Source organism: Alosa pseudoharengus, unplaced genomic scaffold (genome assembly GCF_046254945.1).
Source record: "Alosa pseudoharengus isolate Yale_2024_CS ecotype anadromous, Long Island Sound unplaced genomic scaffold, YU_APseudo_1.1 YU_APseudo_1.1_scf_33, whole genome shotgun sequence".
NCBI classification, from domain to species: domain Eukaryota; kingdom Metazoa; phylum Chordata; class Actinopteri; order Clupeiformes; family Clupeidae; genus Alosa; species Alosa pseudoharengus.
The window spans coordinates 133554-421911 of NW_027468734.1; the positions used below are offsets into that span (position 1 = coordinate 133554).

General features: G+C 41.6%; 3 protein-coding genes and 1 pseudogene across 4 annotated transcripts; 1 reads left to right on the forward strand and 3 right to left on the reverse strand.

Moving 5' to 3' along the window:
* Positions 1-47728: 47728 nt before the first annotated feature.
* Positions 47729-242494, reverse strand: LOC143101364 (voltage-gated potassium channel subunit beta-3-like). 2 transcript variants are annotated; one of them, XM_076264659.1, is made up of 14 exons: positions 242385-242494; positions 205445-205488; positions 205269-205306; positions 204993-205072; positions 204821-204865; positions 204249-204293; positions 203987-204030; positions 165704-165790; positions 165435-165520; positions 66360-66480; positions 62158-62252; positions 49134-49254; positions 48573-48661; positions 47729-47818 (listed from the first exon to the last, which is right to left on the reverse strand). In XM_076264659.1, exons 1-14 carry the CDS (start codon positions 242471-242473, stop codon positions 47729-47731), a joined length of 1074 nt encoding a protein of 357 aa, XP_076120774.1. In that variant the 5' UTR covers positions 242474-242494. The 2 variants fall into 2 exon arrangements, with proteins under 2 accessions (XP_076120774.1, XP_076120773.1); XM_076264658.1 differs by lacking the exon at positions 242385-242494 and adding an exon at positions 226843-227404.
* LOC143101369 (U2 spliceosomal RNA) lies at positions 237992-238154 on the reverse strand (annotated as a pseudogene).
* Positions 242495-250863: 8369 nt separating the features above from the next.
* Positions 250864-257830, reverse strand: trappc1 (trafficking protein particle complex subunit 1). Its single transcript, XM_076264661.1, has 5 exons — positions 257760-257830; positions 257304-257402; positions 251898-251968; positions 251338-251476; positions 250864-251212 (listed from the first exon to the last, which is right to left on the reverse strand). The coding sequence occupies exons 2-5, from the start codon at positions 257400-257402 to the stop codon at positions 251084-251086; spliced, it is 438 nt and encodes a 145-aa protein (XP_076120776.1). The 5' UTR covers positions 257760-257830; the 3' UTR covers positions 250864-251083.
* Positions 257831-258073: 243 nt separating this feature from the next.
* On the forward strand, positions 258074-260586 carry psmb6 (proteasome 20S subunit beta 6). Its single transcript, XM_076264660.1, has 6 exons — positions 258074-258184; positions 258729-258796; positions 258963-259094; positions 259186-259315; positions 259470-259614; positions 260349-260586. The coding sequence occupies exons 1-6, from the start codon at positions 258092-258094 to the stop codon at positions 260474-260476; spliced, it is 696 nt and encodes a 231-aa protein (XP_076120775.1). The 5' UTR covers positions 258074-258091; the 3' UTR covers positions 260477-260586.
* Positions 260587-288358: the final 27772 nt, after the last annotated feature.

Sequence of the window (288358 nt, forward strand, 5' to 3'; positions counted from 1 at the left end):
AACAATTTATCCTGGTCTGAGCCCCTGCTCCGGAGCTACAGGGTTTCCCAGCGGGTAAACTTTGGAAAGATTTGCAAAGATTTGGAAAAGATTTTTGAAAGACTACAGTCTCAGACCCTCTCACATCTAAAGACAAGTAGTAGAGTTTTAAGTCACAGACTATGATTTTGCAATGACTAGGGATCTTGCAGGGTCACTATTTACAAGACTGCAACATGATTCCTTTAAATTATTACCCATTGTGCAATAGATAAACAGGTACTGAAAATTATAGCCTACTAAACTCAAAGTCGTATTTTCATGTTTCTGCAGCATTGTTTCATGCGTGACATCCTTAACCGATATAGAGTTGTTCTGTCAAGTGGAAGAGCCGACTAAATATGTATAAGAAATGACAAATATTATAAGAATAACAAATAATTATAGGCTACAGCTTACAATTATACAGTAATACTTGCCTTGCACTACAAGTCCATATTGACAAGTAGCTGTAATGTTATAGTGTGTTATCCTCCACAACCCAACAGCATTCTATTGTAGTATGCTAACATCCACAACTCACTAATGCTTCAAGTGGGATTTGAACTCTCAACCTAAGGATCACCAGTACAAGGCATTATCCCACTGAGCCACTGTCAATCCTACATGTTGGCCAGTCACATTCACATGGTGAAAATGTGTATTGGTAAACACACAAGAAAAACTCCAAGCATGGAGGGGCGATTAGACATTTGTAGAGATGAACACTAATAGATTAAATATAAATATGATAGACTTAATGATGAAGGAAAAATAGTAAACAAAGAAGTTCCCCTGAATGTCATAGAGTGTCTCGGCATTCTGATTCTTGGCAACTGATGAGTGTGAATGTTGATTGCCTGATGTCATTCAGGTGCTGTTCAATGGTGTGAATCTTCAATAACCAATAGTATTCGAGCTAGAGCCTAAAGCACTACCGGGGACTCGAACCCTCAACCCTAACAAACACCAGCACTAGGCATTATCCCACTGAGCCACTGACAATCCTACATATTGGGTAGTCACATTCACATGGTGAAAATGTGTGTTGGCAAACACACAACATCAAGAAAATTCCTAGCATACATTTGACAATAGAATTAAGGGCTTTATAAAAAAGAGTACATATCTGAAAATGTGCACTGTTAATGGTATCCACCTAATGATGGTTGTATGGTTGTTATCCAAGAAAAAAAAATTACTCATATAGGAATATAGGTGATATAGGAGAAATGGGCTGAGTGGTCGAACTTTATTGGCCTATATCTCTGAAATGGAACAACGTATCCAAATTCTTTTGATAACTTTTGTGAGGCTTTGTCTAAACATTGTCTGTGAGAATTTTGGTGAAGATTTGATAATTTTTGAAGCCTGTGAAACTTTTTATGATGTTTGGCTTTTCTCTGAAATTGTGGCAAAAGTAAAAAATTTTAGAGCATAAGACCAGGGTGAAAAAGATGCATCTGAATGTAGAGATTAATATGATGAAATAATTTTGAGTCTAGGTGAATCTGGTAAGGAGAAATAAGCGTTTTTGACAAGAGCGCCACCTTTGGGTGCAGTACCCCAAATTTGGGTTATGGGTAGTGGGGGGTACTGGTAACAATACTTGAAAATGTCAAGTTTCTAGGACTTACGGTTTATAGGAATATAGGTGATCTAGGAAAAAAGGCCTAAGTGGTCTAACTTTATTGGCCTATATCTCTGAAATGGAACAAAATATCAAAATTCTGAGCGATAACTTTTGTGAGGCTTGGTCTAAACATTGTCTGAGAATTTTGGTGAACATTCGATTATTTTTGAAGAGTGTGAAACTTTTTATAATGTTTGGCTTTTCCATGAAATTGTGGAAAAAGTAAACATTTGTAGACCATAAGACCAGGGCCAAAAAGATGCATCTGAGTTTAGAGATTAATATTCTGAAAGAATTTTGAGTCTAGGTGAATCTGGTAAGGAGAAATAAGCATAATTAACTTTTTTTTTCAATAGCGCCACCTTTGGGTGCAGTACCCCAAATTTTGGGTTATGGGTAGAGGGGGGTACTGGTAACCATACCTGAAAATTTCAAGAGTTTTGGAGTTACGGTTTAGGCTGCAGTATGACTTTTACAGAATTTTGGCCAAAAAATGAACGGTACAGAAACAATAGGGTTCCTGCAGCTACGCTGCTCGGACCCCTAATAATAATAATAACTAGAAAAGCATTTCCTGAAGGAAATACAGTGCATGAAAATGCAAAAATATGATGTAAAATATCATACAGAGTAAAAACAAACTATATTGGTTGCTAGTGTATGACATGTTAAGCAAGTTGTGGGCTATTTAACAAAAAAGACTGAATTGGAATATCATTAACCTTTCAAAAGTTATGATAAATTTAGTGATCAGTGTAAAAAACGCAGGAAACGGGATTTAGAATGTTGACAGAATTCACATTCTCTTTCTCACCAAAAACATATGCATAAGTATGCATAAAAACTAATAATGAAGTCAGACACAATGGTTTAGATTTATTTGGTCTATAAGAATAAACCATTTAATTGTATATAAGCAAATGCTACAGTCAATAATAATGATGTATAAAAGAAAAACATGTACCTTACCAGTAATACAGGAAGTAAGTATACTGTATATTTATTGAAGATCAATTCTGAATAGAGACATAGAATACATTTGATTCAACAGATACAACTTCCTTATATAAATTAGTGTAATATGAAAATGATATACATCTATAAAATGTATTATTTATGAAAAGCTAGGAATACAATCAACTTCAACATCACTCAAAAAACAATGAGTTCTAAAAATTTGAAAGTGGATTACATAGAACAAGCCTGTTGAGAATAAACACATACACACACACACACACACACACACACACACACACACACACACACACACACACACACACACACACACACACACACACAGAGGAGGATAGGGAAGGGTGGGGTGGGGAACCTGAGGGTTAAACACAGAAGACCTATGACTCATAACGAAACACATCCCCTTCTGTAGAATGCCAAATCTGACAGCAATTTTGTTTACCAAAAAAACAGTCACCTACCGCTAAACTCCAGGCCATACAAGCTACTTTAGTGTTATTATGTATTGTTTTTATAACAAAGCCAATAATTTTTCTTTGGCTCCTGCTGTACAGGAATATGTACTTGATCAAAAGACGACAGAGCAGTAGTTGGAGCAGCTGAAGGCGAGACTGAAATGCCTGCCAGCTGTTGTGATAGATTTTCGCCAAAGTCTTTCTGGCTGTAGCTACCAAACCTAGGTTCAACACCAGATTCTGCATTGCCAAACTTGAAATTAGGGCTGCACGATATTAGGGAAACATGCGATAACATTATTGAGTACTGCGATAACGATATAACTTATTTAAATATTTAATGTTTTTCTCCACCTCATGTTTTTCTCCAACCTCATATGCTGCGCATCCCACGTTATTAGGCTCCCGGCATGCCGTGTGCAGCGGAAAGTGAAAGTAAGGGGTTGCGATCGCACAGTCCAACGAAGTACTGTAGGCTAAACAACTTTTACAAATAACGAATCCTGATTACCTCTCTGCTGCTGTCTGGGGCTTTTGCTAAATGCAAATCATGAAATACAAGCCTTACAGTGAAAGACAGATATCTTCTGATCCTATAACGATAACGAAAGAAATTGTTTATTTTAACAGAATGGAGAAGGACGCATTTGGCGCTGTGTTTTTAACACGTCATCCTTAATAAAACCAAAATATTTCCATAGAACAGACATGTTTTTCCTTTTAGTCACCAATTCCTCTTTACCCAAGTGTAACCTACCTCGCTCGACTCACTATCTTCAGCCATCACGGCATTAGCTCCCGCCTCAACATCTAAAACACCACACACCTAAACTGGTAGGGGACGGCTTCTAGGGCAGCATGACAGCATCGGTTTGGTAAAATATGTTGACATTCAGAATGTGAACCATACACCATAGACTGTATGGAATGCGCACGGCACAGAAAATGTATCGAAATTTATCGAAAATTAAGTAATCTTTGCGGTATGTCCATCGCAAATGTTGATATCGCGATAACGATAGATTTTAGATATATTGTGCAGCCCTACTTGAAATAATAAGAAACTACTGACAACGGCAATGTCAATGGAGAAAAAGTGTACACAATACGTATTTCTGATTTGGTTAACGCTCCCTGATCCCTTCAGAGACTTGGTTCCCCAGTAGCAATGGATATTAGGGAGGGAAGGGAAGTCCTATGTCAATGATCAATCCCAGAAAAATATGAAACTCTTCTGGGGTCTCTTTGTCCCATGCCCCTGCACTGTGTGTTTGCATACGACAGCCTACTAAGCACAACCTCCCACCCGTTCCGGTTGGTAAAACCACATATGCCTGGGACAACAACATATAAAAAACAACATAACAAGTCTATTTCACGGTGTTTTAGTGGCAGTCTACACCACCCTACGCACGCCACCTAAATCTATACCTTCTTCCTCCATCCTCACATGGTCTTCAACATTGTGAGCGCAAGCTCATCAGCAGTCAGCTACAGTAAACAGTAAACAGTAAAATCATACAAATGTAATACCTTTATTAATTTAAAAAATAAAATCACAAAACTACAGATGCGTGCGTGTGTGCACATACATACACAAGAAGAGGTAGCCTAAACTATTGAAGCATTCTGAGTAACTCAAAAATATTCAGAAGTATGAAAAGTCATTTTATTACACATGGGTTTAGCTACCCTAAATCTGATTGCCTGGCTGGCATCAAGATAAAGACAGATTACATTTCACCTAGTAACTGCTGAAATGCAATAATGACATTTCCGACATAATATGTGATTTCACATCATGTTTTCTATAACTACATATTGAGAAGAGTAGAATATCAAGTCATGCCATCTTAGAAAATGTTGAGACAAGCACGTCTGATGTTTGTCATTTAGAAGTTAGCAAGGTAAAACAGTTCACTACAAACTGCCTAGCGAGGTAACAACCCGAGGAGAGGCAATAAGTTAATTAGTACTACATTTCTTTTTTTTTTTTTTTTTAATCCTTATTTTTTATTGATTTTAAATAACCAACAATCTTTCAACACATGTATTCAAATACAACATAAAGATATACTTCTTGCCCATCTCCCACCAACCCACCCACCCACTTTGAGCCATCTGTTGATAATAAGTTTGCAATAAAAGTAACAATAATAATTGTAAAAAAAACAAAAATGTAAAAAGATAAATCAATCAATAAATAAATAAATAAAAACAACACTCAAACAAACAAACAAACAAACACAAAATACAAACAACAAAAACACATACATGAGGGTAGTCTCACTTGTTATTGTGGCATTTAAGAAACACTTAAGTACATAGGTTACTGGGTCTTGATTCCAAAAATGTAATGAATGAATCCCATATTTTATGGAAAATATGGCTTTTATGTTTAATGGCATATGTAAGCCTTTCAATCGCTATACATGAAGATAGTTCATTAACCCATAGAGTTACAGATGGACAACAAACACTTTTCCATTGTCTAGCAATAAGACGTTTTGCATGTAGTAGGCAGAGGTTGACCAATTTGTTTTCATGTGTTCCAAGGGATAATGTCTCCGGGATAAGGCCAAGGATACAGATTTTTGGGCATACAGGGATTTCTTTCTGAACGATACAGGAAATAATCTCAATTATGGCATTCCAAAATTCTTGAATATGTTTACAGGTCCAGATACAATGAAACAAAGTTCCTTTCTCTGTACATTTTATACAAGTGTCCGGAATGTTCGGGTTAAACTTTTGGAGTTTTTCAGGAGTTATATATGTTCTCATGAGCCAATTATATTGAATTAACCTCAATCTACTATTAATAGTTATAGTCTGTGCTTGACAACATGCCTTTTCCCATTCTAGCTCTGTAATGACTGTCTGAAAGTCTTCCATCCAGGCCATTTTCTTATAGTCTGAGGACTCTCCTGATGACTTAAGCATTTTACTGTATATTTTCGAGATTGTCCCTTTAGCATGGGGATTGGGTGTTACCAGTTCTTCAATACCATTTAAAGCAGGAGATTGATATGATTGGTTCTTAGAATGAACAAAACTCCGTATTTGAAAATATTTAAACAAATGAGTCCTAGGAATCCCAAAATTATCTTTCAGATATTCAAAAGGCATAAGGGTGTTGTCTATAAAGAGATCTGAAATCTTCTGTAAACCAAGTTGTGCCCAAAGTTTAAAACCTGGGTCTGATGTACCTGGTGTAAATCTTGCATTGCCCCAGATAGGAGAAAAATGTGATATATCTCTTGGCTTTCCAACCATCTCTTGCGATTCATACCAAGCTGTAATTGTGGTCGTAACAAATGGATTGATTGTATTCCGCTTAAGCATTTTCAGAGAATTGGAGTATAGGTATCTGTCCAAAGTTAGCCCTTTCGCCTTTTGTTCCTCTATCTGGACCCATGGCAGATTTGAAGGATTAGAGAACCAAAAAAGTGCGGCTCTAACTTGGGCTGCTCTGAAGTACCATAGTAGGTTGGGTAACTGCAACCCTCCCCTATCATAAGGTAGATATAATAAGGTTAAGCGAAGTCTTGGTCGTCTTTTATTCCAGATGAAATTTGTGAATGTTTTCCTCATAGTAGAGAAAAAGGCTGGCGGTGGTGAGAGAGGAATTGACTGAAATAAATATAAAAATTTAGGGAGAATGTTCATTTTAATGGCATTGATTCTGCCTATTAATGTGAGTGGGAGAGACATCCATCTATTTAAAGAATTGTTTACATGTGAAACAATAGGGTCATAGTTATGTGGGATTATGTTTTTTATTTGAGGTGTGAGAATAATTCCCAAATATTTAAACCCAATTTTAGATACTGTGAAAGGGTGTTGGATTGGTGGACTATTTCTTTCTTTTCCATTGAGGAAAAGTATGGAAGATTTGGACTGATTGACCTTATATCCTGAGAATGTTCCAAAATGATTAATCATGTTGATCAGAGTAGGCATTGTGTTTTTTAGATCTGCAAGGTATAATAATATATCATCTGCAAATAATGAAATCTGATGCTCTTGACCTGCAATATCAATTCCCTTTATCCCTGGATGACTTCGTATGGCTATTGCCAGGGCTTCAATAGACATGACAAATAGTAGGGGGGACAGTGGGCAACCCTGTCGCGTACCACGCGATAGATTAAAGGGTTCTGAAATTAAGTTGTTTGTAACAATTTCAGCTAATGGTTCACAATACAATAATTTAATCCATTGACAGAGTTTAGGTCCACATCCATATCGGGAGAGCATATCAAATAAATAAGGCCATTCAACTCTGTCGAACGCCTTTTCGGCGTCCAGAGACAGTATGCAGTTGTCTGTAGTATCTGTTTTTTCGTGGATAATATTCAATGCTCGGCGTATATTATGAAAGGCCTGCCTGCCCTTCACAAATCCATTTTGGTCATTATGAATTATTGCTGGTAGATGAGCTTCTAGTCTCATAGCTAGTGCTTTGGCTAGTATTTTAGCATCAGTGTTAATCAAAGAGATCGGTCTATATGATTCACAATAGTGTTGTGGTTTATCTGGCTTTGGCAAAAGTGTAATTAAGGCCTTTCTTAATGACGGGGGCAGAATTCCAGTTTCTAGGGACTCCTCAAACATTTCAAATAGAGGGTGAATTAATTGATCTTTGAAAGCTTTATACATATCTATAGGGAGATTATCTGGTCCAGCTGTTTTCCCATTATTCATTGTATCTATAGCCTTCAGTAATTCCTCTACAGACAAAGGTGAATCTAATTTCTGTTTCACTTCATCTGAGAAGGCAGGTATTTGAAGATGATCTAGAAAGCTAGTTTGTTGGACGGTAACTCCAGCAGTTTCTGATTTGTATAATGATTTAAAGAACTGGGTAAAAGCCTCATTGATCTCCTGTGGATCAGATGAGAGAGTTCCTGAGTTTGTTATAATGCTATTAATGGCTTTATTAGATTGTATTTTTTTAATTTGCCAGGCCAGAAGTTTGCCAGATTTTTCTCCCTGCTCATAGAATGTTTGTTTCAGGCGAAATAGGCTGTTTTCAGCTTTAGATAGTGATAGCTTGTTGTATTGTGCTCTGAGGAGTAGTAGTTCCTTTTGCTGTGGTATTGTATGTGTATGATCTACATGGGTTTCTTTTTCTAGCTTCTTGATTTCTTCTTCAAGTGATCTCAATTCTAAATTAACTTTATTGGTTATAAAGCTTGTGTAGCTAATCATCTGTCCTCTAATGTAAGCTTTGAAAGCCTCCCATCTAACAGAAGCACTTATTTCGTTTGTATTTATTTTAAAAAACACATCAATATTAGTACCCACAAATTCTAAGAACTTTGTATCATGTAACCATTTTGGATGTAGCCTCCATCTATGAGGACCTCTAATGATCTTGTTCAAGTCATATATTAGTGTAACAGGGCCATGATCAGAAATCACAATGGTCTCATATCTAATGTCAAATATTTGTGGGAATAACTGGTTTGAAACTAAGAAATAATCTATACGTGAATATGAGTTTGATGATGAGGTGAAGCATGAAAATTCTGATTTGTTTGGATATTGTCTTCTCCATGGGTCACACAAGTCTAATTCCTGCATAAAGGTCTGTAATATTTTCCTACTTTGAGCATGAGTGTTATCTACACTCTTGAGTCTATCAAGGTCTGTTGACAGGGTTGTATTGAAATCTCCTCCAATCAGGAGTTGGCCAGACATAGGAGCTAAAAGTAAAAATAAGTCTTCAAAAAAAAGTGGGCTATCTGAATTTGGCCCATATAGATTTACAAGATTTATCTTCTTGTCAGTGAGTAGTCCTTGAAGAATTAAATACCTGCCTGCCTTGTCGGATATGACATTCAGTACTTGAAATGGAACAGATTTATGAATCAATGTTACTACCCCTCTTGCATTAGATGCATATGATGATGCAAATACCTGTCCCGCCCATCTTCTTTGTAATCTCTGTAGTTCACTCGACAGTAAATGCGTTTCTTGTAAGAACACGATAGATGCTTTGAGTTGTTTTAATCTATTCATGACCCGTTTCACTTTAGATAATTTACCTAACCCCCTCACATTCCAGGATGTTATATTGATATGTGAGTCATTCCTCATGTAACCATTGTGTATTATATTTCCTTAGGATAGAGACAATACCCGTTGTAAAAACATACATTAACACAAGTTCGACAAGAAAAAACAAAATAGCAAAACATCTTGCAAAATGAGGCTCTTGGACGCAATTAACCCGAACAAACCTGCGTCGCTTCCCCCTCCCCCCGAACGTAAAAGATTCAACAGTGGACTCGACTGATCCTTCTATAAGGAGCAAGTCTCTTACGAGCATAGGTTCCGCTGTTCGCTAACGTTACCGTCACTCCACCACAAAACAGCCCATCAAGATATTGTCATACCAATTCCAATGATAGTCTAAACGTTTAACCAGAGTATTGAACGATCTAACCAGGTCAGCATAGCCTGAACATAGTAGCCTACACAACCAAAAAGTATGTAATCTCACCCGGCAATAAGCAGTGTACATAGTAGCCTACAGTAGCCTAATTTTGTTCATGTATGCCTGGGTTAAGAAACAAGGCCATCACATCGTTCACAGTATCCTACTGTACATTGTCTCCCTGCTCCACTGTATCGCCTGCTTCAATAAGTTTCTCCACTTCCTCTGGTGAGTTGCAGACGGTATTTTGTCCATTGCGGCAGACGATCAACTTGGCTGGGTATCCAAATCTGTATTCGATGTTCAGCGATTGTAGACGCTTCTTCACGCCCTCAAACTGCTTTCGTTGCTTGCGCACCTCCGCAGAAAAATCCGGAAAAAACATGACTCGGTGTTCTTGGTATTTTACCATTTTCATTTCTCTGGCAGCCCCCATTACTCGTTGTCGATCTTGAAAGTTGAGGAACTTCATGATTAGCACTCGGGGATATTTTTGTTCGGTTGCATGCCTCGGGAGTCTGCCAATTCGATGTGCTCGTTCAATTATAAGTGGACTTGTTAATGATGTTTCAAACACGTTAGACAGCCAGTCTTCTAGAAATCTGACAGCATTGCTCCCCTCTACCTTTTCAGGGAGATTTACCAGGCGTAGGTTGCATCGTCTATTTCTATTCTCCAAATCCTCTATTCTGGAGTTGAGCAGCTCGACTTGGTTCTCCATAGTTTGCACCGTCTTTTGCATACCACTGATGTTATCTTCGGTATTGCTAATTCGATGTTCAGCTTCAGAAATCCTACCTCCAAAGTCACGAATTTCAGTCTTAATGTCTTGTATGGCGGACAGCACACCGTCAAATTTGGAGGCGAAAACATCTTTCAAATCAGAAATGGCTTTCATCACCTCGCTTTCCTCATTAGCCATAGCTTCTGTGCCTAGCAAAATTTTAGCTTCTTCAGGCATTTCTTCCTTTTTGTCAGGATTCTTTTTAGTTGTCGTCTTTCGAGTCGCCATTTATGTTATTTACTCGTCTTAAATGCAATATAGTCGATCAAATTTTTCTTTTGGAGTTATGAAACAGCTAAAAACAGGATTTTAGGGCGTCTTGTAGTGAGAGCTGCTTCTAACGTGACCTACTCGCTCGCCGCCATGTTGGATCCCAGTACTACATTTCTGACAGAATCCCGTGATTTCACATCTTGTTTTCTACAACTACATATTGAGAGGAGTAAAAATACCGCTCAACTTATTTCATGTAGCAGCTAAGAGAACGCAACTTAGAAACGCGGCGCCCATTTATTTATTCAGCTTTGGTATGCTATACTGACTTGCCAATATAATGCTGACCTAACAAGCAAATTGGTACAAGAAAACAAACTTACTTACAGGTTATATACTAACAGGTTTTTAAATGAAATTGTCAAATGAAAATAACTGATATCAAAAGCAAACAAGAATACTGCAAGCAGTTCAGAGTAATGCAGCTAGCTAAAGTTACATGACGATGCACTTAGCCCCCGCTATGCCATAATGTTGACGCTGATAAGAAAGCATATTACTGTCAAATAACATGATTTTATGACTACAAATTAAGATTAACCATAACTAGAAATGATGTAAAAACATATATTACCTCAGTTTATCCAGCTGTGTGGTTCCCAGTCGAGGTAAACTCCAACGAAGTGCAGGTGGCATCTGGCGGTGCATGTCAACATGTACGACTGAAGTGAAAAGTTTTTTTCATGACTCATCTTCAAGTATCCAAAACATTTCGCGCCATAAACCCCTTAACCAATCATATCAAATTTAAGCTTATATTGTCAACATTACGGGGAAGATTTCAGAAATAAAATCAGTCATTGGACAGCTGAGATATTAGATGATTGGTCATCGTTAAAATTTTAACGAACTAACTATGTGACTTAGCTAACTTAGCTAATAATTTATAGAAATTATGCTAAAATACTAAGAATGCTAACATGCTAACCATGTGACTTAGCTAACTTAGCTATTCATTTTTAGCAGTTATGCTAACAATGTTAACTATGATAACCATGTTACTTAGCTAACTTAGCTAATGTTTTCTAATAGTTAAATGATAACTATGCTAACAATGCTAACTAACATGCTAACTATGCTAACCATGTGACTTAGCTAACTTAGCTTATCATTTTTAGTAGTTATGCTAACTATGCTAACTATCATGCTAACAATGCTAAAATATTAACTATGCTAACCATGTGACTAAGCTAACTTAGCTAATCATTTTTAGTAGTCATGCTAACTATGCTAACTAACATGATAACATGCTAACTATGCTAACCATGTTACTTAGCTAACTTAGCTAATCATTTTTAACAGTTTTGCTAAAAATGCTAAAAATGCTAAAAATGCTAATATGCTATGCTAACTAGCTACAGTGGGTAGGAGTAGTGTAAGTAACAGTTACAATGGATGAACAGTTAAAAAGTTCAATAGTTTAAATAAAGGGTTAAATCAAAGATTCTATAGTTAACTAAGATGAATCATAAGACGATTCACCAATGAAACGAAAGGGCACTAGTTCCGGACTCCTAAAAGGGCGTGGTCAGTGACGACGTTGAAGCAGTTAAGCCATGAATTCGTGGCCGCGGGGGAAAAAAGACAAGTGCTAGATGCTGACGTTACCTTAAGTATAAGTATATAAGTATATATACTCTTTTGATCCCGTGAGGGAAATTTAATGTACTTTGAGTAAAAGAAATTGAACAAGATAGCACATCTACACATTTGTTTAAGTTTGTGTAGAACCATTTACTGTAATATTCATGTTTAGCCAGTGAAGCACTTTAATTTCCTTCTCGCACGTGTTCCTTCCTCCTGAATCTGATTGTTTTCACGGCGTAGCTCAGCACCAATACTACACATAATGAATTTTTGTATTATTTTGTCTTGGAGAGCAAAGCTGTGCTCAGGATGTAGACGTGACATGTAATTGAACACATCTGATTGTTGTATGTCATCTTTTAGTTTTTTGTAGAGTCCGCTCTCTGCCCAATTAATTTTTAGTAAGGGTGCTAGTTTGGCCTCCATTTTGATAATTGTGTCTGTCATTAATTTGGATGGTTCTACTAAATTTGCGTTTGTGTATCTTTTCCTTTTTATAAATGTAGATGAATTGGTCGGTGTGGTGGTGTAGTTGTGGTCGGTGTGTGGGATGTGGACCAGGAGCTCTTCACACTGGGAGCAGGAGGAGAGTAGAGGATCTGATGTGATTCCTTTTACGAGCCACCCACAAATGTATGTTAAAACTTCCTCCTCGATGCAGTCTGAGGTGACCTCCATCACATCCATTATCTCAGCCTCCTCTGTGATGTCTTCCACACTACAAAACATTCTGTGTAAGCATGTGTTAGATCATTATGACTTTTATGGTAGACCACAGACAGGGCATGATGGCAACATACGCTGAAGTGTAGATTGTGAGCAACATTTATTATAAGGAGACCCAAGGTTTATCTAAGACCAAGGAGCAGGACCGGCGCACGCAAAAATTAAGACACAAGGGCGTCGAAACGTTAGTCAGTTTGCACTAATTAAAAATCACTTAAAGCTTTGTGTGCTCTGGTCCTGCTCCTTGGTCCTAGATAGACCTTGGGTGTCCTTACTGACTTCTGCGTCCTGTTCCGTGAACACCAACCAGGCTGAAGAGCAAGTGACCCCCTTCTACTATTTATTATTAGCGTCAGATTACCATTTGCATGCCCCTACCTCTGAGACGTTGATGGTGTCAGAGACAGTTGGTTGCCAGTTGTAATAATATAATAATAATAAGCTTTATTTGTATAGCACCTTTCATACACAGAATGCAGCTCAAAGTGCTTTACATTTGAAGCATGTAACAAAATAATAGTCAGTCAGTCATTATCAATCACATTTCTGTCATAAGACTGGCAGCCTTAACCCTCTTACCCCCCACAAGCACGCCATATGGCAACTGTGGCAAGGAAAAACTCCCATATTCCAGGAAGAAACCTTGAGCAGAACCTGACTTAATAGGGGGAGCCCATCTGCTTCTGGCTGGCTGCGCCCTCCAATAGCAGCAGATGTAGAATAATCTGAAAAAGTAGTCTACAGGATAAGATGAGTTAACTAAAAGCTTTCCTGTACAGGTATGTTTTCAGATATTTTTTAAAAATACTTACTGAACTCGCCTGCTTGATGTACAGAGGCAGGGTGTTCCATAGTTTGGGGGCATAATGGATAAAAGCAGCTTCTCCACTTTGTTTGTGGAGCACTTTGGGTATGATTAAAAGATTAGAATTGGATGATCTAAGTTTCCTTTGTGGTTGATAAGATATTAAAAGCTCAGAGATATATGAAGGTGCTATGCCATTCAGAGCTTTGTAAGTAATTAACATAACCTTAAAATCAATTCTATAGGAAATAGGGACCCAGTGCAGTTCAGCCAACACAGGGGTGATGTGTTCTCTCTTCTTAGTCTTAGTTAAAAGTCTAGCCGCAGAGTTCTGTATGAGTGCCAATTTCTTTAGATGTGATTTGGGAAGACCAGTGAAGAGTGCATTGCAGTAGTCTAACCTGCTAGTGATAAAGGCGTGAATTAGTTTTTCTGCATCTTGTTGAGTTAAAAAGGGCCGCACTTTGGCAATATTTCTCAAGTGGAAATAGGCTGTTTGAGTAACTTTACTGATATGGGGCTTAAAACTTAACTCTGCATCTAAGATGACACCGAGGCTTGTTACTTTTGGTTTGACCTGGTGTGCCAAGTTCCCCAGATTACTAAGAACAATATCTCGCTTTAGTTTTGGTCCCACCAAAAGTACCTCTGTTTTGTCATCATTTAGTTTCAGAAAATTTTTGCTCATCCACTGATTAATGGAGGTTAGGCATGCAGTGAGGGAGCAAAGGCCATCTGGGTTAGTTGGCTCCACAGAAATATACAATTGGGTATCATCTGCATAGCTATGGAAGTTTACATTATGCTGACTTATGACGTTTCCCAATGGAAGCATATATAGGGAAAATAGCAGGGGACCAAGGCAGCTCCCCTGGGCCACACCAAAAGGCAAGTCATGTTTTTCAGATACATGGGGCCCTATCATGACATTCTAAAGTGCATCGTCACTCGTCAAAAGTCTATTCAAATTTAGTAGGATGTCCAGTTCACATTGGGAGGGGTTTCGTTCTCAAAAGTGGAGCGCATGGCGTAACAAGGTGTTCCTAGGTCTTTTAATCAGTCATATGGGTGTGTTTGGGGCGTAACATCATTTTAAACCAATGAGAATGACATCTGTCATTCCCTTTAACGGCGCAACGCGCGATATGTCAAATAAATGCATCGGTATTTTGGCATTCAACGGCGCATTTGAAGGAGGCTGCTTGCAAGACCGTATGGAATAGTCATTCTTAAACCATGCTTTACTAAAACCTAGCATAGCCTTCACGCATTTGCACTCGTCTATTATTTGAACTCATTGGCAAAGTGAAACTAACTTCACCAAGGAGTCAGTCAACGACAAGACAGTTATATGCAGTTACTTTCACTATTGACTGACAATGGGTTACCATAGAAAACATAGGCTGGAAAAAGCAACACTTACCCTAATGTTGCTCAAATGACTAAATAAAACAACATTTATCCTGCAGAGGAGTTGCTTATATCTCGTGACAGTGCGTCTTCAGCTGTGCTCCATACTTGTCTCTCGCCTCTCCCCTAATCACTTTTAACCGTCATTACCAATTTGCAAATGATGGTGAATAACTACTCATCATGAGATGTACAGTATTTCGTAATATCTTTATTCTAATTATGTTTACCATTGTAATCGTGCAATTTGTAATGCTTTGCATGGACGTGCGCTGGTGTGCGTTCATGAATGATAGAAGGATGGTGCGTGCACCTGCCAATATGACTGTTGACATGCGCTCTTAAAATAGCATATGAACAACTCGCCATTGACTTCTGACCAGGTTTAGGTGGTGTATGATAGCGATTTTTAGACAATGCGCCAGGTCCCTCCCTAGGTTGTTAATTGCCACACCCCTGGGCGCAATGCTTAAAAAATAAAGGTGCAAAATAACGAATTCAACTTCGCGCCGGTGAATAACGAACTTTACGCCATGCGCTGGTGACCGAAAATACAGCCCATGATCTCCTAGACTGATATAAAAATCTCTGCCAGTAATGTAGGTTTGAAACCAGTTTAGAGCATTATCAGAGAGACCCACCCACTTCGCAAGGCGGTGAATTAGGATGCCATGATCAATGGTGTCAAATGCCGCACTCAAATCCAGAAGAATAAGGATTGAGACTTTGTTTGAGTCAGTAGCCAGTCTGAGATCATTGACTATTTTTACTAGAGCCGTTTCTGTGCTGTGATTTGATCTAAAACCTGATTGGAATTTTTCAAGGATACTGTTTTCGTTGAGGAAGGTATTTAACTGATTACAAACAACTTTTTCAAGTACTTTGCTCAGGAACGGTAGATTTGATATAGGCCTGTAGTTGCTCAGATTGGTATGGTCCAGATTTGACTTTTTAAGTAAAGGTTTCACAACAGCGGTTTTAAAAGCAGTTGGAAATATACCTGTTTCTAATGAGGTGTTTATTACCTTGAGAATAAAGGGAGCTAAGCTATCATATACTTTTTTGAGGAATCTAGTAGGGATTGGATCTAAAACACATGTTGAGGAGCCGGTTTGAGTTATAATTTTACCAAGCTCAGATTGAGTAATAGTGCTAAAGGACCTTAATTTTGGGGGGCTATTTTTGGGTGTACTATCAAACATGTTACTTGTGTTACCAATAGCCTCCCTTATAGAAATTACTTTGTTTTTGAAGAAGTCTGCAAATTCTTCACACCTTAGAGAGGATGCCTGACTGAGTGTATCAAAAGGTGTTTGATGCAATAGCCTATCAATGGTAGAGAACAACACCCTAGAGTTTCCACTGTAGTTGGCCTGTTGCGTTTTGTGTTGATCAGACTGGTGTTATGGTCTGACAAACAATTGCTCCCCATGCTGGTTGTTAGTTCAGCAATGGAGGCACTTTTTATAGCTGCTGCAAACTCCCTGCTGGTCGGATTGAACCTGTGGCCCCCATTGCCACGGATCACGGAGAACAAATTCTTTTGGAGTGAGCATGGGTCGTAAACAGTATGTTAGATATTGGATAGATTGGATAGCTTCTATGATTATATGTATGTGTGTGTGTGTATATGTATATTACCTCCAGGCAGTCCTGATTAAGTTTGGCTGTGCAGATAAATTTCAATTCTCCCAATTCTATCCCCAGTTGTTGCACCATCAAAATGATACTGCGGATGGTGAGAATGAAGCCAAGCTGGCAAGGAGGAGTGAATTTCGGTCTGTAACATTTTACAGAAAAGTCAATGATCTATTATAATAATGATGAAGATCTAGTTTCTGACCCATTACATGTATTGTTTTCTTGCCAACCTGAAGGTCCAAGACGTAATCCACTGAATACTTTCCCTGAGGTAGGACATCTGTGCAGTGCTTCTCGGACCAAGTGGCCGTCGCCATGGATTTAGATAGATAGATAGATAGATAGATAGATAGATACTTTATTGATCCCCAGGGGAAATTCAAGGATTTCAATCAGCACAGCTCCTGAGAAGTAAGTGTTTGTGTTTGCAGTTAGTTATTACAATTTGACTAATATAAAAAATGTAATTGGTGGTATGCACGTGGAGAGACATTTATACCGTGAATTCAATATGTCGAAAACCTTGTTCAAGTCCGCTGTAGTGAGTACCTCACTTGGTAGTCGATTCAGATCAACCATGGACTTCATCCCTATATGATTGCATTAGCATCATCACAGTGTATTTAATAGGTAGGACACAGATATATCATTTAAAACACAAAACTGGTGTAGCAATTTTATTGAAAGAAAAACAAATGTTCTCCAGCTGCTACTGTGTGACTGAAAACTTGTGTGGCCAGTCGAACACGCATATTTGTGAAAGGTGGCAGGGTCACATGTTTTAATGTTATCTTCGGAGCCATCCGTACAGTGTTCTGTCTGTCAATGTCATAAAACATTTCCAAGTGTTTCCACTGTACTTGTTTTGGTCCTATCTGTAACATGACAAGTTGATTGTAGATTAGTGTTGTCACGATACCAAAATTATGACTTCGATACGATACCTGCCATAAATATCACGATGCTCGATACTAAAACGATACTACGGCGAAATCCTAAGATATCTGGAGAAGAAAGGACTCATACCTGAGTTCTGGGTTCTAAACTTCCTACATAATTATTATTTTTTTATAGTCAGTAAAATAGTAGGCCTACTTTGTGTGATTAAGTCCTTTATTGTTTGTTATAGTTCATTTGACAAATGACAAACTATGAACTCAGTAAATTCCTGATGATTAATTAGATATTAATGAATGAAGTAATACATAAATCATGAATTAATTCATGTACACTTACCGTAAAGTGTAACTTACTCTGAGACTACATACATTACCAACCTAATTCGCTTCAATTGTGTAAAATGTAATGTAAATCAGGTTTTATGGCCAAGTATACTTTGGTATACAAGGAATTTGGTCTCTGCATGTATCCCATCCGTGAATTAGTGAACACACAGGTCACACATTGAAGCACACATTAACCTGGAGCAGTGAGTAAAATAGTAGGCCTACTTTGTGTGATTAAGTCCTTTATTGTTTGTTATAGTTCATTTACATTGTGTTGTGTTTTGGCAATAAAGTAGCTTTAAATAGCCAAACTAGGCTAGATCAAGGTCAGTGTTAAAATTACTGCATGCAAATCACTGAATGCTATGCAGAGGGGCCTAATCTTTAGGCCATCTGATGTACAGTATAGGCTACCCTAGGCCTTCCCGTGTTCATGGGATTTCTTTGACAGTTGCAAAGGGGAAAATGTGAGGATAGTCTTCTTTGCGCCCAGTGTACAAGTACGACGTTCCAACAACTCAGGTCTTCGTCAGATAGGCCTACACCATTACCTGTTGCAATATATCTGTGTGCATTCCTACATTACGTCTATTTCTTTGATAACATGATTTGCTACCACGTACTGTAACAATAAGCCGCTATTATTAGGACTCAACACGCTTTGGTGGTATTATGCTGTGGGCTTTAATTAGCGCATTTCGGGTAGCCTATCCTACATCTGGGCAATAATTATTGAACAAATTGCAGTCTACATGCCATGACAAATATTACCAGTATTAGGCTACTGACCTAACATGAAATAGATCGTTTACAATTATGGTAATGTTATTCTGGCGTGAACATTGCGCTTTCATCACGTTAGCACCCTATGATTACAGCTCGTTATGTCTCGTCAAAATGATTACAGCTTGTTATGTCTCGTCAAAATTCATGGATGAAGGAAGGTTCGCTTTATCCCAGATAACCATACTCGTTTCACTTAGGCTAGACTAAAACATAAGAGAAGAACTTGGCACTAACCATGTAGTCGTGTTTTCTATAGCATAATCGTTAACCTGTCGTTCTTTGAACTCTTTAAAAATGTTGGGATATGTCTGCGAGGTGTTTAGCCAAGTTCCATGCGTAGCCTACTGCTTTTAAATGACTTTGTGTACCTGATGGCTTGCCTTCACTATTCGCGATGTATCCGAAATAGTTGCAGATTTCACTGCACCTTTTGTTTTATCCACAAGGCCTAGAACTGTCGGCAAAGAACTATGTTGACGTTGGCTGCCCACTCACTCACTCAGAGCTGCCTGCCTAGACACGCCCACTTGCCTAGATGCGTGCAAGGAGCAGTGAGAGCAGCAGTTCACACAGACACAGAACGTTATTATTTTAATAAAGTATCGATTCTAAAAACGTCTGAAATCGTATCGTTTTTTGCGTGAAGGCATCGCGATACCTTTTTAGTATCGATACACCGTGCAACACTATTGTAGATATTTTGCTAGTGAATTGACAAATTGGCTGGAACAAATTAAACCATGTGCAATTTCATAATGACACTAACCTTAAGGCCATGTTTTTTTTAAGTTGTTGCGTACTGATTTTACAAGATGAGGTACATCGAATATCAGAGGAATTTTTTTCCGATCCACTGATATGCAATGTGCTGCATCTGTACTGTCTGTGATATCCAGACTGGCTCCTAACAGTTTCAATGTATTTAAATTGGTAGGTGATTGATCACAGACCACAGATATAACCTGTTGTGAGAGACAATGTGTTAACATGACCTCTATCTCATTTATGCAGACAATAAGTTGCTTTATTATAATTTGATATAATTCAGACTCACATTGAAACCGATCTGTGTGAGTCGCCTCACAGCCGTTGATATTATTATTACTGTCTCGTCTGGGGAAAGAGCAGTTTTTGCTAAGAAGTATCCTATGTCCTGGAGTGTGTAGATGAAAGTGTTAGTAATTAGTTATAATTGCTGTCTGATATTGACAAAACCACTAGGGGCGCAAACTAAACATAAATACTCACTTGCTTCCACTTTGAGGCTACTCCTCGAGCCATCAACACCATAGATTGGTTGGCTACCTCGCCTTTAGTGGTCAGCCCATCTATTTTGTCTAAGGCTCGATTGTAGTCTAGGGGCTCTATCTTCCGTCCCGGCGCAATTGACTTTGTATACTCGCGCGTTTGTCTTTCCTATTTTGCAGTCAGTGCATATTGGAATTTTCCCTCCACAGGTACATGCCTGTAAATTAGGGAATTCGATTGCGCCCACGGGGGCGGTTCAGCCAAAAGACGTTCACTGTTGATATTTTGCAGTTTCAGAAAACAATTCCGCCACAGACCAGGAACTCCCTGGTCTAAAGTCTGTGGCGAAAATGCAGATGCTATTTTAAGGGCGCATGCATGACCACAGGCCTGCATGAATGAATGCGTTGCACACCAATCTACAGACACCCCCGTGCACAGACGGAAACATTCAAAGCCTTGATAATATTTGTCCATTTCCCGGTTTTGTTCGTGCATTGGTGACCTAAATATTTAGTAGCCTATATAGTACAACATCTACATGCAATATCTTTACAACAACGCCTAATTACGACCTATTAATCTGGACAACTTTACAGGCCTATAAAGGCTAAAGTTACTTTTAGTTTTGTTCCAATTTACCGTTGTGTAAGGTTTTAAGCACCATACTTTTGCCTACCTTGTTGTAGCCCATCTGAAATAACTCCAAGCTTTGCTATGTTCCCTCCATCCTTTCGTTATTTTCAAAAAACGTTTTATATCCATGATGGCCTTGAAGTCTTGAGTTAGTGAATTAGCTTAAATCAGCTTTTCATGTGCTGTTAACCAGCAACAGATAGTTCAAGAAAGCAGCAAGTATGGTTACAATTTCTGTACAATTTCTGTAGTTGCTGCATCCATTCATTGTTATTCTCTCTCCTGCTCAAATAAATGTAGTGCGTGAATTAAGTTGATGATAACGTGTTTACAAACTCTGCTTTACAGAAAATATTGTAAATATTCTACTGTCACGCAGTTAATGGGATACTGTGCAGAGTTGAAAGTTAGGTCAACTTAAACAAAGCCCTTGCTTGGCCGCCTGTGCTGCGCAACGCACACTTAGCTCCTCTCATCTATACAATGTAGTTCCCATTTCTGTAAACCATACATAATTTCAAAGAAAAATATTACCACTCGAGGGAAATCAGTGTGGTGTCCATGTGAAAAAATAGGCATAAATCTAGCGTAGCCTACACATTTTCACGAATCACTGATGTGTTGATGACATAAATTAGGAAATGTTAGAGGACTTAAGGAGACGTGATGTTGAAATGCATGCCAATGCCATTTAACCCAAATGCCCCAGCGGCAGCACGGGAGAGAAGAGATTAACTGACAGAAGATATGCATTGTCTATAGAGAGGTAATGTTAGATTACATTGTGCATTGCAAATATATCACCATGCATTCATAACCTCGTGATTCAGTGAGAATGATCCCAAAACATCGGAAAGTATGTCTTTGTGACAATTCTGTATTACATTTTGTCAAGATGAAAAATCAATAGCTAACTGTTCCCAACTGAACAGTGATTATAGCGCTGTGAACGCTCCTGGCTGCGCCTGGCAAATACGCCTTAATAGCAATCAGCTATGGAACAAGCGTGCCTGTTGTTAAAGGGAATGTGAGATGACGCTCTGATTGGTTTCTTGCACGTTACGGCCAAACCACACCCATGATTAATGTAGCTACTTCAGACATCCCCATTTTAGATTTGCGTCGGGCGCAACAGTCAAATATCCCGCCGGTAAAATAGCATCAGCGCTCGAGATCAGCCTACATAGTCAATTGCGTTTTGCGCAAAGACACTTCCGTTTTAGACCATTAAAATAGGGCCCTAGATGTTTTTTGATTGCCATTTCATCAAATACAATTGACACTGCACGCTCAGATTGTCTCATGGTTTGTGCTAGCAGTGCCATCTGCTGCAGTATTGAGTCTAGGAAGCCTGGCTGTAAAGCAGAGGTACACTAGCTTGTTAATGCACAGGAGCAGCACAGGAGGGAGGGGGAGGAAGTAACGAGCTATAGCTCTCTGTTTTGTTTGAAAGTCAACAGAAGTGACGTTACCCAGCATCGCTTAGAGCACCTAATAATATAATTCTGATATAACTCTTACTTGGATATGGCCCACATTGTGGTTTATGAACTGCTGTAGAGTTGCAGGAGAAGGAAGAACAAAATGCCGCCTCAACGTCCTGTAGACTATGGTGGAAAACTTGGACGCCGAGCTGTTTCACAGTGGAAGGGAAGTTTCTCCCTCTTCCTCTCTTGCTTTTAGTTCTTATTTGGAGGCTGAAAAACTCTGCAGACTCAGGTGGTAGGACCTTTAGTGTGTCAGACAGTTTCTCTTTATCTTCAACTTTAAGCCTTGGATATTAACCAGAGTCATTAGGTTAAGTCAGAAGGAGACAAAACAACATGCAAAATATGTACACAGTCAAGTCTTCATACAAGGGAAACCTACTTAGACTTTAGCTCTCTGACTTGAGCTTGGAGTCTTTTTTTCAGTCTCCTTTCGTTCAGGCACGGCGCCAGGATTCCAGTTTTGGATGGGCAAGACCAATTGTGGGTGGGCCTTAAACAAAACTTTATCAAATCACTGTTTAACCTAATAAAAATGGCTGACTAATATACTGTTATATTATTTGTGCTTACATAATAGAGATTTGAATAGCTTGATGCTCTTTAAATAGTTTGTTGCATTGTAAAAAGGACGGACGTACCTATCCTCGATCACTGTCCTTGGTTCTGACCAAATAAGAGCGCTTTGGAATCTCCATTATGCACCATACCTGCTGGCTGTGCTTTAGCGCATCTCTCGAATAGACCTAAGTCCTATAGGCTGTAAAAGTGGGAATCTAATATTTCCCCCAAACATAGTTTAGTTCTGCTTGTATAACATGAAGTCGAATATTTCATTTGTTTTAGGTTTTCAACAATACAGATCAATCACACTGCCCGATAGTTGCAATATGCAGGGCAGTTGAAAACATTCGGGGCTTAGCCCATAGAGTCTAAACGGTTTTCATAATTCCCATTTTGCCTGACTTGCTGCTCACTTTTCATAAATGAATCCACTGACTCAAGCCTCATTTGCACCACATTTATTAAATATTATGGACAATAAAATTTTGACAATTAGAGGATGTAATGACATTTAGCTATCTTGACATTTTCTGTTTGCTAGAAACGAACTATATAGCCACCTAGCAGAGTGGCTTTTAAATAGCAATATGCATTATATGGTTTGTTATGCTTAGCTTAGGGAGAAGGGAACATTGAGACTCACTAATTCGAACTAGGCAAAGCAGGCCACCACTGTTTGGCCAGCTCGAGACTGTAGGCTAGAGGCTGATAACAAATCTGAACTTGTAGGCTAGTCTAAATGACGAGAACAGGATAACTCCACCACCACCTTGTTATTGATGACTTCATGATTTCCTTGTAACGTAGGCCTATACCAAATATTAAATGCAAACAATGACATGCCCAACCTCGCGCGCGCACGTAGCCTACGTTCCAAATTATGTGTTATGGAAGGTAACGTTCATGTTAAATCTGCTGCATGAAGAAGAGTGAGTTCACCCGTGTCCGCTTGTATGTTAAATACGTCCATCTCATCTCAAAGTTTCAATGCGCGATCGGAATAATGGTTTCATATTTGTTAGTCAACTGTACAAAATACATTCGGGGCTGAAGCCCTGGCAAAATCAGCTGGCTACTAGGCCTACCCCTCGGGCACTTAACTTGATATTATCTACAACCCCAAATCAGAAAAAGTTGGGACATTGTGTAAAATGCAAACAAAAACAGAATGTGGTCATATAAAAGTCTTTTAAACCCATGTGTAGTAGCAAAAAGGACATCAAATGTTGAAATGAAAATTCAGACTATTTCGTGGAAAATAGATTATCATTAGGGTGTTGATTAATTTCACATTGTTGTTTATTGTTATTTTCCTTAATGTAATCCTACCATGCTATTGTTATTATATTATTGATTGAATGGACAATATTGTTTATTATTGCTATTTTCCCTCATTTTCATTGTTTATTTCAATATGCTATTGACTGAATTAACATTGTTTATTATTACTATTGTCCTTATTATAGTCTGACCAACATCTCATTCTGTTCCCTGTTTAATTTAAGTATTTTATTGTTTTGTATTTGTATGTCGCTTTTGACAAAAGCATAACCATAACCACAAATATATGTTCATGTTCAATTTGATGCCAGCAACATGATTCAAAAGACAATTTAAAGAGATTTGCAGATTATTATTACATTCTATTTTCATTCACATTTTACACAATGTCCCAACTTGTTCTGTTTTGGGGTTGTATATTAATTTAGTCCTTTATGTAAAACCACCTTACTTTCACTGCTTCCTTGATTGTTTCTGTTTCTATTTCTTCTAGGTGTTCTTCCACTCGGACATTCACTTCATCTGCCTCTTCATACTCTTTTGTTACAGATGCTGATGCTGTTACTAGACACTTCAACCCTTCGACACCTAAAAGATGAAGACGGCCTGCACTTCAGCTGCTGCTATTTTGTGCTGTCCAACTATACATATGGGCAATACCTACCAGTATTTTAAATACTTCCAATCTTTCCAAGACACGGCGTCTACCATGACTCGATGGAGGGGGGTTAGGGCAGTTAATCAGGGTTGGCACAGCATTGTCAGTTAGACGCTTTCTTTGTTGCTGCAAAATACATTATCATCAGAAAGAACCTTTCCTTCATCATGTATTGTTATGGTTATTTAGGTGAACTGTGATGTAGTTGACAACCTGAAAATCAAATAAGACTGTAACATTTGGTAAATCATGTCCGGTTCAAAATGAACCTCGCAGACTCCATAACCGCCTTTTCTGAGAGTGGCTTGGGGCAGATGAATGGATAGATCGGCGTGCCTGATATTAATAAGCCATCTCTTTCTCCTAGTAGTTCAATAAAATGGTATAAACAAATTTTCTTTTTTTACTAGTCTTTGTACTTCATTCAAGACATGTGGAATGCCCTTTGAAAATGAGCTGATACACACACACTTTAGTCAAGTCAAGTCAACTTTATAGCACATTTAAAAACAACTGAGTTGAACCAAAGTGCTTACAAACAAACATAAAACAATGACAATGGTACAACAACAATAATAACATAACATGGGGGAAAAATAAATACATAATTGAAATAATAAACAAATTGGTCAAAAATAAAATAAAGAATAAAGAGTGTGTGTGTGTGTGTGTGGGGGGGGGGTATTAAGGTAGATTAAAAGCTTGGGAGAAAATGAAAGTCTTTAAGTTAGACTTGTTTGAATGAAGTTTCTAAGTTAAACTGTTCAAGAGAAATAGCGTACGGAAAAAGTGGTCAGCGGAATAATAATAAGAAGTTGCCTAGGAAGAACAGTACAGTGCATTTTCATGCACTGTAATAAGAAGAAGAAGTTGCCTAGGAAGAACAGTACAGTGCATTTTCATGCACTGTAATAAGAAGAAGTTGCCTAGGAAGAACAGTACAGTGCATTTTCATGCACTGTAACTAGAAAAGCATTTCCTGAAGGAAATACAGTGCATAAAAATGCAAAAATATAAGGTAAAATATCATACAGAGTAAAAACAAACTATATTGGTTGCTAGGTAGATGAGGTTTAATATAGTTGGAATGACTGAACAGTTAAATAGGTGGATAGTTTAAATGGTTAAATTATTTAGGTAGATAGTTGACGATAACTGACAGTTGGAATGGCTCTAATGTTTGCTAGCAGTTATGTTAAAGCTACCTTGTGTAAGAACTTCTCCCATCTAGCGGTGAAATTCTATATGACAACCAACTGAATATTACTTTCTAGCCCCTCCCATTCCAAGCGCATTTTAACTCCTACGGTGGCCGTTTCATGCCAAGGTTAACATGGCTTCCAGTACTATGACTTCGTCCAGTGTTCCTTCCAGTGATGAGGTTACTTTAGAAAACAATTAAACATTGCATTTAGTTATATAGCCAGTAAACATGTCGGGTATGACCTCTATGTAAAGTGAATAGCCTAATAGTTTTAAGTTTTCGTTATTTTGGCTCGGAAGCTGCACCAGGCACGTTCGTTTGCGTTGCGTCTGCTGCCACTACACCAGAAAAAAAATAGACCATTCTTCTAAAATTGATTTTACGCGTTGTGAACGGAACGCTTCAGTTACGCGCTTGGTGTAGCTTCCCTGCCTGTTTGTATCTCCATTAGAGATGCACCGATATGGAATTTTAGGGCCGATAACGATAACCGATATTTATTGGTTTGTTGTGGCCGATACCGATACGATAACCGATAATATTACTCTTGAAAAAAAATTGTGAAAAGTGATTTGGGGAAAGTATTTATTAAGCATAATTTTATTGCAGTAATTTTACCTACCACCAAATGATGGACAGAACTCATAATAGTCCTCAATAGTGCGGCAGTCAACAACATAACAGTAGTCTAGCCCTACAGTATGTGTGGCTCCTTTAAGTGAACCTGACGTCAGTGAATTGCGAGTGAGTGGCTAGAGAGTATGAATCGTTTTAATTTAGGACTAAACGCTTATAAACGGTTCAGTTGGGAATAAGCTACAGTATAGTGACCAAATCAGAGTTTGTGAGGGAAACTTATGTTTAGTTTCAACTGAATAAAGCTGCAATGTCCGTCTACTCTGTTGCGCACAACCTGCTGCAGCAGAAATGAAAGGGGTTAGCCCCGAAGGTTTTAATAACTTATTATGATGACCTGTCTGGAACTGAAGCAGGAATGGTTAGCATATTTCTAGGTAGTAGGCCTAATACAAAACCCAAGCTAACGTAATGCAAATATAATACTAAAACACAACTTAGAACTAGGCCTACTTATGTACTCGTCCCACTAATGAGTTTGCTTATTTGTTTCCCCGATCAGTGTGGTAAAGTGCAAACACACCAGCACAAGACAGCTCTAGATAGGGCTGAGCTCCGCTCTGGTAAGGTTAAATGGCGGATCATTCACGAGACGATTTTGAGATGCACAGATTCCCAAATGAACGCATATCCACAGATTTTTTTAGAGTGGTGAAATACATTCACACCGCTGACATTATATTGAGGAAAAAGTATAGCCAACCAAGCTCAAGTAGCTCAGTGTAGCCAGACGGACCTTACTTTAAAAAATATCGGCGCAAATTATCGGCCAGAATTCTGTATAATAATAATAATAATATTTTCCTTTTTTCACTTATCGGCCAATAATATATCGGCCGCCGATATATCGTGCATCCCTAATCTCCATTGTTTATATGTAACAATTTCTAGCTGTTGCCAGTCAACTGCATGATGCGAGTTGTCTGCCAGTGAAATCACGACACATAATTACGTTATGGTCTATAGAAAATGTTACACAACATTTTCACCTTTTTATTGTCCATACACATAGTATTCATCATTTAGTGTGAACACTTGAAAAATGACACAGAGTACTATTACTACTACTCTGCTAACAATTTAACTTTGCTACCTAAACAAGCCTATCTGATCTTATTTCTTGTGTCTTATTTCTTCAGAGACTTGTGGATGGAATGAGCCTGCAAGAGCACAGGAACCTCACCACACAGTTGCTAGTGAGGCAGCAAGGTCTGGTGTTTGATGCATCAGTGCAGACATGTCGTCCCCCCACCTGTGCCAGGGATGCCTTGGTGTACTTGTACACACTGCAGACATGCCAACCGATCAGGAGAGAAAATGCTGTGGACAAAACCCTGCCACCTGTGTGAGCCTTCTGCCTCACTACACACAGCACTGCCTAGATCATACATGGGCAACATACGGCCCGCGGGCCACATCCGGCCCGTGGGCTTTCCCTGACCGGCCCGCGTAAGGTCCTTGAAAGAACAATAGTCAAGAGCCTATAGAGATAATGCATGCAAATCAATATCGTTGTTTTTATTTTGAAAGCGACTGCTATTTGTACGCCCATCCATTTGTGCGTGGATGCATACGACGTAAACACCCTCACTTATGTGCTGGTGAATAGAATTTATGCTTCTGCGTCGACACAATGCAGTTGCCTTTACGTCGGCGTAAACCTTTCAAAGTTTTGTGTCTCTTATGTCTGCGTCGCTCACCACCGCAAAGGTTGTTAGAACGAACTCCTACTGCTGCTCGTTGGCGATACGAAGTGTTCATTTCAAAACGTTACTGGCAGATAGACAGTTTACAATCGGATAACCCCGTAATTATTTGCAAAGCTTATGTTAGCGAACTAGTATGATGCTGCTACTACCCACAGGTTGCTTGAAGCAGCCGGCTCAACACACAGAGTGAGTTCACCAATCACAGTTATGTGCATAAAGTTAAAGCAAAAACATAGCCTACATTTTTAAAATAGTTTTCTTTGTGCATGTTGATTAACTAATGACAGCCTACTACTGTCTGCTCCACATTTTCGTAGTCTAATTTTGCATAGAGTTAATTTAATGATGGTAATGATTTAATAATGAAATATTGCTGAGTGTTGATGAAATGGTGGCACAGGCCTATCGGTTGTAGGTACTGACTGACTCCTTCACATTTTCATGACCTAGCCTAATTATATAGATATTGTAGTACTTTTTTATATCAGTCTTTGAAAACTGAAAAAATGTCAATGTCAAAAAATCATTTTCGAGAATGAGGATTAAATACTGGACATAGATTAAATATTGCTGTTTTTCCTTTGTCTCCCTCACATTTTCATCTGTTCTTACGACTAGTAAACAAAACCATATGATTTACTTAATGTTATACAAGAACAGAATAGAATTGAACAGAATTGAGTTCAGACTTGAGTTCGGTATTTTGAGTCCGGCCCTCCTCAACAGTCCCAGTTTGTCATGTGGCCCCTTGGGGAAATTAGTTGCCCACCCCTGGCCTAGATGAAGGTTTTCTCCAGGTTCACAGGCAGTACATCACAGACATCACAGCATTAAGCCATGTAAGAGAGCCAGGTGATGACAATAGAGTTCAGATATGCTACCTACAGACATTTCATTTTCTGGCAGCATGGGTCTCTAGGACAGGGTAATAGAATAGTGATCCCAAGCTGTGTGTGTAGGATAAGGGATAAATTCCCTGACCCTCAGGGACATCTCTGGAATTTATATCACCTTCCTATAATGTTGTAATGTTGTGTTATTGTAAATAGTTTTGTTTTAGTGTTCTTGTACACCGGTACATCGCTATATTTTGCTTTCATGAAAATAAAAACTTTTAGAATTGATAAGAGACTGTTCATGCTGTACCTCTTATACATTACATCCACAAACTTATAATTAAAAAAGGAGTTGTGGTAATTTACCATTTTGAAACACCAAATGACAGTAACATTATGGTATTTACACATGAACCCTTTTTGAATGGTGCCTTTGAAGCAACATGGGCCATCATTCTAAATTTGCAGTCTCCTGGAAAGCTGATCCTGTGGAAGACATGCAGTGTCGTTAGACATACACGCCATTTTATATAGTTCAACATATTGTAACTAATCTGTATAGTGCTATTTTGCCTAGACTGAGTTACAGGCAAGGTTACAATGAAGGCATCACATAACAAGACCATTGAATTTCATCCACATCCTCCTCCACGATGCTCATGTCATGTAGGCTTTGTAAAAAATATATACAAATGCTTAGATCATGAAAATATACAATAGAGAATGTCATGTAGGGTTAGGTTATATACATTATGAGCATTGATGGGTTACCTCTGTTCAAGGTTCTCAATTTCATGGGCTTCTGCAATTGCGCCAAGATGCTCATCTGAAATGAATAAGCAGAGCGTTTCACAACATATAACAGTACATAAAATGGTAAACACCAAGATATTAAAAAAATACTTTCAGTTATTATCAAACAACAATCACATAGAATCAACAATTGTTTTCATGCAGTGACTGACATGTCTGTCCCACTAGAAATGCTGGACACTTCTGGAGTAGTTAATACTAGAGGACTTTCCCTTCATTGGTGTTGATGTGACTGCTCTCAGTTCTCTCTCATAGCTGGACAAGAGCAATCAAGAAAGAGCAGTACTTGTTAGAATGTCTCACTTTAACCACAAACAAAGTACATTAATTTTATGACCGTGAGGAAAGATGTATTTTGGTAGATGCATTGACTAAAGTTCAATCAAAGCAGTTCTGTCCGTATTTTATTGTTCTGCATGATAATGACTTAGACCCTCAATGATCAGTCTCAATGGGCTGGCTGTCTACCTTGCTCCATTCACAAGTGTAATGGACTAGACTAGTCTACCCTTCCCCCATTCTGAGGTGTAGGCTACACTCATATGGTGAAACACTTTCAGACAATTTAGTAATTAGTAGGCTACGTCTACAATTAATAAGACTACAGGACAGGCCTCAGGATGTGAACGTCACCCTTGGAATTGGCTACCCTAGCATTATCAGATTAGGATACATTTAGGCTACAAAGCAAAAGCAATGAAAAATAACTACAATTTACAGTGCCCTTTGCCTGTGATCCGTCATAGCAGATTTATGTTACAACGTAGAATAGACAATCCTTTTTCATCGACGCGAGGAAAAGTATCCCAGACGTCATTCTAGCGTTATGGACAACCATGCAACTATAAAACTTTGAATTTACACCATAGACTGTATATGTTTACACAAACAGGCCGAATTATCTGTCGAGGAGAAAGCAGGCAACTTCGGCGGCGTCCCTTTTAAAATCCTTGCTCCTCACGAGCTCTTTCCATCTTAGAAAAGCCACTCCAATATTGACTTTGGTCTGTTGTTTTTCCGGTCGCGTTGGCGTTTTAATTCTCTTTTTCACTTCCTTGGCGACTCCTTTATATGTCCTCGAGAATAGGTGTAATCCTCCATCTTCAACAGACTTTCAAATCTGCCGGCAGTCGCGAGTAGACTAATCATGCAATGAGTGTTGCCTACAAGCGCGAAAGGCGGAGCTGAATTTCCAGGAATGTCCCTCGTTGGCGAATGTATTTCAAAGATGGAGGCGCAACATGGATTCAGCCATTCGCGCGACTCGCGCGTATGTATTTGGAATAGCAGATTCTACACTTACTAGAATACTTTGATTAGTAGTACACATGAATGAGCAAGTATTTTTGAAAGAACAAATGGGTTTTTGCTAAGAATTAACTCCAAAAAGTACACAATGTAGCTTTAACTATGTTAACAAAGATAATAATGCTAACCAAGTTACTTAGTTAATTTAGCTAATGTTTTCCAGCAGTTTTTAAAAAAATGCTAATAATGTTAATGCTGTTAACTATGCTAACAATGCTAACTATGTGACTTAGCTAACTTAGCTAATAATTTATAGTAGTTGTGCTAAAATACTAAGAATGCTAATATGCTAACCATGTGACTTAGCTAACTTAGCTATTCATATTTAGTAGTTATGCTAACTATGCTAGCATGCTAACTATGTTAACCATGTTACTTAGCTAACCTAGCTTATCATTTTTAGTAGTTATGCTAACTATGCTAACTAGCATGTTAATTATGCTAACTATGCTAACCATGTGACTTAGCTAACCTAGCTAATCATTTTTAGTAGTTATGCTAAATATGCTAACTAGCATGCTAACATGGTAACTATGTTAACCATGTGAGTTAGCTAACTTAACTAATCATTTTTAGCAGTTATGCTAACTATGCTAACTAGCATGTTAACAATGGTGACATGCTAACTATGCTAACCATGTTACTTAGCTAACCTAGCTAATAATTTGTAGCAGTTATGCTAACTATGCTAACTATCATGCTAACATGCTAACTATGCTAACCATGTTACTTAGCTAATAATTTTTACCAGTTTTGTTAAAAATGCTAACAATGTTAGCAATGCTAACTATGCTAACCATGTTACTTAGCTAATCATTTTTAGCAGTTTTGCTAAAGACTTTTAAGAGTTTTGCTAAAAATGCTAACAATGTTAGCAATGCTAACTATGTTAACCATGCTAACTAACTATAGTGGGTAGGAGTCATAGTTGATGACAAGTAACAGTTACAATGGCTGAACAGTTAAAAAGTTCAGTAGTTTAAAGGGTTAAATTGTTTAACAGTGAAATATTGTATTGAGGACTTTTATTTTGAAACAGTTTTTGGCAGAGGAAGCAGTTGAACAGGGTGTGTAGTCTTAATAGAGCCAGTTTGTATGCTTAACCCTTAAGAACATACCGTCAACACTGGTGTGGCCGTTAACTATCCGTAAAAGCGTACCGTCACACTTTTGTGTTTGGAATGTTGCTACATAAGTATTCTAATTGCTGCTTAACAATGGGCTACCACTTGTTGGCTAACATGGGCTGACATTGTACATTCTCAAAGTCAAAGATGGTTAATTCACAAGCTATGTAGTTTTGAGTAACGCACGGCTCAGGAAACATAGTTTGCTACATTCATGCCATTAAAACTCGCACAAGAAATGCGCATACATCTTTATCTTGTCCCATTATAATCACAGCTTTATTTGCGCAATAGCAGTGCATCCATCAAGTCCGTCAATGCAAAACATTACAGCGACCGGCATCTCGAAGTTCATTCATTCAGAAAAAATCATAGTATTTACAGACGCTATACAATATCATCGATAATATTACATTAGTCATGGCACATTTGAAAAGGCGTCAGCTTACTGATGAAGAGATCAGGGTTATCTTTACATCTAATGACGACTCTGATGTGGACATTGAACCCGAACCTGCACCTGTGGAAAGTGACTCCTCTGACGAGGAGTTGCCGGACAATTTGGCAGCTCTGGAGGAAGAGGCGTCGGAGGACACTGGGGATGTCAACTGGAGGGAAGGAAACTTTCGTCCGAAAAGTGTCAACTTTGCCAGGTCTTTATCAGGGGTTAGGAAGCAACCTGACAATCCGACGGAGGTGGAGTGTTTTAAAATGTTTATCTCTCCCTCCACTGTGGCTACTATTGTGGCAGAGACCAACAGCTATGCCCAGACACTGAGGGAGAACTGTGTTGGAAAGCTGGCAAGGTGGGTGGACACCACAATAGCTGAATTGTATCTCTTTTTGGCCGTCTTAGTTCTCATGGGTCTAGTTAAAAAGAACAACATCAGAGATTACTGGACCACAAATCCCCTGCTATCCACACCATTCTTTGCCACTGTGTTCTCTCAGGACCGCTACCTCTTGCTACTTAGAGCTCTGCATTTCACCAGCATGACCTCAACTGACCCCCTCCAAAAAATTCGATCTGTTTTGACCCCAATTATCACATCTTCTTTATCCCCACCAAGACTTATGTATTGACGAGTCGATGATGAAGTGGAAAGGGCGACTACCCTTCAAACAGTACATTCCATCAAAACGACATCGATTTGGCATCAAACTGTTTGTGTTGTGTGATGTAAAGACAGGATATGTTCAGAACATGATAATTTACACAGGGAAATCGACAGATATTACCATGTCTGAGGGTGTGGGGATTTCTGGGTCAGTTGTTCTCACATTGCTGGAGCCTTTTCTGGATAAAGGTCACATTCTATATGTGGATAATTGGTACACCAGCCCTGCCCTTTTTAATCATCTTTTGCAGCATACAACTGGTGCCTGTGGTACTGTTAAAGCCAACAGGAAAGGCATGCCACATTTCCCTAAAAAAATGTCTAAAGGTGATGCTGCATTTTTCAATAATGGACAAATGCTGGCTGTGAAATGGCATGATAGGCGTGATGTGCATGTTTTGTCCACTGTGCACTCCGGAGACATGGTACCAACGGGCAAAGTGGACTATGCCACAGGTCAAGGAGTGGTGAAGCCAGTCTGTGTGGTGGAATATAACAAGAAAATGGGATCTGTGGATAATTTAGATAAACTAAACACCTTTGTTGACTGTGCTCGAAAGTCCTTCAAGTGGTACAAGAAGCTATTTTTTTATGTGCTGGATGTGGCTGTTTTCAATAGCTATGTGCTCCACCATGAATTGACCAGACAGGAGATGACATATGCTCGGTTTAGAGAGAACTTGGCACGTCAGCTGCTGGAGGAATTCCACACTGCGAGGAGGCCTTCAAGTGGTGGCCGTCCAACACTTGACAACCCAGTCCGTCTCACTGCTCGCCACTTCCCATCACTGGTGACACAGACATCTCAGCAGGGTATTCGCATGGATAGCAGGAGGCGTTGCAGGGTCTGCCAGACAACAACCAGGCGTCAACAGCTGCGGAAGGCCACCAAGCACATGTGTGTCCCCTGTGATGTACCACTGTGTGTGACTCCCTGTTTTGAGGAATACCACACCCTCAAGCATTTCTGAGTGTCCAGTCATGTCAGGAAAAGACAAAAAACATACAAACAGTAGTTAATATTTCAATAATCTATAGTTCTAAACAGACAAATGACAACTTTTTGTTCCTGTTCCTGTGTGTGTGTGTCTGTCTGTGTGTGTGTGTGTGTGTGTGTCTGTGTGTTCATGCCTACATGAGGCACACGTGTTTGCCTCATGGGCCTTCCAATAAATGGCTTCAAAGTTCTTGAATTAGTCTGACCATTTTAGACATTCATTTTTGTAATTTACCTTGTTTCCAAAATTTTAAACTGAAACATCCTTTATTTGTATAGCACCTTTCATACACAGAATGCAGCTCAAAGTGCTTTACATTTGGAGCATGTAACACAATAATAGTCAGTCAGTCATTATCAATCACTTTCACTTTTCTTCATTGCTGTGGCCGTTTATGATCCAATCAGCAACATATCAGAAATATAGAAAATAACATGTAACACAGTTATTAGAGAAGAGTCAGTCATTCCCCTTTGTTGCTGTGGCCGTTTATGATCCAATCAGCAACATATCAGAAATACTATTATACTATTATAGATATAAGGGCTTTGCTAACAAATGCTTAGGCCCCGTTGATGCGGACTCCAAGCAGCCAGCCTTAGCTTGTTCTTAGCATATGTCGCAATTATTTGACTTTATACACAAACATTCAAGACTGGCAGCCTTAACCCTTTACCCCCCACAAGCACGCCATATGGCAACTGTGGCAAGGAAAAACTCCCATATTCCAGGAAGAAACCTTGAGCAGAACCTGACTTAATAGGGGGAATCTGCTTCTGTTTGGCTGCGCCCTCCAATGGCAGCAAATGTAGAATAATCTGAAAAAGTAGTCTACAGGATAAGATGCAGGATGTAAGAGTGAAAATACATGCATGTGAGAGGAGAATGTATGTATGTGAGAGTGAGAATGTACGTATGTGAGAGGAGAATGTACGTATGTGAGAGTGAGAATGTATGTACTGTGTGTGAGAGGAGAATGTATATGTGAGAGTGAGAATGTATGTATGTGAGAGGAGAATGTATGTATGTGAGAGGGCCAGAATGAATAAAGTCTTGCACGGCCCCTCATAATTTTGTGATGATTTGTAGAACTGAGGAACCCTCTTTATATGAGGGGTTGTTTATAGCCAAAGATGACAAAGTTCTGACCTTTCTGGGGAAAATCAGAGGAAGCAGCAGGACAAGAGTAAGTTTGATTCTGCATACCATAATCTGTTTATGTATGTGTGTAAGATGTCGAAAAGATGTGTGTTTATTTGCAGGTAATTTCTCTTTGTCAAATTTGGTCAACCTACTGTATATGACAAATACCCCAGTTTTTTAGTCAGAGTCGTCATTTAAGATTGATGTCCAAGCAAATTGTGTTGGTAATACCCACTTATCCTGCTCTTGTTTTCTAGGTACTGGCCCTACCTAAGCAAAAGGTGGCTGATAATTTCCAAGATATGCAGCCGTTGATGCAAATGAGGCCATTTTTGAATGTCATGCATGCCAAAGCACACACAGCAAAATGTGAATAGAGTAAGTTACATATAATAAATTACATTACACTTTTACCATTAGAAGGTAATGATAAAACACTGTGTTGCAGGTGAGATGGGGTGGCAGGAATCAGGATGGAGCAGGGAACACTGTCGGAGAGGAAGTTGTTATTACTGACTTCAGTGTAGCTATGTGGATATATGAGACTTCACTTTATCTGAGAGACAAACAGAGTGTGAAGGATAAAGTACATCAGGATATCCAAATTGGTTGGGGTATGGCTGAGTTATTAGACTGAACGTCATCGGTACTGGGGTACCGAAATTAGAGCGTGCAGACTGCAAAGGGTTAACTCATTTATAAATGGTGCACTGTCACTTTATTATGGGGCAGCCATGGCCTACTGGTTAGTGCTTCGGACTTGTAACCGGAGGGTTGCCGGTTCGAACCCCGACCAGTAGGCACGTCTGAAGTGCCCTTGAGCAAGGCACCTAACCCCTCACTGCTCCCCGAGTGCCGCTGTTGTTGCAGGCAGCTCACTGCGCCGGGATTAGTGTGTGCTTCACCTCACTGTGTGTTCACTGTGTGCTGAGTGTGTTACACTAATTCACGGATTGGGATAAATGCAGACCAAATTTCCCTCACGGGATCAAAAGAGTATATATACTTATACTTATACTTAATCTTTTGCCAGTCCCACTCAAAAATAGCCTATGACTAGTGCTGTGCCTCACAGTTTATAAATGGTCAGTAGTGACCTGCCAAAGTCCTTTTAGGCAAGTCCCTCCACTCGGCGGCCATATTGCAACGCATTTTGGGCACTTATCGGGTATCTATTTCGGACAGAACTGCGCATGCGCAAGGCTTCACAACACCAAGCTCGCTCCAGCGGCGAGATCACAACACATGATTGGTACAATGTATTCACAACACATCACATGATTGGCACGATGTATTCACATGTTGACTTTTGGCCACGGAAGGGATGGGATATGTGTAGACAACTGCCATATTGGTGTTACGAACTAACCACATGCCTTTTTATGGAGGATTTTTTAGAGTTTTCCTGGAGAAATAACGAAATAGCAGGGCGAAATACGGGAGTGTTGGCAGGTATCCTAATTGACACTAAAATCAATATAAAGTAGTGCTATCAAACGATTAAAAAATGTAATCCCGATTAATCACATATTTTATCGCATGATTAAAATTCGATTATTTTGCATTTCTGAACTTTCCAGGAGTCCATGTTAACAATATAAAGCAATTATTGTGTATCTTGATTAGGATTCAAATGAAAGCAAAGCAAGTTACTTCATTAACTTAACTTTAAGACATAGGTCTATTTGATTATTTCAAATCAAATTTCAAAAGATGTGCAGCAGACCTGAGGCAACACAATATATTCTTCAGAAATATAGCTAATAAAGGGCATAACAAACATAAAATACTATATTCATTATCTTTGAGTTCAGTTGAAAATAAGGAACTTTTCGACATGAGTGCACTGCCATTTTATAGGCCTACAGTCTATGGTGCACTGTCACTTGCCACACACATCAGCGCCGAAGTTTTTAACAGGCAAACACTGGATGAACAATGGATTTTATGGAGTTGCGTTGACCAAATATAACTGAATCGTGATTTACACGGCGGCAAAGTGCGATGCTGGTGTGCAGAGTTGTATTGAAAAGAATGGAATCTAATGTACAGTTCATGAATGTCGAAAGCAGAGTGCATCGCACTCATGTCGGCATCGGTGTCCACAGCAATTTGAAACACCCTTCAGCTGACCGGGAGTTCAGAACTGCGTTGGTGTTTATTGTACGAATCTACTCTTTGGCCGGCTCGTAAGCCCAAACAAGTGTGTGCAGCATGCCTTTACGTAGCCTACTAAAGGCGCATCATCATAGGCTACATTTAATCTGCATCACGCCCCATTTTAGCAGAAATCAAGTTAACATAGATATATATCATTGATTCTAATGGGAAAGACAGATACACCTTGACATTACATCTAGTTATTAATTTACAGGCCATTCAATAATTTTACTAACACTTTTTTCCCTAAAAGGGGGTGTGTACATGCAGCATGGTCTAGCTAGATCCAGTGTGGTGTTGTAGTTGTTCTAACGTTACTAGTTGTTGCAACAGCTTGTGAAAAAACTACAAAGTTTGTTACACCAAAAAGAACGTTAATCTCGCGATAAAAAATTGACGCCGTTAAAATAGGTTTACGTTAACGCTGTTAATAGCGCGTTTAACTGACAGCACTAATATAAAGCAATACATGTTATCCATCTAGTGAAGCAAAACTTGTTAACAATATGAATATGAATGAAATGTGAATCTGTCATCTGTCATGGAATTTACCTCAACATATTAGACACAAGAACCACAACACGTAGTATTGGTTTGCTCACAGACTCTTGGCACCACGAGGAGAAAGTGCTAGTGAAAGGTTTGAAACCCCTCACCATCAGTCTCTGAACCTGCAGCCCAAAAGCAGTGTCTTTTATTGTACAGATGCACACAAAAAAACAGGTTGCCAGACATCTATCTCCTTCAGCTTGATTTCCTCAAAACCCACGCACAGACACACATAGAAGCGGGGGCCTTTCCCTGTGTGTCCCAACTCGAACTCTGTGTCCTTGAAACTCATAATATTTTTGCTTAATTTTGCATAATATTTTTGCTTACAGAGATGATTTATATATCTGTTTACACAGATGTTTTATACAATGATAATAATAATTCCTTTAAACTATCTATATGAATAAAATGTATAGCCTATGTGTTTAAATACTGAGAATCAAAATCATCAGGAAGACTTTATTGTTGATGTGTATCATCCATTCACTGCTACCCCCCCCCCCCCCACCACCACCAGCACGCGCACACACACACAGCTTGTGTTGGACAGATACTTGCCAAGATGGCTCTATAAAACTGGCATCATAGTCATTGCGTAATATCTTGTTATAGTATTTTCTAAAATCCCAATTCTGTAATCCATGTGTGTTTGTATCCTATATTTTATCTGAATGAACTCCATTCATACATATGACGACTTCACTGATTTTCTTCAATAACAGTTTTTATTGAAGCATCTGATTGTCTCAACACACCGCATTGCCCACTGACAAAATAAGAAAAGCATATCTGTTGTGTGTCCTTTTTTAAGTCTGTCGTTGTTTAAATCTAGTATGAGGACAAACAATAATAGGGATGGATACAATCTAAATGCAAATAATTGCTTCTGCAGGATAGGGCTCTAGGATTTAAACAAACAAGGCTATACAGAGAATGTACTGTAAAACAACCCTGGGTATGTAACACTATATATTCTGTAAACTAGGCTACTATATATGGCTGTCATAACACATTACCAATAGTACTGCAGCTCATATGTAGGCTACTAAAAAGTTAAGTGGTGTTATAGAACAGATATCAGCCAGATATCAGTAATGTAAACTCACCTTTAGCCCAACACACACAGATCACTTCCTATATAATGAGCTATTTTATTTATCCATCCCTTACAGGTCAATCAATTATAGGGTATTTATCGGAATTATTATACAGTAAAAACTACTGATCAGGTCAGAACTAACCAAAACGTGTTCAATCACTCACCATTAACCAACATGCACTTATAATCTTCCACCCATTGAGTAAGAGGTCAATCTACACTTGTCATGTGTATTGAGGGAGTATGAGGGAAACATCTGCTGTGAGTGTGACCTATGGTTTGAAGTCACACCACATTACATTAGATCCCCTATAGGTCTCTAAGAAGCTAGTGTGGCGTCCCCGATCAGAATAATTATGGCATGAAACAAGTCTCACTAGATTAGTTCCCTATTTTATACTATATAATCTAGTACTACATTAGATTACCTATATAATAGATTAGATACCCTATATAATATACTGTATAACAGGTATCTAAGAAGGTAGTGTGGCACCCCTTGTCAGAATAGTCATGACACAAACCTACACACCATCAATTCCCTAGGTCCCACAAGGCTTGTCATCCTTCACTGGTGCTATTAAATGTCACCTGCGAGAGAGTTCAGTGGTACTGATTGATGCTGTATAATGTTCCAGTACAGTATCAGTCCACTACAGTCTCACTCAAATACAATGTCTTCATGCAGCATCCTTTGGATAAAAAAAGTTTAGATGTGGTTCGAGTGAGCACTGCCCACCAAACTTCCAGGCTGATATGCAGACAAAAAGCATTCTCTTGCAGTCCTGCCTCCCACACACAGAGCACCCTGACCCAAGCACAGGCAGACGCAGTCCGGCCTCTCAGAGAGGTCTGGGGAGCCACTTATCCTTATGGTTCCTCCTGAGAAAAGTTTTTTTTTCTTTGGTCCATCTCTTATGAGTCATCACTAGTTGTCATGGTTTCCTTAAAGGGACATGCATATTAGGGGGAAGACTATTTAAGGAAGCATTGTGGCTTGGCAGGATGTTCAGAGCAGAGAGACACAGATATTTCAGACATTTCTATTGTCTCTAACTGACCTTGGTTCCTAGGTTACTGAGTGGCAGCACACATTCAAATATATTTTATAGGGGGTGTAACAACGCATTATGAAATAACACCGCATTATGTAATAACTCGACAAAATGTAATAAATGTTCACGTCATTATGTAATAACTGCCGCACCCACTTGATGTAAGTGGTCCCTCACCTTGGCTGCACTAGTATTGGTGGTGGGGTGTTGTCGGACACTCTCCCTGTAGAGAAACGATACTTTTTTTTAATTTTCCCACACTCACACCATCCATCAGATACAGAGATTTCACATAAGATTTATGGCAAATAGCTCATTATCGCTTACATACAACACAGAACACATAGACTAAACTAAGAGTTGTAATCGACACCTTGAAGATTTCCGAGAAGAACTGTTTTGATTTATTTTCAGCTTATCCTGGTGAGTTGGAAGTGTTCAGCTATCACTTACTGTTGAAACATGAACACTTAGCTAAATTGTTCACGACAGACCATATGTCGAATGAAAAGAACTGCATTGTAAACCAGTCAGGATAGGTTGACTACTATTGCAAGTGTGATGTGTAACTGTCATGAAATTGGTTTCATTCATTTAAGCTAGCTGTGTTAGCCATCTAGCTATTGTGCTATAGCTGAATAAGCTAGGAGATGTATTTGAATGAAGAAAAGTAATACTTGAGTCTTTTGATTTAAACACTTGCTGTATGTTCATATTATGGTGTAACAACGTGGAGAATGTATTATTTATCCCAAATGTTGATGAACAGTGTACTTCCAGAATGTAGTTTTGCTAATCGCTGTGCGTGTGTGTGCAAGCTGTTTTTTTTCCACCCCCCTGAGTGCCGTGCATGCATTGATGAAGATTCGAAATGTCCCCCCCTGCATTACTATCTGGAACAATTGGAAAAAGCATTCACCCAAAACAGCCCATCGAAATCGGTGCCGAAACCGCCAAACAGGAAGTGACCTTATATCTCAACCAATCTTGGGTTGTTTGACTTGAAACTTGCGAAGACTGCTTATAGCTATATGTCTGTTGTAACAATATGAGTTGCGATGGCAATTCCAGCTTGCCTGCTTGGCCCCCTCATAGCTGCTTGCAGCTATTTTTTGCATAGTTACTTTAAGCGCAATCCATGTCAAAAGAAAATGCGCATCTGCATGCGTTTCACTATTGCGTTCATTTAATTGCCCATTACCAATTCAGCGATCTATAAACACATGTGGTATCAAAATGTGAAGTCGTCAGGGCATCCTTACCGCGAATATGGGAACAGACTATTTCTATTCCATATCCGACACACAACATAGCGTACCCAAACCTCAACCTCACCTGCTGCCTATAGCTGATATCCTTGAGGAGGCAAGATGCTGCGTCACCTTCTACAAAGATGCACACGCTGCTGCAGTAGCTGCTGGGCCTAGTGAGCCAAGCGCTGAGTCACCAGCCAAAAGGAGGTCTTCGTCAGAAGAATATGAAGCAGAGTGGGAGAACATCGCCCGAGAAGATTACACAGTGGATGAGGTCCAGCTCAACATGAACCACAGCCAGGAAGGGAATGACCGTGACCTACTAGGATGGTGGAAACAGCATGAGGCAACTCTCCCAATGCTTGCTACACTTGCGCGCTATGTCTTGAGTGTCCCCGCAAGCAGCAGCCCCAGTGAACAGAACTTTAGCACCGTGGGCCGGACGCTGGAAGTGAGGCGGACCTCGCTAAAGCCATCCACCGTGGACATGATTCTCTTCCTGCACAGCACAGCGAAATGAACAATCGATGGACTGTAAATAGGTTTGCCTGTGTTTTTTGGGAATATTTGGACCTGCAACTCAAAGAACGTGAGTGTTTTCTGTTATTTTGTTAGGCGGTTATAGACGGTTGTGTTGGAAGCGGTCTAGCCTACTTTGCACTTGTTGCCTTTATTAGGTGAGCAATACATTTATTTGATTGTTAAATATTAAAATAATAATTTAATAAATATTCAATTCAAAGTGATTCAATTCCTTTATTTATTTACACGGTGCATTATAAGTTGGCTATGGACAAGGAGCTCATGTGTGCTGCTCATTTATCTACTCCCGTGGCGCATACAGATTTACCGATGTCATATATCCTGGCTGTCTGTTACATGCTGCTTTTGCGACAATGACATTCCGTTATTTCGACATTGAGGTCTAATTACAGTGCATGAAAATGCACTGTACTGTTCTTCCTAGGCAACTTCTTCTTCTTCTTCTTATTACAGTGCATGAAAATGCACTGTACTGTTCTTCCTAGGCTTCTTCTTCTTATTATTATTATTATTCCGCTTACCACTTTTTCTAGACGCAATTTCTCTTGAACAGTTTAACTTAGAAACTTCATTCAAACTTTGTAACGTAGGTCTTCAAACAGATCGGGTTGCTATCTCTTTTCAACTTTGAAACTTTTATACTTTTTAAACTATTAAAGAAAAACTTTTTAAAAATCCCCATAGACTTAACATTGCCGATTATGACATCATAATACGGCCATTAAGCAATTAGAATCCTATGGCAGGTGTTCAGGCCACCTGGATCTCAACTGCCAGTCTCAGGCTTTAAGCATACAAACTGGCCCTATTAAGACTACACATCCTGTTAAACTGCTTCCTCTGCCAAAAACTGTTTCAAAATAAAAATCCTCACTACAATATTTCACTGTTAAACAATTTAACCCTTTAAACTACTGAACTTTTTAACTGTTTAGCCATTGTAACTGTTACTTGTCATCAACTATGACTCCTACCCACTGTAGCTAGTTAGCATGGTTAGCATAGTTAGCATGCTAACAAGTTAGCATGCTAGTTAGCATTTTTAGCAAAATTACTAAAAATGATTAGCTAAGTTAGCTAAGGCATATGGTTAGCATAGTTAGCATGCTAGCATGTTAACATGCTAGTTAACATTTTTAGCAAAACTGCTAAAAATGATTAGCTAAGTCACATGGTTAACATAGTTAGCATGCTAGCAAGTTAGCATGCTAGCATGTTAGCATGCTAGTTAACATTTTTAGTGAAATTACTAAAAATGATTAGCTAAGTTAGCTAAGTCACATGGTTAGCATAGTTAGCATGCTAGCATGTTAACATGCTAGTTAGCATTTTTAGCAAAACTGCTAAAAATGATTAGCTAAGTTAGCTAAGTAACACGGTTAGCATAGTTAGCATGCTAACATGCTAGTTAGCATTTTTAACAAAACTACTAAAAATTATTAGCTAGGTTAACTAAGTAACATGGTTAGCATAGTTAACATGCTAGTTAGCATAGTTAGCATAACTGCTAAAATTATTAGCTAAGTTAGCTAAGTAACATGGTTAACATAGTTAGCATGCTAACATTGTTAGCATAGTTAGCATGTTTAGTAAAACTGCTAGAAAATGTTAGTTAAGTTAGCTAAGTAACATGGTTAGCATGCTAGCACTGCTATAAAACATTAGCTAAGTAGCATGGTTAACAGAATTAAAAATCTTAGCATAACTGCTAGCAAACATTAGAGCCGTTCAAACTTTCAGTTATCGTCAAATATCTACCTATGCACAGCCATTAAACTATTTGAATATCAACATTCATTAAACTGCTAGAAAACGTTAGCTAAGTAGCATGGTTAGCAGGTTAGCATTGCTAGCACTGCTATAAAACATTAGATAAGTAACATGGTTAGCATAGTTAAAAATCTTAGCATAACTGCTAGCGAACATTAGAGCCATTCCAACTTTCAGTTATCGTCAAATATCTACCTATGCACAGCCATTAAACTATTTGAATATCAACATTCATTCAACTTCCAGTCTGTCAACAACTTTTAAACTATTTACCTTCAACTTTTAAACGGTCTACTTTTAAACTATCATTAAACTATCTATTAAACTAGCTGTCTATCAACAACTTTTAAACTATCTACTGTCTATCAACAACTTTTAAACTATCTACATTCAACTTTTAAACAGTCTACTTTTAAACTATCAACTTTTATTAAGCTATGCAACCACCATGTCTATCCTAGCATCACCGTAGTAACCATCTCTTTATTATCTGTTTTAACTATACATTATAATTTACATCACAACTTTAGCATTTTCATGCACTGGTAATTCCTTGGAATTGCATTTCTAGTTATTATTATTCCGCTTACCACTTTTTCTAGACGCAATTTCTCTTGAACAGTTTAACTTAGAAACTTCATTCAAACTTTATAACGTAGGTCTTCAAACAGATCGGGTTGCTATCTCTTTTCAACTTTGAAACTTTTATACTTTTTAAACTATTAAAGAAAAACTTTTAAAAAATCCCCATAGACTTAACATTGCCGATTATGACATCATAATACGGCCATTAAGCAATTAGAATCCTATGGCAGGTGTTCAGGCCACCTGGATCTCAACTGCCAGTCTCAGGCTTTAAGCATACAAACTGGCCCTATTAAGACTACACATCCTGTTAAACTGCTTCCTCTGCCAAAAACTGTTTCAAAATAAAAGTCCTCACTACAATATTTCACTGTTAAACAATTTAACCCTTTAAACTACTGAACTTTTTAACTGTTTAGCCATTGTAACTGTTACTTGTCATCAACTATGACTCCTACCCACTGTAGCTAGTTAGCATGGTTAGCATAGTTAGCATGCTAGCAAGTTAGCATGTTAGCATGCTAGTTAGCATTTTTAGCAAAATTACTAAAAATGATTAGCTAAGTTAGCTAAGTCACATGGTTAATATAGTTAGCATGCTAGCATGTTAGCATGCTAGTTAGCATTTTTAGCAAAACTGCTAAAAATGATTAGCTAAGTCACATGGTTAACATAGTTAGCATGCTAGCAAGTTAGCATGCTAGCATGTTAACATGCTAGTTAGCATTTTTAGCAAAACTGCTAAAAATGATTAGCTAAGTCACATGGTTAACATAGTTAGCATGCTAGCAAGTTAGCATGCTAACATGCTAGTTAGCATTTTTAGCAAAATTACTAAAAATGATTAGCTAAGTTAGCTAAGTCACATGGTTAGCATAGTTAGCATGCTAGCATGTTAGCATGCTAGTTAACATTTTTAGCAAAACTGCTAAAAATTATTAGCTAAGTTAGCTAAGTAACATGGTTAGCATAGTTAGCATGCTAGTTAGCATTTTTAGCAAAACTGTTAAAATGATTAGCTGGGTTAGCTAAGTAACATGGTTAGCATAGTTAACATGCTAGTTAGCATAGTTAGCATAACTACTAAAATTATCAGCTAAGTTAGCTAAGTAACATGGTTAACATAGTTAGCATGCTAACATTGTTAGCATAGTTAGCATGTTTAGTAAAACTGCTAGAAAATGTTAGTTAAGTTAGCTAAGTAACATGGTTAGCATGCTAGCACTGCTATAAAACATTAGCTAAGTAGCATGGTTAAAAGAATTAAAAATCTTAGCATAACTGCTAGCAAACATTAGAGCCGTTCAAACTTTCAGTTATCGTCAAATATCTACCTATGCACAGCCATTAAACTATTTGAATATCAACATTCATTAAACTGCTAGAAAACGTTAGCTAAGTAGCATGGTTAGCAGGTTAGCATTGCTAGCACTGCTATAAAACATTAGCTAAGTAGCATGGTTAGCATAGTTAAAAATCTTAGCATAACTGCTAGCGAACATTAGAGCCATTCCAACTTTCAGTTATCGTCAAATATCTACCTATGCACAGCCATTAAACTATTTGAATATCAACATTCATTCAACTTCCAGTCTGTCAACAACTTTTAAACTATTTACCTTCAACTTTTAAACGGTCTACTTTTAAACTATCATTAAACTATCTATTAAACTAGCTGTCTATCAACAACTTTTAAACTATCTACTGTCTATCAACAACTTTTAAACTATCTACAGTCTACTTTTAAACTATCAACTTTTATTAAGCTATGCAACCACCATGTCTATCCTAGCATCACCGTAGTAACCATCTCTTTATTATCTGTTTTAACTATACATGATATTTTACATCACAACTTTAGCATTTTCATGCACTGGTAATTCCTTGGAATTGCATTTCTAGTTAAATACATGAACGCTTGTCTTTGCAAGGGTTAATCGTGTGTTAAAAGTATTATTTGTTTAATTGTTCGAGTCGGCTTTCTGAGAAACTATTACGCGACCGAAGTGTCGGGAAACCATCATGTCTAAATAGCGGACCCTTTTAGCTGGGCTCGGGTTCGGGTTCGGGCTCAGTAATTGCTTAATTTGTCGGGCAGGGTCGGGTTAGGGCCTGATTGCCAGGGGTCCGGGCCGGGCCTGAAATTTTAGGCCCGTGCAGGCCACTAACCCAGAGCCCGCAAGTTCGAAATAAAGCCAGATGATTCACCAGCTGGTTAATTTAGGTTGATATGAACATGTAGAACGTCGACTTTCTCAGTGACCTTCTGAATGCGGCAAATTCAGAAGGTCACTGAGAAAGTGGCTGAATGCGGCTTTACGTAGCTCTTAACCGCTTCGGTGTGTTGTCATCATCTTGCTGTCCCCCCTCTGTTCTGTGTTTGGTTCCTTCTTTGAGGTGAAAACGAAGTCCATGAAATCCAGGCTGCCTAGCAGCGTGAATAAAATTGTGCGCGTAAGGCAGCATGGGAAAACCCAGGCTAGGTATGTACATAATGACATGAAAATGTATAACATTTTGTCGAGTTACTACATAATGCGGTGTTATTACATTATGCCTTGTTACAGGGGGCAGCCGTGGCCTACTGGTTAGGGCTTCGGGCTTGGATCTGAAGTGTTGCCGGTTCGATCCCCAACCAGTAGGAAAAATGTGGGCGGGGGAAGTGGTTGAGCACAGCTCTCCCATGCCCACATTCACGGCTGAAGTGCCCTTAGGCAAGGCACCTAACCCCTCACTGCTCCCCGAGTGCCACTGTAGCAAGGCAGCTCACTGCTCTGGGTTAGTGTGTGCTTCACCTCAAGTGTGTTCACTGTGTGCTCTGTGTGTTCACTAATTCACAGATGGGATAAATGCAGAGACCAAATTCCTTGTATATGCAAGTATACTTGGCCTATAAACCTGATTTACATATATATGTGTGTGTGTGTGTGTGTGTGTGTATATTGCATTATAATTATTATCATTGAGTATATAAATATATTTGAAATAATTGCATTATTGCATGTTGAACATACTAGGTAGTTAAATACTGTGCATACACTAATGTTGGCTACACTAATGTTGGAAGTTTGACAATAAGGTCATGCAGCTTGGTTAGAAACGATAGGGGAGATTTAGTTACTGCCGCTGTCTATCTCTCTCCCTCCCTCTCCCTTTCTTTCTCCCTCTCTCTGTTCTTCAATTAGGCACGTGCTTCTTTCTTCGAGTGTGGACGGTTCCCCAGGAGTGAGTCAATCTCGTACACCATCTGGGGAGTCATGAGAGATAGCACCTGTGAATAAAAAAAAAGAATGAGTGAGCTAAGCCTGTTTTAATAAGGTGGTGCTTTGGTTGTGGTCAAGGTGTGAGGGATTATGATGGTTATGTTAATGAGGTAATATGAGGTTATGTTTTGGCTTTCAGACAGAAGACAATATGAAGACAAAAACCACAGAGCCAGAAAAAAGCAAAGTTGAAGATGATATGGAAGGCTATTCCATAGTTTGAGAGCTGTTATGTACAGTACAGGCCAAAAGTTTGGACACACCTTCTATTTTCAATGCGTTTTCTTTATTTTCATGACTATTTACATTGTAGATTCTCACTGAAGGCATCAAAATGATGAATGAATGCAAAGTTATTTGGCCCACAGATGAATATTTGTCAAGTTATGGCTTGCTGAATATGGTATTAAAAAAAATAGCAACTTTGAAGAAACTAGAATATAAGACATGTTTTAAGTTATTTCACACTTTTTTGTTAAGTACATAATTCCACGTGTTCATTAATAGTTTTGATTAATCTACAATGTTAATAGTCATGAAAATAACACATTGAATGAGAAGGTGTGTCCAAACTTTTGGCCTGTACTCTATGTCAAAAGATGACCTTTGCATTTCAGCTGCTTTAAAATTATGATTTACTTACTCCTGGTAGGTGTATGAGTATACCCGAAGATAATGTGTATGTTGTGTACATTAGCTATAAACATCTGCAGAAAATGATCACTGTATATAATGTACGTGTTGTGGTGTGACTGTGGTTACCCGTATAGCACCCAGGTTCTCCAGAAGCTGTTCTGTATTTGAGACGCCCAGTAGCACACAACTCACTCCTTCACTTCTGAGGCACCAGGCTGAATGAAAGAGATTTCTATTTTATACACATTCAAAGTACTTTTTGGACATTGTTGATATTCTTCTCCCTGATTTTTTTCATCCCTTTTCCTTACTATATTTTGAATATAGACACTCTTTGATAAGCTATACAAGGTCATGGTCATGCCAATACAGCTTATTTGAATTTGAAAGAGGGAGAGAAAAACAGTGTGGGTTACAGAGATTGAGAGTAAGATGAAAAAAAGAGAGGAGAGAAAGAGGAGAAAAGGAGAGAAAGAGGGGAAAAGGGGTGAGATAAGTACTTTGAAGGAAGGCTGAGCAGGAGATGAGTATTGACCATGAGTATTGTCCAATATTTAATTTAGCCATCATTTATCCTGCTTTTCTTTGTTTACTCTGCCTCCTCAAGCCCTTCTATCTCTCTCTCTCTCTGTATTTATATGTGTGTGTGTGTGTGTGTGTGTGTGTGTGTGAGTGAGTTTGTCTCACCTATAGCCAGTTGAGCAGAGGTACACCCTAGCTTGTCAGCCAGGAGGTGGAGCTCTTTCACTTTGGCCATCTGCCTTCTCCCCTCCTCACCCTGGAGTTTATCCTTCAACCACTGATAACCCTACACACACACACACACACACATGCACACACACGCACTTATCTTTATTATTACTTCAGATGAATATAGAGCATCACAGTCCCGCCCCTCCTCCTAGAGAGCTTAGTTTCCGGAAGTAAATTTCCCATTCATTTCTCCCATTGACGTTTTGGAAAAATCCGTATCTAAAGAGTTTTAGAGCATGTCTTAGGCTAATCAGCTACGGCGTAACTCATAAGCATACAACATATCATTTCGAGTGAAAAAACGAAGAGAAAGTCCAAAAAAAGTCAAAGGTACAAGACTGTACATATTTTCATTTCCGAGCGAAGGAACTACTCATCCCATAAACCACCGCGCCTCACTGAAAAATATATAAGCAGCACGAACCAGCGCAAAATCATTTCCAACCGGCGACAGCACGCGAACCCTTTCCTCCAAACAATGATTTTTATATAGATAATAGCAGTTATTTCAGGAGTAATCGTGTAAATAATAGTGTTTTGGTATTGAATGTTATATTTACCATCGTGTATTTTATATCGTGTGTGTGAAAGCAGTTAACGTTAACGTTAGCAACATTGTGCAGTGCTTCGTATCTGACTGCCATCCTGATGCATGGACCGGTGCATGGTCTGCTCTTGGACCACCATATTCAGTTTATTAACTTGCTGTGAGTTATTACACAAAATGTTCATTAAATGTACGAAGAAGTATTTCTAGATTAATGATTGATGATATGGCTCGTACAGTATGAAGGCTACAGTAGCCTAGCTAACGTTAACTAGCATTACCAACCTCCCTGCAAAACTCACCACACAACTTCGTAGGTTTGATAGGTCTTGTCCCTCATGCTGGCCCATACACAACCCACAAGCTGACCCTCGACACACAACAGTCAATAATGTGACCCGATTTAAAGTGGTTTTCACCGCTTTGGACACTCTTGATTTCGTCCTTGAAACTGAAATATTCACGGGGGCATGGACGTTTGCTAACCATTTTACTACAGTGTCTACCCGGTGGTAGCATCCAGCTTTGCTATCAGCTAGCTAGCTAGTTTAAGTTCTTAATGGCGATATACAGGGCTTTTTATGCCTCGACTAAGTTGATGTTTCATATAAACAACAATTCATGTTCATAGAAACAACAAGGTCACTAAAACATAATATATTTCATACCTGTGTTGCAGCATGTAGGCTAATGTTAGCAGCATTATAATGACATTCTAATGTCTGAAAGGCTAATGATTAGCCTATCGGCTACCTGAAAAGTTAAGTGTTCAAACTAGCATTTCCAGTGTTCTATTTGATGGTGTATTGGCCCTGACTAAGTTCGTGTTATATATAAACCACAATCCTTGTTGATACAAGTAACAATGTTCGTCTAGAAAGTTTTTATTCACATTAAGATTTTCGCCATAGGCAGTAAAAGACTCCGCCATCTTTGTCAATAATCTTCGCTGATAAAGTTTCAAACTATGACCTTAACGGCCTTTCCACCAATCAGAGGCATCACTGTGGGATTGTGGGATTGTTCAGGATTGTGGGTAATGAAGTACCTATCCAAGACATCGCGAATAAAAGACATTTATCTCAAAACGAGGTTAGTGCCCCGTGAACTTTTGGCGTCTATATGAGCATACACAATCGCTTAGTACAGCAGTAGCTGGTTTTGAGTCTACCATGTGCAGTTAAGTTTTTATGGCTTATACCCGAATTGTCAATGGAGAAATTGCATTGAATTCTTACTTCCGGAAACTCCTGTGGGCGGGACTGTGATGCTCTATATAGCTGGTCTGACTTAATAAACACTTGACAATAGACAGTAGCTGAAGGAATCTCTGACCTTTTTAGCTTCACCATTAAGACACACAGTTACCCCCCACCCCCTCCACACACACACACACTCACACTGGATAACATAGGATCTCTTCTTACACACGCAAGCACGCACACACTGACCCACATAAACTGCACTTCTTGGGTAGACCCTGAATATCCGAATGTAGTTAAGAGCAGGTAAAACTTGAGGCTGGCTTGCAAAAGAATAGTTCTTTATTCTGGATGTAACAACAGAGTTCTGTTGTATACACAGCACAGTGTTGCAAAGTAAACCCAAGGTAATCATCTAAACAAAGATCTAGGAAACTCCTGGCTAATTATAATGCCAGAATACACATTCATGTCTGGGGTCAAATTGGAGGGGGGAAAACGAGTAGTGATATGGCCTTATTCAATCAAGATGTCTCTTGTGGGGGAACGATTAGTTAGGTACACCATTTGCTGTTGTAAGGTGACAACATTCTGTCTGCTACTCTGCTTACAATAAACGTCCTGTTCCCGCCGTTTCTGTGGTATTAAAGGAAAATTCCGGTATTTAGCACTTTGAGTCCCTTTTCTGGTTTGTTTTGGATGAACTAGAGTGGTGGACACCGACATTTTGACGATTGGTCCTGTCTCGACTTTTCTGACTCGTTTTGAACCGCCTTTGACTACTCAGAGTGGCTGCCTACAGGCATGCTCAAACATGTCTTAAAACAACCCTTAACGTTCGTTTTCAAAACTGTGCAACTCACCGAGTGGTTAGTGGTGTTCTAAATACCGGAATTTTCCTTTAAACAAAGAACCAAAAGACAGAAAACCACTTAAATGTAACAACCCCTGTATTTCCCCTTCTAAAACAGAAACACAGACTCTTTTAGTCAGAATAAGACTGGAAACACATATAGTATATATCCACTCATCCTTACACACAAACACAACATTATCCACTGAGACCAAATGGTTACTATTATTGATACGTAATCCTTTGGGTTTGCATATGTAACCTGCCTTGTGTTGAACCTGCTCGATTCAGCGCTGCACACGCCCGGACTCGAACCCGCGAAACAGCAGTACCACAGATCGGGAGTCAAGTGTGCTGACAATTGAGCTAAGAGTCCAGGCTATTAGCTTGCATGCTAGCAGCACTCTTGAGGCGTCGGGGAATGAGGTTTACCAACATGCGTTACCACACGCAGAGCTAAGCTAGCTGGCATCTGTTACACTTAGACATACTTTTTTTACACTCACTATACAGCGCCCTCCATCTTCCATTTCTTTAAGTTAATCAGTCTATGAACTTCAAGTTTCATTAAGGTGTGGTGGTAGCCTAGCAGTGGTGGAGGAAGTACTGAAACTCAGTACTTAAGTAAAAGTACAAATACACAGAGAAATATTTACTTTAGTAAAAGTAAAAGTACCACAATGACAACCCTACTTAAGTAAAAGTAAAAAGTACCTGCTTTTAAATGTACTTTAAGTATTAAAAGTAAAAGTATTTGCATAATGATTTATTCTCTTAATATCTATATTCTAAAAGGAAAAATCAGTATGGGCTGTGGCATTTTAATTAAGCTAGTTTTAGGTTATACTCGACTAGATAGTTTTAAGCTAATGCAATTGTGCTTACCATCTGTGGCCCAGTTTACATTCTGACCTACAATTCTAGAGACTGTAATTCTGGTTATCTACTAGGGTGATCTGCTGAGTAATTCATTCAGCAAAACACGAGAGCCTGAAGTTTAACGGGGTAGACAAGGGAAACGTCGGGTGGATCGTAATGCCAATTATGCTGATTGAACAGAAAAGTTGCTGAGAAAGGTGTCTTTATGATTAAGTTCAGTTTCACTTGCGCAGACGCGTAGACATTGAATGAGCGCTCACGTTACTACACCCCAATTGTAGGCTATGCATCTTAATTTGATCACACACAATTAAGGAATATTTCCTAATCTGGAAAATGTTACGTTTTTTCCGGCCACCGGTTCATTAATAGTCTACCATTCATTTGTGCCGCAAATGATCAGACATGTGACAGAAGCATGGGCATAGCCTGTAACTTCGCTGATCCGCGGATAGCAATCTCATCGGAGAGGAGGCCATAACGCTGCAGATAAAGGCACAGAACACAGTTGCATGTACAGTGTAGCCATGGGTCTGGTGAATATAGCCTACTGAATGCAGATGGCTACAAGCTCACGCTTTGCCTGGTCTAGACTAGAAGCTTAAGTTTCTAATAATGCACGTAGCGCTCCAGAATCTTTGGTAGCACCCCCCCCCCCTGGTAAAACAAACGTGTTTGTCAGAGAGAAAAAAAAAACTGATCATAAAATGTATCGTAAAAAGGAACGATGGTGTTGTAGAAATGTAGCGGAGTAAAAAGTACAGATAATTGCTGTAAAATGTAACGAAGTAAAAGTCAAAAGTATGCAATATAAATTTTACTTAAGTAAAGTACAAATACGTGAAAAATTTACTTAAGTACAGTAATGAAGTATTTGTACTTTGTTACATTCCACCACTGTAGCCTAGTAGCTAAGGAGCTGGTCCAGCATGCAGTAGCCACTGTTGTGTAGGGCTGGGACGTTATAGATGTTTTCTTACCGTGGTTGGAAAGCAAGAAATTACTGCAGTTTAGCGGTATACCGCTCCCACCACCCCCGCCACATTTAACAGCTTTATGTATGCTCTAGGGAAATGGCTCTTGGAATAATTGTAAGTCAGTTTGAAATGTCGGTAACACTTTATTTGAAGGGGTCTACATAAGGGTGACATGTAACCGTCATAAGAATGACATGACACATGTCATGTACATTAATGACACATAATTGATGTTTATGACTGTTGTCATAATGTGTCATTCGGTTTTTGGAATGTCAAGTTGACATTGTTTGGGTGTCATCATTATGACAACTTGACATTAGCCAAGATGACATTATTTGACGGGTCTTTGTCATGACAACTTGACATTAGCCAAGAAAATGTAACCCATTTACAATATTGTCATGACGACTTGACATTAGCCAAGAAAGAAATGCAAGGTGTTTGGCATGATATTGTCATGACAACTTGACATATAACTGTGTTTGGCCTGACTTATCTTCTAGGTTTGTGAAGTGATGGGCCTGAACAATTGGCTGTCATGACACCATTATAAATTGGTCATGAATACTTTTCTTGACCTCAACTACAGTGGTACAGTTTTGACTTGTCATTAAGCTGTCACAAAGAACTATTACACACCAAAATAGTTTCCTGACAGTGTCCTGAATACTTACCTTTGACCTAAAGTACAGTGAACCATCTGAGATGTTTCAATCTGAGACACAGCTCGGATAAATTAACCCCAAAATAATAAACCAAAGTCCATCTACCCGGGTAGTATGTTTTTTTTTTTAAGTGGTGAGATCTCGCGCTTATCTGTAGGCTACGATGAAATGAAGAAATGGTGAGTAGAAGCAGTTCGTGTCGCAGGCAAGATTATCATTCGCGCCTCCTGCTCTTCTGCCTTCCGTGTCCAATGGCGAATTTGTCCGATGGAACACTCTCTCAAATTATGCATCCAAACAAAAAAACAACCTGCATAGCAGGGCAACAATTCAATTCAATTACTCTCTCGATACATTTGACCAGATCTGAAAACATAACTCATATTCATGAACTGTAGTAGCTTATTGTTATTTTTAATCTATACATTCACTACATACATTAAACGTCAGCACTAGCATATCACATAGTAACATGGCTTCAACATGGCATGAAATAGCACTTCAAATCATTAAACTCATGTTCAACTCTGATTGGTTTTTAGCTTATGCAGTATCATCAATACATTTCCACACAATGCATTAAACAACTGAATTACAGCAAAATAAAACTTTTACGTGCTTAACTCATTAAACACATCTATCACGCCATGTCTGCTAGTAACATAAATGACGAACACGTGTAAAACACTCACCGGAGAAAACTCATACAAGTAAGTAAACTCCTTGCACACTGGTGGGATTTCTTTGCTTTTTTATTTTTAGTGAACAACGCGTTTCGCCTATGCTTCGTCAGGTTCACTTTTCATCTCCACATGCCACCGACAGGTGATATAGGTAATTACCCAGGTCACATGACCACACCAATTGGTGCAAGATGCCACCCAATTAACAATTTGGGTTCCCGTATGAGTTCATATACATTACAGTACATCCATAGTTCACACACCACCTACGACAATGCCCAAAACTCGAGCACATACACAGTTAGAATTTTACATTGTTATACATATCCATGTTCACATATCACTTCCAAGGTTAACTTTCTCAATGTTCAATTTCAAGACTTAATGTAAGAGTGGGTTCAACTTCAAAAATACTCGTCTATCAAAGTCTAAAAATGCAATGTGCAAATACTACTGTGCAAAAATGCAATGTGCAAATACCTCTGTGCAAAATTGCAATGTGCAAATACCAATGTGCAAAATTGCAAAGTGCAGATACCAATGTGCAAAATTGCAATGTGCAAAATTGCAAGGTGCAAATATTACTTAAATTACAACTAAAGTTTATACATTACAAGCAACAATGTCCATATACAGTCCAATTCTAGACCCATGATAACATCTCATCCCCATATTCATATCTAACATATCCAAGGTTCACATTTCATCAGTAACTCCAATATCAATAATGATCCAATATCAATCAGTACACATCTTGTGCATCAGGTTCATATATCATAAATACCAGTGTGCAAATATGCATTGTGCAAATGCCAAAAGATTTTCACAGAAATACACTTAAATCTTGTAATTCATTGAGACCATGGGGTTCTACTGTATTTAATTCATGTATCCAATATGCCTCTCTCTGTAACAGTTGTTTAATCAAGTTGCCCCCTCTTGGGCTGGGTTTCACACGTTCGATGCCAATAAATTTTAGGGAGGTGGCTGGTCCATGGTGCATCTCTTTATAATGCCTAGCTATGGCGTAATCCATATTTCCATTTCTTATTGCCCCTTTATGTTCTGCAATTCTTAGTTTTAAATTACGTTTGGTTTGTCCAATGTATATTTGTCCACACGGGCATTTCAGCATGTATACTACATGTGTTGACAGACAGTTAATAAATTCTTTTATTTGGTATTTCTTGCCTGAGTGTGGGTGACTAAATGTTTTTGTGTTGAAAGTATGGGAACAATGTGCACATTTCCCACATCTATAATTTCCATATACTTGTTGAGCAAGCCAATTCACCTTTGGTATTTCCATGTATGTAGAGCTAACCACCATATCCTTAATATTCTTTCCTCTTTTAAAACAGAAGCGAGGTTTCAGTGACGATAAATGCTTTAAACTGGGGTCACATTCTAAAAGTTTCCAATGTCTGTTGACTATTTGTTTAACCTGCTTTGATGCTGTCGAATATTCAGACACAAAAGTCACTCTACTTTCGGTGTGTTTAGGTGTCGGGTTTAGTAGTGAAGTTCTGTGTCTTTTGTAGGCTTTTTCAACTGCTTGATCAATTAGTGTTTCAACACTCTTTGTTTGAAGTGTTGGGACATTTCGTGTGTTTTAATCTCATGATCCTTTTCATTGCTACATATTCTTCTTAATCTAACAAACTGTCCATAGGGAATGTTCTTAATAGTATGATCTGGATGAAAACTTGACGCATGTAGTATAGTGTTTCTATCAGTTGTTTTTCTGTAAATGGATGTTTCCAATTTGTTTTCCACATTCACAGATATGAGTAAGTCCAGAAAATGTATTTTCTCACAATTATATTCCATGGTGAACTTCAATGAGGGATATGTTCCATTCATATAATCATTTAATTTAAACAATTCATCTTCAGACCCCATAAATACCAAAAAGATATCATCAATGAACCTCTTGTAAAACAGAATGTTACCAGCAAATGGATTATTATTGACAATATATCTATCTTCCCACAAACCCATGTACAAATTAGCATAATTTGGCGCAAAAGGAGAACCCATGCTTGTCCCTTGAGTTTGTAAATAATACTTATTGTTAAACATGAAATAGTTTGATTTTAAAATGAACTTTGTGAACGACATCAACAATTCCACTGGAAGAGAGTCTTTCTTGGATGTTAGAAAAAAGTTCATGGCTTCTAGTCCACCCTCATGGGGAATGTTGGTATATAAGCTTTCCACGTCCAAAGTTACTAAAAACGACCCTTCTGGTACACAGATGTCACACAAAAGTTTCAATACATCTCTAGTGTCAGCGATGTAAGATGGAAGTGATGTTACCATTTCTTTTATGAAGTGATCGACAAACTGGCTCAAATGTTCTGTCACAGAGTCTCTACTTGCCACAATAGGTCTGCCCGGGGGGTTTTCTAATTGTTTATGTATTTTGGGTAACAAATAAAAGACAGGTGTCACGGGATGTTCAGTCTTTAGGAATTCAAATTGATTCTTAGTTAGCCAGTTATTTTCCAACGCATTTTTTAACATGTTATCTCTCTCGCTTATATATTTATCCATCGGATTGTGTTGCAGCTGCTCGTAATAATTGGAATTATTCAATTGTCTCATAGCTTCCGTTACATAATCTTTTGTGTTTTGTATAACAATACCTCCCCCTTTATCTGCTGATTTTATAATGATGTCAGTGTTCTCTTTTAATTCACTTAGGGTTTTTCTTTCTAGTGCACTGAGATTATAATTTATTTTCCTATTAGTTACCGTAGTTAACTTGTCAAGGTCTCTCTCCACTAATTTGTTAAAAGTGGCTAAAGTGGCGTTGGGTACGCCAGGGGGCATGAAAGTAGACTTCTTCTTAAACTTATTCAAAGGATCTGTAACATCACTTCTAGCCGTCTCACAGGTAGGTTTAGCATGAAAAAAGTGTTTTAAATGCAGTTGTCTAAAAAATTTGTAAGAGTCGACTTTTAATTTAAATGCGTTTACTTTGTTCGTCGGGACAAAGGAGAGTCCTCGGCTGAGTACACTTAATTGTGAAGTTGTTAAAGGGTAATTGGAAATGTTAATCACCGTATTTGGGTCCGATTCAAGCTCCGCGTAACGCGGTTTGGATCTCGGTCTCTTCTTGCCCCTCCTCGTTTTCTTCCTCTGTGGCCTCCTCTGTTCCCTAAAAAAGAGCCGTCGGTAGAGGAAGACGCGCTGGTGCCATGGTCACTCGTTTCGGCCTCACTGGTTAGGAGCAATTCCCGATGTTGTTCTGTCTGTCTCCATCTTCTGTTTTCTCTACCTCTTTGTTGCGGCCTCTGGCTCCATTTGGCGTGATCATTCCTATTCCAATTGTAAACAGCTGCTCTTCTGTAGTCCTCGGCATCTCTTTCATACTTTTTTATTTTGAAGGCTTTCAGTTCTTCTTCAAATTTAGTCAATTCCAATTTCAAGTCATTGTCAAAAGTTTTCATCCAGATCATACTATTAAGAACATTCCCTATGGACAGTTTGTTAGATTAAGAAGAATATGTAGCAATGAAAAGGATCATGAGATTAAAACACACGAAATGTCCCAACGCTTCAAACAAAGAGGGTATGATGAAACACTAATTGATCAAGCAGTTGAAAAAGCCTACAAAAGAGACAGAACTTCACTACTAAACCCGACACCTAAACACACCGAAAGTAGAGTGACTTTTGTGTCTGAATATTCGACAGCATCAAAGCAGGTTAAACAAATAGTCAACAGACATTGGAAACTTTTAGAATGTGACCCCAGTTTAAAGCATTTATCGTCACTGAAACCTCGCTTCTGTTTTAAAAGAGGAAAGAATATTAAGGATATGGTGGTTAGCTCTACATACATGGAAATACCAAAGGTGAATTGGCTTGCTCAACAAGTATATGGAAATTATAGATGTGGGAAATGTGCACATTGTTCCCATACTTTCAACACAAAAACATTTAGTCACCCACACTCAGGCAAGAAATACCAAATAAAATAATTTATTAACTGTCTGTCAACACATGTAGTATACATGCTGAAATGCCCGTGTGGACAAATATACATTGGACAAACCAAACGTAATTTAAAACTAAGAATTGCAGAACATAAAGGGGCAATAAGAAATGGAAATATGGATTACGCCATAGCTAGGCATTATAAAGAGATGCACCATGGACCAGCCACCTCCCTAAAATTTATTGGCATCGAACGTGTGAAACCCAGCCCAAGAGGGGGCAACTTGATTAAACAACTGTTACAGAGAGAGGCATATTGGATACATGAATTAAATACAGTAGAACCCCATGGTCTCAATGAATTACAAGATTTAAGTGTATTTCTGTGAAAATCTTTTGGCATTTGCACAATGCATATTTGCACACTGGTATTTATGATATATGAACCTGATGCACAAGATGTGTACTGATTGATATTGGATCATTATTGATATTGGAGTTACTGATGAAATGTGAACCTTGGATATGTTAGATATGAATATGGGGATGAGATGTTATCATGGGTCTAGAATTGGACTGTATATGGACATTGTTGCTTGTAATGTATAAACTTTAGTTGTAATTTAAGTAATATTTGCACCTTGCAATTTTGCACATTGCAATTTTGCACATTGGTATCTGCACTTTGCAATTTTGCACATTGGTATTTGCACATTGCAATTTTGCACAGAGGTATTTGCACATTGCATTTTTGCACAGTAGTATTTGCACATTGCATTTTTAGACTTTGATAGACGAGTATTTTTGAAGTTGAACCCACTCTTACATTAAGTCTTGAAATTGAACATTGAGAAAGTTAACCTTGGAAGTGATATGTGAACATGGATATGTATAACAATGTAAAATTCTAACTGTGTATGTGCTCGAGTTTTGGGCATTGTCGTAGGTGGTGTGTGAACTATGGATGTACTGTAATGTATATGAACTCATACGGGAACCCAAATTGTTAATTGGGTGGCATCTTGCACCAATTGGTGTGGTCATGTGACCTGGGTAATTACCTATATCACCTGTCGGTGGCATGTGGAGATGAAAAGTGAACCTGACGAAGCATAGGCGAAACGCGTTGTTCACTAAAAATAAAAAAGCAAAGAAATCCCACCAGTGTGCGGTGATGCTTTATTTTCCTTTTTATCTATTGACGACTGCACCTCACCAGCACCTGGAAGGCTGTGCACAGGAACTTTATCCTTTTAAGTAAACTCCTTGTCGTAATTTCGACCCTTTGCTGTTATTCCTTCCTTAGAAGTAGGTTTGGTGGGAAAACCCCTTTTAACTAGCTCTTCAATGTTATTTTTAACTTTTCTTCTCAGTGTGGAAAATCTAAATATGGCTTCAGCTCACTATCGTTCTGCTGTCCTTCTGCTGTTTGCGATTTCTGTCTTCTTCTCTAAGAATCAGTGTAGCAGTTTCCCCTCTATGCAGCACCACCACTCAGTGTTCAGGCCAAACACAGTTATGTCAAGTTGTCATGACAATATCATGCCAAGGAAAGTATTCATGACACAATTATAATGGTGTCATGACAATAAATTATTCCGGCCCATCACTTCACAAACCTAGAAGATGAGTCAGGTAAAACACAGTTATATGTAAATTTTGCATTTCTTTCTTGGCTAATGTCAAGTTGTCATGACAACGGTTTACATTTTCTTGGCTAATGTCAAGTTGTCATGACAGAGACACCCTCAAATAATGTCATCTTGGCTAATGTGAAGTCGTCATGACAATATTGTAAACGGGTTACATTTTCTTGGCTAATGTCAAGTTGTCATAATGATGACACCCAAACAATGTCAACTTGACATTCCAAAAACCGAATGACACATTATGACAACAGTCATAAACATCAATAATATGTCATTAATGTGCATGACATGTGTCATGTCATTTTTATGACGGTTACATGTCACCCTTGTGTAGACCCCTTCAAATAAAGTGTTACCAAAATGTCAGTCAAATGAATAAGTATAAGATATGAATATAAAGTGACAAACAGGTCAAATAAAGGGAAAGTGTGTTGACCTCTGTAAAGGACGATAACGGCAAAAAAAGTATCGCTCTAGTTAATATCAGAGCCATGGCTCTGGTTAATATGAATGACAATTCATAACAAAGCATGAAGCATGAAACAAAGAATGAAATCATTGTGGATCACTTTGAGTAATTTTCATAATGACAAAAAAGATTCGTTCCTGGTTTGAACAGTCCTTAAGTCCAGAAATGGTTGTAAAAACGAAAATGCCTGAAAATGCCCATATACAGTATGCAAACAATAAGTAAGGAGTTCCAATCAACTGGAAATGTAACAAACTTGTTTATTTTGCCCCCTCACACAGTAAGGATGGTAAGAGAAGCAATAAATCCATAACAATCACTGCTGGAGGGTTACAGAAAAAAGTTTCATCTTGGGGCCATCAAAACATCAGAAGTGACCATGCTAATGAATTATTAAAGTGGACGGGATAGAAAAAAGGCTTTCTTGTATTTTAATTACAAATTTAAATGGCAATGGAGTTGCTGAGTGCTACTGAGACTTTGCCTAGATTTGTGTTCTGTGGTGAGTTGAAATGAAAATGTAGCTTTTTGCCAACAAACACTGAAGGTGGGTCTGGCATACAAAGAAGAATGACTATATTGAAAAGAAACCCATGCCTAAATACAAGTGTGGTGGAAGGTCTGTGAAGTTGTGGGGCTGTTTTTATTGTATTTAGGACCTGGGAACTTCATTAATTGCCCAAGACATCCCCTTAGAATTAGAAGGTTCTTTCTGACATTTTGTCAAAATGGAGTTATTGACCTTTTTTATCCTGTGACAACTTAAGAAGCTGAGGTTTGTTCCGCTTATCAGTATTCTATGGAATTCTAAGACTCAATATCTCAGAACTACTCATAGAACATAGATAGAACCTTATAATTCCAAGGGGACGAAGAGGAATAAACATGCCATACATGTTATATTTCGATATGTTTGAAAAACCACCTCAAGCGAAAAAAAACTATTGTGCGATATTCACATGTTTTCATTAGTCGTTTTTCATTTCACATTTTAGATTTGCACATTTTCAGGGTTAATTCTCTCTCTCTCTCACACACACACACACACACACACACACACACACACACACACACACACACACCTACCTTTATTGCTGCTCTGGAACCATCTGGGATTCCATCACAGTACTTCCCTGTGATGAGACCACAGGCCAATGGAGACCAGGTCATGGCTCCTATACCTGAGAGAGAGTTTTATATTTTTTTACTGTAAGAGAATTCCGGCCATTTTTCACATAGATCTCTGTTTCTCGAAGTCACTGAGTACTGTTGGTATGGGAAAGGCTAGGCTATCGGTATTGGCAGATATGGGTCTTTCAAGTTCAAGTTTGGTTTATTGTCACATGTATTTAGTAGGCCAACAATACAATGAAATGCATTTTGCTCCATCACTCAAATGCAGTATAACAGACAAGGAGATATATAACAGACAAAAACAGACATAAAGTGCATACTGCAAGACAGAAAGTGCATCAGCTATTCAACAGTCTGACCGCCTGTGGAAAAAAACTATTACTGAGACGGGTGGTGCTGGATTTAATGCTACGGTAATGTCTGCCGGGTGGTAGGGGAGAGAACAGAGCATTAGTGGGTTTATTGGGGTCTCTAATAATACAATCAGCTTTTCTTTTGGAGCAGGAAGTGTAACTGTCGTAGAGATCAGGTAGGTCAGCGTCAGTAATCCTGGCTGCTGACTTGACAACTCTTTGCAATTGTTTACGGTCATGGGAGGTTGTGCTTTTCAGGGGAGGGGAGTGTCAGGCAATACTAGTTCTCATACATGACATGACATTACCTAAGATTACACTCAGCATAGGCTAAACATCACACACTGAGCACTGCTGGACCGCGCCAATAGCTGATCATCGTGACTTGGTGAACAGTGTTTTTCCTGACTGACGCGAGAAGCGAGGTTCCATTCATTTTTATTATCGGATCAAAAGAAAAATAAACTAAACTTTAAAATAAATAAACGGTAATGTGTTTCTTTTTAATAAACTGCCTGTACACTTTCAAACACAAAGTTCTCAATGCTTCGGTTTACATGTAGAGACCCTCATTATGCAACCATGTAAGTGTGGTGCTATTTTGAGCCTTGTTAGTGGTATAGAAATAGCGATTACTTTTTACTGTACGTCTGTCCCGAAAGCTAGGGTTAAACGCTAATTAGCGGTTTGCAATAAAACTGGTCACATTCGACTAGCATGAAAACAAATCCCAGCGAACGATCGAACTCAGTACACATGTGTTATTAACCCCTAGGTTAATTTTGCGCCGGAATTGTCCTTTCATAACAGAAGCGTTATGACACTGTCATGAACGTGTCATAAACAAGTCATAAAGGTCTATGACATAACACTTCTGTTATTAAGTGACATTCGATTTTTGTCATAACAAGAGTGACATGACACTGTCATGAACGTGTCATAAACAAGTCATAAATGTTTATAACATGTCACTCTTATGTTGATACTGTCAAGTAAAGTGTAACCGATCAGTGTTTGCATATTTAACATCTCTCAAACTGTAACCTACACTTGCAACTGGTTGTTACTTTACCGAAAGTGATATGCTGCATGCCAGTTTATGTACAATCCATGGTAATGCTTCCCAATTTGGGTTGCCAGGTTTTATGACATAAGGATTGAAGTTGAATGAAGTAAGTGATTTGTATGTGTACGGTGTATTTCATACACAATCTGGCAACCTGAGCAGAGCTCCAGACTGCAACTAAATGATTGCATTTTGCGACAAAAATTTGAGACAATGCAAGTAAATTTTATATCTACTCGCGCATGTGCGACCTGTAAATATGGCAACTTTTTTTACCTTCAGAAACGTTCTCGCTACAACGGATTTCCGTTGGACTTGTAACCGGAGGGTTGCCGGTTCAAACCCCGACCAGTAGAAATGGCTGAAATGCCCCTTGAGCAAGGCACCTAACCCCTCACTGCTCCCCGAGCACCACTGTAGCAGGCAGCTCACTGCGTCGGGATTAGTGTGTTCTTCATCTCACTGTGTGCCGAGTGTGTTTCACTAATTCACAGATTGGGATAAATGCAGAAAACAAATTTCCCTCACGGGATCAAAAGAGTATATATACTTATATACTTACAGTATATAATTTGTTTCCGTAGAGCCATATCATTGTAGATCCCAAAATATGCATCGGCGATTGATAGTGGAAAATGCCTTTTATTTTCAAACTTGTCTTCATGGTTCCCATATCATTCACGCTCTTGGAGACAAAAAATAGGCTAGCCTATTTTTTTCAAACGTAGCCTACACACAGTTATCACCTTTGGTGTAGCCAGTTCTAATGGTTGCCGTCTACGTGAGCACATACATATCTGATATGGGATGTGAGCCAAGGGAGGAGAGATGCCTACCCAGATAGCAAGCACACGTTTGCCCAATGGCAAAGCAGATGTTGGCATGACTTTGTTTACTGATGTTGGGCCAACATAATTTTGGCCGGTGGGGTAAAGTTGTTGCGATGTTGACATTTCAATAGAAAATCATTCAAAAATCCGCAAAACATCAGCCTACATATCGGACGCATGGCGGAGAGTAACCACTTACAGATTATCTTTATCTTTGAAACATGGCAACTTTATAAACTATAGCTTAGACATACATCAAACCAACAACATATATTAACATTGATTCATACTAGTACAGTGGCCCCCAAACTTTTTCTTCCGAGAGCCAGCTCACTATGCCTGGATCTAAGAGAGGGCCAGAGACTCGGAGTATATCAGTAAATATAAATAGCTTTATTTTTACAGCATTAGTGCTGTGAACAACAGCAGTCCATCTTGAATATTACATTACATTTAATGATACGCTACTGCAATTTAATACTATTGTTAGCTGTGTTTATGTTGCCATCATGCCATATCAGTGTAAAATGTAGCTCAATTGAAATAATACTAATTAAGACTTTAGCATTCCCAAAAGGATTAGCATTGAGTCCCAAAAGTATTTTATTCAAAATGTGTGAACTCTGAACTCTGTGTCTTTGCATACACAGCTCAAGTTGTGAACAAGCAATATCCTACAAATAATTTAAAGTTCTCAAACTATGAGAGTTTTATGAAGTGCTGGCAAAAACATCTGAAATCACCTGATGAGAACTTTGTGAACTCTATGAACATGAACGAGTGAATAAAAAATAGAAATAAGTATCCCAGAAAGTCCCAGAAATATGACCTGAATAGAAGTTAGTTAGTTGTGAACAATTAATTGATCAACTTTTAGAATACTTTGAGCACTGATGCAGTCAGCATAGGCCTCTTACATTGTTTGCTGGTAGGCCTACATTTCATTCCGTTTTCGATGGCAAACACGAAACAACGTTAAAACAACCACCAGTGGACAAAAAGAGTATTACATGTGTACTGTTAAGACTCGCCATAGAGAATGAATAAGGGAAATTACGGAGGTCATAGTTTGACGATGTCGTACTCCCGTGCGGGCCAGATGATATATACCATGGACATGTTTTGGAGGGCCACCCAAAATGAGGTGGCGGGCCGTAGTTTGGGGACCACTGTACTAGTAGATATTAGAATGCACATTGTAACATGATGATGCAACATGGTTCACGATGGGCGTCAATATCCATTCTTGCCGGGAGGACCACCTTCTACCTCACACTACTGATTTTGAATGCTATTCATAGCCTTTTTTCCGCGTACATAATGGTCATGGTGACCCTATAGTTCAGAGGTCCTCAATAGGCGGGTCGCGGTTTGGATTCGGACCCTAACGTGATGCTGGATAATTATTGATATTTTTACAGAAGATTTCAAAGCTGCGCTAAATGTTTCGTAGGCTATTAACAATAAGAGCATTAACTTCAGTAGCTACAGGAACCATCATATCGCTTGCTGCTACTCAGCCAATCAAATCTGTGCATTCTGATAAAGTCGAGTGAAGTTATAAAAGAGTGATGAAAGTTTTTGGCTTTAATCCCTGAGGTTGATATAAATTGTGCGTGCCTACATTTTCTGCTTGCGCTCCTAAAGTTTTCAGTTAAGGGGGCGACGGCGTTCCTAGTAAAAAGAGCTAGTCTGGAGCCCTGTAATCCGGAAAATGTCAGACTAAATGACAAAATGAATGGATCCATGATTTTATAATAAAGTTTGATGGTCATGCAAATTACGGGAGTCTTCAAATAACAAAACTGCTGAACAGAACGCTGAGAGATGACTTTGAAATACGAGAGAAACACGAGAAAAATGGGAGTGCTGGCAGGTATGATGTGTGTGTGTGTGCAACTGTACCTATCTTATGGTATAGCTCGGGGAGCTGCACCTCAACCTTGTCCCTCTGAAAGTAGTGATACTCTGCCTGCTCGCACACTGGAGGGATAAGATTAAACTGCCTCGCCACAGAGTAGGCCTCCTGGAGAGAGAGAGAGAGAGAGGGAGAGGGTGGGTTGGGGGGGATTAGAGATAAAGAGAAAGCAGTCAGCAGAGCATCAGTCCCCCAACCTACCATCACACCCATCCCAGACCCATCCATATTTCTCTCTCCATACATGAGTGCACACATCAAATTGCTTTGGCAATATTGTAACTTTTACAGTCATTACATTATAGCTCATTATGACGGCCGCTAGTGTAGCGGTCATATAGGAGTTGTCAAAGTTATTTTTTTATTATTATTGTTCCGTCATCGTTTTTTTCCCAGGTCACCGAAACACTTTGGTTGAGATGTTCTGAACTGCACCAAATTCAATGTGTATGATTACCCTGACAGCCTCTGGAGGGGGAGGGGGGGGGCATACAATAAATTAAATTTCAATACTCCAATACTTACAGTGGGTCAGATTTAGAAGTGGCCACTTCATTCACGCTTTCCGTGAATCACGCAGTTGCGTGAAATGTATTACAACTTTTCACCACGAGGTGGCAGCTTAAGTCCGCTGTAGCATTGCCAGTAAACAGCGCAGCGGACTGCATTCAGAGGCGTTGCAAGCGGCAGTGTGATTGATACTGTAGCCATTGATTCCAAAGAGGAGATTTTATTTGGGTCGCCAGCATAGTAACAATTTATGTTGTGCAATAGGCCTAGCTTATACCTTAGGAAAGCTAACAGCTTTCTATTAGGATCTAGTTTGTTAACAGTCACCGTTTTGTCATAACTCCCCTGTGCATTTTTGCACAGCTCTGAAACTGGGGGGAGAACACGTCGCAGAGGGGACGCTAGAGCGTGGATATCTGGACATGAATCAGCCTATATTTGCACGAACAATAACGGACAACAGCTCTCTAATTCTTTTGAATTTCCCCTTGGGGATCAATAAAGTATCTATCTATCTTCAACTGAACAATAACGGACAACAGCTCTTCAACTGGCCCGTTAAAATCTAAAAAGTATAAATTTAAATCGTAAAAAAAACATCCATAGACCAGGACATAAGGCTATTACATTTTCGTCATAGGCTGCAGATAGCCTACCAGTAGTTTCAATTGTACAGTAGATAGGCCTATACTCTTTAAAGGTAATAGCAGTCTCCTCACCTTCCTTCTTATTTCGGATTTAAAACACACAACAGTTCATTAGATTAGGATATAATTTAAATGGACATTTAAATGCTATTTTCCTCTTTTCATCTCGCTAGCTATTTTCCTCTTTCCATCTCGCGAACTTTAGCTTACTATAGGCTACATATGGCGCATTATTGTTGATCTTTTGGCTATTTCGCAAAGCCTCTTTTGTTCTGATATTTATTAATTTCATATTCTTACAACATAAACATAGTGTAAGATTTCATCAGGCAACCTGGGGCCAGGAAGAAATTGAGGTGTGAGAAAACACGAGCATCATTATGGGGAAAGGCCTCTGATAACCATCCCAGTCAACCCAGTCAAGGTGTTATCTACTCATTAACATTTAGAGTGTAGCAGGGACTTTTGAAACAGAATATGCTAAGAGTTTGAGATACTCAGTAGTTAGTTTTTACTCTCATCAAGACTCATCAATGATAATGAATATATTGGCTATATGAAGATATCAATAGGCATAAACATATATATATATATATGTATATGTATATATATATATATATATATATATATATATATATATATATATATATATATATAAAGGCCTATACAGTATATCACGTGCCATAGATATTCTCACTTGGCCTTGACACACAATAGACAAGAGGCAAAATTCCCGACACTTATTCAACAATGAAAATCGGAGTGCAGTGCCCATAATTTGCATCGAACAGTCCAGGGGTAAATTGAGTCAAAAAACTCCAAAAACTTTCACCACCACCCCCCACAATGGAGGACTATTCCTTTCCTTTTCTTTTCTGTCTCTTTTTTCTTACTTTCTTTTCTTTTTTTTTCATTATAATAATGATCATAAGGAGACAATACAAAAATACATTACTCATGAAAAATAAGAAAATAATCAACAAATAATAATCAACAAAAACAGTAATAACCTCCTCCCTAAATGTGTGCCTATTTAATAAAGCATTCAATTATTTATCATATTTATTTATCTATTTGTCCGTCCACCTATCTTATTTTTCAATCTATCTTTCTGCTTCTTTAAGTTTAGCCCTTCTTTCAGTGTACATTACCTTTTTTGATTCATATGCCATTTGACATTCAGTTTTACAATACAGTTTAATATAATTTTTAAATCTATTAATATTAATCATATTTTTAGATGTTGATCTAAAAATAAATATTTTTCCAATAATAATTATATTTTATATCTTTTGTCTCTGACAGGTTACCAAGTAACTCTGTTAACATATCTATATATAATTTAATGTTATTTTTAGTTAGCCATTTCTGGACTTCTAACCAAAATAAGTATATATAAATATATACTCTTTTGATCCCGTGAGGGAAATTTGGTCTCTGCATTTATCCCAATCCGTGAATTAGTGAAACACACTCAGCACACAGTGAACACACACCCAGCGCAGTGAGCTGCCTGCTACAACAGCGGCGCTCGGGGAGCAGTGAGGGGTTAGGTGCCTTGCTCAAGGGCACTTCAGCCGTGCCTACTGGTCGGGGTTTGAACCTGCGGTTACAAGTCCGAAGCGCTAACCAGTAGGCCACGGCTGCCCCAAATAATGCAGTTGTTGAACAATAGCAAAATAAATGGTCTACTGTTTCTTCCTCTTCTTGACAGGAAACGACAGTTTGGAGATGATTCTATTCCCCATATGTAAAGCATTTTTTTTTGTTTCCAAATATTTATATATCAATCTGTATTGGAAATATCTTGTTTTATTATCCAATGTTGTTTTGTATAAATTTCTAAATACCTGTTTCCATGGTATGGGAGTATCCAACATTCCTTCCCAACTTGCGAAAAGTTTATGTGGTATATTAACAATCTTATTTTTTTCCAAATAAAAACAATATATTTCTTTATTTATTTTAATTTTAGCGATCCATTTTGCTGTTTTCATATGAGGTCTACATACCAAATATGATCCAGGCCATTTTTAATGTACTTTTCCCATAATTGAGGTATTGATCCAATTAGTTGATTATATTGTTGCAATGTACCTATGTCACCAAACTTCTGTCTTACCTGTATATATGATAGGATTCTGCTGCCCTCCACTATGTCCTTAACAAAAATAATTCCTTTATAGAAACATCCGCTCAAAAAAATTGTATTTCCTCCAATCAATATGTTGGAGTTTAACCACAGCATTTGCTGTAATACTTGCACCATTATCTGGTGGATGGTACTGAAATTGCAACCATTTCATCAAGGCCTCTGACAAGAATCTTGCGATTTTGGCAGAAATAGTTGTTCTCATTGGATAATGTATATTCTGCAATTGTAGAAAAGGAAAATATTTTTTTTTCAAAGATTGGATGAGCCTTTTGCAGGAGTTGACTTGAAAGCCAATTGTAATTAAAGTAAAGTTTTGGTATAAGGGAAGCTTTTTTATTTTTTTAAGTATATTTTTGGGCTTTTTATGCCTTTAATCAGATAGGACAGTGGAGAACGACAGGAAGTAAGTGGGAGAGAGAGTCGGGGTGGGATCTGGAAAGGACCACGGGGTGGGAATCGAACCCGGGTCGCCGGCATACGGTGCAGGTGCCCCAGCCAGTTGCGCCACAGCTGGGGCCTATAAGGGAAGCTTTTAATGACATGTTTAACGCTTTCAGATTCAGTAGTTTAATTCCTCCAAATTCATAATCGTTATGTACATAATTATACACGTTTAATTTGATCTTTTTTTATCATTCCATATAAACTTAAATATCTTTTGCTCATATTCTTTAAAAAAAAAAATCACCAGGAGTTGGCAGTGCCTGCATGAGGTATGTGAACTGTGACACTATCAATGTATTAATCAAGGTTGTTTTACCATAAATTGTTAATTTATTGCCATACCATGGTTGCAGAATTGTAGAAACTACTGAGCTTATTATTAAAATTAATTAATTAATATGTTCTACAGTGTATGTTTTCTGGAATATAAATTCCTAATAGGTGTATAGAACCATCTGTCCATTTGATCGGTAGCTCACAAGGAAGAGTAAAATTTGTTTTCTTTAGTGGACCAAGTCTCATAATATTACATTTATCATAGTTAGGTTTTAGTCTAGACATTTAGAAATTATTTAGATCTAATATTAAGTTTTGCAGAGATATACTATCAGAATTAATCATAAAAGTTGTATCGTTTTTGATTGTAAACTTTGTGTTTTTAAAGCTATAATATTATTATTATCTCTAACCTTATTTGTATTGCTATCTCTATTGCTATATAATAAATAGGTAAGGGGATAAAGGGCAACCTTGCTTCACTCCTCTTTTAAGTGTAATTGACTTTGACATATATCCATTATTCATTATTTTACCTATTGAAGATCACTTTGATCCAGGCTATCAGGGTCTCCCCAAAATTAAAATAATTTAAACATTTGTATAAAAAGTCCCATTTTATTTTATCAAAGGCTTTTTCAATATCTGCAACAAAAATGAATCCTGGCTTTTTTTATTATCATAATATTCTATTATTTCTAATACTCTAATAGTCTAATACTGTTGGAAATATTCCTTCCTTGTATGAAACCTGTTTGATCTTGATGTATTATATGTTGTATAACATTTTTAATCCGTGTTGCAATGCATTTTGCTAATATTTTAGTATCATAATTTTGCAATGTTAGGGGTCTCCAATTTTTTAAGTGTACTGGATCTTTATAGTGTCCATTTGAATCCTGTTTTAAGAGCACCGAGATTGCACTCTCTATTTGAGTACCAGAGAGAATACCTTGCTCATATGAATAATTAAAACATGATGATGAGTGGGTTTTTGATCTGCTCATAACATTTCTGGTATACCTCCACAGGAAGACCAGACCAGGAGTTTTCCCTTTCTGAAAGGACATGATTGCATGTTGAAGTTCGATACTTGTAATTTTACTCTCACATGTTTGTTTTTGTTCTTCTGATAGTTTGATACAACTTTGTCGGAAAAAAGCTTCTTCAATTTCTTGATCATTTCCAGATTCCATTATTATATCTCCTCTAAGGGACCGTTCGTTATTTATAAACGGGGTCACCGGAGGAAAATAGGGGAGGGTCATGTCTTTTTATTCTTTGTCTGTGTTGCAAAATACGGAAAATGTCAACATTCGTCCCCATTAACGTTGGAAGGGTTGGAGCAACAAAGTAGCCTACTTTATTCACGCCTAACAGCCTATATCCATTTGGTCAACTTTATCCAGCCCTAAAAAAGCTAAATTTAACTTTGGTTTACTTGTAGAATACCGTGTAGCCTAACTTTAAACAGTGTGCATGCTTAACACAAAGCATACTTGTGCTTCATTCATCCACACATCCAGCTCCTAACGTTTTGACAAGCATTTCTACCAATTGACCTTGTTCCTGCCCATCTCTAGCTTTGCTGTCTCCATCCTTTCTGTTTTTGTTGTTTGCAAAAAAATATATAGTATTTATTGGTAACCAGCATCAAGTGCAATTTGTTAATCGCTGTCATTCTCTCTCCTGCCAACAAAAATGTGTTAGGCCTATGTTCCCAGTAGCAGTGCGTAATTCTGCTTCATAAAGTTGAACAAATACATTTGGTCATATAAATAGCCAGTTTATGGTCTACAGTGTAGTTGGTAAGTTATGGTAGGCCAACTTGGAGTGAATATACAGGGGGAATTCTTTGTCTAGCTGAGTAGCCTGGCAGGTGCGCACGTAGGCATAGCTTACGGCCGAACACCGCAAGCGCTAATGAATCTTGCTCTCACGACAACCACCAAAACTTTAGTACCACTTTCAGCCACTGTGCGTCGCTCTGCCACTGTACATCGCTCTGTCAGTAGCCTGCCTGCCGCCCCTTCTGAAAAAGCAAGAGGCTACCTTTAAACATAATTGTTGCCGAGAGGAATCCCAGCCTACGAATTCAATAACAAAATAAATCATGCATAATTAAACATTACCTCGATTTAGGCTACTTGGGTATGGCTTAAGGCTTGGCTGCACAGTGGTAAAGAAAATCAAAATCTGCCTGTGGTTTGCGCAGCCTACAGTAAGTAGGCTAAATAACACTTTTTTACGAGCAAGATGTTTTTGGTGCCCTACGCGCACTGCATGTGCTTAAATAACAATGATCATCAGTAATATTCGACCATTATTTTGTGTAAATGGGCTATGCATTGGGTTAGACACCAGGGGCCATATTCACAAAGCCTTTTATCTTACCGCTAGGAGTACTCCTAAATAGGAGTACTCCTAAATAGCAATAAAAGATTTTAGCTAGGAGTTTCTCTTATTAAGTTATTCACAAAGCCTTTCAGACCTACTCTTAGTAAGGCTAAGACAACTCCTAAACTAAGAGTGAGTCTTCGTTGCTATGGATGACGTCATTACTCATGCACGAGCTTGACTGAAGTGAGTGACCACCTTGATTGGCTGATGATTGTAACGCAGGAATGATTCCAAACACCTCCCTTACGATGATGAGTGACAGGTGACAGGTCTGAGAATGCGTGCGCTACACAAGTAGTGAGAAGGACGGAAGATGATGAATAACTGAATAAAAAGGCCTAGCCTAAATGAATCAAGAGTAAGGCAAAACAAATAGCCTAGTAGCCTAATGAAACATAAGGATTGATGCAGTATCTTTGTAACATTATTAAATTAATCTGTCACTATGCCTATGCCTACGTTTGCAAAGAGGAGAACATTTTAATTTGATTCACAATAACGTTACATTTAATTTACATGTTGACAATGAGTAGCCTAGTTTTGGTTGTTGTTGGTGGCGTTATTGCATGTTAGTTATGCCTACAATGCAAAATTGCTTCCTCGCGATTGGAAGCTCCTGTATCCGCATAGGATTTCAAAGCATCGCTTGAGTTAGGAGTCCTCTCGACTTCTTTTAAGCTGTCCCAGAGGTGGAAAGTTGGGATTCGTTGGGGGCAGGGCCGGATTAACAATTCATAGACCCCTGGGCACAAATGTCTGATGTCTGCTACTGTAAATTGAGATACAGTAACTTACTGGCAAAAGTGCTGCCAGTTAGTTACCGTAAAATACCACTGAAATGTCTAACAGTGTAGCCTTATGGCTGAAAGCTGCTTGGGATCCCCCCTGTCAAGCAATATAACCATACAAACGCACGGCCTGCTCACTCATTGTTTCAAAAGGAGTAATTTCGGCTTTGTCGGAACTGGCCATTGTAAGCTTTGTAAATATAAACTTCCAAAACTAACAAAAAATATTTATCCCCTTTCAGTTCATTCAAAAGTTTCCAAAAAGTTAAAAACAGATGACATGATGCGCGTCACTGACATAATGCGCAAATAATATAGCCTACATATTCCAATATATTCGAATACATGTGTTTATTTTAGAGGGAAATATCGAACGTCATTTTTGAGCAATTTTGACAGCCCAGTTCACTGTAGGCTACGCCAATCGTCTATTAACACCTTCCACCTAACCCCGGTGAGTGGGGGTCGCTATAATGCGTGTGAAATAGCACCATTGAGTAGCCTATGCGAAATAGCCTTAAAGGGGTCATAAAATGCAAAACCGAGTTTACTTTGTCATAGATGAATAGCGATAGTTCAGTGGGTGAAATGGACATACAGAGAACTTCAAAACCCCACCGACACCTCCTTCCTATGCAAATCTCACAATTCGAAACTCCCGCCATTAAACGGGCGAATCCCAACGAAGCTGCGAGTTTACGCAAACTCGCAGGTGGTACCTTATTTGGCTCTGGCCTGTACATTTGTCACGCCTCAAAATTTACATACAGACCAGCCCACTGGTGCTCTGAGCCCAGGAACGTGAATGGAGAGCGAAGATGAGACAAACACTAGTTTAGCTGCCTGCTCGTTTACTTCCACAGGAATTATAAAGCAGACAGTTCTTCAAGGATATAGAAATTGAGCCACGGTCGTAAATGCAGTGTTCCAGGCTGAAACTTAGGCTACAAAGAAAGCTGAGACTTTCCATAGTCTTCCCAAGGATTCAAAAATTCGAGGGGCATGGATAATGTTTTTCTACCAGAAGATCCCTGCAAAGTTCGACACTCCGTTATTAATTTGCAAAACATTTCACCGAAGGCAGTTTTCAAAACCTTGGACGGTTAAGCAGGATTTTCTAAGCTGCTGTTACTGAAACGAGGGGCTGTTCCGACCGTAAGGTCATCACAACCGCATGCTGTAAGTATTATTTTGTCGCTAAGCAGTTATTAGCCATGCTAACGTGTATCTAGCAAGTAGAATGTGTGATTTAGTTCATTGGCAAGGCTATTTAATTTTCCTGTGTGTCATTCGGATAAAACCTGTGTTGTCATGTTAACCTACATTTTACTATGCATGTAGGTTATCTCGAGATCTCTGACAGGTTATGTTCTCAGCAAGACAGCTAACTGAAGCTGAGTAACACGATAGTTTGGTTGCTAAGCTGTAATATAACCCAGGGGTCCCCAAAGATTTATGTACCATGGACCGGTTTGTTTCCTATTTTTTTTTCACGGACCGAGGGCGGGGGTCGGGGGTTCCATGTTCCATATGTGTTGTGCATGCATTACTTGAAAAGAACTAGCTCCAGTTATGTATGAACAGTGAAGGTAACGATCTCTTAAACATCTGAAAAACGTGAACTTGAAGAAGTGAAAATTGAACAATATGAACTATGAATATTGAACAACTTGAAGCTACATCTATAAGTGTGAACATGCTTAACAAAATATGGGAACAAAACATGGGAACTAAACGTGCATTACGAATATAATCAGTGGGAGCCCTGTGCTTGTTTCCCTGCAACAAGAAGGTTCCATCTGGGGGTGATGGAAGACAGTGACACCCTCAGTGTGTTTGAAATGTCCAGTCGATTGCGCAATTTGGTCTTAGTTGCAGTCATTGCCGAAAACCCGGCCTCGCATAGATACGTGGAACGTTTTCAGCGCTTTTACGGCTATCGGGATATTCTGCTTTGGTTTTGATCCAAAAACCCGCCAGAGAGGTTTCCTTATACACACTCTTAAAGGGACACCAGGCAACGTTTTCGTGTTAATTAATAATCTTCGTAAGTCAGTATATGGTTAAATGACTCATTACAGGGCGAATGAAGACTTTCTTACCCGCCCCTACTGCCTATAGAAAGAATATCTTGCTTGCAAATTCGGTGTATCCTACCCACGATCTTCAGTCTTACAAAGTCTCAGACATCGCAAGAAGCAGGATCAGTTTACATCTTGCATTCCCAGCACAGAGGCAGGCTAACGAAACCCGGCTAGCGATTGTTGCAAATTTATAATGGCAGAGCTGGCGAAGAAGCAGCTAAAACCCTTGATGGAAGATGGAAAGGAAAAGGAAAAGAGCTTCAGACCGAGCGAGGGCTCGCACACGTATCGACATGCATAGACGCTAGGGGGAGCTTCGTAGAAAAAAAGCACTCAGGCTCGCCTGGTGTCCCTTTAAGACCACCGTCATTTGCAATTTCGATCAACTGCTCTTCCTCCTGCGCTGACAAGTTAGGACTATTCGGGATATTGACAAATGGGTTGCAGACCCACTCATTGGTTTGCCGTGGATCTTTGGAGGATGGGAAGTAACGCTCAAACTCATTTGAAAGCGCAACAAGGTGATCGCGCACCAGCTGCGAGAGAAAGGGCCCTGCCTCAGTCTCTCCCAAAACCCCCACTACTGTTTGGAACATATCAAATACACCCCGGTCCACTCGTCGTCCCCAAAAATCAAGCTTGGCTTTAAATGCAGCGACTTTATCTGCCAGTTTAAAGACAGTCGTCATTCTCCCCTGGAGTGACAGGTTGAGGTCATTAAGCAACCCGAATATGTCACACAGGTAAGCGAGTTTTGACACCCAGTCCTCATCACTAAAATGTGCAGCTAACGGTGACTTTTTTTCTGTAAGAAATCTCTGCAGCGGCTCTCGCAACTCAAACACTCTGGCCAGTGACCTGCTAAAGAAAAATATTTTTTGTTGCTCATTCTAGCAGTTTAGCTAACTTTGTGTGACACTACCGTTGGCTAAGAAGGTGAAGTGAGCTGACCTGAGGCTGCACAGCGCTGAAGGCAATATGTAAAAGTGTTGAAGGCGGGACAGACAGACGTACAGTGGGCAGTGCTTCGACTTGGCCAGATTCACTCGCGGTCTGCGCGTGGGATCACGCGGTATCACACGACTTTAATTTGTATTTTTCCAGTGAGACGCTGCAACAACCCAAACAACCGGTAGATGGCTCAAGTGAGCAGGGTGTCTCGTAAAAAGAAATGGAGCCTGGAAAACCCTACAGACCCTACACAGACTTCACTACAGAATAGCAGACTGGTTTAGAAATAATTTAATAGCCAGAAATATGCCTGCCCTGCCCTAATAAAGACATATTTGGTTAACTGCGAGTGAATCCTGTTTGCAGCCGTAGAAGAAACGCAGGACAAATTAAACATTCTGGTTTTCTCCGAGTGCAACGATGATAGACAGACATCATTTGGACAAAATATAGAGCATATTAACCTCCGTTGCTCAGCCAAATGCCTTCCTGTTACGTCCTGTTATCACGGAGTTACAGGCGATAAACGATTTTTGATGGTCACAAGTTTACTTCATTAGCGGTTTATTTTTTTTTGATTATTATAGAGTGTTTTTCATTTAAAGGTTTGACTTCGTGCTTATTCAGTAGAGCATTTAGTGCTCTCCCCAATCCCAGACGTTCACATTGCATGTTTGTTTGTAATGGATGCAACCGCGAGATAGGCTATGCGTTTGACGGCAATGAGTTGTTAACAGACATGAACCAAGACATATAGCCCAGCAGCAATCTAGGGACTGTTCGTTGTTTATTGAAGGGGCCACCGGAGGAATTTTGAGTTGCATTTAAGTTGCATGACCCTCTCTTGCCTGCTAGAAATTGTTCAATGACCCTCCCCTGCCAATGGTCGCGAATTCCCGCGTTACAATCGTCAGCCAATCAAGGTGGTCACTTCAGTCAAGCTCGTGCATGAGTAAAGACGTCATCCATAGCCACGAAGACTCACTCCTAGTTTAGGAGTTGTCTGAAAGGCTTTGTGAATAACTTTTAAGAGAAAACTCCAAGCTAAAATCTTTAAGTGCGATTTAGGAGTAGCCTACTCCTAGTAGTAAGATAAAAGCCTTTGTGAATAGCCTACGGCCCCAGTTATTCATCATCTTCCGTCCTTGTGTAGCGCAGACATTCTGAGACCTGTCACCTGTCACTCATCATCGTAAGGGAGGTGTTTGGAATCATGCCCGCGTTACAATCATCAGCCAATCAAGGTGGTCACGCTTGCCCATTTACACAAATTAATGGTCGAATATTACTGATGATCATTGTTATTTAAGAACATGCAGTGTGCGTAGGGTACCTTGCTCGTAAAAAAGCATCATAACGCACATTCTGGCAGGTCTGTTATTTACTGTAGGCTGCGCAAACCACAGGCCTTTATTTTGGGCATTCCTTTATTCATTAATTCATTCAACCTTTATTTATTCTCGGAGGGTCATTGAGGGAAGCCCTCATTTTCAAAGAAGCCGAGATTACAGAAGCGAAGCAAAGCGCTCCACAAACAAGACATTCGAGGCCTTCTGTTGAAGAATTTTGTATAAAGCCTGCGCTAACAGTAATCCTCCTGCCCCTGATAGGCCTACCACAGCTGTGGATAGTGTGGAATGTTCAAGTAATAACACAATCCAATGTGTGTCTCAATTGTCCCCCGCTGACCACCTCACACATTTCTCTAGATTTTGCAACGAACTTACATGACACAATGCCATAAAATATGCCAGTTTTAGGACACAGAATAATGTTTGTAATGATACCATGTAGGCCTACGTTTAACAGTAACAAGTGTAATGAGCTATTCATTGTCGAAGGTGCATGGTGAAGTGAAATTCTTACTTTGGAAAACAAACATTTGCCCATATCATCGCCGATCATCAGAATATTGCAACAGATTCTGTGTTCTGGACTGCAGGTAACTTGTTAAGCCAGTGGTTCTCAAACTTTTATTTCATTCCCCACTTTGATCAAGGGGCATGACTGATGATAGTGGAGATAAGGTGTTATCCCGAGGCTTTTGCAAGTCAGCATCTTCGACGGTAGTCTATTAAAAATATAAGTTTTCGATGTCCCAAACGGAGAGCCATAGGCCTACTTTATTGTTTTTAACGATCTCTATGCTACTCACAAAAATGTAGGCATGGGGACATGATGAAGTAGGCTGTGTTAAATTATTGTGATTACGAGCCAGTGGTTTTCAAACATTATGCGTGACTCGGACATCTAACTAAATGCAACAGGCTCGTCCTCGCATTCGCAAAATGAGGACCAGTGTTTTGTCAAATTGCAAATAGCGTTTTAACGATTTTTTTATGATAGTATGAAGTGCTTTTTGTATAGGCTACTATCTTAATCTTGGAATATGGGGAGGGAAGTGGCGCGTCTGCAGTCAGCCAAATATGAATATAATTCTGCGGCATAAAGCAGATGTATTTGTTTATTGTACAGAAAAATAAAAATGACATGTCAGTGTCGCTAAGCGCCACCCTTAGAACGCTGATGAGCCAATGACAGTCCAGCCTCAACGGGACTCGGACATCAGCTCGGACAACTCCATAGGAAACAACAGGGAGCAGGCATAAAATGACAAATTAATGGTTATTTATAGAGTTTATTAACTCAAAAAACCCCGACGGATAACCATGGTCAATCGTTTTGCATGGGGGACGTGTAATACTGATAGCCGGTACCCCGAGATGCTAGAAAACGGGGTATATTTTCATCAACAGTAGCCTACAGACGAGGCTGAAGTTGGCACCACTTTCATTTCCGCGGGGGAAGACCACTTTCAGATCGCGGGGGAGTTAAGTTTCCGTTCCACCTTAAATAATGCAATTTTCTACCTCATCCACAAGGGGCCAGTGTTGACCGCAAATCCGCGATAACACAGGCATGTGCCTGTTGCAGATGAACAGGCATTGTTCACAGACGTTCAAAAGCCTGTATATCTTTTTTCTGTTAACTCCACTGCCGAATGTTTTGAGAAATGTTGTCTTTTGTGTTCTATTAAATAATTTGGTAATTTAGAGGGGGGGGGGGGGGGGTTATGTAGAGGGCGGCAGATTATGTAGTTTTTTCTTTATTTTCTGTGCTGGATCTTTTGATACATGTTGTGTTATGTTTTTTTCTATTAAACAATTTTGTTCATTTTACACTTGGGGGGGGGGGGGGTGGTATGTAGTTGGTAGCAGATTTTGAAAATGTATTCCCTACGGCCTACATGTCATTTTGCATCGGACTTTTCAACACATTCTGAAACTACACTCTCTCCTCTTTCCAATGACACCCCACTTGTGAAATTTTTGCCCCTCTGAAAATATAATATGTATTTGTGAAATTGCAGAATCTCAACACTAGAACAGGGACAGATAGCCCATGAAGGATTTTGCAAGGGATGTTTCACCACATTCTGAAACTACACCCCCTCCCCTTTCCAATGACACCCCACTTGTGAAATTCTATGGTAGAAAATGCCCTTTTTTGCCCCTCTGAAAATATAATATGTATTTGTGAAATTGCAGAATTTCAACACTTGAACAGGGACAGATAGCCCATGAAGGATTTTGCAAGGGATATTTCACCACATTCTATATCTACACTTCCTCCCCTTTCCAATGACACCCCACTTGTGAAATTCTATGGTGGAAAATTGGATATTTAGCCCCTCTGAAAATATAATATGTATTTGTGAAATTGCAGAATTTCAGCACTTGAACAGGGACAGATAGCCCATGAAGGATTTTGCAAGGGATATTTCACCACATTCTGAAACTACACTCTCTCCTCTTTCCAATGACACCCCACTTGTGAAATTCTATGGTGAAAAATGGGATATTTAGCCCCTCTGAAAATACAGTATATATTTTGTGAAATTGCAGAATTTCAACACTTGAACAGGGACACATAGCCCATGAAGGATTTTGCAAGGGATCTTTCACCACATTCTGAAACTACACCTCCTCCCCTTTCCAATGCCACCCCACTTGTGAAATTCTATGGTGGAAAATTGGATATTTAGCCCCTCTAAAAACAGTATATATTTTGTGAAATTGCAGAATTTCAACACTAGAACAGCGACTGATGTCCCATGAAGGATTTTGCAAGGGATCTTTCACCACATTCTGAAACTACACCTCCTCCCCTTTCCAATGACACCCCACTTGTGAAATTCTATGGTAGAAAATGCCCTTTTTTGCCCCTCTGAAAATACAGTATATATTTGTGAAATTGCAGAATTTCAGCACTAGAACCGCGACAGATAGCCCATGAAGGATTTTGCAAGGGATGTTTCACCACATTCTGAAACTACACCTCCTCCCCTTTCCAATGACACCCCACTTGTGAAATTCTATGGGTGAAAATTGGATATTTAGCCCCTCTGAAAATATAATATGTATTTGTGAAATTGCAGAATTTCAGCACTTGAACAGGGACAGATAGCCCATGAAGGATTTTGCAAGGGATATTTCACCACATTCTGAAACTACACTCTCTCCTCTTTCCAATGACACCCCACTTGTGAAATTCTATGGTGAAAAATGGGATATTTAGCCCCTCTGAAAATACAGTATATATTTTGTGAAATTGCAGAATTTCAACACTAGAACAGGGACACATAGCCCATGAAGGATTTTGCAAGGGATCTTTCACCACATTCTGAAACTACACCTCCTCCCCTTTCCAATGCCACCCCACTTGTGAAATTCTATGGTGGAAAATTGGATATTTAGCCCCTCTAAAAACAGTATATATTTTGTGAAATTGCAGAATTTCAACACTAGAACAGCGACTGATGTCCCATGAAGGATTTTGCAAGGGATATTTCACCACATTCTGAAACTACACCTCCTCCCCTTTTCAATGACACCCCACTTGTGAAATTCTATGGGTGAAAATTGGATATTTAGCCCCTCTGAAAATACAGTATATATTTGTGAAATTGCAGAATTTCAGCACTAGAACCGCGACAGATAGCCCATGAAGGATTTTGCAAGGGATGTTTCACCACATTCTGAAACTACACCTCCTCCCCTTTCCAATGACACCCCACTTGTGAAATTCTATGGGTGAAAATTGGATATTTAGCCCCTCTGAAAATATTATATGTATTTGTGAAATTGCAGAATTTCAGCACTTGAACAGGGACAGATAGCCCATGAAGGATTTTGCAAGGGATATTTCACCACATTCTGAAACTACACTCTCTCCTCTTTCCAATGACACCCCACTTGTGAAATTCTATGGTGAAAAATGGGATATTTAGCCCCTCTGAAAATACAGTATATATTTTGTGAAATTGCAGAATTTCAACACTAGAACAGGGACACATAGCCCATGAAGGATTTTGCAAGGGATCTTTCACCACATTCTGAAACTACACCTCCTCCCCTTTCCAATGCCACCCCACTTGTGAAATTCTATGGTGGAAAATTGGATATTTAGCCCCTCTAAAAACAGTATATATTTTGTGAAATTGCAGAATTTCAACACTAGAACAGCGACTGATGTCCCATGAAGGATTTTGCAAGGGATCTTTCACCACATTCTGAAACTACACCTCCTCCCCTTTCCAATGACACCCCACTTGTGAAATTCTATGGTAGAAAATGTCCTTTTTTGCCCCTCTGAAAATACAGTATATATTTGTGAAATTGCAGAATTTCAGCACTAGAACCGCGACAGATAGCCCATGAAGGATTTTGCAAGGGATGTTTCACCACATTCTGAAACTACACCTCCTCCCCTTTTCAATGACACCCCACTTGTGAAATTCTATGGGTGAAAATTGGATATTTAGCCCCTCTGAAAATATAATATGTATTTGTGAAATTGCAGAATTTCAGCACTTGAACAGGGACAGATAGCCCATGAAGGATTTTGCAAGGGATATTTCACCACATTCTGAAACTACACCTCCTCCCCTTTCCAATGACACCCCACTTGTGAAATTCTATGGTAGAAAATGCCCTTTTTTGCCCCTCTGAAAATACAGTATATATTTGTGAAATTGCAGAATTTCAGCACTAGAACCGCGACAGATAGCCCATGAAGGATTTTGCAAGGGATGTTTCACCACATTCTGAAACTACACCTCCTCCCCTTTCCAATGACACCCCACTTGTGAAATTCTATGGTGAAAAATGGGATATTTAGCCCCTCTGAAAATACAGTATATATTTTGTGAAATTGCAGAATTTCAACACTAGAACAGCGACTGATGTCCCATGAAGGATTTTGCAAGGGATCTTTCACCACATTCTGAAACTACACCTCCTCCCCTTTCCAATGACACCCCACTTGTGAAATTCTATGGTAGAAAATGCCCTTTTTTGCCCCTCTGAAAATACAGTATATATTTGTGAAATTGCAGAATTTCAGCACTAGAACCGCGACAGATAGCCCATGAAGGATTTTGCAAGGGATGTTTCACCACATTCTGAAACTACACCTCCTCCCCTTTCCAATGACACCCCACTTGTGAAATTCTATGGGTGAAAATTGGATATTTAGCCCCTCTGAAAATATAATATGTATTTGTGAAATTGCAGAATTTCAGCACTTGAACAGGGACAGATAGCCCATGAAGGATTTTGCAAGGGATATTTCACCACATTCTGAAACTACACTCTCTCCTCTTTCCAATGACACCCCACTTGTGAAATTCTATGGTGAAAAATGGGATATTTAGCCCCTCTGAAAATACAGTATATATTTTGTGAAATTGCAGAATTTCAACACTAGAACAGGGACACATAGCCCATGAAGGATTTTGCAAGGGATCTTTCACCACATTCTGAAACTACACCTCCTCCCCTTTCCAATGCCACCCCACTTGTGAAATTCTATGGTGGAAAATTGGATATTTAGCCCCTCTAAAAACAGTATATATTTTGTGAAATTGCAGAATTTCAGCACTAGAACCGCGACAGATAGCCCATGAAGGATTTTGCAAGGGATGTTTCACCACATTCTGAAACTACACCTCCTCCCCTTTCCAATGCCACCCCACTTGTGAAATTCTATGGTGGAAAATTGGATATTTAGCCCCTCTAAAAACAGTATATATTTTGTGAAATTGCAGAATTTCAACACTAGAACAGCGACTGATGTCCCATGAAGGATTTTGCAAGGGATATTTCACCACATTCTGAAACTACACCTCCTCCCCTTTTCAATGACACCCCACTTGTGAAATTCTATGGGTGAAAATTGGATATTTAGCCCCTCTGAAAATACAGTATATATTTGTGAAATTGCAGAATTTCAGCACTAGAACCGCGACAGATAGCCCATGAAGGATTTTGCAAGGGATGTTTCACCACATTTTGAAACTACACCTCCTCCCCTTTCCAATGACACCCCACTTGTGAAATTCTATGGGTGAAAATTGGATATTTAGCCCCTCTGAAAATATTATATGTATTTGTGAAATTGCAGAATTTCAGCACTTGAACAGGGACAGATAGCCCATGAAGGATTTTGCAAGGGATATTTCACCACATTCTGAAACTACACTCTCTCCTCTTTCCAATGACACCCCACTTGTGAAATTCTATGGTGAAAAATGGGATATTTAGCCCCTCTGAAAATACAGTATATATTTTGTGAAATTGCAGAATTTCAACACTAGAACAGGGACACATAGCCCATGAAGGATTTTGCAAGAGATCTTTCACCACATTCTGAAACTACACCTCCTCCCCTTTCCAATGCCACCCCACTTGTGAAATTCTATGGTGGAAAATTGGATATTTAGCCCCTCTAAAAACAGTATATATTTTGTGAAATTGCAGAATTTCAACACTAGAACAGCGACTGATGTCCCATGAAGGATTTTGCAAGGGATCTTTCACCACATTCTGAAACTACACCTCCTCCCCTTTCCAATGACACCCCACTTGTGAAATTCTATGGTAGAAAATGTCCTTTTTTGCCCCTCTGAAAATACAGTATATATTTGTGAAATTGCAGAATTTCAGCACTAGAACCGCGACAGATAGCCCATGAAGGATTTTGCAAGGGATGTTTCACCACATTCTGAAACTACACCTCCTCCCCTTTTCAATGACACCCCACTTGTGAAATTCTATGGGTGAAAATTGGATATTTAGCCCCTCTGAAAATATAATATGTATTTGTGAAATTGCAGAATTTCAGCACTTGAACAGGGACAGATAGCCCATGAAGGATTTTGCAAGGGATATTTCACCACATTCTGAAACTACACCTCCTCCCCTTTCCAATGACACCCCACTTGTGAAATTCTATGGTAGAAAATGCCCTTTTTTGCCCCTCTGAAAATACAGTATATATTTGTGAAATTGCAGAATTTCAGCACTAGAACCGCGACAGATAGCCCATGAAGGATTTTGCAAGGGATGTTTCACCACATTCTGAAACTACACCTCCTCCCCTTTCCAATGACACCCCACTTGTGAAATTCTATGGTGAAAAATGGGATATTTAGCCCCTCTGAAAATACAGTATATATTTTGTGAAATTGCAGAATTTCAACACTAGAACAGCGACTGATGTCCCATGAAGGATTTTGCAAGGGATCTTTCACCACATTCTGAAACTACACCTCCTCCCCTTTCCAATGACACCCCACTTGTGAAATTCTATGGTAGAAAATGCCCTTTTTTGCCCCTCTGAAAATACAGTATATATTTGTGAAATTGCAGAATTTCAGCACTAGAACCGCGACAGATAGCCCATGAAGGATTTTGCAAGGGATCTTTCACCACATTCTGAAACTACACCTCCTCCCCTTTCCAATGACACCCCACTTGTGAAATTCTATGGGTGAAAATTGGATATTTAGCCCCTCTGAAAATATAATATGTATTTGTGAAATTGCAGAATTTCAGCACTTGAACATGGACAGATAGCCCATGAAGGATTTTGCAAGGGATATTTCACCACATTCTGAAACTACACTCTCTCCTCTTTCCAATGACACCCCACTTGTGAAATTCTATGGTGAAAAATGGGATATTTAGCCCCTCTGAAAATACAGTATATATTTTGTGAAATTGCAGAATTTCAACACTAGAACAGGGACACATAGCCCATGAAGGATTTTGCAAGGGATCTTTCACCACATTCTGAAACTACACCTCCTCCCCTTTCCAATGCCACCCCACTTGTGAAATTCTATGGTGGAAAATTGGATATTTAGCCCCTCTAAAAACAGTATATATTTTGTGAAATTGCAGAATTTCAGCACTAGAACCGCGACAGATAGCCCATGAAGGATTTTGCAAGGGATGTTTCACCACATTCTGAAACTACACCTCCTCCCCTTTCCAATGACACCCCACTTGTGAAATTCTATGGTAGAAAATGCCCTTTTTTGCCCCTCTGAAAATACAGTATATATTTGTGAAATTGCAGAATTTCAGCACTTAAACAGCGACTGATGTCCCATGAAGGATTTTGCAAGGGATCTTTCACCACATTCTGAAACTACACCTCCTCCCCTTTCCAATGCCACCCCACTTGTGAAATTCTATGGTGGAAAATGGCCTTTTTGGCCCTTTGAAAATATAATATGTATTTGTGAAATTGCAGAATTTCAGCACTTGAACAGCTACACACATCCCATAATGTCCTTTGCATCGGCTGTTTCAACACATTCAACACACTACACTCGCTCTTCTTTCCAATGACAACCCCCCATGTGAAACCCCCATCGCATAAAATGGCTTTGTTTTCGATTAGAACTCCCATTGCCTATTTCTCTCATTGCAGTTTTTATACACTAAAATTGGTCCCTATTGGTCAAGACTGATTTGTTGCAAACAATTCCACCGTATATGAATAGTTGAGTGTGTCCTCTTCCAATGACTTCCTTCATGAGCAATTCCATCCAAGAAAATAGGCTTTTTTAATTTCAAAATCCTCAAGCTATTATTCTGATTGTGGCTTTCAACACGACATTTTCTCCCTATCACTCAAGTCATTTGGCACATTTTGGTCATTTTGGGGGCCAAGCAGTGAAGCTGCGAAGCATCATTACTGTTTCTAGCTTTTTTTTATTGGGGGCCAGTAGCAAAGCCCAATTGTATATTTACGCTTTCCTATTATTCGGGACCAAGTAGTGTAGGCACCCATTGTGTTTGTACATTTTCCTTTTATTGGGGGCCAAGCATCAAAGCTGCAAGGCACCCACTGTGTGGTTATATGTTTTCCCATCCTAAGAACACACAATAAATGTGGAGTCTTTTTACCACTGTGGGGGCGCTATAATCACAGGATGTAGGCTGATATATCAGTAATGCTTTCGCGTACCGAAACAAAACTTGGTATATGGACTTAAGACCCCATCCCGAGGACACACAATATATTTGGTGACCTTGGACCACTAGGAGGTACTAAAGTTACAGGAAATGAGCTCATATCTTGGCAATGCTTTCTCGTACCGAAACCAGACTTGGGTCATGGATTCGCCACACAATAATGTTGGTGATGTTTGGTCACTAGGGATAGATTAGATTAGATTGGACTCAACTTTATTGTCATTGTGCAGAGTACAAAGTCAACTAAATTCAGACACTGCTCTTGCTTGCTTGCCTGCCGGTTCACACTTCACCCCTCACTCTCAGTGCAACATGCACCTCCACCATCAAAGGCTGATGCACCCCTCCCCCACAACATGTTCATGAACAATGCGACTACACTAACGCTGTTCACAAGCCACCATTCTACAGCCACCAAATACCCCTCATCCCCCCATCCCCCCTCCTCTGGACAAGGGGAAGAGTGCTGTGAGTATCATGTTCCTTGACTTCTCCAGTGCTTTTAACACCATCCAACCCCTCAGACTGGGTGAAAAACTCCTGCAGATGATTGTGGATGCTCATCTGGTATCCTGGATACAAGAATACAAGGAAGTTTATTGTCACATGCATATAGTTACTGGAAGTAAGAAATGCAGTGAAATTATGTCTGGTGTCAGCCTATTTGTGCATTAATGGGGGGGGGGGGGGGGGTAAAAAGTGCAGTAGAAGAGGGGTTTAGTAGATTAAGTGGCAAGGGCTGCATAAAAAAAGGTGGGGGAGGATTGGGATTGGGTGGGGGGCACCAACAAGGAGCACCCAAGAGCAACAGGGGCAAGGAAAATCTCCCTTACCAAGGAAGAAACCTTGGGCAGATCCACGGCTCAAGGGGCTAACCCAACTGCCAGGGGTCTTGGTGTGTGTGTTGGGGGGATGACAGGGGAGATGGGATAGTGTGCTGTGTATGTGGGGAGAGGGCAGTGTGCAATATGTGTGTTGGAGAAGCTTCCTCATGAGACAATGTGCTGTGTATTGGGGGGGGGGGGGCAGTGTGCTGTAAGTATGTTGGGGATGTGGGACTTACTATTGCAAGCAGAGTCCTGTATGATGTATGTGAGTGATGACAGTGAAGATGTGTGTGTGGGCGGGAGGGGAGTGGAGCAGTGACTGTGTGTGTGTGTGTGTGTAGTGTGTGTGTGGGCAGTGTGCTGTAAGTATGTTGGGGATGTGTGTTGGAGAAGCTTCCTGATGAAATAATGTGCTGTGTATGTAGGGGGGGGGGGGGGGCAGGGACTTACTATTGCAAGCAGAGTACTGTATGTATGATGTATGTGAGTGATGACAGTGAAGATGTGTGTGTGGGCGGGAGGGGAGTGGAGCAGTGACTGTGTGTGTGTGTGTGTGTGTAGTGTGTGTGTGGGTAGGTGGGGGCAGTGTGCTGTAAGTATGTAGAGGATGTGTGTTGGAGAAGATCCTGAAGACAATGTGCTGTGTATGTAGGGGGGGGGGGGCAGTGTGCAGCAAGTATGTAGAGGAGGCTTACTGTAGCAAGCAGTGTGCTGTATGTATGTGAAGTGATGACAGTGATGATGTAAGTGTGTGTGTTGGGCAGAAAGGCTAGGCAATCAAGGACATGGGTAGATGGAGGAGAAATCAAAAATAATAAATAAAAAGTTCTATGGAGATATGCAAAAGTGTGTGTGTGTGTGTTTGTAAAATAAATAAAATAAATAAAAGGTCTGTAGCATAGGGAGAGGGATGTAAAAGTGCTAAAAGTCTTGTAGGTGTGTGTGTGTGTGGGTGGGGGGGGGTCATGAGTGCTGAGTAGTGAATTAGTGCAAAGTCAGTATAGTGTGAGTTCAGAGTTGGGAAATGTTTGAGAGTGCTGAGGAGTGAATGTGTGCAAAGTCAGTATAGTGTGAGTTCAGAGTTCGGATGGCCTGGGGATAAAAACTTCTCCTAAGTCTCTCAGTTCTGGCTTTGTGACTACATAGGCGTCTTCTTGATTTCAGTGGTAGGAATAATCCATTATTAGGATGAGAAGAGTCCTTCAGAATCTTTTGGGCTCTTAGGAGTACTCTTCTGGAATAGATATCTTGTAGAGCAGGGAGTTGAGTTCTTATAGTACGTTCAGCTGACCGCACTACTCTCTGCAGAGTACTACAATCTCTAACTGTGGAGTTCCCATACCAGGTGATGATGCTACCAGTTAGAACACTCTCAACCGCTGAAGTGTAGAAGGCCTTCATGATGGATGTAGAAACTTTGAATTTCCTTAGCTGACGAAGGAAGTAGAGTCGTTGTCTGGACTTCTTCAGAACATATTGAGTGTTAACAGTCCATGTTAAGTCTTCAGTAATGTGGACACCAAGGTATTTAAAACTTGTGACTCTCTCTACAGGTTGCCCGCTGATCATTAGTGGGGTGTAACTGTAGTTCTGCTGCTGCCTTCTGTAATCCACTACCATTTCCTTGGTTTTATTGATATTCAGTGTCAAGCTGTTAGATTGACACCACTGTGCCACCTCATCAACCTGATCCAAGTAGAGCTGTTCATTGCTGTTACTAATCAGGCCCAAGATCACTGTGCACGGTGGATTGCAGACTACCTGATAGAGCGGCCACAATTCGTCAGACTGAAGAACTGCCTCTCCGACACCGTGATCAACAGCACTGGAGCTCCACAGGGAGCAGTGCTCTCTTCAGTCCTTTTCAACCTGTACATGTCTGACTTCTGCTACAACACAGAGTCATGCCACATGCAGAAATTTTCAGACGATACTGCAATTGTGGGGTGTATCAGGGATGGGCAGGAGGAGGAATATAGGAGCCTGGTGAAGGACTTTGTGCGATGTCCGGAGGTCTAAGCCCGCTCTGCTCCCAGTTACCATTGAGGGGGTCAATGTGGAGGTGGTAAGCACTTACAAGTATCTGGGGATACATCTGTGCAATACACTGGACTGGTCAGTCAACACTGAAGCACTCACAAAAAATATGAACACAATTCCCCCATCCTAGCATCTTTACACTGGTTACCTGTTAAAAGTCTCATTGACTTAAAAATATTACTTCTAACATACAAACATGGCTGGGCACCTATATTAAAGATCTTTTAGTACCATATTACCCACCTAGACTGCTACGATCACAGAATACTAGACTTCTTGTAATCCCAACAGTAGAGGCAGAGCTTTCTGCTACAGCGCACCCCTCCTCTGGAAATAACTCTCTCCATCAATTTTATAAGCAGACACCCTCCCTATTTCCAAGTCTAGACTTAAAACATACATCTTTAGTGCCTCCCATAGTTAGGTATGGTGTAGTGTGGAACTTCCGGGTTTTTATTGGAATGGACCACCTCTGCTGTGTCCTCATGTGACTGGCGCCCTAGTCATGCGTGTCATGGTGGCAACTGACTACCCTTCACCATGCCTTAGGTATGCTGCTGTAGCATAGCGCTGTCATGGACTTTTCATGTGTCACGCCGTACAACTCTGCTTCTTTCTCTCTCTCAACTCCCCCTCTTACCTTTTGTCTTTGTCTTGCCATTCAACTCCCTCTTTTCTCCTAGGCAAGTTCAACTCCCTCTTCTCTCCCTCTCTTGCCTTTTGTCTCTATAGTATAACACTATATAATACCATTGATATACTTCATAACCATCATGACTTATAGTAATACCTACTATTTATCTCTCTTTCTTCCCTCTTACCTCACTTGTGAGATAAACTATTACCAGTCATCAGCCATCCTTGTGTTTGGCCCTCATCGCACCTGAAGTCCGATCCCTATGACTGCCCTATGTGATGACCCTGTGCCCCTTCAGGCCTTCTCCTGTCAGTGCACGGGCAGGGCTGGGCCTGGTTGGGCTAATACCCTCATTGATTACACCTATGGTTAGGGTGGGGCTATATTAGGGGTTCCCTATCTTTCTGATTAGGCATTTTTCTTACTTCTTGCAGGCACTCACTTTAATTCTCTCACACTTTGCTCTCTCCCCTCATTTCTAACTCTACATCTCTTTCTCTTTCTTTGTCTTTAGGCCTACTTCACTAGCTTCTTTGCATCCATACATCCATACACTCATACACGCACGCCACTACTCCCATTCATTTCCCCCTAGACATTTTGCTATTGGTAACCTTGTGCTTTACTTTAATAAATTAATATATTTGGTTTGAACCTTGTTGTCCGTGTCCCTCTTTATGTTTCGGTCTGGGAACGAGCTGGCCGTAACACTTACCATTGCCTATTGCAGTCCCCTTGTCTGGATTCCTGGCCCGTGCAGCCTAGCTACCCAGTACTTGAGATATGACAATTCCTAATCCCTATGGACAATACATGCCCTACATTGGACTATTTGAATTTCCTGACACTAAATAGGATTCATGCATACATCGTACTGGTTATGTAACCATTTTACCTCTTTGTAACTTACCTCAGGTTGTTGTGTTCTATTCTGTACACCTAACTAACCTATTAATTTATTATGTATACAGTACAGACCTTACTGCCCTGTAACTGACCCTAGGCAGATAGGTCAGGCCCTTGAGTCTTGTATCCACTCAAGGTTTCTTCCTATATGTATCTCCAATTGTGGAGATACATATAGGTGTGAAAAGTGGCCTGAAGTGAATAAGTGGCCAGAGTAGAATAAGTGTGCAAAGTTTGAGCATTTTACTATGTACATTTGTATGTGCTGCCATGGACTCCCATGGCACTAGAAAGAAGCATAATAACAAATCCTACTAGCCCTATAGGGTCCCTACGCAGTTTCAATGCTTGCCCCCCAATAAGACATGGTAGAAACACTAATGGCACCAAAAATGACAGAAATGTGGCAAATGACTTTTAAGTGATAGGGACCAAATGTAGTGCTGAAAATGTATAATCAGAAAAATAGGCCAAAATAAATTTCCCATGACAAATGGGAAGTCTAGACCAAATCTAGTGCTGAAAATAATCAATTTCTCAAATACATTTTATTTTCAAGGGCCATTTTTAACGATAGAATTTCATATAGGGGGTGTCATTGGAAAGAGGAGAGGGTGTAGTTTCAGAATGTGGTGAAACACCCCTTGCAAAATCCTTCCTGAGATGAGTATGGCTGTTCAAGTGGTGAAATTCATCAATTTCACAAATACATACTATATATTCAAAGGGCAAAAAAGGGCATTTTCCACCATAGAATTTCACAAGTGGGGTGTCATTGGAAAGGGGAGGGCGTGTAGTTTCAGAATGTGGTGAAACATCCCTTGCAAAATCCTTCATGGAATACCTGTCCCTGTTAAAGTGTTGAAATTCTGCAATTTCACAAAATATATACTGTTTTTAGAGGGGCTAAATATCCAATTTTCCACCATAGAATTTCACAAGTGGGGTGTCATTGGAAAGGGGGGGAGGTGTAGTTTCAGAATGTGGTGAAAGATCCCTTGCAAAATCCTTCATGGGCTATCTGTCCCTGTTCAAGTGCTGAAATTCTGCAATTTCACAAAATATATACTGTATTTTCAGAGGGGCAAAAAAGGGCATTTTCTACCATAGAATTTCACAAGTGGGGTGTCATTGGAAAGGGGAGGAAGTGTAGTTATAGAATGTGGTGAAATATCCCTTGCAAAATCCTTCATGGGCTATCTGTCCCTGTTCAAGTGCTGAAATTCTGCAAATTCACAAAATATATACTGTTTTTAGAGGGGCTAAATATCCAATTTTCCACCATAGAATTTCACAAGTGGGGTGTCATTGGAAAGGGGAGGAGGTGTAGTTTCAGAATGTGGTGAAAGATCCCTTGCAAAATCCTTCATGGGACATCAGTCGCTGTTCTAGTGTTGAAATTCTGCAATTTCACAAATATATACTGTATTTTCAGAGGGGCAAAAAAGGCCATTTTCCTACCATAGAATTTCACAAGTGGGGTGTCATTGGAAAGAGGAGAGAGTGTAGTTTCAGAATGTGTTGAAAAGTCCGATGCAAAATGACATGTAGGCCGTAGGGAATACATTTACTGTAGAAAAACTTCAAAATCTGCTACCAACTACATACCACCCCCCCCCCCCCCCCCCAGTGTGAAATGAAAAAAATTGTTTAATAGAAAAAAACATAACACAACATGTATCAAAAGATCCAGCACAGAAAATAAAGAAAAAACTACATAATCTGCCACCCTCTACATACCCCCCCCCCCCCTCTAAATTACCAAATTATTTAATAGAACACAAAAGACAACATTTATCAAAACATTCGGCAGTGGAGTTAACAGAAAAAAGATATACAGGCTTTTGAACGTCTGTGAACAATGCCTGTTCATCTGCAACAGGCACATGCCTGTGTTATCGCGGATTTGCGGTCAACACTGGCCCCATGTGGACGAGGTAGAAAATTGCATTATTTAAGGTGGAACGGAAACTTAACTCCCCCGCGATCTGAAAGTGGTCTTCCCCCGCGGAAATGAAAGTGGTGCCAACTTCAGCCTCGTAGCCTACAGGACGTCTCTCGTGTTTGCAACAGCTCAACATAATGTAGGCTACTAAGCCAACAACGTGGGCACAGGTTCCCTGTTAAATCCCAAAATGAAAATGCTCATTAACCACCTATATTCTTACTACATCAAATATTAACGTAACCTTACATATCTTAGTATCAATCTTCCACTAGCTAGCTGGCTAGCATTAACGTCAGTGGTTTTTGCAGGTGATTTGCACGGCTACTCGCCACAACTGCTTGTCACCTTGTATGTATTCTAAAGTTTTGAAAACACCCCTCCATAGCATAATTAAGTCCCTTTTGATAGCTTCTGGAGGAAAGTAAATCCTTTTATCGACCAAAACGTCCTCAAAGCCTGCTTTCATATACTGTCAGCTGCCATTGTCCACAATGTATTTCTATTCAAGTCTGGTTTGTTTGCAGGGATTAAAGTGAAAAAAAATCGTTTGACTGAACTTTTTTCAGGCCATAAGTCATACGTTGTTCATATCTACCTATAGAGATAGCACCCCTTTTGCGGTCGCGACCTATTGGTTTTTAATGTACAAAAAGATGCAAACAGCAAAGTAAAGGGAGTATTCGCCTTATTCACATGGCGGCCATTGTTTAGACCAAAACAAGGCTACAGGGTACACTTACTATATAATTAATGGCATCTACAGGTGAATGCATAGAACATAACAATCCTATGGTTTGTGTACCCTGTAGCCTCGTTTTAGCCGCCAATGGCCGCCATGTGAATAAGGTGAATTGAGTGTTTTTGATTGAGATTAAGTTTTCCTGATGAACAAAAATATATTTTAGTACCATCCCTGACCATTGCTGATTAGCCATTGCTGTTCTTTTCTACTGCAGCAATATTGTAGAAAGGCTTTAACACACTCTTATTTAATTACTTCAGGCCAAAAGTGTTTAAAGGGGAGATTTTTTCTTGTTAATATGCAATTCAACACCAAGTAAAATCTATAAAATCAAGTTTGCAAGACTTCCCATTTCCTCATCAAAGTAACGAATCAGAACATTCTAGATATTGTTCATATTTCCATTTGTTGCCTCATCCGCATTTAATGAAAACATGGTAATTTTGAGTTTTACAGACAACTCAGTTTTCCAATGAGCAGCAATACTGTGTCTGCGCATTTGATAACGACAATCTGGAGACGGTGTTTTTGTCTTCAGCAACAGATTGTATAAGGTTGACAAGAGGTTGCGATATGGTGAGGGACAGGTAGTGTTGCGCTATGAAAGAACATGCGTAGCCTACTTTCAAAACGTAAAAACGGTCAGCCATAGATAAACATAGCCTACCTCTGTCGTGGTGGCTAGTTCCACCAGGTAGGGAAGATGTCCTGAAGTGCACGAACGTTAACCTTGTGGCGGTCTTCTGATTGGTGGCGTGCTAAAACGTTTTCCTATTGCATCCATAAACAATTTTCTTGCAGCGAACCGCGCAAAAGCAAACCCCTGGCACTTTAATTTCTTTACACCATGGCTTGTTAGTTCTCCCCCGTTTCCAACAGCTGCCCATCTCCATTTATTTTTTAACTTTTGACACCTGCTACAACATAAACAAAGCGAAACTCACGGCTGACGTAGGCTATCTTCTTGAGCGGTCACTGATTGAGACACAGAAAGTTCTCAAGAACACTATTAGGTCTTTCAACATTTACCATCACACACATTAATTCATCGGACCTAATATTTGTAGTTGCCTTAAAAAAGGAAAAGCAAAGGTGATAGCCCCCCCCCCCCTCCTATTTTTTTCCTCATCGGATCTGCATCGATCTCAAATATGACATTTCTAAAATCAAATTGACGGAAATCCGTCCTACGACGGAGAACTTTAATCCTTGTTTGTTTGTCCGAGTTTTCACACGGTAACAATGGGGGGCGGGGCTTAGGGACAGGTCAATTGACGACATTGCAGTCAAGAAGTAGGGCAAATTAAGACACTGTTTTGATTTGCGTAGTTGCGTTACCCCCAACACTGACAATAACATAGACAGCAAATTAAGATATTTTTTCGTTTTGTGGAGCGGCACCGGTAGGCTATCAAAAGCAGATTTCGATTTTCGCTACCACCGTGTAGTCAAGCCTTAAGCCATACCCAAGTAGCCTTAATCGAGGTAATGTTTAATTACGATTTATTTTGTTATTGAATTCGTAGGCTGGGATTCCTCTCGGTAACAATTACGTTTAAAGGTAGCCTAGCCTCCTGCTTTTTCAGAAGGGGCGGCAGTCAGGCTACTGACAGAGCGATGTACAGTGGCAGAGCGACACACAGTGGCTGAAAGTGGTACTAAAGCTTCACGCAGCTTCACGCCTCGTAATGCGCGACTGAAGTGGCCATTTGAAAGCGATGCCCACTGTAAGAAAATAGACCTTGCAAAATGCAAACATGCATGCAATCAAACAAATAGGCCTATGCCATGTAAAAACGTGACATTATTGCAAATTAAATTTAATTTAGTTTGCATGCATTTTTTTTTACCCATACCCATATAACACATACGTTTTTGACATCAGAAGTGGAAACAACTTCACGTTATCAATTCAAATGATATCTAGTCGATATGTTGAAAACCGTGTTGTCTAGATACAATGGATTTATTTGCACGTTATTATTTTAGAACATTACAAGAACGGCAACATGACAAACGCAGCATGCTCCATGTGTGGCATCTTGCGGGGCTTAGAATATTAGCAAATGCTTTTGCTGTGAGTTAACAGCTTGGTGTGTGCATGCAAAAGTGACTTTCACTTGTGTTACAACATTTCTGTTGTTTGGTTTAGGTTTTATCTTGCAGCCATGCACTTCAATGAGAATGCTGAGTCCCCACAACGGAAGACAGTCAAGGAAAAACTATGTACAGACTTGCCAAACAATTTGTAAGTTTAATAAAAATATATATTTTTATTACAAACAACAAATCAAAATGTGCAACAGTATAGGCACTAAAAAGAACTTATCGATTCACACACAACAGGCTGTCCTAGACCTGATGCTACTGGTGTCGAAATCATCAGTACTGTAAACAAAGCACAATGTTCAGGGCCATAACATTTGTTAATTGTACAGTATACGGCCTACAATGCACTGTATTACAGTATCCAATATAAGTCCTCTTTCTTGTCCTCTTCGAGATCAGACCCTCTTCCTTATTGGGATGCCGTCCAGCCTATTCCTGTGCCCCAGGACTTGTGTGCTCAGCTTGACAGACCTTCCATGGAGGATGCTGTTGCTGAACATGTGTCACGGTTCAGTCGAAAAGGGGTCTGAATCCAACGTACTGCCCTGAAGTATCCAAATCAAATCAAATCAAATGTTTATTTGTCACATACATTATACAGGTAGCCTATAAATGCAGTGAAATGCTTGTTCCACTGACTCCAAGACTGTGCAAAGGATATATGTATAGAAAAGGAAGAAGAATAAAGAAAGAAAGTGCAAAGTGTTTAGGCTATGCTGGTGCTCCTGCTACAATCCTCATTTAAAATCCTGATAGCCTGGGGGTAAAAACTTCCACATTCTCTCCGTGTTGGACTTCAGGCAGCGGTAACGTTTCCCAGACCGTAGGATAGAGAAGAGGCAGTTGTTGGGGTGACTGGGATCCCTGATCATTTTCCTTGTTCTCGACTGACATCTCCTTAGGTAAATTTCCTGTAGGTTGGGTAGGGCACTTCTGGTGGTACGTTCAGCTGATCTTACTACTCTCTTCAGAGCTTTACGGTCTAGCTCAGCGCTATTTCCATACCAAGCTGTTATACTGCCAGTGATAACACTTTCAATGGTGGTTCTGTAAAAGTTCTTCAGTAGTTGTTGAGGTAGCTTGAAGTACTTGAGGCGTCTGAGGTGGAAAAGACGCTGATGACCCTTTTTCACCAGTGAATTAATGTGCTTGGTCCAAGTCAGGTCTTCAGTAATATGGACTCCAAGATATTTAAAACTCTCTACCCTTTCCACTTGAGAGTCATTGATCATAAGTGGTTGATACATCTTATGCTGATCACGCCTGAAATCTATAAACATCTCCTTGGTCTTTGTAACATTCAGGAGGAGGTTGTTTTCCTGGCACCAATTGGATAACCTGTCTACTTCACTCAAGTAAGCCTGCTTATTGTTCTTTGAAATGAGGCCAACTACTGCTGTGTCATCAGCAAACTTGACAATGATTTTGGAATCATGTACTGCTGTACAATCGTATGTGCAGAGGGAATACAACAATGGACTTAAAACACATCCCTGTGGCGCTCCTGTATTGAGAGTAAGGGATGAAGAGATGTGACTACCCACCCGCACGGCCTGGGGTCTACCAGTCAGGAAGTTAAAAATCCATTTACACAGAGATGAATTCAGTCCAAGAGCTTCCAACTTAGTGAGTAGTAATACAGGTTTGATTGTATTAAATGCTGAGCTAAAACAGCACTCACATAATTCCCCGCCCTGTTATCAAGGTGGGCTAATGCAGTATGCAGTATACAATTGATGGCATCATCAGTAGATCTATTAGTCCAATATGCAAACTGCAAGGGATCTAGATTTAAGGGCAATGATGAGCAGATGTAATTTTTGACCAACCTCTCAAAGCACTTCATGGCTATAGACGTCAGAGCAACTGGGAGGTAGTCTTTCAGGCCAGCAGGATGTGAATTCTTTGGAATAGGAACAATTGTTTATCTTTTAAAACAAGTTGGTACAGTTGACTGAGCCAAAGAGAGGTTGAATATTTTGGTGAATACAGGAGCAAGTTGATCTGCGCAGGTTTTGAATACTCGTCCAGGAATGCCATCTGGACCTGCCGCTTTTCTGGTGTTTACGCTCCTAAATGCTCTCCGTACGTCATGCTCTGAGAGCGTCATGAACGCAGTCTCCACTGGGCCTGACAGGACTGACGCGCATTCAACATGCGCCTGAGTGATGTCCTCCGCGTTTTGGTCAAAGCGCGCGTAGAATGTGTTGAGCTCATCTGTCAGTGAGGGGTCAGCGTTCACAATGGTGGAAGTTGGTGATTTGTAGTCCGACATCGTCCGTAGCCCTTGCCACATACACCTCGAATCTGACTGTTCAAACTGGAACCGGATCTTTTCCCCATACCGTCTCTAGGCTTCTTTCACCATCTACGTAGATTGTATGCGGCAGCTTTATATTCCTCCATGTTTCCAGATAGAAGTCCTGAGTTATAAGCAGCAGTTCGTTCATTCAGAGCTTCGCGGATGGAGTGGTTTACCCATGGCTTTTGGTTAGGGTATGTCTTCATGATGGCTTTGATCCGGAAGCTCCCTCCATATGCGTAGCACCACACACGAGGGGATCATGACATGGACGCTTCTTCTAAGGAAACCCCAGCTCCTGCTCACAAAAGACCTGTAGGCCAAGTCACTTCATTGCCTGCAACGAGAACAGGGTGGAAAAGCAAATTTGTTTTACTATTTATTTTTTTATATTTTACATCAGAGTATCACTGGACGATTGTTGAAAAAAAATAAAGTTTATCATTTTGTGGTGTTGATCAAACTGTGTTTTTGCAATATGCTGAACCAATAATAAATGTGTATTGGTTAAAAATATTTTTTTTATATACTGTTACTGCTAACACTTGTATCAGATTGTCCTCACCTTTCCATCCCTCTGATTCTCAAACGGCCATGGTCAGCTCTGTAAATATTCATTGCATTTTGCAAAGAATATAGAGGCACAACGGATCGAGGCCATGATGGTCATTCAGGTCAGCTCCTCAGGAACCTGGGTCATTCTTTTAATAACCTGTAAAAACAAACATAATTTCCCTGCTGTTATTTCGTAATTTTGAATGAGCAGGTAGCACAAAGTAGCAAATGTCTCCAGTTTTAGTTACCAGAGTTGTAAGATCACATATTAGGCTACTACATGGAAAGAAGGTAATAATCTCAATCAGATGTCAGCAGGATAGTTACAAGATTACATTAGACCTACTGACTGTACCTACTGTATTTTAAACAGTGACATTTATAGGATTTTTGATTATTGTACTCTACTCCATGGTACTATGTAAATTGCCCCTTGGGGATAAATAAAGTGTTTTTTAATTGACACAAACGAGAGTAGGCGTGGTAATATTTTCGTTGACCTCGTTTCACTTTAGCCATAGGCTACAAACTGCAGAGCTCCTGCCCAGCTAACTGGATGTCCCGTTGTAAGATCACATATTACTACATGGAAAGAAGGTAAAAATCTCGATAATCAGATGACTTAATCAGCAGGATAGTAGTTACAAGAGTACATTAGACCTACTGACACAAACATAATATTTTCATTGACGCGAGCAGTAGGCTACTCGTTTCACTTCAGCCATATAGCCTACGAACTGCACAGAGCTCCTGCCCAGCTAACTGGACGTCCTGTTGTAAGCTCGCATATTACCACTACAATAATGTATGTAACTCCTAATCAGATGACCTATTCAGCAGGAGAATATACTTACTGACTAAAATGAGTACTTTCCTTGCAAGCAGCACTCCTTTCACTACAGCATAGCCTGGACTGGCTACGAACTTTTCAGCTAGCTTAACTGGACATCTTGACAAAAATTGCACAAGGGTACAAGTTGTAAAACATTTTGTTTGTGTGCAAATGAATAACTTTTGTTGCTTACAATGCTAAAAACAAACCTAATACAATGTTTAGCTTAGTCTACGACACTAACGTGCGAGTATTGCACTAGTATTACATCTAGCTAACTGGGCTACGTGTGGCAAACTCAAGTAAATGACAAAACTTACCACTCTGAAGTAGTCATTTCCAATCTATGGGCGACTGGTTGCTCCTCTATTTCAGATTCTTCCTCTGATTCAGGCTCAAATATGCTGTTCAACACCTACTGTATGTCTCCGTATTCCACCTTGGCTGTTTCAGCGAGTGGTGTCGGCCATGTTGCCGTCTTTGCTCTGGAGCTTCGCTCGTTGTAAACCAACCAATCAGCACGCAGTTCATCTAAATATTCATGAGCATACCATAAAAGGGAGAAAACCTCTCGTTCATTCTAGGGCAGGGGTGTCAAACTCTTTTTGGTTTAGGGGCCACATACAGCCCATCTGATCTCAAGTGGGCCGGACCAGTGAAATAATTGCAAAATATCCTTTGACAGCTCCAAATCTCCAGGTTAGTTTTTTTCAGTAGGCTATGCTTTACCCTTCAGCCTACATTTGTAGCCTACATAATCACTGATCACAAGTGATATATTAGATTATTACACATTTATTCAGAGAGGCCAATGGAATTGAAATAAAATGCATTTCACTCTCATGAACAACTGGTTTATTTTATAGTTGAGTGGATAGGCCTACATTTTTACATCTGACCACCTGAACCAACTCACCACACTAAACTCAAGTTGTAGCTATGAAGAAAGTAAACATCCTGCCTTAAAAATGTAAACGTGCAAATGTATGAAAAATAAAATTAACAAACATAAGTTAGCAGTGCATGAGCAATACGATCAACAATACGATTAGGTTACATCAGATCAAATAATTTTGTAGGCTAGGTGGCGGTGCTATGTAATATCCACCATAAAGGCCAGATTCCGCACCCATTCCGGGCATTTAAATTCCTACTGCTCTGCCTTTTTTCTCCAAGAACTGTCCAATTTCCTTTCGTAGTTCAAAGAAACGCTTGAGTACGGCACCTCGGCTTAACCACCGTACTAGAGCGTGGTATGGTAAGCCAGAGAGAATGCCATTATCACTGCGAAAACAGTCAAACTGACGGTGAGTCCGACCTCGCAACCTGATTAAATTTACAGTTTGCACAACCACACGTATAACATGATCCAAGTTTAGTGTTTTACAACACAACACTACCTGGTGCAAAATACAATAAAATGCCCAAACATCTTGTCCTCCGTTTGCAGGCTGCACTTTGTCTCTGAATTTTGTCGCAATGCCTGCTTTTCTCCCGACCATGTAGCCAAACTGACAGCACAGGACCAGTCAACTCCAAACTTTTTTTTGTTTTTTGGCTGCTCCTAGCGGCTGAATTGAGCATTTCGGTTATTTCTTTGAAAATTCATAACTCCTCACAGGAATGGGCTAGAGATTTACTTTTTTTGACATCCTCAGAAATGTATTCTCTACAAGTCTGGGGCCGGATTAAACCATCTAGCGGGCCGCATCCGGCCCGCGGGCCGTATGTTTGACACCCCTGTTCTAGGGCCTATTTCCTAGGCTTGCCTTAGGGCGCATAGAACAGCACACGGGCCATTTTCAGCCCAACCAATGTTACATACTCTATTCGGAAACCTTAAGGAACAGCATGAAATACCCTATATAATCATTCTATCACCCCTTTAAAATTGTTCCGGCGCCACTCTCTTGACAAGCTATGGACAACAGGCTGGTTGAAACAATAGCAAAGTATGCATATGTTGCACAGAATTTACAATTAAATTGAGCTTTTGCGCATGGTAGGACTAGGCAGGCACGTTGCTAGGAGCTCAACACATTGGAGACTTAAGCCTAGACATGAAATGTCCTATGTAAGTGGGGATTCAGGGATTTCTCCCCCGAGAAAGTTGGTCACGCAACTCCTAGGCCTACCCAAAATGGACAGGATGTGGACAGGAAGGAAATGAAAGACTGTGTTGACAAGATCAACGAATTACACGCAGAATGTTCCAAAACCAAAACATGCCTTGGTTACCTTGTTTCAAACCATTCTAATGTGGTATTGAAAGCCTGCATGAAGACTCGGCTCGATTTGCGCTAGTTCTCATTAATATTCAACGAGCTAGCTGCTTGACTCTGATTGGCTAACAGCTAGTAGGTTTCGTCCATAACATGGCAGCCGTTATCAGCTAATTTTAGCTTCATGGCATGAACTTAGCTTGGCTAGCGAGTGCTAGCATTGTCCAAATGTGCATAAATAAAACCTGCTAGGCTAGCGAGTTCATTAAACCTGTATAACATAGCACTTCCTTGAGTTGACAATTACGTTTTACTTTCAGGCACTGGTCGTAGATTCATAGGTGCCAACTCTCATGCATTGGCCGTGAGACACACGCATTTGATTAGTTTCACACACTCACACGCCACACCCCCGATTTCTCAAGCTGAAGTGTCAACCCGGTCGGTCAGATGCCTGAAAAATGAGTTTAGCCTATCTATAGATCTACCTGTTGAGCCACGGTTATGCTTTCAGAGACGGTGAGAGGGTTCAAGAGCACCCCCTGTCTGTGTAATTTTCTAAATTTTCTCTCATTTGCGATGCTACTTCAGAAGCCGTCCCAGGCGCATTCCCCCCGCATTTCCCCGGCTTCAGGTATGCTTTGAGTATTATTGAGTATTTTTCACGCTGAAGTGTCAACCTGGTAGGTCAAATACCTGGCAGATGAGGTTCAACTAAACTAAACCTATACATATGATATCACACATCACGTGCGGAATCTAAGCTTTCCAATGATTAGCACCAAGTTGCTGTGATAAATGGTTCGCGAGAAAATTAACATTGAACCGATGTGCAATTTAGGCTAATCATATTTGCATTTTGCACACAGTGCACCCATTACTCTCGGTTTAATATTTCACTAACCCTTCACACAACACGTGGCAAACCCAATATCACAATAAACAGCAAACCATACCGAATATGAGGATATAAAGCATGCACTGTGCAATAAGTGGTTCCTGAGTAATCCGGTTTTGAAATTGCAACACATTTCTACATTTATTGGGGCGAAATTATAATGTATTCTAATGTAAACTATTTGTCAGTAGGCCTACATACATTTTTGTAAATTGCTCAGCCATAGATTATCCCACTATCATGGTTCTTATATTGTCAGGTTCCAGCCAATCCCATTTACAGATACATGAATACATTTATATTGGCATGCTTCCTAGTGACATTAATGCAAAAATATGAAGAAAATCAAATAATGAGACACAAATATTGATATAAAGCCTGACATAAGCCATATGCAAACATTCACATCATGCAGATATAAGTACATCCTGAAAAAAGAATAGCATGTAGGCTATAGGCTATGGCCATTACAATGACCAATATATTATCTTAAATAAACTAGCTGAATAACACAGGTGACCACTTCTGCATAATTTCATGGAGTGCTGAAATGTACACACATTTTTGAACATTTCTGAACTGTGAAATGTAGCATATGTTTTTGTGGTTGTGAACTTATTGCAATATCACCATAACTATTCCACCTGTGTGTGCATGGTTATAATTCTGAAGTGCAAAATAGCTACAGCACAAATATTTCCATAAAAATAAGCAAGTCTGACCTCTGAATTTATTTTGCTGATTGATGCATTTAAAAGTTAAAATATACAAACATTTCTTAAATTCTTACAAAACACCCACCCACTTTTAAAAAAAAAAAACACACACCCACACACTTTTGCCGTGCGAAATACCAGTGCTGTTTTCAGCATCTGTTTAGTGCTTCATTGTCATTTTCGTTGGATTCTCCCATTTGCGCGTAAATCGCTCATAAACTTTTTTTTTTTGTTACACGCATTCTCCCATTCGTCTTCTGTCATACACACAGTGACAAGCGCCAAATCCCCCGCAGTGTTGAAGAGATCAGTCATCCCCCTCACTTTTGATAAGGTAAAAAGCCTTATAGGTACGCCCAATAAATAATAACCTATAGGTTTACGTTAGGCTATGTAAAACTCCCCATTAACAGCATCACGTCACTAACCACAGCTAAGACTGCACAATCTCTATTCACTCTGTTATCTGAAGCCAGTTTGTCTACTTAGATACTGTAAATCCTCAAATTATGGCCGGGGTCTTAAGACAAAGTACAGGCCTTTAGGGGCAGGATTGTATTCGAGACAGCCCTTTATTTCTTATGCGAGTTTTATTTTGAGACATGCGTTTCTTGGAGCGGCATACTGGTAGGCCTTCAAAAGCATGACATTTTCCGTTTAGTTTGATATTTAATTTACTTTTGGACTGTTTGATTATATTGTTAAATGTTGGGACTGATGGGCACTGAAATCTGGGGAGGTATTTGATAATCACTATTACGTTCCATGTAGTTGAAAGAGTGTCGGGATTTCAAACAAACCATCCGCTTTCATGCGTTCATTGAACGTCTGCGGTGCTGTAATGGAAACTTTATTGCGTAGCCAAGTAGCTTATTGAGTTATTTTTAAATTATGCATGATTTACTTTTTATTAATTTCGTAGGCTGGCTTTATTTTGTTATATAGAAGTATCTAAATAACCTATTAAAATGTACCAGAATTCAGGAAATTGCATCTAGTCCAAAAAAATTGTTATGGGGGAGGACCCCCATACACCCCCTCAGAAATGTCCCACCCACTTTCACAATGCCTCCGACGCCCATGGTCCTAGTAGTAGGCTAGATCCCTTTGATACCAATGTTCATTTAACTCTGGGAGCGAGCTCACAAGCCAACGGAGAGTTGCTAGACTAGCCCTGGAAGCAAATGTAATTTGTAATTTGCTGCCGCTAGGCACCAGAATACAGGAAATCACATCAAACAAATGAAAAAAATTCTTTCCCCCCTTCCACATATGCAACAATTAGTGGGGAGCCCTTAATACATGTGGGCCCAGGGGCCCGAAAGTTCATAATCCGTCCGTGCCTGGTCCCTACACCTGAGAACCACTGATGTACGTTTTTTTTACTGTACGGTATAATGCTGAATGAGCCAAACTAAATTTTGGTTGGCCCCACCAAATCTCACTCCAAGGTTTTTTGAAAAGTTGGCAGCCCTGTAGACTGCGATGGTAGCCTGCTCCAGGCTTCAACAGCAACCTTTTTGCAAAGCCTGTGGCATTGTTCCAAAAAATAAACCATAAACCAAATAAGCCATTTGATCCTCAAGTCTGGGTTCTTGGGCAAAATGCATTGTTGAAGTTCTATTTGTGCATAGCGCACAAGTGTGTTGACATTCAGCCATTCTTGCATAGGCCTACGAAAACTGTCAGAGCTAAACGAATTTTGTGGGCACGGTCTCAACTGGGCGAGCTCATGAATAGTAATGAGCTCATCAATTCCACGTCAATCTGAAGAGCTTTTGCAATTGGCCTAATTTCTCCGCTTCTTTCTTTTCAGTGGCTAGAGCTGACAGAGAATTAGCTGTTCATTTTCACATTCACGACATAGCACAAACACATATGGACCTAAGATGTTTAAAAAAAACGGTTTTGTGTGGCAGGGCACCTTTCAGTGAATTAGCAAGATACCATCAGAAGCCAACAATCATAAAACACCTGTGCGCGCGCATTCTCTCTCTCCCCTGCGCATGAAGCTGTCTGCGTGTTGTAGGCTAGATTTGTGTGAGTTCTTTCTATCTGCTTTACTTTTGCGAGTTGCGACCACCTAGGCTATGTTATAGACGTTCTATGAGGTACCAGTGTTTAGCTGTGTCAAAACAATAAGCTTTGTCAGACTACTTTTAAAATGATATTCGGGGCTGAAGACCCAACAAGGCCTTACGTTTATTCTTCAGGTGGGAAGTGTCAGGAATTTTCATACGAGAGACGCTCTCATTGGTGGTTAGGATATGGAGTAGAGGATTGACAGCAACATAGCCAATCACATTATGAGAGATGCTGAATTTAACATCAACTGCTATGTTTGATTTTAAATTAATGTAAATTTGGCCGGGACTTTAAGCTGGCACACATGGGTGCTCGATATTTTCCGTGGGTGCTCGAGCGACGGAGAACCCACGGTATCGGCGCCTATGAGCCAGAGCATAGGGGAGAACCGGGACGAATGAAACACTTTTTAATTAAACGTAATTTACAAAGACATCATAAAACACTGAGGGCCAGATTTACATTTGCGAACGTAGCGGTATCAGCTTCATGGACACGCTGCAGACTGCGAACGCTGTCAGACCCAAGTTTCCGTCGTATTTATCAATAGTTCAATCCTTAGTGTAAATTGCGCCTTTCTCTGCCTTTCTCCGCCCATAAACGCAATTTACGAACATCCACAACTGAATGGCAGCGCCTATACAAGCCCAGTTGAATGAAGTAAACTGATGACAACATTAAAAATAATGAAATAATATTATACATGATAAGATGTAAACAAGCAGGGAGATAATGAAGATCAGTAGTTCTACTCAAACTACGTGTGCACGTTGGCTATGGAAGATTTGTCAAATCTAGCAAGTAGGAAAGTTTAAGTGAATGACGTGAAAGTGAAAGTAAGACATTCGAAAGGCCAACAAAAGTTAAGGTTGCTTTTGGTAATACAAATACTTTCACCACAAAAAACTGGTGCTCTAAATAGTGATTCTGTTGTCTTTGAAAGGTTCTCTTATTGATGCATTGAACTGCAATTTGGATTAACACCTGCTTTTACAAGGCGGAAGTATTTAGGCGAAGAATAGACGTGCGCTTTCAGGAGCAGTCTTTGTAAATACCGCGGAATACATAACTAGGCGCTATTTACTCTTCCCCTCCCATCTTTTTACGCTAAACTCCCACTTTCCCCTGGATCCTCCCAAGAATGCATATGCATGACATGACAAACGCAATCTGCCACTCTCAGCTCCCGCGACAGGCAGTTTGCGCTTTTACATCATTGCGGCCTGTTTGTACATACCTCGCAATGATTTTACACGCACATTGCGAAACAAATACGCCTGAAGTGGGCGCAAAAGCGTTAGTACATCTGGCCCTGAAAGTTAATAGCTAAATGATCTACTGAATAAGCATGAAGTCAAACCTTTAAATGAAAAACACTCTTTAATAATCAAAAAAATAAACCGCTAATGAAGTAAACTTGTGACCATCAAAAATCGTTTATCGCCTGTAACTCCATGATAACAGAACGTAACAGGAAGGCATTTGGCTGAGCAACGGAGGTTAATATGCTCTCATTTGTCCAAATGATGTCTGTCTATCATCGTTGCACTCGGAGAAAACCGGAATGTTTAATTCGTCCTGCGTTTCCGGCTGCAAACCGGATTCACTCGCAGTTTACCAAATATTTCTTTATTAGGGCAGGGCAGGCATATTTCTGGCTATTAATTTATTTCTAAACCAGTCTGCTAAAGTCTGTAGTGAAGTCTGTGTAGGGTTTTCCAGGCTCCATTTCTTTTTACGAGACACCCTGCTCACAAGAGACATCTGCCGGTTGTTTGGGTTGTTGCAGCGTCACTGGACAAATACAAATTAAAGTCGCGTGATGTTACGCGCGGACCGCTGGAAGCTGGCCAATTTGAAGTAATTCCCACTGTAGCTTGTGTGAATAATAAACTCCACGTTAACAAGAGCACGGTGTGTGTGTAACGTGACATGGTGTCAGAAGTCACAGACTAAACGCCAAAAACGAAGATGGCAAAGTTTGGACCACCCGAACAGTTTAACTTTACCCAGCCGGCGGAATGGCCCGTGTGGAAGCGCCGCTTTGACAGGTTTCTAGTGGCTTCCAAGCTCAACAGAGAGAGCGGTGAGGTACAAGTTAACTCCCTTCTGTATTCGATGGGGAAGGACGCGGAGCCGATTTATGAATCTTTTGTGTATGCGGGAGAGGCAGAACATCCAGAATTAGTCTACAAGACAGTTGTAGCAAAGTTTGATGAACACTTTGTGCCTAAACGCAACATAATTCATGACCGAGCCTGCTTCCACAAGCGTGTACAGAAGCCGGGCGAAAACCGTAGAATCTTTCGTGAGAAGCCTATATGAGTTAGCCCAATATTGTGAATTTGGCATGACAAAAGACGAGCAGATAAGAGACCGACTCGTCATTGGCATACAAGACGAAGATGTCTCGCAAAAGTTGCAGCTTGAGGCCGATCTTACACTGGAGAAAGCAATCCAGCTAGCTCGACAGAGTGAACAGGTCAAAAAGCAGAGTGTGGACATACGCTCAGTGCACAAGGATCCGAAACAGTCAGGCTGAATGCATGATAAGGGCAGGCGGCAGCGACAGGGACAAAGTGGCTCAAAACGAGAGGAGTACAGTACACAAAATGGATGGTGTGGAAGAACACATGGAAAAAGTGAAACTTGCCCTGCACGTGATAAGCGATGTCGCAGGTGTGATAAGATGGGACATTTTGAAGTTTCATGCAAAACTAATAGGGCTAAAGAATTAATGGCTTTGACACAAGAAGAAATATATGATGATGATCAAACGTTCTTCATTGGAGCAGTGTCATTGGAGCAAATTATGCCCGCACAGTAATTGAGCAGCCAGATCTCAATGATGACTGGCGTGTCACACTACCCGTGAATGGCAGTCTAGTTGAATTTAAGATAGACACGGGGGCGGACATTACTGTTATGACCGAGAGAACATACAATAAGCTACCACATAAGCCCAAATTAGCCAAGACTACAGTCAGCGCCACTAGTCCAGGTGGTGAAGTAGAGTGTATTGGCAAATTCCTTGCCTCCAGTCTGCACAGGGGACAAAAGTATGCCTTCTGGGTAACGGTAATTAAAGGACAGTTTGCACAGAATCTACTGGGGGGCGGAGTAGCCAAAAGAATGGGCCTAATTAAAAGACTAAATGCAATCTGCATTGGGGGGGTTAATGACATATTTGGGGAAATAGGGCTCTTAAAGTGCAATCCTGTTCGGATAGAACTAAAACCTGATGCTGAGCCCTATGCCACCACAACACCCCGCCGAGTGCCATTCCCCCTCCTGCCCAAGGTGGAAGCGGAGCTAAAGCGCATGTTAGCACTAGGCATCATAGAGCATGTAACGGTGCCCACCGATTGGTGTGCACCTATGGTGCCAGTAGAGAAGAAGAATAAAGATCAGGTCAGAGTGTGTGTTGACCTCAAGCACCTTAACAAAGCTGTCAAGCGGGAAAGATACATACTGCCTACACTGGAGGACATCACTCCTAAGTTAGCCGGAGCCAAAGTATTTTCCACATTGGATGCGGCTTTTGGCAAATTCCCCTCGATAGCCAAACGCTGACCACCTTCATTACACCAATGGGCAGGTTCTGCTTCAGGAGGCTCCCATTTGGGATTTCTTCAGCCCCTGAAATTTTCCAGAGACTGATGACTAACCTGCTTAGGGGTCACGACGGAGTCGTTGTCGTGATGGATGACGTACTTGTGTATGGGTCAACTGAGGAGGAACACGACAGACGGTTGAATGCAGTCCTGGAGACCATCGTTGTTTCAGCAAGCCAGAGATTGGCTACTTCGGACACATAATCAGTGCGGACGGCATGAAACCAGACAAAAGCAAGGTGAGAGCTATCACAGAGATGCCCAGCCCAACTAATGTGGGAGCTGCGCCAAGTCTTGGGAATGATCAACTACTTGGGAAGGTTCCTGTCGGGCCTCTCAACTGTGCTACACCCAGTTACTGACCTACTCAAGAAGGATAGTGAGTGGTCATGGGGTGACCTCCAAGAGCGAGCGCTACAGAAAGCCAAAGACATGCTCTAATCAGCTCCAGCACTGGTCTAATATGACTCTAACCGCCACACAGTTGTCAGCGCGGACGCCAGTAGTTATGGCCTGGACGCCACACTACTACAGGAGCACAGCGGACAGCTGAGACCAGTTGCTTTCTGCTCACGCACTCTAACCGAGTCTGAGAAACGTTACTCCCAAATTGAAAAGGAGTGTTTGGCAGCGGTGTGGTCTTGTGAACGGTTTGTGCACTATGTACAGGGGCTGGACAGTTTTTGCCTCCAAACAGACCACAAGCCGCTAGTCCCATTAATTAGCCAGGCAGAGACTGTTAATGCGCCTTATGCGGTTTAATGCGACTGCTGTCCATGTTCCAGTTAAACAGCTGATAGTGGCTGATGCATTGTCCAGGAGTCCTCTGAGCCACGACACAGAGTCAGAGACGGACCGCCATGTCAAGGCATACGTTGACACAGTGATAGCGAACAAGCCCATGTCACCAGACAAGCTCAGGGAGATAAGAGAAGCGACACTGACAGACTGTCAGACGGTCATTGCCTGTGTTCGAAATGGCTGGCATAAGACTTGTGATTTTCCCACTTTCTCTGCATTCTACTCTGCCAGGCATTATCTGTCCGAAGCGAAGGGGCTAGTTCTGTATCAGGACAGAATTGTGATTCCCAAGCAATTGAGAGCAGACGTTCTGAAAAGGATACTGTAACGTGACTAATCTGAATCTTATTTTTTAAATTTAGAGATTAAATTGTCTCTGGGGTGCCAGGCAGTATTTGCTGCCAATTCAAATGTAGCCACCATTACAGCAAAAAATCACACAAATCAAACAACACAAACACGTTTTATAAGTTTCAAATCATATATTGTGATAGTTTAAGTTAAACGAAAAATATTCATACACAAATTAAATAATCATTGTCCCTCCATACAATCGAAAATAAAATGATATTTAAACAAAAAGGGAAAGTATGGAAGAGTCTGAGTCACTGAAGGAAAGTGAGTTGTGGAATATGTTGAATTAGTTGTATAGGCTACTGGCGGAAGGGAAAAGTGAACTCGGAGATGAGTGTTGAGTTACCAGCGGGAGACTAGCCAGGGGAACTGCCGAGTAGGCCTACGACTTGAACCAGGGATCTTCGCAACACCTCGACAAAAGAAAGGAAAACATCTTGCCATGCTGCCGATCCATTCCGTCGTGCGCAACACAAAGTAGTTTGAGCCGGTCCTATTTTGCTCAGGATCCGCGCTGCTTCATAGTAATTCCTCAAAGGGATTAATCCACAAGGGTACGATCCAGAGGAATCCAATGTAACTATCTAGTGTGAATGTTCTGTTTAAAATGCTCCCGCCATGTCTCACATGCCCTCGGTAATCACTCTCTCCGATAGAGCTTCCTTGTAATTAGCGCTCTCCCCCCGCAGGTTAGGCCAATCAGCCTTTTATCATCAGCTGACTGCGTGACGTTAACAACCCCAATTGCGTTTAAGCAACCCGGTTGGATAAGCCTAAAGTAATATATACATTTTTATTATAAAGAATATGGAGCGGTCCGATACAATACATGCAGGTCACCAGAGTCTGACAAAGTGCGGCGAGAGAGCCAGAATGTCCGTCTGGTGGCCTGGCATTGGTGGCGACATCAAAGCAACAGTGATGCAGTGCAGGTTCTGCATAGAGCATAAACCCAAGCAGAGGCGGGAGCCCCTCATCACAACGGCCTTGCCAGAGGGGCCCTGGCAGAGAATCGCTGCTGATTTATGCGAGCTAGAAGGGAAGCAGTATTTGATAGTAGTGGACTACTATTCCCGTTAAATCTTAGTGGCCCACTTACCTTCTACATCAAGCCAGCAGGTCATCACTCGCCTCAAAGGGATCTTCAGCAGATTGGGTGTCCCTCTTGAACTAGTCAGAGATAATGGCCTGCAGTTCACATCAGCCGAATTCACTGACTTTAGTAGAGAGTATGGGTTCACACACACAACCTCGAGCCCCCACTATCCGCAGGCGAACGGGGCAGCTGAGAGAGCAGTCCAGACTGCTAAAAGGTTCCTAAAGCAACCGGACCCATACCTCGCCCTGATGTGTTACCAGGCAACACCCATTGCTGCAACAGGGGCCAGTCCAGCTCAATTAATGATGTGATGACAGATTCGGACCACAGTCCCCACATTGGAGGAAAATTTGTGTGCAACTCCAATAAGCCATGACCAAGTCCGAGTAAATTAATCTAAAGCCAAAAGATCCTACGAGTATTTCTACAACCGCCGACACTTTGCCCACCATCTTCCAGGGTTGCCCATGGGCCAGGCTGTGCGAGTTAAGCTGGACACAGAAAAGGGGTGGAAGACTCCTGCTGAGGTGGTGGGAAAGGCGGCGGAACCACTTTCCTACATGGTCAGGATGGACAATGGCACAGTGTTTCGGCGCAATAGAAGGCACCTTCAGGCTCTTCCTGCTCGAGACTGCAGAGCCACAGCTACAGCCAGAGGTCAGCCCGACACGGCCAATGGACAGTCCACGACCTGTGCTGGTCGCCAGGGACAACGGGGCTTCACCGGGGCCCACTGCACCGGAGACCTTACAGAGGACACCGGCACGGCCTGCTCCATCTGGTGGGACCACCAGAGTGACCTCTAGGGGCCGTGAAATCAGACCACCTCTCAGATACAGACTCAATGATTGATTTATGAGATAATGCTTTATTTGGGGTTTTAAGAGAGGGGATGAAGGGGAAAATGTTTGGCTGCTGTTAATGTTGAAATGCACTTTAAGTTGAATGTTACAAGTGAAGTGGTATATGTGTTTTCTATAAGCCACAAAATGAAAAAAAGGGCTTTTGAAAAGTAACTTGTTCTGAATAGATCTAAGCTTTAGTTTCTTCCTTAGGTACAAGTTTGTATAGTAGCAATGGTAGTAAGAAACTCTTTCAAGATGCTCAGAATGAAGTGAGAAGATGTTATTCTAATTTATTGTCTTAAAAGGGGGAGATGTAGTGAGATGCACGAACGTGCCCAACTATGTTGGTATGGTTACGGTGATGACGTAGCTGAGGGAAGACTAGAGAATGAGACAGAGACATCCCGACAAACACGGGACGTCCCCCGGACCTTATGCGGACATTCACAATGTCCCCGATTGGTCCCCAACGTCATGTTTTCTAGTGGACGTTCCGGTGATGTTATTGACGTCCGGAGCAAGTTATCCTTTGGTTATTGCGCGACGTCCGGTGCAGGACTTTCTGGGGACGTCACCGTCAGGTCCCTCGGATGACATTCGCATTTGGTCATTTCAAAGACATCCTAAGGACGTCCTTGTGTGGGCCCGACAATAACGTTATACCGGGGACATCAAGGGGACGTTTCTTTATTAAGTACACACATGGCAGCGGAGTTGAGAGAGCTCTGGCTACAGCCTGCAGGACGGAGACATCCACATCCATGCGCGACTTCACGTTACACATCATTACGTAGCAACATTGAGGTCAGCTTACACAGCATTCGGAAGAAAAACACCATTGGTGGCCACCGATGAAAGTAAGTAACATCTTTGGCTGTGTATGTAGCTGATAAAGTTGGCAATAACTGAATGAAACTGAATGAAAAGTTGTCAAATGTTAATGTCAAGTGTAGAACTTCATTCTAAGCTGTGCCATAATTTGTGAACCCAGTTAAACTTAATGCCTTAATTAATTTGTGTGCTTTATGTACAGTGTGTCTTATTCATTCACGTGTGGTTTGCATTTTAATTTATTATAATTTGTGCAGTGTGAAGTGATTGCCATTGGACTTATATGACTGACCTTGTGTGTGTGAGCACTGAGTGCTGTGGATTTGCTGTGGACATTTATCTAACACTTTACAATTAGGGCTTCACGTAATTACGGTCAGCTGAGATTACCTATGACACACCCCTCTTCGCCCAGCATGTGCGAGATGTGAGACTATGTGGGGCGGGCATGTTGTTCTGTTGTCTGATAAAAACGCAGGTGCAACGAAGGAGAAGCAGGGGGAAAAATGGAATGAGAAGGCACGGACAAACGGGAGAAAGCAGCGGAGAAATCGGGAGAAAGCAGGCTTGGCAGCGGAGATTCTGTGGAGACTGTGGACTGGAGCGTTACTGAAGGGTTTTGCGGGTGGACAAAGCAGCGACAGAGCGCAGGTCGGCGGAAAAGGAAGACAGGGCAAAGACGAGACGCGGAACATGATTCAACGCTTATTTAAGCTAAGTAAAGGAACGTTGTCTTGTCCATATGTATTTGTGTGAGTGAGATCTGAGATCTGTTTGTGTTCGCGACTGAGGGCTTTCTTTTGGTCCTTCCACAGTGCTGCAGCTATTTAAACAAGGCCGCGGAGCAGTGTGGAAGGCTGCCAGGTGTCAGCGAGAGATTGCATTGGATGACTGCATTCCACTCCCTATTGCCTCTACTGCTGTAACTACGTGCATTTGCGCGGTTGGACTCGGACTACGTTATTGGGGGCCAAGCAGCGAAGCTGCGAAGGCACCCATTGTGTTTCTATTTGTTCTTATTATTGGGGGCCAAGCAGCGAAGCTGCGAAGGCACCCATTGTGTTTGTTAGTTTTCTTATTATTGGGGGCCAAGCAGCGAAGCTGCGAAGGCACCCATTGTGTTTCTATGTTTTCTTATTATTGGGGGCCAAGCAGCGAAGCTGCGAAGGCACCCATTGTGTTTCTATGATTTCTTATTGGGGGCCTAGCAGCGAAGCTGCGAAGGCACCCATTGAGTTAGTAGTTTTTCCTATTATTATTATTATTATTATTACACTTCTGCCATTGGAGTCTATGGCAGCCCATAGAACGCCTGGCTAAAAAGTTCAGATTTTTTGCCAGAAAGTTTCGGGACACTCCACTGACCACTAACGCTAATTTACAGATCTCTAAACCCAGCCATCTAGCGCCACCAACAGGTCAAAGTTTGGCCGAAAGTTGAAAAGCTGGGTTGAAAGGTATTCACAAGTCATTATTATTATGAAATTTAGCGCCCTGATTCAGGACCGTCCCATGATCACTCTCACCAATATACAGAACTCTATGCCGAACACCCTAGCGCCACCAATAGGTCGAATCTGGACTCACATTTACGCATGTAACAATTGAACGGTGTGTTCGATTTTCACAAATTAAGCACCGTTGGAATCCCTGGACTGACTTGAGTTGATTGACCCCTATTACGTCACTTTCGGCCATACTGGACCTCCGCCATATTGGATTTAGTCCAAACTCTACGAAAAGTTTCAGCGGTTACAAATTTCCTCCGATTTTCACGAAACTTGTTAGAGATGATCTTCTGTCCGGGCCGAACAAACGATACTGGTCAGATTTTTCAATTTCATTTTTATTTGCCCGTGACAGCCAATCAAATATTGTGACGAAGCCGCCAAACAGGAAGTGGACAAACATCTAGGTGACGCTTTGAGTTAATATAACAAAACTCGAGACCATTAGTCAGGACACTGTCCCAATCACTCACACCAATTTTCGTGCATATACATTGAACACACTAGCGCCACCACCAGTTCAATGCTGGACATGCGTTCATGCGCGTGATCCTTGACTCTTTTGTCTGATTTTCACAATTGAGGTAGTGTCTGAATCCTTGGACCATACAGAGTTCATCGACCCCTAACCTATCACTTTCCGCCATATTGGACCTCCGCCATATTGGATTTAGTCCAAACTCTACGAAAAGTTTCAGCGGTTACAAATTTCATCCGATTTTCACAGAACTTGTCGGAGATGATCTTCAGACCGAGCCGCACAAACGATACTTGTCAGATTTTTTAATTTCATTTTTGTTTGCCCGTGACAGCCAATCAAATATGGCGATGAAGACACCAAACAGGAAGTGGGCTAACATCTCGGCTATGCTTTAATGTATGAAGTCCAAACTTGGTACAGGGACTTGGTATCTGATTGTGAGGACGCACTAGGAAATTGGCATCATGTGGCCTCTATAGGGGGCGCTGTAATACAGGAAATGAGCTTGTATCTCAGCAACGCTTTGGTGTACAAACTCCAAACTTGGTATAAGGACCTGTTACCTGATTATGATGACACACTAGGAAATTGGAATCATTTGGCCTCTATAGGGGGCGCTGCAATACAGGAAGTGAGCTCCTATCTTAGCAGCACTTTGATGTATGAAGTCCTAATTTGGTACAGGGACTTGGTACCTGATTGTGAGGACACAGTAGGAAATTGGCATCATTTGGCCTCTATAGGGGGCACTGTAATACAGGAAGTGAGCTCGTATCTCAGCAACACTTCGGTGTATGAAGTCCAAACTTGGTACAGGGACATATTAGCTGATTGTGAGGACATGAAGGAAAGTGGTCTCATTTGGCCTCTAGGGATGCTGTAATAATGAAAGTGAGCTCACATCTCAGCAACACTTTGCTGTATGAAGTCCAAACTTGGTAGAGGGACATGGTAGCTGATTGTGATAACACACAAAGACATTGGTGTAATTTGTCATCTTGCTGCTGAGTGCTTGCTCTGCGCTCTGCTCTATAGCGCTCTGCTAGGCCCCCGCATTGCTGCTTGCAGCTATATTTATTATTATTATTACACTTCTGCCATTGGAGTCTATGGCAGCCCATAGAACGCCTGGCTAAAAAGTGCAGATTTTTTGGCAGAAAGTTTCGGGACACTCCACTGACCACTCACACTCATTTACGGACCTCTAAACCCAGCCGTCTAGCGCCACCAACAGGTCAAAGTTTGGCTGAAAGTTGAAAAGCTGGGTTGAAAGGTATTTGCAAGTCATTATTATTATGAAATTTAGCGCCCTGATTCAGGACCGTCCCATGATCACTCTCACGAATTTACAAAGCTCTATGCCGAACACTCTAGCGCCACCAATAGGTCGAATCTGGACTCACATTTACGCATGTAACAATTGAACGGTGTGTTCGATTTTCACAAATTAAGCACCGTTGGAATCCCTGGACTGACTTGAGTTGATTGACCCCTATTACATCACTTTTGGCCATACTGGACCTCCGCCATATTGGATTTAGTCCAAACTCTACGAAAAGTTTCAGCGGTTACAAATTTCCTCAGATCTTCACGAAACTTGTTGGAGATGATCTTCTGCCCGAGCCGCACAAACGATACTGGTCAGATTTTTCAATTTCATTTTTGTTTGCCCGTGACAGCCAATCAAATATGGTGACGAGGACGCCAAACAGGAAGTGGACAAACATCTAGGTGATGCTTTGAGATAACATAACAAAACTCAAGACCATTAGTCAGGACACTGTCCCAATCACTCACACCAAATTTCATGCATATACATTGAACACACTAGCGCCACCACCAGTTTAATGCTGCACATGCGTTTATGCGCGTGATCCTTGACTCTTTTGTCTGATTTTCACAATTGAGGTAGCGTCTGAATCCTTGGACCATCCCGAGTTCATCGACTCCTATCCCGTCACTTTCTGCCATATTGGACCATCGCCATATTGGAATTGGTCTAAACTCTACGAAAAGTTTCAGCGGTCACAAATTTCATTTGATTTTCACAGAACTTGGCAGAGATGATCTTCAGACCGAGCCGCACAAACGATACTTGTCAGATTTTTCAGATTCCACTTTATTGGCCTATGGCAGCCAATCAAATATGGCTATGAAGCCGCAAAACAGGAAGTGGGCTAACATCTCGGAGACGCTTTAATGTATGAAGTCCAAACTGGGTACAGGGACTTTGTATCTGATTGTGAGGACACAGCAGGAAATTGGCATCATTTGGCCTCTATAGGGGGTGCTGTAATACAGGAAGTGAGCTTGTATCTCAGCAACGCTTTGGTGTACAAACTCCAAACTTAGTATAAGGACCTGTTACCTGATTATGATGATGCACTAGGAAATTGGAATCATTTGGCCTCTACAGGGGGCGCTGTAATACAGGAAGTGAGCTCGTATCTCAGCAACACTTTGGTGTATGAAGTCCAAACTTGGTAGAGGGACATGGTAGCTGATTGTGAGACCGCACAAAGACATTGGTGTAATTTGGCCTCTTGCTGTAAGTGCTTGCTCATGCCGTGGCAATGCCATTTCTGCTATAGCGCTCTGCTAGGCCCCCGCATTGCTGCTTGCAGCTATATTTGGGGGCCTAGCAGCGAAGCTGCGAAGGCACCCATTGAGTTAGTAGTTTTTCCTATTATTATTGGGGGCCTAGCAGCGAAGCTGCGAAGGCACCCATTGTTTTAGTAGTTTTTCCTATTATTATTATTATTATTATTATTATTACACTTCTGCCATTGGAGTCTATGGCAGCCCATAGAACGCCTGGCTAAAAAGTGCAGATTTTTTGGCAGAAAGTTTCGGGACACTCCACTGACCACTCACACTCATTTACGGACCTCTAAACCCAGCCGTCTAGCGCCACCAACAGGTCAAAGTTTGGCTGAAAGTTGAAAAGCTGGGTTGAAAGGTATTTGCAAGTCATTATTATTATGAAATTTAGCGCCCTGATTCAGGACCGTCCCATGATCACTCTCACGAATTTACAAAGCTCTATGCCGAACACTCTAGCGCCACCAATAGGTCGAATCTGGACTCACATTTACGCATGTAACAATTGAACGGTGTGTTCGATTTTCACAAATTAAGCACCGTTGGAATCCCTGGACTGACTTGAGTTGATTGACCCCTATTACGTCACTTTCGGCCATACTGGACCTCCGCCATATTGGATTTAGTCCAAACTCTACGAAAAGTTTCAGCGGTTACAAATTTCCTCCGATTTTCACGAAACTTGTTAGAGATGATCTTCTGCCCGGGCCGCACAAACGATACTTGTCAGATTTTTCAATTTCATTTTTATTTGCCCGTGACAGCCAATCAAATATTGTGACGAAGCCGCCAAACAGGAAGTGGACAAACATCTAGGTGACGCTTTGAGTTTATATAACTAAACTCGAGACCATTAGTCAGGACACTGTCCCAATCACTCACACCAATTTTCGTGCATATACATTGAACACACTAGCGCCACCACCAGTTCAATGCTGGACATGCGTTCATGCGCGTGATCCTTGACTCTTTTGTCTGATATTCACAATTGAGGTAGTGTCTGAATCCTTGGACCATACAGAGTTCATCGACCCCTAACCTATCACTTTCCGCCATATTGGACCTCGCCATATTGGATTTAGTCCAAACTCTACGAAAAGTTTCAGCGGTTACAAATTTCATCCGATTTTCACAGAACTTGTCGGAGATGATCTTCAGACCGAGCCGCACAAACGATACTTGTCAGATTTTTTAATTTCATTTTTGTTTGCCCGTGACAGCCAATCAAATATGGCGATGAAGCCACCAAACAGGAAGTGGGCTAACATCTCGGCTATGCTTTAATGTATGAAGTCCAAACTTGGTACAGGGACTTGGTATCTGATTGTGAGGACGCACTAGGAAATTGGCATCATGTGGCCTCTATAGGGGGCGCTGTAATACAGGAAGTGAGCTTGTATCTCAGCAACGCTTTGGTGTACAAAGTCCAAACTTGGTATAAGGACCTGTTACCTGATTATGATGACACACTAGGAAATTGGAATCATTTGGCCTCTATAGGGGGCGCTGTAATACAGGAAATGAGCTCGTATCTCAGCAACACTTCGGTGTATGAAGTCCAAATTTGGTACAGGGACATATTAGCTGATTGTGAGGACATGAAGGAAAGTGGTCTTATTTGGCCTCTAGGGGGGCTGTAATAAAGAAAGTGAGCTCACATCTCAGCAACACTTTGGTGTATGAAGTCCAAACTTGATAGAGGGATTGTGAGAACGCAGAAAGACGTTGGTGTAATTTGTCCTCTTGCTGCTGAGTGCTAGCTCTGCGCTCTGCTCTATAGCGCTCTGCTAGGCCCCCGCATTGCTGCTTGCAGCTATATTTATTATTATTATTATTATTTAACATCTTTCCTCTGCCATTGGAGTCTATGGCAGCCCATAGAACCGTCTGGTGAAAAGTTGTGAAATTTGGCACACTGATTGGGGAAAGTCCAATGATTAATTTCACCAAGTTTCATGCCGGCACCTCGAGCACTCTAGCGCCACCAACAGGCCAAAGTTGGACGTGTGTTGACGTACGTAACTTTTGACCCGTAGGCCCGATTGCCAAAAATGAGGTATCGTTGGAATCCTTGGACCAAGCCGAGTTCAACGCACTCTATGACGTCATTTTCCGCCATGATGGATTTTCCGCCATTTTGGATTTTAGTGAAAGTGAAACTAATTCTTCACAGGTCACAAATTTTGTCCGATCATCACCAAACTTGACACAAATTATCTTCAGACCAAGCCTCACAAAAGATACTCCTTTTCGTCTTCGGAACTCAAACCGTTCGCTCGTAACAGCCAATCGAAATATGCGGCGAAGCCGCCAAACAGGAAGTGAGCTCATATCTCAGCAACCCATTGATCTATCATAACCAAACTTAGTACATGGACTCAGGACCCCATCAGGGGGACGCTCAAAAAATGTGGTGACCTTTGACCTCTAGGTGGCGCTGCAATCAGCAAAAATGCATTTTGGCCTGTAGCTGTTGATGTGTTTGGAATTAAAACGTACTAGTGGTGTCTGGTAATACTGTTGGAGGTCCTTAGGCCGACCCAAGCCAACTTGTGATGTCATCATAATTGATTCGGCCGCCATATTGGATTTAATCAAAAACACGTACAAGTTCTCGCAGGTCACAAATTTTAGCGGATCCTCACCAAAATTGGCAGAGACCATCTTCAGACCATAACCTATCAATGTATTGCTTTTTGGAACAATTGACAAAAGCATTCGCCCGTAACAGCCAATCGAAATTGGTGGCGAAGCCGCCAAACAGGAAGTGAGCTCATATCTCAGTAACCCTGCCATGTATCATAACCAAACTTACTACATGGATTCATGACCCCATTAGGAGGACGCTCAAACACTTTGGTGACCTTTGACCTGTAGGGGGTGCTGCAATTAGCAATATTGCATTTTGATCTGTAGTTGCTGATGTGTTTTATCAATCTTTTATTTTTTGATGTGAAACTGATGACAACATGTTCCATCCAGTTCATTCTAATGCGTGCGTGCGTGCAAGGGCGGGGCGGGACGGGGTGGGACGGGCAGGGGTGATTAGGTGGGGGGCTGGCTGGCGGAGGCAGTGGCAATACTCAGCCCTGTTTCAGCCCTACAAAATCAATTATGTTTTGATGTGAAACTTGTTGAAAGTGTTGATGGCGGGTATCTGCTGAGTTCAATCTTGTCACCGTGGCTACTTCGGCCTATTCTGCTTGGCCCCCTCATTGCTGCTTGCAGCTATATTTAGGGGTCCGAGCAGCGTAGCTGCAGGAACCCTATTGTTTCTGTACCGTTCATTTTTTGGCCAAAATTCTGTAAAAGTCATACTGCAGCCTAAACCGTAACTCCAAAACTCTTGAAATTTTCAGGTATGGTTACCAGTACCCCCCTCTACCCATAACCCACAATTTGGGGTACTGCACCCAAAGGTGGCGCTATTGAAAAAAAAAGTTAATTATGCTTATTTCTCCTTACCAGATTCACCTAGACTCAAAATTCTTTCAGAATATTAATCTCTAAACTCAGATGCATCTTTTTGGCCCTGGTCTTATGGTCTACAAATGTTTACTTTTTCCACAATTTCATGGAAAAGCCAAACATTATAAAAAGTTTCACACTCTTCAAAAATAATCGAATCTTCACCAAAATTATCACAGACAATGTTTAGACCAAGCCTCACAAAAGTTATCGCTCAGAATTTTGATATTTTGTTCCATTTCAGAGATATAGGCCAATAAAGTTAGACCACTTAGGCCTTTTTTCCTAGATCACCTATATTCCTATAAACCGTAAGTCCTAGAAACTTGACATTTTCAAGTATTGTTACCAGTACCCCCCACTACCCATAACCCAAATTTGGGGTACTGCACCCAAAGGTGGCGCTCTTGTCAAAAACGCTTATTTCTCCTTACCAGATTCACCTAGACTCAAAATTCTTTCATCATATTAATCTCTACATTCAGATGCATCTTTTTCACCCTGGTCTTATGCTCTAAAAATGTTTACTTTTGCCACAATTTCAGAGAAAAGCCAAACATCATAAAAAGTTTCACAGGCTTCAAAAATTATCAAATATTCACCAAAATTCTCACAGACAATGTTTAGACAAAGCCTCACAAAAGTTATCAAAAGAATTTGGATACGTTGTTCCATTTCAGAGATATAGGCCAATAAAGTTCGACCACTCAGCCCATTTCTCCTATATCACCTATATTCCTATATGAGCAATTTTTTTTTCTTGGATAACAACCATACAACCATCATTAGGTGGATACCATTAACAGTGCACATTTTCAGATATGTACTCTTTTTTATAAAGCCCTTAATTTAATTGTCAAATGTATGCTAGGAATTTTCTTGATGTTGTGTGTTTGCCAACACACATTTTCACCATTTGAATGTGACTGCTCAATATGTATGATTGTCAGTGGCTGAGTGGGATAATGCCTAGTGCTGGTGTTTGTTAGGTTGAGAGTTTGAATCCTGCTAGAGCTTTAGGCTCAAGATGCACATGCTATTGGTTATTGAAGATTCACACTATTAAACAGCACCTGAATGACATCAGACAATTAACATTCACACTCATTAGTTGCCAAGAATCAGAATGCCGACACACTCTATGACATATAGGGGAACTTCTTTGTTTACTATTTTTCCTTCATCATTAAGTCTATCATATTTATATTTCATCCATTACTGTTCTTCTCTATAAATGTCTAATTCCCCCAGAATATCCAAAAGTTTTCAGGTGTACTCTTTCAGGAAAGCCCTTCATTTTATTGTCAAATGTATACTTGGAGTTTTTCTTGTGTGTTTACCAACACACATTTTCACCATTTGAATGTGACTGCTGAATGTGTATGATTGTCAGTAGCAGAGTGGGATAATGTCTAGTGCTGGTGTTTGTTAGGTTGAGAGTTTGAATCCTGCTAGAGCTTTAGGCTCAAGATGCACATGCTATTGGTTATTGAAGATTCACACTATTGAACAGCACCTGAATGACATCAGACAATTAACATTCACACTCATTAGTTGCCAAGAATCAGAATGCCGACACACTCTATGACATATAGGGGAACTTCTTTGTTTACTATTTTTCCTTCATCATTAAGTCTATCATATTTATATTTCATCCATTACTGTTCTTCTCTATAAATGTCTAATTGCCCCAGAATATCCAAAAGTTTTCAGGTGTATTTTTTCAGGAAAGCCCTTCATTTTATTGTCAAATATATACTTGGAGTTTTTCTTGTGTGTTTACCAACACACATTTTCACCATGTGAATGTGACTACCCAATATGTAGGATTGTCAGTGGCTCAGTGGGATAATGCCTAGTGCTGGTGTTTGTTAGGTTGAGGGTTCAAATCCCCGGTAGTGCTTTAGGCTCTAGCTCGAATACTATTGGTTATTGAAGATTCACACCATTGAACAGCACCTGAATGACATCAGGCAATCAACATTCACACTCATCAGTTGCCAAGAATCAGAATGCCGAGACACTCTATGACATTCAGGGGAACTTCTTTGTTTACTATTTTTCCTTCATCATTAAGTCTATCATATTTATATTTAATCTATTAGTGTTCATCTCTACAAATGTCTAATCGCCCCTCCATGCTTGGAGTTTTTCTTGTGTGTTTACCAATACACATTTTCACCATGTGAATGTGACTGGCCAACATGTAGGATTGACAGTGGCTCAGTGGGATAATGCCTTGTACTGCTGATCCTTAGGTTGAGAGTTCAAATCCCACTTGAAGCATTAGTGAGTTGTGGATGTTAGCATACTACAATAGAATGCTGTTGGGTTGTGGAGGATAACACACTATAACATTACAGCTACTTGTCAATATGGACTTGTAGTGCAAGGCAAGTATTACTGTATAATTATAAGCTGTAGCCTATAATTATTTGTTATTCTTATAATGTTTGTCATTTCTTATACATATTTAGTCGGCTCTTCCACTTGACAGAACAACTCTATATCGGTTAAGGATGTCACGCATGAAACAATGCTGCAGAAACATGAAAATACGACTTTGAGTTTAGTAGGCTATAATTTTCAGTTCCTGTTTATCTATTGCACAATGGGTAATAATTTAAAGGAATCATGTTGCAGTCTTGTAAATAGTGACCCTGCAAGATCCCTAGTCATTGCAAAATCATAGTCTGTGACTTAAAACTCTACTACTTGTCTTTAGATGTGAGAGGGTCTAAGACTGTAGTCTTTCAAAAATCTTTTCCAAATCTTTGCAAATCTTTCCAAAGTTTACCCGCTGGGAAACCCTGTAGCTCCGGAGCAGGGGCTCAGACCAGGATAAATTGTTTGCTCGCCCTCAGTTCGCTCTTTTGTTCATCTCAACCCAGCACTCCAGTGTGTCCTGCTCTGTGTGCGTCTTTGAGTTAACGTAAGTCATCACTTTAATCACCCTCACTATGACTTTTGTGATGTTTATCAGTTTGTAGAGTTAGCTCTGCCATCATGTGTAAAGTTAAGGTCTTTGTTTGTTGGTTTGGTGTGTTGGAGTCCCATGTGAGAGATGATTAGGTGATGTTGGTTGACTTGGGATGTCAAGTATTGTTTAGTTGTACCTTATATAGCCATATGATTTCAGTTTATTGTTCAAATGTCAATTGGTTTGTTTGTGAGTTGGGATCTGTACTGATTTACCCCATTTCACTGATTACTCCATTTTCTGTTTGTTTCCTCTTTGATGCAGCACACATACAAGTAAAGAACAAAAGAACAGATGAATTGAAACTCAAATAAAGTTAACTTGTGTTGCACCGAAACCTGCCATCTCCGTGTCATCACTCCATACCATTGAGCCTTCTGAGTCACACCATTGAACAGCACCTGAATGACATCAGGCAATTAACATTCACACTCATTACACACTGCTGGTGTTTGTTAGGTTGAGAGTTCGAATCCTGCTAGAGCTTTAGGCTCAAGATGCACATGCTATTGGTTATTGAAGAGTCACACCATTGAACAGCACCTGAATGACATCAGGCAATCAACATTCACACTCATTAGTTGCCAAGAATCAGAATGCCGACACACTCGAAGACATATAGGGGAACTTCTTTGTTTACTATTTTTCCTTCATCATTAAGTCTATCATATTTATATTTCATCCATTACTGTTCTTCTCTACAAATGTCTAATTGTCCCAGAATTTCCAAACGTTTTCAGGTGTTCTCTTTCAGGAAAGCCCTTCATTTTATTGTCAAATGTATACTTGGAGTTTTTCTTGTGTGTTTACCAATACACATTTTCACCATGTGAATGTGACTGGCAAAGATGTAGGATTGACAGTGGCTTAGTGGGATAATGCCTTGTACTGGTCATCCTTATGTTGAGTGTTCAAATCCCACCTGAAGCATTAGTGTTAAAATACTGTTGGGTTGTGGAGGTTAGCATACTAGAATAGAATGCTGTTGGGTTGTGGAGGTTAGCACACTATAACATTACAGCATTACAGCTACTTGTCAATATGGACTTGTAGTGCAAGGCAAGTATAACTGTATAATTATACGCTGTTTATCTTATTGACTCCGACACAGAACCCACCACCACAAATACAATTCAATTCTGTGGGAAACACTGCCTTCCATTATCAAACCCTTCATCTTATCCACAACAAATAAATAGTCCTGTAGAATCAAGTATTGTTAGAATACTGTTGGGTTGTGGAGGTTAGCACACTATAATGTTACAGCACAGGGAAATCCTAATTTTATGCATCAAATTTATTCCAATCCAACTCAAAAGTTTTGAACGACACAAAGTGAAGGTTTTATCCAGATCAAAACCAAGAATAGATTATGTGATCTAATCCAATTTCAGGATCCTTGTTTCCCTTTGAACAACCCATTTTCAAGATTTGATCCAATCCGATAGCTGAAATCCGGTAACTGAAATCCGATAACCGAAATCCGATCACGTTTCTTTTGAACAATTGTGCCCAAACAATCAAAGCATATGTAAAACTAAAAAGCTATGCCATCATGTTCGTTTTGCTCGGACCCCGTAAATCACCGCTTGCGGTTATATTTGGGGGCCAAGCAGCGAAGCTGCGAAGGCACCCATTGTGTTTCTTAGTTTTCTTATTATTATAAATCCTCTGCCATTGAAGTCTATGGCAGCCCATAGAACCGTCTGGTGAAAAGTTGTGAAATTTGGCACACTAATTAGGCAGTACTCCATGATTAATTTCACCAAGTTTCAAGTCCGCACCCCGAGCGCTCTAGCGCCACCAACAGGCCAAAGTTGGACATGCTTTCACGCACGTAACTTCTGACCCGTTGCCTCGATTTTGAAAAATGACCTATCCTTGGAATCCTTGGACCAAGCCGAGTTCAACGCACCCTATGACGTCATTTTCCGCCATGATGGATTTTCCGCCATATTGGATTTTAGTGAAAGTGAAACTAATCTTTCACAGGTCACAAATTTTGTCCGATCGTCACCAAACTAGACACACATGATCTTCAGGCCATGCCTCATTAACGCATTGCTTTTTGTCTTCGGAACTAAAACCGTTCGCGCGTACCAGCCAATCAAAATTTGCGGCAAAGCCGCCAAACAGGAAGTGAGCTCATATCTCAGCAACCCATAAATCTATCATAACCAAACTTAGTACATGGACTCAGTACCCAATTAGGGGGACGCTCAAGAAATCTGGTGACCTTTGACCTCTAGGGGGCGCTGTAATTAAGAAACATGCCTTTTGGCCTGTAGCTGCTGTTGTAGTTAGAATTAAAATGCACTAGTGGTGTCTGGCAATACTGTTGGAGGTCCTTAGGTTGACCCAAGCCAACTTGTGATGTCATCATAATTGATTCGGCCGCCATATTGGATTTAATCAAAAACACGTACAAGTTTTCACAGGTCACAAATTTCAGTGGATCCTCACCAAAATTGATGGAGACCATCATCAGACCATAACCTATCAATATATTGCTTTCTGGAACAATTGACAAAAGCATTCGCCCGTAACAGCCAATCGAAATTGGTGGCGAAGCCGCCAAACAGGAAGTGAGTTCATATCTCAGCAACCCTTGCATGTATCAAAGCCAAACTTGGTGCATGGACTCAGGATCTGATCTGGGGATCTGGTGACCTTTGACCTCTAGGGGGCACTGTAATTTAGAAACATGCCTTTTGGCCTGTAGCTGCTGTTGTGCTTAGAATTAAAACACACTAGTGGTGTCTGGTAATACTGTTGGAGGTCCTTAGGCCAACCCAAGCCAACTTGTGATGTCATCGTGATTGATTCAGCCGCCATATTGGATTTAATCAAAAACACGTACAAGTTCTCGCAGGTCACAAATTTAAGTGGATCCTCACCAAAATTGATGGAGACCATCATCAGACCATAACCTATCAATATTTTGCTTTCTGGAACAATTGACAAAAGCATTCGCCCGTAACAGCCAATCAAAATTTGCGGCGAAGCCGCCAAACAGGAAGTGAGCTCATATCTCAGCAACCCTGCCATGTATCATAACCAAACTTACTACATAGATTCATGACCCCATTAGGAGGACGCACAAAACATTTGGTGACCTTTGACCTGTAGAGGTTGCTGCAATTTGCAATTTTGCATTTTGATCTGTAGTTGCTGATGTGTTTCATCGATCGATCCTTTATTTTTTGATGTGAAACTGATGACAACATGTTCCATCCAGTTCATTCTAATGCGTGCGTGCAAGGGCGGGGAGGGGCAGGACGGGGTGGGATGGGCAGGGGTGATTAGGTGGGGGGCTGGCTGGCGGAGGCGGTGGCAATTCTCAGCCCTGTTTCAGCCCTACAAAATCAGTTATGTTTTGATGTGACACTAGTTGAAAGTGTTGATCGCGGATGTCTGCTGAGTTCTATCTTGTCGCCGTGGCTACTCCAGCCTATTCTGCTTGGCCCCCTCATTGCTGCTTGCAGCTATATTTGGGGGCCAAGCAGCGAAGCTGCGAAGGCACCCATTGTGTTTCTATGATTTCTTATTATTATTTAACATCTTTCCTCTGCCATTGGAGTCTATGGCAGCCTATAGAACCGTCTGGTAAAAAGTTGTGAAATTTGGCACACTGATTGGGGACAGTGCCATGATTAATTTCACCAAGTTTCATGTTGGCACCTTGACCGCTCTAGCGCCACCAACAGGCCAAAGTTAGACGTGCGTTCACGCACGTAACTTTTGACCCGTATGTCCGATTGTCACAAATGAGGTATCGTTGGATTCCTTGGACCAAGCCGAGTTCAACGCACCCTATGCCGTCATTTTCCGCCATGATGGATTTTCCGCCATATTGGATTTTAGTGAAAGTGAAACTAAAACTTCACAGGTCACAAATTTTGTCCGATCGTCACCAAACTTGACTCACATGATCTTCAGACCAAGCCTCACAAAAGTTGTGGTGTTTTGTCTTCGGAACTATAACCGTTCACCCGTAATATCCAATCGAAATTTGCGGCGAAGCCGCCAAACAGGAAGTGAGCTCATATCTCAGCAACCTATTCATCTATCATAACCAAACTAAGTACATAGATTCAGGACCCAATCAAGGGGACATTCAAAAAATCTGGTGACCTTTGACCTCTAGGGGGCGCTGTAATTTAGGAACATGCCTTTTAGCCTGTAGCTGCTGTTGTGCTTAGAATTAAAACGCACTAGTGATGTCTGGTAATACTGTTGGAGTTCCTTAGGCCGACCCAAGCCAACTTGTGATGTCATCGTAATTGATTCGGCCGCCATATTGGATTTAATCAAAAACACGTACAAGTTTTCGCACGTCACAAATTTCAGCGGATCCTGACCAAAATTGGCAGAGACCATCTTCAGACCATGCCTGATGAGTGCAATGCTTTCTGGAACAATTGACAGAAGCATTGACCTGTACCAGCCAATCGAAATTTGCGGCGAAGCCGCCAAACAGGAAGTGATTTCATATCTCAGCAACGCTTTCCTGTATCAAAACCAAATTTAGTACATGTACCTCAGACCCCACCGGGAGGACGCTCAAGAAATTTGGTGACATTTGACCTCTAGGGGGCACCGTAATTGACAAAAATGCATTTTAGCCAGTAGTTGCTGATGCGCATTATTTTGCAATGGAAGTCAATGGCAGCCCATTGAACCGTCTGGTAAAAAGTTATACAATTTTGCACACCAATTGGGGACAGTCCAATAATTCATTTCACCAAGTTTCATGCCGGCACCTCAAGCGCTCTAGCGCCACCAACAGGCCAAAGTTGGATGTGCGTTCACGCACGTAACTTTTGACCCGTATGGCCGATTGTCAAAAATGATATATCGTTGGAATCCTTGGACCAAGCCGAGTTCAACGCACCCTATGACGTCAATTTCCGCTATGATGGATTTTCCGCCATATTGGATTTCATCAAAAAAACTTAAATGTCTTCACAGGTCACAAATTTTGTCCAATTGATACCAAACTTCACAGATATCATCTACAGCCCATGCCTCATTAATGCATTGCTTTTTGTCTTCGGAACTATAACCATTCGCGCATAACAGCCAATCGAATTTTGCGGCGAAGCCACCAAACAGGAAGTGAGCTGATATCTCAGCAACCCATTGATCTATTATAACCAAACTAAGTACATGGACTCAGAACCCAATCAGGGGGACGCTCAAGAAATCTGGTGACCTTTGACCTCTAGGGGGCGCTGTAATTAAGAAACATGCCTTTTGGCCTGTAACTGCAGTTGTGCTTAAAATTAAAACGCACTAAATTTCAGAGAAAAGCCAAACATCATAAAAAGTTTCACAGGCTTCAAAAATAATCAAATCTTCACCAAAATTTTCACAGACAATGTTTAGACAAAGCCTCACAAAAGTTATCAAAATAATTTGGATATGTTGTTCCATTTCAGAGATATAGGCCAATAAAGTTTGACCACTCAGCCTATTTATCCTATATCACCTATATTCCTATATGAGTATTTTTTTTTCTTGGATAACAAGCATACAGCCATCATTAGGTGGATACCATTAACAATGCACATTTTCAGATCTGTACTCTTTTTTTATAAAGCCCTTAATTCTACTGTCAAATGTATGCTAGGAATTTTCTTGATGTTGTGTGTTTGCCAACACACATTTTCACCATGTGAATGTGACTGCCTAATATGTAGGATTGTCAGTGGCTCAGTGGGATAATGCCTAGTGCTGAAGATTCACACCATTGAACAGCACCTGAATGACATCAGGCAATTAACATTCACACTCATTAGTTGCCAAGAATCAGAATGCTGACACAATCTATGGCATATAGGGGAACTTATTTGTTTACTATTTTTCCTTCATCATTAAGTCTATCGTATTTATATTTCATCCATTACTGTTCTTCTCTACAAATGTCTAATTGCCCCAGAATATCCAAAAGTTTTCAGGTGTACTCTTTCAGGAAAGCCCTTCATTTTATTGTCAAATGTATACTTGGAGTTTTTCTTGTGTGTACCAACACACATTTTCACCATTTGAATGTGACTGCTCAATGTGTATGATTGTCAGTGGCTGAGTGGGATAATGCCTAGTGCTGGTGTTTGTTAGGTTGAGAGTTCGAATCCTGCTAGAGCTTGAGGCTCAAGATGCACATGCTATTGGTTATTGAAGATTGACACCATTGAACAGCACCTGAATGACATCAGGCAATTAACATTCACACTCATTAGTTGCCAAGAATCAGAATGCTGACACACTCTATGACATATAGGGGAACTTCTTTGTTTACTATTTTTCCTTCATCATTAAGTCTATCATATTTATATTTCATCCATTACTGTTCTTCTCTATAAATGTCTAATTGCCCCAGAATATTCAAAAGTTTTCAGGTGTACTCTTTCAGGAAAGCCCTTCATTTTATTGTCAAATGTATACTTGGAGTTTTTCTTGTGTGTTTACCAATACACATTTTCACCATGTGAATGTGACTGGCAAAGATGTAGGATTGACAGTGGCTTAGTGGGATAATGCCTTGTACTGGTCATCCTTAGGTTGAGAGTTCAAATCCCACCTGAAGCATTAGTGTTCAAATACTGTTGGGTTGTGGAGGTTAGCATACTAGAATAGATTGTTGTGGAGGTTAGCACACTATAACATTACAGCTACTTGTCAATATGGACTTGTAGTGCAAGGCAAGTATAACTGTATAATTATAGGCTATTTATCTTATTGACTCCAACACAGAACCCACCACCACAAATGCAATTCAATTCTGTGGGAAACACTGCCTTCCATTATCAAACCCTTCATCTTATCCACAACAAATAAATAGTCCTGTAGAATCAAGTATTGTTAGAATACTCTTGGGTTGTGGAGGTTAGCACGCTATAACGTTACAGCACAGGGTAATCCTAATTTTATGGATCAAATTTAATCCAATCTAACTCAAAAGTTTTGAACAACACAAAGGTTTTATCCAGATCAAAACCAAGAATAGATTATGTGATCTAATCCAATTTCAGGATCCTTGTTTCCTTTTGAACAACCCATTTTCAAGATTTGATCCAATCCGATAGCCGAAATCCGGTAACTGAAATCCGATCACCGAAATCCGATCACATTTCTTTTGAACAATTGTGCCCAAACAATCAAAGCATATGTAAAACTAAAAGCTATGCTACCTCATGTTTGTTTTGCTCGGACCCCGTAAATCACCGCTTGCGGTTATATTTATTGGGGGCCAAGCAGCGAAGCTGCGAGGCAACCATTGTGTTTGTTAGTTTTCTTATTATTATTCCTCTGCCATTGAAGTCAATGGCAGCCCATAGAACCGTCTGGTGAAAAGTTGTGAAATTTGGCACACCAATTTGGGACAGTCCCATGATTCATTTCACCAAGTTTCATGTTGGCACCTCAAGCGCTTTAGCGCCACCAACAGGCCAAAGATGGACTTGCGTTCACACACGTAACTTCTGACCCGTTGACCCAATTTTCAAAAATGAGGTATCGTTGGATTCCTTGGACCAAGCCGAGTTCAACGCACTCTATGACGTCATTTTCCGCCATGATGGATTTTCCGCCATATTGGATTTTAGTGAAAGTGAAACTAAAACTTCACAGGTCACAAATTTTGTCCGATCGTCACCAAACTTGACACACATGATCTTCAGACCAAGTCTCACAAAAGTTGTGGTGTTTTGTCTTCGGAACTATAACCGTTCATCCGAAATATCCAATCGAAATTTGCGGCGAAGCCGCCAAACAGGAAGTGAGCTCATATCTCAGCAACCCATTCATCTATCATAACCAAACTTAGGACATGGACTCAGGACCCAATCAGGGGGACGCTCAAGAAATCTGGTGACCTTTGACCTCTAGGGGGCGCTGTAATTAAGAAACATGCCTTTTGGCCTGTTGCTGCAGTTGTGCTTAAAATTAAAACGCACTATTGGTGTCTGGTAATACTGTTGGAGGTCCTTAAGGTGACCCAAGCCAACTTGTGATGTCATCGTAATTGATTCGGCCGCCATATTGGATTTAATCAAAAACACGTACAAGTTTTCGCAGGTCACAAATTTCAGCGGATCCTCACCAAAATTGGCAGAGACCATCTTCAGACCATGCCTTATCAGTGCATCGCTTTTTAGAACGATTGACAGTAGCATTCGGCCAATCGAAATTTGCGGTGAAGCCGCCAAACAGGAAGTGAGCTCATAGCTCAGCAACCCTGCCATGTATCATAACCAACCTTACTACATAGGTTCAGAACCCCATTAAGAAGACGCTCAAAAAATATGTTGACCTTTGACCTGTAGGGGGTGCTGCAATTAGCAATATTGCATTTTGATCTGTAGTTGCGATGTGTTTTAACGATCTTTTATTTTTGGATGTGAAACTGATGACAACATGTTCCATCCAGTTCATTCTAATGAGTGCGCGGTAGGGCGAGGCGGGGCGGGACGGGGTGGGACGGGCAGGGGTGATTAGGTGGGGGGCTGGCTGGCGGAGGCTGTGGCAATACTCAGCCCTGTTTCAGCCATACAAAATCAGTTATGTTGATGTGACACTTGTTGAAAGTGCTGATTGCGTGTGTCTGCTGAGTTCTATCTTGTCGCCGTGGCTACTCCGGCCTATTCTGCTTGGCCCCCTCATTGCTGCTTGCAGCTATATTTGGGGGCCAAGCAGCGAAGCTGCGAAGGCACCCATTGTGTTTCTATTTGTTCTTATTGGGGGCCAAGCAGCGAAGCTGCGAAGGCACCCATTGTGTTTCTATTTGTTCTTATTATTGGGGGCCTAGCAGCGAAGCTGCGAAGGCACCCATTGAGTTAGTAGTTTTTCCTATTATTATTATTATTATTATTACACTTCTGCCATTGGAGTCTATGGCAGCCCATAGAACGCCTGGCTAAAAAGTTCAGATTTTTTGCCAGAAAGTTTCGGGACACTCCACTGACCACTAACGCTAATTTACAGATCTCTAAACCCAGCCATCTAGCGCCACCAACAGGTCAAAGTTTGGCCGAAAGTTGAAAAGCTGGGTTGAAAGGTATTCACAAGTCATTATTATTATGAAATTTAGCGCCCTGATTCAGGACCGTCCCATGATCACTCTCACCAATATACAGAACTCTATGCCGAACACCCTAGCGCCACCAATAGGTCGAATCTGGACTCACATTTACGCATGTAACAATTGAACGGTGTGTTCGATTTTCACAAATTAAGCACCGTTGGAATCCCTGGACTGACTTGAGTTGATTGACCCCTATTACGTCACTTTCGGCCATACTGGACCTCCGCCATATTGGATTTAGTTCAAACTCTACGAAAAGTTTCAGCGGTTACAAATTTCCTCCGATTTTCACGAAACTTGTTAGAGATGATCTTCTGTCCGGGCCGAACAAACGATACTGGTCAGATTTTTCAATTTCATTTTTATTTGCCCGTGACAGCCAATCAAATATTGTGACGAAGCCGCCAAACAGGGAGTGGACAAACATCTAGGTGACGCTTTGAGTTAATATAACAAAACTCGAGACCATTAGTCAGGACACTGTCCCAATCACTCACACCAATTTTCGTGCATATACATTGAACACACTAGCGCCACCACCAGTTCAATGCTGGACATGCGTTCATGCGCGTGATCCTTGACTCTTTTGTCTGATTTTCACAATTGAGGTAGTGTCTGAATCCTTGGACCATACAGAGTTCATCGACCCCTAACCTATCACTTTCCGCCATATTGGACCTCCGCCATATTGGATTTAGTCCAAACTCTACGAAAAGTTTCAGCGGTTACAAATTTCATCCGATTTTCACAGAACTTGTCGGAGATGATCTTCAGACCGAGCCGCACAAACGATACTTGTCAGATTTTTTAATTTCATTTTTGTTTGCCCGTGACAGCCAATCAAATATGGCGATGAAGACACCAAACAGGAAGTGGGCTAACATCTCGGCTATGCTTTAATGTATGAAGTCCAAACTTGGTACAGGGACTTGGTATCTGATTGTGAGGACGCACTAGGAAATTGGCATCATGTGGCCTCTATAGGGGGCGCTGTAATACAGGAAATGAGCTTGTATCTCAGCAACGCTTTGGTGTACAAACTCCAAACTTGGTATAAGGACCTGTTACCTGATTATGATGACACACTAGGAAATTGGAATCATTTGGCCTCTATAGGGGGCGCTGCAATACAGGAAGTGAGCTCCTATCTTAGCAGCACTTTGATGTATGAAGTCCTAATTTGGTACAGGGACTTGGTACCTGATTGTGAGGACACAGTAGGAAATTGGCATCATTTGGCCTCTATAGGGGGCACTGTAATACAGGAAGTGAGCTCGTATCTCAGCAACACTTCGGTGTATGAAGTCCAAACTTGGTACAGGGACATATTAGCTGATTGTGAGGACATGAAGGAAAGTGGTCTCATTTGGCCTCTAGGGATGCTGTAATAATGAAAGTGAGCTCACATCTCAGCAACACTTTGCTGTATGAAGTCCAAACTTGGTAGAGGGACATGGTAGCTGATTGTGAGAACACACAAAGACATTGGTGTAATTTGTCATCTTGCTGCTGAGTGCTTGCTCTGCGCTCTGCTCTATAGCGCTCTGCTAGGCCCCCGCATTGCTGCTTGCAGCTATATTTATTATTATTATTATTATTCCGCCATTGAAGTCAATGGCAGCCCATAGAACCGTCTGGTGAAAAGTTGTGAAATTTGGCACACTGATTAGGGACAGTCCAATGATTAATGTCAGCAAGTTTCATGATGGCACTCTAGCGCCACCAACAGGCCAAAGTTGGACTTGCGTTCACGCACGTAACTTTTGATCCGTATGGCCGATTGTCAAAAATGAGGTATCGTTGGAATCCTTGGACCAAGCCGAGTTCAACGCACCCTATGACGTCATTTTCCGCCATGATGGATTTTCCGCCATATTGGATTTCATCAAAAACACTAAAAAGTCTTCACAGGTCACAAATTTTGTTCGATCGACACCAAACTTCATGGATATCATCTACAGACCATGCCTCATTAATGCATTGCTTTTTGTCTTCGGAACTAAAACCGCTCGCGCGTAACAGCCAATCGAAGTTGGCGGCAAAGCCGCCAAACAGGAAGTGATCTCATATCTCAGCAACCCATTCACCTATCATAACCAAACTTAGTAAATGGACTAAGGACCCAATCAGGGGGACGCTCAAGAAATCTGGTGACCTTTGACCTCTAGGGGGCGCTGTAATTAAGAAACATGCCTTTTGGCCTGTAGCAGCAGTTGTGCTTAGAATTAAAACGCACTAGTGGTGTCTGGTACTACTGTTGAAGGTCCTTAGACCGACCCAAGCCAACTTGTGATGTCATCATAATTGATTCGGCCGCCATATTGGATTTAATCAAAAACACGTACAAGTTTTCGCAGGTCACAAATTTCAGCGGATCCTCACCAAAATTGGCAGAGACCATCTACAGACCATGCCTTATCAGTGCATTGCTTTCTGGAACAATTGACAGAAGCATTCGGCTGTAACAGCCAATCGAAATTTGCGGAGAAGCCGCCGAACAGGAAGTGAGCTCATATCTCAGCAACCCTTGCATGTATCAAAGCCAAACTGGGTGCATGGACTCAGGACCCAATCAGGGGGACACTCAATAAATCTGGTGACCTTTGACCTCTAGGGGGCGCTGTAATTAAGAAACATGCCTTTTGGCCTGTAGCTGCTGTTATGTTTGGAATTAAAATGTACTAGTGGTGTCTGGTAATACTGTTGGAGGTCCTTAGGCCGACCCAAGCCAACTTGTGATGTCATCGTAATTGATTAGGCCGCCATATTGGATTTAATCAAAAACACGTACAAGTTTTCGCAGGTCACAAATTTCAGCGGATCCTCACCAAAATTGGCAGAGACCATCTTCAGACCATGCCCTATCAGTGTATTGCTTTCTGGAACAATTGACAGAAGCATTCGCCCGTAACAGCCAATCAAAATTGGTGGCGAAGCCGCCAAACAGGAAGTGAGGTCATATCTCAGCAACCCTGCCATGTATCATAACCAAACTTACTACATAGATTCATGACCCCATTAGGAGGACGCACAAAACATTTGGTGACTTGGACATTAAGGTATATTTGGAATCCTTGGATGAGACCGAACTCAACGCAGATGTCAATTTATGGGGTAAACGTAATTGATCAGGCTGCCATATTGGATTTAATCAAAAACACCTAAAAGGCATCAAAGTTGGCAAAGTTTGTCCGATTTTCACGAAACTTGACGCAGATGATCTTCAGACCATGACTCACAAATGCATTGCTTTTTGGAGCCATATTTAAAACCCGTCGCCCGTCGTGACCAATCAAGTTTGGCGGCGAAGCCGCCAAACAGGAAGTGAAGTGATCTCAGCAAGGCTTTCGCGTATCAACACCAAACTCAGTACAGGGTCTCAGTACCCAATAAGGAGGAGGCTCAATAAATTTGATGACTTTTGACCTATAGGTGGCGCTATAATTACCAAAATTACATTTTAGCCTGTAACGGGTCATGTGTTTGGAATTAAATCATATTAGTGATATCTGTTAATACCTTGAGAGGTCCTTAGGCCGACACATGCCAACATGTGACGTCAACATAATTGATTCGACCGCCATATTGGATTTCACCAAAAACATTTAAAAGGCATCAAAGGTCACAAAGTTTCTCCGAGTTTCATGAAACTTGACGCAGATGATCGTCAGACCATGACTCATAAACGCATTGCTTTTTGGAGACATATTCAAAACCGGTTGCCTGTGACGACCAATCAAGTTTGGCGGCGAAGCCGCCAAACAGGAAGTGAAGTGATATCTCAGCAAGGCTTTCGCGTATCAACACCAAACTCAGTACAGGGTCTCAGTACCCAATTAGGAGGAGGCTCAATAAATTTGATGACTTTTGACCTATAGGTGGCGCTATAATTAGCAAAATTATGTTTTAGCCTGTAACGGGTCATGTGTTTGGAATTAAAGCATATTAGTGATATCTGTTAATACCTTGAGAGGTCCTTAGGCCGACACATGCCAACATCTGACGTCAACTTAATTGATCCGACCGCCATATTGGATTTCATCAAAAACACTTAAAAGGCATCAAAGGTCATAAAGTTTGTCCGATTTTCACGAAACTTGACGCAGATGATCGTCAGACCATGACTCATAAACGCATTGCTTTTTGGAGACATATTCCAAACCGGTTGCCTGTGACGACCAATCAAGTTTGGCGGCGAAGCCGCCAAACAGGAAGTGAAGTGATATCTCAGCAATGCTTTCACGTATCAAAACCAAACTAGGTATATGGGCTCAGGACCCAATCAGGAGGACACTCAAGAAATGTGGTAAATTTTGACCACTATGTGGCGCTATAATCACAGGAATTGGGCTCATATTTCAGCAATGCTTTCACGTATTGAAACCAAACTTGGCTCATTGACTCGGGACCACATCCTGAGGACATACAATAATTTTAGCAACGTTTGACCACTAGGGGTGCTATAATTTGCAACACTTTCTCGTATCGACACCAAACTTGGTACCTGGACTCGGGACCACATCCTGAATAAGGACAATACATTTAGTGACCTTTGACCACTAGGGGCGCTATAATTAGAAAAACTTTATCGTATTGACACCAAACTTGGTACATGGACTCGGGAACACATCCTGAAGAGGCACAATATATTTAGTGAGCTTTGACCACTAGGGGTGCTACAATTATCAACACTTTCTTGTATCGACACCAAACTTGGTATGTGGACTTGTGACTACAACCTGACTACGCACAATAAATTTGGTGATGTTTGAGGTATGCATATGTGTGGGGGGTTATTGGGGTGTGTGGGGGAAGAAGTTTATCTGTGTATATGTGTGTGTGTGGGACAGGGGGGGGTTAATTGGGTGTGTGTATAATGTAGCAACATTGGGTTGCCAGTGCAACTCCTGCTCAACTGCTTGGCCCCCACATTGCTGCTTGCAGCTATATTTATTGGGGGCCAAGCAGCGAAGCTGCGAAGGCACCCATTGTGTTTCTATTTGTTCTTATTATTATTATTATTATTATTATTATTATTATTATTCCGCCATTGAAGTCAATGGCAGCCCATAGAACCGTCTGGTGAAAAGTTGTGAAATTTGGCACACTGATTAGGGACAGTCCCATGGTTAATGTCACCAAGTTTCATGATGGCACCTCAAGCACTCTAGCGCCACCAACAGGCCAAAGTTGGACATGCGTTCACGCACGTAACTTTTGACCCGTATGGCCGATTGTCAAAAATGAGGTATCATTGGAATCCTTGGACCAATCCGAGTTAAACGCACAGTATGAAGTCATTTTCCGCCATGATGGATTTTCCGCCATATTGGATTTCATCAAAAACACTAAAAAGTCCTCTCAGGTCACATATTTTGTCCGATTGACACCAAACTTCACAGATATCATTTACAGACCATGCCTCATTAATGCATTGCTTTTTGTCTCCGGAACTAAAACCGTTCGCGCGTAACAGCCAATCGAAATTTGTGGCGAAGCCGCCACACAGGAAGTGAGCTCATATCTCAGCAACCCATTGATCTATCATAACCAAACTAAGTACATGGACTCAGGACCCAATCAGGGGGACGCTCAAGAAATCTGGTGACCTTTGACCTCTAGGGGGCGCTGTAATTAAGAAACATACCTTTTGGCCTGTAGCTGCAGTTGTGCTTAGAATTAAAATGCACTAGTGGTGTCTGGTAATACTGTTGGAGGTCCTTAGGCCGACCCAACCCAACTTGTGATATCATCGTAATTGATTCGGCCGCCATATTGGATTTAATCAAAAACACGTACAAGCTTTCGCAGGTCACAAATTTCAGCGGATCCTCAACAAAATTGGCAGAGACCATCTTCAGACCATGCCTTATCAGTGCATTGCTTTCTGGAGCAATTGACAGAAGCATTCGGCTGTAACAGCCAATCGAAATTTGCGGCGAAGCCGCCAAACAGGAAGTGAGCTCATATCTCAGCAACCCTTGCATGTATCAAAGCCAAACTAGGTGCATGGACTCAGGACCCAATCAGGGGGACACTCAATAAATCTGGTGACCTTTGACCTCTAGGGGGCGCTGTAATTAAAAAAACATGCCTTTTGGCCTGTAGCTGCTGTTGTATTTGGAATTAAAATGTACTAGTGGTGTCTGGTAATACTGTTGGAGGTCCTTATGCCGACCCAGGCCAACTTGTGATGTCATCGTAATTGATTCGGCCGCCATGTTAGACTTAATCAAAAACATCAAAAAGTTTTCACAGGTCGCAAATTTCATATGATTTTCACCAACATTGGCACAGACCATCTTCAGATCATAACCTATCAATATGTTGCTCTCTGGAACAATTGACAAAAGCATTCGCCCCTACCAGCCAATCGACATTGGTGGCGAAGCCGCCAAACAGGAAGTGAGCTCATATCTCAGCAACCCTATAATGTATCATAACCAAACTTACTACATATATTCATGACCCCATTAGGAGGACGCTCAAAAAATGTGGTGACATTTGACCTGTAGGGGGTGCTGCAATTAGCAATATTGCATTTTGATGTGTAGTTGTTGATGTGTTTTATCAATCTTTTATTTTTTGATGTGAAACTGATGACAACATGTTCCATCCAGTTAATTCTAATGCGTGCGTGCAGGGGCAGGGCAGGGCAGGACGGGGTGGGACGGGCTGGGGTGATTAGGTGGGGGGGGCTGGCTGGTGGAGGCGGTGGCAATACTCAGCCCTGTTTCAGCCCTGTTCATCCCGGGTGTCTGCTGGGTGTCTGCTGAGTTCTATCTTGTCACCGTGGCTACTCCGGCCTATTCTGCTTGGCCCCCTCATTGCTGCTTGCAGCTATATTTATTATTATTATTACGCTTCCGTCATTGAAGTCAATGGCAGCCCATAGAACCGTCTGGTGAAAAGTTCTGAAATTTGGCACACTGATTAAGGACAGTCTCATGATTAATTTCACCAAGTTTCATACCGGCACCTTGAGCGCTCTAGCGCCACCAACAGGCCAAAGTTGGATGTGCGTTCACGCACGTAACTTTTGACCCGTTGATCTGATTGTCAAAAATTAGGTATTGTTAGAATCCTTGGACCAAGCCGAGTTCAACGCACCCTGTGACGTCATTTTCCGCCATGATGGATTTTCCGCCATTTTGGATTTCATCAAAAACACTTAAAAGTCTTCACAGGTCACAAATTTTGTCCGATCAAAACCAAACCTGACACACATAATCTTCAGACCAAGCCTCACAAAAGTTATTCCTTTTTGTTTTCGGAACTAAACCCGTTCTCCCGTAACAGCCAATCGAATCTTGCGGCGAAGCCACCAAACAGGAAGTGAGCTCATATCTCAGCAACCCTTGCATGTATCAAAGCCAAACTTGGTGCATGGCCTCAGTACCCAATCAGGGAGACACTCAAGAAATCTGGTGACCTTTGACCTCTAGGGGGCGCTCTAATTAAGAAACATGCCTTTTGGCCTGTAGCTGAAGTTGTGCTTAGAATTAAAACGCACTAGTGGTGTCTGGTAATACTGTTGGAGGTCCTTAGGCTGACCCAAGCCAACTTGTGATGTCATCGTAATTGATTCGGCCGCCATATTGGATTTAATCAAAAATACATACAAGTGTTCGCAGGTCACAAATTTCAGCGGATCCTCACCAAAATTGGCAGAGACCATCTTCACAACATAACCTTTCAATATATTGCTCTCTGGAACAATTGACAAAAGCATTCACCCGTAACAGCCAATCGAAATTGGTGGCGAAGCCGCCAAACAGGAAGTGAGCTCATATCTCAGCAACCCTGCCATGAATCATAACCAAACTTACTACATATATTTGTGACCCCATTAGGAGGACGCTCAAAAAATTCGGTGACCTTTGACCTGTAGGGGGTGCTGCAATTAGCAAAATTGTATTTTGATCTGTAGTTGCTGATGTTTTAGCAATCTTTTATTTTTTGATGTGAAACTGATGACAACATGTTCCATCCAGTTAATTCTAATGCGTGCGTGCAAGGGCAGGGCAGGGCAGGATGTGGTGGGACGGGCTGGGGTGATTAGGTGGGGGGGGCTGGCTGGCGGAGGCGGTGGCAATTCTCAGCCCTGTTTCAGCCCTGTTGATCCCGAGTGTCTGCTGAGTTCTATCTTGTCACCGTGGCTACTCCGGCCTGTTCTGCTTGGCCCCCTCATTGCTGCTTGCAGCTATATTTGGGGGCCAAGCAGCGAAGCTGCGAAGGCACCCATTGTGTTTCTATGATTTCTTATTATTATTATTTAACATCTTTCCTCTGCCATTGGAGTCTATGGCAGCCTATAGAACCGTCTGGTAAAAAGTTGTGAAATTTGGCACACTGATTGGGGACAGTGCCATGATTAATTTCACCAAGTTTCATGTTGGCACCTTGACCGCTCTAGCGCCACCAACAGGCCAAAGTTGGACGTGCGTTCACGCACGTAACTTTTGACCCGTATGTCCGATTGTCACAAATGAGGTATCGTTGGAATCCTTGGACCAAGCCGAGTTCAAAGCACCCTATGACGTCATTTTCCGCCATGATGGATTTTCCGCCATATTGGATTTTAGTGAAAGTGAAACTAAAACTTCACAGGTCACAAATTTTGTCCGATCGTCACCAAACTTGACTCACATGATCTTCAGACCAAGCCTCACAAAAGTTGTGGTGTTTTGTCTTCGGAACTATAACCGTTCACCCGTAATATCTAATCGAAATTTGCGGCGAAGCCGCCAAACAGGATGTGAGCTCATATCTCAGCAACCCATTCATCTATCATAACCAAACTAAGTACATAGACTCAGGACCCAATCAAGGGGACGTTCAAAAAATCTGGTGACCTTTGACCTCTAGGGGGTGCTGTAATTTAGGAACATGCCTTTTAGCCTGTAGCTGCTGTTGTGCTTAGAATTAAAACGCACTAGTGATGTCTGGTAATACTGTTGGAGTTCCTTAGGCCGACCCAAGCCAACTTGTGATGTCATCGTAATTGATTCAGCCGCCATATTGGATTTAATCAAAAACACGTACAAGTTTTCGCAGGTCACAAATTTCAGCGGATCTTGACTAAAATCGGCAGAGACCATCTTCAGACCATGCCTGATGAGTGCATTGCTTTCTGGAACAATTGACAGAAGCATTGACCTGTACCAGCCAATCGAAATTTGTGGCGAAGCCGCCAAACAGGAAGTGATTTCATATCTCAGCAACGCTTTCATGTATCAAAACCAAATTTAGTACATGTACCTCAGACCCCATCGGGAGGACGCTCAAGAAATTTGGTGACATTTGACCTCTAGGGGGCACCGTAATTGACAAAAATGCATTTTGGCCAGTAGTTGCTGATGCGCATTATTTTGCAATGGAAGTCAATGGCAGCCCATAGAACCGTCTGGTAAAAAGTTATACAATTTTGCACACTAATTGGGGACAGTCCAATAATTAATTTCACCAAGTTTCATGCCGGCACCTCAAGCGCTCTAGCGCCACCAACAGGCGAAAGTTGGATGTGCGTTCACACACGTAACTTTTGACCCGTATGGCCAATTGTCAAAAATGATGTATCGTTGGAATCCTTGGACCAAGTCGAGTTCAATGCACCCTATGACGTCAATTTCCGCTATGATGGATTTTCCGCCATATTGGATTTCATCAAAAAACCTTAAATGTCTTCACAGGTCACAAATTTTGTCCAATTGATACCAAACTTCACAGATATCATCTACAGACCATGCCTCATTAATGCATTGCTTTTTGTCTTCGGAACTATAACCATTCGCGCATAACAGCCAATCGAATTGTGCTGCGAAGCCGCCAAACAGGAAGTGAGCTCATATCTCAGCAACCCATTAATCTATCATAACCAAACTTAGTATATGGACTCAGGACCCAATCAGGGGGACGCTCAAGAAATCTGGTGACCTTTGACCTCTAGGGGGCGCTGTAATTAAGAAACATGCCTTTTGGCCTGTAGCTGCAGTTGTGCTTAGAATTAAAACGCACTAGTGGTGCCTGGTAGTACTGTTGGAGGTCCTTAGGCCGACCCAATCCAACTTGTGATGTCATCGTAATTGATTCGGCCGTCATCTTAGATTTAATCAAAAACATCAAAAAGTTTTCACAGGTCACAAATTTCATCTGATCTTCACCAACATTGGCACAGACCATCTTCAGACCATACCCTATCAATATATTGCTTTCTGGAACAATTGACAGAAGCATTCGGCTGTAACAGCCAATCGAAATTTGCGGCGAAGCCGCCAAACAGGAAGTGAGCTCATATTTCAGCAACCCTGCCATGTATCATAACCAAACTTACTACATATATTCATTACCCTATTAGGAGGACGCTCAAAAAATATGGTGACCTTTGACCTGTAAGGGGTGCTGCAATTAGCAATATTGCATTTTGATGTGTAGTTGCTGATGTTTTTTATCAGTCTTTTATTTTTTGATTTGAAACTGATGACATGTTCCATCCAGTTACTTCTAATGCGTGCGTGCAAAGGCAGGGCAGGGCAGGACGGGGTGGGATGGGCTGGGGTGATTAGGTGGGGGGGGGGGGGGCTGGCTGGCGGAGGCGGTGGCAATACTCAGCCCTGTTTCAGCCCTGTTGATCCCGGGTGTCTGCTGATTTCTGTCTTATCACCGTGGCTACTCCGGCCTATTCTGCTTGGCCCCCTCATTGCTGCTTGCAGCTATATTTGGGGGCCAAGCAGCGAAGCTGCGAAGCCCCATTGTGTTTCTACGTTTTCTTATTATTATTATTATTATTATGCATCATCTTTCTTCTGCCATGGAAGTCTATGGCAGCCCATAGAACCGTCTGGTCAAAAGTTGTGAAATTTGGCACACTGATTAGGGACAGTCCCATGATATATTTCACCAAGTTTCAAGTCGGCACCTCGAGCGCTCTAGCGCCACCAACAGGCCAAAGTTGGACGTGCGTTCACACACGTATCTTTTGACCCGTTCACCCAATTTTCAAAACTGATGTATCGTTGGAATCCTTGGACCAGGCCGAGTTCAACGCACCCTATGACGTCATTTTCCGCCATGATGGATTTTCCGCCATTTTGCATTTCATCAAAAACACTAAAAAGTCTTCACAGGTCACAAATTTTGTCTGATCGTCACCAAACTTGACACACATGATCTTCAGACCAAGCCTCACAAAAGTGGTGGTGTTTTGTCTCCGGAACTAAAACCGTTCATCCATAACATCCAATCGAAATTTGCGGCGAAGCCGCCAAACAGGAAGTGACCTCATATCTCAGCAACCCTTGCATGTATCAAAGCCAAACTTGGTGCATGGACTCAGGACCCAATCAGGAGGACGCTCAAGAAATCTGGTGACCTTTGACCTCTAGGGGACGCTGCAATTAAGAATCAAGCCTTTTGGCCTGTAGCTGCTGTTGTGCTTAGAATTAAAATGCACTAGTGGTGTCTGACAATACTGTGGAAGGTCCTTAGGTCAACAGAAGACAATTTGTGACATGAACATAATTGATTTGGCCGCCATATTGCATTTAATCAAAAACATGAATAAGTATTCGCAAGTCACAAATTTCAGCTGATCCTCACCAAAATTGGCAGAGACCATCTTCAGACCATGCCTTATCAGTCTATTTTTTTCTGGAACAATTGACAGAAGCGTTCGCCTGTAACAGCCAATCGAAATTTGCGGCGAAGCCGCCAATCAGGAAGTGAGCTCATATCTCAGCAACGCTTTCATGTATCAAAACCAAACTTAGTACATGGTCCTCAGGACCCACCAGGAGGACGCTCAAGAAATTTGGTGACCTTTGACCTCTAGGGGGCTCTGTTATTGGCAAAAATGTATTTTGGCCTGTAGTTGCTGCATTATTCTGCAATGGAGGTCAATGGCAGCCCATAGAACCGTCTGGTTCATCCTGATGATGCACAAATAATTTGGTGACCTTTGACCTCTATGGGGTCATTGAAATCACAGCAAGCATGATAATATTTCAATCGATCTTTTATTTTTGATGTGAAACTGATGACAGCGAGTTCCATCCAGTTAATTCTAAAGCGTGCGTGCAAGAGTGGGGCGGGGTGGGACGGGCAGGGGCGATAGCGGCGGTGGGTTGGCTGGGTGAGGGGGCGGCGACACTCACCCTGGTTCAGCGACACAAAATCAGTTATGTTTTCATGTGAAACTTGACCTTGTAACTCAGCCAATCTTGGGTTGTTTGACATGGAACTTGCTGTGACTGCTTAATGCTATATGCCTGATGCCACGGCATTGAGTTGCATGGCAAATCTGGCCTGCTGAACTGCCTGCTTGGCCCCCACATTGCTGCTTGCAGCTATATTTATTATTATTATTATTACGCTTCCGTCATTGAAGTCAATGGCAGCCCATAGAACCGTCTGGTGAAAAGTTCTGAAATTTGGCACACTGATTAAGGACAGTCTCATGATTAATTTCACCAAGTTTCATACCGGCACCTTGAGCGCTCTAGCGCCACCAACAGGCCAAAGTTGGATGTGCGTTCACGCACGTAACTTTTGACCCGTTGATCCGATTGTCAAAAATTAGGTATTGTTAGAATCCTTGGACCAAGCCGAGTTCAACGCACCCTGTGACGTCATTTTCCGCCATGATGGATTTTCCGCCATTTTGGATTTCATCAAAAACACTTAAAAGTCTTCAGAGGTCACAAATTTTCTCCGATCAAAACCAAACCTGACACACATAATCTTCAGACCAAGCCTCACAAAAGTTATTCCTTTTTGTCTTCGGAACTAAACCCGTTCTCCCGTAACAGCCAATCAAAGTTTGCGGCGAAGCCGCCAAACAGGAAGTGAGCTCATATCTCAACAACCCTTGCATGTATCAAAGCCAAACTTGGTACATGGACTCAGGACCCAATCAGGGGGACGCTCAAGAAATCTGGTGACCTTTGACCTCTAGGGGGCGCTGTAATTAAGAAACATGCCTTTTGGCCTGTAGCTGCAGTTGTGCTTAGAATTAAAATGCACTAGTGGTGTCAGGTAATACTGTTGGAGGTCCTTAGGCCGACCCAAGCCAATTTGTGATGTCATCGTAATTGATTCGGCCGCCATATTGGATTTAATCAAAAACACGTAAAAATTTTCGCAGGTCACAAATTTCAGTGGATCCTCACTAAAATTGGCAGACAACATCTTCAGACCATGCATTATCATTGCTTTGCTTTCTGGAACAATTGACAGAAGCATTCGGCTGTAACAGCCAATCGAATCTTGCGGCGAAGCCGCCAAACAGGAAGTGAGCTCATATCTCAGCAACCCTTGCATGTATCAAAGCCAAACTTGGTGCATGGCCTCAGGACCCAATCAGGGAGACACTCAAGAAATCTGGTGACCTTTGACCTCTAGGGGGCGCTGTAATTAAGAAACATGCCTTTTGGCCTGTAGCTGAAGTTGTGCTTAGAATTAAAACGCACTAGTGGTGTCTGGTAATACTGTTGGAGGTCCTTAGGCTCACCCAAGCCAACTTGTGATGTCATCGTAATTGATTCGGCCGCCATATTGGATTTAATCAAAAAAACATATAAGTGTTCGCAGGTCACAAATTTCAGCGGATCCTCACCAAAATTGGCAGAGACCATCTTCAGACCATAACCTTTCAATATATTGCTCTCTGGAACAATTGACAAAAGCATTCGCCCGTAACAGCCAATCGAAATTGGTGGCGAAGCCGCCAAACAGGAAGTGAGCTCATATCTCAGCAACCCTGCCATGTATCATAACCAAACTTACTACATATATTCATGACCCCATTAGGAGGACGCTCAAACAATTCGGTGACCTTTGACCTGTAGGGGGTGCTGCAATTAGCAATATTGCATTTTGATGTGTAGTTGCTGATGTGTTTTATCAATCTTTTATTTTTTGATGTGAAACTGATGACAACATGTTCCATCCAGTTAATTCTAATGCGTGCGTGCAAGAGCAGGGCAGGGCAGGATGGGGTGGGACGGGCTGGGGTGATTAGGTGGGGGGGGCTGGCTGGCGGAGGCGGTGGCAATACTCATCCCTGTTTCAGCCCTGTTGATCCCGGGTGTCTGCTGAGTTCTATCTTGTCACCGTGGCTACTCCGGCCTATTCTGCTTGGCCCCCTCATTGCTGCTTGCAGCTATATTTGGGGGCCAAGCAGCGAAGCTGCGAAGGCACCCATTGTGTTTCTATGATTTCTTATTATTGGGGGCCAAGCAGCGAAGCTGCGAAGGCACCCATTGTGTTTCTATGTTTTCTTATTATTATTACGCTTCCGTCATTGAAGTCAATGGCAGCCCATAGAACCGTCTGGTGAAAAGTTGTGAAATTTGGCACACTGATTAGGGACAGTCCCATGATTAATGTCACCAAGTTTCATGATGGCACCTCAAGCACTCTAGCGCCACCAACAGGCCAAAGTTGGACATGCGTTCACATACGTAACTTTTGACCCGTATGGCCGATTGTGAAAAATGAGGTATCGTTGGAATCCTTGGACCAAGCCGAGTTCAATGCACCCTATGACGTCATTTTCCGCCATGATGGATTTTCCGCCATTTTGAATTTCATCAAAAACACTAAAAAGTTTTCACAGGTCACAAATTTTGTCCAATCGACACCAAACCTGACATACATGATCTTCAGACCAAGCCTCACAAAAGATACTCCTTTTCGTCTTCGGAACTCAAACCGTTCGCCCGTAACAGCCAATCGAAATATGCGTCGAAGCCGCCAAACAGGAAGTGAGCTCATATCTCAGCAACCCTTGCATGTATCACAGCCAAACTTGGTGCATAGACTCAACACCCAATCACGGGGACACTCAAGAAATCTGGTGACCTTTGACCTCTAGGGGGCGCTGTAATTAAGAAACATGCCTTTTGGCCTGTAGCTGCTGTTGTGCTTAGAATTAAAATGCACTAGTGGTTTCAGGTAATACTGTTGGACGTCCTTAAGCCAACCCAGGCCAACTTGTGATGTCATCATAATTGATTCGGCCGCCATATTGGATTTAATCAAAAACATCAAAAAGTTTTCACAGGTCACAAATTTCATCTGATCTTCACCGAAATTGGCACAGACTATCTTCAGACCATAACCTATCAATATATTGGTTTCTGGAACAATTGACAAAAGCATTCTTCCGTAACCGTCAATCGAAATTGGTGGCGAAGCCGCCAAACAGGAAGTGAGCTCATATCTCAGCAACCCTGCCATGTATCATAACCAAACTTACTACATATATTCATGACCCCATTAGGAGGACGCTCAAAAACTTTGGTGACCTTTGACCTGTAGGGGGTGCTGCAATTTGCAATATTGCATTTTCATCTGTAGTTGCTGATGTGTTTCATCGATCCTTTATTTTTTGATGTGAAACTGATGACAACATGTTTCATCCAGTTCATTCTAATGCGTGCGTGCAAGGGCTGGGTGGGGCGGGACGGGGTGGGAAGGGCAGCGGTGATTAGGTGGGGGTGGCTGGCTGGTGGAGGCGGTGGCAATACTCAGCCCTGTTTCAGCCCTACAAAGTCAGTTATGTTTTGATGTGACACTTGTTGAAAGTGTTGATCGCGGGTGTCTGCTGAGTTCGATCTTGTCGCCGTGGCTACTCTGGCCTATTCTGCTTGGCCCCCTCATTGCTGCTTGCAGCTATATTTATTGGGGGCCAAGCAGCGAAGCTGCGAAGGCACCCATTGTGTTTCTTAGTTTTCTTATTATTATAAATCCTCTGCCATTGAAGTCTATGGCAGCCCATAGAACCGTCTGGTGAAAAGTTGTGAAATTTGGCACACTAATTAGGCAGTACCCCATGATTAATTTCACAAAGTTTCAAGTCCGCACCCCGAGCGCTCTAGCGCCACCAACAGGCCAAAGTTGGACATGCTTTCACACACGTAACTTCTGACCCGTTGGCTCAATTTTGAAAAATGAGCTATCCGTGGAATCCTTGGACCAAGCCGAGTTCAACGCACCCTATGACGTCATTTTCCGCCATGATGGATTTTCCGCCATATTGGATTTTAGTGAAAGTGAAACTAATCTTTCACAGGTCACAAATTTTGTCCGATCGTCACCAAACTTGACACACATGATCTTCAGGCCATGCCTCATTAACGCATTGCTTTTTGTCTTCGGAACTAAAACCGTTCGCGCGTACCAGCCAATCGAAATTTGCGGCGAAGCCGCCAAACAGGAAGTGAGCTCATATCTCAGCAACCCATAAATCTATCATAACCAAACTTAGTACATGGACTCAGAACCCAATTAGGGGGACGCTCAAGAAATCTGGTGACCTTTGACCTCTAGGGGGCGCTGTAATTAAGAAACATGCCTTTTGGCCTGTAGCTGCAGTTGTGCTTAGAATTGAAATGCACTAGTGGTGTCTGGTAATACTGTTGGAGGTCCAAATGCCGACCCAAGCCAACTTGTGATGTCATCGTAATTGATTTGGCCGCCATATTGGATTTAATGAAAAACACGTACAAGTTTTCACAGGTCACAAATTTCAGCGGATCCTCACCAAAATTGGCAGAGACCATCTTCAGACCATGCTTTATCAGTGCATTGCTTTCTGGAACAATTGACAGAAGCATTCGGCTGTAACAGCCAATCGAAATTTGCGGCGAAGCCGCCAAACAGGAAGTGAGCTCATATCTCAGCATCCCTTGCATGTATCAAAGCCAAACTGGGTGCATGGACTCAGGACCCAATCAGAGGGACACTCAATAAATCTGGTGACCTTTGACCTCTAGGGGGCGCTCTAATTAAGAAACATGCCTTTTGGCCTGTAGCTGCTGTTGTGTTTGGAATTAAAATGTACTAGTGGTGTCTGGTAATACTGTTGGAGGTCCTTAGGCCGACCGAGGCCAACTTGTGATGTCATCGTAATAGATTCGGCCGCCATGTTAGATTTAATCAAAAACATCAAAAAGTTTTCACAGGTCGCAAATTTCATCTGATCTTCACCAACATTGGCACAGACCATCTTCAGACCATAACCTATCAATATATTGCTCTCTGGAACAATTGACAAAAGCATTCGCCCGTAACAGCCAATCGAAATTAGTGGCGAAGCCGCCAAACAGGAAGTGAGCTCATATCTCAGCAACCCTGCTGTTGTGTTTTATCAATCTTTTATTTTTTGATGTGAAACTGATGACAACATGTTCCATCCAGTTAATTCTAATGCGTGCGTGCAAGAGCAGGGCAGGGCAGGACGGGCTGGGACGGGCTTGGGTGATTAGGTGGAGGGGCTGGTTGGCGGAGACAGTGGCAATACTCAGCCCTGTTTCAGCCCTGTTGATCCCGGGTGTCTGCTAAGTTCTATCTTGTCACCGTGGCTACTCCGGCCTATTCTGCTTGGCCCCCTCATTGCTGCTTGCAGCTATATTTATTATTATTATTTAACATCTTTCCTCTGCCATTGGAGTCTATGGCAGCCTATAGAACCGTCTGGTGAAAAGTTGTGAAATTTGGCACACTGATTGGGAACAGGCCAATGATTAATTTCACCAAGATTCATGCCGGCACCTTGAGCGCTCTAGCGCCACCAACAGGCCAAAGTTGGACGCGCGTTCACACACGTAACTTTTGACCCATAGGCCCAATTGTCAAAAATGAGGTATCGTTGGAATCCTTGGACCAAGCCGAGTTCAACGCACCATATGACATCATTTTCCGCCATGATGGATTTTCCGCCATTTTGGATTTTAGTGAAAGTGAAACTAATTCTTCACAGGTCACAAATTTTGTCCGATCGTCACCAAACTTGACACACATGATCTTCAGCCCAAGCCTCACAAAAGATACTCCTTTTCGTCTTCGGAACTCAAACCGTTCACCCGTAACAGCCAATCGAAATATGCGGCGAAGCCGCCAAACAGGAAGTGAGCTCACATCTCAGCAACCCTTGCATGTATCAAAGCCAAACTTGGTGCATGGACTCAGGACCCAATCATGGGGACGTCGAAGAAATCTGGTGACCTTTGACCTCTAGGGGGCGCTGTAATTAAGAAACATGTCATTTGGCCTGTAGCTGCAGTTGTGCTTAGAATTAAAATGCACTAGTGGTGTCTGGTAATACTGTTGGAGGTCCTTAGGCCGACCCAAGCCAACTTGTGATGTCATCATAATTGCTTCGGCCGCCATATTGGATTTAATCAAAAACACGTACAAATTTTCGCAGGCCACAAATTTCAACGGATCCTCACCAAAATTGGCAGAGACCATCTTCAGACCATGCCTTATCAGTGCATCGCTTTTCGGAACGATTGACAGTAGCATTCGGCTGTAACAGCCAATCGAAACTTGCGGCGAAGCCGCCAAACAGGAAGTGAGCTCATATCTCAGCAACCCTACCATGTATCATAACCAAACTTACTACATAGGTTCAGGACCCCATTAGGAGGATGCTCAAAAAATGTGTTGACCTTTGACCTGTAGGGGGTGCTGCAATTAGCAATATTGCATTTTGATCTGTAGTTGCGATGTGTTTTATCGATCTTTTATTTTTGGATGTGAAACTGATGACAACATGTTCCATCCAGTTCATTCTAATGCGTGTGTGGTAGGGCGGGGCGGGACGGGGTGGGACGGGCAGGGGTGATTAGGTGGGGGGGCTGGCTGGCGGAGGCTGTGGCAATACTCAGCCCTGTTTCAACCCTACAAAGTCAGTTATGTTTGATGTGACACTTGTTGAAAGTGTTGATCACGATGTCTGCTGAGTTCTATCTTGTCGCCGTGGCTACTCCGGCCTATTCTGCTTGGCCCCCTCATTGCTGCTTGCAGCTATATTTATTATTATTATTCCGCCATTGAAGTCAATGGCAGCCCATAGAACCGTCTGGTGAAAAGTTGTGAAATTTGGCACACTGATTAGGGACAGTCCCATGATTAATGTCACCAAGTTTCATGATGGCACCTAGAGCACTCTAGCGCCACCAACAGGCCAAAGTTGGACGTGCGTTCACGCACGTAACTTTTGACCCGTATTGCCGATTGTCAAAAATGAGGTATCGTTGGAATCCTTGGACCAAGCCGAGTTCAACGCACCCTATGACGTCAATTTCCGCCATGATGGATTTTCCGCTATATTGGATTTCATCAAAAACACTAGAAAGTCCTCTCAGGTCACATATTTTGTCCGATCGACACCAAACTTCACAGATATCATTTACAGACCATGCCTCATTAATGCATTGCTTTTTGTCTTCGGAACTAAAACCGTTCGCGTGTAACAGCCAATCGAAGTTTGCGGCGAAGTCGCCAAACAGGAAGTGAGCTCATATCTCAGCAACCCATTCACCTATCATAACCAAACTTAGAACATGGACTCAGGACCCAATCAGGGGGAAGCCCAAGAAATCTGGTGACCTTTGACCTGTAGGGGGCGCTGTAATTAAGAAACATGCCTTTTGGCCTGTAGCTGCAGTTGTGCTTAGAATTAAAACGCACTAGTGGTGTCTGGTAATACTGTTGGAGGTCCTTAGGCCGACCCAAGTCAACTTGTGATGTCATCGTAATTAATTCGGCCGCTATATTGGATTTAATCAAAAACACGTACAAATTTTTGCATGTCACAAATTTCAGCGGATCCTCACCAAAATTGGCAGATACCATCTTCATACCATGCCTTATCAGTGCCTTGCTTTTTGGAACAATTGACAGTAGCATTCGGCTATAACAGCCAATCGAAACTTGCGGCAAAGCCGCCAAACAGGAAGTGAGCTCATATCTCAGCAACCCTTGCATGTATCAAAGCCAAACTTGGTGCATGGACTCAGGACCCAATCAGGGGGACGCTCAAGAAATCTGGTGACCTTTGACCTCTAGGGGGCGCTGTAATTAAGAAACATGCCTTTTGCCCTGTAGCTGCTGTTGTGTTTGGAATTAAAATGTACTAGTGGTGTCTGGTAATACTGTTGGAGGTCCTTAGGCCGACCCAGGCCAACTTTTGATGTCATCGTAATTGATTCGGCCGCCATGTTAGATTTAATCACAAACATCAAAAAGTTATCACAGGTCGCAAATTTCATCTGATCTTCACCAACATTGACACAGACCATCTTCAGACCATAACCTATCAATATATTGCTCTCTGGAACAATTGACAAAAGCATTCGCCCATATCAGCCAATCGAAATTGGTGGCGAAGCCGCCAAACAGGAAGTGAGCTCATATCTCAGCAACCCTGCCATGTATCATAACCAAACTTACAACATAGATTCATGACCCCATTAGGAGGACGCTCAAAAAATTTGGTGACCTTTGACCTGTAGGGGGTGCTGCAATTAGCAATATTGCATTTTGATCTGTATTTGCTGATGTGTTTTATCAATCTTTTGTTTTTTGATGTGAAACTGATGACAACATGTTCCTTCCAGTTCATTCTAATGCGTGCATGCAAGGGCGGGGAGGGGCAGGACGGGGTGGGACGGGCAGGGGTGATTAGGTGGGGGGCTGGCTGGCGGAGGCGGTGGCAATTCTCAGCCCTGTTTCAGCCCTACAAAATCAGTTATGTTTTGATGTGACACTAGTTGAAAGTGTTGATCGCGGATGTCTGCTGAGTTCTATCTTGTCGCCATGGCTACTCCAGCCTATTCTGCTTGGCCCCCTCATTGCTGCTTGCAGCTATATTTATGAACTGTGATTCCAAAAGGCGTTTGTTTGGACTTATCAGCAACGCGCACCTCCTAAGACTAATGAACTGTGATTGAACATTGAATATGTGCTGTCTATTTTGAGCTGGATGACTATGATATTGAATATGTGCTGTCTATTTTGAGCTGGATGACTATGATATTGAATATGTGCTGTCTATTTTGAGCTGAATGACGGATCCTGTGGTTTTATACTATTGCTGTTTTTTATTGCTTATTTATTTTAATGTGCCCCGTACTTGTGAATTAAACTGGTTAAACTAGCTATTAGTGGTCTCCCTTTTCCTAACAGTGGATAACTTTAAATGCTGGTAATTAAGAATCTCGCACCAGGTGTGACATTCAATTAAGTGGCGTAGTCGTGCAGGATACCAGCTCCACTGTTAGGAAATGGACCAAGCACATAGTAGCAGTAACCCGCAAGCCCAGAATAGTAGTAATAATCCAGCCATAATGGCTCAGTTTGTTATGCCATGGTTTATGGGGGCTGCCTGGATTCCAAAATTTGATGAATGAAGAATGGAGGGTTCAGGTGGAGGCCATGCTAAGGGCACAAGGACTAAGTGAACAACAGCAAGCTGACTTTCTATTGGGTGCTCTTGAAGGAGATGCCAAGCGTGAACTGCAACTGATTGAGGCTGTAGATAAAAACACTGGACAGAAAGTATTAGCCCTGTTAAAAAGACTGTATGCTAAACCAGCCTCTAAGGCACAGTTAAGGGCAAGTTTTTTTAACTGTAGACAGAGAGCAGAGGAAAATGTGAGTGCTTTTACTTTGAGACTAAGGGAAGTCTTTTCCAGATGGCGTGAACAAGACGCGGGTGGAACTGAAGAGAGTGACGACCTACTGCTTGACCAGCTTATGGTGGGTCTGCGCACCGGGCCCATAAAGCAAGAGTTGAGTAGACAGATGCGACGGGATGCGGGCATGTCCTTTACCGCTGCATGTAAAGAAGCTCGGGCCCTGGAACAGGAGCTGCAGGAGGGAGATGATGCTATTGTCTCTCAGAGGGTCACTGTCCCATCGCAAAGAAATTCCTCGGTGAACCTGGAGCAACTAAAGAACGAAATACGAACTGAACTGCAGCAAGGGCTGATGGGAGAGATGAAGGAGCAGATGAAGGCCCTTTCAACTAGCCTAATGGAGGAAGTTAAAGTACATCTCTCATCCAGGGAACTGCCCCCAGTTCCCAATGGCCAGCCTATGAATTCACATGCGGCCTCAGCACGAGCTCCCCAAGTGAGGCAACGGCAACCAGGTACATTCGCCTACCAGTGGGATGCACAAGGCCGACCCATTTGTCGAGGTTGTGGTGAAACTGGGCATGTGCAGCGTTGGTGTCCCCGCAGACCATCAGGGCGTCGGGATTTTTAAATCCCCCTACAGCTGAGGGCCAACTAGTAGGGGCAGTTATCCCAGATAAGGAGCCCACATCACGACACAAGTCTGCGTTGATTGGTGAGTGCCCTAATGTATTTATACAAATTAATGGAAATTCTGTGCCATTTGTGCTTGATACTGGTTCACAGGTTACCTTACTCAGCCAAAGCTTGTTTAAGAAACATCTGGAGGGGACCCTTTTGACCAATATTGCTGATGCCCCCTGGCTGACTTTACGGGCTGCCAATGGCTTGAAGATCCCTTATGTGGGCTATGCCTTGGTCGACTGTATGGTGGGAAGTGTCCAGGCTCTAGGGAAGGGGGTAATAATTGTAAATGATGACTGTTTGGGACCAGATAAAGGTATACTTGGCATGAACATTATTAAACCTCTTTGGTCTGCTCTCACTCAGGGGAACCACCCGGGCCTGTTGGCTTTCAAAACTACACTGCCTCTGGTAGAAGGGCAGGCCTGGGCACAGGCGTTCGCAGAGTGCCAGCGGATCACCACCAGAGGGCCCCTTCCCCCCTATCAAGGAATGGCAAAACTGCCACGACAGGAACCAATCATCCTCCCACCTCAGTCGGAAATGATCGTCTGGACACAGGTATCAGAAAATGGTGTTAGCCAGTCGTGTAAGGTGATTGTAGAACCACTTTCTGACTCTGACTCTGAATGGCGTGTGGGTCGCATCTTGGCGACTCTGAGTGGTGGACGAGTGCCCTGCAGGCTTTGTAATCCAAATCCTTACCCTGTAGAGGTGCCCCAGTGCCAACCATTGGCCCAAGTGACGGAAGTTGCCACGGAAGACATTCAAGGTGAACAAGAACTCATCCTCAACAGTGTGGCAACCGATGTTGTGGAAGTAGAGGTGAGGCGGATAGGGACTATGGGGAGTGCTGATGCCACTGAACCACATCCAGTGTTGTCCTTACAAGGAGACGAGCTGACTCCAGACCAGCAGAGGGAGATGACCAACTTGCTTAGCAAATGGGAGAAAGTGTTTGCCAGACACGATGAGGATTTCGGCTGCACAGGTGTTGTAAAACACCAAATACCCACAGGTTCAGCACCCCCAAGCCGTGAGCGTTATCGACCGGGTTCTCCAAGTCTATATTCAGAGTTGAGAGGCCTATTGCAGAACATGCTGGAGAGTGGTGTGGTGAGGGAGAGTGCAAGCCCTTGGGCAGCCCCAATTGTGCTAGTCAAGAAAAAAGATGGAAGCTGGCGATTCTGTGTTGACTATAGAAAATTGAATGTACTCACGCACAAGGATGCTTACCCCTTGCCCCGCATAGAGGAATCCTTAACCGGACTCAAGGCTGCCCGATGGTACTCCACATTAGATCTCGCAAGTGGCTACTGGCAAGTAGAAATGCACTCCCTGGACAGAGAGAAAACCGCATTCGCAACTCCACTTGGCTTATACGAGTTTAACCGTATGCCATTTGGGTTATGTAATGCGCCAGCCACATTCCAAAGATTAATGCAACGTTGCCTGGGAAACCTAGTAAACGAGTCATTATTGATTTATCTTGATGATGTGGTTGTATTTTCTCCTGATTTCAGTAGCCACCTACGCCATCTGGAGGAGGTGTTTCAATGTCTTCATCACCATGGGTTGAAACTACAGCCCAAGAAGTGCCACTTGTTCCAGAGCAAGGTGAGCTACCTTGGCCATGTCATCAGCGAGCAAGGGGTTGCAACCGATCCAGCCAAGACAGCCGCCGTAAGAAACTGGCCTGTTCCCCAGACTGTGAAGCAGGTAAAATCCTTCCTTGGCTTCGCAGGGTACTATCGCCGTTTCATCTCTGCTTTTTCTAAAATTGCATTACCACTGAATGCCTTGACACGGGGTACTGCTACACACGGGAAGACTATGGGCATTAACTGGTCACCAGAGTGCCAGCAAGCTTTTGACCAGTTAAGAGAAGCCCTACTTGGTGCACCCATACTGGCTTATGCAGATTTTACTCAACCATTTAAACTGTATACTGATGCTAGTTTAGAGGGTTTGGGGGCAGTGCTAGCACAGGTGCAAAATGGTACAGAACGTGTGATCGCCTATGCCAGCCGTAGCTTACAACCAACAGAGCGAAATTATCAAAACTACAGCTCTTTTAAATTAGAGCTGTTGGCTCTGAAATGGGCAGTCACCGAAAAATTAAAAGATTACCTTTTTACAGATAACAACCCATTGGTGCATTTGGAGACAGCTCGCCTTGGTGCCGTGGAACAACGATGGGTGGCGCAGTTGGCAAACTTTAGGTATACTGTTAAATATCGGCCAGGTATACACAATAAAAACGCTGATGCTCTGTCTAGGTTACCAGACCCACAAGAGTCGACACCAGCCAGTGCCCACGGAGTGGTGGTTGAGGAGGAAGAGACCTGGGCGGTGCGGCAGGCCAAGGACCCGGAGCTGACGCAACTACGACAGTGGAAGGAACAACAAGTGCCTCCAGCCGAGTGGAGTGACCCCTTGTCTCCTTATGCAAAACTACTGCGACGAGAGTGGAACCGGGTCGTGTTGCGGGATGGTGTCTTGGGGAGGCTGTGCAAGGAGGTGGCCTCGGGATTGGAAGTCTTCCAAGCGATCGTCCCTAAACAAGAAGCTGAAGAGATATGGCGGGCTTACCATCAAGCCCACGGTCACCCAAGTAGTGAACGGACTCTGGCCATACTGCGACAGCGTTGCTACTGGCCAAAAATGGCCCAAGATGTGAAGGAGTGGACGGGAACCTGCCCACAATGTGTTTGCGCGAAGGCTGGCCCTGAGGTGATGTCCATTGTTACCTCTTATCCATTTGAGCTTGTAGGGGTAGACTATCTTTCCTTAGGACGACCCCAGGACAGATATCCTTATATTTTGGTTATAACAGACTTATTTTCAAAATATGCTCTAGCAGTGCCCACTAGAGACCAGTCTGCCAGCACGACAGTTCAAGCCCTCTACAACAACTTGATCCAACCTTTTGGCTGCCCGGAAAGGATTTTGACAGACCGAGGAGCTGCCTTCGAGTCGTCCTTGATGAAAGAACTCTGCCAGCTATATGGATGCCAGAAGAGTCGTACCACAGCTTATCACCCCCAGGGGAATGGGACATGTGAGCGATTCAACCAGACCCTGTTGGGACTGTTAAGCTCCCTCACTGAATCTGACCAAGACCATTGGCCCCATAAATTGCCCAGCCTCATCCAGGCATACAATAACACCATCCATAGCGCGACGGGGTTGACCCCACACTATGTGGTGTTTGGTAGACACGCCAGGTTACCTGTAGACTGGGCAACTGGCCTAAAGCCGCCATCAGGTTCCTATACCCTATCCGGCTGGGTGAAAAGGCATCAGGAAGACCTGGACTATGCTTATGGAACAGTGAAGAGACAGACTCAACGCAGACAGAAATTGGACCAAGCCCGATACAACCGGCATGCTAAACTAGCACCCCTGCTCCCAGGAGAAAGAGTGCTTGTTCGCAACTTTCGTAGGAGGGCTAGGGGTAAACTGAACCTTAGATGGGTACCAGAGCCATTTGTGGTGGTTAAGCAGCTGCGGGAGGGCCACCCAGTATACGTGCTTCGGCCAGAGGGTAAGGAGGCCCCGACGCGTACAGTACATCGTAATAACCTCAGATTATGCCCTTTAGCTGTGTTGCAGGACTACAGGGAAGCAGAAGAGCAACCTGTCGCAGACCAAGCAACCCAGTTACCCCCTCCAACATGGTGGCTCCCAGGAGTTCTGGTCAACCCCACGCCGCAGTCGGCCATGGAGGCCAGAGATCTAGCTCAGGCCCATCCACCTGACCCTTCCGAAAGACCAGCAGCCTCCCAGGGCGAACCACATCAGCCCACTGTACATCAGCCCACTGTACGTCAGTCCCAGCGATCCAATTTTTGGAGGCCCCCAGTTCGTTATCGCACTGAGTAAGTGGTCGGGACGACCATTATTAAAGAGGGGGGGAAATGTCAAGTGTAGAACTTCATTCTAAGCTGTGCCATAATTTGTGAACCCAGTTAAACTTAATGCCTTAATTAATTTGTGTGCTTTATGTACAGTGTGTCTTATTCATTCACGTGTGGTTTGCATTTTAATTTATTATAATTTGTGCAGTGTGAAGTGATTGCCATTGGACTTATATGACTGACCTTGTGTGTGTGAGCACTGAGTGCTGTGGATTTGCTGTGGACATTTATCTAACACTTTACAATTAGGGCTTCACGTAATTACGGTCAGCTGAGATTACCTGAGACACACCCCTCTTCGCCCAGCATTGGCGAGATGTGAGACTATGTGGGGCAGGCATGTTGTTCTGTTGTCTGATAAAAACGCAGGTGCAACGAAGGAGAAGCAGGGGGAAAAATGGACTGAGAAGGCACGGACACACGGGAGAAAGCAGCGGAGAAATCGGGAGAAAGCAGGCTTGGCAGCGGAGATTCTGTGGAGACTGTGGACTGGAGCGTTACTGAAGGGTTTTGCGGGTGGACAAAGCAGCGACAGAGCGCAGGTCGGCGGAAAAGGAAGACAGGGCAACGACGAGACGCGGAACATGATTCAACGCTTATTTAAGCTAAGTAAAGGAACGTTGTCTTGTCCATATGTATTTGTGTGAGTGAGATCTGAGATCTGTGTGTGTTCGCGACTGAGGGCTTTCTTTTGGTCCTTCCACAGTGCTGCAGCTATTTAAACAAGGCCGCGGAGCGGTGTGGAAGGCTGCCAGGTGTCAGCGAGAGATTGCACTGGATGACTGCATTCCACTCCCTATTGCCTCTACTGCTGTAACTACGTGCATTTGCGCGGTTGGACTCGGACTACGTTATTATGAACTGTGATTCCAAAAGGCGTTTGTTTGGACTTATCAGCAACGTGCACCTCCTAAGACTAATGAACTGTGATTGAACATTGAATATGTGCTGTCTATTTTGAGCTGGATGACTATGATATTGAATATGTGCTGTCTATTTTGAGCTGGATGACTATGATATTGAATATGTGCTGTCTATTTTGAGCTGAATGACGGATCCTGTGGTTTTATACTATTGCTGTTTTTTATTGCTTATTATGACCGCCGCTAGCGAAGCTAGCGAAGCGGTCATATAGGGATTGTCAAAGTTTTTTTTTTTTTTTTTTTTTTTTTTTTTTTTTCCCCGTCATCTACTTCCTGAAATTTTGGTCAACGATACCCGGGGCACCGAAACACCAGGGCACATGAAATTTGGTGGGTATGTAGCCCCACTAGACTTTTACGGAAAAATTTCGTTTGGTCCCCAGGGGCCACTCCCCCTCCGCGCTGGGCCCCCCGAAACCCAAAAAATGCAGTTTTTCCTCAATAACTACCTGAACCGTGGCACCGAGGATGAAGAAATTTTTATGGTATGTTGGTCTCAAGGGCCCACATCAACTTAGCCCATAATCACTCATTTGTGATTTGCACCCCCCCGGTAAAAAATGAAAATGCAATATCATTCTGCTTTAATCGCCCCTCTCTTCAGTAAAGACGTTCAGAACTGCACCAAATTTTATGTGTATGATTAACCTGACATTCTCTGGGGGTATGCCAAGTTTCGTAGAATTTCATCCATGGGGGGGGTCTAAAAAATTAAGTTATGTGTACATTTAGTGACTCTACACTCATTGGCCTGTAGATGGTGGTGCACACATATACACATGCACACACACACACAGGCACCCACATACTATCGGTATTAGAACGGCCGATACATAATTACAAATTCAGTAGGATTAAAAGAAAGCCAAAATAAATATTCATCATCATCATCATGGCTGCATTTCCAGTATTGGCGATAAGTAGTCGTTTGTCCACTAGATGGCGCATCGTTGCAGTGAGACGTAATTTTGTTGGAAGTTAATCTTAAATGGGTTGGAAAGACACTATGCTTCCTACAAGGACAAGACTGTAGGCTACAGTAGTTTACCGCAGAGAATGTCTAAGGGTAGGATGATTTCTGCATGACATGTAATTCCCATTTCCTCTTGAAGCCGAAATAAATCTGAGAATGTTTATCGGACATGCTTGTTTTTTACTGCAGGTAGGCTACGTTAATCCTATCAATAGCAGAACGTAGGTAAAATAATGTTACCGTTAGCATGGTTGAGTGATGGAGGCCAATTTGATTATTGATGTATTTGTAGAAAACCATAAATGCGTTTATAAGCTACCAAGCAAATCGATAACAGCACTAATTGTATCTTTCGACTGTCATCTCATTTGCTTATGACCATAACCTAGGCTAGCCACAACACGTTCGCTACGTGATGGTTTTTTAATGGAAAATATATAGGCTACCTGAAAGATAACCTGTCTATGATCCCGTGATGATCTACAATCTCCATTTAAACCAGATGTTTTAGAGCGCACGTTGAGATGTATTCAGGGCAGGGCTGTACCTACACATATTTGTTGCACGTGCTACAAAAATCATTCTTTGCGATGAATGATTTAGTACCAACGTTACAAGGGTCAGATACAGTTTTGCCTATGGCTATTCCGTGAGACTGAGGCGCTTTTTGTTTGTTCGAAGTGCGTGTTTAGGGTGTGAGAGGGGAGTCGATGTGCTTTGATTCCAGCTTGGTAGTTGTAGTCTATGCGATTAAAAAACACGTGTGTGTGAAGTATCCAAACAATGATAACGCTTTCATTATGGCTGCTTTAGCCACAGACCTTGAGCTACTGTACAGTGGGTTGGGTTCCGTTTAGAAGTGTCCACTTCATTCGCCCTTTCCGTGATTCACAGCTACGTGAAATGTATTACTACTGATATGCAAAACTATTAACTTTTTCGCCAAGAGGTGGCAGCTTGATACTGTAAGGTGTAAGCCATTGGTTCCAACGGAGATTTTATTTGGGTCGCCAGCATAGCCTAGCGACAATTTGTGTTGTGTAATAGGCCTAGCATAGGGCCTACCTTATATAGCTTATAGTTTGTTAACAGTCACGGTTTTGTCATAACTCCCTCTATGCATTTTTGCATTTAGAATAGCTCTAAAACCGGGGGGCGAACACGTCGCAGGGGGGGCGCCAGTGCGTGGATATCTCAATCGCAAAATTAAACAATATTTCTATCGGGCGCCTACCATGGACTAGGCTGGGTGAAAATCAAAAGATTGCGTCAAAAGATTGAGCTTAACCATTGACCTCATGGTTGCAAAATGCAAGGGAACATGAATCAGCATATTATTTGCACAAACAATAACGGAGAGTAGCTCTTCAACTTTGCCCGTTAAAATGTGTATGAACAGTCTCGCAACGCATTTCATGAAGGCCCTTTGGACATGTCAGTTATTTGCACCACTGGGAAAAACGGCATTTTGTTTTAGACTACTGGTATTTCATTTGTGCATTGACAATAAAGCTGAATATCATTTGAACTAGATGACTAAACTTATGCATATGTAGAAGAAGAAACATTCACAAAAATCCATGACATGACCTCTCTTCTTGATAGCTGTTGAAAACTGCATGGAACTGACAGGGATTGTTTTGTTTAATAATAAATAAATAAATACATTATGCTGCTACCTTCTGCTTTTCCCAAATACAATGTAGCCTACAGGTGTACCTTTCATCAGTCCAGTTGCAATGGATGGACTGTGATGAACTGCCCTACTTGTGATTGTTTAGAGATTTTAAAGGTTTTATAACAATGTTACAGATTTTTTGGCCCAGAAACAAATCTATTCACCTTTGCAGCGCCAGTAGGCTACTTTGTGTGCGGAATGTGTGCAAACACACATTTCAAACAAGCATACACAAAAGTTTCAAGAGTGAGGAATGGAGTAGAAGATGGAGACAAATTCATTAATATGATTTATTTTCGCGGAATGGATGTGCAGGACTGAGCGGCGGTCATATTTTGTACCGCTACGCGGTACATCTAGTTTATTTTAATGTGCCCCGTACTTGTGAATTAAACTGGTTAAACTAGCTATTAGTGGTCTCCCTTTTCCTAACAGTGGATAACTTTAAATACTGGTAATTAAGAATCTCGCACCAGGTGTGACATTAACGTATAAGGTAACGTTCTGTAATTTTCCTCTGGGGATGAATAAAGTAACTATCTATCTAACGTTATCTCTAGCTAGCAGGTTAGCTGCTCATTAGCCTACCGTAGTAGTCTACGGCAACTAGGGTTGCAAAATTCCGGGAATTTTCAAAGTTGGAAACTTTCCATGGGAATTAACGGGAATATATGGGAATTAACAGGAATAAACGGGAACAGAGAACTTAAATGTAGTGGACAAAACCCCATTTTGCAGTCTAATTTTAGTTAAAACAACCTGATTTAATGTAATTTCAGTCGAATTTCTACCCTGCACATAATGACAATAACATGCACACAGCAATCGGCATAGGCTGCTAGACATAAAGGAAACCTATGGTGCAAGAGTGAAAGATCAAGAATCACCGCACACTGATCACTATTAACTTAATATTTATTTTTGAACGAACAACGTGTTTCGCCTAGCGCTTCATCAGGTTCGCTCTGTACCATCCCCCCTTCTTTTCCACAGGTGAATAAATCTGATTTCTGTAGGACTCTACGGTGAAATCGCATATCACTGTAAAGGTCTGAGGCTCGCTGTAGGCTCGAGTTATTGTCAATCAAAACTGGGGTGCCTGATTGACAGCTTGTTTGCCCAATTTCATGCAGTTTGTTATATCGAGAACCATTGGTCGCAGAGACACATGGGTGGGTTCAATCTAACGTGATCACGCCGATATGCTTCACTCGTATGTAGCAGGAAGTATGTGTCTTCCAGAACACGGAAAGCACACGGAAAGAAGTTTGAAATGTATTTGTTTCTAATTCTTTATGTTTGTATGAGCTGGATTATACATCTACCAAAACATATTATGAATAAAACAACATGGATATTCCACTACTATGAATTCTTACTGACATTTCAACACCAATTATGATGGGTCGGCAAAATTCCATCATTCCACACGCACACACATAACCAGGGGTGTAGTAGTAAAATAAGAGGTGGGTAAACTATGAATTATGAATCGGATTTTTTAAAAAGGCATTCAGAACATGTTTGATGATGGTGAATGTTATTGTTCAATGTTTATAACAATACCAGTGGTATTAAATGGTTCCTAAAGTGTTGATGAGCGTACATATTGTGAATGTGGAATGTGTAATACAGTGTGATTTTTGAATGTTGAAAGTTGCATTTGGTGAATAAACTCTTTTGAGAGGTGGATAAATTATAATAAGAGGTGGATAAACTATAATAAGAGGTGAATAAACTCTTTTGAGAGGTGGATAAACTATAATGAGAGGTGGAAGAGGTGGATAAACTATAATAAGAGGTGGATAAACTATTTTGAGAGGTGGATAAATTATAATGAGAGGTGGATAAACTATAATAAGAGGTGGATAAACTATAATAAGAGGTGGATAAACTGTGTTTACTTGCGATTAGCCTCCACTGCATCCCTTCACATAACCACACACACGCACAAACACACACATAAATAAATAAAGACACACAGACATGCACACACACACACACACACACACATAAATATACAAACACAGGTTCGCACACACACACACACACACACACACACACACACAAGCACACACAGACACATAAACACAAACACACACACTCACTTAAACACACCCACATAAGCACACATATGCACACCATTCCCCCCCCCCCCCAACACACACACAAACACCATTAGTAACTTTAACAGTCAACAATAGCTCATTGAATTTTAATTTGAGAAAGAGAGACAGAGAGAGGGTGAGTGTTATAGTAGAGAGAGAGAGAGACAGAGAGAGGGGAGATGGAGAGAAGTGTGAGAGAGGGATATGTTAAAGAATTGGTTTGAGAGAGGGGACCAGACTGGGAAAAAAATAAAACAGCTACACAAAAAACAAAAATCTCACCATTATTTCCATGGCGCTCCATCTTGATGTTCCCCAGTACATGGCCATTCCCTGATTTATCACAAATGTCATTGCCCTTACCACCTCTGCAACAAACAAAACACACACACACACACACAAATTATGTAACAGTTAACTTATTATACAGTAAACAAACACAAAAAAAGATTGATGACACCACAGCTCATATTCTTCAAATGTCTGCAGTTATACTCATAAACACAGACAAACACACATAAACACAAACAAACATGTAAACACAGACTGACCCTCCATTGGGGTGTTGACATCAGTACGATTGGCAAAGACGATATCCACATAATCAAGCTGTAGTCGGGAAAGAGAGCCGCGCAGACCTGCCACACACAGACAAACACACACAAACACATACACATACCTTCATATACACGCACAAACAAACAAAATAATAATTGCTCTATCTCAGTCAAGATTGAGCATCATCAACATACTGTTCTCTTAGAACATATAACTTTCACCCTCACATGTAGGCTACCTGTTAGTGAGTGAAGGAATAATATCAGCTGGACAAAAGCAGTAGCCTAACTGGCCTCCATTGATACACACTAGTGCTGGTTGGTATGACCAAAAATGAGTATCACAGTATTTTTTAAGATTTTACAGTATCGCGGCTTGATCAAGCCCACTATTGTTCTTCTTAAAGTGTAATTCCAGCGAAAATTGACCCAAGTGTTTTTCTGCATTAAAACACATCAAATAAGCCGTGGAGACAGTATTGATCAACCACTACAGAGCTTGCTTCGGTATACGCTACAGCCCCAAATCGCAAACAGTGGATTAGCTAAGGGCCATGAGCGAAACGCCTCCCAAATAGCATTTTTTAACCAGTAATATTGTTCAAAACAGCATCAAACCTAGTCAGTAGCTTGCTCAGGGTCCCTACACATAAAGCGAAGCACCAACAACGTAGTTAGCTTAAAAAATGCTATTTGGGAAAGAAAGAAAATGGTGTAAATACAAACTCTTAGATCCTGTCATGCATCTGACTGCATGTGTAACAAAGAAATGTAGTTTAGTTAGTATGTGATTTTCGCCGTAATGAAGCAGCTGTATTGAGATTGGTGTCTTAGAGCCCCCTTTGGAGAACGTACACCGTTCTGCTACATTTTGTCCTTGTGTTGTCCCGACCAGAAGCGGTATGCTTTGCATTGGGTAGGTTGACTGTATAAAGCACTCCCCACTTTGTTTTCATTTTGTAACTGTAAAATGGTGTTTAAAGGGGTGGTTCAGGATTTTGGACATAGGACCTCATTTCCAAGTAAGCAAGTGTGATATTTATCAGTGGAGACCGTTTTCAACACGTTTCATCCAGTCCTTCTAATTGCAGAGTTCGCAGGTGCTAGGCTAGCGCAAGTCAACGGTATGTGCTAGCCTGCCACTAAAAACAGTCTTACCCACTCCAAAGTACACCCTTGTGTATATGTGTAGACAACGGCCATATTGTCGTGACAAACTAGCCCCATGCATTTCTATGGAGCATTTTTTGAGTGCTGTGTCTCCTCATTAGAAAGTCTCTGATTGCGCTCAAAGCCAGGGTATGCTGTGACACGAAAGTGGATGGACGTGCATAGCATACAACAACTGATGACAATTGATTTATTTGATGTTATAGGTTAGACACAAAAAATGACCGCAGTGTAGATTAAGCTATCGCTCATGAATGCGGAAGTAATTGTTTTTAAATAGAGGCTTGTGCGTCTCCACGTTACACGATTGGCCAAAGTCATGCCAACACCGAGAACGCGCACAGATCTGAGCTGAAAGCCTAGTTTGACAAATATATCACACTGCAATCGTAGGATCACTTAACGTATACCCCTAAGTCAAGGCTTTGTCAAGCCTCGATATGTCTACATAGCCTAGATATGTCTAACGTGCTTCGTAGTATACCCCACAAGTGTGGTTAGAGTTGTTTTTGTATATGGTTAGTGTGAGGGACCTAGGCGACCACCCCACATTTAGGGAGGTGCGCCACTGGATAAGATGGTGTTGATAGAAGGCAGGAGACAGCAGTTCCGTACAAAAATATAATCATTTATTGTCCAAAATTAACAGGCAGATCCAGGAGCACAATTGGAGTCCAAACATGAAATGCAGGGTTCTTCAGTCTACAAACATGTACCGTGCCATAAAACTAGGCACCAGGAACCTACTCTTTCTAGGCTCCCTGTCCAAACAAGGCAACCTTGTAACTTTGGACCTCACTTAATCCTTGCCTCACAAGCAAGGTTAACTTTACATTTAAACAAACAAACATTAAACTCTACGACTTCCCTGATTTCTGGACATCAAGCTCTTCCGCGTGTCTTCCTGGTTCTCCTGTGTTTCCAGTCTATCATGTCTCTCTCCTGTGTGAAATAAGCCTGCCTTTAAATAGGCTAGGCAATTACCCCAATCAGTATGTTGGGCAAAACCATTGTAGAGGGGTGAACGTCTATACCATTATGCCCACACAGCTAAAATCTCCCAGTATAAAGACACATACATACACCTACATACACAAGACATAAACAGCAATAAAACAAACTGAGTGCAGGTGAGTGTGTTTGGCTGCAGTCCATGCAGGTGTGGCACAAGGCAGTTTTTCAAACGTTTGTCGTAGGGGAAAAGGAGAGGACTCCTTTTTTCAAGACGTCTTTTCAGTGCAATCAGTCGTCATTCGGTGACTTTACTTCATTTGAATATCTGTGCGCATGCATTAAGTCTTCTCCTCAGATTTTATTACTGACAATTTACAGGCCTCCAAAACATTCAGCTAAAGTTTTTCTTGAAGAGCTAGGTGAACTGCTATCAGTTGTTTGCATAGAGTTTGACTGTCTTATTATATCAGGGGATCTAAACTTGCATGTGGATAATCCTGAAAACAATTATGCCAAGGAATTCATTGCACTAATCGATACTTTCTCCCTAACACAGCATGTACAGGGGCCAACACACTCTCTCGGCCATACCCTCGACCTTGTTATCACAAAGGGTCTCGATGTCTCTACAGCTGTTAAAGACCTGGCCTTATCTGATCATTTCTGCGTGTTCTTTGATGTGTCTATGTCCCCACACACTCAAAACACAGCTATGATGGTAAAAAGGAGAATCATAAATGATCAGACAAGTGCTCTCTTTGAGCAAGCACTTTCACTAAAGTCAAGTCAACTGTCAGACTCTGAAGACTTATTTGATCACTTTAATGCAAAAATGGCAAACATTATGGATGACATTGCTCCATTACAATTCAAGAAAGTTAAGGACAAACAGAAAGCACCATGGAGGCAAAATCCAGCAGTTAAACTTCTAAAAAGAGAGTGTAGGAAGACTGAAAGAAAATGGCGTAAATACAAACTTCAGATCCACTATGAAATCCATAAAGAGATGCTCCGCACATATAACTCTGAAATATGCAAAGCAAGACAGTCTTTCTTTTCTAACATTATCAATAGAAGTTCAAATAACACTCGTATTCTATTTTCAACTGTTGATAAGTTAACAAATCCCCCCTCACAATTAGCGCCTGAACTTCTCTCAACTAATAAATGCAATGAGTTTTCATCTTTTTTTAAAGGTAAAATTGACAAAATCAGACTCAACATATCTGCTCAATTACAAATTCAACAACCTGAACTTCCAGCAACAAACAGAGGGAAACTAAACTTGATGTCAGAGTTCAGCTTGATAGACTACGAAACACTTGAAAAAACGGTACAGAATCTCAGCTCTTCCACATGTGTCTTAGACACTCTGCCTACCAATTTCTTCAAAACTGTTTTTCACCTCATAGCGGCGGATGTCCTTCAAATTGTAAATGTATCACTGCTGTCTGGCACTTTTCCTAAGTCACTGAAAACAGCTGTTGTAAAGCCACTTCTCAAGAAGAATAACCTGGATGCCTCCATGCTAAACAATTACAGGCCCATATCCAATCTACCTTTTATTGGCAAAATTATTGAAAAAGTAGTCTTTAATCAATTAACCACCTTCCTAACATCAAATGGGTATTTTGATTACTTTCAGTCTGGTTTTCGGGCAAATCACAGCACTGAAACAGCTCTCATTAAAGTTTCCAATGACATACGCCTAAACACAGATTCAGGTAAAACATCAGTCCTAGTGCTACTGGACCTTAGTGCAGCTTTTGACACTGTTGATCACAATATTTTACTACACAGACTAGAACACTGGGTTGGATTTACAGGCATAGTTATCAGCTGGCTAAAATCATATCTACAAGAAAGGAGCTTCTTTGTTGCCATCGGAAACTGTACCTCAACACCAACGTCCTTGACCTGTGGTGTTCCCCAGGGGTCAATCTTGGGGCCACTATTATTCAACCTCTATATGCTCCCACTTGGACAAATCATTCAAAATAATTTGATTTCATATCATAGCTATGCAGATGACACACAAATTTACAAATTTCACCAAACGACTATGGTCCTCTTGAATCTATGTGTCAGTGTATAGAACAAATCAACACCTGGATGTCTCAAAATTTTCTTCAGCTGAACAAAGAAAAAACTGAAGTAATTATATTTGGTAAAAATGAGGAAAGACTTAGGGTTGCCACTCTCCTTGGCACAAAAGGGTTGAAGGCAAAGGATACTGTTAAAAATCTTGGTGTATTAATTGACAGTGATCTAAATTTCAACAGCCACATGAAAGCGATAACTAAATCAGCTTTTTACCACCTCAAAAATATTGCCAAACTCAGAGGGCTGATGTCAAAATATGACTTAGAAAAACTCATTCATGCATTTATCTCCAGCAGGGTTGATTACTGCAATGGACTGTTCACAGGCCTTCCTAAAAAGACTATTAAACAGCTTCAGGTGATACAAAATGCAGCAGCTAGGATTCTAACAAAAACTAAAAGAACTGACCACATTACTCCAATTCTTAAGTCCTTGCACTGGCTTCCAGTAAGTCACAGAATTGACTTTAAAGCACTATTGCTTGTTTATAAATCAGTAAATGGAGCAGGACCTAAATACTTGTCAGACATGCTTCAGCAGTACACACCTTCTCGTCCTCTCAGGTCCCCTGCTAGTAAAACCTATAGTTAGAACTAAACATGGTGAAGCAGCTTTTAGCTGCTATGCGGCTCAGCTGTGGAACCAACTTTCGGATGACATCAAAAAGGCCCCAACTGTAGCCAGTTTTAAATCTAGACTTAAGACCAAACTGTTCTCAGATGCTTTCTGCTAACTGTGCCGAGTTACAAATTCTGAATCTGCCTTGATAATTATTCTACTTTGTCTTTTATTACTTTTTTTTACTACTTTTGCCTTTGTTTTGCTTACTAATTATTCTTTATTTTTAAATGATTTTACCTTGTTTTATGTTTTCTTTTTATTATGATCTTTACCTTTTAACTATTCTTTGACTATATTGCCCTTCTATGCTTTTATTTGTTTTTATTGTTTGGTTTTGTTTATGTAAAGCACATTGAATGACCTCTGTGTATGAAATGCGCTATATAAATAAACTTGACTTGACTTGACTTGACTTTTTCACAGTTATGCAGTATAGGGCTGTGTTTATATTATTCCAGTGTGGAGTTAATAACAAGAACAATTGTTAGTTATTCTTGATTTACAGTGTGCTACAGTTATCTTTCTCTAATACTGTTATCTCTTCTATATATATATTTGTTTTTTTTTTACATTTGATAAACACAATGCAGATACTTGCCAATATGGCTGAGAAATATAGTTATGGTAAGGTGGGAGATGATTTTGCTAGTCCAGTTCTTCCAAAAGGGAGGGGTATGTGGGGTGCATGGCGGGGTTCTGATAGCGGTACTGTTGGACATGGGTTGGACAGTGGGGAGGTAGGTTATTCCCAGTCATTAGCTGACATTAGTCAGAACCCAGGTTATACTCCTGTTGGCCAGTCTATGGGGGAGGGTCCTCTCACATCCACACCCAGCAGTATTGATTCTGCCGCTATTAACCACCTCACAAGCATGGTGGGACAGTTAGGTGCCAGGATTGGTGAGTCTATTGTAGCCAAGTTAATGTCTGCTGGTGTAGTGAATACTAGCAGTGATTACCAGGGCGGCTCATCCCCTGTACATCACATCACACACATGCAGAACACATCACCTACACATACAGGCACTGACTCTAGCACTGTAAGACAGACAGACTCACACGTTACTAATCAGACAAAGTGCCTAAGTTCTTCAGAGGTGACGGTTCTGACAAATATCCAGGACTGGATTGACATGACTAAAGCTTATCTGTGAATGCAGCGGTGTCCTGTGGATGCAGAGCTCCAGAGTGCAACCAATTTGGTCGCATATGCGACCTAATTTTTCAAAAGTGCGACTAAAAAAAATTGGAGGTCGCACCAGTGCGACCAGCTATTCGAGAAAGAAAAAAGTGTCCGCATTGAAACTCTACCTTTGGTTCAATAACAGACACATATTTTTCCAATATCGTGGTTTAAACAAATCACAGATAGTGAAGGGCGGGACCTCCCCTCTGATTGGCCGTGGCCCAGTGCCTGTGTGTAAATTTGAAAATGCGTGTGCTGCAGAGAGAGAGAGAGAGAGAGAGAGAGAGAGAAAGAGATGTCAGAGACCCGTCAGATAAACAGAGTGGATGTAGTTGCATTACAGTGTGGTCACATAGGGCGAGATAAATGTACCCTCTCCCCACTGCCTTTCGGCGGCTGGCAGCAGCAAACCGATCAGACGAGCCCGAGATGATGATCAAGTTTATCTATGCCTACGATAGGCCTAGTGAAACTTCCCTTCACCAAGTTCAGTCCGAAATAATTATTCACCAGAAAAATAGCTTGAACGTAAACCCGACGTACAGGAATGCCAATTGCGCCAAATTTATAGGAGTCATTGCAGATGAAAAGACGTCTTAAAATTGCGAACAATGCATACAAGGCCTTTGCGAACGACAGAGATACAGATATCGCCGAAAAGGAGTGCGTCATTGACCGCAGGTACATGCAGGGAGTAACCCGGTTTTCAACAGCAATATTCGTTTTGCGCGCGAGTTGTGTAAACTCATTCTGATGGCATCAATCAATTTAATCCGGTATTTGGCGCAAACCGAATATCACTGCTACATTTAAAGCCCGAATATTCCCTGCATGTATAACTGGTCATTGTGTACGGTGAATTGAATGGACACATTTAGATCGAGCATGGCAAGTCATTGCAATAGCCTATAATAATAGGCCAACCATTTAGTTACTGCATTAACCATAGTGATGTTCTTATTGAAAATTTAAAAATACTAAAATTAAAAAGTAAATTGCATTGTGGGACTGTCAAATGATTATTGCAATCATTGCAAAATCACATAAAAATCCCCCAGGCTACTTGGAACATCTCTTTAAATTGTGCTCAAATACATTTCTATAGAAGATGCTAGCATGGCGAGCTGGTTTAGACAAGGCCTAAAGATCATGAAGGATAGTATGTAAGACACTGAGCCATGAGATGTGCAGTTTGAAGCCCTTAAAAGACGTGCACTGTTAATTTACTCACTGTTATTTTTATTTAATTCATCTTGAGATGTTTTAAGTTTAAATTTCAGCTCAGTGAAGCACTTAAAGCACCAACACTTCATTAAGTTACTTTTCTTGTAGAATTGTAAATCATAAGTCATAGGACAACCTATAAAGGACAGTAATTAAGGAAAAAAGTGAACCTGCTGCGATGTTAAATGCGATGTGGTTGAAAATTTGGGTGCACCTAACTTTTGTGCTGGTGCACCTAATAAAAAAAAGTTAGGAGCACCAGTGCAACCAGTGCAAAAAGTTAGTCTGGAGCCCTGGGATGAGCAGGCAGAAGAGATCATGGGGAAATTGATGGGCAAATCGAGAGATGTTTTGAAGGTTGACCTGCATAGCGATCAGACTATCGATGTGAAACAGAACCTTGGACTCATTTATGATAATCCTCCAGTATTTCAGTGATGTGTCCTCATGTCTCCCACTAGCAGATTTTTACTCCACCCTGCCCAGACCTGGCACGAGCCCAGTTGATTACTGGTTGAGAGTAAACAGAGCAGCTGATCTGGCTGATGAAGGCCTCCACAGGCAAGGTAGGCAGATGGAGAATTCTGGTGAAGAGTATGTTTGCCAAGCATTGTCCCGACCCAGAACTCTCCTCTATCTTTAAGTGTAAGCCCATTCATGAGTGGAGTGCACGTGACATACAGTTGAGAATTGATGATTATCAGAGAGAGCTAAGGGCCTCTAGAAGAACCTGTGCAGATGTGCGGGTAAAGAGCCACACCACCACCTTTGCCAACATGCAGTCTAACCCAGTGGCATACAGTCAGCCTGTGCCTGAGCAGTGTCACACTCAATGCCCCACCCTCACTACTGCTCCAGTCCCTAGTCCAGTGTGTCACCCGCAGTGTCCCCCCTCTGTCACAGTTTCAAGTCAGAGCCGCGCCTCACAGACTCCATGACCCCCCTCATGTGCCTCTACACCAGCTGTATCACAGAACTCAAGAGGCTGAGGATAGGATTCTGTCTCGTATGATGGCCATGTTAGAGCAGATGATGGGTAAAGTGCAGTAGCGCAGCAGTGCTCGTGGTGGAAGATTCCAGGGTGGTAATCGTGAGAAAGCTTGTCGTGTCTGTGGTGACAGCAAACACACCACCATCACCCACTGCATGTCAGAGAAGCTGTGTTTCACCTGCCTTGCCCCGGGCCACACATGGGTGGGATGTCCCACCAAGTCTTCCCCTGAGCCCCAGTCTAAGGGAAACTAGTAGACTTATATTCAGAGGGAGACAGTATGGGTCATCATTTAAACTCCCGCAGTGAGGATATTTCTAATGGAGAAACCGTTTATGCAATGAACAAGATTGCTTGTAATGACGCTCAAACTGTTGTCTTTCAGAATATACACAAAGTTGTCGACAGTGACAGTCTTTTCTATACTCCTGTGATGATTGGTAATACAGTGGCCCTGAACACTATGCTAGACAGTGGCTCTATGGCTTGTACTATCAGTGAAACTGCCGAAATGAAGCTGGAGCTTTCACAGCACATGATCAGTTCAGTACAGATGTTGTCCTCATTGGCTGTGGTGGCCGTCGCGTCATGCCTAAGTCAGCTGTCTATCTGCAGATGGAGGTGTATGGCTGCAAAATCATAGTTCCTACTCTTGTTGTCCAGGACCAGCACAATGAAATGATATTAGGCACCAATGTTATCAAGCATGTTCTTTGTCAGTATAAGCAGTGTGATGCCTATTGGAAAGCTGTGTCTGCCCCTTGTCCTGCTGGCGATCCAGAATCTGAACAGTTCCTCTCTATGCTTGCTGATGTGGACCGTTGGAGAGGTGAGGAAGTTCCCTGCAAGATAGGCACTGTGAGTAGCAACTCAGCTGTGTGCCTTGAACCTGGCCGTGAGGACTTGATGTGGGGAAAGCTACCCAAGTCTGCTGCTGTATCTCCTGGTAGCACTGTGATGGCTGAACTCACATCATGCCGCTCAGCTCCAAGGGGAATCCTGGTAGCAAGAATGGTGATGTCTTTGTCAGACAGATACAGATGTCTTCCGTTAAAGCTGATCAACACTTCTGATAAACCCGTCTTGGTGAGACGCAACGCTAAGTTTAGCCGAACCTGCTGGCAGGGCACCCTTGGAAAGCATCACATCCACCAGGCCACTACAGCTTGTTTGTATTGAGTTTTGGTCAGTGGAGGATGCGAGGAACAAATCGATCAACGTGCTAGTGGTGACCGACCACTTTACAAGAATGGCCCAGGCATTCCCCTGCAAAGATCAGTCAGCAAAGCAGGTGGCGAGAGTCCTCTGGGACAAGTTCTTCTGTGTATTTGGGTTTCCAGAACGTATCCACAGTGACCAAGGGGCCAGCTTCGAGAGTCAACTGATCAGCGAGCTACTTAGAGTCTCTGGTATTAGGAAATCACACACCACCCCTTATCACCCTATGGGTAATGGGAGTGTGGAAAGTTTTAATAGGACCCTTGGCAATATGATCCGTGCACTTGGTCCAGACACAAAAGCCAATTGGCCGAGACGTCTTCAGACCCTCACATTCATGTACAACAGCTCAGTTCATGAGACAACGGGATATGCACCTTTTTATTTGATGTGTGGACAGACTCCTCGTCTGCCAGTGTCCTCTTCCGTACTGTTTTGAATGATCCAGCTGTGGTCAGCTATGACAAGTATGTGTCATCTCTGACGAAAGATCTAAAAGATGCTACGTTGATAGCTCAGGAACATGTCATGAAAGAACAGCACCGTCACACTGAGATCTACAACAGGAGAGTTAAGGGCCCTACCATTGACGTTGGTGACCGAGTATTGGTGGCTAACAAAAAGGAAAGAGGAAAGATAAAGATTGCAGATCGTTGGGAATCCACTGTGTACACTGTAGTAGACAGGAACACTGAAACACACACTTACAGGATACGTGACACAGTCTCTGGATAGGAGAAAGTCGTCCACCGTAATCTGTTGATGTTGGTGAATTTCCTGCCTGTGGAAAAGTCAAGTGTGATCTCTGACTCAGTCTCGTCTTTGTCTTCTGTTCAGCGGTCAAACCCAAGTGACGACTCTGCGTCAGTAGTGAGACAAAGTTCTTTGCGTGATGACATGAGTGAGGATTGTGAGGGACGAAGCTAAGGGAGCTAAGGGACGAACTGTAGAGTGGATTGCACAATCACCATTCTCTGACCACTCACAAGCTGAGTCAGCTGACAATGGAGGAACAGGATCAGCTCCCCTTGTCTCTCAGAGTGACCCAGAGGAGATGTCTGAAGACCAGACAGGACTCCAGTCCATAGCCTCTGACTCTAGACCTGTGACTGACATTAGTACAGATGTTGCCAGAAACATGGATGGACAGACTATCAGTTGTGACATAAACGGACTCACACACACACAGACTGATGGACAGACAAAGCTAATGACATGAACAATGTTGACACAGTAGCTTCTGTTTCACAGTCTGAAAATCCTATAGTACATTCACACAGGTGAGGGCTAGATTTGGTCGCATTCTCAAGCCAGTTGACAGACTAATTCAAACTATGTCGAGGCAAGATATTGTTCACACACATCCGTCCATGCAGGCTATATGCAGGTCAGTGTTTCAGGTTTTTCATGATTAGACAAAGAAAGAGTTGAGGTCATACACACGTTTGGTGACATGTTATGTGGTCCAAGCTTTTCTGATGAGCTTTATGGAGAATTTTTCTGTTTTTGTGTTGTTTTCTTCTCTTTTCCTAGTGGCTTTAGTACACAGTGTAAATAGGTCTTGTGGGGTGTATAAGGCACCCTACTGCCAGTGGTTGGTTGAAGAGTTTGCGCACCTCTTCTTCCACTTCATCCTTATTGGATACCTTTGTGGTTGGCTGTCCTGTAATTGGTGACCCTCTGTCTATGTCTCTGTCTCATATCACTGTTGATAATGCACTCTTAAAATAACATATGAACAACTCGCCATGGACTTCTGACCAGGTTTCTCTTGGTTAGTGGCGTAATGCATTTTAGATAGCGATTTTCAGACAATGCGCCAGACCACTCCCTAGGTTGTTCATTGCAACACCTCTTGGCGCATTGTTTAAAAATGAGACGTGCAAAATACAGTACGAATAAACTGTGCGCTTGGAAAATGACCCATTGAAATTAGTATATTAGTATTGTTATATTTTTTTTGTAGCAGGTTAACACGACTGATCATGGTATCTGGTTACCGTGTTATCTTCCTGTTATCTTGGCGGAGTGATTCTCTCACAATATGTGCACCAATGTCTTTCAAGATTGTGGATGGAGGAGTGTTTCACATACAGATAAGCTAGTTACCTCGCTTTGTAGTATTTATGGTGTTTGTAAGATTTGTGTGTGCTTTTTAGTTAGCTTGCTAGTTGTAGACCAAAACTCCTTGGTACTGCTTTAATAATACACTACACATACAGTAGATAATGCTGAAAACATTCTGTTCAGCTCTAGGGTTCTCTGATAACATGTAACTCTGATTTTGGCCTGTCTTAATATGGCAGTGTGACATCAAAAGCTAGAGTCTGACTCTGGGCAATGATGTCACCAACACTGCTCCCATGCCAGTGACTTGATCACGATCACAGTGCTTTCTCAGACTGCATTTTTTGCATGATCAAAGTCGAGAAGGGACAGGGAAAGCTTTACTGTTTGTCAGTGATGACCTCTCTTTGTGTGTGTGTTGCTGCCCTGCCAACTCTTTGCTGCGCTGCTGGACAAGCATGAGCATGAGTCCATCAGTCATCTGGGGGCTGGTGTAGAGAGGGGGTGGACTGTGTGAGAGAGCAACTCAGCCCGCGTCACCCTGGTAGCCCAGGGGCGAGTTGTGGGCAAGGACACATTCTGGCTTGCCTGCCACAGAAGAAGCGGCTACACTGACCAGCCAGGAACTGAGTGTACTGCCTGGAGCCATGATGACTGTGTGTGTGTGTTTGTGTGTGTTCTGGGAGATTAGTAGTGTATAGTGTCTGAATGTGTATGTGGGTTTGTGTGTGTGTTAGTCAGGGAGATGTTTATTAGAGAGATGTTTGAGAGAGAGAGCAAGAGAGAGAGAAACAGCAACACACACAGGGATGGACAGATAGATATGTTTTTGTGTGACTGGATCCAAATGGTGAGTGTACAGCATGTTTAGCCATGTGAGGTGTGTGTGTGTGTGTGTGTGAGTGAGAGAGAGAGAGAGTGAGAAAGACTGAGATGTGTGTTGTGCCTTTATCAGCATGGCCTTTGAGCAGCAGCATACTGTATCTATCCACAGGCCTTTTAGGTAGGCATGAGTGCATGCATGTATGTCAGCAATATTGTATGTGTGTGTTTGTGTGTGCGATTTTTCACGTCATTTTGATAGTCCTATTAACTCGCATCCAAAGTTTTGGGAGTTGAGCGCGCTTGCTTCACCACTTACAAAGTATAAGCACACCAGTTTTTAACTGTCTATGTGAATTGGGTATTCACATGTAGCAGATATTCACATGTGGCAGTAAGTTACCAAGAATTCCAAGGAGAGGATTGTACCTTAACAAGATAAGACACAGTCAATAGAATCATTATAGGCTACGCCCCAAAAGTTGATTGATGCATAACTTTAAAATGGAGCGATGACAAGAATCGAACCTGGGTCTTTGGGCTGCAGGCGTGACTTACCAATGAGCTATGGACCAGATCAGTTTTAACAGCTTGTGAGAGTTTACATATAAAGTCAAAAGCTAGTACACACACCCTCATCAGTAGTACTGAGGTGGAGCATGTCACCAGCTTCAAATTTCTGGGTGTCCACATCTCTGAGGACCTCTCTTGGACCCTCAACACCTCTACTCTACTCTGATCAAGAAGGCTCACCAGCGTCTCATCTTCCTGAGGAGACTAAATAAGGTCCAGCTGTCTCCTCAGATTCTGGTGAACTCCTACCACTGCACCAATGAGAGCATCCTCACCACTGTGTAACAGTATGGTACAGCAACTGCTCTGTCTCTGACCGGAAAGCACTGCAGAGGGTGGTGAAAACTGCCCAACACATCACCGGTTCTTCACTCCCCTCCATCGAGGTCTGTAAGCCCATAAACACCCATGGCATGACACTGAACTGAAGTGCGTGGCAAGGCCGGGATGATACTGTGTGAAGCTGAACAGTGTGGAAATAGTGGAGAAACAGGATGGCTGGGTTTGGTAATGCATACTTTTAAACTATCATTAAACTATTTATTAAACTAGCTGTCTATCAACAACTTTTAACTTGTCATCAACTATGTCAACACTTGTCATCAACTATGACTCCTACCCACTGTAGCTAGTTAGCATAGTTAGCATGGTTAACATTTTTAGCAAAACTACTAGAAAACATTAGCTAAGTTAGCTAAGTAGCATGGTTAGCATAGTTAGCATATTAACATAGTTAGCATTTTTAGAAAAACTGCTAGAAAACATTAGCTAAGATAGCTAAGTAGCATAGTTAGCATTTTTAGCAAAACTACTAGAAAACATTAGCTAAGTAGCATTGGTTAGCATTTTAACAAAACTGCTAGAAAACAATAATAATAATAATAATAAAAATAAGCTTTATTTGTATAGCACCTTTCATACACAGAATGCAGCTCAAAGTGCTTTACATTTGAAGCATGTAACAAAACTAGATGTACCGCATAGCGGTACAAAATATGACCGCCGCTCAGTCCTGTACATCCGTTCCGCGAAAATAAAGCACACTTCAATTTGTCTCCATATTTTACTCCATCCCCCACTCTTGAAACTTTTGTGTATGCTTGTTTGGCATGCCTGAGTGTGTGTGTGCGGCTGCACAGAAAGTAGCCTACTGGTGCTGAAAAGGTGAATAGATTGTAGAATAGCCAAAGAAGATGTAGCATTGTTATAAAACCTTTAAAATCTCTAAACAATCACAAGTAGGGCAGTTCATCACAGTTCATCCATTGCAACTGGATTGATGAAAGGTCACTTACACCTGTAGGCTACATTGTATTTGGGAAAAGCAAAAGGTATCAGCATAATGTTATTTATTTATTTATTTGTTTATTTATTTATTTATTTACAAAAACATCTCAGCCGTTTTCAACAGCTATCAAAAACAAAGGTCATTTTTGGATGGATGGATTTTTTTGTGAATGTTTCTTCTTCTACATAAGATTTTAGTCATCTTTAGTTCATGTAATACTTTATTGTCAATGCACAAATTAAGTAACAGTAGTCTGAAACGTTATTGTTAATGCACAAATTAAGTAACAGTAGTCTGAAACGAAATGCTGTTTTACTAGTGGTGCAAATAACTGACATGTCCAAATGGGCCTTGATGAAATGCGTCGCTAGACTGTTCATACACATTTTAACGGGCCAAAGTTGAAGAGCTGTTGTCCGTTATTGTTCGTGCAAATATAGGCTGATTCATGTTCCCTTGCATTGTGTAACTGAGGTCCATGGCTAGTCTGGCTTTCACCAGACCAAGCTCAATCTTTTAAGAAATCAAAAAATAAATAGCGGGCAGATCAGGCTGGGTTCACCAAGCGAGCCTAGTCCATAGGCACCCGATATTGTTCACGCTCTGGCTATTCTAAATGCAAAAATGCATCAGGGAGTTATGACAAAACTGTAACTAACAAACTAGATCCTAATAGAAAGCTGTTAGCTTCCTTAAGCTACAGGTAGGCTTATAAGGTAGGCCTATTTACAACATAAATTGTCAATAAGCTATGCTGGCGACACAAATAAAATCTCCTTTGGAAACCAATGGCTTAAGCCTTACAGTATCAAGCGGACTTAAATTGCCATATCGTGGCGAAAAGTTGTAATAAAATTCACGCAGCTCCATGAGTCAAGGAAAGCGCGAATGAAGTAGCCACCTCTAAATGGGACCCACTAGCCTAAACAGTAGCTTATGGTGTGTTGCTAAAGCAGCCATAATGAAATGAAGGTGTCATTGTTTGGATACTTCACACACACGTGCTTTTTAATTTCACAGACTACAACTACCAAGCTGGAATCAAAGCACATCGATTCCCCTCTCAGACCCTGCACGCACTTCAAACAAAATAAACAGGCGTCTCAGTCTCACGCATGTAGGCAAAACTGTATCAGATCGGTGTAACGTTGGTAAATCTTCCATTGCACAGAATGATTTTTGTAGCACGTGCAACAAATGACAGTCGAAAGATACAATTACAGTGCTGTTATCAATTTGCTTGGTATAACCGCATTTATAGTTTTCTACAAATGCAATCAATCAAATTGGCCTCCATCACTCAACCAACGCTAACGGTAACATTGCCTAGGTCCTTATTGATATTATAAGATTAACGTACCTGCAGTAAAAACCAAGCATGTCCGATAAACATCCTCAGATTTATTTCGGCTTCAAGAAGAAATGGGAATTACATTTCATGTGAACATCATCCTATCCTTATTAGACGTTCTCTGCGGTAAACTATAGTCCTTGTAGGAAGCGGCCATTGTATTCCAACCCACGTTTAACTTCCAACAAAATTACGTCTCACTGCAACGATGCGCCATCTAGTGGACAAACGACTACTTATCGCCAATACTGGAAATGCAGCCATGATGATGATGATGATGAATATTTATTTTGGCTTTCTTTTAATCCTACTGAATTTGTAATTATGTATCAGCCGTTCTAATACCGATAGTATGTGGGTGCCTGTGTGTGTGTGCATGTGTATATGTGTGCACCGCCATCTACAGGCCAATGAGTGTACAGTCACTAAATGTACACATAATCTATTTTTTTAAAGACCCCCCCATGGATGAAATTCTACGAAACTTGGCATACCCCCAGAGAATGCCAGGTCAATCATACACATAAAATTTGGTGCAGTTCTGAACATCTTAACTGAAGATAGGGACGATTAAAGCAGAATAATATTGCATTTTCATTTTTTACCGGGGGGGTGCAAATCACAAATGAGTGATTATGGGCCAGATTGATGTGGGCCCTTGAGACCAACATACCATAAAAGATTCTTCATCCTCGGTGCCACGGTTCAGGTAGTTATTTAGGAAAAACTGCTTTTTTTGCGGTTCGGGGGGCCCAGCATGGGGGGGGAGTGGACCCCGGGGACGAAACGAAATTTTTCCGTAAAAGTCTAGTGGGGCTACATACCCACCAAATTTCATGTGCCCCGGTGGTTCGGTGTCCCGGGTATTGTTGACCAAAAATTCAGGAAGTAGATGACGGGAAAAAAAAAAAAAAAAAAAAAAAACTTTGACAATCCCTATATGACCGCTTCGCTAGCTTCGCTAGCGGCGGTCATAATAATAGTCAGTCAGTCATTATCAATCACATTTCTTCATTGCTGGGGCCGTTTAAGATCCACTCAGCAACATATCAAAAATACAGAAAATGACATGTCATAAGACTGGCAGCCTTAACCCTCTTACCCCCCACAAGCACGCCATATGGCAACTGTGGCAAGGAAAAACTCCCATATTCCAGGAAGAAACCTTGAGCAGAACCTGACTTAATAGGGGGAGCCCATCTGCTTCTGGCTGGCTGCGCCCTCCAATAGCAGCAGATGTAGAATAATCTGAAAAAGTAGTCTACAGGATAAGACGAGTTAACTAAAAGCTTTCCTGTAAAGGTATGTTTTCAGATCTTTTTAAAAAATATTTACTGAACTCGCCTGCTTGATGTACAGAGGCAGGGTGTTCCATAGTTTGGGGGCATAATGGATAAAAGCAGCTTCTCCACTTTGTTTGTGGAGCACTTTGGGTACGATTAAACGATTAGAATTGGATGATCTAAGTTTCCTTTGTGGTTGATAAGATATTAAAAGCTCAGAGATATATGAAGGTGCTATGCCATTCAGAGCTTTGTAGGTAATTAACATAACCTTAAAATCAATTCTATAGGAAATAGGGAGCCAGTGCAGTTCAGCCAACACAGGGGTGATGTGTTCTCTCTTCTTAGTCTTAGTTAAAAGTCTAGCTGCAGAGTTCTGTATGAGTGCCAATTTCTTTAGATGTTTTTTGGGAAGACCAGTGAAAAGTGCATTGCAGTAGTCGCGGTCCCACCAAAAGTACCTCTGTTTTGTCATCATTTAGTTTCAGAAAAATTTTGCTCATCCACTGATTAATGGAGGTTAGGCATGCAGTGAGGGAGCAAAGGCCATCTGGGTTATCATCTGCGTAGCTATGGAAGTTTACATTATGCTGACTTATGACGTTTCCCAATGGAAGCATATATAGGGAAAATAGCAGGGGACCAAGGCAGCTCCCCTGGGCCACACCAAAAGGCAAGTCATGTTTTTCAGATACATGATCTCCTAGACTGATATAAAAATCTCTGCCAGTAATGTAGGTTTGAAACCAGTTTAGAGCATTATCAGAGAGACCCACCCACTTCGCAAGGCGGTGAATTAGGATGCTATGATCAATGGTGTCAAATGCCGCACTCAAATCCAGAAGAATAAGGATTGAGACTTTGTTTGAGTCAGTAGCCAGTCTGAGATCATTGACTATTTTTACTAGAGCCGTTTCTGTGCTGTGATTTGATCTAAAACCTGATTGGAATTTTTCAAGGATACTGTTTTCGTTGAGGAAGGTATTTAACTGATTACAAACAACTTTTTCAAGTACTTTGCTCAGGAACGGTAGATTTGATATAGGCTTGTAGTTGCTCAGATTGGTATGGTCAAGATTTGACTTTTTAAGTAAAGGTTTCACAACAGCGGTTTTAAAAGCAGTTGGAAATATACCTGTTTCTAATGAGGTATTTATTACCTTGAGAATAAAGGGAGCTAAGCTATCATATACTTTTTTGAGGAATCTAGTAGGGATTGGATCTAAAACACATGTTGAGGAGCCGGTTTGAGTTATAATTTTACCAAGCTCAGATTGAGTAATAGTGCTAAAGGACCTTAATTTTGGGGGGCTGTTTTTGGGTGTACTATCAAACATATTACTTGTGTTACCAATAGCCTCCCTTATAGAAATTACTTTGTTTTTGAAGAAGTCTGCAAATTCTTCGCATCTTAGAGAGGATGCCTGACTGAGTGTATCAAAAGGTGTTTGATGCAATAGCCTATCAATGGTAGAGAACAACACCCTAGAGTTTCCACTGTTTTCAGCAATTACCTTAGAGAAGTGGTTCCTTCTCTCATTCCGAATAGCTCTATTATAATTTTCTATTTTTTCTTTTAGAATGGCACGGTGAACCTGTAACTTAGTTTTTCTCTATGTTCTCTCAGCTTTTCTAGATGATCTTTTTAGATCATGGATATTTTCGTTCATCCAAGGTGTCAGTTTGCTACAGGGCCTTTTTTTAGTCTTTAAGGGTGCCACTCTATCAAGCATAGCGCCTAATTCATGATTGAGAGCCTCTACCATTTGATCAAATGGAATGATGTAAAATATCTAAATTTATGGAGTCTATAAGAGCTATGAACTGCTGTTCTGCTCTAATGTCCAAGAGTCGCGAATTGATTGCAATTTCGGGATGAATTTTTGGAGTATGTAGTACTATATTAAAACAATAATGATCAGACATATTTATATCATTTACTGATAAGTCTGTGACTTCTATCTAAGTTAGCTAATTAGCATGGTTAGCATAGTTAACATTTTAGCAAAACTGCTAGAAAACATTAGTTAAGTTAGCTAAGTAGCATGGTTAACATTGTTACCATAGTTAAAATTGTTAGCATAACTGCTAGCAAACATTAGAGTCATTCCAACTTTTAGTTATCGTCAAATATCTACCTATACACAGCCATTAAACTATTTGAATATCAACATTTATTAAACTTTCAGTCTGTCAACAACTTTTAAACTATTTACATTCAACTTTTAAACAGTCTACTCTTTATCATTACACTATCTATCTATTAAACTAGCTGTCTATCAACAACTTTCAAACTATCTACATTCAACTTTTAAACGGTCTACTTGTAAACTATCATTAAACTATCTATCTATTAAACTAGCTGTCTATCAACAACTTTTAAACTATACATTCAACTTTTAAACGGTGTACTTTTAAACTACCATTAAACCATCCATCTATTAAACTAGCTGTCTATCAACAACTTTTAAACTATCTACATTCAATGGTCTACTTTTAAACTATCAACTTTTATTAAGCTTTGCAACCACCATGTCTATCCTAGCATTACCGTAGTAACCATCTCTGTATTATCTATTTTAACTATACATGATATTTTACATCACAACTTTTGCATTTTCATTAGAGCCCGACCGATAAAGGATTTTGAAGGCCGATACCAATACAAATATTTGTTGATTTAAAAATCCGATATATTGGCCGATATACTTTTTTTTTCAGAAACGCGCAACAAAACATTAACAGATTTCCCTAACATTAGTTATTTGTAGTTATTTATGAGTATTGACTAAAATAATATGATAATGCATTTTAAAAACAAACTTGTTTATTTTTAAATAATATTGTCAAAGTGGAACAGAGGAACATCGAAATATATTAAAGTTCTGATAAATAAAATGTATAAAAATAGAAACTTAAGATATGAAACTTAGTCTTTTGAACAAAAACACAATAACAACAACAACCAAATCAAAGTTACCAGCATTAAAAGACTTGGTAAGCTTCATAAATATAACTTTGAACTAAGACTTAATAATTACAAAAAATAATGATGACATTATTACTATCATCATCATTTGTATTATCAGTAAACAAGATAAAGGTCACTCCTAAATGTTTGATTGTGCGTGTGTAATAATTAGTCCCTATGCCTTTTAAGCTACCTTATAATTACAATGTCAGCTTGCTTATCCCTTTACCTGCACTTTTAAAATGATTTCCATCAAGCTACATCAAACCATTTTCAATCATCAGTTGCTGCCTGCCTTCTAAAACCTACTATTAATCTAATAATCTAAATCCATTATGTAACTCGTTAATGCTGCGGCTGAACGACAGTCTGAAACGCACACTTGGCATCATTGGATTTCACACACGTGTAAAAGAAAAGCTAACTTTTATGCACAAGCTACGTTTTGCACAAGCTTGATACTTTTTCTCTATGTCTAAATGTTCATTCCTCGCACGTCTAACTTACATTTTACAATGCAGGGACTGTAACTACAGATATACTAGTTATAAATACAGTAATCATTACTTTATTTAGGCAGAATAAGTTCGTTGTGGTTTCCAAGCTCATTAATGTTAACGTTAGTGGTCTTCCACTGATATTCATGGCATTAGCTAGCTTTGTGGTTAGCTAGTCTATGATGAGCCATAATTTAGCAATGGATAACGTCATACTGCAAATTGTAAAACATACGCTTTCAAAATAACAGGCCGGGGAGAGATGATACGTCTCACTGCTAGCACTATAACTGTCACGCTATTAAAGAAATACATCTTCAGTCACATTGTCAAAAGTTAAAAGGACAGACAGTCAACTACACTGTAACAACGTAACGTAAACTAGCTAATTCCGCTTCACTCTCTGCTTATTTAACAGCAGCAAAACTGGACATTGTTTTCACGAATTTCGTCATGCTTATTTGAGTTAAGAGAACTGATGGGGATGTTCTTTTAATTGTTATTCAAGCAATGTATGTCTCGTGACCAAATCACCATGAACACACTTAACTGATGATAACTGGTTCTCTCTGCCCGACTCCGGCTGGATCAGCAAGTTGCAGGATGTGTGGCGCGTTATACACGAGTGTTGCCAGAAGGGACGGTGTAGAGTGCCCTCTGGTGGACAAACTATACAACCCTAACACTCATGACATGGTTGAAGGGTGTTTCGTACGTTTTTATTTTATTTTAAAAATATTCATTTATCGGCCATTATAAATGCCGATAGTTTGGAAAATGCCTAATATCGGCCGATAATATCGGCCCGCCGATAAATCGGTCAGGCTCTAATTTTCATGCACTGGTAATTCCTTGCACTAGAAATTGCATTTCTAGTTGCTTTTCTCCTTCTTTATAAGCTAATCATATAGGCAAACATATTTTAACAGCCCATTTCAAATATATTTTATTTAATATACTTTAATATTATCTGACACACTTGTCATAGCCAGAATAAGCATTAAGGGGTTACGGGTTGAAAAGCATTTACTTCAAATCCATTGCCAGCTGATTCTTCTGCTTTGCATTAATAGAAATCTGGTTATAACTTCACCATACAGAACATACATATGTAACCTAAAAACAATGGCTATATTATGGGTAGACCTACATTTAGGCTACATATAGCTTAGGCATATCCACTCGGACAGAGCTATAGAGTAGGCTATCTGTTTTCTCAGACGACCGTCTTTGTCATGTCTTGCAACATTGAGGCTACATAAACAAATGCTAGGTTTTTTCTAACTTGTGTGCTTGATTTCTGAGGCATATACTTTGCTTGTATATGAATTTTTAGGCCTACTTTCCTTGTCCAACGTGATTGTTGAACGATGCTGGCCAGAAATTAGTATAGGTGAAAGTTTCCGTGTCATATCATACCTCTCATCTCGTTGCTACGATGTCTCACTAGAATATGCAGAAGCTGGCAGGACGTCATTGCGTTAACATAGCTGTTAGATATATAGAACATCTACTTCCACGTAATCTGATTGATACATACCAGGCCAGTCATTACTTTTATAATCGCGGGGAAATGCAGCAATGCATTCTGAAGCCCTGTTTCTTTTCTCCCACACCGTTGTACACCGAGGGAGAGGTGCGCTTTTATCCCTCGAGATACTTTCTCCTCCGATAATAAACTTGTACTTGTAACAAAAGGCAATTGAAAATGTTGCCAAGTAAAGAGTAGATTACTGGCTCAAAAATGTACTTGAGTAAAAGTGTGCATTACTTGTAGCGCATTACTACCCACCCCTGGCTGGGGAAGGTCCCATGTGTTGGCTCCTGCTGACCCCTCCCTCTCGTTCATCCTGGACTATGATGAGAGTGGCCAGGGAGTGAGTGGGGTGCTGGCACAGCTAGAGTGGTGGCGTATTACAGTAGGACTTTCAATAAGCAAGAACGCCGCTACTGTATCACATGCAGAGAACTCCTGGCTGTGTTATTGTCTATTCACCAGACATGGGGGACTCGAGTCACATGACTTGACTCAGACTCGAGTCACATTTTTTAGGACTTGAGACTTGCTTGATCAACATGTATAAAGACTTGACTTGACTTTGACTTGCTATTCATGACTTGAGACTTGACTTAGACTTGAGACATATGACTTGACTTTTTATTTTTTCATAGATATTAAGGAATTAACTTTACGATTTTAGAAAATCTGCTTAGGTGCTGTTGCATGCATCACGCGAGCGAACCTGTCATTGTTACCAAGTATTGTGGCCAGACATCCTGCTTTAGGAAGGACAGTCCTGACTTTCAATGCCCTGTCCTGCGTCCTGCGCAACATCAAGCAGGACACGTATTTGTCCTGCTTTTTGAGACAGGCTTGAAGAGCGGAGTTCTAGAATCTTTGCTGGGACGCAGCACAACGTCCAATGCAGTAACATATCAAGTCTAACAAATGATTGACTAAGAGCGGTGCCAGATAAATATCTGAGCAGATATCATTGGTTAAAAATGTAAACAAGGCTCTATGTGCTGCTACGTCATATGTATTCCGGCTTCATTGACAGAAAGTAACTAAAGTTAGCGCTTCGGACTTGTAACCGGAGAGTTGCCGGTTCGAACCCCAACCAGTAGGAATGGCTGAAGTGCCCTTGAGCAAGGCACCTAACCCCTCACTGCTCCCCGAGCGCCGCTGTAGCAGGCAGTTCACTGCGTCGGGATTAGTGTGTGCTTCACCTCTCTGTGTGTTCACTGTGTGCTGAGTGTGTTTCACTAATTCACGGATTGGGATAAATGCAGCAGCACAATAAGTAGATGATAAGAAGAAATATTCACAAGAATCCATAGAAATTGAATCTTCATGTTGTTTTATCCAATATTAGTTGTGCAGATGTATAGTTTATCTTATACACAACCATTGAACCAACAAAGTAAATGCAAAAATACAGACTTTTGTTTAATTATTTCATATTTTGTGTAGTCATTCTATAACAGAACACCTGACATACAATCCAAATAGTCTACAAGAAACCTCAGAGTGTTACCTTTCATTTGAGACCAAGAGTATGCTTCTAGAGAGGTTGCTACACAGTAAAGCTTTTATTGTCAGTATGCATTTTGGGTAACCAAAAGTCCTATGGGGAGTTTCCATAGGGCATTTTACAAAACGCATGAGCATACCTTGGTAAATAATGGTCTAAAGTACTCATTTTTCATTCTATATTGATCTACTTTTGCACAAAGCTTCACAAGACCTGGTGCTAGGGCTCAGTTGTGTTTCTAAGTCTATTCAAGTGACCTAGAGGGCTGAATTGTGGTCAGTTCAGAGATGCTTGCAATCCGGCAGGAAGAAAAAAATATATTCTAGCCTCTGTAGCCCTGTGTCAGTACATCACACAATTATTCTGATGGTCTCTAATGAAACTAGGCCTACCCGGAAAATCTTCTACGTTTTTAATATACGTAGGCTAGCCTACCGATACGCTGCTACACACAACATACAGTCTCACGATAGAACTTGTTATTGTTTTTGAAGGTGTCTTTGTTATTTTATGAAGAGCCATCTGGCTGTTTTGTTTATGTTTGTTTTACTTTCGTTAATGGTTAAGCTCATTACTGCTAAAAACACCAGTTTTCGGAGGGACAGAAATACCAACAGAGAAAGCAGTGCCCGTCTTCTGTCTGAACATTGCCTACCTGCAATAGGCTATCACTTCACTGCTTGACACTACCCCACATCCACATGAAGAAATGTTGCACGTTAACAATGGAGAGAACTAGCCTGACGTAGCCATACTCAATTCTAGTCAGAATATGAGTCTGATACTGCTCCATTGGGACGTAATTATGCGGCGTGTTTCAACCGATACAGGGGGGAATGCCTCTGCACTCAATTGGATAGACCTAACCAACCTTATAACTTACCGTGAGATGTAGGAAGACCACACAAACCATCCTTCTTCTCCACAAATGCCTTAACATTGTTTTCTGGTCTTTTGTAAAAGATATTGTGCCGTCAATATCTCCTACAACACTCATTAGCGAAATCTAAGAGATACGTAGTAGGGTAGGTTTTAGGAAAAAACTAATAACCTATATTCCCTCCGTTTTTAAAAATAATTCTGTTGAGCACTGATATGCTACAAACATGTTATAATCAGCTGGGAAAGGCTGTCACAAATCCCTTGAACAGGTGGTCAATCAGAGATTTCAAGCGAACGAGGGAACAACATGTCACAATGCAACACGCTGTTTTCCCTTGATGAAAGTGAAACCATGAGTTTTCCCACATCTCAACTTTGGCCAAAGTTTTCAGAAATAATCGTTTTCAGTGATAAAACCTCATTGAAATAATATGCATTTTCCATATGGGGTCTTAGAAGCCATCTGTCTCCTTCTAGCCACAGCGTTTTTGTTGCAAACATAATCAACATGCTCAGATGATAGATAGATAGATAGATAGATAGATAGATAGATAGATAGATAGATAGATAGATACTTTATTGATCCCCAAGGGGAAATTCAAAAGATGACGTGATAGACGAGGCGCTGTTGCTCACCTGTCCATCATCGTAAAGCCCGATTTGATTGGTCCACCAGATTTGGGGGCGATAGACCTCTGAAGTTCGCCTACAAAAAAGCTGACATCCGGTATCTGGCAATTTTTCCTATGGGAAAATAACATGGGGATTTTGAATTATCGCTAAACTCTCGCAGGGGTGAAAAAGTCTGTAATGCAGACGTTTTCCTGAACACACTTTTGTCCTCTGCCTTCGAGTGGATTCTGTGATCTCCGGTATGTGAAGGCGGCACACTTGGATTTTTGCTACCCCAGAGCTAACCTGCAATGCAACTTGCCATAGTAGTTAGCTTCAATTAACAACCGGATCTCCTTATATGGGCAAAGATGGCCGTTTTGGTTCTTTTTTGTAGGCGAACTTCAGAGGTCTATGCCAGACCGACCTTCCCGACCTCAAATGTTGTGGGTGGGACTAAGTTCGGCTGGCACCCAGGCTAGGAGAGAACCTTTCAGATATTACTTTTTGTGCGAATGGGTTAGCAAAACCATAGCTTTTGGAGAACGGAGATGCAAATCAGATCACCCTAATTCATTTGTTTGTGCAACAGCCAGTTCTCCAGCGAGAGTGAATGTTTTAAAAGCTGTGTCCTCACCAGGCTATTTGCTACGATATTTGCTACAATAGGCCTACAACCATGGCCGTAGCTACCATTGAGGACACCGAGGTCATGTCCTCTGTATTTTTTTTCTTCAAGTTTCCTTTTATTTATTAAGTTCTACGAATATCCGACGAGACAGTTATGCTTGCATTAATGCACCGTCACGTGACACGTTGTTGCAGATAGGCGACCTCTGACAACGAATGTAGAGTCGACTCGGTTATCACAGACTGTGTAGGCTACTAAACTATTCAACGAGCGCAACGCAGCTCACATAAACTTCAATACCCACAAATCCATTGTCAAAAGTAAATAAACTTGACGGTCTGTTCTCTTAATTCACCTGACCTGAACAAAGGCTGCAACAAAGTTAATGTTTGGAAAGCCAGCAGAAGTTGAGCAGACAAAGAGAAGGAGGGAAGGTGTGAAAGTTAAACGTTGAATACAATACAGATGTAATAGGAGCCCTGTATTGTTATGTTGTGTTGAAATTCAGCGGAGATGCAGTTAGCAAACCTGCACTGAAACTTAAGCTATATCAGTGGTATATAGGATGGATAATTAATGGTGTGATGGATATTATCTCATGGCCCAAACATAACATTGTCAAATTATATAAATTATTGGTCAGAAATTTAGAGATTTGTTGCTGTTTTAAGAAATCCAACATAGGAGATAGAAAGCAGGCACTTAAGGATAAAGAGGAGAATGGAGGGAAATGATAGGCGAAGGGCCTGAGGGCAAGTGAGTGAGAGTCAAGATGTGACACTCACTGTGTCAGAAGGTAGCCTTCAAGCTTTGCAGCCTATGACCCTGCAATTTATAAATGCAACATTCCCTACGCTGATGAGGAGAAGCAGAGCATTCTTAATAACAGATGGAGCAGGGACCAATATAAACATCCAAAGCCAATTTGGGAAAAAGCTCTTGATACAGGTGCATCTAAAAAAATAGAATATTGTGGAAAAGTGTGTCGGCTCAAATTTTCACGTAAAATATCCCATATTTTATTACTTTCATAACAGTAGCCCCAGGCGACCTTAGAGTGATCAGAACAGTGTGGAAGAGAGCACGATTTGACGCCAATCTCATTAGACCTAGCTTCACACCTCGTTTAATTAGTGCTGCAGTTTTGTAGTAGGCCTACGAATTCTTGCTATCAGCAGAGGGATAGCAACAGAAAGACAAATGTTGAAATGTCCCTGTATTTTGGGTGAGTAACCTGGAAAATCTCCCTTATTTTCGTTGCTCAATGTTGACATGGTCAGAAAACGGGAAGAGAATGAGACTGAAGTAGTCAGCGCAGGAGAGACTTGTGGCTACATAGGATAAATAGCCTAGGCTAAACTTAGAGCCAACTCCTCACATCCATCGCAATTATTATATTTGTATTATTAATACTATATTATATTGTCCTCTGTAGGCTTAAGTTAAATAAGTTTTAGACAGTGCAGACAGCTGCCCCTATGCAATGCGGAGTAGTCGCCTACCGTAGATTACCTTAACATATTTGCATTTGCATAGATAGCATTGCTAGGTAGGCAATGTTAGCCAACGTATTTACAGTGCATGAAAATGCACTGTACTGTTCTTCCTAGGCAACTTCTTCTTATTATTACAGTGCATGAAAATGCACTGTACTGTTCTTCCTAGGCAACTTCTTCTTCTTATTACAGTGAATGAAAATGCACTGTACTGTTCTTCCTAGGCAACTTCTTATTATTATTATTACAGTGCATGAAAATGCACTGTACTGTTCTTCCTAGGCAACTTCTTCTTCTTATTACAGTGCATGAAAATGCACTGTACTGTTCTTCCTAGGCTTCTTCTTCTTATTATTATTATTATTCCGCTTACCACTTTTTCTAGACGCAATTTCTCTTGAACAGTTTAACTTAGAAACTTCATTCAAACTTTGTAACGTAGGTCTTCAAACAGATCGGGTTGCTATCTCTTTTCAACTTTGAAACTTTTATACTTTTTAAACTATTAAAGAAAAACTTTTTAAAAATCCCCATAGACTTAACATTGCCGATTATGACATCATAATACGGCCATTAAGCAATTAGAATCCTATGGCAGGTGTTCAGGCCACCTGGATCTCAACTGCCAGTCTCAGGCTTTAAGCATACAAACTGGCCCTATTAAGACTACACATCCTGTTAAACTGCTTCCTCTGCCAAAAACTGTTTCAAAATAAAAGTCCTCACTACAATCAGAGAATGTCTAATAAGGGGAGAACTGCCACTCTCGGAAAACTTCCGGTTTCTGAACTGGTTGCAGTTCCTTCTGTGGTTCCACATGAGGGCGCTCGTCCACGAGTGCAGAATGCATGGAGGTCTATGGAGCTGTACCCCTCAAAATCCACTTTTCTCGGGATATAATTTTTTTTCAAGTAATTTGAGTATTGTATTCGAAAGGGGAGGCAAAGAAAATACACTTGGTTGAGTATTATATTTTCAGAAGTCACTTAATTGTTCTAAAAAGCCTTTCAAATGTGTCAATGATGTCATTCATTAGCACAATGCTAGCGTGTTATGTGCAACAACGACCCAACCTGTAAGAAATCAAAAGGACATAAGTACTCGTTCATTCAACTTTTGACCTATAACCCATGTTGAACTTATACAAACTACAATCAAATCTGAGATTTGTCAATGACAATCAGGTGAAAGAGACAAATTTAGCCGTCTAGCTCCATTGACTTCCATTTATTCTGCACTCATGGCGATCGCCCCCAGTGGAACTCTGGTGGAACTGCATCCAAAATTCGGTACAATGGGACTTAATACGGAGTGGCAAGGCTCTCCGTAGACGGGCTCTGCTACAATATTTCACTGTTAAACAATTTAACCCTTTAAACTACTGAACTTTTTAACTGTTTAGCCATTGTAACTGTTACTTGTCATCAACTATGACTCCTACCCACTGTAGCTAGTTAGCATGGTTAACATAGTTAGCATGCTAGCAAGTTAGCATGCTAGTTAGCATTTTTAGCAAAATTACTAAAAATGATTAGCTAAGTTAGCTAAGTCACATGGTTAGCATAGTTAGCATGCTAGCATGTTAGCATGCTAGTTAGCATTTTTAGCAAAACTGCTAAAAATGATTAGCTAAGTCACATGGTTAACATAGTTAGTATGTTAGCAAGTTAGCATGCTAGCATGTTATCATGCTAGTTAGCATTTTTAGCAAAATTACTAAAAATGATTAGCTAAGTTAGCTAAGTCACATGGTTAGCATAGTTAGCATGCTAGCATGTTATCATGTTAGTTAGCATTTTTAGCAAAACTGCTAAAAATGATTAGCTAAGTTAGCTAAGTAACATGGTTAGCATAGTTAGCATGCTAACATGTTAGCATACTAGTTAGCATTTTTAGCAAAACTGCTAAAAATGATTAGCTAGGTTAACTAAGTAACATGGTTCACATAGTTAGCATGCTAGTTAGCATAGTTAGCATAACTACTAAAATTATTAGCTAAGTTAGCTAAGTAACATGGTTAACATAGTTAGCATGCTAACATTGTTAGCATAGTTAGCATATTTAATAAAACTGCTAGAAAATGTTAGTTAAGTTAGCTAAGTAACATGGTTAGCATGCTAGCACTGCTATAAAACATTAGCTAAGTAGCATGGTTAACAGAATTAAAAATCTTAGCATGACTGCTAGCAAACATTAGAGCCGTTCAAACTTTCAGTTATCGTCAAATATCTACCTATGCACAGCCATTAAACTATTTGAATATCAACATTCATTAAACTGCTAGAAAACGTTAGCTAAGTAGCATGGTTAGCAGGTTAGCATTGCTAGCACTGCTATAAAACATTAGCTAAGTAACATGGTTAGCATAGTTAAAAATCTTAGCATAACTGCTAGCGAACATTAGAACCATTCCAACTTTCAGTTATCGTCAAATATCTACCTATGCACAGCCATTAAACTATTTGAATATCAACATTCATTCAACTTCCAGTCTGTCAACAACTTTTAAACTATTTACCTTCAACTTTTAAACGGTCTACTTTTAAACTATCATTAAACTATCTATTAAACTAGCTGTCTATCAACAACTTTTAAACTATCTACATTCAACTTTTAAACAGTCTACTTTTAAACTATCAACTTTTATTAAGCTATGCAACCACCATGTCTATCCTAGCATCACCGTAGTAACCATCTCTTTATTATCTGTTTTAACTATACATGATATTTTACATCACAACTTTAGCATTTTCATGCACTGGTAATTCCTTGGAATTGCATTTCTAGTTATTATTATTCCGCTTACCACTTTTTCTAGACGCAATTTCTCTTGAACAGTTTAACTTAGAAACTTCATTCAAACTTTGTAACGTAGGTCTTCAAACAGATCGGGTTGCTATCTCTTTTCAACTTTGAAACTTTTATACTTTTTAAACTATTAAAGAAAAACTTTTTAAAAATCCCCATAGACTTAACATTGCCGATTATGACATCATAATACGGCCATTAAGCAATTAGAATCCTATGGCAGGTGTTCAGGCCACCTGGATCTCAACTGCCAGTCTCAGGCTTTAAGCATACAAACTGGCCCTATTAAGACTACACATCCTGTTAAACTGCTTCCTCTGCCAAAAACTGTTTCAAAATAAAAGTCCTCACTACAATATTTCACTGTTAAACAATTTAACCCTTTAAACTACTGAACTTTTTAACTGTTTAGCCATTGTAACTGTTACTTGTCATCAACTATGACTCCTACCTACTGTAGCTAGTTAGCATGGTTAACATAGTTAGCATGCTAGCAAGTTAGCATGCTAGCATGTTAGCATGCTAGTTAGCATTTTTAGCAAAATTACTAAAAATGATTAGCTAAGTTAGCTAAGTCACATGGTTAGCATAGTTAGCATGCTACCATGTTAACATGCTAGTTAGCATTTTTAGCAAAACTGCTAAAAATGATTAGCTAAGTCACATGGTTAACATAGTTAGCATGCTAGCAAGTTAGCATGCTAGCATGTTAGCATGCTAGTTAGCATTTTTAGCAAAACTGCTAAAAATGATTAGCTAAGTCACATGGTTAACATAGTAAGCATGCTAGCAAGTTAGCATGCTAACATGCTAGTTAGCATTTTTAGCAAAATTACTAAAAATGATTAGCTAAATTAGCTAAGTCACATGGTTAGCATAGTTAGCATGCTAGCATGTTAGCATGCTAATTAGCATTTTTAGCAAAACTGTTCAAATGATTAGCTAGGTTAGCTAAGTAACATGGTTAACATAGTTAACATGCTAGTTAGCATAGTTAGCATAACTGCTAAAATTATTAGCTAAGTTAGCTAAGTAACATGGTTAACATAGTTAACATGCTTAGTAAAACTGCTAGAAAATGTTAGTTAAGTTAGCTAAGTAACATGGTTAGCATGCTAGCACTGCTATAAAACATTAGCTAAGTAGCATGGTTAAAAGAATTAAAAATCTTAGCATAACTGCTAGCAAACATTAAAGCCGTTCAAACTTTTAGTTATCGTCAAATATCTACCTATGCACAGCCATTAAACTATTTGAATATCAACATTCATTAAACTGCTAGAAAACGTTAGCTAAGTAGGATGGTTAGCAGGTTAGCATTGCTAGCACTGCTATAAAACATTAGCTAAGTAGCATGGTTAGCATAGTTAAAAATCTTAGCATAACTGCTAGCGAACATTAGAGCCATTCCAACTTTCAGTTATCGTCAAATATCTACCTATGCACAGCCATTAAACTATTGGAATATCAACATTCATTCAACTTCCAGTCTGTCAACAACTTTTAAACTATTTACCTTCAACTTTTAAACGGTCTACTTTTAAACTATCATTAAACTATCTATTAAACTAGCTGTCTATCAACAACTTTTAAACTATCTACTGTCTATCAACAACTTTTAAACTATCTACATTCAACTTTTAAACAGTCTACTTTTAAACTATCAACTTTTATTAAGCTATGCAACCACCATGTCTATCCTAGCATCACCGTAGTAACCATCTCTTTATTATCTGTTTTAACTATACATGATATTTTACATCACAACTTTAGCATTTTCATGCACTGGTAATTCCTTGGAATTGCATTTCTAGTTATTCATGATGCGCCCAGCTTGTCTTAGTGGCACGGCAAGTGGCAAATAGTAGGAACAAACTCAGCGGAGAAAGATATTAGTGGATACTTCTGATTTGTATAGTGTTTTGTTCACTTGGATTTTGGAAATGTTACAGAAAAATATGTTAGCCCTTTCTGCCTCCAGACCATAGTTGCATCATAGATCCTCTTGTAGAAGTTATCAGACAAAAATGATCACTGGCTAACCCACTTTAAACTACTTTAGCAAAGTCCTTGGCTGCAGGTTGGGAGCAACAGGCAAACGCAAGATACAATTGCAGTCCAATGAGATGGAACTTTATTCTCTGCGATCATGGCAATGTTAGACGATGTCGTTGGTGGAACAAATATCGCCGACCTTGACTCAGGCGACTTGAACGGTGGTCCCCTTCAGCTGCGACGTGCGCCGATGTATGAACAAGACATAGGTCTGATGTATTTCACTTAACCCGCTGTCCAAACCCCCTGCGTGCGGATACCTACAGCGCAGATAACATTTCATTCATTGCCTACATCTTTTGTTTGTCTTATTCTTATTCTTGTAGGTATCCATTATTCTGCTACCACCAGAAATAATGTATTTCTTCTGCAATTTTTCTATTCCAATTGCTATTCGTTTTAGAGAATAATTAAGTAGCTTAAGCTTAAGTAATTACTTTTATATTGTATAGCCTACTATCTCCTTCTGATTGATTCGTGTACCCTGGGATTTTTAATATGGAAAGGAAAATATTCATGACACTTGACCCAATTTACCCCTACTTTTCGATGCGGGAATTTTGCTGGCCTGTCTCTGCTGGCTACTGTCATGGAAATAAGCTGGGGGAGGGGCGGCGTAGTCATAGTAGTCTTCTGAAGCGTAGAAGTCAGCCTCATATGAGGGGGGATGGTAGGCTCCAGCACTGGGGTTGGTGGCTCCCATCTGAAAGTTTTTAATTTAGGTACCACAGCAATACAAGGTGTGGCGTGTGAGTGTCAGAGCAAGGTGTGGCGTGTGAGCGTGTGAACGAATTGAAATGCGTGTCTCATGCATTGGGCACCCTGTTTATAGATCTTCTTCATATAGCCAATCTATACAAAATATCAGAAATGATTTTGCATTAGGCTTATAGCCTAGCAGATAATAAGACTACCAAATTAATTAAACAAGAAAAATTTCCTGTGTCTTTTTTTCTTCCGATTGGAATTAATGAAATTACTGTGCAAACGGAAAAGGAAAAAGTGCGAGATTCGCCAAATTTGGTTTTACTCATTTTGAGTAGGCCTAACTGTTCGCCAAAGACCATCATCTCTGGCCCCAGCTTGATAAAAAAGTAGGCTCTGATTTAGCCTAATCTACTGTATGACTTCAACGAGGTGATCTTTAGTATCGTTCTGGTACAGCATTATCCCTAATAGCTATGTCTCTGCGCACCAAGACCATTGATTAACAGTTATTAATTAATATAGGCCTATCAGCCATGTCAAATCCAAAACAATCTTTCTAAAAAAATCAGAGTATACTTTTCAAAAAATAAACTAGACTGCATTTCCGGCGGGAACTGCGAAAGTGTGCTTGCCCTGGTCCGGTCACCAACGTGAGCAGACAGTGACATATGCTATGCTGAACCTGGCTTGATCCAAGCATTCTAACAGTGCCTTTCAGTGTTGGAGCAGTGGCAATACCTCAGTGCTTGTTTGTCAGGATACTTTTTCACTGATTTATTTTAGAAATATGAGCTATGAGTGTGAATGTTATATATTCCATCCCCTAATTCTGTTTTACTGGTTTATTTGACAAATAATCTATATGGATTTGCTCTATAAAGACCTTATGTCTGTTTGGGATTGTTTTGAGAGCCTATTGATGTATCTCAGAATAAAGGAATGTCCACAACATTAGTGATGGGTTTTTTTTTGTGTGTGAATGTATTTTACTTAACTCATTGAATGTAGCTGGATACTCATGAACGCATGTCTCTAATAGCCACAATAGGAGTAATTTTAGCAACACCGTATATTGTGTGGCCCATAACGACCCAGTGGATCATGAAAATGTGCCAAAATTCACATTCCTTGCTTGTTGTTGGTACATTAATCCCATTCAGATTGCCACTTATCTGAGATGTAAGAGTTCAGTATAGGTTTAAGGTCTGGGGCAGGGATTTGACATTCTGTGACTTCTTCATTGAGGGCTTTCTTAGCAGCACTGTCCGGTTTCTCATTTCCCCTCAGACCAACATGGCCTGGGACCCAGCAAAAAACTACACCCAAGTTCTGGTTCTTTAGACGATCAAGCTCAGCTTTGGTTGTATACTTTTTGCGTGACATTATAGCCATTATAGCATTATTGCAATTTAATTTAATGCAATTTACTTTTACGATTAAATAAAATTAATTTATCCCTCTCACTCATAGTTTTCTATTTATTTACAAATGTACATAGGCCTACTGTAATTACATTTATACATAGTTATTCTACTGATCTTCATATTCATCCTGCACATAGACTTATTCTTACTACTCTTATAAGCTGTTGTTTCTGCACTACAATGACACTGTTACCACACTGCACATAGCTGTATGTTATGTACATATCTGTTATATATTTGTCATATTGAATATCCATATTTATTCTTTTTTATTATATTCTGTTAATACACTGCATATATATTATTATTTCTACTATTATGTTACTGCTACATCTACATACATTATTCTACTTATTGTATGAGGTAACTGCTACTTACTGCACATATTTAATTCATATTACTCTAAATCAACTCTATACTACTGTCTACATTACACTATAGTTATTGACCTGTCTCTGTATATTTCATCACATTTCTATACTTTGCATCACATTGCATGCATACTTAGGCTACATGAATCACAGCTAAGATCTTTGGTTGCTATGAAGGCCAGTCGTTCTAAATGGATGGTTGCTATGGCCAAAGGCCAGTTCTATCTTTGCCGTTGTCAAGCGGGCATATCCTAGAATTCTGATTAACCTTATCTTATTTGAAACATCTCGCCTACTTCCATACAGTGGGTCCCATTAAGAAGTGGCCACCTCATTCGCGCTTACCGTGATGATTCACGCAGCAACATTATTAAATTAATCTGTCACCATATGTCTATGCCTACGTTTGCAAAGAGGAGAACATTTTAATTTGATTCACAATGAAATGTTACATTTAATGTACATGTTGACAATGTTAGTTGTCAAGGCTAGTTTTGGTTGTTGTTGGTGGTGTTAGGCTACTGCATCCCTTAGTTATGCCTACCATGCAAAATTGTTCCCTCGCAATTGGAAGCAAAAATTCTCGAGCTCTGTTCTAGAATCTTTGATTGGATACTCCTGTAGACGCATTTCAAAATAGATTATCAGGGTCTGGATTGTCCAGGCTAATTTCAAAACACCGCGACGTGAAATCAAATATCCTTGATTACTAGCTCCGCTTTAACCCTCTCTGGTGAAATGCCACAAAAAGCAATGCCCAGTCAGGAGATAGTTAACTAATTAACATGCATAGAAACGTAGGCTACTAAATAAATCATAACCGTGATGTCCATTTTCACCGCTATACTGACTATCATACTAGTTATCAAATACATAGTGGAAAATAAAGACAAAAGTTTGTTGGCAGACTTAGCTAGCAGTCTAAAAACAAAGTAAACATATGCTAACATTCAGTCCCTCGTTGGCATTCATTAAACTCTTCATTCAAGTAGCCTACAACTGGTAGGCTACGTAATTAAAAGGTTCACGTCTAACTTACTTGGTTCATCAACGCACACCTTCACAAACTGTATTCCCGTCGTAGGCTATTGATATTGCAGTCATGAACAGCCACAATGCAAACTCATTACCCCAGAAATAAAACAACGTGCCTTCTCACGTTGGTCCTCTGTGAAATGTAATACAACAGTGCCACCTAGTGTCTTGCATTAACATTAAAAGTGTGAAATGGCTGCTGCCTACCCAGAATGCCTTGCAAGTCTTTAAACACCACAAAACTTCTTAATATTACATAATCTTCCGTACATATATTAATTTGCATACTTTTGTACATGTAAAAATTAGAATAATACTCTCCCATCAACTTTTGTACTTGTAAAATTTAGAACAATACTCTCATATCATGACAATTAAGCAAATTAGATTTGAAAACCATAATAGTGTACTGCAGAGTACTGCTGGTATATATAGCACATGGTTCCTCTTTCTAAATATCCATACTATCCCATGGCATGATATTGAATTGAAGTGCATGGCAAGGTTATGATGAATCTGTGCATAGTCCAGCAATATGTAAATGAGGGTGAAGCAGGCACAAGTGGGCTTGAATATCAAGGCATAGATAAAAGGGTTTGTCAATTGGCATACTGTTTTATTTAATCTTTTTTTTTTTCAGATCTTGTGCATCCTCACATTGGAGTCCCGAGTTCATGTACAAAGTTTGGTTTCAATATGTGACAGCGTTCCTGAAATAATACCTAACTTCCTGTTTTGCAGCTACGCCGCCGATTTCATTTGGCTGTGACGGGCAAACGCTTCTGAAAATCAAAAATCCTTTCTGTAACTTTTGTGAGGCTTGGTCCAAGGATCATGTACGTCAAGTTTCGTGAAGTTCGGACCAAATTTGTGACCTGTGAAACTTTAGTTTCGCTTTCTATTCAATCCAATATGGCGGAAGAATGACAAGGGTCAGTGAAGTCATTTTCAATTTCCACACTACACCGATTCCGGCCGGACGTTCCAGAGTTGGATCGGTGGTGATATCTCAAAAGGTCTAGGAGCAGGAGCTGGCCCAAAATCGGGCTTACAGGAATAATAATAAGAAGAAAACTTAAGAAGAACAATAAGTGTGCTGCTTTGCAAGCACACTTAATAAAACTTAAGAAGAACAATAAGTGTGCTTGCAAGCACACTTAAGTAGGCCTCTTCCACGGGGCAAAAATGCATGTATTTCTTAACAGGTAGGCTACCTAGCGTCTTGATACTTTCTTTTATCAACTTAAAGTCCGATCAAACTTGATTCAAAGGCAGTCCATAATTCAAATGAAATAGTTTTCTAACGAAAAAGTCTAAACTTCAGCTCCTAGACCATTATTCAAGTGCTTATTTTTTTTCAAAGTAGCCTAGGCCTTTGAAACACGCACTCAGAGAAAGTATGCGCGTTTTATGCGCATGTGATGTGATGTACAGTAGCCGATGTTATCCCGATATTTGGTAGGCCAGATTGAAGCCATGAAGATATGATTTCAACTTTTTGGGTCTCTCTCTCTCTCTCGAAAAGTAGCCTGTGCCCTAATTAAATAGCCGAGTTGCAAAGGCTTCTTATTTAACTTTGAGGGTAATAATGTTGAAAGATGTCAGGCCTAGAAAATTGAAATTATGGAATTCATTACAGCTTCTCTACAGTTAGTCCAGTCATTTTAGGCCAACATAGGGGTCAACGTTGAACAAATTGCAACAGAAGAAAACTTAACTGATTTTGTATCCATCACATCATAGATGTGTCCTCCATGCCTTGGACAATTTGTTTGTCAAATGTTGCAATTAGGTTTGGGTCAGACCTTACTTTGCCTATACATTAGCTATACATAATGACATTATACCCTGTTTGCCCATGTTAACAAACAATTTAAAAAAAACGTATAATACATTTTTTGTTTGTCTTGATGTAAGTAATAAACTCAGTAATTTTCATGGTGATATGTGAAGAAATACTGTATACACGCATGAATAGGGTATATTTAGGTCTTTTTCGAAACTTTCCCCTATTGGGATTCTTCGGGGCTTTTTCCCCCTTACTCAGGACATATTGAGGATAAAAAATCAGTTAAGTTTTCTTCTGTTGCAATTTGTTCAACCTTTTTTCATTAAATGACTGGACTAAGTAGGCCTACCTTGTTGACAGTGGCCTGTTAAGTTCGACATCGTAATAAAACTGAATCGAAGTCAAGGCTACGGAATGATTTGATAACATGTTTGTCATTTGTGAAGAGACAGATGGATTATGTTGATATTGTTATTATTTATTCAATATGTATAATCTAGCCTTCCTCTCATCACATTCTTTCTTCTCAGATGCACGCGCTATGCGCAAATACCCGACATCTAAAATGCGAGTCATGCAACATTTGTTTGGCTGTTAAAAATAAATATAAAATAATAAACAGTAACAGAAAATAACAAAATACCGCAATTGTGCACAAATCGAGGATGATTTGAGGCTATGTTTATCAGACATTGTGCCAAGAATTGAGGATCTTTGCAAGGCAAAGCAGGCTCAGGTCTCACATTAATGCAGATGATATGCCTACTATTAGGCTTAGTAATAATAACAATAATAAAGCATAAATTCATATCAGAGGTCTGGTGCCAATTCCTAATTAGCCTAGTAATGATAATAGGCCTGATGATGATGATGACGATGACAATGGTGCTACTGCCAACAATAGCTTAGTAATGATAATAGGCCTACCTACCGTTACTGATAATAATAATATAATATATAAAATAGTGTGGGCCTAACAATAATAGGCTAGCCTAGGGCTATCTATCTATCTATCTATCTATGCAAGGTGGTGTAGTGGGGGTGGCGCCAGGAAGGGGGGGGGGAGAACCCCTGACATACATGTATATAGATGTTAGAGACGGACGCCATACCTTCAATGATGTGCTTCCTGGACAGACCCCTCTCGGTCTCTGCTCTGTGAAAGGCCAAGAAACATGATCAAACACACACGCACACACCAAATGACTGGAAAAGCCTCACAAACACACAGACACTCAAAACACTCGATAATACACAGTCTCTCTCTCTCTCTTAAACACACACATACACTCACAAAATCACACACACTTTCAGACGGTCAAGTTTTCAAAATGTAACAAACATACTGATAAATGTGATAATAAAAACACTTACTGCCCTCCCCAGTAGATTTTTGTTGTCACTACAAAACTGGAACGCCTTTGCGACAGAGCCGTAAAGAGAGAGAGAGAGAGAGAAGAGTATATGTTACATGTTACAGATCAATGTTATTGTTGGAGTACATTGTGCTGAATATAATAATGGGACTATAATTGTGGGAATATGGTTGTAAATCGACTGCATTATATATATACACACACAGTATAATGTATAATATATAATGATACATAGGTAGACAGACAGATGACAAATTGCTAATTTTCTTATTTCATTTATTGCTATAGGAGTTCATCCAACTTGGTTATGGCCCAGCAGGAAAGGGTGTGTGTGTGTGTGTGTGTGTGTGTGTGTACAAGCCCAGGATGAAATGAAAAGAAAGATACAGTCAGGAATTATTTTGGGCACAGCTCATTCAGAGTCCACTTAAACCATTAACATACAAATCTATAAATACACAAGACAGAAATAAACAGCAACACACACACACACACACACACACACACACACACACACACACACACACACACACACACAAAGAGAAGTTCAGGCTTCACATGAACACAAACCTCCATCCTTTCTTCTTAATGATATTTCCGAGTGTGATCTCAGCTCTGGTAGCGGGGAGAAAGATAAAAGAGAGCATTTTGAAGCTTTTAGCAAAAGTAAAACTGTCGGGATGTGAAGTGAATAAAGACAGACAGAAAGAGAGAGAGAAAGGGGGAGAGGAGAGACACTGACCTTCCAGATGCATAGACCTCTGCAGTGTCAAACAGGTTCACACCATGTTCATAAGCAGTAGTTACAAGGTTCTCAGCCATCTGCAGCAACACACATGCACACACACACACACACACACACACACACACACACACACACACACACACACACACACACACACACACACACAAACACACACACACACACACACACACACAGACACTTAATATGATGTATAGACCCTCATTATGATAAAGTAACAAACACACTGATTCACTGAACATGGAAGAAACTTACCTCATCAGATACCTGAGAGCCAAAGGTCACCCAGGTACCTACAACATGCACACACACACACACACACACAGTATTTGTTATTAAATAAGTTGTGTTTGTGTGTGTGTGTGTGTGTGTGTGTGTGTGTATGTGTGTGTGTGTGTGTGTGTGTGTGTGTGTGTGTGTGTGTATCTTACCTAAGCCCAGACAGGATACTCTCAACCCGGACTTCCCCAGGTTCCTGGAATTAAAAGAAGATGTCTTAACCAGTAAAAGTGAATTCACAACAGAAGTAATTCATTTTCTGTAGTTGATACAGTCCATAAACCAATGTCCACTACAGCCCATGTCTTAAACAGCCACCATGTTTTGATATTTCTGTTATAACCTGTTTCCACGTGATAGGTCGATTGGGGACCACATTCTGTGATTCTAGTGAATGGTGTTTTTGCAGTTCCTAGAACATCTTTTTACAGCATGGAACTGCACTTAGAATTAGGAGAGCCTCATGTCATCCAAGGGTTACTCCAGGTACCTTGCCTGTTTAGGGAGTTCCTTGAGGAACTTAACTCATATGGGAGAGATCACTCTTACAAATAGGAGAGCCTCGAGTCACCCCACGGCTACTCCAGGAACCTTTATGCTTTGTAACTGATTGGATCCTGATGACCCAATCAGAATGCAGTTAGGGTCTGTAACTTGATCTGAGAGCACTTCAGACATCAGACAAGACAAGCATGGCTCTGAAGCTAGATAGGAACAGGAGTAAACACATTTTTCCCCTCATAAATATGAATTTATGTTTATGATAGCCTAACCAATTTGCACTCAGTATAATTCTAACCATTGCAGGTGATGATATTTGAAGTTAGTTTGAATATATTTCATAACAGTGTAGTACAGGGTTTTTTCAAAGTTGAATGTCCATCCCAATGGACATCAGGTGTTGGGAGATTAGGCACTCATTTAGGCACTCACCAGGCAATGTTCTGACATATCCTCAAGACCCAAGCTATAATTTTGAATGCATTTTTTATTTATTTCAGCTATTTTGGATGAATGTGCACTCATTTTACTAAAATGTGTCGTCATTTTTACTAAATCGTGCTCTCATTTTATTAGATTGTGCACTGAATTCAGTCAAATGTGTGCTCGGTTTACTAAATAGTGTGTCCATTTTGCTAAATTGTGGGCTCATTTAGTCAAATTGTGCTATTTTTTTGTAAAATGAGTGCACATTTTAGTACAATGAGTGCACTATTTACTAAAAAGAGTGATTTAGTAGACGAGCACCCTATGTAGTAAAACGAGTGCACAATTTAGGGTGCGTTCGTAAATTCAATCTGACACTGAAAATAGAATAGCTCTCTGAAGTTCAAAAAACTAGTTTATTACATTTTACATAACATTTTAATATATTGTGTGCACGTTTTAGTAAATTGTGCGTATGTTTACTAAATTTAGTAAAACGAGTGCACTATTTAGTATAACAAGCGCATGATTTAGCAATATGTGCACACAATTTAGTAAAATGAGCATACATTTTCTGGATATATACCAAAAATATCTTGCAATGACTGCTCTAGGGTTCCGTACTAACCATATTACAATCTATTCTTGTTAGTATAACAGTACCCAGAGTACGCTCTGGATGCTCTGAGAGTGTGACACTTTGAATAAACGAACGATAATTCCACCCACGGTCCAAATTTACGAACAGTTAAAAGTTTTAGAGTTGGCTCAGAGCGCTTGGAGTGGCAATTTACAAACGCACTCTTAGTAAAATAAGTGCATAATTCATTAAAACAAGCGTATATTATCTTGATATACAAAAACAATCTTACAATGACATCTCCTGGGGGGTGTCATTGCAAGATTTTCTATGTATTGAGAAAACATACACTCGTTTTACTAAATCATGTGCTCGCTTTACTAAATTGTGCGCTCGTTATACTAGATTGTGCACACATTTTTGTGTATTGTGCGCTTGTTTAACTACAGTACATAGTGTGTTCATTTTACTAAATCGTGCTCTCGTTTTATTAAAAAGTACATTTATTTGACTAAATTGTGTGCTCTTTTTACAAAAATTTAAATGAGAATGTGATGAAATAAAATGAGTGCAATTTAGCAAATGAGCCCACAACGTAGTAAAATAAACACACTGTTTAGTAAAACAAGCACACGATTTACAAAATTGAGCGCACAATTAAGTAAAATGAGCACATACACTTTAGCAAAGCACATTGTGTGGACGCAATCTGGCACATTAGTTAATGTGCATGTTTTGACCTGCTCATAGACAATAATAGATAATAGATAAAAAACATTTAGACACATGCAAACATCCAGTTCCAAATGTTTAAGTCATATGTGATTATTACTTTCAATACTATATGTAAAAACATAGTGTTTTTTCCCTAAGTCCTCATGTCATTTGACACCTATTTAGTCGAGGCGTCCATTGTAATGGACATTAAAAAACAGTAATAAAGACATGATTTATCAAATAAATATTTTTTCCCCTTTATTTCTACATTGGAGAGGAGTAAAAATCAGCTGAATAATTTTTTTTATGCTTAACAGAAAAAAATCAGGTCTGAAGGGGTTAAGGAAATTCACTCATTGGAGAGATGGGCAGGCATGAGCGATGTTTAAACTGTCTTGACAGTTGGACCAGTGCCAACCAGCTTTCAAGGAACTCAACAGGTGGGTAAATGCTTAACATTTTTAAAAGGAAATTATATTTGTTAATTAATTATAAGCCCATTGAAATGTCAATAATGGCATGTGCTTTCTAAGCGCCTGCCTTATACATCAATTAAACATTAAAGTTAGCTACCAATTTCATGATCTATTTGGTAGAAGCTATGTTACTGTCATCCACCACTTTATAACATTAGCATCTAGAAGCTAACTGACGTTAGTTACGGGATACTTTGTTTTGCAGTGTTTCCCATACATTGACTAATCTGTGGCGGGGTGCCACGAAATAAAAATCGGCCGCCACAGATGAATATTCTATGTTTAATTTAATTTTATTTAATTTAAATTAAATATAAGGTAAAATCCTTGCATTGCCATTGAGCTGCGCTTTTTACGCACGCAGCCTTTCCTTGCCCCGCCCCGCTCTCTCTCGTAGCCCGCTGCCACTCCTCTGCATGTGCATTTAACAAAATATTCACGATTGTTGAAGGATTGTTGTTGCCACATAGAAGCATTGCATAGGTCTGGCTAAATTGCTATTAAATCCGCTTAGCATCGTGACCATGCTGCGCAAATTTCTTCAAAACTGCTGCATTGAAGTGAACTCTGCTAAGGTCACAACATACTGTAGTAGGCTACATTGAAGAGACTAAACTAAGTTAAGTTATGAAATCAAGCAGTATCTCAAAGCTAACGTTAGAAAACTGTTTGGATGTCGAATTTAGCATGCTTAGCCTACTTACAGCTGCTTGTCAATTTTGTTGAAGGGCTCATTTTATTGACTCTGACACTGAATGTTTGCAAAATCCCGATGTAAATGGAAAAGTGTTTTCCAAAATTCAAAAGTGCTTGTCCCAAGGAGAAGTACGAACCTTTATTTTAACTATGTAGAAAACGTTATGAATTGCATCCACACATCAGCAGCCTTTCAACTGTGTTACAATTGCAAGGGTTCCCTCAAACGTCTTAAAGTGACAGGCACTCAATTAGACCTATACACTACCAAGACGTTGTCAAAATCAGCTACCGCCACAAATTGGATCCAATTCTGTGGGAAACACTGTTTTGATATATCATATGTTGTGGTGCTACCTTATTTATTTCTTTATAATTTGTATGATAGCATCACAGGGTGTAACATAAGCCTGTGATTACTTCTAATGTTAGCCTGTGACTGCAGCTAACCCTTCCTCTGTATTGCTATGCTCAGCTGCTGCTGAACAAGTGTACAAAGTCCCTCTAGGACTTGATGCAGTTGCAGGTGTTGCTGCAGGTTTAGAAGATGGTCTACCACGTCTTTTCTGATAACACTGAGTCCTGCCTGCTTAACATGATTTCTAGTAGTGAATCTTAGCATGCTGCAGATGCTCACTGTTACTGGTGGATTTGTAGCAGTTCCTGTGCCAAACTGCTTTGTTCTGTTGTAATATAACTGCACTGTAACGTTGTAATCGTTGGCTGATCTGTGATCTCCATACTCTCTCATGGACAAAAACAAGAAATTTGGCATATGTCTAGTGATGCGTTATTCACCAGTCCACACATATCTGCCACTGGATACATAGCCCAAAATCTGTTTCTTTTGCTGTAGAGAATATGTGTTTCATCACCTGAAATACACACCTCAGAATATACCTAACTAGACTGTGCCACTATGAACTATGAAAATGTGCTTGCTCAAATGTAGAAGGCTAGAAGGTCACTAATATCACCAACCGTGAAGAACAGAGCACTATGTGCTTCAGGTTATTCAATATTCTAAATTCTATAACTGCCAGCTATCAACAGCCAACTGTCACTGCTAGTGTCTCTCTTTCTCTTTCTCTCTCTTACACACACACACACTCTCCTGTCTGTTTGTCTGATCCTTTTACCCTTTCTTTTTTTCACACTTACATAGGCTACGGAGGTCTCTGCACTTTGTGCTCTGAATGGGTGTAGATAAGAACTGGCAGAGCAGGCTACTGTAGGCCTACACTCAAGCACACTAATAGACATGAATTGATAGTATTGATATTGAAGTATTATTTTTTTTAAGCGGACAATTTTGAGCATTTTAGGCACAATTTCTTGTTAAAGAGATCAATCATCAGCCTAAAAATGTTTTATAATGTTGTATTGTTTATGTGGTCCACTTTTGCACACTACCTTGTAGAAGAATATCTTTGCTTTTTGGCACCAAACCCTATAATACCAGCAATGTGAGGTTTATGGACAAAACACCAAATTTGATCTTTTCTGAATTTGACCTTTGATTTGGGTCCTTCAAAACCTTCAAAAAATGGAGACATGTTTTTTTTTACTCTTAAGAACCCCTAGAACAAAGATATAATACTCTCCAAAAATTAACATGCGAATCCCACAAGCCCCCCAATTAGACACATAGGCCCCCCTACTAAAAGCCCAGAAGATGGTTGAGTATAAATTACAGTCAGAGTCCAATAGTAAAGGAAACCTCAGAGGTTGGCAAAACTACCTTTCTTTGAAAAAACGCCTGAAAGCTGAAAATCACCAACTCAGAATGAGATAATATGGGTAAATGATACATTTTCTGAATCCTTAGAGTCGTGCCAGTATTGCAGTGTTTGCATTTTGTATCTCTGATGCTCCCTGATGCCACAGAATTAAAAGAATAAAGATGATTTCGGCGGAAATGGCAGGAAAATTTGTGTGATTAAAAGTTTGAAGAGCTCCTGGGTTGGCTGTATTTGTCCAAAGTGTTCACAAAAGGACTTGAATGAAAGCTCATTGTCCTCTTTAAAATGACACCAAACATAATAAAATCAAATATGCAAATATGTCTTTAACAAAGAACAATAGCAAGATAGGCTCCTGCGTCAAAAATGTGTTTTTTCAATGGGGGAGGGTAACTTTAACAGCTGATAACACTAATTTAGCTGTGACTCCAGAAGGGTTATCATACAAAAATGTTAACTACAGACATGTATCTGAGTCTAGGTGGTACCGACATTTCATCTGGCCCATGGACTAATTGGCACTGTCTGGTTACTTCCGTGATCACTCCCAGTGGAATTCTAATGGAACTGCAACTAATTTCGATACAATGGGGCTTAATAGGAAGTGCCAAGGCTCTCCGCAGACGGGCTTTGGTGATACTAAATAGCTGACAGACAAACTCATCACGAACTGCTGCATTCTGGTGATCAGCGAGACATGGCTACACTCACTAGTCCCAGACGCTACCATGGAGCTAACAAGCCGTACGTTATTTCGCTGGGACAGAAATACAAACTCACTGACACACACTGTTCCCCTGATTTAGAATACCTCACAATTAAATGCAGGCCGTTTTATCTCCCGCGGGAGTTTTCTGCAGTAATGGTCACCACCGTTTATATGCCACCAGATACTAATGCTAACACTGCTTTAGGCATTCTACATGGCACTATCAGTAAACAACAGAGTAAACACCCTGATGCTGCCCACATTTTAACCGGGGATTTTAACCACGCAGATCTTAAACTGGTCCTCCCCAAGTTCACACAACACATTAAATGTACTACTAGGGGAGTTAAAACACTTGACAAAGCCTATTCTAACATTAGTAAAGGTTTCAGGTCCACACCACTACCACACTTAGGACAGTCAGATCACCTATCCATACTACTCACCCCAGCATACACCCCCCTCAGAAGAAAAACTCAAGTCACCTCAAAGACTGTAAAGACTTGGCTCATCACAGCTGCAGGATTGCTTCGAAAGAACCAACTGGGACATCTTTGAGGACGAGGACCTGGAGGCTTTCACTACATTAACACCTGCACTGACAACGTCACAGTCAGCAAACAAGTGCGGATGTTCCTTAACCAAAAGCCCTGGTGTACAGGAGTGGTCCGCACTCTCCTCAAAGAATGCAATGCCGCCTTCAGGTCCGGTGACAGTGCACTTTACAGCACTGCAAGAGCCAGTCTGAAGAAAGGCATCAGCGATGCCTAAGCAGCTCACAAGAGGAGGATTGAGGACCACTTCAACAACAACAAGCCACAAAGGGCGTGGCAGGGCATCCAGCAGATCACCAAATACAGAGGCAACAGGAGCACCGCTGCAGAGGGTGACACACTGAGGGCAGCCATGGCCTACTGGTTAGCGCTTCGGAATTGTAACTGGAGAGTTGCCGGTTCGAACCCCGACCATTAGGCACGGAAGTGCCCTTGAGCAAGGCACCCTAACCCCTCACTGCTCCCCGAGCGCCGCTGTTGTTGCAGGCAGCTCACTGCGCCGGGATTAGTGTGTGCTTCACCTCATTGTGTGTCCCCTGTATGCTGAGTGTGTTTCACTAATTCACGGATTGGGATAAATGCAGAGACCAAATTTCCCTCACGGGATCAAAAGAGTATATATACTTATACTTATATACTTATACTTCACTGGCAGAGCAACTCAACTGTTTCTTTGCCCGCTTTGAGGTGAGCACCACCAATGTCGGGGACATCACACCCTCTCCTGTCTGCAACAACAGTCATACACTCACTGTGCAGGAGCATGAGGTGAGGCGGATGCTCAGTGGAGTAAATCCCAGGAAAGCTGCCGGTCCAGTCTGTGCATTACAGCTCTCAGCTATCTTCACAAGACTCTTCAACCTGTCCCTGTCCAAACCCATCGTTTCGCCATGCCTCAAATCTGCTACAATAATTCCCCTACCCAAAAAAACTACCATAAGCAGCTTAAATGACTACCGCCCAGTGGCACTCACACCAGTGGCACTCACACCAGCACGTCCTAGCCAGCCTCTCACCCACCTTTGATCCACACCAGTTTGCATACAGAGCAAGAAGGTCTACAGAAGATGCTATCAGCACTGCTCTCCACAGCGCACTGTCCCACCTTAAACACCAGGGGAGCTATGTGAGGATGCTCTTTGTAGACTTCAGCTCTGCATTTAACACAATAATTCCGGGGAGACTTGTCACCAAACTCACCAACCTGGGACTCTCCTCATCCATCTGCCAATGGATTATGGACTGTCAGACCAACCGACCTCAAACAGTGAGAATAGGCCAACACATCTCATCCCAACTCACACTCAGCACTGGCTTCCCCCAGGGTTGTGTATTGAGTCCCCTGCTGTATTCTCTCTACACTTACGATTGCACCCCCACCCACCCTACCAACACTATCGTCAAGTATTTTTTGAATTTCCCCTTGGGGATCAATAAAGTATCTATCTATCTATCTATCTAAGTAGGCGGACCGTCGTTGGTCTCATCTCAGGGGGAGACGAGGCCGCCTATCGGGAGGATCTGCAGACTGGTGGGGTGGTGCTATCTCATCCTTGGCCCCGGCCGTGGCGCGACTAGCTGGGGCACCTGCACCGTACGCCGGCGACCCGGGTTCGATTCCTGCCCCGTGGTCCTTTCCGGATCCCACCCCGACTCTCTCTCTCACTCACTTCCTGTCATTCTTCACTGTCCTGTCATTAAAGGCATAAAAAAACAAAACAAAAAAACAATCTCATCCTTAACATTTCCAAAACAAAATAAATAATCATGGACTTTTAAAGGAAAAAGACAGATATAGAGCCACTCCACATTAACAGGAAATGTGGGGAGAGGGTTCCTGTCTTCAAGTTCCTGGGGTCAGGAAATACTCAGGAAACCCCACCTGGAGGAAAAACTGCTGGTGTCCTTCTACCGCTGCTCCATTGAAAGCGTGCTGGCCTACTGCATTTCCACCTGGTATACCAGCTGCTCAGCAGCGGACAAGAAGGCCTTACAAAGGGTTATCAATACCGCCCAAAAATCACGGGCTGTGCCCTGCCTTCCCTCCAGGACATCTTCAGTTCCCGCTGTCTCACCAGATCTGCAAACATTTTGAAAGACCCCTCACACCCCAGTCATCATATGTTTGCACTGCTGCCCAAACAGATTCAACAAACAGCTTTTACCCCAGCGCAATACGGACACTGAACACTTCCAGTCACCCTCGCACATGGTCACTTAGAGACTGAGCCCCTCTGTGTGTCGGACTGGATGCACTTTTTGCACTTTTCCCATTATACCTCACTGTCAATTTAAAAAATGCACTGAAGAATGTATGTGATTGGGGGGCGCTGTGGCACAACAGGCTACAGCGCTCATACCATATACGGGTCCAAGTGCCCATGGGCACCCAGGTTCGAATCTGACCTGCGGTCATATCCCTGTCCCACCCCATCTCTCTCTCCCACTTACTTCCTGTCTCACTCTTCACTGTCCTATACAAATAAAGGCAAAAAGCCCAAAAAATATACTTAAAAAAATAAAAAGAATGTATGTGATTGTATGTGGGGATAAGGGGAGGGTAGAGAAGGGGGCTGTCTGTGAACGTTGCATTCTGTGCAATGACATTAAAGAATTCTATTCTATTCTATTCTATTTTTTTATCTTGTGCATCCTCACGTTGGAGTCTCGAGTTCATGTACAAAGTTTTGTTTTGATTCGTGTTAGCGTTCCTGATATAATTATTGTTTCGCTACGCCACCGATTTTGTTTGGCTGTGACGGGCAGACGCTTCTAAAAATCAAAAATCCATCTAGTAACTTTTGTGAGTCTTGGTCCAAGGATCATGTACGTCAAGTTTCGTGAAGTTTGGACCAAATTTGTGACCTGTGAAAATTTAGTTTCGCTTTCTGTTCAATCCATTATGGTGGAAGAACAACATGCTCCCGTGACATCATCTCCGCGAGCAACGTGCACCAGTACTGACCGGACGTTTTAAAGTTGGAACGTGTCTCTGTCTCAAAGGGCCTAGGCACAGGAGCTGGCCAAACATTAGGGAGACGGGAATAATAATAAGAAAACTTAAGAAGAACAATAAGTGTGCTGCTTTCAGCCATCCCAGTCACTGCCTGTTCAGTTTGTTGAAGTCAGGCAAGCGCTTCTGCAGTTTGATGGCCAAAGCTGAGAGATTAAGAAAAAGCTATTTCCCTCGGGCCATTAGACTCCTCAACATGGACATGCCTACTCTCTAATGAATACTTTGGATGCTATCCCATTTTAATAACATTATTTATTTTTATTATTATTATTCATGTCACTTTATTATTTTATTTTATTATTAACTTCTGCTTTTAATCTTCTATTTAATCTTCTTCTTCTTTTAATCTAGTATCTAGACAAACATAAAGCCAAACACACATTCACTGCCCATATACACTGTTCCATATGCATATAACTGCATGCATTCTTTTGCCCCTTCCCAAAACATCATACTCTTACAAAAAAGTGTGTGTGTGTGTGTGTGTGTGTGTGTGTGAGAGTGTGTGTGTGTGTGAGAGAGAGAGAGAGAGTTACTATTACAGTTTTAATGCTCACTGAGCCCAAAGAACATGTCGGTTCAGGCCAGGCAGCAATATTTGGTTTGGATTAGTACATTACAACTGTAAGAAATACAGCAAATGTGTGTGTGTGTGTGTGTGTGTTTGTGCTTACCCTTCCATTGACTTCAGCTTTATGTTTACGCATGAGACTGCATTATGACTTAGAGAACAATGACAGTAATTATCTCAGGCTAACATAGCAGTGTGTGTGTGTGTGTGTGGGTGTGGGTGTTTGGCTATGGCTATACCCCGGAGCTACGGCAGCTCATTGGGCCGTGTTCAAGTCTCCTAGTCATTCCTTATTAGAGAAGGTAGACACACAGACACACACACACACACACACACACACACACACACACACACACACATACAACAACAACAACAACATACACACACTTACATCCTACTGATCAGTCAGATACAGTCATTCACACAATCTGTAATTTACACTTTGTATGACCAAGCTGTGCTTGGTGACACACAACTACTGCATAAAACATTACCACACGCAGGGGCACAAAAATACACATGAAATACACAAACACACACAAACACACACAAACACATAGAGAAATGGGGAGGGCAAGAGAGGCTGAGGTAGTGGGGGAGGGGAATTGAAAGAGGTTGAAAGAGATTGATCATGGGCTGTAATGCAAAAGCAATTAAAGACAAATAAAGAGTGTGACACACACACACATTTTCCGCTCTCCACTCAAATAGTACAATGGGGTTGTCAAGTCTAATGTATAGCACTTACATAATAATTATTCATATTCAATGTACACACACACACACACACACGTGAGTGCAAATGTTTTGTTGTAGTTTCGAGTGGCCTGAATGAACTATGAATATGTCTACACAACATACAACGTTTGTACTTATACTTACTTTTACTCTGTATACACCACTAACCACTCGGTGAGTTGCACAGTTTTGAAAATGAATGTTAAAGGTTGTTTTAAGGACATGTTTGTGCATGCCTGTAGCCAGCCACTCTGAAGCAGTCAAAGGCTAAACTAGTCAAAAAGTCGAGACAGGACCCATCGTCAACATTTCTCTGTCCACCACTCTAGTTCATCCAAAACAAACCAGAAAAGGGACTCAAAGTGCTAAATACCGGAATTATCCTTTAAAGAGGGACAGCAATATAGACACTGTGCAAATTGGCATTAAATATAAGTTGGGTGAAAAGGCTCTGAATCAGGGAATTCAGGCACTGAATTAGTGATATATTTCCTGATATGTGTAATATCAGGACATATATTGGTTGATATGCTCCTGATATTTTAGTGCCAATTGCCATATCAGGAGCATATCAAAAGTCCTGAATGGGACTGCGACGACATGCAAGATATCCAGACTTCATATTCTCACCTGATATGATCCATGTTTCAAGTATTAGCTACTTATATGACCCCGGACACCTCTTGTTCTTGTTCCCATATACCCCCTGATATGTCAAACATGGGACTACGCATATACTGCCTATATACTGCCAGGCACAGGTAATTTCGCAGGCATTTATGTTTATGCCTTTATTTGCTTTTCCATAGGCTTTATGCCTTTATTACTTATCATCATATATTTAATGTTTTTCATTTTTTTAATTAATCATGTGATTTATGTAGGGGTGCACGATATATCGGCAGCCGATAAGTGAAAAAATGATATTATTATCGGTCCGATAACAGAATTCTGGCCGATAATTTGCGCCGATATTTTTTAAAGTCCTAATTTAGGCCTACATAAGGTCCGTCTGGCTACACTGAGCTACTTGAGCTTGGTTGGCTATACTTTTTCCTCAATATAATGTCAGCGGTGTGAATGTATTTCACCACTCTAACAAAATCTGTGGATATGCGTTCATTTGGGAATCTGTGCATCTCAAAATCCTCTCGTGAATGATCCACCATTTAACCTTAACAGAGCGGAGCTCAGCCCTATCTAGAGCCGTCTTGTGCTGGTGTGTTTGCACTTTACCGCGCTGGTCGGGGAAACAAATAAACAAACTCGTTAGTGGGACGAGTACATAAGTAGGCCTAGTTCTAAGTTGTGTTTTAGTATTATATTTGCATTACTTTAGCTTGGGTTTTGTATTATTACCTAGAAATATGCTAACCATTCGTGCTTCAGTTCCAGACAGGTCATCATAATAAGTTATTAAAACCTTCGGGGCTAACTCCTTTCATTTCTTCTGCAGCAGGTTGTGCGCAACAGAGTAGACGGACATAAGATACAGTCTGAGGAGTTGCAGCTTTATTCAGTTATCCGCAGTTGAAACTAAACCTAAGTTTCCCTCACAAACTCTGATTTGGTCGCTATACTGTAGCTTATTCCAAGCTGAGCCGTTTATGAGCGTTTATTCCTAAATGAAAACGATTCAAACTCTCTAGCCACTCACTCGCAATTCACTGACGTCAGGTTCACTTAAAGGAGCCACACATACTGTAGGGCTAGGCTACTGTTATGTTGTTGACTGCCGTAGTATTGAGGACTATTATGAGTTCTGTCCATCATTTGGTGGTAGGTAAAATTACTGCAATAAAATTATGCTTATTAAATGCTTTCCCCAAATCACTTTTCACGTAATATTATCGGTTATCGTATCGGTATCGGCCACAACAAACCAATAAATATCGGTTATCGTTATCGGCCCTAAAATTCCATATCGGTGCATCTCTAGATTTATGTAATGGTTTTAAACGTGAGATAGTCCTACATAACCAACACTGAACTTATTGTGCAACTTTAACTTAAATAATATTTCATATTAATTTTACATACACTTAATTACATTAGTTACTTTGAATTACACCTGCTAAATCCCAATGACTTATTTTACTTTACCATGAAAATTCATATACGACAGGCAATAAAATTTGTTACATGGCCTTTATTGTATTTATTAATCAATATTCAAATCAACATGGCTTTCTCGTCTGCAGTAGGGGGCTTACGCAGTGACACTCGCCCCCTCTCAATGACCTGCCTCCAGTGAGAACAGAGACTTCTGCTTGACCTCAGTGGTTTAAACAGTCCATGGTCTGGGCGTGAAATGTCCTTTAAAACATGTTGGGCCCTTGTCCGTACTCTTCTGGTATAGATGTCCGGCAGGGTAGGGAGAGGTGCTCTGATGGTCCCTTTGGCAGTAAAAGTCAGGTGTCTGTATAAAGAGAAAGAAAGCATATGTTACAATTGACCCTGTCCATGAATATAATTAACTCAGCTTGTGTGACAAATAAGAAGTCAGGTGCAATAGTTAGAAGTAAGGGAGATATGTATTACAGTTGTGCTCATAAGTTTACATAACCTTAGCATACACGCAAAAATCCAACCTTTAAGGAACACTTATTTATTTACATTCATTCACAAAGAAAATTGTTGTCCTTAAAGGCTGGATTTTTCCTCATTTTTTTAATTAAGGCATTACGATCAATTTCCAAAAGTATCATACCTAATTGCAAAACTGTCTGCAGAAGTTCTTGCCATCTTGCTTAAACCACCTTTCTGATGCCAAACATAGATCCTCCCCCATCTGACGTGCAGTGCCAGCCTCTGGCTCCAGGCTGGGACTTGCTGGGTGGCACCTAAAAAAATAAAACAGCAATTGCTATACATTATGTTATTGCTAAATAAGATAAAAATCAAAGCATTAAAAAATAAGTTGGTAAGTCAATCAGGTGTACAAACAAAAATGATAATTACCTTATGAAGGCACCCTTGCCACCATCACCATCAATGTTAATTCTTGATTTGTGACTTTATTTGTGAGGGTTTCAGTTTCTGTCAATAGAAAATAAGATTTAACAAAATTATGATGATGATCAGTTTGGCATATATTCAACACATTATTTACATTACCACCAACATAATGGTAAACATGGCTAAACTTCAAAACTCAAGACTATTATAAAAAGCTACAATAATGATGATTAGTTTCTGTATTAATGCATTACATTGCACATTTATCAAACAAATTAGAGTGTGCACATACCCCATAGCCCTCATTCAAAACACACAAACACTTACAGCATATGTTGAGGGCAGCAGCCATGGTTTCCAGACATAGTCAAGTAGCATGTAGTAGTAGCAGGACAGACCGACTTTGCCCTGGTCTGTTGATGGAGCCCACTACAGTCATAACAAACAGACACATGAAAAAAGGGGATAAACTAAACACAGTAACAGACACAAATACATGAACAGATATTATAATGTTATTTGCTATTCTACGTGTGTGTGTGTGTGTGTGTCTGTCTCTACCTGGTGAGTGAAATCTCTTGCGGGATCGGAACTTCTTTTGTATGGAAATGGCACACATTTGGAATATTCCAGAATGCACTCAGTGTTCTCAGGGAAGCAGTCCTCACAACTCACTGCCTGCAAACAGGGAACAGAGGAAAATTAAGATTAATAAATTGTGAAATACACATAACATGAAAAGACCATCACTGAAGCACTACTGCCCTCACATGCTCACACACATCTTACCCAAATCTGGTCAAGTCTTCTGGTGTAAGGATGGCTTAATATAACACTATACCTTACCCTTCACAAACTAAAGATCCCTTGACTTGTCGGCATCATATTGAGGTAGGTCAACCCCCTGTTCACGTTAGCCTGCATGGTCATTAGCAGCCACGCATGATAATGTATAATAATGTATAATGTATAATAATTAGTTTATTATTATAAGAGAGCACAGCAATGTAGGCTAAGGCCCTGTCCACACGTACGAAACCGATCTTTTTTTCCTCCGTCTTCCCTGAAACCGCATCAAGAATATTTGCGTCCAAACGGATCCATCTCAACACGACTCAACACGTTACTTCATACCCCAGGCCTATAGGTGGCACTGTTTCTTTACAGAAATTGACCAAAACTTGCGCTTTACAAACAGACAGAATAGACTACGACCAAATGGCTAGTGCAAGGAAACCAGAATTGTTTATGTGGACTGATGGTGAACTGTCAACTGTAGTCAACTGTAAAACTAATAAACTTTATTTTACGGTTTGTGAAGGGTGCAGTCCCGTCCATTATTTGGCTAATGCAGGTAGGCCTACTAATCACCTTTACTTTCTTTGGTTGTAGGATAGTCCGTGATTCACATTAGTTTTGGCTATCACTGCAATTAGGCTACTAAACGCAGGCTTACCCAAGTTCTAGGCTATTCTGTCGCCACATTTATACTATTGCTATAAAACCTTTGTTAACAGTCAATACTTTTGCCTGCATCAAATCGCGCATTCGCGTGTGCTACCATCGGCTTAACGTGAGTTCTAAGCGTCTTTGTATGCTTATATCTGATTTCACTCGACTGTGAATGCATGTATATATGTTGTAAGACATGTAAAATAAATGAATGACACTGGCACTACGCACAAATTAATGTAGCCTAAACTTACACCGCACTTTCCTAATAACTTAAGTTCTCTCGCGTCACTGACAGTAGCTAGAATGCATAAAAAAACACCGGGAAAAACAGTGTTCAGTCCACCAAGTCATAAGCTATCGGCGCTGCGCAGCACCAGTTGTGATATTTATCTTACGGAGTGTAATCGTAGGTAATGTCATGTATGAAAACTAGTATTGTTAGGCAATACTACAAGTGCAATTCCAGGGCAGCTGAGGTGTGGCAATGACATCATCGCAAGCAGGATGTGCGGTTTCGCTGTCTAAACGACTTCAAACGGGCTACGGTTTCAGATTTCTCCACTCTGGGACCAGGTTGCAGAAAGGTGCGGTTTCGGGCAGTGCGTTTACAGGATTCGTTTGGACGCTCGGCCAAGACGAAGCAAAACCTCTGCATTTAACCTAAAAAGCGTCTCCGTGTGGACGGGCCCTAAGTTATAGCTAGGTTAGCTAACATACTCGTGCCTGATAGCCTTGGCCATTTCATTCAAACTAAAACTTTACATCCATAACGAAATCTCAGACAGACTTATTGTTGTATATGATATTACTACCATTCCAGATATTCCACACAATGGTAAAGTTAGTTATTGGAAAAGTTAACATTAATAGCTAACGTTAGCGATGTTAGCTCGCTAGCTAGCAAACTAACATGACAGTTAACAAACGGTTTGGTTAACATTAATGCTACAATATAAAAACAGTATTTTCCTAATTAATTCCAGTTTTTAATTGGCATACAAAAGTACTGTAGTTCTTACCTTGGATATGATGATGGCAGAGTTTGTACAGCTTGCAGTCAGATGCATGACAGAAAAGTGACGGTTGAAGCAGAGAATGTCTAATAAGGGGAGAACTGCCACTCTCGGAAAACTTCCGGTTTCTGAACTGGTTGCAGTTCCTTCTGTGGTTCCACATGAGGGCGCTCGTCCACGAGTGCAGAATGCATGGAGGTCTATGGAGCTGTACCCCTCAAAATCCACTTTTCTCGGGATATATATTTTTTTTCAAGTAATTTGAGTATTGTATTCGAAAGGGGAGGCAAAGAAAATACACTTGGTTGAGTATTATATTTTTTAAAGTCACTTAATTGTTCTTAAAAGCCTTCGTGGACGAGCGCCCTCATGTGGAACCACAGAAGGAACTGCAACCAGTTCAGAAACCGGAAGTTTTCCGAGAGTGGCAGTTCTCCCCTTATTAGACATTCTCTGGCTCTCCGTAGACGGGCTCTGGTTGAAGTCACCACCAGTGGCAGGAGTTGGTTGAAAAGTCAGTCAGGGGTGGGGGATGGGTATTGCTGTGTGTGCGCATGCGCTTATCAAGAGGCAAAGCGTAAGAAATCGTGGAAATTATTAGGCCTGTTGGCATATTTTAGTTACATTAAAATGACTACCAAACTGATTGTATAGAAGTGTCAAAACATAGTAGCCAAGTGCGCTATTACTACTATTCTGATTATTAACATTATTGGTTCTCATATAGTTTGACGTCAATTTCATTTGAAGCCTTGTTTCTTGATTAAATCAACATTCATTATATTGACCCACGTTTTATAGACAAATTACAACATGATTGATCCATTGTTACGTTGGCCCAGAAGGAAGCCATAGCTTGTAGGCTAATGTTAAAATAGTATGAAATTATAGATGCTCAACTTTAACAAGTTTAATAAGCTTTTCTTATGTGTTATGGTTTGTAGCATATATTATAGTATTTATTTATTTTCATTAGGCTATTGATTGAATTGTTGTTTATTATTGCTATTCTTCTTAATGTAGGCCTACTCTTACCAACTTTTTTAATTGTTTAGGCTACTGTTAAATTTAACTTTGTATTGTTGTTATGTGGCAACTCCAGCTGAACCGAATTCGTTTTGGCAGACAGCATTGGGGACGACGGCAAAGCAGATAATTTAAAATGTGGACTTTATTCCTCCAACAGATCTCATGCATATTATACATAAAAGTATATTAGGCTAGACCAGACTACAGACTACAGCAGACCAGACTACAGACTACAGCAACTATCTCAAAGATATCATTGAAATTGAACCATAACCAAAATAATTAGATAAGTAGGCTAGCCTTGGCCTGAACAAAGTAGTCTTTAAATTGTCTATTTTTGAATGTCCCGAAATTAGATAGAAATCAAACGGCAAATAGCCTATCAGTGATGTTTTATGGTACATTTTGGGCGTAGGGCATGCGTGACTGTTAATTAGGCAGATCTTGGGCCTAGGCTGATATCTAATATGATAGCCTATCCAAGGGTGGAGACCTACCCAAAGATATCCAGAAATGGTGTGTGTGACTTGTGATTTGGGTATACATACCCCTGATATCTCATTGGCAAATCAGGAGTCAAAATAAATCAATATTTTTACTGATTCTTAAAAACTCAAAGTTGCTCCTGATATGCTGCATGCCATAAAAAATATCCGGTCAGTATATCCCCTGATTCAGAGCCATTTCACCCAGTGGTTGGATACTGTAGGCAACAGAAAATGTGCAAAAAGGCATTAAATAAGCATGCTAAATACTGTTGTAATACTGTGCAAACTCACAATCTCCATAGGACATTATCATGGATCTATTAAAGACAGTCTGCAAACAGGCAATATATAGGCAGATAGTATTCTTTCATATAAAGAGCACACAGTCAATAAATAGATTAAATCTTGTCACTGTGCAAATTTGCATAAACCCTCTTGGATCTAGTAATGTCATGTGCAAACAGACATTATAGGCAAATCACCAACTAATGCAGCTGAGGCATCCCAGTCCTTTCCCCATCTGTTATATTCTGATCTTAATTCCCAAACACATTTCCTCCTGTGAAGGCTGTCCACATGAACCTCTGGCTAGATCCCATCTAGACCATGGCAGTTCCCCAGCCAAATGCTCTGTTCAGATGGATGAACTCATGAAATCAACACACCAATGAAAAGATCAATGGGCTACCCTACATTTGTCGAGCTACCCTACATTTGTTGAGTCGAGCCCATCCTAATTATTGGAATGTTTCTGGATGACTATAAAAGCTAGAAAGACAATCTCTGCCAAGTTTGTAGTTGTTTGTCATTAAACAACAAACAAGTTAACAGCAAACAAGTTGTTTAACAACTAATAAGAGTACAAAAATATAACACATAACTGTAATACAATCTTAATTTTTTTGTAAAAAGAGAAAGCATATTGAACCTAATAACGAATTGGGAGGTCTCTGTGTATTCACAATACCAACCCTGAAAACTGCCTCTTGCTCTCCAGAATAGGGCCAGACCCCTTCATGAGTAGGCCAAGCCACAGGGATATGCAGTTCAAAGAGCCAGTACAGCCTTCTTGTCTAAAACTAGTGAGGGTTTAGACTAGGGTTAGGGTTAGACTTTAAGTACATACTCCAACATCACAGTTGGCACCAGTAAAAGCCTGAGCGCTTTCATAATTACGCGATATACAGTGTTTTGCTATGCTGGCCTGTCAATGCTGTTCTTTCCTTTTGCAGGGTTTCCATCCCGCAGCACAAACATAGCGGATGACCTGGGTGACTATGAGAATGGACTGAGAGCTTATCTGGTGAGATATTTTAATATTTAGCTGCTATAAAAATTACTTCTCAACAAAAACATACACACAAAAGGTTACTAAATGAAGGTCTCTGGGTAATTCAAATACAGTAGAACTCACTTCTGTGTTTTCTGAAAAAACAAAGCACAACTCAGTGTATGATGACCAAACATCACAAACAGTATAGAAACAGACTCCACTGTCACCATTCTCAAACAAAACATTTGCACTCTTAAAAACACATACAGACACACGCGCGCACACACACACGCGCACACACACACACACACACACACACACACACACACACACAAAAGAAAAAATGAACAGAAGTTGGAGTTGGCCAGGTTTGCGAGTGTGAGTGTGTGTGTGTGTGTGTGTGTGTGTGTGTGTGTGTGTGTGTGTTTCAATGTCTGTCTCTTATTGTCCTTATTCACATGGAGTCCAGGTGCCATTAATTTTTTAAATTGTGTAAGTCTACACTCCTCACACACACACAGACACACACACACACACACACACACACACAGTGCAGATAGTTTGCAATTACTGTCACGATGAAGCCTTAAAGTGAAAATAGAGGTTATTTGTTAGGATGTGAACGGTATGTGTTAGCAGGTGTGCGCATGCGTACATATTTAAGTTTATTGTCCTGTAGGGAAATTTGTTCTCTGCAGTTTACCTATCCATGGGTAGTGTACACATATACATACACACACACACTTGGAGCAGTGAGCTTGGAGCCCTCACACACTAGGAGCACACATACACACCCGGAGCAGTGGACAGCCCTTCAATCACTACCCCCATCCACATTTATCCTACCAGTCAGGGATTGATCCAGCCACCCTTCGGTCACAAGTCCAATAACCAACATTTAGCTTTCCAAAAATGGCAGATTTTTTTTCGGGGGGGGGGGGGGGGGGTGTCAGTGTTTATACCGGATCTGTGTTTGCATATTTAATACGTTTCATACACGTGTTTCAACACTGCATTTCGGTCGTTGCTTTTACCTTACCATTACCTTACGCATGCCAGTTATGTATCCACCAGCTGCCTGCCTGCAGCCTACTTCCAAAACTCCAAAACTGCTTGCTGTCAGATTTGGTTCCGAGGGAACAAGTTCAGTGTATCAACAACACTCAATAACAGTTTATGTGATGTGTTAATCAATTAAATTCCCAACAATTTCACAACAGCTAGTTCTGGAGTAGGCCATTCAACTAGCCCGCTTGCTTACGACGAGACTCAGGCTGCGCAGTTGGCACCCGCTTCCTTATTTGGGTTTTGGGTTGCCAGGTTTTAGCCTATGACAAAACGGTTGAAATTGAAACTAAGTGATCGTGTATGTGTAGGGTGTATTTCATATAGACCCTTTCAACAATAAAAACAAAAACAATGCTTGAACGTTCTATTTGGGCCCCAATCTACTTCCTCTGCGTAAGGGATAATGTATAGAACGCCGGTCATTATGGGGAAAATAAGTCCTGACAGGGCGAACCGGACTTGTTTCGCCCTGAAGGGGCTTATTTTCCCATAATGACCGGCGTTCTATACATTATCCCGCTTATTATACGGCTACTTGCCAAAACGAAAAAATTAAGTTTTGAATGAAGTTTTAAAATGAAGTTTGATGGCCATGCAAATTACGGGACTTTTCCGGGAGAAATAACAAAACGGGAGGGTGCTGGGAGATGACTTTGAAATACGGGAGAAACCCGGGAAAAACGGGAGTGTTGACAGGTATGGTCAATGTGGTCTAGGTGTGTGAGAAGTTTAAGTATGCTGAGAGGCTACATTTGATCAGGAATATCTGTGCAAGGGCAATGAGGTCAAAAAAGCACACGATTCAGTCCAAGCACTGCCACTGAATCCCTGCACCCAGTCCTCTGTTCCTAGTCTTCAAGAAAGCCCCATGTCCCATAATCAGTGCACAACAGATGAAGCATGTAATTATTATTAGGATGACTGACACACATTTCATGATGTGCACGCATACTGATATCAGCATTTGGTATACAATGCATACACATACACAGACACACACATACCGGTACACACACACAGATACACTCCTCATGCCATTCTTGCTATTTCCACTCTGTGTGTGTGTGTGTGTGTTTTGATGTATATGTGTGAGCCTGTCTAGCTGTCTCATTGTACTTATTCACACAGCGTTAAATGCTCATTAAACCTTAAAATACTGTAAGTCTACCCCACTGTTAGTGTAAGGATATGCACACAGACATGCACTCAAATAGACCTGTCTGAGAGTGTAGAGCCAGACATCTCATGATACCACAGCATTATATTATAAGTCCCAATGTGAATAAATCATTGTCATTTTTGTGTATACCGGTACATCTATATTAGGGGTGAAGCACCATTTGTCTGCCTATACCTGTTTGTGTGTGTCTGTTTGTGGGTGGGAGGATAGGTGTCAGTTATGTTTGCATGATTTGCTTTGCGTTCTTCAGGGTATCTGTTTGTGTGACGTGTGTTGGCTATGTGTGTGTGTGTGTGTGTGTGTGTGTGTGTAGGCTATGTCTGTGGTCTGTGTTTGTATAACTGTGTATAGGTTACTCACCTGTACTTCATGCTGCTATGGCGACCAATTGCTTCCTTCATGTGGGCATGGCCTGCCGTGTAAGGCCGCGAGCTGACCAGACGGTGCTTGCCCCCTTGCCCCACACCAGCATTCTGATTGGGTGATCGCACACAGAGGCGGTCCTCACTATTGCGGCTCTTCAGGTTGTGCTCTGTGCATGCAATTGACACTTGCATTTTGCCAGTTATGCCCAGGTAACATTCACCGTGAAACCAATGTGACAACTTTCCAGGTGCAGTGGTGGTCTTGGATGCACACAAACGGCAACCCAGCAATCGGCTTGTTGCAGACAGAGAACCACAGCAACACAAAACACTCTTCTGATATCAACTGAGGAAAAAGACAAGGTCTGTCCCAACAAATGGTGAGCTACAGGTCACGGCCTTTCCACAAACAAGTCTTCAGTTCTGAGTGGTTAGTGATAGCAGATGGTTAGTAGCCTAATATTGCAAGAGGTCCCATAACTTGTGCAGAACCAGGTCCTTGTGTCCTGGCATCAGTTAACATTAACTGGCACAGACAGTGTTAAACCATGGGGTCAAAAACACGCAACACACACACTCAGGCACAGCGTGACTGGGCAGATCAGATATCATACACAAACACACACACACACGCATTCATACACACAACCACACAGCCATTCAGGGTCAAATGTGGTCTTCCGGAACAAGTTTTAGTTCACTGCGAGGATTAAAATCAGTTGGTGAATAGCCTCTAGTTACGAAGTAAACTAACGTCGCACAGTATTTCCAACCCCTTGCATGTGTGCTGCATCGTTCACACACATCAACACGCACGTCAAACGTCTGTGGAAAGCTTGCTGCTCACCGCTGCGTGTCCTCGTCGCGGGACAGTGCGAGAACCGCTTCTTTAACGCACAATTCACAAGGACGGACCTAGCACTCTTTTACATGGACAGGCACAAGACAGACACAACGACTAAGACACATAAAAACTGGCCACACTCTTTCAGACGTGCCGTCACTGTCAGCCGCCACGGAAATTTCCAACGGGAGTCGAACAGCACATTTCAGTTCTATGCACTCTGGGTCTCGCTATGGTCCAGTGGACACTGTCAGTCCATGCATCGTCCGAGGCAACAATTTAACAATGTTCTAATTAATATCCTACATGTGACCGTGAAAACTCAATTCGGGACAGCCTCAATATCTCAGTGTGCCAAAAATGTCCTTGCGCATTTGGCGAAAATCAAAGATTCCCTTCAATTTTTCATTTTTCGGAACAAGCAATCCGTCTTCATTTACTTTAGGTCTGTTCCTGGGACCTCGCGCCCCTCGTGCGCTCTTATCGCGCGGCAGAGAGGATGTGTCTCGAGCTCCCCGCTTCTGTTCTCTCTGTAGGCTACTGTCTATGCACGCGAAATCAGTGAAGCACGCCAGGGAGGGTAAATACGAGAAGGATGGAATCGGAAAGAGTCCCGGTGCAGCTCCTTGTCCCGTTCCTCGCTTTCCAGAGCTCGTCTTCCGTTATTTGCCTCTCTCCCCCTCTGTGGACTAAGCTCTCCAGGCACGCGACAACCAATGGCCATCATTTAAAGAAACGTTCTTTGGCTGACAAGTCACTGGGCATCCATCATTTCAATGCTGCCCGTTTTTTCGTTCTTAATAAGCAACAACTCACTCACTCGGTCACCAGTTGTCACCCCCTCCCCCCCTCCCCTCTCCTCCCCTAATCTCGCATCCCTGATGTGCGTGCTTGAAGTGATCTCAGATAACTGTAAGGACAACTTATTGGGGTTAGAGGAAGCAATCCATTTCCATTTCATGTGATTTCTCACAAACACAACCATAAGAGCAGAGAGAGAGAGAGAACGACAGAGAAAGAGAGTGTGTTGATAGCTGCATAACTAATTACTATTAAGTAGATTAGCATAATACTAACTAGATTAGCATAACTGTAATATTTTGACAGAGATCATACAATTCCAGCATCTTGCTGCATTATATCTGAATGGCTACATCCTGGGTGTACAAATGTGGGATTTTAATTGGACAGTGTTAGCCTACTGAAAGATTTGTGGGAATAGTACAAAATGTTGTTATTAATACTGCCATCATTACACATTCAATAAATGGTCACCCAACATAAACTTTTCCACCAGCTATACTGGAGGCAGTTACCATGGTGAACCATATGTTGCATGTGTGAGAATAGGATGAAGAGATGATAAGAATGATGGTGATGACTTCATAATCTTAAATGAAGAGGAGGGATACCCAAAGAGAACAAAGTAATGAGTGTGTTTCTTGGACAGAGAAGGTGAGAGAGAGGTGGACTCTCTTTCTCTGTCTCTCTCTCACACACAAACGCACGCACGCGCACGCGCGCGCGCACACACACACACACACACACACACCCACACACACACACACACACACACACACACACACACACACACACACACACACACACACTAAACAAAATAAACACATTACTCCATTAGTAAGATCAATCAGTAGTATTGATTGCTTATGGTAACCCTTGCCCGTAGATTTTTTTAAAAGTGCACTTTAGAACCTTTGTGGCACTTGCATTTACACACACACATTCTCTCTCTCTCTTTCTCTCTCTCTCAAACACACACACCACAAAGGTGTTTTTAAAAACAGCTTTAAAAGGAATCAGCCACAAAAGGGTTGCAAACAGAGCACTTCTGAAGAAAAAGAGAGTGATGGGCAAAAGGAGAGGAAAAGGAGGGGGAAGGAGTAAAACGAGTGGGCATGGAAAAGGGGGATTAAAGGATCGTCCGCACAACATATGTTCAGTCACCCCAGTGACCCTATATGAGCCTAGGTCAATTACACTGTACTGGGATTAGAGAGGAGATTGTGGGCTGTAGGGGATGTTTTGTACGAAGAGACCAATGACATCCGAACAAGGGGGGCAATATGTAGGTTGCATAAGAGACACAAAACTGAGTATACAGATGCATGCTGATTGTAGTCAGGGTTGGCAAAATTCTAATTGCAATTCTGTTTCCTGTTCCTGTTCAAATTCAAGAATTGAATTGGAATTTAAGAGCCAGTTTCAATTCAATTCTGGAATTTTGCACAATCCTGATTGTAGTATACTATGGAGGGGTAGGCAGAGAGGAAATACTATGCTGACACTATTTATTTATTTTGCTACCATCTCTGCTACCTTTATAAAGGCTGCTGTCTGTACTGTCATCTCATTACGAAAAGACTGAAAATAGAAAATAAATGCATAGCTTTGTTTAGTATAATATTCAAAATATTTAAATGTCTTGACAGTGTATGGGATGCTTTTTTTAAAACTGAAATATACACATCTATGGCTACACTAGCTTACATGGCAAAATGGGTATGTTCTGGGCTCGGTAATGAAGAAACATAATTATACATTAGCCAGTCAGGATACAAATGAGGTGGACATCCCATCCCTATTACAGGGCTCAAAGAAAGGTACACATTTAGCCTGTGCTATAATGAATTATGAATAATGAAGTAACTATAATATATAAATAAACTAAACTTGACTTGAATTAAATAAACTTGACTTGACTTGACTATAATGATCTATTTCAAATCTTAAACTGTCTTGCCCATGCCTGAAATCAGGCCGTGTTTGAAAACTTCAAGCCATGCTATTATTTCAAATCTCCAGAGCACACTGCAGGGATGGTGTTGTCAAAATCAGGTAATACAGGCAGAAGTAAGCTAGACCAAAGTCCTTTAAGGCAAGCCCCCCCCCCACTAGGCAGCCATCTTGCAATGCACTTTGGGCAGTTATCAGGCTGCTATTTTGGGCACACTGTGTGTGTGCAAGGCTTCACGACACCAAGCTGCAAGAATGCATAACTGGCACAATGTATTCACAACATACCATATGATTGGCACAATGTATTATATGTGTATGTTTAGACAATGCGGGATATGTGTAGACAACTGCCATATTGGTGTTACAAACTAACCCCATACATTTCCTATGGAGGATTATTTAAGTGCTGTGTCTCCTCGTTAGAAAGTCTCTGGTTAGGCTTGCTAACAACAACTAGTACAGCAGCTTTAGTTCAGAAAAGGAGCGGAACCTGGATAGGGGAGGTTACCCAGATATTACTAGTGTAGATCAAAATCAGGACCGGGCCTTATCTGGACTAGAACTTTATCTGAGGTGTATTCAAATTTGCAACCATAGGCGAATGTTCCCAAACATTTGAGTTTGCTGTGAATATTTACAAACACTTGCAAACAGTCTGAGGAGATACCTAGTTCTATACAAACATAGTGGGCCTGCTCTGAGCTGGAACTTTCTAGACTTTTAAAAAAAATCTCAGCTGTGAGAGAGAAATAGAAGAGAAGAGAAAAGAGAATTACAATTCTGATGGTTAAAAGCATCCCATCGCCTCTGTATAAAAGTGTTTAACATTGATGAGGTGTGGTGTGTGTGTGTGCGTGTTATGGTTTAATGGTGGGGTGGCGTGTGTGAAATATTGGGATGGAACCATGGTGAGAATTTGCCCTAGGCATCAAAATGCAGGGAAATTATTTTAGTCCTAAATTCCAGTTCCAAGAAAAAGCAGAAAGGGAGGATGGGAGTTGGGACAGAGCGAGAGCATGCAGGAGAGAGGGGAGTGGAGGTGAGAAACAAAGGAGGATAGTGATACAGAGAAAAAAGCAATAGATGAGAAAGGTTACATACGAGAGGAATAGAAAAGGGGACAGAAGTACATAACAGTGATAGAGACATACACTGCGTTCCAAATTATTATGCAAATTACATTTTTCTCAGATTTTCCTAAATAGTTGATGCAAATGACAGTCAGTATAATTTTCATTCGAATTTTATTGAACAAACCTCCCAATGATAACAGTATTTTTTTCAAAAATAAAAAACTCAAAATGCACTGTTCTAAATTATTATGTAAAGAACTAAATGGTCATTTGTTGAATTTGCAGCATTATGAGGTGATATAAATTAAATCAAAAGTTATTTCAATCAAAAACATCTTAAAGAAGCCCTATGCAACAATTTTAGCAAAAATGACCTTAATTATGCAGGATGAGAGTCGTTCTGATGGTTCTACAACACTTTTGGGGCAGCCGTGGCCTACTGGTTAGCGCTTCGGACTTGTAACCGGAGGGTTGGGGGTTCGAACCCCGACCAGTAGGCACGGCTGAAGTGCCCTTGAGCAAGGCACCTAACCCCTCACTGCTCCCCGAGCGCCGCTGTTGTTGCAGGCTGCTCACTGTGCCGGGATTAGTGTGTGCTTCACCCACTGTGTGTTCACTGTGTGCTGAGTGTGTTTCACTAATTCACGGATTGGGATAAATGCAGAGACCAAATTTCCCTCACGGGATCAAAAGAGTATATATATACACTATACACTTATACACTTTTTGGGTCGTTTGGTGGGTGCTTCGTCTCCCCCTAGTGCTTCTCCACGGAAAAACCGAATATGCATTTTTCTGGTCCCGGACCGAACAAATCCGGATGTGACTCAGTGGAAGTATCCAGTCGCGCCTCGAAAATGTAGTCAGATTGTAGTTTCTAAAAAGACTGCAAAACGGACTCAGACTTGGCTTTGTTGCTGTTGAAATTGTAAGTAGCCTACCCTTGAGTGAACTTCGTTTTTGTAATGTGGTTTGATAGTCTCTTGAACAATGTGTTTGCTCGACCGTTTTATTGTGAGCCCTGTATGTGTTTTGCTTGGTTTCTTGATGGCTAGCTCGCTAGCTAGTGGCAGTTTAGCGAAGCAGTCACTTGCTACCGAAGCTGCAGAGGGAGCTATGTCGTGAAAAATGCGAGCCCAAATCAGGCAAAAACCCAGAAATAGCGAAGCAATAAGCAGACCTGCATAGGGCTTCTTAAACAGGCCAATTTACATGTTAACATAGGACCCCTTCATTGATATCACCTTCACAATTCTTGCATTCATTGAGTTCTTGGAGAATTTCTGCTTTAATGTCTTTGCAGGATGTCAGAATAGCCTCCCAGAGCTGCTGCTTGGATGTGAACTGCCTCCCACCCTCATAGATCTTTTGCTTGATGATACTCCAAAGGTTCTCAATAGGGTTGAGGTCAGGGAAAGATGGGGGCCACACCATGAGTTTCTCTCCTTTTATGCCCATAGCAGCCAATGACCCCGAGGTATTCTTTGCAGCATGAGATGGTGCATTGCAATGCATAAAGATGATTTTGTTATGGAAGGTACGGTTCTTCTTTTTGTACCACAGAAGAAAGTGGTCAGTCAGAAACTCTACATACTTTGCCGAGGTCATTTTCACACTGTCAGGGACCCTAAAGGGGCCTACCAACTCTCTCCCCATGATTCCGGCCCAAAACATGATTCCGCCACCTCCTTGCCGACATCTCAGCCTTGTTGGGACATGGTGGCCATTCACCAACCATCCAGTATTCTATCCATCTGGACCATCTAGGGTTCCACGGCACTCATCCGTAAACAAAACTGTTTGAAAATGAGTCTTCATGTATTCCTGAGCCCACTGCAACCATTTCTGCTTGTGAGCATTGTTTAGGGGTGGCCGAATAGTAGGTTTATCCACACTTGCAAACTTCTTGAGGATCCTACACCTTGAGGTTCACGGGACTCCAGAGTCATCAGTGGCTTCAAATACCTGTTTGCTGGTTTGTAATGGCATTTTAGTAGCTGCTCTCTTAATCCTATGAATTTGTCTGGCAGAAACCTTCCTTATTATGCCTTTGTCTGCACGAACCCGCCTGTGCTCTGAATTAGCGACAAATTTCTTCACAGTACGATGATTAAGCATGAGTTTTTGGGAAATATCCAATGTTTTCATACTTTGTCCAAGGTAGTGCACAATTTCACACTTTTCAGTACCAGAGAGATCCTTTTTCTTTCCCTTTTTAAAGTGTAATTCCAGCAAAAATTGACCCAAGGGTGTTTTTCTGTATTAAAACACATCAAATAAGCCGTGGAGACATTTTTCGTTGATCAACAGTTTCGTTGAACTACAGAGCTTGCTCCAGTATACGCTATACTGTAGCTCTAAATCACAAACAGTGGATTAGCTAAGGGCCATGAGCGAAACGCCTCCCAAATAATATTCCCAGTAATATTGTTCAAAACAGCATCAAATCTCATCAGTAGCTTGCTCAGTAGCTAACCCGGAGTTTATTACATTAGCATTAGGCGAGATTAGGGCTTGCACTATGCCTGAAACACACGTGCATATCTAAATCCTCAAATTATGGCCGGGATTCTATTTATAGCCAGGCCTCAGATTCGGACAAATAAAGGCCGGTAATAATTGCCTACATTGTTTCGATTTAACTCATAAAAGAGCTCTTCTTAATATTTTATATTGTTGGTTGGTTTAATATTGTTGCCAATCAAAAGTCATTGTCCTACACCACAGGTCTCCAACGCGTCGCTCTCACCAGACGCTTCCCGCCCCCTTCTGAGCTTGCCAGAAGTTTAAGCAGTAGCCTGCATTTAAACACAACTGTTGCTGCGAGGTAGCCTGGAAAATCCAGACCCTGATAATCTAGAAAGATTAAGGGTCTGGCAAAGAACAATGTAATGGCCCAACTCGAGGGGCGGCAACAAGCATGCATTTAAAAATCTCACTGCACGCAATTGGATAACACTAGACCATGTTTACTCTGAATGATTTCGGACTTCGACGCAATCGGATAACACTACGACCAATGTGTACTGTCCTCCAACATTGCAGCACTGTCTTCTTTAATTTAGCTGGTTCCCCAGAACGTTGGGGTAAAAGTAACGCGCATCATTGCTCTTTGCCAGAGTGTCTCGCAGAGACAATTCCATTGTGCTCTCGCAAGAACTCTGGATTTCAGGGTAGCTGCGAGGCATTCCAGCCTACAAATTTGATAAAAAAGTAAATCATGCATAATTAAAAAAATAACTAAATTTAGGCTATCGTAGACCTAGTTGGCTATACGCAATAAGGTTTCCATTACAGCACAGTGCACGTTCCATGAATGAATGAAAGTGGATGCCTTGTCTCGCAATAAGCGGATTGAAATCCCGACACTCCTTCAATTACATGAAACTTGTGAACCAACTTGTGAACCATCAAATACCCCACAGATTTCAGTGGCCATCAGTCCCAACATTTAACAATATAATCAAGCAGTCCAAACGTAAATTAAATCCCAAACCAGGTGCCTCTTCCTCACCCGTTATCCAGACATGCATAAAACATTTGAAAACAAAACTCACAGCCATAGGTTATTTTGACAACGATGACTTTCTCTTCTGCATTATCCTAACCATTAAAACGAGGCATATATGACGAGGCATTGCAATAATGTTTACAGAGATATACTGTAAGGTTGGCTGCGGATGGGACGGGGGAAGCATGATACACACATACACAGGCATGTGGATAAGTAAACACACACATGCAGGCACACGCATAAACGCATTGGTGTAAACCGCGACATTTTAGCATCCTGACAGGCTTTTTGTCGGGACTTTGCACATGCATCTCAGGGACTGTCCCGGTTAAACCAGGATGCCTGGTCACATTCTGTGTGAGTTGAATAACTTGCCTTTTCAGATTAAATGTCCATAGGCTACTGGTTAAACAAGACATATGAACAGTCTCTAAAATAAGGGTAGCTTCCTTAGTATGCATTGTTGAAAGTTCACACTTTCTTTTTCAAAATCTCTCTTTTAATCTTTTTCTCTCTCTCATTCTCAGAGTCCCAAGAATTTGCTCTGCTGCCGGCTTGTGCCTCCACATCGCCCAAAATGCTTGATTGCATTGCATTCTACACATTTATCGCTACATTTTCATGTACCACATCAGCATTTTAGTTCAGTGAATTTTCTGTAAATTGATTTACATAACTGTCGGGCCCTTCACTCCTTCGTCCGTCTTCAAAATTCCCGGTAGAATTCTCAATCTTTTTGGCCTCTATGTGTCCAGTTACATAGTCTCTGTCTGTTCTTCATATTGGATTTTGTGAAATAAATTTCTAAAAAATTTCTTATAGCCCGGTGCGACTTATATATGGGTTTTTTCCTCTTCATCACACATTTTTTGACTGATGCGACTTATACTCCGGAGCGACTTAGTCCGGAAAATATGGTAGGCAAGGATATGTATTAACATTTGGGGTTGATCACAGCAGTGGCGGACCGTCAGGGCCTTCAAAGCCTTCTCTGAAGGCCTAACTATTTTTAAACGAATGAAAAATAATAGTGTATTTAATAACATTGTACTTTAGCATTTATTATTTGCTTCTGCTTCTCCTTCCCCGATCGTTCTCGACTACTGATATCCCACCGCTGTCCAATATGTGATTTGATTGGCAGATTGTGTGAACACGTAGCTGGTAACCTATGCAGGAATTGGTAAGTTTTGTTTCATGTTTATTTGATAACATAGACTTGTAGTACAGTAGTACTATAGATGCTTGTTATCTGGCCCTTTTCTATATAAAAACTGTTTTTGTGCTGCTTGCAGACTGCAGTGTCTGCTTGGTTACTCTACTGTATGCTAGCTTGAGGAGTTGGTGGCTTTGGTGAAGATGTCTGGATCGTCTTTGGTTAATTCCCTGCCCTGCTAGTTTAGTCTGACTTTTTATCTCTCTGAGTTTTGTGGAAATTATTGGTGAAATCAGACCATCAGACCAGGATATCAGACATTCTAAAATAGCCAACAAGCATTAGCAGCATTAGGGCAATACACATAGATATACGGCAATACATCTGGTGACTTTTATGTTTAATAGCATGGTGGTGTGATGTGACATTTTTTTTTTTATAATTTCTGTTGAGACATTTTCTCATAGTGTACCGCGAAATAGCCTACGCTTGGCAAACACTGTAGGGTAGCCTACTGTAGTTTCACGTGAGTAATCAGAGCAGCGTACCTAGAACAGTTGCACTGTAACGTTAACGTTAGAGCAACAACTAAATAGGAGAGCCACAGTCTGAAGCAAGTTTGCTGATGTCAGATTAAACTAGGCTACTAAATGATTTGGACACATCATTGTAGACCGGTGGCAGTGCTATATGTGCGTGCGAGACATGAACATAAATTAGGCAACCGATAGCCTAAATATTTCAAAGTAGTCTGCACAAACCCATACTTGAGTACACTTGGTGTTCACTTTCAATATGACATGGACTAAATTGCACGTCTTTACTGGCAGCAGCAGGCAGAAGTTAATATAATGTACTTGTGAATATGGGTGGTAAATAAATAGCCTAGCCTACTTTGCTGCTGAGGGTGATCTGTTAACCAATAAGCAATCGGAGCATTAATTGTTTGTGTAACGAAGATTCTAGTGCTACAGACTCGCGTAAGAGAGAGAAAACTATTCCCCCACCATGAAATGCTGGGAAATTGCACACATTTTAACGCTGAAATGTAAAAAAAAAAAATCTCCGCCGTAACGCCCCCCTATTATTATTTTTGTCAAAAAATAGTCATCATTGAAGGCCTAACCACTGAACGCACGGTCCGCCACTGGATCACAGTATACCCACTACAGCTAACTAGACTACACCACTGAGTGAAAGTGAAAAAGGAGGGAGAGAAAAAGGGTGAGAAGATGAGAAGAGAGGGAGAGAGAGAAGAGGATTGTAGAAGGTTGCTGATTCAGCCTTTGTGATAGAAGGTAGAAATATGGACCACATATACCCTGGAGACACAAACACACACACACACACACACACAAATACTGATATAGACACAGACACACAGAGACTGCAATCAGGCACACACACACAACAGCAAACTAAACAGACAAAAACGCTCTCTCTCACACACATTCCAGCCCCAACACACACACACACACACACACAATCCCCTCAGTAAATATTTAAGGTTAACATGTCAGAGAAGAGTAAGCTTTTAAGCTTTAATTACTGTCTTGCTCAATACTTGCTCAGATCCAAGTATAAGTATAGTATATATATACTCTTGATCCGGTGAGGGAAATTTGGTCTCTGCATTTATCGCAATCCGTGAATTAGTGAAACACACTCAGCACACAGTGAACACACAGTGAGGTGAAGCACACACTAATCCCGACGCAGTGAGCTGCCTGCTACAGCGGTGCTCGGGGAGCAGTGAGGGGTTAGGTGCCTTGCTCAAGGGCACTTCAGCCGTTCCTACTGGTCGGGTTCGAACCGGCAATCCTCCGGTTCCAAAAATCAGATTAATATATAGTCGTCGGGTAGAACACGTATCAAATATTAAATTGATAAGATACTACACTTGATACTACACTTGATCCTACAGATACTACACTTGATCTTAGCCAAAACGCAGAGAAGCGAAGTCTCTTTACCAGAAACTCTTTAACACACTGCCCTCTGCTGGGGTCATTACATTGTACACACACACACACACACACACACACACACAGACACACAGAGACGCATGCGCACAAGTGGATGCCTCCAGAACAAATGTGAATGAATCCACTCAGAAACAGACTGACTTTGAGGAGGACATTCAATACTTGCCGACAGCACAAACCTCACACACCAACCCTACACACACAAAGGCTCTCTCTCTCTCTCTCTCTCTCTCTCTCTGTCTATCTGTCTGTCTGTGCCCCTCTTTGTCAAACACCAGACACATGCACACACCCTCACACATTTTCTCTCTCTCCCCTGTTTGCCAGTGGATTATAGACAGATGGCAGGAGTAATAAGGGCACTCTGTTCCCTCAAACATATTTCTCTCTCTCTCTCTCTCTCTCTCTCACACATACACACACACTATTCCTCTGCTCATTGCACAATTACAGCCCTCAAACAAAGTTAATTCAAGCTTCCCTCTCTCACTTTCTCTGTCTTTCTGTCTGTATCTCTCTCTCTCCCTCTCTCTCTCTGGTTGCGTTCCGATTACAATGGTCCCTACACTGAATTCCCTACTCCCTTCCAAGTGCACAGGGTGTAAAATTCACAAGGAAATGTATAGGGAACTCGATCGCTAAAACAGTTTTATTTGGAATGCCCTGCCAGTCCATAGTTGCCATAGAGATGTTTGATATTTCACAAGACGCGTCCAACACATTATGCATTCAAAACAGTGGATGGTTAGCTTGCTAGATTGCTAATGTAAAATAGTTGGCTCATTTTAGACGTGTTTTGGGATTACAATAACAGCTTTTTAGAATGTACTGGGTCTAAAATCCAAGTATAAAAAAGGCAAACAAATGATGTTTATCTGCAAATACGGCCACCTCGGATCATCTACTGAACTTCCGGTGAAGTGATGTAGCTATGTTCACTAGCTCCCTACACACTTTGAACTTAACATGGCTGAACAGCCTGTACAGCTCACGCAGTCCACTGTCCCTTTCTTCCTCCAGTCTTCTTTCTCTTTTCTGCTTTTTTTCTGTTATAATCCTGCTTCCGAGGGAACAAATCTACCCCTACACACACACACACACACACACACACACCTGTCCATCCAACAAACTTCAGATTCTAGAGACGTTAACAGGAAAAAGCCTGAGAAAGGTGTCTGAGAAACAGAGAGAGAGAAAGAGAGAGAGAGAGAGAGAGAGAGAGAGCGTGTCAATGAGTCAATGATAGAGGCCTTGATAGAGGCCTTTGCTGCCATGGTGATAATGAATGTCACTATATAGAGAAGGCAGCCCAAGTCAACTGTGCTCTATTGCTGGGGGCCATATGACTGCTCACATGTGCGGCACAGGACACCTGTTCTAGAGCAGTGATGACCCACACCAGATGTGACGGTGAATTAAAGTGTTCATGTGTAAGAGAACATCTGTGTTAAATATGCAAGACCCCACCCCCTTCACACTCACACACACACCACGTAAGGGGTCAACCACTGTAATTATTCTACTCTAAGAAAATGTACCCTAAAATTACTGTACGGTAATTACAGTAATTTTAACAGGATATATATATATCCTATATATATATATGTGTATATGTGAATGTGTGTATATATATATATATATACACAGCGGGGGAAATAAGTACTGAACATGTTAAAAAAAATTGATTAAGTATACTATTTGCATGAAATTTTCATCAGACATCAGTATTAACTCAGGTAATTAGTTATGTGTAATAAAGTGTAAATGACACGGGAAAAAAGTATTGAACACGCTAAGAAAAAGCAGTACACCAAGGCAAGGAAAGCCACAGAACAAGCTGAAATCTATAAGCAGTTAGAGTTTAGATAGATAGATAGATAGATAGATAGATAGATAGATAGATACTTTATTGATCCCCAGGGGAAATTCAAGGAAAGGAAGATTAATAAGTAATTATCCCTCCTATCTGTGCAAATTAATATAAGCTGGGTTAATACATATTGATGGGCTATAAAAAGGTTTTTCGCTACCAAGGTGTCACACAAGAAACATTTCATGATGGACAAAAGCCAAGAGCTCTCCCAAGACATTCACAATCTTATTGTTGCAAAACATATCAATGGAACTGGTTACAGGTGCATTTCAAAACTTCAGAATCTTCCAGTAAGCAGTATTGGGGCCATTTTCTGCAAGTGGAAGGAACATCACTGCATCATGCACAGGATCTCCTTGCAAGATTTCTGACCAGGGAGTCAGAAGGATAGTCAGAAGAGTAGCCCAAGAGCCAAGGACCACTCAGAGAAAGCGCCATAAAAACTTGGAGGCAGCAGGTACAATTATTACAGAGAAAATCAAAGGTAATGCACTCATCCGCCATGGCCTCATTGAATGCTCACCCTGCATGACTCTACTAAAAAAAATCATGTTGAAGCTTAAAGTTTGCTACACAACATTTGGACAAGCCTATGAAATACTGAGTGAATGTAGGTGGATCATTGCCTTCCTGTCTGACAGGAAGCAACATATGAAGATGGGCAGGCATGTCTCAGATCATCGAACAATCAGCACTGGAGCCCTGCAAGGCTGTGTTCTTTCTCCCCTGCTTTTCTCCCTGTACACCAGCCACTGCACCTCCAGTCACACGTCTGTCAAGCTCCTAAAGTTTGCGGATGACACCACCCTCATTGGACTCCTCTCTGGAAGAGATGAGTCTGCCTAGTAGAGAGATTGACAGTTTGTTGACCTGGTGCAGTGACAACAATCTAGAGCTGAATGCTGCTGAGGAATCCAGCCTCACTAGCCCCCATCATACTCCATGACTCCCCAGTGAACACTGTGGAGTCCTTCCGCTTCCTGGGAACCATCATCCCACATGATCTGAAGAGGGAACATCAGCTCCCTCATCAAAAAAGCACACACGAGGATGTACTTCTTGCGGCAGTTGAGGAAATTCAACCTGCCAAAGTCGATGTTCGTGCACTTCTGCTCTACCATCATAGAATCCATCCTCACTTCCTCCATCTCCATCTGGTGCTGCCACTGCCAAGGACAGGGGAAGACTTCAGCGCATCATTTGCTCTGCTGAGAGAGTGATTGGCTGCAGCCTGCCTTCTCTCCAAAGTCTGTACACATCCAGGACCCTGAGGCGGGCAGGAAAGATTGCTGCAGACCCCTCCCACCCCGGACACAGTCTTTTTGAGACATTTTCTTCTGGCAGGAGGCTGCGGTCCATCATGACCAGGACCTCACGCCACAAAAACGGTTTCTTCCCCTCTGCAATTGGTGTCCTCAACAAAACATAGCCCCCCTTTCTGCATAGTGTTTTTGTCCCTGCAGCTGCACTTTGTCATATTTCTATAATGTAATGGGCCTATATTATATTATATTATATTATATTATATATTATATTATATATAATATTGTATTTAAATACTTCTTATGTGTCTTGCACCATTTAACCAAGTCTAATTCCTTGTCTTTTCATTTTCATGTGGAAAAGAAAAAAACAAAAATGATTCTGATTCTGATTCTGATTCTCTGATTCTGATGTAGTCTGGTCAGGCGAGAGCAAAATTTAACTTTTTGGATGTCATACTGTGTATGTCTGTAAAGGTATAAAACAAACTGATCAATTTTGGTCATGTTTTGATTTGACATTGAATGTGCAGTGTTCCCAATGCATTGATATTATGGATTTAACAGCTATTCTAATAGCAGTGTGTTTTTTAAAACACATACTGTAACTGTATTTATATATACACACGCACAGCTCTGGATACTGCACATTTTTCTGATGTCATACCATTGCTGAGTGACATTCGAATGAGTTGACGGTCATATTCAAAAAAATAAATAAACTAAATAAATAAATAATTATTGCCTTTGATAAAGTTGGCTAAAAATGGGTATAAAAAATAATCTGTTGATGATTTATTGTAATCTTACAATGAAAACAATGAGGAAAAATCCAACGTTGAACGGCAGCAAATGTATTACTGTTTCCAAAAAAAACTCTCATGTGTAGCCTATGTCTATGAAGGTGAAGGTGCATGTGTTGTTTTGTCAGCAAATTGTGTCACCTGTGCAACTGTGAATAATAATGAATAATATTTCTCACATGGGCTCCACATGACCACACACAGTACCATATTTTTGTACTACATTGCATAATGTATACAGCATGTGTGTGTGTGAAAGACAGAGATCACCTGTATGCCATGTTAGTCCGGTCCGCTGTGGTGTCAGTGATTGACAGGTTAACCTCTCTAAGGTACAGCTCCAGCCTTCTGCGTTCCATGAGCCTCTTAGCCGCGTCCAGGATCTGCCCAGCCAGGATCCCGGCTTCGGATCCCCTGCCCCCACCACCTGAGGACCCCCCACGGCTCTTCCTGGAGAGGGCATATAGGTCGCCCATTGAGAAGCGCTTCTTCCCTGCCGTTGCACCCATTGGGGTAGCCGCAGAACCTGCACGGCCTGCAAACATGTTGCCCTGGTGTGTTCACACACACACCTCCTCTCACACAAATATAAGCTCACAGGTTTTCACTCTTGCCAGCAGAAACAGTTCCTCTGACTAAAAACAAACAACACTGGTGAAAATCCCATTTCTTGTGATTGAACCTGAGCAACTGTCCTCTTTGGAGAAAACACAAACACAGTCCTTAAATCCTAATGAAACACAGGAGAAGTAAAATGAAAATCCAGAGAATCCTCAATTGTGCAATTCTCTCAGTAACGTTGATTCTCTACCTCAGTCTGTACCTCTGCTGAAGTCCATGTCAGTTCTTCAACTGGTCATGAAGCTCAATTATTTTACAGTGCTCCGCTGATATAATTCATTACACAATAATTACTTTCTTTATCTTCATTTGCAATCCAAGGCTAATTAACACTAGTCTGGTCAAGCATCTAGTCTCATCTGCTTTATGGACTTGTCTCTCTTTCCAGTGAAGCCACACTATTTTAAACTCCACCTTTTCTATTTGACAGGCAGTTTGAGATTGGTTACAGACACTCACTGAGATTACCAGGAAACATAAGCAGGGCGGGGAGCTATGGCAACACGCCCAACCTCACATGCCATCCACAATGTGGTGTAGGGGATTAAGATTAGGGACAGTGTGTGATGATCACATGATCAGAACATAGAGCAATTTTTATAGATTACAGTTGAATAGAGTAAATCAAAGGCGAAAGGTCAACTTTTTTCAGCAAACACACACACACACATTTAAAGTACATTCATACTATACAAACACACACATGCAAAACATTTAAACTACATTGGCCAAATAAATGATATATAGTAGTACATCTTGTGAATGAATAAAGTTTCACATAAGTATTTGCCATTTGTTTTGACGCCATTAACCTCCAATTATGTAACGTAAGTTAAGAGGTCATCATCTGTCCACTGGTTTGGGTTGGACTAGACTCCATTAGGGGAAAAAACTGGAACATACATATTTCAAATATAATCCCAGCACTCCAACTTTAATCCCAGCATCCCACCGCTGTGCTCCAGGAAAAACATGTGCTAGTACTACAGATAGTTTGGTTCTGTTCGGCTCCCTGGCTAACATATGCTTGACTGGCTCTGGACAGGCAGGAAATGTGTCCCTCAGTTGCATGTTTGAATGGATATCTTTATCAAGATTAAACTGATGAGAAATTGTGTCAACTTTAGGTTTCTTTCAGAAAACAAAACAAAGAAAATGCACAGAAAACAAAGAGAGAATCTAAACCTAATGGCAAAAGATCCAATATTTGCTTCTAAAGCTCCTTCTGAATGATCAGGGGCACCACATAGATGTCACAGGGGGTCTGGTCTGCCCCCCCCCCCCCCCCCCCTTGATTCCTGACTGTCTTGACCGAAGGGGGCAGACACAGGGCTTCCATGTAGTCACAGGAGCCTCCCAGGGAATGCTTTAATAGTCCTCACATACTTATTTATTGATCATAACATGTCACAGTGTTTACAAATTGCATCTATGCTATTTTCTAGAACAGCATGATGCCTCTGATCTAGGGGGGAAACTAACTAACTAACTTGTTATGGCTTTGTGTGTAAATGTGCATGTATGTATGGGTGTGAGTGAGAGAGAGCATGTGTACGTGTGTGTGTGTTGGGGTGGTGGTGGTGGTGGTGGTGGGGGGGGGGGGGGGGGGGCGGGGGGTCATGAGCTCATCAGTATTATCATATTTTTTTCAGGATTAGAGACCAGAGATTATATTACTACCCTTCATCTAGGATTATCTCAAATGAGTTCAGCACACTGGACAGGGACAATCTTCGCAAAATTACACTCACACAATTAGTTCCAGCTGACTTACAACAAACACAGTAAACAGAATTCACACATACACACACAGCATCAGCATCTTCATCATCTTCATCAGTATACAGTACAGCAGGCCGGCACACAAACAGACCGCCTCAGCCTCAACACACTCAATGCAACTTCAGGCATTTGCAAGGGGTACAGTAGATCTATAACCTTCCCCCCCTTTTTTCCTACACCCACCCATGCACACATAATTGGTGTAGCCACAGATGGCTGGCGGCCACTGTCAAAAAGTGAGTCAGAGCAGAAACTCCAAGGGCCCTATCATGACCGTGTAAAGCGCATCATCACTCGTCAAAAGCTTATTCAAATTTAGTAGGATGTCCAGTCCACATTGGGAGTGTTTTCGTTATCAAACGTCGAGCGCATGGCGCAACAATAGGTTTAATCAGTCATGGGGGGGTGTTTGGGGCGTAACATCATTTAAACCAATGAAAATGACATGTCATTCCCTTTAAGGTGCGATGTCAAAGGGCCCTATCATGACATTCTAAAGTGCATCGTCACTCGTCAAAAGTCTATTCAAATTTAGTAGGATGTCCAGTTCACATTGGGAGGGTTTTCGTCCTCAAAAGTGGAGCGCATGGCGTAACAAGGTGTTCCTAGGTCTTTTAATCAGTCATATGGGTGTGTTTGGGGCGTAACATCATTTTAAACCAATGAGAATGACATCTTTCATTCCCTTTAACGGCGCAACGCGCGATATGTCAAATAAATGCATCGGTATTTTGGCATTCAAGGGCGCATTTGAAGGAGGCTGCTTGCGAGACCGTATGGAATAGTCATTCTTAAACCATGCTTTACTAAAACTTAGCATAGCCTTCACGCATTTGCACTCGTCTATTATTTGAACTCATTGGCAAAGTGAAACTAACTTCACCAAGGAGTCAGTCAACGACAAGACAGTTATATGCAGTTACTTTCACTATTGACTGACAATGGGTTACCATCGAAAACATAGGCTGGAAAAAGCAACACTTACCCTAATGTTGCTCAAATGACTGAATAAAACAACATTTATCCTGCAGAGGAGTTGCTTATATCTCGTGACAGTGCGTCTTCAGCTGTGCTCCATACGTGTCTCTCGCCTCTCCCCTAATCACTTTTAACCGTCATTACCAATTTGCAAATGATGGTGAATAACTACTCATCATGAGATGTACAGTATTTCGTAATATCTTTATTCTAATTATGTTTACCATTGTAATCGTGCAATTTGTAATGCTTTGCATGGACGTGCGCTGGTGTGCGTTCATGAATGATAGAAGGATGGTGCGTGCACCTGCCAATATGACTGTTGACATGCGCTCTTAAAATAGCATATGAACAACTCGCCACTGACTTCTGACCAGGTTTAGGTGGTGTATGACAGCGATTTTTAGACAACGCGCCAGGGCCCGCCCTAGGTTGTTAATTGCCACACCCCTGGGCGCAATGCTTAAAAAATAACCGAGGTGAAGTTAGTTTGATATTTGATATTCGGATATTCGACAGATATTCAAAAAAAACAAATTATGCTGCCGGTTTCACCCCGTGTTTGCAGACAATGTACAAACAGATGACCTGTCTACTTGCTCCCAGCCGACCATAGGGACCGTCTAAAAAGTAACTTCTGAATTACCTTCATAGTCTTTTTTGTCAATAGCTTTGACATCATGTGACCTAGTGACTCCAAACCAATTCAAAATAGTTATCCTATATGGGACTCATCAGACACACTTCTTTTTATAGTCACTGTATGCACACTGTATTTTATATGAATATTTTAAAGATAATACATTATTTATCATAAGAAACGGTCTCCTTTTTTTCAATACCTCCCAAGCCATGCGACCTAGTGACTCTAAACCAATGCAGAATAGTTATCCTATATGGGACTCATCGGGCACACCTCTTTTTATGGTCACTGTATGCACACTGTATTTTTTATGAATATTTTAAAGAAAATACATTATTTCATATAAGAAACAGTCTTCTATTTTTCAATACCTCCCAGGTCATGTGACCTAGTGACTCCAAACCAATTCAAAATAGTTATCCTATATGGGACTACTCATCAGACACATCTCTTTTTATGGTCACTGTATGCACACTGTATTTTATATGAATATTTTAAATATAATACATTATTTATCATAAGAAACGGTCTCCTTTTATTCAATACCTCCCAAGCCATGCGACCTAGTGACTCCAAACCAATGCAGAATAGTTATCCTATATGGGACTCATCGGGCACACCTCTTTTTATGGTCACTGTATGCACACTGTATTTTTTATGAATATTTTAAAGAAAATACATTATTTCATATAAGAAACAGTCTCCTTTTTTCAATACCTCCCAGGTCATGTGACCTAGTGACTCCAAACCAATGCAGAATAGTTATCCTATATGGGACTCATCGGGCACACCTCTTTTTATGGTCACTGTATGCACACTGTATTTTATATGAATATTTTAAAGAAAATACATTATTTACCATAAGAAACGGCCTCCCTTTTTTCAATACCTCCCAAGCCATGCGACCTAGTGACTCCAAACCAATGCAGAATAGTTATCCTATATGGGACTCATCAGACACACGGGGGTATTGAAAAAGGAGACCATTCCTTATAGGAAACGATGTATTTTCTTTAAAATATTAATAAAATACAGTGTGCATACAGTGACCATAAAAAGAGGTGTGCCCGATGGGTCCCATATAGGATAACTATTCTGCATTGGTTTGGAGTCACTAGGTCACATGACTTGGGAGGTATTGAAAAAAGAGGACCATTCATATAGGAAATAATGTATTTTTTTACCAAATATTCATATAAAATACAGTGTGCATACAGTGACCATAAAAAGAGGTGTGCCCGATGAGTCCCATATAGGATAACTATTCTGCATTGGTTTGGAGTCACTAGGTCACATGACTTGGGAGGTATTGAAAAAAGAGGACCATTCATATAGGAAATAACATATTTTTTTACAAAATATTCATATAAAATACAGTGTGCATACAGTGACCATAAAAAGAGGTGTGTCTGATGAGTCCCATATAGGATAACTATTCTGCATTGGTTTGGAGACACTAGGTCACATGGCTTAGGAGGTATTGAAAAAAAGGAGACCATTCCTTATGGGAAATAATGTATTTTCTTTAAAATATTAATATAAAATAGTGTGCTTTCAATGGTTATAGGAAGAGGTGTGTCTGATGAGTCCCATATAGGATAACTATTCTGCATTGGTTTGGAGTCACTAGGTCACATGACCTGGGAGGTATTGAAAAAAAGGAGACTGTTTCTTATATGAAATAAAGTATTTCCTTTAAAATATTAATGTAAAATACAGTGTGCATACAGTGACCATAAAAAGAGGTGTGCCCGATGAGTCCCATATAGGATCACTATTCTGCATTGGTTTGGAGTCACTAGTTCACATGACTTGGGAGGTATTGAAAAAAGAGGACCATTCATATAGGATATAATGTATTTTTTTACAAAATATTCATATAAAATACAGTGTGCATACAGACTATCAAAAAAGGGGTGTGTCTGATGAGTCCCATATAGGATAAATATTCTGCATTGGTTTGGAGTCACTAGGTCACATGATGTCAAAGCTATTGACAAAAAAGACTATGAAGGTAATTCAGAAGGTACTTTTTAGACTGTCCCTAAGGTCGGCTGGGAGCAAGTAGACAGGTCATCTGTTTGTACATTGTCTGCAAACACGGGGTGAAACTGGCCGCATACATTTTTTTTTGAAAATCTGTCGAATATCCGAATATCAAATATCAAACTAACTTCACCTCGGTTAAAAAATAAAGGTGCAAAATACCGAATTCAACTTCGCGCGACTGAAAAACGAACTGTACGCCATGCGCTGGTGCCCCAAAATATAGCCCAAAGAATGCATCGGTATTTTGACAGTCAACGGCGCATTTGAAGGAGGCTGCTTGCAAGACCGTATGGAATAGTCATTCCACTAACCATGCTTTACTAAAACGTAGCATAGCCTTCACACATTTGCACTCTATTATTTGAACTCATTGGCAAAGTGAAACTAACTTCACCATGGTGTGTCAGTCAACGACAAGACAGTTATATGCAGTAAGTTACTTTCACTATTGACTACTGGCAATGAGTTACCATTGAAAACATAGGCTGGAAAAAGCAACACTTACACAGTTGCCATATGGCGTGCTTGTGGGGGGTAAAGGGTTAAGCCTGCAAGTCTTATGACATGTTATTTTCTATATTTTTGATATGTTGCTGAGTGGATCATAAACGGCCCCAGCAATGAAGAAAAGTGATTGATAATGACTGACTGACTATTATTGTGTTACATGCTTCAAATGTAAAGCACTTTGAGCTGCATTCTGTGTATGAAAGGTGCTATACAAATAAAGCTTATTATTATTATTATATTACACTAATATTGCTCAAATGACTGAATAAAACAACATTTATCCTGCAGAGGAGTTGCTTATATATCGTGACAGTGCGTCTTCAGCTGTGCTCCATACTGTCTCTCACCTCTGCCCTAATCACTTTTTTTTTTTTTTAATATATTTTTTTTACCTTTTATGCCTTTAATGTTTTATAGGACAGTAGAGAATGACAGGAAGCGAGTGGGAGAGAGAGAGTCGGGGTGGGATCCGGGCCGCCCTAATCACTTTTAACCATCATTACCAATTTGCAAATGATGGTGAATAACTACTCATCATGAGATGCACAGTATTTCGTAATAACTTTATTCTAATTATGTTTCCCATTGTAATCGTGCAATTTTAAATGTTTTGCATGGAAGTGTGTTAATGGATTAAATAAGGATGGTGCGTGCACCCGCCAATATGATTGTTGGGTGGGTGTATGGGTGCTCTTAAAATAACAGGGCCCTATCATGACATTCTAAAGCGCATCGTCACTCGTCAAAAGCTTATTCAAATTTAGTAGGATGTCCAGTCCACACTGGGAGGGGTTTCGTTATCAAACGTCGACCACATGGCGCAACAAGGTGTTCCTACGTTTTTTAATCAGTCATATGGGTGTGTTTGGGGCGTAACATCATTTAAACCAATGAGAATGACATCTGTCATTCTCTTTAACGGCGCAAAGCGCGATATGTCAAATAAATGCATCGGTATTTTGGCATTCAACGGCGCATTTGAAGGAGGCTGCTTGCAAGACCGTGTGGAATAGTCATTCCACTAAACCATGCTTTACTAAAACCTAGCATAGCCTTCATGCATTTGCACTCGTCTATTATTTGAATTTCCCCCTGGGGATCAATAAAGTATCTATCTATCTATCTATCTATCTATCTATCTATTTGAACTTATTGGCAAAGTGAAACTAACTTCACCAAGGTGTCAGTCAACGACAAGACAGTTATATGCAGTTACTTTCACTATTGACTGACAATGGGTTACCATCGAAAACATAGGCTGAAAAAAGGCCGAATTAAGGCCGAATTAAACTTTGGGGGGGGGGGGGGTGGAAAACGAGTTTTACACCATGCGCCATTGTGCAAAATACAGCCCATAAACAACTCGCCATAGACTTCTGACCAGGTGTACAATAGCGATTTTTAGACAATGCGCTAAGCCACTCCCACTTAACAACAAGTTGTTAATTGCCACACCCCTGGGCGCATTGTTTAAAAAATAAACGTGCAAAATAAGGAATTAAACTTTGCGCCGGGTGGAAAGCGAGTTTTACGCCATGCGCCAGGGTGCAAAATACAGCCCCAAAACACACCAGAGTGTGTCTGTGTGTCTGTGTTTGTGAGTGTGTGTAAAAAATGGAAAATGAAAAATACAAATAAAAAAACATGTTACACTATGGGTATGATTAAATCACATTTTGACAGTCTCACATTCAAGACTAGAAAAGCATTTTTAGTAAAGCATGGACAAAGTGAAAACTTTCACTGTTCACTTTAAAACACTTCAGTGTTTGGGAAACATTTCAGCAAGTCCAGCTAGTATTACACGACAGCATGTAAATGACCATACCCACACAGTCACAAACCACATGCACTAAAAATGTCCCTCGGGATGAATTAAGTATCTATCTATCTGTATGTATCTATGCTTGGCAGTGGAGAAGATCCCTATTTTTCTCTCTCAGTCTCGTTCATATACACACACAATTTTGTCTGAAATCTGTGTGATTTTTAATGTTCAATCCAATTTACAGTCAGAGAGCAGGCCTTATTTCTCCTGCTTTTAAAAATAAACACATTCTTAAATAAAATACATAATGCTACTATATATTAGTACACCAATATCAAAAAAACAATTAAAATGTTATGAAAAACCTATAATATAACTCACAAGAAATGAAATGCAGGCATAGATTATAATTTTAATATTTAACCACTTCATCATAGCACCATACATATTGCCATTGTGATATTTGTATGCAATCTACTTTGATGTTCTGTTGTAGTTAGTCTGTAGGGCCTGGCGTAACCTTTACATTTGTAGCTGTGCTGGGATCAGTGTGTGATGTGGGCCAGAAAGAAGTGCACAGCAGGATGCCCAACTGTTTAAGATAATCTTGGGCCAGGCCTAGGCGGCACGGGCACTGAAGAAGGGAAGGGCGCGGACAAAGGAGTCAAGTCGGCTGTTGAAGAGCTCGCTCTGCAGAGTGTCTCCCAACACACACAGTGGGTTCTTGATTATGTACTCGACATATAGCTGCTCACACACATTCAGAAAGATGGGAGCAGTAATCAAATACAAGTTCATACAATTTATGTGCACTGATTAAAAATCATAACATGAAATGAACATGAAAAGTTGATTCTTAAACAAACACACACCGTGCTGTATATCTGGTGCAGGATGTCTCTGCAGTTGGGCACACCGAGGTCTGTGTTCATGATGATCTTGATGCCAGTGGGTGTCTCATAGTAGTGCAGCTTATAGCGACTTGTCTGGAAGGACACAAAGCCATCCTTCCTGAACAAACCTGTCAAGGACATAAACTCATTGTGGTTTCCCCCACACACACACACACACGCACACACACACACGGACACACACACACACAATCACTCTCAGAAACACAGGCATAAAGCATTGGGCTAGACATGGACTGTATACACTATAATCAAGAACAACTGCCAGGTCAAGGACTGTACACCCAGAAGAATTCATGTATATAAATTATACAGCAATTCTAAAGACCTAGGCCTAATCAAGGTCAAGCACACTTATTCCATAGATGGAATCACGTAAGATACCACACCTTTAGGCAGGATATTACTGTTACATGGGGTGCATTCTCTGTGACAGGTTTCTCTGCCCCTCAGATCCCCCCTCTCTCCCTCACCAACACACACACACACACACACACACACAGAATGTGTTACAAGGATACATGTCCAATGGAGACATCTTACTGACAAAAGATCGAATGGAAAACAGCATCCCATACATCAGCTTAAACTCCTGCGAAATAGAGATGAAAGAATGGACATTGCGGAAGAGGGGCAGGAGAGGGAGTAACACAGAGGTTTTTTTTTTAATTTATCTTATAATAAGGTTCTACATAAAATGTTAACACAACACATAAAAAGTTAATACAGCACAACTACATCTTATCAGCAAACAAATACATGTATGCATTTAGATAAATAAACTGGATACAACTGGCTGTGGGAATATACCTCTGAAGTTCGCCTACAAAAAGGAACCAAAGCTGCCATCTTTGCCCAGATCATCATCTTTATGTAACTTTATGTAATGCATCTTTTGGTGCATTTTGACATTGTAAACATTCTCTAAAAAGAGTGAAAAGCAGTTTGCAGTAAAGCTACTATTTATTGGCTAAATGTTGGTCCCTCCTCTGTCTCTTGGTGCCCTACACACAGTGCGTGATCACTGTGCTTTCAACATCAGGCAACTTTTTAAACTGAAACTTTCCGCCTACAAGCTCCTCACGATTCCTCTCCATCTTCAGCTAACTCCATAGACAGTACAGCAGGGCATCTGCTACACTGTGACTGAATATTTGATTTATGAGCTCCACCTTCATCACCTGCATTCACCACTCTATGTGTCCTAGCTATTTTCCCATTGTCTGGATGACTCAGTCCTCTTTTATGGAGTTTACCCAGTTCCACTATGTACTGCCATCTTATTTGCCCACCTGCTGTCTGTAGCACTTTACAGTAGTTCTCAGCCAAAGTGTACCCAAGCAATTTTAGCAAGGTGGGAACATACAAAATGACATTCACCAGTTGTCCAAATCATAGAACCAACTGCATGACCGTAACCTGTCTCACTGAGCCTGTGAAGACAATACCTGATTCTTTATTGATTGCATTATTATTACGAATAATAATAAAAAGCTTCTACCTAATATGACTATTTTTAACTGTAAAAGAAAAACACGTTTTGTCCCGCTGTATTCTCCATAAAGAGTAAAGTAAATTATGTACTTATTTCCGGAATTGACGTCACTTCCTGGACTCGTCTGAGGCTGGTCTGAGGTCTCTAAATGACTTAACCCCTACTGAGATTTTGCTAACAGAGTTGCCCAGTTAGAGGCTCGTCATCACTTTTGTTGTCACGTTGTATAAGTATGTATATATATAAGTATATATACTCTTTTGATCCCGTGAGGGAAATTTGGTCTCTGCATTTATCCCAATCCATGAATTAGTGAAACACACACGGCGCAGTGAGCTGCCTGCAACAACAGCGGCGCTCGGGGAGCAATGAGGGGGGTTAGGTGCCTTGCTCAAGGGCACTTCAGCCGTGCCTACTGGTCGGGGTTCGAACCGGCAACCTCCGGTTACAAGTCCGAAGCGCTAACCAGTAGGCAACGGCTGCAGTTTGTTTGTAGTCCATGTGGCCTTTCATGTCCAACAGTTTTAATGTGTGAATTTGCCGTTTTTGTCACTTGAAAGCTGCATATCTTTCACAAGCATCTTACACTATATTTTAAGCAAATACAGTTTTAATTTAGGATTAGTGAGCGTATGTTTTAACCTTTGTTGTGGCATCCGTGTTTGTCACACATTCCGACGGCAAAGCACATGAACACTCGCTGTGGGAAAAACAAAGTACCATAAAACTTCAAATAATAGCCGAGTCCCAAATTGAAGCCTGTCTCTTTTAAACGCCTGGCGTGGCTACATGTTTGGGTTAAAGGCCGGGCTCCAATAGAGGCCTGGTCTGTTTTTTAGTTTCGGGTTGTATTTAATCGTCTAAAACCCGTCTAAAAGATCATCTGTTTAAAGCCCAATTCACACCAAAGATTTGCAATGACACGAAACCGTTGCAGAAAGGAGTTGCAGCGGTGTGAATTAGATGTTGCACGTCGTTGCAGGCCATCGCAAAGCATTCACCATGTCTTGTCACAGTTGCAAGGTTTTAGAATGTTGCATCAAGTTGCTGGTTAATAGAATGTTGCAGCTCATCTCGTCGCGAACCTTTGGTGTGATTTGGGCATAAGCATGGTGCAGTCTGCGCACGGTATGATTAGATGGCATTAAAAGACTGCGTTGGGGAAAAGCTAGAGTTCCAAATTGTATAACTTTTTTCAATTTGAACTATGCCCATATGTCCGACTTCCGTCATCGTTCAATTCATCCCTTGTGTTTAAAATTTGTGGATAGGCCGATGGTAGCCTAAGCTTGTTTTTATGCTGGCAACAAAACAAAAGGGTTCGCGAACATTAGCCTATTCTTTATTCTAAATGCGTACTGCCATGGCAATAACGAGAAAGAAGTCAGAAAAGGAATTTACCATAGGTTAATGATGTAAAGTCAAGTGCGCTTCTATGGGTCTGCTGTGTACGTGCTCAGTTTTTATTGATGAGTCGGAGTGGCAAGTGCTGCGTAGTTACAGTGGAATGTGGCTGCCCAGGGCATTATAAAACTTCTCACTCTTCTTAGACCTACTCATACACGGCGCTGAAATTGCATATTAAGCTGTCTAAATTCTAATCTGGGGGAGAAATCATCGGACATCCATGATTTTGTTATTAAGTATCCCTGGTCAAAAATATGTTCCCACGCGCCTGGAAGTAGGCTATGATTTGAAATGTAGACTGTTGTCAAATATTCCAAATAAAATACGGGAGAAACGATATCGTTCATGCTCTCTCATGCTGTTTCATTCATGCCGAAAAGAAGGGAGAATGAAACATTATGCACGTTTCACTTTTGCATAAATAATTCCTGAACGGTTTTGGTCAGGGCTGATAATGCAACTGTATTTGACAAAGGACCGATATAGGCTATTTGCTAGTGACAAAATATGAGCTTTCAGTGTGATACGATCTCTTTGTAAATCATGTTTGATTAAAACGTGTTTTATCTGTTCTAGCTATCCCCGCTATTTGGATCTTACTGTATCTCACGTAATTGTCATCAATTGGGGGCAGCCGTGGCCTAGAGATGCGCGGATGGGCTATTATTTCAACCGTAACCGCATAGCAAAACTTATCATCCATCCGCCATCCATCCGCACCAACGTTTTTTGACCAATTTTCAAATCCGCACCCGCCCGCCATCCGCTGGTTGTTTTAATGTATATGTTTGATGCGGTGCTGCTGCGTGAGGCTAGAAAGCTCTTGCCTGTTCTAGAAAGACTGATCCAATGCAGCAAATATATTAAAAGGCTAAAGTCCTACATTGGCTATGTTGTAGCCTATCCCCAGAATATCAGCAGCAAACTCAGTCTCTGTCTCGCAAAAGTCTCCAAATAAAACGCAGCCTGTAGCCTACAATTGTATCATTGTAATAAAAAACGCAATTTAGCACATCATTTCAACAATGCTGCTATTTAGCCTACTAATTAATGCCTATTGTACTTTATTTTTTGCAAAAAGAAAGAAATCCTTAATAAAATAACAAGTCATTCACATTATAGGCTACTTTACGCACTGTAACCAACCGCACAGCAGTGCAACGTGCATGTTTACATTTTTAGTAACAACTTGTTGCTTGCCTTACACATGTAAGTTTTCCGACTATTTTTCTTACCTTCTTTTTTCCGCTGTGGATGTTACTGAGCTTGTAGAAGTTTTAGCTCTTATACGTTCTGAACATCTCGCACTGCCATTGCCCGATGTCAGTTCTGAGTCATATCACACCATAATCTGTCTCCCTTTTAAATGCCTATTCCCTGAATGGTAGGCTAAAATGACTATGTGTTTTATATATAATATCGAAACAAAATAACCCAGTCAGTCTCATTTACAAGATGTTTAGGCCTCCTCCAATACTGGCAGCTGGGCTCATAGGTTGCAGATTTGCTTAGTGGCCTACCAAGGCTCTGCAACGAGACGCGACATGGGAGATGAATCATCGGTCAACTTGCACTGTAGCCTATTCTACTTTCTTATTGCACACTGGAGAGAAAACCATGCTGGTAGGCTACGATAGGCTACTTAATTTAAACTTTGTTACCTTTAGTGTGTGTGTGTGTGTGTGTGTGTGTGTGTGTGTGTGTGTGTGCGTGCGTGCGTGAGGGGTTGCTCGGTGAAACATCGAATTCCGCAACACCGTCTCTGATAGATAAACAAAGCAGCATGCATAGAAGCAACTAGGCCAAACTGCCTGATGAAAAGTTGACTATTTCAAAGTGTGCTCGTTTTTTTCGGATGCAGGTAACACAATTTAACAATGTATAGGCTATTTTTTTTTCCATTTGATTGGTTCAACCGCCACCCGCCCGAATTTAATTAAAATATTATATTTCTTCACGTCATCCGCCCGATCCGCGGTTTAACCGCGGAGTCCGCGGCTGAAACCGCGAACCGCGCATCTCTACCGTGGCCTACTGGTTAGCACTTCGGACTTGTAACCGGAGGGTTGCCGGTTCGAACCGCGACCAGTAGGCACGGCTGAAGTGCCCTTGAGCAAGGCACCTAACCCCTCACTGCATCTCGAGCGCCGCTGTTGATGCAGGCAGCTCACTGCGCCGGGATTAGTGTGTGCTTCACCTCACTGTGTGTACACTGTGTGCTGTGTGTGTTTCACTAATTCACGGATTTGTATAAATGCAGAGACCAAATTTCCCTCACGGGATCAAAAGAGTATATATACTTATAATTATACTTATCAGATAGCCTAGTCATATAGGTAGACATTCAGTGTTTTTGAAATAATTAATTTGATAATATGTTCCATCTTTGCAGAGGAAAAGTTTTGTGTAAAGGGAATTAAAGGCCTGTCTCATATAGACGTCTGTCTCTAATACTAGCCGGTGCAGCTTGGCGATTTGGGAAAATAAAAGCCCGGGCTAGGCTATTATTTAGAGTTTCAGGTAATCACGGTCCTTGTCATTCCCAGGTGCCAAGAATGCACCAAGAGGCCCTGAGGCGGTGGCGCTGCGAACCACTCAGGTGATTCAGAGAAGCAGTTTTAGCTTCGGACGTCATGTCACGTGATTTTTCCATTCCAAAGCAACCTTCGGAGCAGTGGTTCAAGTGGTTAATTAATGGTTTAAGCACATATCGAAGCTTCAGTGTCAGACTGCCATCACTAGACACTTGCCTAAAAGGACTTTGTTTTTCCTTACGAACCAGGAAGCGTTAAAATGCTAACGCTAAAAACTACATAGCCTATAATGGCACGTAGCTATACACAGAACAGACATATGAACCAACAAATTAGGAGGATTATGTATGACATGCTATACTGATAATTTTTCAGCACTACAGCAGCAGCACCTCACATCCTCCGTCCTCACATCCTCCAGGATTCTTGTTTGGTATCGGATTAACAGATCAGAGCTAAGGGAACCATTACCAGACAATAGATGGTCTCACCTCATCCTTGGAGATGCCCGCCTGCTTTTTCCTGTTCCATTCGTTGTAATGGAGACATGTGCCATTCCGGTCGAAGATGTACAGGTTGTGAACGGTCATCTGCAGAGGTGTAAGTTAGGCTAACGTTACCAGACAATGACGGCTATCGTGTTCAACCAGTGAAGAAATTCAAATATACCAATACACAGATATAGAAAACGCATAGTGCAAATAATAAGCAATTTGGCTGGGTTTATGCATGGTGGTCAGCTGGTAAGTAATATAGGAAGCTAATCCTGATGTTCTTACGCCCGGTGACAAGTCTGTAACGTTAACCTGACAGCGCTGAAAACCTGATGAACATGTAGCCTATACATTCATGCCATGTCGTCCCAAGGGTTGTTTTTATTAACAAGCTATCACTTTAAATAATATTAACAACACTTTAATACACAAGACATAAACAACAGTGTTTACCTCCGGTTTTCCTGAATCCTTTGGAAGGCCCTTCAGAGAACAACAATGTTTATGCCTGCTTACATCGTGAGTAAAGAGGAAAATATTTGTACATAACTTAACAGTTTATCAATTATTTAAAGGTTTAATTTAGAGAGTTTACTTGTGGGCAATATTGGATCTGTTAGAATTTCACTTCCAAATTAATTTTAGTTTGGCAGCACCGAGGGAAGCGCCTTTGCCTATGTTATTTGCGTACAGGATGTTGCGTAACTTGCGCAGCGTAGTTTGTGGCGTAAGCAGAGCCCGTTTTACTGTCTATGGTCTGGCGTAAGTTAAGTGTGTGTACCAAGATGGCGGCTACAGCAGCAATGGGTTTCCCACAGCATCTTTCTTCTTTCAATGATTTAGTTCCAGAATGGACTTCCCGTGAAGTTAGCACTGGGGTAAGGAAATTGAACAATTTTCACCTTGGAAAGGCTTTTCATTTATTTTAATTTCAGTGTGAAAATTAGAATTTACTCTCAACCCTATGCTGAATGAGACAGCAAAAGTGGACTAATGTTAGCTGTTAGCAAACGTTAGCCAGCTAGCCATTGACGATAATGTTAGTTGTAGAAGCCTGTAAGTTAGCTTGATTGTTAGCATAGCAAACTAACGTTAATGCAAACTAACGTTATTGCACATTTAGTCAGAGCACCACGAGATATACAAAACAGCTAAGTATATGCTGTCATTAATGTTAAATTCTCAACATTCATGATGACCGCACTTACCGTTGCGTTTGGCCATGGGCATCCATTAATCGTGACTGTTCTATTCTAATCAGTTAACGTTAGATGGCGAGGATATCTTAGGTGTTCTACGTTGGTTTTTAAGTTGGCTCCTTACCCAGCTCAACATTAGCTCAACATATGAGTTAGTTGACAAGCTGATAAGGTGTTTTACTTCTAAAGAATGCTTTAATGTTATCCTTCCCTTGACTTGCAGACCACTATTATGGCAGTTGAATTTGACGGCGGGGTTGTAATGGGGGCCGACTCTAGGACTACCACTGGGTAAGTCGTCATAGTGTTGTTCATCTATTTAGCATGTCGAATGCATGTTTGATTATATTCGTGTTTTATAACAAAGGTTCAGGCGTTGACTTATGGTTTTGCAGATTTGGGGTGGTATTTTTCTTTTGAGTCACTGCTTTATGACTATGACAATCTGTTTTCATAGGGCATACATCGCAAACAGGGTAACAGACAAGCTAACCCCCATTCATGATCAAATCTTCTGCTGCCGATCTGGTTCCGCTGCGGATACTCAGGCCATTGCTGACGCAGTAACCTATCAGTTGGGATTCCACAGGTATGGTCAAATACACTGTTGTTGATACATGGTACATCTCTTAAAGCAGAAGCCGACTGTCAGTGATCTATATCTCATATCTTGTTTTCAGTATTGAGCTGGATGAGCCCCCGCTGGTCCAGACAGCTGCCAATCTCTTTAAAGACATGTGCTATAGGTACAGGGAAGAATTGATGGCTGGGATTATTGTGGCCGGTTGGGACAAGCGGAGGGGTGGACAGGTTTGTTGCCTTAAGGGGGAGAGTTTCTTATATTATTATTATTATTTTTATTTTGTATGTATTTCAAATAATAATAATAATAATAATAATAATAATAATAATAGCTGCTCATGGTTAATGCCTGAATGCGTCCTCAATTTGTGTCTATTTGCAGGTGTATACTGTCCCTGTTGGAGGGATGCTGACCAGGCAACCAGTGTCAGTGGGAGGATCTGGCAGCTCTTATATCTATGGATATGTAGACTCCAACTACAGAACTGGCATGAGCAAGGAGGAATGTTTACGTTTCGCAGCAGGAGGTGAGAGAGAAGAAGACAGGAATAGAGGGATAAAGGTTGGCAGAGAATTTATGATTCTCTGTAGTCTTGATATGAATGAAGATATCTGTTTGATCTCAAGTGAAGAGTGAGAGATCTGGATTTAAAGGTATATACTATGCAGTTTCAGGTATTTTTGGTGACTGTAGAGCTCCCCATAGAGTCGCGGTATATATTTATATTTTACTCTGCCGTTGTAAATAACCTACTTCTCGTGGCTTGTTCCCCCTGTACACAATAAAATACTTTTGTTGTGGAGGCGAAGGATTAACAACAGGCAAAAACTATCTCCAAAAAGCTATATACTGACAAGGTGATGTTTCACGATTCTCACAAGATGTCTTCGGGTCGATTATTGAAGTTGCATGGCTGGTTCTCTCTTTAGTGACTCGCTAGGGTTATTCTGTATGGCTATGCTAGGTGAACGATTCCCCTATTACAAGTTTGTTTACCATCAAATTGGCTTCATAAATGTTATATTAAGGTGAATCTTGCATAGTGTACCTTTAGAGTGCAAGCTTGCTGCTCTGCAAGCTTTTGCACAATGTGACTACTACAGTGGTGACTACTATTTTGCACTGAACCCAGCGGCCAGCACAGCGAAAGTCGCCTAGTGTCTGAAAGGAACATAATCCTGTCAGGTGTCTTGTTAGCTTGCTATATTTTCATGATGTCTCTTTTAATGCAAAATCCCTGCCATCTTTGTTCCACTGCAGCACTGTCATTGGCCATGGAGAGAGATGGGTCCAGCGGGGGGGTGGTGCGATTGGCTGTCATCTCCGAACAGGGAGTGGAGAGGCAGGTTATCCTGGGCAACCAACTGCCCAAGTTCTCCACTCTGTAATGCACACATGAACATCCATATGCATGCTTATGTGTACAGTTACAAGTTACATTTGTTATGTCAATGCTTGATTTTTTTGAAAATAAAAGTTGATTTCCAAACCATTGAAACTGTAATTGTTCGAGCATTTTCATACTTAGTGTGGCAAAAACTGACGGTATAATAGCAAGTCCTTTGCTGTGTCATATGCAAAGGTTTTTTGGTTGTGGATAAACATCTAAGCATTAATTTTTTAACAGGCAGCTCAAAAGAAAGATTACAGCACAATTATGGGTGCTATAGTAGGATTTATTAAAGCAAGTTCTTTTGTTCATACAGTGTTGAAAAATTAGCATCTTATTACTTAAGTCAGAATCTTACAAAATTCAAGAAATACTAAATCAGAAAATCAAAACAAAGCAAACCAATATAGAGAGACCGAGGGAGATATGGATGAAGCAGATCTAACATTGTGGAAGCAAATTGAATCCATGCATTTCCATGGAATTATTTTTGGTATCTTATCCCTTATCATACCTGTTCATTCGTACTCGTCGCTCGACTTACCGTGACTAAATGCAAGATGGCGGCGAACGGTAAACTTCCTGAAGGTACTGTCTCTATAAATCATCTTGTAAATAAACTACCAGTGCTTTTTCAAAGTTCTCAATGTCTCGTTTTAAATGTCGGGTCCCTCGGAAGTCTACCAATGAGCTACTTTGAGCTGCGTAAATTGTGTAAAACTGATTTATTTGCATGGCTAGGCCGATGCCCGAGGCACCCCCATCGAAAACCTGTTGGTAGCATCGGCTCACTAGCGCCAGATTTCTGAGTGCAGGGGACAAGCCGAGATGAGCTATGAGACCAAAGTTCACATAGGTATCATGTTTCAACACACTTTAGGTCAATATCACACCAAACTTCTCCTTTAAATGGCCCTCTCTGTAACTAGTCATTTCTTTGCCGATGTCTCACTTTTGCGATTTCTCTACGGAGCTCGCCCTACAGCTTTGGGGTGCATATTTCACAAGCGTTTCCTTGGTCTTTTCGTTGGATCTGCTAAAAATCTACAAAATTAGGTCATCACTACTTGTTCATAGCTAGCCGGCATTCTCGGTTCTCACAAGACTTCTTGATTCAGTCTGCTGGGAGGACGCTAGTGCAGATCTTGCCAAGCTGGTTTTCCGCTAGGAGACGGTAGGGGGAGCAGAGAAAGTAAAAAATGTTGCATAGGGGGCCTTTAACAAAGGCTGCGTTTACACTGCCTATATCCGATCGTTTGGACTGCCTGTTCCCTGATGGCCGCAAATTAGATAAAATCTCCCAGAATCTAGAGCGAGCAAGAGCACGCACGTGAGACCGAAACTTCAAATCGCGGGTGCATCTGAGTGTAGTATAGTCTATACTCAGTCTATACTGATATTGCACTATCTTCCCCACCCTTTCAACTGTATATTGCATCTTGCTTGTGTCTGTTCAGGGGTCCACGACCATGGCACCCTTGACAGGGACAACAAGGAAGCGATCATCCTCAGTTGCACCTCTCTTCTACTGTCTGTACAGTGGAGTTTTTTTTATTGTATATTACTTTTTCTGCTGTACAGTAAGTATGTACACAACGGAGAGGGAGAGAGAGAGGTGGTGCGTGTGTACCTGTTCAAGACAGAAAGCATCCCGATTGGCCTGTTTAGAAAAATAACGGGTTTTTTGAGAATTGTTAAGCAGTTTGCTTTTCCGATGATTGAAGCAATTACATTACATGTCTCATAAGAGTAAAAAATAATGATAGTCTTGCATGTTGCACTCGTTCCTTGGCAGACGCTCAAGCCCTTTTTTGTTATTACAGCTCAAACAGAACATATCTAGCTAGCATCATGTCATTACATGCTTCTATTTCCAAAGGAATGAAAGCTGCTTATACCAACTTAATATCAGGCTTATCATTGTTAATATTGTGCTATACATGTGACACAAACAATGTTAAGAGTTTGGACCATAGGCTATATTTGAATGGAGCTGGTAAAAAAGATCATTATGAGAACGTGTGGACACAATGGGTTTAAAGTGACAGTGCACCATGAGTTTAACAGCATCAAATGAGTAGCATTTCTTAAGAAATTAATACATTAAAACAAAATTACTATATAACATTTAATTTAGTGTTCTTGTTACTATATAGATTTAATACTCCATTGCTATGGAAATAAGCCTGTTGTTCAAATGAACCTGATTATGCCCTTGAGTAAATAAATAAATAAAATAGGCTATGTGGCAGCCGTTGTGTGCAGTAAACTTTCTTTTAACAAGCCTGTTATACTGATGCGATGACCAGTTATAGTTTTAGTGCTAGTAGGCCTATTAAGAGGTGTGAATTAATTCAAGTAGCCAGGCAAATTTTATTATTATTATGAAATGATCTGCAAAAATCCTTGATTACTGGTCCACATACACAAAAAGTTTGAAAACCCCTGCCATTTGTAATCAAGAATTTTCAGTCTATGGTTCCCACTGTATTTACATCAGATACAGGTCACATCAAGTGAAAAAAGAGTTGGCCTGGGGGGTATTCCAGAAAGGAGGTTTAACAAACACTGAGATAAAACTTAACATCTGGGTTGTCTGAACCCATGGCGACTAAACCCCAGCTGTTCCAAAACACCGGTTATCATTTAGTTCAATCAACCCCGTGTTAGTTTACCTAGAGTTGTGCGCGTTCACAGCGAGTAAGTTCTCCTCAAGGCTTACAAGGAAGAGAGCAAGGGCGTAGGTTTGGTCTCAGCTTTGGTGGGGACATCCAATCCCCCCCCCCCCCCCCCCGGCTGAAAAGTTAACTTTTACTGACAAGAGTCAGACTGTCAATAGACAATAGCCTCTTTCATTATTTATAGTACTCTAAAGTTAAACTAGCATCTCCGACTGGAGAGAAATATGTGCAGACGAAAACAATTGTTTAAACGTAAATAAATGTTTGACCACTAGATGCCAATTTTGTTTCTCAGATAACAGATCTCAGCTAAGCATATCTTAAATTTGCCCAGATTATATTAGTCATATATATATATATATATATATATATATATATATATATATATATATATATATAGTTATATAGTATTTTATTTATGTTACTGAGTACGGCAATGCACCATAGCTTAGGATTGAATATGTCTATGAATTTATGCGACTCTAAATTATATTTGTATTTGCTTAACTGTAATTGGAATTCTTTTGCTGTAAGATACCAGTGCCTTAATGGCGATTTCCTTTGTTATTTTAGACTGTTGGCAATACAGAATATCACAATACAGAAGTGAATCTACTCCATCTCATTATATTGTACAGCAATGCTGCTGACTCCAACTGAATTGACAATTTGACATAGGCTAATAATTAGAACCTGAAGCCCTGATGCTGTTTCCTCTACCTGCCATCCATCTGTAGTGGTTTGATGCTGTCTTTCCTGCATACAAAGTGGTTCATTCATTTTGTAGCCTATCCTTTGGCTAGCGAGTTTAACCCTCCTACCATATTGTATATGATAGTGTTATTTGGAGATTATTCATCAAATAATGATTCATTATATTTGAATAACCAACAGTATTAACTTATTCACATTGCCAACACGTTTTTACAGCATGTGTCATAACAATGCAATGACAGTCCTTCAAACGAATTTGGGTATCCCTTTTATTTCTCTGCATTGTATAGGCTACACTCAGAAAAACATAACATAAACAGAATAGAAATGAAAAATGTCCAGATCCAATGTTTATTGTGACTTCCGAGATTCTAACTTAAGGTAGGCTAATTAACATTCAGTGACTTGGTAATAGCATCTATTGTGATAGCGCGACTTCTTGGTTGAAAGATTAGGCTACAGAAGCTAGGTTTATCTTTAACAATATCCTGGGTAACATATGCTATCACCAGTTAATACTATTTTTCCACATAATAGAATCTGCATAATTTGAAAGCCTGGTCACTACCACTGCTAACTTGTGTGGCTAGTTATTTTGCTTACTACACTCTGCTTTATGAAAAAGCTTCGTATGTCCCCTTTCTTCTTCTTGGGTGGCATAGCTGATCTACACACCACAAAAATGGGTTTGTATGTATGCTGAAGGGAAAAGGGAATATCAAAATGTTTCACTCTGGCCTTTTATGGGGTAGGCCTATGTATTGACAGACAGCCCTGGTAACTTACCGTTGTCGTTGACACACCCGCTCGCTTGACTACCAGTGCAAGAATAAAGCAATGTGTGTGCAGCATGCGTGTCAGATAACTCTTCCTCCTCCCCATCAGAACTTTAATCCTTGTGCGGCAACACCAAGATGTGTTTGCGTCTGCACAATAGTAAACTCAGCTCACGTTGACAATTCATATGATTGCCCTCAGTAAAAAAAGACAAGAAACAGGACGCAAACAGTTACAAACACTCAGGTTCTCTGCTTCATAAGATGTCGCGGGCGATCGGGAAGACGCTGAGCAGAGGGCACCGTCGCGTAAAACAACGTGAGTCCGCGGAAACTGCCGGACGGTGCTTCAGGCCGGATTCGAACCAGCGATGCCATTCTTAAAGTGCTATGTAGCACAGCGCTGCCTTTCCCATGTGTGCTACGGAGACGCTGATTAATGCAGTGCTCATTATACATGATTAGAGTCTCGTGACTGCCGGCTACTGCATGCGTGCGTAGGTCAAAGTCCGCTGATCGCGGCATTCCCCTATTTTGTAAAATTATTTTTTACTCCTTTGGGTGTTGCAATGGATATCAATGATTCATATGATTGCCCTCAGTAAAAAAACACAAGAAACAGGACGCAAACAGTTACAAACACTCAGGTTCTCTGCTTCATAAGATGTCGCAGGCGATCGGGAAGACGCTGAGCAGAGGGCACCGTCGCGTAAAACAACGTGAGACCGCGGAAACGGCCAGACGGTGTTTCAGGCCGGATTAGAACCTGCGATGACATTCTTAAAGTGCTATGTAGCACAGCGCTGCCTTTCCCATGTGTGCTACGGAGACGCTGATTAATGCAGTGCTCATTATACATGATTAGAGTCTCGTGACTGCCGGCTACTGCGTGCATGCGTGCGTAGGTCAAAGTCCGCTGATCGCGGCATTCCCCTATTTTGTAAAATTATTTTTTACTCCTCTGGGTGTTGCAATGGATATCAATGATTCATATGATTGCCCTCAGTAAAAAAACACAAGAAACAGGACGCAATCAGTTACAAACACTCAGGTTCTCTGCTTCATAAGATGTCGCGGGCGATCGGGAAGACGCTGAGCAGAGGGCACCGTCGCGTAAAACAACGCGAGTCCGCGGAAACTGCCGGACGGTGCTTCAGGCTGGATTCGAACCTGCGATGACATTCTTAAAGTGCTATGTAGCACAGCGCTGCCTTTCCCATGTGTGTTACGGAGATGCTGATTAGTGCAGTGCTCATTATACATGATTAGAGTCTCGTGACTGCCGGCTACTGCTTGCGTGCATGCGTAGGTCAAAGTCCGCTGATCGCGGCATTCCCCTATTTTGTAAAATTATTTTTTACTCCTCTGGGTGTTGCAATGGATATCAATGATTCATATGATTGCCCTCAGTAAAAAAGCACAAGAAACAGGACGCAAACAGTTACAAACTCTGCTTCATAAGATGTCGCGGGCGATCGGGAAGACGCTGAGCAGAGGGCACCGTCAAACAACGTGAGACCGCGGAAACGGCCAGACGGTGCTTCATGCTGGATTCGAATCTGCGATGACATTCTTAAAGTGCTATGTAGCACAGCGCTGCCTTTCCCATGTGTGCTACGGAGATGCTGATTAGTGCAGTGCTGATTATACATGATTAGAGTCTCGTGACTGCCGGCTACTGCTTGCGTGCGTGCGTAGGTCAAAGTCCGCCAATCGCGGCATTCCCCTATTTTGTAAAATTATTTTTTACTCCTCTGGGTGTTGCAATGGATATCAATGATGCATATGATTGCCCTCAGTAAAAAAACACAAGAAACAGTACGCAATCAGTTACAAACACTCAGGTTCTCTGCTTCATAAGATGTCGCGGGCGATCGGGAAGACGCTGAGCAGAGGGCACCGTCGCGTAAAACAATGTGAGACAGCGTAATCGGCTGGAAGGTGCTTCAGGCCGGATTCGAACCGGCGATGCTATTCTTAAAGTGCTATGTAGCACAGCGCTGCCTTTCCCATGTGTGCTACGGAGATGCTGATTAGTGCAGTGCTCATTATACATGATTAGAGTCTCGTGACTGCCGGCTACTGCGTGCGTGCGTGCGTAGGTCAAAGTCCGCCAATCGCGGCATTCCCCTATTTTGTAAAATTATTTTTTACTCCTCTGGGTGTTGCAATGGATATCAATGATTCATATGATTGCCCTCAGTAAAAAAACACAAGAAACAGGACGCAATCAGTTACAAACACTCAGGTTCTCTGCTTCATAAGATGTCACGGGCGATCGGGAAGACGCTGAGCAGAGGGCACCTTCGCGTAAAACAACGTGAGACCGCGGAAACTGCCAGACGGTGCTTCAGGCTGGATTCGAACCTGCGATGACATTCTTAAAGTGCTATGTAGCACAGCGCTGCCTTTCCCATGTGTGCTACGGAGATGGTGATTAGTGCAGTGCTCATTATACATGATTAGAGTCTCGTGACTGCCGGCTACTGCGTGCGTGCGTGCGTAGGTCAAAGTCCGCCAATCGCGGCATTCCCCTATTTTGTAAAATTATTTTTTACTCCTCTGGGTGTTGCAATGGATATCAATGATTCATATGATTGCCCTCAGTAAAAAAACACATGAAACAGGACGCAATCAGTTACAAACACTCAGGTTCTCTGCTTCATAAGATGTCACGGGCGATCGGGAAGACACTGAGCAGAGGGCACCGTCGCGTCAAACAACGTGAGACCGCGGAAACGGTCAGACGGTGTTTTAGGCCGGATTAGAACCTGCGATGACATTCTTAAAGTGCTATGTAGCACAGCGCTGCCTTTCCCATGTGTGCTACGGAGACGCTGATTAATGCAGTGCTCATTATACATGATTAGAGTCTCGTGACTGCCGGCTACTGCGTGCTTGGTGTGTAGGTCAAAGTCCGCTGATCGCGGCATTCCCCTATTTTGTAAAATTATTTTTTACTCCTCTGGGTGTTGCAATGAATATCAATGATTCATATGATTGCCCTCAGTAAAAAAAGACAAGAAACAGGACGCAAACAGTTACAAACACTCAGGTTCTCTGCTTCATAAGATGTCGCGGGCGATCGGGAAGACGCTGAGCAGAGGGCACCGTCGCGTAAAACAACGTGAGTCCGCGGAAACTGCCGGACGGTGCTTCAGGCCGGATTCGAACCGGCAATGCCATTCTTAAAGTGCTATGTAGCACAGCGCTGCCTTTGCCATGTGTGCTACGGAGACGCTGATTAATGCAGTGCTCATTATACATGATTAGAGTCTCGTGACTGCCGGCTACTGCGTGCATGCGTGCGTAGGTCAAAGTCCGCTGATTGCGGCATTCCCCTATTTTGTAAAATTATTTTTTACTCCTCTGGGTGTTGCAATGGATATCAATGATTCATATGATTGCCCTCAGTAAAAAAACACAAGAAACAGGACGCAAACAGTTACAAACACTCAGGTTCTCTGCTTCATAAGATGTCGCGGGCGATCGGGAAGACGCTGAGCAGAGGGCACCGTCGCGTAAAACAACGTGAGCCAGCGGCCGATTCGGACGGTGCTTCAGGCCGGATTCGAACCGGCGACGCCAGTCTTAAAGTGCTGTGTAGCACAGCGCTGCCTTTCCCATGTGTGCTACGGAGACGCTGATTAATGCAGTGCTCATTATACATGATTAGAGTCTCGTGACTGCCGGCTACTGCGTGCGTGTGTAGGTCAAAGTCCGCTGATCGCGGCATTCCCCTATTTTGTAAAATTATTTTTTACTCCTCTGGGTGTTGCAATGGATATCAATGATTCATATGATTGCCCTCAGTAAAAAAAAACAAGAAACAGGACGCAAACAGTTACAAACACTCAGGTTCTCTGCTTCATAAGATGTCGCGGGCGATCGGGAAGACGCTGAGCAGAGGGCACCTTCGCGTAAAACAACGTGAGTCCGCGGAAACTGCCGGACGGTGCTTCAGGCCGGATTCGAACCAGCGATGCCATTCTTAAAGTGCTATGTAGCACAGCGCTGCCTTTCCCATGTGTGCTACGGAGACGCTGATTAATGCAGTGCTCATTATACATGATTAGAGTCTCGTGACTGCCGGCTACTGCATGCGTGCGTAGGTCAAAGTCCGCTGATCGCGGCATTCCCCTATTTTGTAAAATTATTTTTTACTCCTTTGGGTGTTGCAATGGATATCAATGATTCATATGATTGCCCTCAGTAAAAAAACACAAGAAACAGGACGCAAACAGTTACAAACACTCAGGTTCTCTGCTTCATAAGATGTCGCAGGCGATCGGGAAGACGCTGAGCAGAGGGCACCGTCGCGTAAAACAACGTGAGACCGCGGAAACGGCCAGACGGTGTTTCAGGCCGGATTAGAACCTGCGATGACATTCTTAAAGTGCTATGTAGCACAGCGCTGCCTTTCCCATGTGTGCTACGGAGATGCTGATTAGTGCAGTGCTGATTATACATGATTAGAGTCTCGTGACTGCCGGCTACTGCTTGCGTGCGTGCGTAGGTCAAAGTCCGCCAATCGCGGCATTCCCCTATTTTGTAAAATTATTTTTTACTCCTCTGGGTGTTGCAATGGATATCAATGATGCATATGATTGCCCTCAGTAAAAAAACACAAGAAACAGGACGCAATCAGTTACAAACACTCAGGTTCTCTGCTTCATAAGATGTCGCGGGCGATCGGGAAGACGCTGAGCAGAGGGCACCGTCGCGTAAAACAACGTGAGACAGCGTAATCGGCTGGAAGGTGCTTCAGGCCGGATTCAAACCGGCGATGCTATTCTTAAAGTGCTATGTAGCACAGCGCTGCCTTTCCCATGTGTGCTACGGAGATGCTGATTAGTGCAGTGCTCATTATACATGATTAGAGTCTCGTGACTGCCGGCTACTGCGTGCGTGCGTGCGTAGGTCAAAGTCCGCCAATCGCGGCATTCCCCTATTTTGTAAAATTATTTTTTACTCCTCTGGGTGTTGCAATGGATATCAATGATTCATATGATTGCCCTCAGTAAAAAAACACAAGAAACAGGACGCAATCAGTTACAAACACTCAGGTTCTCTGCTTCATAAGATGTCGCGGGCGATCGGGAAGACGCTGAGCAGAGGGCACCTTCGCGTAAAACAACGTGAGACCGCGGAAACTGCCAGACGGTGCTTCAGGCTGGATTCGAACCTGCGATGACATTCTTAAAGTGCTATGTAGCACAGCGCTGCCTTTCCCATGTGTGCTACGGAGATGCTGATTAGTGCAGTGCTGATTATACATGATTAGAGTCTCGTGACTGCCGGCTACTGCTTGCGTGCGTGCGTAGGTCAAAGTCCGCCAATCGCGGCATTCCCCTATTTTGTAAAATTATTTTTTACTCCTCTGGGTGTTGCAATGGATATCAATGATGCATATGATTGCCCTCAGTAAAAAAACACAAGAAACAGGACGCAATCAGTTACAAACACTCAGGTTCTCTGCTTCATAAGATGTCGCGGGCGATCGGGAAGACGCTGAGCAGAGGGCACCGTCGCGTAAAACAACGTGAGACAGCGTAATCGGCTGGAAGGTGCTTCAGGCCGGATTCAAACCGGCGATGCTATTCTTAAAGTGCTATGTAGCACAGCGCTGCCTTTCCCATGTGTGCTACGGAGATGCTGATTAGTGCAGTGCTCATTATACATGATTAGAGTCTCGTGACTGCCGGCTACTGCGTGCGTGCGTGCGTAGGTCAAAGTCCGCCAATCGCGGCATTCCCCTATTTTGTAAAATTATTTTTTACTCCTCTGGGTGTTGCAATGGATATCAATGATTCATATGATTGCCCTCAGTAAAAAAACACAAGAAACAGGACGCAATCAGTTACAAACACTCAGGTTCTCTGCTTCATAAGATGTCGCGGGCGATCGGGAAGACGCTGAGCAGAGGGCACCTTCGCGTAAAACAACGTGAGACCGCGGAAACTGCCAGACGGTGCTTCAGGCTGGATTCGAACCTGCGATGACATTCTTAAAGTGCTATGTAGCACAGCGCTGCCTTTCCCATGTGTGCTACGGAGATGGTGATTAGTGCAGTGCTCATTATACATGATTAGAGTCTCGTGACTGCCGGCTACTGCGTGCGTGCGTGCGTAGGTCAAAGTCCGCCAATCGCGGCATTCCCCTATTTTGTAAAATTATTTTTTACTCCTCTGGGTGTTGCAATGGATATCAATGATTCATATGATTGCCCTCAGTAAAAAAACACATGAAACAGGACGCAATCAGTTACAAACACTCAGGTTCTCTGCTTCATAAGATGTCACGGGCGATCGGGAAGACGCTGAGCAGAGGGCACCGTCGCGTCAAACAACGTGAGACCGCGGAAACGGTCAGACGGTGTTTTAGGCCGGATTAGAACCTGCGATGACATTCTTAAAGTGCTATGTAGCACAGCGCTGCCTTTCCCATGTGTGCTACGGAGACGCTGATTAATGCAGTGCTCATTATACATGATTAGAGTCTCGTGACTGCCGGCTACTGCGTGCTTGGTGTGTAGGTCAAAGTCCGCTGATCGCGGCATTCCCCTATTTTGTAAAATTATTTTTTACTCCTCTGGGTGTTGCAATGAATATCAATGATTCATATGATTGCCCTCAGTAAAAAAAAACAAGAAACAGGACGCAAACAGTTACAAACACTCAGATTCTCTGCTTCATAAGATGTCGCGGGCGATCGGGAAGACGCTGAGCAGAGGGCACCGTCGCGTAAAACAACCTGAGTCCGCGGAAACTGCCGGACGGTGCTTCAGGCCGGATTCGAACCGGCGATGCCATTTTTAAAGTGCTATGTAGCACAGCGCTGCCTTTCCCATGTGTGCTACGGAGACGATGATTAATGCAGTGCTCATTATACATGATTAGAGTCTCGTGACTGCCGGCTACTGCGTGCGTGCGTGCGTAGGTCAAAGTCCGCTGATCGCGGCATTCCCCTATTTTGTAAAATTATTTTTTACTCCTCTGGGTGTTGCAATGGATATCAATGATTCATATGATTGCCCTCAGTAAAAAAACACATGAAACAGGACGCAATCAGTTACAAACACTCAGGTTCTCTGCTTCATAAGATGTCGCGGGCGATCGGGAAGACGCTGAGCAGAGGGCACCGTCGCGTAAAACAACGTGAGACCGCGGAAACGGTCAGACGGTGTTTTAGGCCGGATTAGAACCTGCGATGACATTCTTAAAGTGCTATGTAGCACAGCGCTGCCTTTCCCATGTGTGCTACGGAGACGCTGATTAATGCAGTGCTCATTATACATGATTAGAGTCTCGTGACTGCCGGCTACTGCGTGCGTGCGTAGGTCAAAGTCCGCTGATCGCGGCATTCCCCTATTTTGTAAAATTATTTTTTACTCCTCTGGGTGTTGCAATGGATATCAATGATTCATATGATTGCCCTCAGTAAAAAAACACAAGAAACAGGACGCAAACAGTTACAAACACTCAGGTTCTCTGCTTCATAAGATGTCGCGGGCGATCGGGAAGACGCTGAGCAGAGGGCACCGTCGCGTAAAACAACGTGAGCCAGCGGCCGATTCGGACGGTGCTTCAGGCCGGATTCGAACCGGCGACGCCATTCTTAAAGTGCTGTGTAGCACAGCGCTGCCTTTCCCATGTGTGCTACGGAGACGCTGATTAATGCAGTGCTCATTATACATGATTAGAGTCTCGTGACTGCCGGCTACTGCGTGCGTGCGTAGGTCAAAGTCCGCTGATCGCGGCATTCCCCTATTTTGTAAAATTATTTTTTACTCCTCTGGGTGTTGCAATGGATATCAATGATTCATATGATTGCCCTCAGTAAAAAAAAACAAGAAACAGGACGCAAACAGTTACAAACACTCAGATTCTCTGCTTCATAAGATGTCGCGGGCGATCGGGAAGACGCTGAGCAGAGGGCACCGTCGCGTAAAACAACGTGAGCCAGCGGCCGATTCGGACGGTGCTTCAGGCCGGATTCGAACCGGCGACGCCAGTCTTAAAGTGCTGTGTAGCACAGCGCTGCCTTTCCCATGTGTGCTACGGAGACGCTGATTAATGCAGTGCTCATTATACATGATTAGAGTCTCGTGACTGCCGGCTACTGCGTGCGTGCGTAGGTCAAAGTCCGCTGATCGCGGCATTCCCCTATTTTGTAAAATTATTTTTTACTCCTCTGGGTGTTGCAATGGATATCAATGATTCATATGATTGCCCTCAGTAAAAAAAAACAAGAAACAGGACGCAAACAGTTACAAACACTCAGATTCTCTGCTTCATAAGATGTCGCGGGCGATCGGGAAGACGCTGAGCAGAGGGCACCGTCGCGTAAAACAACCTGAGTCCGCGGAAACTGCCGGACGGTGCTTCAGGCCGGATTCGAACCGGCGATGCCATTTTTAAAGTGCTATGTAGCACAGCGCTGCCTTTCCCATGTGTGCTACGGAGACGATGATTAATGCAGTGCTCATTATACATGATTAGAGTCTCGTGACTGCCGGCTACTGCGTGCGTGCGTGCGTAGGTCAAAGTCCGCTGATCGCGGCATTCCCCTATTTTGTAAAATTATTTTTTACTCCTCTGGGTGTTGCAATGGATATCAATGATTCATATGATTGCCCTCAGTAAAAAAACACATGAAACAGGACGCAATCAGTTACAAACACTCAGGTTCTCTGCTTCATAAGATGTCGCGGGCGATCGGGAAGACGCTGAGCAGAGGGCACCGTCGCGTAAAACAACGTGAGACCGCGGAAACGGTCAGACGGTGTTTTAGGCCGGATTAGAACCTGCGATGACATTCTTAAAGTGCTATGTAGCACAGCGCTGCCTTTCCCATGTGTGCTACGGAGACGCTGATTAATGCAGTGCTCATTATACATGATTAGAGTCTCGTGACTGCCGGCTACTGCGTGCGTGCGTAGGTCAAAGTCCGCTGATCGCGGCATTCCCCTATTTTGTAAAATTATTTTTTACTCCTCTGGGTGTTGCAATGGATATCAATGATTCATATGATTGCCCTCAGTAAAAAAACACAAGAAACAGGACGCAAACAGTTACAAACACTCAGGTTCTCTGCTTCATAAGATGTCGCGGGCGATCGGGAAGACGCTGAGCAGAGGGCACCGTCGCGTAAAACAACGTGAGTCCGCGGAAACTGCCGGACGGTGCTTCAGGCCGGATTCGAACCAGCGATGCCATTCTTAAAGTGCTATGTAGCACAGCGCTGCCTTTCCCATGTGTGCTACGGAGATGGTGATTAGTGCAGTGCTCATTATACATGATTAGAGTCTCGTGACTGCCGGCTACTGCGTGCGTGCGTGCGTAGGTCAAAGTCCGCCAATCGCGGCATTCCCCTATTTTGTAAAATTATTTTTTACTCCTCTGGGTGTTGCAATGGATATCAATGATTCATATGATTGCCCTCAGTAAAAAAACACATGAAACAGGACGCAATCAGTTACAAACACTCAGGTTCTCTGCTTCATAAGATGTCACGGGCGATCGGGAAGACGCTGAGCAGAGGGCACCGTCGCGTCAAACAACGTGAGACCGCGGAAACGGTCAGACGGTGTTTTAGGCCGGATTAGAACCTGCGATGACATTCTTAAAGTGCTATGTAGCACAGCGCTGCCTTTCCCATGTGTGCTACGGAGACGCTGATTAATGCAGTGCTCATTATACATGATTAGAGTCTCGTGACTGCCGGCTACTGCGTGCTTGGTGTGTAGGTCAAAGTCCGCTGATCGCGGCATTCCCCTATTTTGTAAAATTATTTTTTACTCCTCTGGGTGTTGCAATGAATATCAATGATTCATATGATTGCCCTCAGTAAAAAAAAACAAGAAACAGGACGCAAACAGTTACAAACACTCAGATTCTCTGCTTCATAAGATGTCGCGGGCGATCGGGAAGACGCTGAGCAGAGGGCACCGTCGCGTAAAACAACCTGAGTCCGCGGAAACTGCCGGACGGTGCTTCAGGCCGGATTCGAACCGGCGATGCCATTTTTAAAGTGCTATGTAGCACAGCGCTGCCTTTCCCATGTGTGCTACGGAGACGATGATTAATGCAGTGCTCATTATACATGATTAGAGTCTCGTGACTGCCGGCTACTGCGTGCGTGCGTGCGTAGGTCAAAGTCCGCTGATCGCGGCATTCCCCTATTTTGTAAAATTATTTTTTACTCCTCTGGGTGTTGCAATGGATATCAATGATTCATATGATTGCCCTCAGTAAAAAAACACATGAAACAGGACGCAATCAGTTACAAACACTCAGGTTCTCTGCTTCATAAGATGTCGCGGGCGATCGGGAAGACGCTGAGCAGAGGGCACCGTCGCGTAAAACAACGTGAGACCGCGGAAACGGTCAGACGGTGTTTTAGGCCGGATTAGAACCTGCGATGACATTCTTAAAGTGCTATGTAGCACAGCGCTGCCTTTCCCATGTGTGCTACGGAGACGCTGATTAATGCAGTGCTCATTATACATGATTAGAGTCTCGTGACTGCCGGCTACTGCGTGCGTGCGTAGGTCAAAGTCCGCTGATCGCGGCATTCCCCTATTTTGTAAAATTATTTTTTACTCCTCTGGGTGTTGCAATGGATATCAATGATTCATATGATTGCCCTCAGTAAAAAAACACAAGAAACAGGACGCAAACAGTTACAAACACTCAGGTTCTCTGCTTCATAAGATGTCGCGGGCGATCGGGAAGACGCTGAGCAGAGGGCACCGTCGCGTAAAACAACGTGAGCCAGCGGCCGATTCGGACGGTGCTTCAGGCCGGATTCGAACCGGCGACGCCATTCTTAAAGTGCTGTGTAGCACAGCGCTGCCTTTCCCATGTGTGCTACGGAGACGCTGATTAATGCAGTGCTCATTATACATGATTAGAGTCTCGTGACTGCCGGCTACTGCGTGCGTGCGTAGGTCAAAGTCCGCTGATCGCGGCATTCCCCTATTTTGTAAAATTATTTTTTACTCCTCTGGGTGTTGCAATGGATATCAATGATTCATATGATTGCCCTCAGTAAAAAAAAACAAGAAACAGGACGCAAACAGTTACAAACACTCAGATTCTCTGCTTCATAAGATGTCGCGGGCGATCGGGAAGACGCTGAGCAGAGGGCACCGTCGCGTAAAACAACGTGAGCCAGCGGCCGATTCGGACGGTGCTTCAGGCCGGATTCGAACCGGCGACGCCAGTCTTAAAGTGCTGTGTAGCACAGCGCTGCCTTTCCCATGTGTGCTACGGAGACGCTGATTAATGCAGTGCTCATTATACATGATTAGAGTCTCGTGACTGCCGGCTACTGCGTGCGTGCGTAGGTCAAAGTCCGCTGATCGCGGCATTCCCCTATTTTGTAAAATTATTTTTTACTCCTCTGGGTGTTGCAATGGATATCAATGATTCATATGATTGCCCTCAGTAAAAAAAAACAAGAAACAGGACGCAAACAGTTACAAACACTCAGATTCTCTGCTTCATAAGATGTCGCGGGCGATCGGGAAGACGCTGAGCAGAGGGCACCGTCGCGTAAAACAACCTGAGTCCGCGGAAACTGCCGGACGGTGCTTCAGGCCGGATTCGAACCGGCGATGCCATTTTTAAAGTGCTATGTAGCACAGCGCTGCCTTTCCCATGTGTGCTACGGAGACGATGATTAATGCAGTGCTCATTATACATGATTAGAGTCTCGTGACTGCCGGCTACTGCGTGCGTGCGTGCGTAGGTCAAAGTCCGCTGATCGCGGCATTCCCCTATTTTGTAAAATTATTTTTTACTCCTCTGGGTGTTGCAATGGATATCAATGATTCATATGATTGCCCTCAGTAAAAAAACACATGAAACAGGACGCAATCAGTTACAAACACTCAGGTTCTCTGCTTCATAAGATGTCGCGGGCGATCGGGAAGACGCTGAGCAGAGGGCACCGTCGCGTAAAACAACGTGAGACCGCGGAAACGGTCAGACGGTGTTTTAGGCCGGATTAGAACCTGCGATGACATTCTTAAAGTGCTATGTAGCACAGCGCTGCCTTTCCCATGTGTGCTACGGAGACGCTGATTAATGCAGTGCTCATTATACATGATTAGAGTCTCGTGACTGCCGGCTACTGCGTGCGTGCGTAGGTCAAAGTCCGCTGATCGCGGCATTCCCCTATTTTGTAAAATTATTTTTTACTCCTCTGGGTGTTGCAATGGATATCAATGATTCATATGATTGCCCTCAGTAAAAAAACACAAGAAACAGGACGCAAACAGTTACAAACACTCAGGTTCTCTGCTTCATAAGATGTCGCGGGCGATCGGGAAGACGCTGAGCAGAGGGCACCGTCGCGTAAAACAACGTGAGTCCGCGGAAACTGCCGGACGGTGCTTCAGGCCGGATTCGAACCAGCGATGCCATTCTTAAAGTGCTATGTAGCACAGCGCTGCCTTTCCCATGTGTGCTACGGAGACGCTGATTAATGCAGTGCTCATTATACATGATTAGAGTCTCGTGACTGCCGGCTACTGCATGCGTGCGTAGGTCAAAGTCCGCTGATCGCGGCATTCCCCTATTTTGTAAAATTATTTTTTACTCCTTTGGGTGTTGCAATGGATATCAATGATTCATATGATTGCCCTCAGTAAAAAAACACAAGAAACAGGACGCAAACAGTTACAAACACTCAGGTTCTCTGCTTCATAAGATGTCGCAGGCGATCGGGAAGACGCTGAGCAGAGGGCACCGTCGCGTAAAACAACGTGAGACCGCGGAAACGGCCAGACGGTGTTTCAGGCCGGATTAGAACCTGCGATGACATTCTTAAAGTGCTATGTAGCACAGCGCTGCCTTTCCCATGTGTGCTACGGAGATGCTGATTAGTGCAGTGCTGATTATACATGATTAGAGTCTCGTGACTGCCGGCTACTGCTTGCGTGCGTGCGTAGGTCAAAGTCCGCCAATCGCGGCATTCCCCTATTTTGTAAAATTATTTTTTACTCCTCTGGGTGTTGCAATGGATATCAATGATGCATATGATTGCCCTCAGTAAAAAAACACAAGAAACAGGACGCAATCAGTTACAAACACTCAGGTTCTCTGCTTCATAAGATGTCGCGGGCGATCGGGAAGACGCTGAGCAGAGGGCACCGTCGCGTAAAACAACGTGAGCCAGCGGCCGATTCGGACGGTGCTTCAGGCCGGATTCGAACCGGCGACGCCAGTCTTAAAGTGCTGTGTAGCACAGCGCTGCCTTTCCCATGTGTGCTACGGAGACGCTGATTAATGCAGTGCTCATTATACATGATTAGAGTCTCGTGACTGCCGGCTACTGCGTGCGTGCGTAGGTCAAAGTCCGCTGATCGCGGCATTCCCCTATTTTGTAAAATTATTTTTTACTCCTCTGGGTGTTGCAATGGATATCAATGATTCATATGATTGCCCTCAGTAAAAAAAAACAAGAAACAGGACGCAAACAGTTACAAACACTCAGATTCTCTGCTTCATAAGATGTCGCGGGCGATCGGGAAGACGCTGAGCAGAGGGCACCGTCGCGTAAAACAACCTGAGTCCGCGGAAACTGCCGGACGGTGCTTCAGGCCGGATTCGAACCGGCGATGCCATTTTTAAAGTGCTATGTAGCACAGCGCTGCCTTTCCCATGTGTGCTACGGAGACGATGATTAATGCAGTGCTCATTATACATGATTAGAGTCTCGTGACTGCCGGCTACTGCGTGCGTGCGTGCGTAGGTCAAAGTCCGCTGATCGCGGCATTCCCCTATTTTGTAAAATTATTTTTTACTCCTCTGGGTGTTGCAATGGATATCAATGATTCATATGATTGCCCTCAGTAAAAAAACACATGAAACAGGACGCAATCAGTTACAAACACTCAGGTTCTCTGCTTCATAAGATGTCGCGGGCGATCGGGAAGACGCTGAGCAGAGGGCACCGTCGCGTAAAACAACGTGAGACCGCGGAAACGGTCAGACGGTGTTTTAGGCCGGATTAGAACCTGCGATGACATTCTTAAAGTGCTATGTAGCACAGCGCTGCCTTTCCCATGTGTGCTACGGAGACGCTGATTAGTGCAGTGCTCATTATACATGATTAGAGTCTCGTGACTGCCGGCTACTGCGTGCGTGCGTAGGTCAAAGTCCGCTGATCGATCGCGGCATTCCCCTATTTTGTAAAATTATTTTTTACTCCTCTGGGTGTTGCAATGGATATCAATGATTCATATGATTGCCCTCAGTAAAAAAAGACAAGAAACAGGACGCAAACAGTTACAAACACTCAGGTTCTCTGCTTCATAAGATGTCGCGGGCGATCGGGAAGACGCTGAGCAGAGGGCACCGTCGCGTAAAACAACGTGAGTCCGCGGAAACTGCCGGACGGTGCTTCAGGCCGGATTCGAACCAGCGATGCCATTCTTAAAGTGCTATGTAGCACAGCGCTGCCTTTCCCATGTGTGCTACGGAGACGCTGATTAATGCAGTGCTCATTATACATGATTAGAGTCTCGTGACTGCCGGCTACTGCATGCGTGCGTAGGTCAAAGTCCGCTGATCGCGGCATTCCCCTATTTTGTAAAATTATTTTTTACTCCTTTGGGTGTTGCAATGGATATCAATGATTCATATGATTGCCCTCAGTAAAAAAACACAAGAAACAGGACGCAAACAGTTACAAACACTCAGGTTCTCTGCTTCATAAGATGTCGCAGGCGATCGGGAAGACGCTGAGCAGAGGGCACCGTCGCGTAAAACAACGTGAGACCGCGGAAACGGCCAGACGGTGTTTCAGGCCGGATTAGAACCTGCGATGACATTCTTAAAGTGCTATGTAGCACAGCGCTGCCTTTCCCATGTGTGCTACGGAGATGCTGATTAGTGCAGTGCTGATTATACATGATTAGAGTCTCGTGACTGCCGGCTACTGCTTGCGTGCGTGCGTAGGTCAAAGTCCGCCAATCGCGGCATTCCCCTATTTTGTAAAATTATTTTTTACTCCTCTGGGTGTTGCAATGGATATCAATGATGCATATGATTGCCCTCAGTAAAAAAACACAAGAAACAGGACGCAATCAGTTACAAACACTCAGGTTCTCTGCTTCATAAGATGTCGCGGGCGATCGGGAAGACGCTGAGCAGAGGGCACCGTCGCGTAAAACAACGTGAGACAGCGTAATCGGCTGGAAGGTGCTTCAGGCCGGATTCAAACCGGCGATGCTATTCTTAAAGTGCTATGTAGCACAGCGCTGCCTTTCCCATGTGTGCTACGGAGACGCTGATTAATGCAGTGCTCATTATACATGATTAGAGTCTCGTGACTGCCGGCTACTGCGTGCTTGGTGTGTAGGTCAAAGTCCGCTGATCGCGGCATTCCCCTATTTTGTAAAATTATTTTTTACTCCTCTGGGTGTTGCAATGAATATCAATGATTCATATGATTGCCCTCAGTAAAAAAAGACAAGAAACAGGACGCAAACAGTTACAAACACTCAGGTTCTCTGCTTCATAAGATGTCGCGGGCGATCGGGAAGACGCTGAGCAGAGGGCACCGTCGCGTAAAACAACGTGAGTCCGCGGAAACTGCCGGACGGTGCTTCAGGCCGGATTCGAACCGGCAATGCCATTCTTAAAGTGCTATGTAGCACAGCGCTGCCTTTGCCATGTGTGCTACGGAGACGCTGATTAATGCAGTGCTCATTATACATGATTAGAGTCTCGTGACTGCCGGCTACTGCGTGCATGCGTGCGTAGGTCAAAGTCCGCTGATCGCGGCATTCCCCTATTTTGTAAAATTATTTTTTACTCCTCTGGGTGTTGCAATGGATATCAATGATTCATATGATTGCCCTCAGTAAAAAAACACAAGAAACAGGACGCAAACAGTTACAAACACTCAGGTTCTCTGCTTCATAAGATGTCGCGGGCGATCGGGAAGACGCTGAGCAGAGGGCACCGTCGCGTAAAACAACGTGAGCCAGCGGCCGATTCGGACGGTGCTTCAGGCCGGATTCGAACCGGCGACGCCAGTCTTAAAGTGCTGTGTAGCACAGCGCTGCCTTTCCCATGTGTGCTACGGAGACGCTGATTAATGCAGTGCTCATTATACATGATTAGAGTCTCGTGACTGCCGGCTACTGCGTGCGTGTGTAGGTCAAAGTCCGCTGATCGCGGCATTCCCCTATTTTGTAAAATTATTTTTTACTCCTCTGGGTGTTGCAATGGATATCAATGATTCATATGATTGCCCTCAGTAAAAAAAAACAAGAAACAGGACGCAAACAGTTACAAACACTCAGATTCTCTGCTTCATAAGATGTCGCGGGCGATCGGGAAGACGCTGAGCAGAGGGCACCGTCGCGTAAAACAACCTGAGTCCGCGGAAACTGCCGGACGGTGCTTCAGGCCGGATTCGAACCGGCGATGCCATTTTTAAAGTGCTATGTAGCACAGCGCTGCCTTTCCCATGTGTGCTACGGAGACGATGATTAATGCAGTGCTCATTATACATGATTAGAGTCTCGTGACTGCCGGCTACTGCGTGCGTGCGTAGGTCAAAGTCCGCTGATCGCGGCATTCCCCTATTTTGTAAAATTATTTTTTACTCCTCTGGGTGTTGCAATGGATATCAATGATTCATATGATTGCCCTCAGTAAAAAAAAACAAGAAACAGGACGCAAACAGTTACAAACACTCAGATTCTCTGCTTCATAAGATGTCGCGGGCGATCGGGAAGACGCTGAGCAGAGGGCACCGTCGCGTAAAACAACGTGAGACAGCGTAATCGGCTGGAAGGTGCTTCAGGCCGGATTCAAACCGGCGATGCTATTCTTAAAGTGCTATGTAGCACAGCGCTGCCTTTCCCATGTGTGCTACGGAGACGCTGATTAATGCAGTGCTCATTATACATGATTAGAGTCTCGTGACTGCCGGCTACTGCGTGCTTGGTGTGTAGGTCAAAGTCCGCTGATCGCGGCATTCCCCTATTTTGTAAAATTATTTTTTACTCCTCTGGGTGTTGCAATGAATATCAATGATTCATATGATTGCCCTCAGTAAAAAAAGACAAGAAACAGGACGCAAACAGTTACAAACACTCAGGTTCTCTGCTTCATAAGATGTCGCGGGCGATCGGGAAGACGCTGAGCAGAGGGCACCGTCGCGTAAAACAACGTGAGTGCGGAAACGGTCAGACGGTGTTTTAGGCCGGATTAGAACCTGCGATGACATTCTTAAAGTGCTATGTAGCACAGCGCTGCCTTTCCCATGTGTGCTACGGAGACGCTGATTAATGCAGTGCTCATTATACATGATTAGAGTCTCGTGACTGCCGGCTACTGCGTGCGTGCGTAGGTCAAAGTCCGCTGATCGCGGCATTCCCCTATTTTGTAAAATTATTTTTTACTCCTCTGGGTGTTGCAATGGATATCAATGATTCATATGATTGCCCTCAGTAAAAAAACACAAGAAACAGGACGCAAACAGTTACAAACACTCAGGTTCTCTGCTTCATAAGATGTCGCGGGCGATCGGGAAGACGCTGAGCAGAGGGCACCGTCGCGTAAAACAACGTGAGCCAGCGGCCGATTCGGACGGTGCTTCAGGCCGGATTCGAACCGGCGACGCCATTCTTAAAGTGCTGTGTAGCACAGCGCTGCCTTTCCCATGTGTGCTACGGAGACGCTGATTAATGCAGTGCTCATTATACATGATTAGAGTCTCGTGACTGCCGGCTACTGCGTGCGTGCGTAGGTCAAAGTCCACTGATCGCGGCATTCCCCTATTTTGTAAAATTATTTTTTACTCCTCTGGGTGTTGCAATGGATATCAATGATTCATATGATTGCCCTCAGTAAAAAAAAACAAGAAACAGGACGCAAACAGTTACAAACACTCAGATTCTCTGCTTCATAAGATGTCGCGGGCGATCGGGAAGACGCTGAGCAGAGGGCACCGTCGCGTAAAACAACCTGAGTCCGCGGAAACTGCCGGACGGTGCTTCAGGCCGGATTCGAACCGGCGATGCCATTTTTAAAGTGCTATGTAGCACAGCGCTGCCTTTCCCATGTGTGCTACGGAGACGATGATTAATGCAGTGCTCATTATACATGATTAGAGTCTCGTGACTGCCGGCTACTGCGTGCGTGCGTGCGTAGGTCAAAGTCCGCTGATCGCGGCATTCCCCTATTTTGTAAAATTATTTTTTACTCCTCTGGGTGTTGCAATGGATATCAATGATTCATATGATTGCCCTCAGTAAAAAAACACATGAAACAGGACGCAATCAGTTACAAACACTCAGGTTCTCTGCTTCATAAGATGTCGCGGGCGATCGGGAAGACGCTGAGCAGAGGGCACCGTCGCTTAAAACAACGTGAGACCGCGGAAACGGTCAGACGGTGTTTTAGGCCGGATTAGAACCTGCGATGACATTCTTAAAGTGCTATGTAGCACAGCGCTGCCTTTCCCATGTGTGCTACGGAGACGCTGATTAATGCAGTGCTCATTATACATGATTAGAGTCTCGTGACTGCCGGCTACTGCGTGCGTGCGTAGGTCAAAGTCCGCTGATCGCGGCATTCCCCTATTTTGTAAAATTATTTTTTACTCCTCTGGGTGTTGCAATGGATATCAATGATTCATATGATTGCCCTCAGTAAAAAAACACAAGAAACAGGACGCAAACAGTTACAAACACTCAGGTTCTCTGCTTCATAAGATGTCGCGGGCGATCGGGAAGACGCTGAGCAGAGGGCACTGTCGCGTAAAACAACGTGAGCCAGCGGCCGATTCGGACGGTGCTTCAGGCCGGATTCGAACCGGCGACGCCATTCTTAAAGTGCTGTGTAGCACAGCGCTGCCTTTCCCATGTGTGCTACGGAGACGCTGATTAATGCAGTGCTCATTATACATGATTAGAGTCTCGTGACTGCCGGCTACTGCGTGCGTGCGTAGGTCAAAGTCCGCTGATCGCGGCATTCCCCTATTTTGTAAAATTATTTTTTACTCCTCTGGGTGTTGCAATGGATATCAATGATTCATATGATTGCCCTCAGTAAAAAAAAACAAGAAACAGGACGCAAAAAGTTACAAACACTCAGATTCTCTGCTTCATAAGATGTCGCGGGCGATCGGGAAGACGCTGAGCAGAGGGCACCGTCGCGTAAAACAACGTGAGCCAGCGGCCGATTCGGACGGTGCTTCAGGCCGGATTCGAACCGGCGACGCCAGTCTTAAAGTGCTGTGTAGCACAGCGCTGCCTTTCCCATGTGTGCTACGGAGACGCTGATTAATGCAGTGCTCATTATACATGATTAGAGTCTCGTGACTGCCGGCTACTGCGTGCGTGCGTAGGTCAAAGTCCGCTGATCGCGGCATTCCCCTATTTTGTAAAATTATTTTTTACTCCTCTGGGTGTTGCAATGGATATCAATGATTCATATGATTGCCCTCAGTAAAAAAAAACAAGAAACAGGACGCAAACAGTTACAAACACTCAGATTCTCTGCTTCATAAGATGTCGCGGGCGATCGGGAAGACGCTGAGCAGAGGGCACCGTCGCGTAAAACAACCTGAGTCCGCGGAAACTGCCGGACGGTGCTTCAGGCCGGATTCGAACCGGCGATGCCATTTTTAAAGTGCTATGTAGCACAGCGCTGCCTTTCCCATGTGTGCTACGGAGACGATGATTAATGCAGTGCTCATTATACATGATTAGAGTCTCGTGACTGCCGGCTACTGCGTGCGTGCGTGCGTAGGTCAAAGTCTGCTGATCGCGGCATTCCCCTATTTTGTAAAATTATTTTTTACTCCTCTGGGTGTTGCAATGGATATCAATGATTCATATGATTGCCCTCAGTAAAAAAACACATGAAACAGGACGCAATCAGTTACAAACACTCAGGTTCTCTGCTTCATAAGATGTCACGGGCGATCGGGAAGACGCTGAGCAGAGGGCACCGTCGCGTCAAACAACGTGAGACCGCGGAAACGGTCAGACGGTGTTTTAGGCCGGATTAGAACCTGCGATGACATTCTTAAAGTGCTATGTAGCACAGCGCTGCCTTTCCCATGTGTGCTACGGAGACGCTGATTAATGCAGTGCTCATTATACATGATTAGAGTCTCGTGACTGCCGGCTACTGCGTGCTTGGTGTGTAGGTCAAAGTCCGCTGATCGCGGCATTCCCCTATTTTGTAAAATTATTTTTTACTCCTCTGGGTGTTGCAATGAATATCAATGATTCATATGATTGCCCTCAGTAAAAAAAGACAAGAAACAGGACGCAAACAGTTACAAACACTCAGGTTCTCTGCTTCATAAGATGTCGCGGGCGATTGGGAAGACGCTGAGCAGAGGGCACCGTCGCGTAAAACAACGTGAGTCCGCGGAAACTGCCGGACGGTGCTTCAGGCCGGATTCGAACCGGCAATGCCATTCTTAAAGTGCTATGTAGCACAGCGCTGCCTTTGCCATGTGTGCTACGGAGACGCTGATTAATGCAGTGCTCATTATACATGATTAGAGTCTCGTGACTGCCGGCTACTGCGTGCATGCGTGCGTAGGTCAAAGTCCGCTGATCGCGGCATTCCCCTATTTTGTAAAATTATTTTTTACTCCTCTGGGTGTTGCAATGGATATCAATGATTCATATGATTGCCCTCAGTAAAAAAACACAAGAAACAGGACGCAAACAGTTACAAACACTCAGGTTCTCTGCTTCATAAGATGTCGCGGGCGATCGGGAAGACGCTGAGCAGAGGGCACCGTCGCGTAAAACAACGTGAGCCAGCGGCCGATTCGGACGGTGCTTCAGGCCGGATTCGAACCGGCGACGCCAGTCTTAAAGTGCTGTGTAGCACAGCGCTGCCTTTCCCATGTGTGCTACGGAGACGCTGATTAATGCAGTGCTCATTATACATGATTAGAGTCTCGTGACTGCCGGCTACTGCGTGCGTGTGTAGGTCAAAGTCCGCTGATCGCGGCATTCCCCTATTTTGTAAAATTATTTTTTACTCCTCTGGGTGTTGCAATGGATATCAATGATTCATATGATTGCCCTCAGTAAAAAAAAACAAGAAACAGGACGCAAACAGTTACAAACACTCAGATTCTCTGCTTCATAAGATGTCGCGGGCGATCGGGAAGACGCTGAGCAGAGGGCACCGTCGCGTAAAACAACCTGAGTCCGCGGAAACTGCCGGACGGTGCTTCAGGCCGGATTCGAACCGGCGATGCCATTTTTAAAGTGCTATGTAGCACAGCGCTGCCTTTCCCATGTGTGCTACGGAGACGATGATTAATGCAGTGCTCATTATACATGATTAGAGTCTCGTGACTGCCGGCTACTGCGTGCGTGCGTGCGTAGGTCAAAGTCCGCTGATCGCGGCATTCCCCTATTTTGTAAAATTATTTTTTACTCCTCTGGGTGTTGCAATGGATATCAATGATTCATATGATTGCCCTCAGTAAAAAAACACATGAAACAGGACGCAATCAGTTACAAACACTCAGGTTCTCTGCTTCATAAGATGTCGCGGGCGATCGGGAAGACGCTGAGCAGAGGGCACCGTCGCGTAAAACAACGTGAGACCGCGGAAACGGTCAGACGGTGTTTTAGGCCGGATTAGAACCTGCGATGACATTCTTAAAGTGCTATGTAGCACAGCGCTGCCTTTCCCATGTGTGCTACGGAGACGCTGATTAATGCAGTGCTCATTATACATGATTAGAGTCTCGTGACTGCCGGCTACTGCGTGCGTGCGTAGGTCAAAGTCCGCTGATCGCGGCATTCCCCTATTTTGTAAAATTATTTTTTACTCCTCTGGGTGTTGCAATGGATATCAATGATTCATATGATTGCCCTCAGTAAAAAAACACAAGAAACAGGACGCAAACAGTTACAAACACTCAGGTTCTCTGCTTCATAAGATGTCGCGGGCGATCGGGAAGACGCTGAGCAGAGGGCACCGTCGCGTAAAACAACGTGAGCCAGCGGCCGATTCGGACGGTGCTTCAGGCCGGATTCGAACCGGCGACGCCATTCTTAAAGTGCTGTGTAGCACAGCGCTGCCTTTCCCATGTGTGCTACGGAGACGCTGATTAATGCAGTGCTCATTATACATGATTAGAGTCTCGTGACTGCCGGCTACTGCGTGCGTGCGTAGGTCAAAGTCCACTGATCGCGGCATTCCCCTATTTTGTAAAATTATTTTTTACTCCTCTGGGTGTTGCAATGGATATCAATGATTCATATGATTGCCCTCAGTAAAAAAAAACAAGAAACAGGACGCAAACAGTTACAAACACTCAGATTCTCTGCTTCATAAGATGTCGCGGGCGATCGGGAAGACGCTGAGCAGAGGGCACCGTCGCGTAAAACAACCTGAGTCCGCGGAAACTGCCGGACGGTGCTTCAGGCCGGATTCGAACCGGCGATGCCATTTTTAAAGTGCTATGTAGCACAGCGCTGCCTTTCCCATGTGTGCTACGGAGACGATGATTAATGCAGTGCTCATTATACATGATTAGAGTCTCGTGACTGCCGGCTACTGCGTGCGTGCGTGCGTAGGTCAAAGTCCGCTGATCGCGGCATTCCCCTATTTTGTAAAATTATTTTTTACTCCTCTGGGTGTTGCAATGGATATCAATGATTCATATGATTGCCCTCAGTAAAAAAACACATGAAACAGGACGCAATCAGTTACAAACACTCAGGTTCTCTGCTTCATAAGATGTCGCGGGCGATCGGGAAGACGCTGAGCAGAGGGCACCGTCGCGTAAAACAACGTGAGCCAGCGGCCGATTCGGACGGTGCTTCAGGCCGGATTCGAACCGGCGACGCCAGTCTTAAAGTGCTGTGTAGCACAGCGCTGCCTTTCCCATGTGTGCTACGGAGACGCTGATTAATGCAGTGCTCATTATACATGATTAGAGTCTCGTGACTGCCGGCTACTGCGTGCGTGTGTAGGTCAAAGTCCGCTGATCGCGGCATTCCCCTATTTTGTAAAATTATTTTTTACTCCTCTGGGTGTTGCAATGGATATCAATGATTCATATGATTGCCCTCAGTAAAAAAAAACAAGAAACAGGACGCAAACAGTTACAAACACTCAGATTCTCTGCTTCATAAGATGTCGCGGGCGATCGGGAAGACGCTGAGCAGAGGGCACCGTCGCGTAAAACAACCTGAGTCCGCGGAAACTGCCGGACGGTGCTTCAGGCCGGATTCGAACCGGCGATGCCATTTTTAAAGTGCTATGTAGCACAGCGCTGCCTTTCCCATGTGTGCTACGGAGACGATGATTAATGCAGTGCTCATTATACATGATTAGAGTCTCGTGACTGCCGGCTACTGCGTGCGTGCGTAGGTCAAAGTCCGCTGATCGCGGCATTCCCCTATTTTGTAAAATTATTTTTTACTCCTCTGGGTGTTGCAATGGATATCAATGATTCATATGATTGCCCTCAGTAAAAAAAAACAAGAAACAGGACGCAAACAGTTACAAACACTCAGATTCTCTGCTTCATAAGATGTCGCGGGCGATCGGGAAGACGCTGAGCAGAGGGCACCGTCGCGTAAAACAACCTGAGTCCGCGGAAACTGCCGGACGGTGCTTCAGGCCGGATTCGAACCGGCGATGCCATTTTTAAAGTGCTATGTAGCACAGCGCTGCCTTTCCCATG

What these genes read in the sequence shown, in the direction of transcription:
- LOC143101364 (XM_076264658.1), bottom strand. Translation starts at nt 227,039, where the DNA reads ATGCAAGTGTCAATTGCATGCACAGAGCACAACCTGAAGAGCCGCAAT. An exon ending in AAAATCTACTGGGGAGGGCA is followed by an intron (nt 204,031 to 204,248) that starts GTAAGTGTTTTT and finishes GGCCTTTCACAG; the next exon opens with AGCAGAGACCGAGAGGGGTC. An exon ending in CAGGAAGCACATCATTGAAG is followed by an intron (nt 165,791 to 203,986) that starts GTATGGCGTCCG and finishes TGTGTGTGGCAG; the next exon opens with GTCTGCGCGGCTCTCTTTCC.
- trappc1 (XM_076264661.1), bottom strand. Translation starts at nt 257,402, where the DNA reads ATGACCGTTCACAACCTGTACATCTTCGACCGGAATGGCACATGTCTC. An exon ending in CGGGCATCTCCAAGGATGAG is followed by an intron (nt 251,969 to 257,303) that starts GTGAGACCATCT and finishes TCTATTTCGCAG; the next exon opens with GAGTTTAAGCTGATGTATGG. An exon ending in AAGATGTCTCCATTGGACAT is followed by an intron (nt 251,477 to 251,897) that starts GTATCCTTGTAA and finishes AGGTTTGTTCAG; the next exon opens with GAAGGATGGCTTTGTGTCCT.
- psmb6 (XM_076264660.1), top strand. Translation starts at nt 258,092, where the DNA reads ATGGCGGCTACAGCAGCAATGGGTTTCCCACAGCATCTTTCTTCTTTC. An exon ending in GACTCTAGGACTACCACTGG is followed by an intron (nt 258,797 to 258,962) that starts GTAAGTCGTCAT and finishes CTGTTTTCATAG; the next exon opens with GGCATACATCGCAAACAGGG. An exon ending in TTTACGTTTCGCAGCAGGAG is followed by an intron (nt 259,615 to 260,348) that starts GTGAGAGAGAAG and finishes GTTCCACTGCAG; the next exon opens with CACTGTCATTGGCCATGGAG.